A 282,076-nucleotide genomic window follows, 5' to 3' on the forward strand; every position below is an offset into this window, starting at 1 on the left:
TAAAAAGCAGAGACATTACTTTGCCCTTCAATATATATGTGTGTGTGTGTGTGTGTGTGTGTGTGTGTGTGTATCAGCTGATTAGCGATGTTGTACAGCAGAAACCAACACAACATTGTAAAGAACTTATCCTCCAATTAAAATTGGGCTTCCCTGGTGGCTCAGAATGTAAAGAGTCTGTCTGCAGTGCAGGAGACCTGGGTTCAATCCCTGGGTCAGGAAGATTTCCAGAGAAGGAAATGGCAACCCATTCCAGTATTCTTTTCTGGAGAATCCCATGGACAGAGGAGACCGACAGTCTACAGTCTATGGGGTTGCAAAGAGTTGGACAGTACTGAGCAACTTCACTTTTCTTTTTTTTTTTTTCCCCAATTAAAAGGTAGAACCTAATCCCCTCCCTCCACCCACTCCTTGGATGTCTGTGGGATTTATTGACTCATTTCTAATGAATATAATGTCATAGAAGTGATCTTTTGTGTCTTCCAAGACTACATCATAAAAGTATTACAACTTCTACCTTGCTGTTTCTCAGACTGTTAATTCTGTGGAAAGCCAGCCACCATGCCATTAGGACACACTAGCAGCTCTATGAAGAGGCCCAGGCCAAAAGAAACTTGGTGCTTCCTACTAACACCTTACCAGCCATAGGTATGAGCCACCTTAAAATAGATCCTTTAGCCACAGTTGAAGTTTCAGATGACTGCAGCCCTGGCCAATAATTGTAGCCTCATGACAGAGCCTGAGCCAGAACCACCCAGTTAAGTCATTCCTGAAACCCTGACCCACAGAAACTATGTGAGAAAAGGAATGTTTATTATTGTTTTAATTTTCTAGCTTGCTGAGTAATTTGCTCCACAGCAATGATCAACTAGAACAAGTTAATAATTGTTGAGACTGGGTGTTGAGTTTGTTGTACTATTCTATTTTTGTGTACATTTGTTATTTCTGTGACACTTCATATTAACATGACAAAAGTTAAATATTGAATCTCTATATTACATCATCAAATAATTACTTTCCAAGTGTGTTAAAGACTATTTGTAAAAAGCAAAAATGCCTGGTAAATTCTCATCTTTGTTACTTCAAGATAGGAAAGGATTTCTTAAACAAGACTTAAAAAGCAAAGACTATAAAGATGGATAAATTAACCTACACTAAAAACAAGGACTATTGAGTGATACTGTTAAGAAAGTGAGAAGTTGACCAAAAATCTGGAAAATGATATTTGTCAGACATACAATGAAGAAAAAATTAGAGTCTAAATATATAAATCAATAATAAATGGAAAAACTAATAGAAAAATGGGTAAAGGATATGAAGATACAATCTACAAAAGGAGAGACCTAAGTGACCAATTAACAAATAAAAGATTGATCAACCAGTATCTACAACTCTGTTTTGGTCACCACAATAATTAACACCCCTTCCCCTAACAGCCCTCAATGGTTGACTGCAGTTGGTGTATGCTGCTGCTGCTAAGTCGCTTTAGTTGTGTCTGACTCTGTGCGACCCTATGGACAGCAGCCCACCAGGCTCCTCTGTCCACAGGATTCTCTAGGCAAGAACACTGGAGTGGGTTGCCATTTCATTCTCCAAACTCTTTCCTAATATGCATATTAAAAAAAAAAGATAAAGATATTCACGTAGGCAGTCAGGGGGATCACTGCTGTGTAGAGAAAAATTAGCATGGGTCAGGAAGTCGTGTTTGATTAATACACAAACAGGAGATTAATATGTGCCTGGTGTTAAATTTCAGCTGTTAAAACAAATTCACCTCTTACTGATTAAAATGTACAAAATAGATATAACCTGGTCCTAAACAGCACAATGATTTACAAGAGACTAATTAAAATTACCAGGGGATATTTTTATAACTATAACTGAAATATAAACTTTAAAAATGGTGAATCATTATGTTGTATATATGAAACATATAATATCATACATCAACTATACCTCAATTAAAAAAATTTACCAGGGGATAACTTAGACCTTGTATGAGACTTTTTTTCCCTGGAAAGGTTAAAAAAAAATTTTTTTTTTAAACCCAGGATATACTCTGATAACTGTCACAGAATAAGCTCATAAATGCTAACAGGTAATGACTTGTTTCTATAACCCCAAATGAAGGAATTACAGGACACCAACTAAAAAGGATATACTAGTTTTCTGACACCAAATAACTCTTTTCCCTTTCCCCCATGTCTGGGCCCTTACCAGAGGCTGTCCCTGCTGAACACACAAACGTGTTCAAGAAAAGTTTAGACAAGATGGATGATGGATTTATAACAGGATGGATTATCCTTGACGCTTCCAACACCTACAGCCGAAAGGCACCCAGCAGAGCTGGGGGCAGGTGTGGGTCACTGTTCTGAACCAGCACAGCATCTCCTTGCCTTCCACCGTCACACACATGTTGCCAATATGCTCGTTTGGAAAATGAAAATGAGAAAAACCTGAGGACGACGCAACCATTTCTCACCAACTCCACTCACCCCTCTGAAGTCCGCTTCGAGTCCCCGTCATCGCAGGGCAGAGCGACAGACACAGAAGAACTAGAAGAAGCAAACCCGCTCCTCTCCTCCGTCCAGCCGTTACCGCTCTGCGCAGCGGCGAGGACGCGCTGCTCCGGGAGGAGGAGCTCTGGTACCGGCAGGACGACGACCGAAGGGTGGGCATGGTGGTCCAGCTTCGGGAAAGAGAGAAGAGGGAGGAAGGCGTCCTGACCCGTCACGTCTCCATTCCCAGCTCCAACGATCCCCCTTCTTTACATGGGAATGGCTCTGGAACTCAGGGAGTGGGGCGGCGGGAGGCGGGGAGGCGCAAAATAAGAGGGATAATACACTGTAGATCAACTATACGTCAATTAAAAAACAAAACAAAACAGAAAAGCACAGCTTTATGGATAAACCATAAAGGAAAAGAATAAAAATTTTAAAATGTGTATGTTTTGGACTTTCCCGTCGGGTCCAGTGGTTAAAACTTCACCTGCCAATGGGGGTAGGGGGTAGGCGGGCAGCGGTTCTATCCCTGGTCAGGGGCCTAAGATACTACATGCGTCCCAGCCAAAAAACCAAAACATAAAACAGAAGCAATACTGTTACCAATGTATGCTGCTGCTGCTGCTGCTAAGTCGCTTCAGTCGTGTCCGACTCTGCGACCCCATGGACTGCAGCCTACCAGGCTTCTCCATCCTTGGGATTCTCCAGGCAAGAACACTGGAGTGGGTTGCCATTTCCTTCTCCAATGCATGAAAGTGAAAGTGAAGTCGCTCAGTCGTGTCTGACTCTTAGCCACCCCATGGACTGCAGCCTACCAGGCTCCTCCGTCCATGGGACTTTCCAGGCAAGAGTACTGGAGTGGGGTGCCATTGCCTTCTCCCTACCAATGTATAAATACCCTCAAATATTCAAGCCCTCTTGCCTCCTTGGAGTTTGTGTCCTACACCATTTCTCAGAGTTTCCCTTGAAACTAGCACTCTGTGTTGACTTTCCTTCCCTTGCATGTGTGAATTCCCCACACCCCTAACTGCTTCCTAGGATTACATCCCATAGAAACCTTGAATACTTGTCTCAGCGCTTTCTTTTGAGGGAACCTAAAGTAACATACAATTGTTCAAGCTCTTTGCCAGCATGGAGCAAAGTCTGACCCTTGATAACTCTGTGAGGAATTTTCCTAGCATGAAAAAAACTTTAAGTCTCCCTTGAAATGTACATGGAAGAAAGGGCCCTGATGGTTTTAAAAGAGGCCTGACGGTGAGGAAGCCCAGACCATGGCTCAGGCCCAGACTTCAAAGGTGACCCATGGATCTCTTGCATTTCTCTGTCCTCTTTGAACCTTGTCCATAATCCGTGCCCTTGGTTCTGACTTGCTGGTGTTCACAGCTGAACTCTCCCTGTTACTTGAGCCATTTTTGATACGCTGATCTGGCTTCAGCTTGTTTAACTTGGTAAACACCACAATCGGGGCCACACCTTTTGTCACAGGCCAGGCTTTTGGTCAGCTAGCTTTGCATAAAGGGTTACCTGCCACTCCTCCCCGACCTTGGGGTTCTTGCCACAGTCACAGTACAAGTGAATGCAAGAACCACTTCACTGTTAGGAAGTCTGCATTGCTGCCAGTGGCTTCTCAGATGATGGGAGCTAGTGCCAGTGGCTCAGCAGCAACATGAAATGGGGATCTCTGTGTAGGCATCCAAGTCCTTGATCACAACTCTGGCAGTAATCTGTATTAGGGCCCTGGGCAAACTCTAGAAACAGAGATGGTGTTTCTAGTGGCACCAGGACAGTGAATTTTGATGAGAGTCAGCTTGGAGAGGAGAAATCTTCTCCAAGAGCAGGAAATAAGGAAATAAACATCTTCTATGGGTTTGCCATATTGTCTCAATGCTAATATTATCTGTTACGGCATTGGTTGTATGCAGGGGGCTTCCAAACTCTTTTTACCTGTTTTAGTTTCTTTTGCCATGTGATAAATTACCCCCGGATCTTGGGGGTTACAATAACAATTTATTATTCTCATGGGTTCTGTGGGTCAGAAATCTGAGGGCAACTTGACTAGGCAATCCTGGTTTAGGGTTTTTCAAGAGGTCAGTTAAGATATTGGCCAGGGCTGCCACCATCTGAAGCCTTGACTGGGGCTAAAAGATCAACTTCCAAGTTGACTCACACACGTATCTGGCAAGTTCGTGCTGGCTCTTGATGTGAGGCCTCAATTCCTCACCATCCAGGCCTCTCCACGGGCTGTTTGAGTGACCTTGTGATGTGAGGACTGGCTTCTTCCAGAGCAAGTGAAGAGAGAAAGAGAAGGGTTGTGGGGAGAGAGAAGGGGAGGAGGGGTACTGACTATCCTTTGTATGGTAACATCCTACTACATTCTATTTGTTAGAAGTGAGTCACTAAAATCTGGCCTACATTCTAGAGAGAGGAACTAAACTCCAACTTATAAAGATAAAGGGAGTATCACAGAATTTGTGGACAGTTTTTTATAAAGCACCACATTACTTTTAGTTCAATAGCTAACTATAACTTGGATTATAAGTTCTTTTCCAGTTTCTATTTCTGACCATTTTTCTAAGTCCATTTTTCTATTCTTTCCTTATGTAATCAGTAAGATACAAATCAATTAAGAATAAAATATTGTCAACTTCTATTACTTCAATTAATAATTAGAATACTTACCTGCTCTTACTAGGAGGAAATCTGGTGTTTTCCTCTAGAATCTCTCTTTTTTCACTGAGTTACCCAAGGGACCTAGGGTTTATTCAGTCTTAAGTGGCCAGTCTAGCTTTCAAACAAGTCAGAGTTGTTCATCCAACTTGTGAAAACTAGGATGTCTAGAGAGGACACTGATTGAGAAGCCATCCCACTCATCTCCAGGCAGGTGGCACAAGGGAATACTGTCAGCTGTGAAGGTCGTGAAAATACAGTGCTTGGAGCTCCTGCTGTGTGGTGTAACTGGCAGCCCAGCTGCCATGTTCTGGCTCCACCACCGCCCTGGTGCTAGTGGAGTCCTCATACTATGAGATTCAGGACTACTCCAATCAGCACCTTTGCCTTCAGCACTCCCCATCGGACCAGACAAGGCTTGCTTGCAACTGCCTGCAGTCTGAGACTCTTCTTAACCAACCCTTCCTTCCCCCTTCCTTCACAGCTGTCAGAGTTTTATTCCAGTCTGAATCCTCTCCTTGCCTTGTCTTGCTTCCTTGCTTGTTATCCTTCACAGGTGTTTCCCCTAATAAGTCTCTTGCACTAATTCTGTTCTGGAATCTGTTTCTTGGTAGGGTTCTAGGCATTCATAGCGCCGGAGCTGATTCCCACTGGCTTGTGGGAGCAGGTTCTGTGCATGGCTTCCTAGCACCGCTTTCAGTGACATCATGTTGGTAGCCTTAAATAGGTCATGATGGGAGTGTTTACACCGTAGGAATCAACAAATGCTACACCTGAAGGCTTTTTCCCCCTAGCAAGCTGGTTGTTAAACATTCATCAGTACATCTTCTGTACCCAACAGAAACATGAAAATATGTTCATCAGGAGACCTGTGTGAGATTCCTACTCTGTTCATTGTAGAGAAATGAAAAAAAAAAAAAATGAGCTACTATATACAGCAGTACAGGTGATACTCATAAACATAATGCTAAGTGAAAGACAGTCACGAAAGAGTCCATATTGTAGCATTACATTTACATAAAGTAAAAAACTAGCAAAACTAATCTATAGTGTAAGAAGTCAGGTGAGGGGCTTCTCTAGAGGTCCAGTGGTTAGAACTTGGCACTTTGACTGCTGGGGCTGGGGCTTAATCCCTGGTCAGGGAACTAAGATTCTGGAAGTCAAGTGGTGTGGCCTGAAAAAAAAAAAAAAATCTATATGTGTCTATCTCTGTAGCCACCTAATTAGCTGTTCTAAGGGAATTTTTAAGCACAATTTTAAAATTGTTTAAGTGTGGTTTTAAAAAAACACATATCATAAAATTTATCATCCTAACTGGTTTTTAAAACTACATTTATTTATTTTTGGCTGTATCAGGTCTCAGTTGCAGCACACAGGTTTCTTTCTAGTTGAGGTGTGCCAGCTCAGTAATTGCAGTGTGTGGGCTTAGTTGCTCCAAAACATGGGATTTTAGTTCCTGAGCAGGGATTGAACCTGTGTCCACTGCACTGGAAAGTAGATTCTTAACCACTGGACACCAGGCAAGTTCCTCTTCACATTTCTAAGTATACAGTTCAGTAGTGTTAATTGGTTCATATTGTTGTCCAGAACTTTTTCATCTTGCAAAACTCAAACTCTATATCTGTTAAATAACCAGGGCCCACTTTCTCCTCCCCACAGTTACCTTACGTTAGAGGAATCATACATGATTGTGGCTGACTTATTTCATTTAACATAATGTCTTCAAGATTCATCCATGTTGTAGCATATGTCAGAATTTCTTTCCTCTTCAAGGCTGAATATTATTCCACTGTACTTATTTACCACATTTTATTTATCCACTCATCCACTGATGGATGCCTGGATTGCTTCTACCTTTTCGGCTATTGTACAAAAATAATGTTGCAGTGAACATGAGTGTACAAATATCTCTTCAAGATCCTGCTTTCAATTATTTTGCATGTATATATACATATATATACATACACACCCACAAATGATATTGCTGGCCCGTATGGTAATTCTATTTTTAATGTTTCCAGGAACTGCCAAACCATTCACCGTAACAGCTGTACCATTTTACATTCACGTTAATGGTGCACAAAGGTTCCAATTTCTCCATATTCTTGTCATTTGTTATTTTCTGTATTTTGTTTGTTTATTTGATAGTAGCCATTCTAATGGATGTGAGGATTTTCTTTTACATGTTTTTTCACTGCTGCCTCTCCAGAGCCTAGATCAATCTTTAGTTCATAGCAGTCACTCAATAAATACTAGCTGCATAAATGAATAATTTGAATGAGTTGATTTCATGTATAGGGCTGAACAGTGGTGCCCCATAAGATTTGTCCACATTCTTACCCAAGAACCCATGAATGTTAGTGTATTTGGAAAAGAGTCTTTGTAGATGAAATTAATTGAGGATTTTGAGATAACGAGATCATTCTGGATTACCTAGGTGGGCCCTAGGTCTAATAACAATGGTACTTATAAGAGATACACACAGAAGAGAACCCAGAGGAGAAGACAACGTGATGACAAAAATTGGAGTGATCTGGCCGCAAGCCAAGGAGGACAAGGAATGCCAATAGCCACTAGAAGCTAGAACAGTCAAGGAAGGATTCTCCCCTAAAGTCTCCAGAGGGAATGCAGCCCTGCTGAAACCCAGAAATGTGAGGGAATAAATTCCTGTTGTTTTTGCTACCAAGTTTTTGATGATTTGTTATAGGACTCACAGAAAACTAATACAGGTTGTTACCTATAATTCTGAGAAGGGTAGCTTCAGGAGTGGGGTGGGAGGAGGAGAAGAATAGGTGAGGGAGATTAAGAAGGAAAACCTTGCAGTTACAGTTACAAAATAAATGTCACAGGTATAAATATGCAAAGAAATAGAGGAAAACAATAGAACAGGAAAGACTAGACATCTCTTCAAGAAAATTAGAGATACCAAGGGAACAGTTCATGCAAAGATGGGAACAATAAAGGACAGAAATACTAAGGACCAAACAGAAACAGAAGAAATTAAGAAGTGGCAAGAATATACAGAAGAACTGCACAAAAATGATCTTAATGACCGAGATAACCATGATGGTCTGGTCACTCATCTAGAGCCAGACATCCCGAGTGTGAAGTCAACTGGGCATTAGGAAGCACTACTATGAACGAAGCTAGTAGGAATTCCAGTTGAGCTATTTAAAATCCTAAAAGATGATGCTGTTAAAGTTCTGCACTCAATATATCAACAAATTTGAAAAACTCAGCAGTGGCCACAGGACTGGAAAAGGTCAGTTTTCACTCCAATCCCAAAGAAGGGCAATGCCAAAGAAGGTTCAAACTACCATCCAATTGTGCTTATTTCACATGCTAGCAAGAAAATGCTCAAAACCCTTCAAGCTAGGCTCCAACAGTACATGAACCAAGAACTTACAGATGTACAAGCTGGATTTAGGAAAGGCAGAGGAACAAGAGGTCAAATTGTCAACATTCCCTGGATCACAGAAAAAGCAAGAGAATTTCAGAAACACATCTACTTCTGCTTCATTGACTATGCTAAAGCCTTTGACTGTGTGGATCATGACAAACTGTGGAAAATTCTTCAAGAGATGGGAATACCAGACCACCTTACTTGCCTCCTGAGAAATCTGTATGCAGGTTAAGAAGCAACAGTTAGAACCAGACATGGAACAATGGACTGGTTAAAAATTGGGAAAGGAGTACGTCAAGGCTGTATACTGTCATCTTGCTTATTTAATTTCTATGCAGAGTACATAATGCAAAACGCTGGGCTGGATGAAGCACAAGCTGGAATCAAGATTGCCAGGAGAAATATCAGTAACCTCAGATATGCAGATGACACCACCATTATGGAAGAAAGCGAAGAGGAACTAAAGAGCCTCTTGATTAAAAGAGAAGAGTGAAAAAGCTGGCTTAAAACTCAACATTCAAAAAAACTAAGATCATGGCATCTGTTGCATCACTTCATGGCAAATAGATGGGAAAACAATGGAAACAGTGAGAGATTTTCTTGGGCTCTAAAATCACTGTAGATGGTGACTGTAGCCATGAAATTAAAAGACGCTTGCTCCTTGGAAGAAAAGCTATGACCAACCTAGACAGCATATTAAAAAGCAGAGATATCACTTTGCTGACAAAGTTCCAAATAGTCAAAGCTATGATTTTTCCAGTAGTCATGTATGGATATAAAAGTTGGACCATAAAGAAGGCTGAGTGTTGGAGAACTGATGCTTTTGAACTGTGGTGTTGGAGAAGACTCTTTGAGAGTCCCTTGGACTGCAAAGAGATCAAACCAGTCAGTCCTAAAGGAAATCAGTCCTGAATATTCATTGGAGGGACTGATCCTTAAGCTGAAGCTCCAGTATTTTGGCCACCTGATGTGAAGAGCTGACTCACTGGAAAAGACCCTGATGCTGGGAAAGATTGAGGGCAAAAGGAGAAGAGGTGACAGAGGATGACATGGTTGGATGGCATCATCAACTCAATGAACGTGAGTCTGGGCAAACTCTGGGAGATAGTGAAGGACAGGGAAGCCTGGTCTGCTGCAGTCCATGGGTAGCGAAGTGACTGAACAACAACAATGGAATGTACAGTGTGGGGAAAGCAGTCAATAATAATATAATACCATTATGGCGATAGATGGTACTGAGACTTATCATGGTAGTCTTTTTGGAAGCTATAGAAATACCAATCACTATGTTGTACACTAGGAACTAATACAGTGTTTCAGGCCAATTATACTTCAAAAACAAATAAACTTATCATAAAAGAGATCAAATTTGTGGTTATCAGAGGAGGAGGTTGTTGGAGGAGGGTGGAATTGGATTGAAGGCATTCAAAAGGTACAGACTTCCACATATAAGATAAATAAGTGCTACAAATGTAATATGCAACATGATTAACATAGTAAACTCTCTTGTGTGTTATATATGACAATTGTTAAGAAGGTAAATCCTAAGAATTCTGACTATAATGAAAATTATTTTTTCTGTTTCTTTAATTTTATATCTATATGAGATGATAGATGTTCTACTAAATTTATTGTGATAATCATTTCTTGATGTATGAAAATGAAATCATCATGCTGTACACCTAAAATGTATACACTGCTGTTATGTAATCATATCTCATTAAACCTGAGGGGAAATGGCTTTAGTTTTGGGAAGCTCTAATTTGAAGTCATTCGTCATGGGTATACTATTCAGCAAGGACAATTGTCTTTTAATGCTATTACTGTTTTCATAACATTTAATCTACACATAGGAGAAGCTTTTTAGTTCTCTACTGTAGAAATTTGAGGAAGTGGGCATGTTCGTCTAATAGAAATTTCAAGACCTCTGCATTTAAATTGGTTATTTCTTCCCAAGACTGGATTTTGTCCCTTGAGCTGATATAAAGGCCACTTTATATTTGTGGGGCTTGTTTATGGAGGCCACTAGGAGCTCTGCCATAGCTTTGTGCTCCCAGGTGAAGCGTCCCTAAATACTTTCCCTTAGACCCTGCTAAGGATTATTGGGATCTTATGTTTGTAGGTTGATCTATCTGTCATATGGGAGCTGCTACCCAACTGAGCTTCATTCCTAGAACCTTCCTAGCTGTGATTGTTGGAAAGTTTCAGGATCAGTCTTTTCCTTAGGCAATATAGAACTTAACCAGTTATGTAAGATCCTGCCATCTGTAATCAGGAAATTGCTTCATTTCATGTAGATAGTTTAGTAGACTAAAAGACCTTTGGCATACTAAAATATGTTGATATTTCAAACAGTTCAGAGCAAGGTCTTCTGATGCTTAGGGAATGTCAGACAGCTAATCAGATTGATCTTCCCAGGGGAGCATTCCTCCTTGGTATATAATGCTCAGTAAATATTCATGGTACGTAGTAAACTGCTGCTACCCCTTCCAATTTCTTTTACTGGATCCGTCTTACTGCTGAGTGAAGGCTGCTAAATGAAATGTGTACAAAATGCTGGCTGTTTTGCCTCAGGGTGGGATCAACTCTATGGTACAATTCATGCTCCATAACTCTCCATGCGATCAGGCTGAAGTTCCAGATAAGACTGCATCCTTGATCAGCTACCTTCCCTGCTTCTTTCATTGTCTTTCTCCTGCGTACTCTCCCAATAAATTGTACACTCAAATTCTATTTCAGGCTCTGCTCCTGGGGAAATGGACCTAAGACATTGCATAAATTAAAAATTATAAAAAAAACATTCATGTCCATGACCTGGAGACAATGCTATAATGCAAGCAAAGATATAGAAAATGATGACTTGAAATCAGAGAGAGCAAAAGGACCACACAGAGAGAATGCTTTTCTTGAGGGAAAAAAACAAAAGCCCAAAAAACTAGCAGAGGCTACTTCACACCATCTTAGTGGCAAATAACGTTGGCTGTGCAGCTGTTAAGAACTATGTTATTTAAGAGTCTGAACTTAGAACAGTTAGTTCCATATCATAGACTAAGAATTCTTGACTATTGACATTAACTTTTTTGGGACCTGGAGGTAGCTGCTTTGATAAGGACTAGTGGAGAAAAAGGTGGCATGGGATTTCAGGTAGAATAGCTACAGAATCTAGGTGATAAGGCATAAGGAGTCCTGCATATGTATTTTCAGAGCAGCAGTGATCCCTTTCATTACGAGTGACTGGATGTTATAGTACCAGAACCCACTCAGAATTATATATAGATGACTATGGTTTTTCCAGGAGTCATGTACGGATGTGAGAGCTGGACAATAAAAAAGGTTGCATGCTGAAGAATTGATGCTTTTGAACTGTGGTTTTGGAGAAGACTCTTGAGAGGTCCTTGGACAGCGAGGATATCAAGCCAGTCAATCTTAAAGGAAATCAACCCTGAATATTCATCGGAAGGACTGATGCTGAAGCTCCAATACTTTGGCCACCTAGTGCAAAGCGTTGACTCATTGAAAAATACCCTGATGCTGGGAAAGATTGAAGGCAGGAGGAGAAGGGGATGACAGAGGATGGGATGGTTGGATAGCATCGCCAACTTGATGGACATGAGTTTAAACAAACTCAGGGAGATGGTGAAGGACAGGAAAGCCTGGCATGCTGCAGTCCATGGGGTTGCAAAGAATCAGACACGGCTGAGCAACTGAACTGAAGTCTCAGAGTAGCTAGACTTCTTTTAAGGCAGCTGGATTTCCTAAGAGTATGTGCTCTGAGCTACTTAGGAGGAAACTGAAAAACTTCCTATGACCTAAAGTCAAATTCTCTGCCCATCACTTCTATCATAGTCTGTTGATTAAACAAATCACGAAGGCCATCCCAGATTCAAGGACTGGAGGATTAGTCCCCATCTTTCCACTGAAAGACTGTAAAAGAATTTGTAGCTATCTTTAATGCATCATACATAAAGTATAGCGGACTCTGACAACAGTATGGCTTCTTCCTCCTTAGAAAGAAAATATCAATACTTCCCTTCACAAGAAAATATTTTGTTTGTTTTTTAAGGACAATATAATCTGAGCATGTTTGAAGGCTAAGGAAAAAGAACTAGAGGAGGGAATAAATTAAGGAAGTAAGAAAAAGAATGTTTGTTGCAGCAAGGTTTGAGAGCTTTGAAGCGAAAATAGTCATACTGCTGTTGTATAGATGCAAGCCATTTCCTGTTAACCTCATGTGTTGGGAAAGTCATGTGAAACTTCTCACCCTGGGCTCAGTCTTGCTGTGGGGAGTGGTGGAATCGGCTGGTTCCATTTCTGGCCTGGAGGAACATTGCTTCCTGAAGCCAAGGCATGGCTGCATGTCAGCCTGACCCATGATAGGGCCACATATTCCATTTTCCTGTCTCATCCATATTTATCCCCATGTAGGACACTGTAGCAAAAACACAACCTACAAACCAGAATACCAGTGCTAGGGCCTAGGCTGAGCACCAGTTTCATGTAAGAATAGGAGGGATGCGTGGGTGGAGAGCGGGCTGTTGTACAGTTCAGCTTTTACCAGGCTTCAGGGGTATGCAGAATGAGGAAGGTCAGGACCTGGAGATATAAGGTACATCCTAGAATTTTAGAATTCTGTGCTCTATGAAGAGACGCTTCAAAGTGTGCGAGGGCCTTTCTTTGCTTCCTAGGGACTGCAAGGTGCCCAAACTCTGAGACAGCTGCTATGGGAGTATCTGCCACAGCACAAGCCAATGTTCTGGTTATCTGTTGGTAAGTAACAAATTTCTCTAAAACTTGGAGGCTTAAAACAGAAACCAGTGTATAATTTCTCAAGATTTTGGATAAGGCAAAGTAGGAAAGACTTGTCTCTGTTCTAGGTAATGTGGAAGCACCCAGGTGGCTGGAACAAGGGCTTCTTTCTTCATTGACTTGGTCCCGCAGCTGGGATGGATTTACCAGATTTTTGTGTCTGGGATCTAAGTTCCTGGTGTTAATTGGGCTCCTACTTTCCCTCCAAATGCTCTCTTTGTGGCACAGTGGAAAAGAAGCTGCAGCTCAGGACTATCAAGAGCTCAAAATCAGGATTGCTGCGTTGTTCTTAAGGCTCAGACCTGGAATGTGCCCATCATCACTTCGTCCACTTTCTTCTTGGTTAAATCCAGTCACAGGTCCGTCCAGATTCCAGGGTTGGGGACCACACAAGGTTATACTGCCAGCAGGCATGTTTCGTTGCGGATTACCAAAGTAACATACTACCTGACAAGAAGGGCTCTAGGAGCAGACCTGTGTGTTTAAAGCGGGCCGGGATGCAGAAAGGGGGAGGCTCCAGTTGCTAATTTTATGCTGCCCTTTCGATTGGAGGGCAAACAGTGGGGAACAAGGTAACCCCAAACTTCCTCTACCGAATTAAAGGTGCGGGGTCTAGTTTGCTACTGAATCAGGCTGTATCAAGGAAAGCCTTGCTGTGTGTCTTCAGTTCTAGGCATTCACTGACCATAGGTTCTTAACACACGTGTTGCTTCGTTAACACTGTATTACAAAGGTCAAAGCAGAGGCTCGCAGCACTCCTTCAGTACCACAGCTAGTACCACATCACGACTCAGACTCCTAGGTCCCTTCTGCCCCGCAGCGAAACTTGGGGTAGAGTGATGATTGGAGCCAGGGTCCCTGGACAGCAGCGCTCAACTCGGCCGGCTTGGCTTAAGAAGCGACTGGCTCCGGGCAACCAACGGGAACAGGGTGCTTCAGAACTGCTACCCAGGCGCGGCCGTGCGAAGCGAATGAATAGAACTACACCGCGAGAGCTCCTGGACACCAAGGTCGAGGGAGGCAGGGAGAACTCCCTAAGCCCTACACGTCGCGTTACAGAGCCGCCTTCAGGGAAGCGCGTTCCAGATGACGCTAGTCCGCGCGCTCCGCCCACGCACGCACGCACGCCCTGGCCCCGCCTCCCGCGCCGCTCTGGCCCCGCCCTCAGGATTGACCGCCCGAGCCACCGTCCGCACAGTCCCGCCCCGCACGGCCAGGCGAAGCTGAGCCGGCCGTGCGGTGTGTGTGTGTGTGTGTGTGTGTGTGGGTATATGTGTTCACGGGACACCGTCTCAGCCCCGGGAAGATGGTGGCGGCGGCGACTGAGGCGAGGCTGAGGAGGACCGTGGTGACACCGGCGCCCACGAGCAGGAACGGCAGGCGGTGTCGGGACTGGGACGCGACTAGAGCTGGAAGGCCGGGGCTGCGGACCGGGCTGCGCCTCCCACGGCGGCGGCGGCGCCTGCTGCTGCTGCTGCTCCCGCCGCTGCTGCTACTTCCCTGGGCGGCTGAGGCCGCGGCGGCAGCGGCGTCGGTGTCGGGCTCAGCCGCAGCCGAGGCCAAGGAATGTGACCGGCCCTGTGTCAACGGCGGCCGCTGCAACCCTGGCACCGGCCAGTGTGTCTGCCCCGCCGGCTGGGTGGGCGAGCAATGCCAGCACTGCGGGGGCCGCTTCAGGTGAGTGGGAGGTAGTATCGGAGGTCGAGGCTAAGGGTCGCTCAAGACGGCCCCAGGCTGGAGGCGGATGCCCCACAGAAAGTGGGGAGAGGAGGGCTGCCCCATCGTGTTTCAGGACCACTTGCTTCCGTGAAGATCTTCGTCTCTGGCCTGGGGTCTTCGGTACTAGAAGTTGAAAAGGTGCTAGGCAAGGGTGGGGGCACCCCAAAGGGACGAAAGCTACGTGGGACGAAAGCTTACGATTACGAAGAGTATCAAAGCCAATCTCTGAAACTGGGCCTCTTTCGGAAAAAACGAGGTAAAGGAAAAGGTGAGAAAGCCAGCCTACCTTAACACTTCTTTTGAACATCCCTTCGTTCTCCAGGGTCTGATGAGTTCCTGGACTTATTGGAGATAGTGGGGTACTCTGAAGACACAGGGCCCTTGGAGAGATTTGTCGTCTGGAGATAGAAGGGAAACGGGTTGGACGTGAGATACTAGAGATAGAAGAAACAGTGGTTACTGGCTAAAGGAAGTAAAGAAACTAGCTTTTGGACGCTCACTGGAGGCTGATTGGAACAAGGTCTGTCGTGGAGAGGGCGTCGAAGGAGGTTCCTATTTGCCCTGGTTTCTGGAGAATGTGGAGTTCTGAGTTGGCCTGGTTCAGGGCAGTACCTCTTGGAGAGATCATTCATTAATTAGTAGTAACTATTATTTGCTTTCGTTGTGCAAGGATTGCTGGATAATACAAATAGATTAGGCAGACTTTGGTCTGGTCCACAAGGAGTTTGGAATATAGCTAGAGAAAAATCTGTTGCATAGATAACCCTAATCATAAGGACTACATGTCTTTGGCTGACATTTGCTGGACATTTTTGATGTCAAATGTGGAGGAGTGGGGAAATACGGAGAACAAGACAGACAGGGTCCCTACTCTCATAGATCTCACATTCTAGAAGGGAGACATACAGTTAAGAAGTAAACAGATGAAATAAAATAAGTTTTATGGTAAACGCTGTCAAGAAAATAAGACAGGGTAGAGAATTATAACCAGTTGGTAACTTTAGGAGAAGGCACTCATTTGAAGTGACATTTGATCTGAAACCTGAATGAAGCAAAGGAGAACCTGTGGTAATTCAGGAGTGGAGAAGGTGTGATTAGCTGAGGGAATGCAGGGATATTTTGAGGAGGAGATGACACTGATTTTGAACTTTTGAGGATAAGTAGGATTGGAAATGTGGAGCTGGAAAAAAAAATTCCAGATGGAACGAAGGATGCAAACAAAATTGTGGAGACCAGAAGTGAAATATTCTAGTGCCAGGGTATATAGAGGAGAAATGCGAGAGAGAAGTTTGGAACAGTAGAATTATAGGCTCATGTAATGTCATATCTTCAAGGGAACTTGGAGACCATTGTGGAGATGAGCTCTTTGTTGTTTATGGAGAAATCAAGTGATTTCAAAATAGATTTGTACAGTATGGCCAGCCTTGTACCTTTACTTAGGGTTCTGGGTAATATAATTCTGGCTCATGAACTACATTAATCTACAACAACTTGTTGAGGGCAACTCTGGATTATGTTATGAAATTACAGTGGTTAACAAGACAGACACAGTCCAGCTCTATAGCTTACATTCTAGTTTGCGAGTAGTAATCAATTTCTTACCATTTTTCTTAAAGCTATGAAAGTGAAGAGAAGGGAGCAAATGGAGGACTTGATTTAGTTTGGAAAAGTAAGGTTAGTGTTTGAATAAGTGGCTTTTGAGTTGCGATCTGAAGGGTGAAATCCCACTACCTACATGGGAGGTGGTCCGCTAAAGGGCCGGTGTGTACAGAGGCTTGGAGATGAGAGGGATCATTTCAGGATGGATAGAAAGCCAAGTGGCTGGAGCAGAGAGAACAAAGGGAAGCATGGCAAGACTGAAGGGATAAGCAGGAACCAGGCCACGTGGAGCCCTGTCGGTTGGGTTGAAAGTTTTGACCTTTAGCCTGTGAGCAGTAGAATAGCATTATTCATCTTGTTTTTATGACATTACAGTCATTACAGATTGGAGCCAGAGCAAGAATGGCCTTTGAAGATGGGACCAAAGCATTTTGAATTTGAGCACGTCCACGATCAAGTGAATGGATAGTTGGGTCAGAAGGGAATTTTTCAAGTTCTGAAAATTTAGGATGCATTAGTGGGCAGTGGGGGCCCACAGGGTGGGGAGGGACATATGTTGCTAGATCAGTCTGTCTATAATGTTCAGAGAAGGTGGACTCATTTTAAGCATGAGAGATAATGGGCAACTAGATTGGAACCTTGGTGTGGGTCAGGTCAGGAGTAATGAAAACTTAAGATAAACTGTAGGAATGGAGGAAGGGATAGGTGCTAGGTGGTATTATAGAGGTGAATGACTGATCTTTCTTTGAAACTGGCTTGCTCTTGAGAAGAGAGGGGGATGGTGAGGGAACGAAAACTAGACCCTATCTTAGGTGATTGAGGGGATGGTGATATCATTAACAGACGCAGGGACACAGGAGGAGCAGATATGAGATGTTTAATTTTGCACACACTGAGGATGGAGTACTTTCAGGATTTCCACCTGTGGGACAGGTGTAAGTGTTAGCATCATCTCCATATAGAGAGAGCAGGTCCAAGTGTCCGTGAGGACTGTCAGAGGATTGGAAAAGAACCACTTTTAGAGGGGAACAGGCAGTCTTGATCAGGTTGTCTCAGGTGGTGTCATATGAGAGTGAAGGGGCTTCCCAGGTTGTTGTGGGTGCTCCGTTGAGCCGGTTCCAGCTAGTGTCAGTGCTCTTTTCTGGGCAAACAGTTAAGACCTTCATTCTGATAATTTCATTGTATTTTGTGGGCTTCTGAAATTTGCATTTTAAAAACTGAAAGTAAGAGAAACTTATGTCTATAGTCTTTAATAAAACCTTCCATTAAATTTTTAGTTGTAGGATTTTTTAGGGGAAGAGTGAAATGTTGGTTTTGATTATATGTTAGTTTGTATCTTGATTTAACTTACAGACTTCTTTGTCATTAACCTAAGAGACATTAGAATGAATACTTTTCTGGTTTGGGTCAGCATCAAGTTGGTGTGTTTTTTAAGCCTTTAAGTTCTGTAAATCCTGTATTACAATTACTGTAGTAAGATCTTTTTCATTAATTGAAAAGAACATAGATAATAATAGGATTAGATTCACTAAAGTTATCACTGAGTCCATACTACATGCCAGAGACCTGGCTAAACATTTTCATGTATATTGTACCGTTTAATCTTCAGGATAATTCTGAGGATGTTGTTTAAAATTTGGGTTATTGTGTGGTTGTAATTAGAAAGTCAGTTCATTTTTTTTCAAATGTAAGATACTGTAGAAATGATTAATTACAGAGGATAAGGTTAATGGTGTCAGTTTAATAAAAATAACTATGAAATCTTTTGTGGATGATTTCCAGAGCAATGCCACTTCGATTCATTTTTGTGTGATTCAGTAATCATGTTTTTCTACTTGTAATATCACTATCAAAGTTTTTCTTTAGAGGATAAATATATCCCATTAAGTTAGAAAGTAAAGATGTTAAGCTCAAGAAAAAAAGATGTTAAGCTCATTTATGAAGTTAATATGCATTTAATTCTTTTAAGTTCCTGCTATACAACTTTTGGGCAGGTGGAATACAATAACCTATTGAGAACCTTATGTGGTGGTTTAGTTGCTAAGTCGTGTCCAACTCTTGCAACCCCATGGACTATATAGCCTTCCAGGCTCCTCTGTCTATGGGATTCTCCAGGCAAAAATACTGGAGTGGGTTGCTGTTTCCTTCTCCAACACTTTGAGAAACAAAAGAGGGAAAATAGGTTTGTTACAACAAGAAAGCTAGCATAAAAGAAAAATTAAATTCATTGAATCTGTCTGGCTACTGGTCTGAGGATATGCATATACTTTTTTAACTAGTGAAGTGAAAATTCTGGAAAATAAAATATGGTAAAAAAGGAGGTAAAATAAATACTTACCTTGTTTATGGTAATTACTAAGAGGAAGTAATCTGAAGCCCTAAGTGTATGTTGATGAATTTTTGCAGTAGAATATAAGCCCATGAGGGCAGGGATTTTTATCTCTTTTGCTCACGGTTACATTCCCAGAGCCTAGAGCAGTGCCTGAGACATAGTGCTCAGTAACTATTGTTGAGTGAAGGAGTGAGATTCTGCTGTGTATATGGATTTCAAGTTATATGTATTACGACTTTCAGAAATGTACCTGAATGACTGCCATGTTTGTCTTTCTGTCTTTATTTTTCCTAAATTTCATTGTCTTGTCTTCCACTGTTTGTTGGGCATCTTTATTGGGTGTTGTGCTGTTACCTCACATTGAGCCATATTGAAGACCAAACTTGTTATCATTAAAAAAAAAAAAAAAAGTGTTTTCCTTTGTACTTCTTATTTCAGTAGCAAATCCTAGTTTAGATAACCAAAGATCAAAACTTAGGAGTAGTCTTTTGCTCTGTTTTTCTCCCTTCTTTAAAGTCTTAGAAATGTGTTCCTTTCTGTTCTTTCTACTCCACCCTAGCGCACCTGGCCCTTCGTCTCATTGCTGACCTGCCTCTGTTGCACTCTGGTTGGTTTCTTGCACCTCTGGAATCCATTCTACCCCGTGTCATATAATCCCCTGAGAACTTGTGTTGCTGTCTTGGTCAGAAATGTTTTTCTTTTTTTTTTTTTTAACTCCATTATCTGTAAAATGACCCTCAGCAGAAGGCCCTCAAATGCTTTACATATAACCCCTTTTCCCTAACCCAACCTTTCTACTTTGTAATAGTTTTTCTGCGTATTTGCTAAATTCATCACCCCTCTTCATCCCTACCCCCACATTCTTTCTTTTCTTCTTTATTATCTAGATTCTACCTCAAGGCCCATCTTCAGTTCTCTATAATCTAGAATAGCCAATTCTCTGAAATCATGCTTGTTTTCTTTTGAGATGAGCCATCGGCCTGTTCAATTCATAAGTAGCTTCCGATTGATCACTACATGTTAGATACTGTGCCCTGACTTGAGGCTGTGAAGGTGGGTTAGAATCAAGTCTTGCTTTCCCCTTGAAGAGCTCATAATTCTGAAGCATTGATATTGTTAGCTATGTGCACAGGCTTTTACAATTTAATAATATAAATGTGGGCAATATGTGGTGCTGGACTATTGTGTGGTGGAGAGACTAACTGTGCTGTGGGTTCTGGTGGAAAGTGTCACAGAGAACATTTGGGCAGATCTGAGAAGTTTAGTGTAAATAGACAATCTGGGGGAGGACACTCCAGAAGGAGCAAAGAGTTTGTGCAAAGTCCGAGAATCATGGACTATTCTTATTTGTTGTGTTAGTTTTCTAAGGTTGTGGTACAAAGTACTATAAACTGGGCGACTTAAAACATCAGAAATTTAATCTCTCCCAGTTCTGGAGTTCAGAAGCCTGAAATCATGTTGACAGGGTGATGCTGCCTCTTATGGTTCCAAGGGAGAATTTGTTCCCCTTTTCTCTTAGCTTCTGAAATTGCCAGCAATGCTTGGCATTCCTTGGCTTGTAGATGAGTCTCTTCAGTTTCTGCTTCCATCACTTCCTTCTCACATGGCACTCTCCCTGTAGGTCTCTTCTCTTCTTATAAGGATACCAGTCATATTAGATGTATGAATATGACATTCTCTTAAGTAAATCTGCAAAGGCCCTGTTTCCAGATAAGGTCATGTTCACAGGTATGGTGTGGTTAGGACTTCAACATATCCTTTGCAGTGGCATAGTTCAACTCACAACACTTAGAGAACTCAACATAAATGGATGTCACTGGAGCATAACTTGTAAGAGATACAATGGAAGGGTGTGAGATTGAAAAGTGTAATTGGTTTTCCCTTCTCAGTCACCTCCAACTTCAAGGTGCATCCTTGACCTAGGCTAAGCCATCAGAGCGTTCCAGTCTCTGACTTTGGTGATTGTTTTGAAGTAGACATGTGACCTAAGGTGACTCAGTCAGAGTGAATCTCAGGACTTTTGCTGGAGACCTGTCTTCTTCTGTGGGCGTTTATGAAGGAGATGTGTTGCTGTCTTCTGTTCGTGTGGTGAGGACATAGGGCCTGGAACTATTATAGCTAGCATTGCTGTTGTGATTAGAGTCCACTTGAGGTCAGTGCAGTTCCTAGAAGCGAGGAGATGGTAGAACAATGGAGCTGGAGACCTGATGATATTCTGAATCTCTGGATAAATCCTTGACTGAAGCTGCACTTTTTGGTTTTATGAGGTACTACAGGCCACATTTTTCTTAAGTCAGATTTAGATTTCCTATCCCTTACAATATAGAATAATCCCTAATATACAGAGGGACATAAGCCAGATCATTAAAGTATGTTTTAAAATTAATTAATTGTTTATTTTTGACTGTGCTGGGTCTTCATTGTGGTGCATGGGTTCTTTGTTGCTGCCTGAGGGCTTTCTCCAGTTGTGGTGAGCAGGGGCTGCTTTCTGATTGCGGTGCACAAGCTTCTCATTGTGATGGTTTCTCTTGTTGCGGCTCTAGAGTTCATGGGCTTCAGTAGTTGCAGCACGTGGGCTCAGGAGTTGCGGTGTTTGAGCTCTGGAATGCAGGTTCAATAGTTGTGGTTCACGGGCTTTGTTGCCCTGTGGCATGTGGGATCTTAGTTCCTGGACCAGAGGCTGACTCCGTGTGTCTTTCATATGGGCAGGCAGATTCTTAACCTCTGAACCACCAGGGAAGTCCTCGTTGAAGTCTTTATATTCCACACAAAGGAGTTTGGGCTTTATCCTCTTGTTTTGTATATTCCATTCTATTCCAAGCTGTGTTGTGCACTTTGCAGAGGGTATCTTAATTCCCTGATCAGGGATCAAATCCTTACTGTTGGCAGTGAAAGTGAGGAGTCCTAACCACTGGACCACCACTGATATTCCCTGTTTTTGTTTTTTAATTGAGGTATAGTTTATGTACAATATTAAGTTAGTATCAAGATCACTATGATAGGTCTAGTAACTGTTCCCATACAAAGTTACTACAGTATTATTGACCATATTCCTTATGCTGTTTATTATATGCATGCTTGCTCCGTGGCTTAGCATGTCTGACTCTTTGAGACCCCATGGATTGCAGGCCACCAGTCTTGTCTGTCCATGGAGTTTTCCAAGAAGGAATACTGGAGTGGGTTGCCTTTTCCTCCTCTAGGGAATCTTCCCAACCCAGGGATCAAACCCACATCTCCCGCATCTTCCTGCATTGGTAGGTGGATTCTTTACCACTGAAACACCTGGGAAGCCCCATAAATTGCATACCTGTGGCTTATTTTATAACTAGGTGTTTGTAACTTTAAATTCCCTTCATCTATTTCACCCCTACCTGGGCCTTATCCTCTTGAACTTGATAACATGGTCTCAATTACTGACTTTTTAATGCTGAGTCTCCCAATGTTCCAATCATGTTGGGTACATGATGCAAACCCTAAGTTACCAAAGGCATTGTTTTTAACTTGTTTGATTCTGCATAACTGGGATTGCCAACTTCCAGCTCAGGATCAGGCTGTTCTCACTGTCCTATACTTCAGCTTTTTTTTAAAACCTAGTTTCACATTCAAAGGCTCATTAATTGTCACTCTATTTGTGAATTGTATTGGATACACTTTCTGTCAGAATTCTATTTTTGACAGATGTCCAACTCAGCCAAACTTGAGAGAAAAAGAGGAGAGATTTATTGATTTATAAGACAGAAAAGTCCAGGGAATATTGTTGGCTTCATATGTGGCTAAATCCAGGCAACCAGTTAGTCTCTCTCCTTGCCTCTTTACTGGCCTCACTTGCAGGCAGGCTTTCTTCATGTGATGTCTCCAAAAGCTAGATCAAACTAGAAAAGAGTAGCTCTTCCTTAGGAGCATGTAACAGATAAGGAGGGGTGAGAGTCTCACTTGTCCTTTACTGAAGCAGTCACTGTGGCTCAGGTCCTGGGAATGTTCTGACCAATCAGACCTGAGTTGAGTACCTCCTGGAGAAGGGGGTTGAGGTCCAACTCCGTTAGATGGTATGAGCTGAGAAGGGAAAGGAGAAAAGGAAATACACATAATGTCACCAGAAAATGGATCCAGTAGCGGGCAGGTGAGGACAGTGACGCCCCTGCATATTTGTAGAACCTGCTGTTGGTGAACACTCAGTAAGTGTTGATGATGAAAGTTGAGAATGGTCTGGGAAATATTGTATCATGTAATGAGATGCTGGTCCCCAGTTTTTATCAGAAATGCATTCCGTGAGTGGCCCACTATGTGGAACGTTGAGGTTACTGCAGTTAGAACTGCCCTGTGTTGATTAAGTGTAGTAAAGCCAAGTCACTGAATGGCAGTTATTAATGTCTTGATTTTGTGACAGGGAAAACAGATAGGATCATGGGAGGAGGCAACAAAATATGTGCTTATGTGAAGTTTTTGGGTGAAAACTTTATGTAAAATACTTAAATAATAGACCTTTAAAATTTTGGCTAATTCCTAGAAGAGTTTTATTTAGATGAATAGGTAAAAACATGTTCATTGAGTAAAACGAAAAATTTAGCAAGAATGTCTTAGTATAATTGCCTGAGTTATGACAGGGGCTTTCCAGGTGGCTCAGTGGTAAAGAATCCACCTGCCAATGCAGAAGATACAGGAGATGCAGGCTTGATCCCTAGGTTAGGAAGATCCCCTGGAGGAGGAAATGGCAACCTACTCTAGTGTTCTTGCCTGGAAAATCCCATGGACAGAGGAGCCTGGTGGACTGCAGTCCAGGGGGTCGAAAAGAGTTGGAAACAACTTAGTGACTGAGCACACACACAAATTATGACATGTTTGAAAGCAAGTATCTGTCATTTAAACTTTACCTCTGTGAAAAGTTCCTAAGATAGGCAAATGCATTTACTACAGTATAGAAGACAGATAAATATACAGGAAAAAACCAGACTATGTTTATGATCACATAGTTTTTACTAATTATGACTAATTTAATAAATTTGTACCATGGTTGAACAGAAATCATTGAGTTTTCTCTTTAAACACAATCTTGTTTCTAAAACTAAAATGAAATTGTGGTTGTACTTTCCAAAATAATTGTATCTAGAAATTCATTTAATTTGTTTCTCATTTATATTCTTTACCATTTTCAGTGATTTCCCAGATATATTTTGGCATAAGTGACTCTTATTCATATACTATTGCTGCTGCTACTGCTAAGTCGCTTCAGTCGTGTCCAACTCTGTGTGACCCCATAGACGGCAGCCCACCAGGCTCCCCAGTCCCTGGGATTCTCCAGGCAAGAACACTGGAGTGGGTTGCCATTTCCTTCTCCAATGTATGAAAGTGAAAAGTGAAAGTGAAGTCACTCAGTCGTGTCCGACCCTCATCGACCCCATGGACTGCAGCCTTCCAGGCTCCTCCATCCATAGGATTTTCCGGGCAAGAGTACTGGAGTGGGGTGCCATTGCCTTCTCCAATGTATGAAAGTGAAAAGTTAAAGTGAAATCGCTCAGTCGTGTCCGACTCTTAGTGACCCCATGGATTGCAGCCTACCAGGGTCCCCTGTCCATGGGATTTTCCAGGCAAGAGTACTGGAGTGGGGTGCCATTGCCTTCTCCCTCATATACTATATACTAACTAATTTTTTTTTATTTTCTTCCTTCTATTTTTTCCTTTTCTCCCTGTACTTTTAGACTGGCCCTTTGTTATTAGCCTGACATTTTCTAATTTTTCCCCTTCAGAGTGACTTTCTTTTATTTGTCTTGCTTTTTTCTTTTTCCTCATTTTATTAGTGTCATATACTTTTAATTGCCTTTTTTAAAACATGTGAGTCTCTGGTTTGATTTTATCCTTTTGGTTTTTAATTCCTTAAGTTTTTTTTTTTTTTAGTACATTTTGAGTGAACCTTAATTCAGGCTATTTATTTACATTTTTACATGTTTTACAGGTTATATACTTACATGTTTATTCTCTTAGTCTTATAGAAGTTAATTTTAGTTATGGCTGAATTGCCTCTTCATTTTTTAGAATTTGACATTAACAGTGTACAGTTATTAAGTTGAATGAATTTTCCAATTAATTCCTCTTGGTCCTTTTTGCATTCTAATTAAGAATTTTCTAATTTGTTTACTAATAAGTCTGTAAGCATTAGAGGCTGAAATTGTGTCAGGTACTGTTAAAGGATGCAAAAGTAATCTCTGGACCAGTGTTTCCTATAGCTTCTGATTCACAGATCCTTTTACAAAAATGTATAATCTTGTAGACTATCTTAATGATACATTAAAAAATGTATCCTGTTTTTGACAAGATGATTTTAAATGGAGTTAAAAGTAATTTCCTATTAAAGGTTATAACATGCATTTTGAACACAGCTTGTAATGATATTCATAATATAAAAAGAAAAATTTGACTTTCCCCTCTTTAACATGTGGATACATGTTGTTTAATGTATTTTTAGTTAATTGAGTAAGGAAAAACATTATTTATAGATGAGTAAAAAGTGACATTTAATTTGGGGATCAGATGTATTTGGCTCTGCTTTATGCTTCAGGAATACACAACTTTCCTGTCATGTTTGTTATTCATGCACTTGTGCTTTAAAATTATTTTTTAGAATTTTTTTTGGTATGATAAAATGATAGTAGTTTGTAATAGCTGTTTGTAAGCATTCCTTTACAAATAGCATACTTCCTGTGTGGATGGTTTTTCCAAATTTAATGAAAAGGCCAAGCTGTGGTAATTGTCACTTAATTTTCCCCTTTCACATTGGTTTTTCAAATATTGGAGACATCTTGCAAAGTTTCACAAGGATTTTGATCAGAAGGTTTAGCAATATTATCTTGAAGCAAATTTGCAGAATTAGATCATTTCATACCCTTTCCTAACATATGTTTAAACATCACATGGCAGCGGTTAGTAGTCAGCTGCCTGTTGCTCTGGCTAAGCTGTGAGAAAATCACAAAGGGGAAAGAATAAAAGCAAAATATAGCAACACTGCATAACCCAAGTAAAAGTCCATTGGGTTGATTAGTTGGGGTCGTCATACCCTGCTGAGCTAAAGAAGAGCATAGTGTGGACCTTGGAATGCCGGGCAGCGCAAGTTCAGAATGCTGCTTGTGCACACACTAAGATGTTTTCCCAAGGCATATGGAGTCTATGACCTCCAGCTAGGTGATAGCCCTTATACAAGAGAATTACAAAGATAGTTTAATCAATAAAATGGGAGATGTGACCGGGGCACAGGAGGCTGACTTCATCGTAGCACAATGGATACTTTTTGCTTGCCAAGATACTAAATAAAGGTGATGTGGCTCTGAGGAACAGGACTCTTCATCCAAGAGGTCTTGAGTCCCCCGGTCCCATCTTTAAAACTTTAATTCTGTCTCTAGTTTCTTTTTCCCAAGCTGTGTTGACCACTTTCAGTCCCTACCTGCTGCACTGGCCGCAGCATCATGTTTTATGTGTCTCTTGTTCAGTCGCCCAGTTGTGTCTGACTTTGCGACCCCATGGACTGCAGCATGCCAGGCCTCCTTGTCCCTTACCATTTCCAAAGTTTGTTCAAGTACATGTCCATTGCATAAGTGACACCATTCAGCCACCTCACCTCTGATGCCCTCTTCTTCTTCTGCTCTCAATCTTTCCTAACATCAGGGACTTTTCCAATGAACTGACTGTTCACATCAATCAAGCTCCAAAATACTGGAGCTTCAGCTTCAGCATCAGTGCTTCCAGTGAGTATTCAGGGTTGATTTCCCTTGAGGTTAACTGGTTTGATCTCCTTGCTGTCCAAGGGACTCTCAGGAGTCTTCTCCAGCACCAGTTTGAAGGCATCAGTTCTTTGGCTCTCTGCCTTCCTTACGGTCCAGCCTATGGAAGAGATACAAAGAAAAATAAAATGAGCATCTATGTGCCTGCAACCTAGCTCTTCTGAATTTTCTTCATATAATAATAAATGTTATATGATATAAAATATTATAGATAGCACCAGGGTCACTATATTACTCCTCCCTAATTCTGTTTACCTTAACTCTCCCCAGAGGTAACTAGTGCAGTGAAGTTGATGTTTATTTCTCTTGCATGTTGCTTTTTCACTACAGATGCACAAATACACATATATATACATGCACACACACAGAGTCTTGTTTCCAAAAATAAAATCACGTTTTCAAACTTTATAAAGTAGTCATTCTATAACTTCTTGCCGCCAACCTAGTTTTTCTATGCTTTTGAGATGTTTGTGTTGATAAAAGTAGTTCTAGTTGATTTCATAGCTATTTGCATTACAGAATCCCCATTTATTTATATGTTTTTCAGCTGCTGGATATTTAGAGTTTACCATCTTGTGCTGTTACCAATAGTGCTACAATGAACATTTTTTACATATCTTTTTGTATACCTGTGTATGTATGGTTTTTCTCTAGAGTTTTCATACTTTTGAGCACCACCAAAATAACTGAAAACTTCTGTTTACTTCCTTGAATACTTTTAGGTTGATGTACAGTTGATATACATCATTTTTTAAAAAATGGCTTTATGTAGTTGCCAAGAATATAATTTCTGGTGTATTATAGAGTTACTGAGAAAAAACCCATTATATTACTTTGCAAAATTTATTTGGCACATGCAAATTTTATACCACTTTGTTAACCTTTCTCATTCTTTTTAAAAATACGTATGTAAAATAAATAAGTAAAAATACACATGTAGGATCTTCTTTGACAGTCGATTTTGCACTGTCCCCTCCCTGCCCTTTTTTACCTAATTCCATACAGTTTTTTCCATCTGCGTTATGAATTCTGTCCACTTATCTGATAAGTGGATAAAACTCACCATTTTAAAGTGTACAATTATATTATTTTTAGTATATTCATAAAGTAGTGCAGCCATCATCATTATCTTATTCCAGAATATTTTCATTGTGCCAAATAGAAACCCTTTCAGCAGTCACTCCTGATCCTCCTTCCTCCCAGTGCTGAGACAACCACAATCTACTTGCTCTTTGTGGATTTTCTATTCTAGACATTTCATGTAAATGTTATCGTATGTGGTAAAAGACTGACTTTTGCTTAATGTAATGTTTTCAAGACTCATCCATGTCGTATCATATATTAGTATATCATTCGTTTTTTGGCTGAAGTGTATGCATACCGCGTATTATTTATCCAGTCATCAGATGATGGACATTTGGGTTGTTTCTACCTTTTACCTATTATGAATAATATTGCTATGAACATTCATGTATAAGTTTTTGGGTGATATATGGGTATGTCTCTTAGGTGTTTCCTAGCAGTGGAATTGCTGGGTCATATGGTAAATTGATGTTTAGTTTTTGAGGAGAGCCAGACTTTTTCATAGCAACTGTAACAGTTTGCATTTCTAATAGCACTACGTGAAAGTTGCATTTCCTCCACATTCTCATCAATACTTATTTTCTGAGGTTTTATTCACACATTCATTCACTCATTTATTCATTTATTGTTATAAAATTATTTGTATAAATGAGTGAATGGCCATCTTAGTATAACTGGTATCTCATTGTGGTTTTGATTTATATTTCCCTAATGAGTATTGGTTCTTAGTATCTTTTCATGTGCCTCTGTGACCATTGGTATATCTTCTTTGGAAAAATGTCCACTCGATTACATTGCCTTTTAAACTATTTGTCTTTTTATTGATGAGTTGTAAGAGTTCTTTGTATGTTCTGGATATTAGACCCTTGTCAGATACATGATTTGCAAATAATTTCACCTCATTTTGTTTCTTGTTTTTCTTAAGAACAACCTTAATAATGCTTTTTGATATACAGAAGTTTCAAATCTGTTAATCATCTTTGTTTAGTTTTCTCCTGTGTGATACAGTAGATTCTCATTAGCTATCAGTTTTATACATAGTAGTGTATATATCATCACTCCCAGTCTCCTGATTCATCCCACCCCACCTCCTCTTTCGTGTCCATGCATTTGTTCTTTGTATCTGTGTGTCTGTTTCTGCTTTGCAAGTGAGACCATCTTTTTTCTAGATTCCACATATATGCATTAATATGTGGTATTTATTTTTCTCTTTCTGACTTACTTGGCTCTTTGTGACAATCTCTAGGTCAGTCCCATGGGCTATACAGCATGGGACCCCGTGGACTATACAGTTCATGGAATTCTCCAGGCCAAAATACTGGAGTGGGTAACCTTTCCCTTCTCCAGGGGATCTTTCCAACCCAGGGATCGAACCCAGCTCTCCCGCATTGTGGGTGGATTCTTTACCAGCTGAGCCACAAGAGAAGCCCAAGAACGGTGGAGTGGGTAGCCTATCCCTTCTCCAGAAGATCTTCCCAACCCAGGAATTGAACCGGGGTCTCCTGCATTGCAGGTGGATACTTTACCAACTGAGCTATCAGGGAAGCCCTTAGGGCAATCCACATCTCTGCAAAGGACCCAATTTAATTCTTTATTATGGCTGAGTAATATTCCATTGAAGAGTACCACATCTTCTTTATCTGTTCCTCTGTTGATGGACATTTAGGTTGCTTCCATATCCTGGCTACTGTAAATAGTGCAGTGAACATTGGAGTGCATATATCTTTTTGAACTACCCACTCCAGCATTTTGGCCTGGAGAATTCCATGGACTATACAGACCATGGGGTCACAAAGTGTTGGACAGGACTGAGCAACTTTCACTTTCACTTTTCTATAATTATGTCCCCAGGAGTGGGATTGCTGGGTCATGTGGTAGTTACATTTTTAGTTTTTTAAGGAACCTCTGTACTATTCTCCTTAGTAACTGTATCAATTTACATTCCCACCGACAGTGTAAAATGATCCCCCTTTCTTCACATCCTCTCTGGCATTTATTGTTTGTAGATTTTTTGATGATGGCTGTTCTGACCTGTGTGAGGTGATACCTTATTGTAGTTTCGATTTGCATTTCTGTAATATTAGTGATGTTGAACATCTTTTCATGTGTTTGTTGGTCAACTGTATGTCTTTGGAGAAATGTCTATTTAGGTCTTCCACTCATTTTTGGATTGAGTTATTTTTTGGTATTGAGCTGCATGAGTTGTTTGTATATTTTGGAGATAAATCCCTTGTCAGTGCTTTGCAAATATTTTCTCCCATTCTGTGGGTTGTCTTTTCATCTTGTTTATGGTTTTTTTTTGCTGTGCAAAAGATTTTAAGTTTAATCAGGGTGCACTTGTTTTTGTTTTATTTCATTACTCTAGGAGGTAGGTCAAAAAAGATTTTGCTGATTTATGTCAAAGAGTGTTCTGCCTATGTGTTTGTCTAAAAGTTTTATACTATCTAGCCTTACATTTAGGTCTTTAATCCATTTTGAGTTTGTTTTTGTGTATGATATTAGAAAAGTGTTTTAATTTCATTCTTTTACGTGTAGCTGTCTAGTTTCCCCAGCACCACTTACTGAAGAGACTGTCTTTTCTCCATTGTATATCCTTGCCTCCTTTGTCATAGATTAGGTGACCATACATGTATGGGTTTATCACTGGGCATTCTGTCCTGTTCCATTGATCTATTTTCTTTTTTTGTGCCAGTACCATGGTCTCTTGATCACTGTAGCTTTGTAATATAGTGTGAAGGCAGGGAGCCTGATTCTTCCAGCTCTGCTTTTCTTTCTGAAGATTGCTTTGACTATTTGGGGTCTCTTGTGTTTCCATACTAGTTGTAAAATTTTTTGTTCTAATTCTGTGAAAAATGACTTTGGTAATTTGATAGGGATTGCATTGTAGATTGCTTTGGTAATATAGTCATTTTCACAATATTTATTCTTCCAATCCAAGAACTTGGTATATTTCTCAATCTGTTTGTGTTGTTTTAGATTTCTTTCATCAATATCTTACAGTTTTCTGCATTCAAGTCTTTTGCCTCCTGAGGTAGGTTTATTCCTAGGTATTTTCCTCTTTTTGTGGTAGTGGGAAGTGGGATTGTTTCCTTAATTCCTCTTTCTGTGTATTAATTTTTTTATACTGAAACTTTACCAAATTCATTGATGATCTCTAGTAATCTTCTGGTAGCAGCTTTAGGATTTTCTATGTATGGTATCATGTCATCTACAAACAGTGATAGTTTTACTTCTTTTCTAATCTGGATTCATTTTATTTCTTTTTCTCAATGATTGCCATGGGTAAGATTTCCAAAACTATGTTGAATAATAGTGGCAAAGTGGACCCCACTGTCTTGTTCCTGATCTTAGAGGAGATGTTTTCAGTTTTTCATCAAGAATGATGTTTGCTGTGGGTTTGTCACACATGAGCTTTATTTTGTTAAGGTAGTGTTCTTTTATGCCCACTTTCTGAAGAGTTTTTGTTATAAATGGGTGTTGAATTTTGACAAAAAGCTTTCTCTGCACCTGTTGAGATAATCATATTTTTTTTTCTAAAATTTGTTATTATAGTATATCACATTGATTTGCATATATTGAAGAATCTTTGCATCCCTGGAATAAATCCCACTTGATAATTGTGTATGATCCTTTCAATGTATTGTTGGATTTAGTTTGCTAGTAATATTTTGTTAAGGATTTTTATGTCTGTGTTCATCAGTGACATTGGCTTGCAGTTTTCTTTTTCTGTGTGATATGTTTGTCTGGTTTTGATATTAGGGTGATCATAGCCTTGTACAGTGAGCTTGTTCCTTCCTCTGCAGTTTTTTGGAAGAGTTTGAGAAGGGTAGGTGTTAACTCTTCTCTAAATGTTTGCCATTAGGTTGGTGATAACATAATTGTGGATTTGCATTTTTGAACTTTGCCATTTGATATTGGAATACATTCTTAAATAAATATGGTTGTATTATAAATCTTTTTAATGCACATTTCCCCCTTTATGTTGTTTTGGTTATTACTTGCTGTTTACTTTATATTTATTTTAGACTACAGAAATGATTTTAGACAAAAAGCAAATTCGAGCAATTTTTTTATTTGAGTTGAAAATGGATCTAGAAGTTTAGCACAGGAGACAGAGCCTTGAAGATAAGGAACACAGTGGCCAGCTATCAGAAGTTGACAACAACCAATTGAGACCAGTCATCAAAGCTGATCCTTGTACAACTATACGAGAAGTGGCCAAAGAACTCAACAACTGCCATTCTACGGTCATTTGGCATTTGAAGCAAATTGAAAAGGTGAAAAAGCTCGATATGTGGGTGCCTCATGACCTGACTGGAAATCAAAAATACCATTTTGAATTATTGTCTTCTCTTATTCTATGCAACAACAATGAACCATTTCTTGATCAGATTGTAATATGCGATGACAAGTGGATTTTATATGAGAGCCTGCGATGACCAGCTTGTGGTGGACTGAGAAGAAGCTCCAAAGCACTTCACAAAGCCAAACTTGCACCCAAAAAAGGTCATGGTCACTGTTTGGTGGTCTGCTGCCCATCTGATCTGATAAGCTATCTGAATCCATTACACCTGAGAGTATGCTCAGCAAATCAGTCAGATGCACCGAAAACTTCAGTGCATGCAGCCAGCATTGGTTAACAGAGTGGGTCCAGTTTTTCTCCATGACAGTGCCTGACCACACATTGCACAACCTTCACTTCAAAAGTTGAATGAATTGGTCTTTGAAGTTTTGCCTCATCTGCTGTATTCACCTGACCTCTCGCCAGTTGACTATCACTCCTTCAAGCATCTTGACAACTTTTTTTGCAGGGAAGATGCTTGCACAACCAGCAGGAGGCAGAAAATGCTTTCCAAGAGTTGAATCCTGACGCACAGGTTTTTATGCTACATGAATAAACAAAAATTTATTTCTCATTGACAAAAATGTGTTGATTGTAAGGGTTCCTATTTTGATTAATAAAGATATGTTTGAGCCCAGTTATAATGATTTAAAATTCACAGTCTGTAACCACAATTACTTTTGTACCAACCTAATAGAATTTGCCTGTGAAGCCATTTGGTCCTGGAGTTTTGTTGGTTGAAAGGCTTTTTAATCAGTTTCGATTTCATTACTTGTGATTGGTCTGTTCATATTTTCTGTTTCTTTCTGGTTCAGTCTTGGAAAGTTGTACTTTTTTTTGACTGCACTGGGTCCTTTTTGCTGCATGTGGACTTTCTCTAGTTGTGGCAAGCAGGGGCTACTCTTCAGTTGCGGTGCGTGGACTTCTCATCATGGTGGCTTCTTTTTTCTGGAGCACAGGCCTCTAGGGTGTGCTGGCTTCAGTAGCTGAGGCACACCAACTCAGTCATTGTGGCTTGTGGGCTCTGGGCTGCTGTTCTAGTAGTTGTGGCACATGGGCTTCGTTGCCCCTTGGCATGTAGAATATTCTGGGATGAGTTATTGAACCTATGTCCCCTGCGTTGTTAGGCAGATTCTTAACCACTGAACCATGAGGGAAGTCCAGAAGGTTGTACTTTTCTAAGAATTTGTACATTTCTTCCAGATTGTCCATTTTATTGACATATAGTTGCTTGTATTAATAGTCTCTTACGATCCTTTGTATTTCTATAGTGTCAGTTGTAACTTGTCCTTTTTTATTTCTAATTTTATTAATTTTAATTCTCTCTCTCCTGATGAGTCTGGCTAACGTTTATCAATTTTGTCTTCTCAAAGGACCAGCTTTTAGTTTCACTGATCTTTGCTTTTGTTTTCTTCGTTTGTTTTATTTATTTCTACTCTGATCTTTATGATTTCTTGCCTTCTACTAACTTTGTTGTTGTTCTTTCTCTAGTAGCTTTAGGTGTAAGGTAAGGTTGTTTATTTGAGATTTTTCTTGTTTCTTGAGGTAGGATTGTATTGCTATAAATTTTCCTATTAAAACTGCTCTTGCTGCATCCCATAGGCTTTGGGTTTTTGTGTTTTCACCGTCATTTGTTTCTAGATACTTATTTCCTTTTGATTACTTCAGTGATCTCTTGGTTATTTAGCAGCATATTATTTAGGCTCCATGTGTTTGTGTTTTTTTTTTTACAGTTTTTTTTTTCCCGGTAATTCTAACTTCATAGTGTTGTGGTTGGAAAAGATACTTGACATGATTTTAATTTTCTTGTTTACCAGGCTTGATTTCTGACCCAAGATGTGATCTATCCCAGAGAATATTCTGGGTGCACTTGAGAAGAAAGTATATTCTGCTGCTTTTGGATGGAATGTCCTGTATATAATAATTAAGTCTGTCTGGTCTAATGTGTCATTTAAGGCTTGTGTTTCTATATTAGTTATCTGTCCAGATGGCCTATTCATTGTTATAAGTGGACTATTATAAAGTCCTCCATTATTATTGTGTTACTGTTGATTTCTCACTTTATGGCTGTTAGCACTTATGTATTGAGGTTGCTCCTGTGTTTGGTGAATAAATTTTTATAACAGTTATAAAAATTTGTAATTGTTATATCTTCTTGGATTGGTCCCTTGATCATTATGTAATGTCCTTCCTTTTCTCCTGTCTTTGCTGCTGCTGCTGCTAAGTTGCTTCAGTCGTGTCTGACTCTGTGTGACCCCATAGACAGCAGCCCACCAGGTTCCCCAGTCCCTGGGATTCTCCAGGCAAGAACACTGGAGTGGGATGCTATTTCCTTCTCCAGTGCATGAAAGTGAAAAGTGAAAGTGACGTCGCTCAGTCGTGTCCGACTCTTAGCGACCCCATGGACTGCAGCCCACCAGGCTCCTCCGTCCATGGGATTTTCCAGGCAAGAGTACTGGAGTGGGGTGCCATTGCCTTCTCTGTCTCTTGTCTTTAGTTTAAAGTCTATTTTGTCTGATATGAGTATTGCTGCTCTAGCTTTCTTTTGATTTCCATTTGCATGGAATACATTTTACATCCCCTCACTTTCAAAATGTATATGTCCCTGGGTCTGAAGTGTGTCTCTTGTAGACAGCATATATATGGGTCTTGTTTTTGTATCCATTTAGCCAATCTGTATCTTTCAGTTGGAACATTATAGCATTTACTTTTAAGGTAATTATCAGTATGTATTGGAGTTTCCAGGTGGCACTAGTGGTAAAGAATCTGCCTTGCAATTTAGGAGACTTAAAAGATGAGGGTTTGATCCCTGGGTGGAGAAGATCTCCTGGAAGAGGGCACGACAACCCATTCTAGTATTCTTGCTTGGAGAATCCCATGGACGGAGAAGCCTGGCGGGCTATAGTCCATAGGGTCGCAGAGTCAGACACAACTGAAATGACTTAGCATGCACGCACATGTTGCTATTACATTTTCTTAATTGTTTGGGGTTTGTTTTTGTAGGTCTTTTTCTTCTCTAGTTTTTCCCGCCTAGATAAGTTCCTTTAGCATTTGTTGTAAAGCTAGTTTGGTGGTGATGAGTTTTCTTACCGTTTGCTTGTCTGTAAAGCTTTTGATTTCTCTGTAAATCTGAGTGAGATCCTTGCTGAGTAGGGTAATCTTGGTTGTAAGTTTTTCCCTTTCATTACTTTAAATATATAGTGCTGGTTCCTTCTGGCCTGCAGAGTTTCTGCTGCAGTATCAGCTGTTAACCTTATGAGGATTCCCTTGGATGTTATTAGTTGCTTTTCCTTTGTTGCTTTAATATTTTTACTTGCATTTAATTTTTGTTAGTTTGATTTGTGTCTTGGCATGTTTCTCCTTGGGTTTATCCTGTTTGGGACTCTCTGTGCTGGACTTGGGTAACTGTTTCCTTTCCCATGTTACGGAAGTTTCAACTCCAATGTCTTCAAATATTTTTCAGACCCTTTTTCTTTCTCTTCTAATTAGAGACCTCTATAATTCTAATGTTGGTGCATTTAACGTTGCCCCAGAGGTCTCTGAGACCATCCTCATATTTTTATTCTTTTTTCTTTATTCTACTCCATGGCAGTCATTTCCATCATTCTTTCTTCCAGCTCACTCATCCATTCTTCTGCCTCAGTTATTTTTCTATTGATTCATTCTCATATATTTTTCATTTGAGTTATTGTGTTCATCACTTATTTCTTCTAGGCCCTCATTAAGTTTCTCTGTTGCCTCCTTTTGTCTGTGTTTGGTCTCCTTTCTGCAGGCTGCAGTGTCACAGTTCTGTACTTTGCTTTCCCTCTCTGCCCTCGCTGAACAGCATATCTTAGAGCTAGTTTCGTACTAGCACATTTGAAAAAAAGTTTCGTTGGTATTCCATTGTATGGTTGTGTCTTAATTTGTGTAAAGGTGTTGTTTGACCTTGTATACATGTCATTTCACACATTTCTGGTCTTTTCTTTTTGAGGGAGGGGTGTGTCTGTCTGTATTTATTTGACTGCATTGGGCCTTAGTTGTGGCATGCAGGATCTCCACTGTGTCACGCGGGATCTTTTGTTGCCGTGCAGACTCTCCAGTTGTGCTGCATGGGCTCAGTAGTAGAGACAAACAGGCTCCGGAGTGTGAGGCTTCAGTAGTCGCAGCACACGGGCTCTCTAGTTGTGGCACGTGGGCTTCAGAGGGCACAGGCTTATTACTTGCAGCACGTGGCTTAGTTGCTCCATGGCATGTGGTAGCTTAATTCCCTGACCCATGTCACTGTAAGGCAGATTCTTAACCACTGGACCACCAGGGAATTCCCTGGGTCTATCTTTAGGTTTAGTTCTCAGAAGTAAAATTACTTCTTCAGAAGGATATGTGCATTTTAGATTTTGATGGGTATTGCCAAAATGCTTTCCATAGAGATTTAGCCAGTTTATATTACCAGCAGCAATTATGGCTTGTCTTTAACTTTCTTATTTCTGTTGAAACAGAAATTTAGATTTTCATGTAATCACTTTATCATTTTTTTTCCTTTATGGCTTGTTCTTTTTTTTGTTATATTAAAAAATTCCTTTCCTTTACCGACCCTGTCAAGATATTTTCCTGTGTGTCTTCCTCAACATTAAAAAATATTTGATTTTTCACTCTCTGATCTTTCATCTGCCTGCAGTTTATTTTTATATTTTATATTTGTTGTAGTAACTTAATGCCACAGGACTGGAAAAAGTTAGTTTTCATTCCAGTCCCAAAGAAAGGCAGTGCCAAAGAATGTTCAAACTACTGCACAATTGCACTCAATTCACATGCTAGCAAAGTAATGCTCAAAATTACATTACTTTGCCAACAAAGGTATATATAGTTAAAGCTAGGGTTTTTCCAGTAGTCATGTATGGATGTGCGAGTTGGACCATAACGAAAGCTGAGTGCCAAAGAATTGATGTTTTGAACTATGGTGTTGGAGAAGACTCTTGAGAGTCCCTTGGACTGCAAGGAGATCAAACCAGTCATTCCTAAAGGAACTCAATCCTGAATATTCATTGGAAGTACTGATGCTGAAGCTGAAGCTCCAGTACTTTGGCCACCTGGTGCGAAGACCTGACTCATTAGAAAAGACCCTGATACTGGGAAAGATGGAAGGCAGGAGGAGAAGGGGACGACAGAGGACGAGATGGTTGGATGGTGTCGCTGAATCATTGGACATGAGTTTGACCAAGCTGTTCCAGGAGACAATGGACAGGAAAGCCTGGTTGCTACAGTCTGTGGGATCGCAAAAAGTCAGACATGACTGAGTGACTGAACAACAATAAATAATTTTTATTTGGTAACCAGTTGTCCCAGTCCCATTTACATAATAGTATACTTCCCTTTACCCCTACTGCCACATACAGATTTGAAATACACCTTAGTTACATAAAACTTCAAATTTCCCTTTGTTGTTTTCAGCCCTTTGTTCCTTTTATTTGAACAAAAATCCTTGTTGAGATTTTTAATTCAGATTTCACCAGATACTGATACTACCCTGGAGAAATTTGTCATCTTTATGAATAGAGTCTTCTCATCTAGAACATGCTTTATATTTCCATTTATTTAGGTATATTTTATATCTTTAAGTAAATTCTTGTAACTTTTTTCAGAATGGTCTCACATACTTTTTTTTATTGGATTTACTCCTGGATCTGCAATTTTGTTGCTAATGCTAAACCTAATTGATTAGTAGATAGGAATGAAATTTTTAATTTTTACTACCATTATCAGTATTATCATTATAACAGTAAGGAATATTTAGCTCATGAGTCTCTGTGGTGGTTTGGATGACTTGACTGATCTCTAGTGAACTTATCAGTTTGGGTCTAGGCAGGAACTTAGCTGGGCTTTCTGGTGGAGATGGGGTGTTGCAACTCTCTAATCCTCCTTGAACCAGAAACTGTCTTATTCTTATAATCATTGTAATAGGAAAGTGCAAAAGCAGAATTGATTTTCTCATATATTTAACTTATTTCTAGGAAGCCTTACTAAATTCTTATAGTATTGATAGTTTGTAGATTCTCTTGTTTTCTATGTTGTTATTTATGCTGCCAGTAAATTGTAATACTTTATTTCTGATCTGTATACTCTGTGCTTCTTTTTCTTGTCTAATTACTGAATTGTTTAAGATCTATAGGACATTGTTGAATAGTCTTGTTTCTGACTTTAATGAAATCTTCTAGAATAGTCCTCAATAATCACAGAGCTTTTGTTCTTTAATCTGTTAATGTGTTAAATTACACTGATGGGCTTTCCAATGGTTTGACCATGCTCATATTCCTGAGATGAACTCAGTTTGGCCATGATATATTTTTTAATATAGATTTTCTGGGTTTGTTATGGTAATATTTTGTTTTGGATTTTTGTATCTATGTTCATGAGCTTTTCTTTTGGCAAGGGTATCAAATTTTGTCTCCTGTCTTTATTTTGTTTTTACCCTTAAATGCTAATGTGTTTGCAGACAGAATTTAAGACTGTCACCGTAGAGAACTGGTCAGATCAGGGGGTTGGGCTAAGCTATTGCAGAAGAGTAAACTTGGAAGAGGAGAATTTGATCTAGGGCATTGGCCTAGGGATAGAAGAGGGACAGAAATAAGTGTTTTTTTTTTTGTTGGCTGAGTGATTGGGGTAAGGTAAAGGAAGAGTTGATAAGTTTTGAAAGATTGGGTGGATGATGACAAAATAGCAGGGAAAAAAACCAAGAGGTAAAAAGAAGTGGATTTAATTACTTAAATTTTTAATATAGGTATTACTGGTCATAAAATGGGCCAAACTTTGTGTTAGAAATACAGTTTGGGCAGTTGTCAGCATATAAATGATAGATGAAGCTGTGAATGCATGTGGGGTTACATTTAGGGGGATCATAGAGAATTGGATGCAGGACAAGTCCAGTGACAGAGCCCAGGATTTGAGCAAAGGAACTGTCCCTTTTCTAGGGTCTTTCGAGGTAAATAATATATATATTTTTTACATATGACAGGAATCCGTATTACTTTGTGGTAGTTTTGATTATCATTATGGATGAGTATAGTAGGATATCCTAAGCATTAAAGCATATATAGCACTCGTTTATAGTGATTACAGAGCATTATTTTTTTTTAATAATTATGACACATGCTTAATCTGTTACATTTTAGGAGTATTAGTATAAATTTTCATGGTGAACTTTTCTCATTGTATGTTGACCTTAAAGAATTATTAGATCAAAAATGTTTAACTAAAGATGAAACTTCAGAATGTAGAAATATTTTTACTACTGGTGTCAAAAATTTAGCCACTTACTTTAACACCTAGAAATTCCAAGATTATACGTGGAAGATTTGTTCTTAATTTGGAGTATGTATTAGACTCATTTGTGGAGCTGTTAAAGATGCGAATACAATGCTAGATCCCATCTGAGAGTGGTTAATGTTGCAGCCCTATCGTTCGTCATTTGTTTTCTCAGGCTCTGTGAGTGTTTTGATATATGCTCCAGTTGAGAACCCTGTATCACAGATTTGGGCAGGAACTAAACATGTTAGTGTATTTTGTTTCTTTGTGACAGCAGAGGCCAGAATACCAGTAAGTTTGTTGATCTGTCCACTTCAGTGGGACCATTTGCATTTTTATGTCAACTTAAATTATGAAACAAAATTCAATAGCAAATTAGTCTAGGCTCAGATCATTAAGAGGACTGATCAAATAAAATATCGTATGTTCACACAATGGAGTACTATAAATGGAGAGCTGTGAAAAGGACTGAGGATAATCTCCATATCAGCTATGTGGTCATCTCAAGACTATTGTTAAATGGAAAAAGCAAAGAGCAAAATAATGGCATTGTATGCTACTATTTTTCAAATAAAAGGGCTCTATAAATATATATACCTATATTTACGTGTATATACATAGGTGAATCAAAGGAATGATAAACCAGAAACTAAGGAAAATGGTTACTCTAAGGAAAGAGAAGGGAATGGGGTAACAGAAACATGTGTAGAACCTAGACATCTGAATGTACTTTGTGGGTTGGGTTTAAGAATCATGCAAATATTTACTATAAACAAAAATGAAATAAATTGAGAGAAAAAGGCAATTCCTAAAAATCAAATGGAAACAGGAACATGAATCTAAATGTATATCAAGTTTGAGGCTAAGCACACAGAGATTATCTTCCCTGGTGGCTCATTTGATAAAGAAACCGCCTGCAATGCAGGAGACCTGGATTGATCCCTGGGTTGGGAAGATCTCCTGGAGAAGGGAATGACAACTCTCTCCAGTATTCTCATCTGGAGAATCCCATGGACAAGGGAGCCGGGAGGGCTGCAGTCCATGGGGTCCCAAAGAGCTGGACACAAACTGAGGGACTAACACTTTCACATAGAGACTATTTCAAATGACTTTGAAGCGTAGTAAATTGGACATTGGGCTTCCCTGGTGGCTCAGTGGTAAAGAATCCACCTGCAATGCAGGAGATGCAGGTTTTATCCCTGGGTTGGGAAGATTGCCTGAAGAAGGAAATGGCAACCCACTTCAATATTCTTGCCTGGAAAATCCCATGGACAGAGGAGCCTGGCTATCCATGGGATCACAAAAGAGTTGGACACAGCTTAGCAACTAAACAACAGCAACGGTTTGGCTGTTCCTAGTGGGATATACTTCCAAGGACAAAAAACTGCAAAGATATCATAAACTGTTTTTGTAATCATATAATTGGTAGTGATATTGGTATTATTATTTTGCAGGTGTGTATTATAAAGTAAACAAGTAAATACTTATATTGGATTGAGTTCCTAGATTTTTGGATGGGAAAGAGATATAATCAGAGAAGTTGGGTAAGAATGTTACGATCTTAAATTTGAGTTGAAAATGTCAGTATGATCTCATGGTGTATTTTTTCCTTTTTAAAAATGTATTATTTCCTAATTTTCTTTCCTGAAAAATCTCAGAAATTAAGCTTGGTAGCACTTCTGGTACCAGACTGTTCTCTAAATAATACTTTTGTTACTAGACAGAACCTAGGGTACCATGGAAAACTGGCTTATTTCAGGTTGAAGTCAGAAAATATATAAGCCTGGAACATATTATCGTATCACATAACAAGCTACTGGGGAGATTTCTGGTTCTGTCAGTGACAGAATAGCTTTTTCTAAGCCAGAACTCTAGCTGAAAACTAGAAAAGCTGGGAAAAAAATTTTTTAACGGCTGTGAAGAGTGAGCGAGGCAAACAAGGACAGAGGGATGAGGTTAACTTTCGGTACAGCTTTCCTCATAGAGGGGTTAGTTGATATGAGGCATGTAGCTAAGAGGTTGAGTGGAAAGTGGTGGTAGAGAAACTGAGATTCTAAGCAGAGTTTTGGGTCAGCTCAGTTCAGTTACTCAGTCGTGTCTGACTTTGCGATCCTGTGGGCTGCAGCACGCCAGGCTTCCCTGTCCGTCACCAACTCCCGGAGCTTGCTCAAACTCATGTCCATTGAGGTGGTGATGCCATCCAATCATCTCATCTTCTGTTGTCCCCTTCTCCTACTATCTTCAATCTTTCCCAGCATCAGGATCTTTTTCAGTGAGTCAATTCTTTGCATCAGGTGATCAAAGTATTGGAGTTTCAGCTTCAGCATCAGTCCTTCCAGTGAATATTCAGGACTGATTTCCTTTAGGATGAAGTGGTTTGATCTCTTCGCAGTCCAAGGGACTCTCGAATCTTCTCGAACACCACAGTTCAAAAGCATCAATTCTTCGGCACTCAGCTTTATAGTCCAACTCTCACATCCATACATGACTACTGAAAAAACCATAGCTTTGACTAGACGGACCTTTGTTGGCAAAGTAATGTCTCTGCTTTTTAATATCTAAGTTGGTCATAACTTTTCTTCCAAAGAGCAAGCGTCTTTTAATTTCATGGCTGCAGTCACTGTCTGCAGTGATTTTGGAGCCCAAGAAAATAAAGTCTCTCACTGTTTCCATTGTTTCCCCATCTATTTCCCATGAAGTGATGGGACTGGATGCCATAATCTTAGTTTTTGAATGTTGAGTTTTAAGCCAGCTTTTTCACTCTTCTCTTTCACCTTCATCAAGAGGCTCTTTAGTTCCTTTTTGCTTTCTGCCATAAGGGTGGTGTCATCTATGTATCTGAGGTTGTTGATATTTTCCCCTGCAACCTTGATTCCAGCTTGTGCTTCATCCAGCCTGGTATTTTGCATGATGTACTCTGCATATAAATTAAATAAGCAGGGTGACAGTATACATCCTTGACGTACTCCTTTCCCAATTTGGAACCAGTCTGTTCCATGTGCAGGTATAACTGTTGCTTCTTGACCTGCATACAGACTTCTCAGGAGGCAGGTAAGGTGGTCTGGTATTCCCATCTCTTTCAGAATTTTCCAGTTTGTTGTGATCCACACAGTCAAAGGTAGTCGTGCAGAATTGGGGGATGAAATTGGAGTTCAGAGCCTACAAAGAAATAAGGCACTAGAAAACACCCCAGGCTTTTAGTTGGGAACCCTGAAGGATAGGCTGTACTTCATGCTTAAGGGTGAACTCAAAATAGATCAGCTCTCACAAAAAGCTGAAACCAAGCTTTCAAATCACCTCAGTCCTTGATTGGATTAAGATCTGTTCCCAGCTTTGTTGCTTGCTGGAAGCAGATGTAAATCTTCTCTGGAGGAAGACAGTATCATCAGTCACTGATTCAGGTTATCTGTATAGTTTTTATAGTTCTTAGTTTTATAGTTTTATAATCTATATAATTGTAAAGTTTTATAAACTTTATAGTTTTATAGTTTTTATATTCTTAGTGATAATATGAGATATATTTATATGTAACTATATGTAATATATAGCATAGTAAATATTTATAAAGCTTAGTCTGTCATTCAATTAAAAAATAAGCAGAAACGTAACAATGAAAGAACTGAATGAAAATCAAAAGAGAAAATAGATGATTGTGAAGACTCATAGGTTTACATCCAGGACAGATAAGATGGTATATACCCATTTTTCCCATATAAATCCAACTATAAGTCCTGGAATTGGTGCAGAAGACAACCAAAGAACTGTGAAGGGTCCTAGGAAGGTGAGCTGGTTTGGAACCATAGGACTGAAGGAACAGCCTAGCCATAGGACATTTTGCATTTGCCCCGCAAAAGAAGGCTACCTAGATCTACTGTTTGCTTAGTCCCTCTAACCTAGCAACAGAACACTTTCCAGGTAGTTTATGCCTCCCCCAAATCAAATGGGAGTCCCTCTGTAGACATCGTGCAAATTTGATACCACTGGCAAGGGGGATCAGTTATGAGCCCTCACTGAATATGAGTGCTGAGAAGAAGCACACTCCTTCCCCACCTGTCCTGAGACTTCTTTCACTGAGAGTTATCAAGGCAGGTAGGCAGAACTTACAAGAGAGACTCTGCTATAGCAAGCATTCTAGTCTGGGAAGCATCTTTGTCCTTGAAGGCTTGGTATTCTCCTCCCCAACCCAGAGACCCCGAAGTGGGCACTGCTGGCAAAAAGGCACAGCTACAAGTGGCCTAGTCCATAGTTTCTTTGCCTACGAGGCCTGAGCTACTTTTCCCAGTCCAGGAGACACAGGGGCAGATGGTTGGAACTGGCAAGAGGAGTCCAGTTATAACAAGGGGCACATTCAGGGAACCGTCTTTGTCTCTGTGAGCTCAAACTTGCCTTTTCTACTCAGAGACACTGGGAAGCTGAGGGGCAACTTTGGGCTATCACAGCCTTTCCTCACCAAGAGAATCTTGGCTGCTTGGCTTGGGGAAACTCCTTTTGCCCTGTCAGGCAGCACCCTCAGGGACCAGCGGGAGCCTAGTGGCAACAGTTAAACAGAGCAGGCCAAATAATACCACAAAGGCTCTGAAAATAAACCTGTCATTTGAACAGCAGCCCAGAAAAGTAGGCCAAGATCCACGTGCTAAAACTATACAGGGTGACGGTCTACTAAAATAAAAGATTTAATGTTAATAAGCCCCTATGTTAGTGATGTGTAACATGCTAGACAGAACGATCAAGATACAATAGAAAACCACTTGTTCAATAACAAAAGAAACTGCAACTAGAATCAGAAAAGATAACAAACACCAAAATGATGAATCAGATGTTGGAATTTTCTGAGAAGAATTTTAAACTAGGTGTTATAAAAATGCTTCAAAATCAGTTAAAAATGTCTTGAAACAAATAAAAAACAAAATCTTAGCAACATATCAAATAAAATTCATTAGAGTGAAATTTAAAATGACATTTGAGAGAACCAAATGGAAATTTTAGAACTGAAAAAGACAGTAACAGCAACAGCGGAAAAAGTGGCTGGATGGGCTCAATAGTAGAATGACAGTCATTAATAGATGGTAGAATCATTGGACTTGAGAACAAAATCATAGAATTCACCAAGTCTAAACAGAAAGCGGACTAGAAAAAATGATCTTTGGGACAAAAGATACAGCATTTATGTGATTGAAGTCCCGGAAGGAAAAGGGAAAGAGAATGAGGCTGAAAGAGTATTTGAAAGAAATATGGCTGAAAAGTTACCAAATTTGACAAAAGAAACAAATCTACAGGTCCAAGAAACTGCAAATCACATACAGCATAAACCCAAGGAAATCTATACCAAATGCATCATAATTAAACTCTTAAAATCTAAAGGCACAGCTGTATGTCTAAGGAAACTCAAACAGGGGCTCTGTATCAACCTAGAGGGGTGGGATGGAGAGGGAGATAGGAGGGACATTCAAGAAGGAGGGGATATATCTATATATATAGATATATATAGATATATGTACCTATGGCTGATTCATGTTGAGGTTTGACAGAAAACAACAAAATTCTGTAAAGCAATTATCCTTCAATTAAAAAATAAATTTTAAAAAACATCTAAAGGCACAGGATACAAGATTAAAATACATGAGTCAATTGCTTTCCTGTATATCAGCAATGAAGAGAGAGAATTTGAATTCAGAAAAAAATGCCATTTATATCAGTACTATCAGAAGTGAAATATTTAGGTATGCATCTAACTAACTCTCTCTCTCTCTCTCTCTCTCTCTATATATATATATATATAAGATCTGTGTAAAGAAATCTACAAAACTCTGATGAACCAATCAAAGAACTAAATAAATGGAGAAGTGTTACCTGTGGATAGAGAGATTCAATCTTGTCAGGATATCACTTCTTCCCAACTTTACCTCTAAATTCAGTGTAATTCCATTCAGAATTTTAGCAAATTATTTTGTAAATATCAAAAAACTGATTTTTTTTAAAAAAACTGATTCTAAAGTTTAAATGGCAAAACAAGAAACCCAGAATAGCCAACACAGAATTAAAAGAGGAGAGCAAAGTTGGAAGACTGACGCTACCTGATAGCAAAGCTTACTGGAAAGCTACGGTGGTACCATCAGAAATTGTGGTATTGGTGAAAGAACAGACAAATAGATAAGTGGAACAGAATAGAGGGCCAGAAACCTGAAGACAAAGAAAAGAAATCTTGAAAGTGGACAGATAGAAATGATGCACTTATCTATGGGAAATAACAAACCAATTCACATAACAATAGATTTCTCATCTGAAACCATGGGCACCAGTAGAAGTGGCACAATATTTAAAATGCTGAAATAAAAAAATTGTCCATTGTGAATTCTGTATTTGGCACAGTTGTCACTCAGGAATTAAATGGAAATAAAAACATTCTCAATTGAGGAAAACCTAAACGAAGTTGTTGCTAGCAGACCTAAAGAAGTAATAAAAGATAAATCTTGGAGCATCAGGAAAGAAGAAGGAACAATGAAGAGAGCAATAGAAGGAACAAATGAATGCTTGTAATCCTTTTCCTTCTGAGTTTTAGCAGTCATATTTGATGATTGAATCAAAAACATAGAACTATCTGAGACTAAATATGATGATATTTAAGATAATAAGGATAAAGGACTTAAATGTAAGTTAGGTTTCCATATTTCAATCAGAATAATAAAATGTTATTACCAGTTTTTGTTGTTCAGTTGCTAAATTGTGTCTGACTCTTCGCAACCACATGGACTGCAGCATACCGAGTTCATATGTCCTTCACTATCTCCTGGAGTTTGCTCAAATTCATGTCTGTTGATACTATCTAACCATCTCTTCATCTGCCTTCCCCTATCTTTTTGCCTTTAATCCTTCCCAGCATCAGGGTTTTTTCCAATGAGTTGACTCTTCACATCAGCTGGCCAAAGGATTGGATCTGGAGCTTCAGCATCAGTACTTCCAATGAATATTCAGGGTTGCTATCATTTAGAATTGACTGGTTTGATCTCCTTGCTGTCCAAGGGACTCACAAGAGTCCATTCTAGCACCACAATTTGAAAGTATCAATTCTTTGGCACTCAGCCTACTTTATGGTCTGACTCTCACATTGTTACATGACTACTGGAAAAAACATATTTTTGACTATATGAACCTTTCTCAGCGAAGTGTTATCTTTGCTTTATAATATGCTGTCTAGGTTTGTCATAGCTTTCTTTTCAAGGAGCAAGCATCTTTTAATTTCATGGCTGCAGTCACCATCCCCAGTGACTTTGGAGCCCAAGAAAATAAAATCTATCACTGCTGCCAATTTTCCCCCTTCTATTTGCCATGGAGTGGTGGAACCAGATGCCATGATCTTAGTTTTTTAAATGTTGAGTTTTGAGCCAACTTTTTCACTGTCCTCTTTCACCCTCATCGAGAGGCTTTTTAATTCCTCTTCAGTTTCTAACGTTTGAGTGATATCATATGCATATGAGGTTATTGATATTTCTCCCGGCAATCTTGATTCCAGCTTGTGCTTTATCCAGCCCAGCATCTCATATGATGTACTCTGCATAGAAGTTAAATAAAAAGGGTGATAATATACAGCTTTGTCATACACCTTTCCCAATTTTGAACCAGTCTTGTTCCATGTCTGGTTGTAACTGTTGCTTCTTGATCCACATACAGGTTTCTCAGAAGACAGGTAAGATGGTCCCATCTCTAAGAGTTTTCCACGGTTTGTTGTGATCCATACAGTGAAGCAGAAGTAGATGTTTTTCTGAAATTCTCTTGCTTTCTTCATGATCCAGTGAATGTTAGCAATTTGATCTCTGGTTCCTCTGTCTCTTTGAATCCCAGCTGTGCATCTTAAAGTTCTGAGTTTACATTGCTAAAGTCTAGCTTGAAGGATTTTGAGTATAACCCTGCTGGCATGTAAAATGAGCACAATTGTATGGTAATTTGAATATTCTTTGGCATTGCCTTTCTTTGGGATTGGAAATGAAAGCTGACCTTTTCCAGTCTTCTGGCCACTGCTGGGTTTTCCAAATTTGCTGTCATGTTGAATGCAGCACTTTCACAGTATCATCTTTTAGAATTTTAAATAGCTGAGCTGGAATTCCATCACCTCCGCTAATTTTGTAGTAATGCTTCCCAAGGCCTACTTAACTCCACATTCCAGGATGTCTGGCACCGGGTATCAGACATGGTGCCAGTCATGGTAAATGACTACACCATCATTGTCATCCAGGTCATTAAGACCTTTCTTGTATAGTTCTTCTATGTCTTCTTGGCACCTCTTCTTAATCTCTTCTGCTTCTGTTAGGTCTTTACTGTTTCTCTCCTTTATTGTGCCCATCCTTGCATGAAATGTTCCCGTGATATCTCCAGTTTTCTTGAAGAGGACTCTCAGTTCAGTTCAGTTGCTCAGTGGTGTCTGACTCCTTGCGACCACATGGACTGCAGCATGCCGGGCCTCCCTGTCCATCACCAACTCCCCGTTCTTCCTCAGACTCATGTCCATTGAGTTGGTGATGCCATCCAACCATCCTCTGTTGTCCTCTCTGGAGGCTTGGGTTGAAAGTTTGGCCTCAGGCCAAGCAACAAGGAGGGAACACAGCCCTACCCATCAACAGAAAATTGGATTAAAGATTTACTGAGCATGGCCCCACCCATCAGAACAAGACCCAGTTTCCCCCACAGTCAGTCTCTCCAACATCTGGAAGCTTCCATAAGCCTCTTATCTTTATTCATCAGAGGACAGACAGAATGAAGACCACAGTCACAGAAAACTAACCAAACTAATCACATGGATCACAGCCTTGCTTGTCTAACTCAGTGAAACTGTGAGCCATGCTGTGTAGGTCCTCCCAGGACAGACAGGTCATGGTGGAGAGTTCTGTCAAAACGTCCAATGGAGAAGGGAGTGGCAAACCCCTTCAGTATTCTTGGCTTGAGAACCCCATAAACAGTATGAAAAGGAAAAAAAAAAAAAAACAGTATGAAAAGGCAAAAAGAAGAGAACTCTAGTCTTCCTCATTCTATTGTTTTCCTCTATTTGCATTGTTCATTTAAGAAGGGCTTATCTCTCCTTGCTCTGGAACTCTACATTAAGTTGGGTATATTTTTCCCTTTCTCCCTTGCCTTTGATTCTCTTTTTTACTCAGCTGTTTGTAAAAGCCTCCTCAGACAACCACTTTGTCTTGGATTTTTTTCTTTTGGGATGGTTTTGGTCACTGCCTCCTGTTCAGTGTTATGAACCTCAGTCCATAGTTATTCAGGTTCTGTCTACCAGACCTAATCCCCTGAATCTATTTGTCACCTCCACTGTATAATCACAAGGGATTTGATTTAGGTCATATCTGAATGGTCTAGTGGTTTTCCCCTACTTTCTTCAATTTAAGCCTGAATTTTGCAACAATGAGCTGATGATCTGAGCCAGTTAGCTCCAGGTCTTGTTTTTACTGACTTTATAGAGTTTCTCCATCTTTGGCTGCAAAAAACATAATCTTGGTATTGAGCATCTGGTGCTGTCAATGTGTAGAATCATCTGTATTGTTGGAAAAGGGTGTTTGGTATGACTAGTGTGTTCTCTTGACAAAATTGTGTTAGCCTTTGCCTACATTTTGTACTCCAAGGCCAAACTTGCCGTTTACTCCAAGTATCTCTTGACTTTGTACTTTTCCATTCCAGTCCCATGATGGAAAGGACATCTTTTTGGTGCTAGTTCTAGAAAGTTTTGTAGGTCTTCAGAGAACTGGTGAGCTTCAGCTTCTTTGGCATTAGTGGTTATGGCATAGACATGGATTATGGTGATGTTGAATGGTTTGCCTTGGAAGTGAACCAAGGCCATTCTGTCATTTTTAGGATTGCATTCAAGTACTGCATTTCAGACTATTTTGTTGACTATGAGGGGTACTCCATTTCTTCCAAGGGATTCTTGCCCACAGTAGTATTAATAGTTATAATGATCATCTTAATTAAGTTCACCCATTCCTGTCCATTTTAGTTCAGTGATTCCTAATATGTTGATGTTCACTCTTTCATCTCCTGCTTGACAACCTCCAATTTACCTTGATTCAATGGACTTAACATTCTAGGTTCCTGTGCAATATTGTTGTTTACAGCTTTGGACTTTACTTTCACCACCAGACACATCCACAACTGAGCATCATTTCCACCTTGGCCTCGCCTCTTCATTCTTTCTGGAGCTACTAGTAATTGCCCCCTGCTCTTCCCCAGTTGCATATTGGACACCTTCCAACCTGGGGGGTCATCTTTTGGTATTATATCTTTTTACCTTTACATCCTGTTCATGAGGTCCTCCAGGCAAGAATACCCGAGTGGGTTGCCATTTCCTTCTCCAGTGGACCACGTTTTGTTAGAACTCTTCACCATGACTTGTCCATCTTGGATGGCCCTGCACAGCATGCCTCATAGCTTCATTGAGTTACGCCGGTTCTTTTGCCACAACAAGGCTGTGATCTATGAAAGGGTATCAGTAGTTACCATAGATATAATAATACCTTAAATATAAAAGCAAATTGGATGAAAAAATACGACCAAGTTATGCAGCTTGTGGGAAAGTCACTTCAAGTTCAACAGTGTAGGTAGGTGGAGAGCAAAAGGATGAAAAATCTATAACATATAAACATTACTTTTAAAAAGAACAGGAATGGCTTTGCCAATACTAGATAGGTTAGATTTTAGAGTATAGGAAATTACCAGAAACAGAGATATTACATAAAGATAAAAAATAACAGTTAACCATTGGCAATGATTAAGAATAGGGAGTGTATAAAGATAGGAGAGGAATGTGAGGAAGCCTTGTATTGTTAGAACTGTCTGTCTTGACTGGTGGTGGATACATTAATACACAGGTGACAAAATTGTATAGAACTTACACACCCACATGTACATACATGAGTATAAGTAAAAGCGTGGAAATCTGAATAAGATTGATTTATCAATGTCAGTATTGTGGTTGTGATATTTATTATAATGTAGTTCTGAAGAATATCCCCATTTGAGGAAACTGGGCAAAGTATACAAGGAATCACTGCATTAATTGTATATGAATACATTATTTCAACTAAAATTTAAATTATTTTTTTAAAGGCTCAGGGAGACTAAGAAGACATGACAACTAAACATGCTTTTGGTTCATGTTTTCTCATGGTTAGATTCAGACTGCACTTCCTTGGCCAGGATGCTGCTTGGGTGCGGAGGGGTATCCTTCTCAGGTGTCACTTCTATAGGCATACAGTGCCTGTCTGTCCCTTACTTTTAATATAAATTTTATTTTCCTTTATGAGGTATTATCTTATTTTCCCACTAATTCTTGCTATAGCTATTAAGTAGTAATGAGGAGACACTTTATAAGACTCTACACATAGCCTGCTCCACATCAGATTTCTTCCAGCTTTTTACATCTATGATGTTAAAAATAACTAATATTCCTCAGTAGTTAACAAAAGAAAGATTTGAAAACACTTGGCCTAATTGACATATAGAGAATAGTGTACTATACAGTGACTGTATTCTTCTAATGTTCATTAATTGAAGAAAAAATCACTCTGGTAATTTGAAAATATTTCAAACTGAATTATAATGAATATATTTTATCTTAAAGTTTGAGGATACCACTAGTGCCTTGCTGAGAATGAAAGTTGCAACTTTAAATGCATACATTAGAAAAGAAAGATTGAATTAGTGGTCTAAATTATCAACTCAGAAAAATAGTAAAAACACTTCAAAATACACTAGAAAGTTATGAGAATGAAATAGATAAGAGAAGTTTATTTAATATGAAAGATATAAATAGAGCAGTTTAACAAAGGTAAGCATTAAAAGACTAGTAAAATTGATAAACTGCTAGAGAGGTTGATAAAGAGAAAGTAAATAAAAATTACTGATAACAGTGATGATAAAGGGACCATCACTATAGATCCTTACAGACATTGAAAAATCATACGAGGATATTATTAAGTTTATTCCAATAAATTTAGAAAAATGTAGATGAAATGGCAAACTCTAGTAAAACTAACTTACTAAAAAGAAAACTTCAGGCCCAGATGGCTTCAATAGTGAATTCTTGCAAACTTTTGTAAGAGAAATAGCACCAGTGTTACACAGACTCTTCTATGCCTAAGGAAAAGAGGTGAAATTCCTTGTTTTTATGCATCCAGCATACATTTGTCATCAAAACCTGATAAGGGATGGAAACAGCAGGTCAGTCTAACTTACCAAACATATTAAAAAAACCAAAATATTTGCAAACTGTGTCCAGCAAAATATAAAAAGATAATGACCAAGTTGGATTTATTTGAGAAATTAAAGTAGATTTAACAGAATAAATGAGAAAAACCAGGTGATCATTTCATTAGATGGACAGTTCTTTTAAGAAATAGAGTTCAGTACTCTTTAGTAAGTAAGTGAAGTCGCTTCCCTGGTGGCTCAGATGGTAAAGCGTCTGTCTACAATACAGAAGACCTGGGTTCGAGCCCTAGGTTGGGAAGATCCCCTGGAGAAGGAAATAGCAATCCACTCCAGTACCATTGCCTGGAAAATCCCATGGACAGAGGAGCCTGGTAGGCTACAGTCTATGGGGTCGCAAAGAGTCGGACACGACTGAGCAACTTCACAACTTCACTTCACTAAGTGAAGTCGCTCAGTCGTGTCCAACTGTTTGCGACCCCACAGACTGTAGCCTACCATGTTCCTCTGTCCATGGGATTTTCTAGGCAAGAGTGCTGGAGTGGGTTGCCATTTCAGTACTCATTAGTGCTTAAAAAAAATTGTTTAAAGGATGGAAAAATACTTTCTTAATCTGATAAAGATTTCATACAGAGAAATTAGGGTAAACATCACAGTGTATGGTGAAATAGTGAAAACTTTCCCCTGAGATACGGAACAAGACAGGGATATTTACCATCACCAGTTCTTTATCATTGTAATAATGGAGATCTTAACCAGTTGCAATAAGATAAGAAAATAATAAAATTAATAAAAACATTAGAAAGGAAGAAAATGAAATAGTCATTTTTTGTAGGGAATATGTCTGTATTTGTCATAGCTTTTGCCTAGGATAACCAGAAGAATCATGTTCCCATTGTAGAGATGAAAATTTTTTTGTTAAAAATATATATAGGTGGCATTTAAATCTTTGGAGGCAATTTGAGATCAGCTTACCTAGTTAGTTTAGGTTGAGGAGCAGACTGAGATTGGAGCCTTGGGGCATTCCTACAATTAGATACTGGGAAAAGCAGTTGGACTTACTAAAGGGGACTGAGAAGAAGCTGCCTGTGAGTCCAGAGTATAGGGTTTGGTAAACCAAGTGGAGAAAGTATTTTGAGAAAGAGGGAGGTGCCCCAATTTCAGACTATACTGTGAGCTCTGGTAATAGAGCAGTGTGATACTGGCACAAAAATAGACGCATAGATCAGTGAAACAGAATAGAGCCCAAAAATGAGCCCATACTTACATAGGCAATTATCTATGATAAAGGAAGCAATAATGTACAATGGGGAAAAAACAGCCTCTTTAATAAATGGTATTACATGATGAAAACTGGACAGTTACACGCAAAAGAATCAAAGTGGACTACTGCACAAAAATAAATTCAAAATGGAATAGACTTAAATATAAGACACAAAACCATAAACATTTTACAAGAAAACATAGGCAGTATGCTCTTTGACATCAATCTTAGTTGTTTTTTTTTTTTGATATATCTCCTCAGGCAAGGGAAACAAAAGCAAAAATAAACAGATTGGACTACATCAATCTAAAGATCTTTTGCACAGTGAAGGAAACTAAGAAAGCGAAAAGGCCACCTACTGAATAAGAACATATTCACAAATGGTATTTTCAATATAGGATTAATATCCAAAATATACAAAGAACTCATACAGCTCAACATGAAAAAACAACCTGACTGAAAAATGGGTCGGTTCAGTTCAGTCACTCAGTCCTGTCCAGCTCTTTGGGAACCCATGGACTGCAGCACACCAGGCCTCCCTGTCCATTACCAACTCGTGGAATTTATTCACACTTACATCCATCAAGTCGGTGATGCCATCCAACCATCTCGTCCTCTGTCGTCCCCTTCTCCCACCTTCAATCTTTCCCAGCATCAGGGTCTTTTCCAGTGAATCAGTTCTTTGCATCAGATGGTCTAAGTATTTGAGTTTCAGCTTCAGCATCAGTCCTTCCAGTGAATATTCAGGACTGATTTCTTTTAGGATGGACTGGTTGGATCTCCTTGCAGTCCAAGGGACTCTCAAGAGTCCAGCACCATAGTTCAAAAGCATCAATTTTTTGGCACTCAGCTTTCTTTGTAGTCCAACTTTCACATCCATACATGACTGCTGGAAAAACCATAGCTTTGACTAGATGGACCTTTGTTGGCAAAGTAATGTCTCTGCTTTTTAATATGCTGTCTAGGTTGGTCATAATTTTTCTTCCAAGGAGCAAGTGTCTTTTAATTTCATGGTTGCAGTCACCATCTGCAGTGATTTTGGACCCCCCAAAAATAAAGTCTGTCACTGTTTTCACTGTTTCCCCATCTATTTGCCGTGAAGAAAAATGGGTGGAGGATCTAAGTAAACAATTTTCCAATGAAAGTATGCAGATGGCCAATAGCACATGAAGAGATGCTTAACATAAGGTAAATGCAAATCAGAATCACAGTGAGCTATCACCTCACACTGGTCAAGAATGACTGTTTTCAAAAAGACAACAAATGACAAGAATTGGTGAGGATGTGGAGAAGAGGGAACCCTGTGCACTGTTGGTGGGAATGTGAATGGCTGCAGCCACTATGGCAAACAGTGTGTTGTTCAGTCTCTCAGTTGTTTCCAACTCTTCGACCCCATGGACTGTAGCATATCAGGCTTCCTTGTCCTTCACCACCTTGCAGAGCTTGCTCAAACTCATGTCCATTTAGCCGATGATGCCATCCAACCATATCATCCTCTGTCACCTCTTCTCCTCTTACCCTCAATCTTTCCCAGCATCAGGGTCTTTTCCACTGAGTCTGCTTTTCACATCAGGTGGCCAGAATATTGGAGCTTCAGCATCAGCATCAGTCCCTGCAATGAATATTCAGAATTGATTTCCATTAATACTGACTGGTTTGATCTCCTTGCAGTCCAAGGGACTCTCAGGAGTCTTCTCCAACACCACAGTTCAAAAGCATCAATTCTTCGGCGCTCAGCTTTCTTCACAGTCCAACTCTCACAGGCATATGTGACTACTGGAAAAACCATAGCTTTGACTATTTGGACCTTTGTGGGCAAAGTAATGTCTCTGCTTTTTAATACACTGTGTAGGTTTGTCATAGCTTTTCTTTCAAGGATCAAGCATCTTTTAATTTCATGGTACTGTCCACAATGATTTTGGAGCCCAAGAAAATAAAGTCTGTCACTGTTTCCATTGTTTCCTCATCTATTTGCCATAAAGTGTTGGGACCAAAGGGTATGATCTTAGTTTTTTGAATGTTCAATTTTAAGCCAACTTTTTCACTCTCCTCTTTCACCTTCACCAAGGGTCTCTTTAGTTCCTCTTCACTTTCTGCCATAAGGGTGGTGTCGTCTGCATATCTGAGGTTATTGATATTTCTCCTGGCAATCCTGATTCCAACTTGTTCTTCATCCAGCCTGGCATTTTGCATGATGTATTCTGCATAGAAGTTAAATAAACAGGGTGACAGTATACAGCCTTGATGTACTCCTTTCTCAGTTGTCAACCAGTCTGTTGTTACATTTGCCATTCTAACTTGCTTCTTGACCTGCATACAGGCCTCTCAGGAGACAGGAAAGGTGGTCTGGTATTCCCGTCTCTTGAAGAATTTCCCACATTTTGTTGTGATTCATAGAGTCAGAGGCTTTGGCGTAGTCAGCAAAGCAGAAATAGGTGTTTTTCTAGAATTCTCTTGCTTTTTCTATTATTCAATGGATGTTGGCAATTTGATCTCTGATTCCTTTGTCTTTTCTAAATCCAGCTTGAACATGTGGAAGTTCTCCGTTCACATACTGTTGAAGCCTAGCTTGGAGAATTTTCAGTATTACTTTGCTAGCATGTGAAATGAGTGCAATTGTGTGTCAGTTTGAACATTCTTTGGCATTGCCCTTCTTTGGGATTGAAATGAAAACTGAAAACAGATTGAAGTTTCCTCAAAAGTTAAAAATAGACTACTATATGATCCAGCAGTTCTACTTCTGGGTATTTATCCAAATGAAAGAAAACACCAATTAGAGATTATACATGTGTGTCCCTATGTTCATTGCAGCATTATTTACAGTAGCCAAGATATGGAAGCAACCTATTTACAGTAGCCAAGATATGGAAGCAACCTAAGTGCCCATCAATAGATGAATGGATAAAGATGTGGCATGTATGTATATTGTGTGTATGTGTGATCAGTCCGAGTCTTTGTGACCCATGGACTGCAGCCCGCCAGGTTCCTCTGTCCATGGAATTTTCCAGGCAAGAGTACTGGACTGGGTTGCTATTTCATACTCTTTGGCATCTTCCTGACCTAGGGATCAAACTCAAGTCTCTTGTATCTCCTGCATTGCATGCAGATTCTTTACCACTGCACCACCTGGGATGGAGTATTATTCAGCCATAAAAAAAGAAATCTTGCCTCTTGTGACAACATGGAGTGTATTACGCAAAGTGAAATAAGAGAAAGACAAATACTGTATGAATTCACTTGTATGTAGAATCTAAAAAGAAAAACAAATGAACAAACATTAAGAAAACAGTTGTAGATGCAGAGGACAAACAGGTAGTTGGTAGAGGAGATGAGAGTGGAAGAGGAAAAAAATAAGTGAAGGAGATTAAAAGGCACAAACTTACCATTGCAAATGACTCATGGGTATGAAATGTACTGTGTGAAGAATATAGTCAGTAACTATGTAATATCTTTGTATGATGAGAGTGTAACTAGACTTATCGTTATCATTTTGAAATGGATAGAAATATCAAAACACTGTATAACATGCGTTATAGTTCTATTATACTTCAAAAACAAACAGGAAAAGAGATGAGATTTGTGGTTACTAGAGGCAGGGCGTAGTGGAATTAAATGAAATAGTCAAAAGGTACAAATTTCTAGTTATAAATAAGGAAGTACTAGGGATATATAGCATGATATTTAATTAGCACTGCTGATTGTTACATATAAAAGTTATTAAGACACTAAATCTTAAGTGTTCTCATCATAGGGAAAAACTTTTTTCTGTTTCTTTAGTGTGTCTATATGAGGTGATGGATGTTTGGTAAATTTATTGTGATAATTTCATGAAGTATGTAAGTCAGATAATTACAGTGCTGTATTTCAATTATATCTCAAAAAAATTGGAAGAAAACATAATATTAAATGCAAAAAAAGAGAAAGTAATCTGCTATTTCAAGTGTTGAAGTAAGGAGGGATCTGAAAATTTACCCCTCTGTACCTTAACAAAAGGATTTCAGAGGAGGGGTGAGGGTTAGACCCCATTGAAATGGGGTTAAGATACTAGGAGATAAGAGTGCTGTCAGTGAGTCTTCATTGCATTGTGCCAGCTATTCATTGCAGCACATGGGCTTTCTCTAATTGCAGCATGCTGGCTTCATGTTGTAGAGCTTGGGCTCTAGACTATGCAGGTGCAGTAGTTGGGGCATGCGAGCTCTCTGTTTGTCACACATGGACTTAGCATGCTGGCTCTCTAGCTGGGGTGTGGGCTTACTTGTCCTACAGTATGTGGGATCTTAGTTCCCTGACCAAGAATTGAACCTGTGTCCCCTGCACAGGAAAGCAGAACCACTGGACCACCAGGGAAGTCCCTAGTCTTTTTTTTTGTTGTTGGGGGCAGCGGTGGGAGGCTGCACTGAACAGCTTGCAGGATCTTAGTTCCCTGTTCAGGAATTGAACTCACACCCTCAACAGTGAAAACGAGGAGTTCTAACAACTGGATCACCAGGGATTTCCCAAGAGTAGATAATTCTTCTTAAGAAGATTTTTGATGTAAATGTAAGAAAAAAAAGTAGGCTGAACATGACAGGTGAGTTTGTTTTTTTTTTTAAGAAGGAAATTCAACAGCTTGTCTTATGCTGATCCAGTAGATAGGAAAAGTAAGCAACCTAGATGTCCATCAGCAGATGAATGGATAAGAAAGCTGTGGTACATATACACAATGGAGTATTACTCAGCCATTAAAAAGAATTCATTTGAATCAGTTCTAATGAGATGGATGAAACTGGAGCCTATTATACAGAGTGAAGTAAGCCAGAAAGAAAAATACCAATACGGTATACTAACACATATATATGGAATTTAGAAAGATGGTAACAATAACCCTGTATACGAGACAACAAAAGAGACATGATGTATAGAACAGTCTTATGGACTCTGTGGGAGAGGGAGAGGGTGGGAAGATTTGGAAGAATGGCATTGAAACATGTATACTATCATGTATGAAACGAGTCGTCAGTCCAGGTTCAGTGCACGATACTGGATGCTTGGGGCTGGTGCACTGGGACGACCCAGAGGGATGGTATGGGGAGGGAGGAGGGAGGAGGGTTCAGGATGGGGAACACATGTATACCTGTGGCAGATTCATTTCAATATTTGGCAAAACCAATACAATATTGTAAAGTTTCAAAATAAAATAAAAAAAAAAAAAAGAAAAGTATAGCATAGGTTTAGAATTAGGTTTGTTCTGGTAAGGCCCTTGATTGAGTAGTGTTTAAGAATTCTGGACCCAGGTAAGGGGTGTGACCCTATCCATTGTAACTAGGGGAGAGCAAAGTACTTGCATTAAAGTAATGGAAGGAAATGTAGGTCTCTTCTGATTTATTTCTTCTTTCCCCAGCTATTCATTTTGTATTATTAGGATGCCAGACATACTTCTAGACACTAGGAATAATGAATAGAACAGCCAAAAGTCCTGGTTGTCATGAAATTTATATTCCACTGGGGGTAAATAGACATGAAACAGTGGAGTAATCAAAGTACCATCAGCTAAAATTGAAGAAAGGGAAGAGGGTTTGGAAAGTGAACAATAATAAGGGATAGCAGTGAGTCGGCCAGGGATGTGAAAGAATTGATTTTCCCACAGTGCTGGGAACCTCCTTGAGAAATGTGTTTATAAGTATGGAGTGAGACCAGTGAGCACAGTGTTTTGTCTCTAGCCTTATTAAGCTGCTTGGTTTCATATACAGAGTGAGCAGAGAGTTGGATTCAACCAGGTTTAGGGTTTGCCATGTGTATATAATGCATCTTAAGATGCCACTGAATCTAAAATATACCTGTATCTCATTTACTTCTAAGAAAGAAAAAAATAATCATTTAAACTGCATGTTTTATAATGCATCCTGATTTCTGAGCTGTTAAGAGAAACATGTTTATCTTGGAGTTGGTGAAATAAGTAGTTGGGATGCTTTCAGTTAGAAGCACAAGAAAACCCAGACTCAGATGGGCTTTAACAATAGAGAGGAAAGACCTAGAAGCCTGAATGAGACTTGTTTCCCTGACTCTCCTAACTGCAAGCTCCATGCTTCTGTTGAAGCAGCTTGCTATGGGGACCTCTAGGAACCTCTGGGATCTAAATTCTGTTGTGATTCTTCTAGACACAGAAAGCAGTGTAGCTGGGCCAGTGAAGCAAGGTGCAAGGGTCACAAAGTTGCAGATCTGGAAAGCACAGTGTTGCATCCATGGAGTGCAATAGGTCTTTCCCACTTACAGAGTCCAGTATATTGCTGAAGGGATGTATTGTTAAGGCTGTGGGAGTACTGGGAGACCTGAGAGCAGAAAATATTTATACCTAGATGATGGAAGTCTAATATAATGTAACCACTTAGGAGACACTTTGGCAGTTTCTTTAAATTTAGGTGTGTATCTATACTTCGATCTGGTGATTCCCATTTTTAGTATATATTTATCCTAGAGAAATGTCCACACAAAGGCTTGTACACAAGTGTTTTTAGCAGCTTTGTTCATAAGCATCTATAACTGCATAATCCAGGTGTCTATCAACAGGAAAATAGATAGACATGTTGTAGTCTAAATATTCATACAACTGAATGCTACCCAGCAATAGGAAAGAACAAGATATTGATACACACAGTACTTGGAAACATGCTGATCAAAAAAAGCAAGGCATAAAAGTGTCTTGGTATGATTTCATTAAATCAAGTTCTGTCAAACTAGTCTTCAGTGATAGAAACAAGATCAGTGTTGAGAGCGATTACCTGCAAGGAGGTCTTGAGGGAACATTGAGGGGATGATAGAACTATTTTATATCTTGTTTGGGGGATTTTATGTGTGTATAAATTTGTCAAGACTTACCATATTGTACATATTTGATGATTACATTTTATTCTATATAAGCTAATCCTTATTAAGGTTGATTTAAAATTTTGGTTGGAAGGAATCAAATCAATATAATTGTCCTCATGCTAAATGTGAATAGGCTATATTGTGAAACTGTTTAACTAGGTTGAGAAATAAAACCTAAGCACGTTCTGTTTAATAGAAACAAACTTTTACTCTCTATCCTTGACCTCAGTTTGGCCTCAGGTGTGCCTGTGGCAGAGTAGAAGTATGTGAGCTCACACCTTCTGATGGAAACACCGAAATCATAACTAAGTGCTGAACACCCACCAACAAAAGAATACTGGAACCTACCAAAAAAAGGTATCCTACATCCAGAGACAAAGAAGGAACCAGAACATGATGGTAGGATGGATGCAATCAAGACAAAATCAAATTGCATACACATGGGGTGGGCAACCCACAACGTAGAAAATAATTATACCCACAAAAGTTCTCCCAGAGGAATGAAAGTTCTGAGCCCCACATTAGGCTCCCCAGCCTGGACGTCTGGCAACAGGAGGAGGAGTCCCCAGAGAATGTAGCTTTGAAGGTCAACAGTGTTTGATCACTCGAATTTCACAGGAGTGGGGAAAACTAAAACTCTAGTCTTAGAGGGTGTAGATAGGGTCTTGTGTGCACCAAGACCCAGGGGAAAAAGCAGTGGTCTCATAAGAGACTGGATCAAACTTACCTGCTAGTATTGGAGGATCTCCTGTGGAGGTGGAGGGGGTGGTTGTGGCTCACTGTGAGGACAGGGACACTGGTGGGAGCAGTCCTGGGTAGCCCTCATTGGTGTGAGCCATCTTGGAAGCTGCCATTTTCTCACCAGACTTGGCCCCACCCAATAGCTTGTTGCCGCTGGTGCTGGGATGCCTCAGGCCAGACAACCAATAGGGAGAGAACATAGTCCCACCCATCAGCAGGTTGTTTGCTTTAAGTCTTCCTGAGTAAGTAGCTCCCCAATAAACACATGCTCTGACATGGCCTTGCCCACCGGATGGACAAGACCCAGCTCCACCCACCACTGAACAGGTACACTTTCAGCTGGTACTTTCACCAGGAAGCTTGCACAAGACTCTTAGACAGCCTCATCTTCCAGAAGGCAGAAAACAGAAGCTGCAACTAGAACCCTGCAGTCTATTGAATGGAAACCACAGTCACAGGAAGTTAGACAAAATGAGACAACAAAGGAATATGTCCCAGATGAAGGAACAAGTTAAAACCCCAGAAGAACAACTAAATGAAGTGGAGATAGGCAGTCTCCTTGAAAAAGCATTCAGAGTAATGATAGTAAAAATGATCCAAGATCTTGAGGAAAAGAATGGAGGCACAGGTGGAGAAGATACAGAAATGTTTAATGAGGGCCTAGAAGAACTAATGGCACCCCACTCCAGTACTCTTGCCTGGAAAATCCCATGGATGGAGGAGCCTGGTAGGCTGCAGTCCATGGGGTTGCTAAGAATCAGATACGATTGAGCGACTTCACTTTCACTTTTCACTTTCATGCATTGGAGAAGGAAATGGCAACCCACTCCAGTGTTCTTGCCTGGAGAATCCCTGGGATGGTGGAGCCTGGTGGGCTGCCGACTATGGGGTCGCACAGAATTGGACACGACTGAGGTGACTTAGCAGCAGCAGCAGCAGAAGAACTAAAAAACAAACAGATGAATAATACAGTAACTGAAATGAAAAAATGCACTAGATGGAATAAATATTAGAATAACTGAGGCAGAAGAATGGATGAGTGAGCTGGAAGATGGAGTGGTGGAAGTCACTGCCATGGATCAGAATTATAAAAAAGAATAAGAAATGAGGACAGTCTTTAAGAGATCTCTGGGACAACATTAAAAGTACCAACATTCTCATTATAAGGGTCCTAGAAAGAGAAGAGAGAGAAAGAGAAAGTACCCAAGAAAATATTTGGAGAGATAATAGCTGAAAATTTTCCTAACGTGGGAAGGGAAACTGTCATTTAAGTCCAGGAAGCACAGAGAGAGGCTCAGGTCAAATAAATCCAAGGAAGAATACACTGAGATACATAGTAATCAAATTGACAAAATTTAAGACAAAAAATATTAAAAGCAACAAGAGGAAGCAACAACAAACAACATAACATACAAGGGAATTTCTTTAAGACTATCAGCTGATTTTTCAGCAGAAACTCTGCAGGCCAGAAGGGAGTGGCACAATATATTTCAAGTGATGAAAAGGAAGAATTTGCAACTAAGAATATTCCTCCCAGCAAGGCTCTCATTTAGATTTGACAGAGAAATCAAAAGCTTTGCACACAGACAAAAGCTAAGAGAATTCAGCACCACCATAACAAGTTTTGCAGCAAATGCTAAAGGAATTTCTCTAGGCAGTAAAGAGAAGGCCATAACTAGAAACTGGAAAATTACAAAGGAAAAACTCACTATTAAAGATAAACATACAAAAATAAAAAAAGATAAACGTAAAGTGATTAGTGATGGTAAGAAATCATCCACACACAAATACGTCAAAATCAGCAGTTCTAAGAAGAGGAGAGCACAAATGCATTTCCAACTTACAACTAGCAACTTAAAACAATCTTGGTTATATATGGACTGCTATTTGAAAACCTCATGGTAACCAGAAACCAAAAATCTCAATAGATACAGAAAAAAAAAATAAGGAATCTAAACACAACATTAAAGTTAGTGATCAAATAACAAGAGAAGTGAACAAAAGAGAAAGGAAAGAAAAGCACCTAGAAAAACAAATCCAAAACAGTTAACCAAATGCCAGTAAGAACATATATATTATATACCTTAAATGTAAACGGAATAAGTATTCCAACCAAAAGACATAAATTGACTGAATGGATACAAAAACTAGACCTATATATGCTGTCTACAAGAGTCCCACCTCAGATCTAATGACACATACAGACCGAAAAGGGATAGAAAAATGTATTCCATGCAAATGGAAATCAAAATTGGATAAGCAATAGTTGTATCAGACAAAATAGACTTTAAAGTAAAGAGTGTTGCAACAGACACGGACACTACATAATGATCAAAGGGTCAGTCCAAAAGGAAGATGTAACAGTTGTTAATATTTATGCACTCAGCATAGGAGCACCTCAATATATAAGGCAAATACTAACAGCCATAAAAGGAGAAATTGACAGTAACACAGTAATAGTGGGGGGGCTTTAACACCCCACTTTCATCAACAGACAGCTCATTCACAGAGCAGTAAGGAAACAAAGGCCTTAAATGACACATTAAACTTAATATTTGTAGATCATTCCATCCAAAAGCAACATAATACAAATTCATCTCAAGCGCACATGGAACATTCACCAGGATTGATCACATACTAGGCCTCAAAGTGAGCCTTGATAAATTTAAGAAAATTGAAATCATATCAAGCATCATTTCTGACTGCAACACTATGAGATTAGAAATCAACTACAAGAAAAAAATGAAAAAACACAAACACATGGAGGCTAAGCAGTATGCCACTAAAACAGCAGTGGATCACTGGGGAAATCAAAAATTACTGAGAGACAAGTGAAAATGAAAGCAGGGTGACCCCAAACCTGTGGGATGCAGCAAAAGCAGTGCCAAGAGGAAAGTTTATACTTATACAATCTTAGGAAACAAGAAAAAACCTCAAATAAACAACCTTACACCTAAAGCAACTAGAGAGTAAAGAACAAACAAAACCCAAAGTTAGTAGAAGGAAAGAAATCATGAAGATCAGAGCAGAAATAAATGTAATGGAGATGACTAAAACAATAGAAAAGATCAATGAAACTAAAAGTTGCTTCTTTGAAAAGGTAAACAAAAATAAACCCTTAGCCAGACTTATCAAGAAAAAGAGGGAGAGGACTCAAATCCATAAAATTAGAAATGGAAAAGAAGTTACAGTAGACACCAAAAAATTACACAAGATCATAAGAGACTATTAAAAGCAACTGTATGCCAATAAAATTGACAGTCTAGAAGAAATGGACAAATTCTTAGGAAGGTTAATCTTCCAAGATTGAACCTGGAAGAAACGGAAAATATGAATAGACCAATCACAAATACTGAAATTGAAACTGTGATTAAAAAATTTTCCAGCAAACAAAAATCTAGGACCAGATGACTTCACAGGCAAATTATATCAAACATTTAGAGAAGAGTTAACATCTATCCTCAAACTATTGCCGAAAACCACCCAGGAAGGGACACTCCCAAATTCATTCTATGAGACCATCATCACCCTGATATTAAAAGCAGACAAAGATATCACAAAAAAAGAAAATTGCAGGCCAATGTCACTGGTGAACATAGATGCAAAACTCAAGAAAATATTACTAGCAAATCATATCCAACAGTATATTAAAAGGATCATACACCATTATCAAGTGAGATTTATTCCAGAGATGCAAGGACTCTTCAGTATACACAACTTAATCCTATGATACACCACATCAACAAATTGAAGAATAAAAACCACATGATCATCTTAATAGATGCAGGAAAGCTTTTGACAAAATTCAACACCCAGGATGTGGGCATAGAGGGAACCTATCTCAACATAATAAAGGCCATATATGCCAAACCCACAGCAAACATGATTCTCAGTGGTGAAAAATGAGAAGCATTTCATCTAAGATCAGGAAGAAGACAAAGGTGTCCACTCTCATTACTATTATTTAACGTAGTTTTGGAAGTCTAGGCATGGCAATCAGAGAAGAAAAAGAAAAGGAATCCAGATCGAAAAATAAGTAATATAATTATGTCACTGTTTGCAGATGACATGATACTATACATAGAAAATCCTAAAACTGCTACCAGAAAACTACTAGAGCTCATCAATGAATTCAGTAAAATTGCAGAATACAAGAGTAATAGTATTTCAATACACTAACAATGAAAACGGAGAAGGCAACGGCACCCCACTCCAGTACTCTTGCCTGTAAAATCCCATGGACAAAGGAGCCTGGTAGGCTGCAGTCCATGGGGTTGCGAAGAGTCGGACACGACTGAGTGACTTCCCTTTCACTTTTCACTTTCATGCATTGGAGAAGGAAATGGCAACCCACTCCAGTGTTCTTGCCTGGAGAATCCCAGGGACGGGGGAGCCTGGTGGGCTGCTGTCTATGGGGTCGGACAGTCGGACACGACTGAAGCGACTTAGCAGCAACAATGAAAAATTAAAAAGAGAATGTAAAGAAACATTCCATTTACTGTTGCATCAAAATGAATAAAATACCTAGGAATAAACTTATCTAAAGAGGCAAAAGATGTGTACTCCAAGAACTTTAAGACAGTGAAGAAAGAAAGCTAAGATGACACAAACATGGAAAAATGCTCTTGAATTGGAAGAACTGATATTGTAAAGATGACTATACTACTACCCAGGGCAGTCTACAGATTCAGTGTAGTCCCTATCAAATTACTAATGGCATTTTTCACAGAACTAGAACAAAAAAGTCTTAAAATTTTTGTAGAGACATAAAAGACCCTAAATAGCCAAAGCAGTCTTGAGAAAGGAACATGGAGCCGGATGAATCAGACTCCCTGACTTCAGGCTATACTAGAGAGCTACAGTCAGCAGTGTATGGTACTAGCATAAAAGCAGAAATACAAATCAATAGAACAGGGTTGAATGCCCAGAAATAAACCCATGCACCTATGGTCAGTCTACAACAAAGGAGGCAAGATTATACAGTGGGGAAAAGACAATTTCTTTAAAGATAGTCCTGGGAAAAGTGGATAACTACAGGTAAAAATAATGAAATCAGAACATTCTTTAACACCATACACAAAAATAAACTAAAAATAGATTAAAGACCTAAATGTAAGACCAGACACTATAAAACTCTTAAGAGGAAAGTATAGGCAGAACTCTTACATAAATTGCAGGATTATCTATTTTTTGTAGCAGTATCTTTTTTGATTCATCTCTTAGAATAATGGCAATAAAAGCAAAAATAAACCAGTAGGATCTAATTAAATTCAAAAGCTTTTGTAGAACAAAAGAAAGCATAAAACAAAAAGACAACCCATAGAATGGGAGAAAATATTTGCAAACCATGCAACTGACAGGACATTAGTCTTCACAATTTATATACAACTCTGGTGGCACACACAAAAAAAAGTAAAATCAAAAAATAGGTAGAAGACCTAAATAGAGATTTTTCCAGAGAAGACATACAGGTGACCAAGAAGCACGTGAAAAGATGCTCAACATCACTAATTATTAGAGAAATGCAAATCAAAACCACAGTGAGGTATCACTTCACCCTTGTCAGAATGACCATCATCAAGTAGTCTACAGACAGTAAATGCTGGAGGAGGGGTGGAGAAAATGGATCCCTCCTACACCGTTTGGCAATGTAAATTGGTGCAACTATTAGGAAGAACGGTATGGAGGTTCCTTAAAAAACTAAAAATGTAACTACCATATGATCCAGCAGTCCCACTGCTGGGCATATATCTGGATAAAACTGTAATTCAGAAAGATACATGCACCCCAGTGTTCACTGCAGCACTATGTACAACACCCAAGACATGGAAGCAGCCTAAATGTCCACTGACAGAGAAATGGATAAAGAAGATGTGGTGCATATATTCAGTGGAATATTACTCAGCCACGAAAAGGAGGAAATAATGCCTTTTGCAACAACATGGATGGACCTAGATATTATCATAGTAAGTGAAGTCAGTCAGAGAAAGACAAGTGTACCATATCCTTTAGTTATGGAACCTAAAGAAATGATACATGAACTTATTTACAAAATAGAAACAGGATCACAGACTTAGAGAATGAATTTATAGTTACCAGGAGATAGAGGGGAGGAATAGATTGGAAGTTTGTGACTGACATGTATGTACACTTCCATATTTAAAATAGATAACCAATAAGAACCTACTGCATAGCACAGGGAACTCTATTCAATACTAGTGCTTAGTCACTGAGTCATGTCTGATTTTTTGTGACCCCATGGACTGTAGCCCACCAGGCTCCTCTGTTCACGGGGATTCTCCAGGCAAAAATACTGGAGTGGGTTGTCATGCCCACTTCCAGGGGATCTTCCCAACCCAGGGATTGAACCCAGGTCTCCCACATTGCAGGCAGATTCTTTGTTGTCTGAGCCACCAGGGAAGCCTCTATTCAATACTATAATAACCTAAATGGGAAAAGAATTTGAAAAGAATAGACTCATGTACATATAACTGCATCACTTTGTTGTACAACTGAAAATAACATAATGACTGTACTATAACTATAATCAATTATACTCCAATATAAAATAATTTTTTTTAATTTAAAAATTGAAAAGAAGAAATAAATTTTTGAAAATTTAATTGAGTTGGCCAAAAAAGTCCTTCAATTTTTAAGTAAAAGTAGAACACATTTTTCATTTTCACTAAGAACTTTATTGAACAATGTATTCACCATTTCACTCCAGTACCTTCTGCCATTTTTCAGGCCCATTCATATTTCTAAAACTTATTCATTTTGAGCAAAGAATTGTTTCATGTGCCTTTTACAATCTTCCAGGGAACTGAGATTTTTTTCCATTAAGAGAATTTTGTAAAGACTGAAATAAATGGATATCTGAAGGTGCAATGTCCAGTGAATACCTGGATGACTCAGAACTTCCCAGCCAAGCTGTAACAGTTTTTGCCTGGTCATCAGAGAAACATGCGGCCATGTTTTGTCCTGATGGGAGATTATGCATTTTCTGTTGACTGATTCCAGACACTTTTCGTTGAGTGCTGCTTTCAGTTGGTCTAATTGGGAATGGTACTTGTTAGAATTGTTTGGTTTTCTGGAAGGAACTCATAATAGAGGACTCCCTTTTAATCCCACCATGTACACAGCAGCATCTTTTTTGGATGGAGACTGGCCTTTGGTGTGGTTTGTGGTGGTTCATTTCACATGTCCCATGATCTCTTCTGTTCTACATTATTGTTCAATATCCACTTTTCATTGCCCATTACAATCGGTTTTAAAAATGGAATGTTTTTGTTAAATTTCAGTAGAGAACTGAATACAAAAATACAGTTAGGAAGGTTTTTTTCACTTATGTGGAACCCAGACATCAGAACGATTAACATAACAAAGCTGATGCAGATGCTTTTCAGCACTTGATTTGGGTATTTTGAGTATGTCAACTGTCTCCCATGTGGTATAATACTGATGTTTTCAATTTGATTGCTGTCAGCTTCAACTGGTCTTCCTGACTGTGAAGTATCATCCAGCCAGAAATCTTCAACACGAAACTTGGTGAACCACTTTTAGTACATTCTATCAGTCACAGCACCTTTCCCAGACATTATACAAAACTTTTTTTGCATTTCACTTGCATTTTTACCTTTCTTGAAATAATAAAGCATAATATGCTGAGTGTTGCTTTTTTTCTTCCATCTTCAATATTAAAATTGCTACACAAAAATTCACTGATTTTTCTGCTTTTTAAAAAAAATGTACACTGATATTACAGTTGTCACAATACAGTCCTACACAATTGTTTTGAATGAAATTAAAGACAACTGAGCACTACCAGAGCCATCTTATGGAAAAAACTAAACAAACTTTTTGGTCAATGCAATATAAAGAAATATAAAAAATAAGGAGTTGAGTAAATATTTAAGGCCCAGGAAAATGAAGAAAAATCAGTAGTTATAGACAAAGTGGAATTTGAGTATCAAATAAGTTAAATGAGTTAATAGGCATAATTTATGAAGGTCTCATAGTTGTAAGCTTGTATGGCTAAATAAATACAGAAAGCAAAAAAAAAATGAGAAATGTCAGTGATGGAGCAGTCATAGTACCTCATTTCAGTATACATTCATCTGAATTAGATTTGGTAGATTTTTTATAAACAAAAATATAAAAGGAATTGAATAGTGCATTCAGTAAACTTAATTATGTTTGTGTGTATATAAATACGGGCTTCCCTGGTGGCTCAGTGGTAAAGAATCCACCTGCCAATGCAGAAGACATGGGTTTGATCCGTAGGTCGGGAAGATTTCCTGGAGAAGGAAATGGCAACCCATTCCAGTATCCTTGTGTGGGAAATCCCCTGGACAGAGGAGCCTGGCGGCCTATAGTCCATGGGGTCTCAAAAGAGCCGGACATGACTTAGTGACTAAACAGCAACAACACATACATAAGTATACATTGCCACAATAGATTTCTTTTTCAAATATCCAAGGAAATTTGATCAAAGTTTATTAATGTTCAAGGTACTTGACCATAAAGAAAACCATTTTCTCTTTTTTAAGAGATTAATTCACCTAGTTTTAATAAACATGTAGGCCCAGGAACATTTCCTAAGCAGTCCCAACTTTGTTAAGTAATGTCTTTCTGGAGTGTAAGATTTCCCTTGGGAAGATGAACATGGTGTTACTTATTTTTGGCTGCACAGGGTCTTTGTTTCAGTGCTCTGGCTTTCTCTAGTTGCAGCACATGTGGCCTTCTCTTGTTGTGGTGCATGGGCTCAAGAGTGCGTGGGCTCAGTGGTTGTGGCCCGTGGGCTTAGTTGTCTCATGGCATGTGGGATCTTAGTTCCCCGATCAAGGATCAAACCCACATCCTCTGTGTTGGAAGGCAGATTCTTAACCATTGGACTACCAGGAAAGTCCCAAGAAAATTTTTAACAGATGAAAAAAGTTGAGGTTTTACATGTTATATTGTCTGGTAATAATAATACAAGTAAGTTAGAAATAGTTACAAGATGGGGTTTCCCTTGTGATTCAGCAGTAAAGACTCTGCCTGCAATTCAGGAGACGGAGTTTTGATCCCTGGGTCAGGAAGATCCCCTGGAGAAGGAAATGACAAGCCACTCCAGTATTCTTGCCTGGGAAATCCCATGGACAGAGAAGCCTGGCAAGCTGTAGTCCATGGGGTTGCAAACTGTTAGATGTGGTTTACAAGTTACAAGATTATTCCTTTGAAACCTGCCTCCTATAGAGGATTCCCCTATTTTCCCTGTATTCATTTCCATCGCAGAATTGCCCTCTATGTATTCTTAAGTGGGAAAATTAGTAATAGCAAGGAGTTAATTCTTTTAAGTTTCTGGTCTTGTGTTGTTAAAATGTCTGTGTTTCAGTTTGATGCTTTTGTGTTGCTGCTGGTGAAGACATGGGAAGTACCAGAGTCCATACCTAGACCACTAATTATACTGAAAAATTAGACCTGAAATTTTAGGTTAATATTCCTGGCCTTCCCCTTTCAAATCTCTTTATGTTTTCAGTAACCAGTTGCAGGCCATTTACTAGAATACAAGGAATTTTGAATTAAAAACTAGTAAAATTTAAAGGAAACAAGAACACCTAATATAGAAGGGATGTAGAGAATAGAATATTTTCATTTATCATTGGTGCAAATGTGAATTGTTACAGTCTTTTGGAAAATAATTTGCGGCCTGGTCAACAATTAAAATTCATATTTCTTTTGGTCTGGTAATCCTCCTCCTAAGATTATTTCCTTAGAAATAAAAGCACAAGTAAGGTCACATTATAGGGATATTTACTGCAGCAGTGTACATACTGCCAACCAACTGAAAACAAAATGAGAAAGTTGGAGAAAGGCAGAAAAAAAATGATATATTGTAGGGTAGAATTTATGCTACATGAATTAAACCAGTTCCCAATATCTTGGAGCATTTCCCACAAAGTTTTGTTGAATGAAGAAGAGGACGATATAAGAAGATTAGTGTAATAATAATTTGTATAACCAAAACTGATTTAAGAGAACCATTAGAGGCTACTCATCAGGGACATTCTTGTTAGGAACTTGTAGGTATGAAGAAAAATAAGAATGCTTGTGAGGTGGTCAAATGTTTATCTTGGTGGGGAGAAGGGGGAAGTACCTGGAGAGGGCGGTAAAGAAAGAAAAAGGAGAATTGTCCTTTAGTTGACCCTAAAAAGCCTGTCTGATCACATCTATTCATTATCTGTAAAATTATGTAAATGTATGTTTAAAGATACAAAGTAAATATTTAAAATAAAATAATCTTTTTCCAAAAGTGATGTATATTTGCAAATAGCTTAACAAGTCCATGTGAAGTCTGTAGAAACTCTTAAGAGGAAAGTATAGTAGAATACCACAAAACTGAGCTAGTGGGAAATTTATTTACCTATAAAATTGGGGTGGTCTCCGTGGTTGTTTTGTACTATTCTTCAGGGACCTTTGCACTCACCTTTGATTTGTCACCCTTGGTGCTGGCTTTGTGTTCTGGCTCATGGCATAATGACTAAATTAAAATCCAAACACAGCAAAGTCCAGTGGAAGAAGGCTGGTCTCAGGATTTCTGTCACAGGTTGGGTTTCTTAAAAGCATTTGCTGAGATAAAGTTTGAAGTACAAGTTAGGTATAACATCTAGGTGAGGAAGGGGCAGGAAGCAGAACTGGGCAAAGGAAGAAGTTGAGTTTCAATGCAGGCCTGACAAAAGAGAGCTCTGGAGTAATGATTGCTTGCCAGAGTTGTCCTGTGTTAAATTGAAAAATGCCCAGCCTTTATATCCATTCTAGGATGGACTGTACTTGGAAGGGCATGGCCTGAGGTAAGGCAGCTCCTGATGGAACTGACATCTGGGTGCTGTCTGTGGACCACAATCGCTTCTGCAGCTGGCAACAAGTCTTTTCTTGAAGAGGAGGTCTAGGTGGCATAGCTTCCTATCTACCACACTATCTTTCGTAGGAATGAGGAAATATTTCCTAGAAGCCTTCCATCAGACTTCCCCTCACACCTAAGATTAGATTACATGCTGTGACCCAAATAATAGCCTTTCTCCTCTTCAATAAAGAGTCCTGATTTTTCACTGAGTATATACATGGTCATCTGGGATAATGGCTCTATTTCTCAGCCTCCCTGTACATTTAGGTATGTCTAAGTTTTGGCTAGGGGGTAAGTTGAATGGTCATTTTTGACTTAGAGGAAAGGGCGTATGTACCTTGTTTCCTTGCAACTCCTTCCTGCTGCGTAGAATAAGGAGATGATAATTGGAGTTTGTGCAGCCATCTTGGATTATGAGGTGGAAGCACATGTTGAGGAGGACAAGAGCAACAAGATAGAAGTGCCTAATGATCATAGAAATGCTTTATGTGCTCCGGGTTGCTTACGTTTGGGCTTTATATCTTGGTTAAAGTCATTACTATTTAGGTTTTTCTGTGAATTACATTAGAACTTAACTGATACACATTTCTAATTGGCACGAGGGCACAGGAAATCATGATTGGCTTAGACTGACATTTTGGGAATGGGATGGATGTTGGGGAATAAGACACAGAGACATTGATATCAGGCAAGTACAGCAAGAGAGAGAATGCGAAGATGTCGAGGGATTTTCAGGGGATGGTATTTGTGATGGACCCAGGAATCATAACTAGGTAAGTTGGAAAGCGGGATGTGTGAGTGACGAACATGAAGAGTTTGTGGATTGTGGTCTCTGGGGCTGGAGACTCACTAGAGAGGGGGAGCTAGGCTAAATGAACTAGAGAAAGCAGAAATGGTCATCAGAGTGTAGGTCACCTTAAATGGAGATTTTGGTGGTAGAGCTTTTACTAACAGCAGGTCTGAAAAGAGTTGGTAACTAAAGTAGGGTAGAGGAAAAGATTCTTAATGGTGAAGTTTAAAATATGGAGTTGCTGGGCTTTGGGTGGAACATCTTTATTATGGTTGAGTGGAGGTTAGTGAAATAGATGCTGATATTTTGAGTAGGTGAAGAGGAGTAACTGGTGTGTCAGTAGGTGACTCAGAAAGTAAGGAATGCAGATCCAGAAGAGAGCATCTGTTTCAGAAAAGCTGACATTGTTGATGGAATAGGGAGGAAAAGTGATCTGGAAACAGCTATTAGGAAAGATAGCATCCTTCTTATATATTAAAATTTTCTATATAGCAAAAGATAGTAGACACAAAGTATAAAGAAAAAATAAACTGAGGAAATATATTTATAGTACATTTACCATACAAATGGGAGCTCCTTGATATAAAAAGAGCTCTTAAATGTGATGCAAGGAGTGAATTCATTGGAAAAGACCTTGATGCTGGGAAAGATTGAGGGTAAGAGGAAAAGGGGGTGACAGAGAATGAGATGATTGGGTGGTATCATTGGTTCAACAGATATGAGTTTGAGCAAACTCAGGGAGACAGTGAAGGACAGAGAAGCCTGGCATGCTGCAGTTCCTGGTGTTGCAAAGAGTCAGTCACAACTTAGTGACTGAACAACAACAACAACTTGGTAGCAAAATAGGTAAAGAATATGGAATCTTAATTTGCAAAGGAGAAAATGCAGATGATCAAAACATATAAGAAAAAACTCATACGTTAGCATTAGTACCAGTAAAAATATCAATGAGATACTAGGATGTGCCTATCATTGGCAAGACCTAAAAATATTGATAAACTTCCAAGCTTGGCGTGTGTGTGGGGAGTAGGTGCTGATGTATACTGCTAATGGAATGCAGTGGATTGCCACTTCAGCTGTTGGGTGTTGTGGATTGATGTGCTTGCCCATCACAATTATGCTGGCCACAGCATGTTTATTGTATTAGCACATTTTTCTTGTAATGGTAACTGTGTGGCCTTATTTTTTAAAAACCAACTTATAAGTCACTTCTTGTGGCCATTTTTATAGTGCAAAATGTGATTTTCCCATCTTAGCTGGAAAAATTTTGGTGTTTTTGTTCATTCCTTTTGGTTTTCATATGTTTGTATCCCCTTTTCTTAAGTATATGACTAGATTTTGTTTCATCCAGATTTGTGTAATCTGAATGAAATAACTATCCAGTCATTTTCTTTTGGCCATAATATGTATCAGTGTACCCACTTGGATTGTATTGAGAATTAAGAAGGATATTATTAATACATGAAATTTTTATGAGTTTGAACTTTATTTAATTACAGACTAACTGGATCTTCTGGATTTATAACAGATGGACCTGGAAATTATAAATATAAAACAAAATGCACATGGCTCATTGAAGGACAGTAAGTAATAATGACTTTTTTTTCTTTTTTAAGATAGAGCTCATTGTGAGATTACTTTTCCAACAAGTAAAATTAACAGTCTATATCAACTTAAAATATTTTTTATTTGATAAACTTTTCTTTCACAAGTGAATTTGATTAGCTGAAGCTCCAATACTTTGCCCATGTGATGTGAAGAGCCAACTCATTGGAAAAGACCCTGATGCTGGGAAAGATTGAAGGCAAAATGAGAAGGGGATGGCAAAGGATGAGATGGTTAGAAAGCATCACCGACTTGCATGCTCAGTCACTTCAGTTGTGTCCGACTCTCTGCGACCCCATGGACCATGGCCCGCCAGGCTTCTCTGTCCATGGGATTCTCCAAGCAAGAATACTGGAGTGGGTTGCCGTTTCCTTCTCTTATCACACTTAATGGACATGAATTTGAGCAAACTCTGGGAGATAGTGGAGGACAGGGGAGCCTGGTGTGCTGCAGTCCATTGGGTCACAAAGAGTCAGACACGACTTAGCGACTGAACGACAACAACAAAAAAATTTTTTTCTTAATCTTCAGTGTTAATTTTAAAATTTGTGTTGATTTGCAGATGAATTATACATACCAGAAATGTATATATTTTTGATTGTGATAGTTAGAAAACAGAGTATTTTATTATGGTTGAAGTATGTAAAGAAAATTTTGCTTGAATAGGTAGCAGGGAAGGCAGGAGGTTTGGATTGCCCTTTTTATTTGTTTGTTGGTTAGCTTATTTCATTATTATTTTTAGTGATTTAATCTATAGAAGTTTATTTCTTGCTAACCTAACAGTTCCATGGCAGGTGTTACCAGTCAGCAGGTACCTTTCTTTCCATTAGTAGTAGGACCCATGCTTTCCCTTTCGTTTTCAACTCTACAGTTACTGAAAGAACCACCAACCATCCTCTTTTCTCCTGGGCCACTGTAAAAGCCTTGAAATTGGCCTCCAGCTCCAGTTTTTACCTTTGTCCCTTGCGCACTTCTCACTCACTTCTTATCTCGTGGCTTCTTCTGTTTGCTGTTTCACACATGCTGATTTTCTTCATGTTGCTCGGACACATCAACTTCTTAAGTCTAAGACTTTAAGACTGTTGTTCTCTCTGTCTGAAACATTGTCTCTTCCAACTTTTCACATGGCTTACCTCTCACTATTTTAATCTTTTCCATAACTTTCTGGAGTATTTCCCCACCACTTGTTGTACTACTATTAATACATCACATTCCTTTAATTTCTTTGCAGTATTCATCACCATGTAAGTTAACTTGTTTATGTATTTATTTAGATGTTTGATTAGGGATGTTATTTAGACACAAAATATGAAGTAGACAAAAGATTCAGGCTGGAGACTTATAGTTAGAAATCACCAAGATATAGATGGTGTGGATAGTACCAAAAACTTTTTGAATAGAGTGTTTGTGCTAAAGCCAGGTTGGAGAATGAAGAGTGGGATGTGAAGAATTTGAGAAAAGCAAAGTCTTCTGTGGCATTTCAGAGGAGAAAGGGACAGGTGCATTAGTAGCTGGAAGGAGAGTTGGGATTTGAAGTTTTTTTGTTTTGTTTTTTATAAGATATGTGATACTTGAAGAGATTTAAGTGTGGGTGTGGAGTTTCAGAAGAGAGGGAGATCTTAAATATTTCAGAGATAGAAGGAAAAGTAGATAGGTGTGTACCTATTTTGGAAAACAGGAATTTGAGAAAATTTTGTCTGCGTGCTGAGCATAAGCAGGTAGATGGGACTGAGTGGTTTGAAATAGTACTTGAAAGTTAATTAGGAAGACATCTGGCAGAATCAGAGCACCAGTACTGGAACCAGCCTACCCAGTGGTGTGACTTTTTCCAGCATGGCTTTTTTCCTCTAGATTCAGTCTAGATCAAAGCAGATAAACTTTTTTCTCTAGATTGGGGATTTTCCAGGGAGTTCCATGAAAAGGCAGAGGGGCAGGTGAGTTTAGAGGATCGACAGGTATGTTTGTGAAATGAGGTAGTATGGCGTCTGAAGTTGACTAAGAAGGGCTAATGAATTGGTAAAGAATGGTGACTGTGAGGTCCAGGATGCATAGACCGTGTATATTTTGTTTACCATTGCATGTTTGGTGATCTTTTGCACATAGCAAGTACTAAGGAAATCTTTGACAAGTGAAGGAGTGCTTAATTTCTTTTCTCTATAGATTCTTTAAAAAACTGTTTTTTTCTCAAATGTTTGGGAGTGATGATGATTAGTATAAATTACTTTTTTCTGTTCTTTTCAGGCCAAATAGAATAATGAGACTTCGTTTCAATCATTTTGCTACAGAGTGTAGTTGGGACCATTTATATGTTTATGACGGGGACTCAATTTATGCACCCCTAGTTGCTGCCTTTAGGTAAGCTCAGTCATATAAATAATAATGAACCATTATTTGATTTCTGAATTCATGTATCTCCTAGACTGTATTCTCACTGGATTCACCTTTTTATCACTTAAAACGTTTTCATGGAAAGAGTACTAGTTATGGAGTCCTGTCGGTTGTGTGCTAGTCCTGACTTCGTTGCCTGTAACTACTGGGTAACTTTGCGGGGCAAAATACTCTCTTTTTAGTTTCCTGATCTGTAAAACTGTGATAGTAGTATCAAGTTTACCTACTTGTGGTGGTGGTGAAGTATACATCTGAAAATGTTTTGTAATATATTAACTAATAATATTTCTGTTAAAAAATGAAATCAGGAATCATGTTCATTTTGATCCTTGTTGTGTTCCTCATTGCATAAGCATTCAGGAATTATTTGTTGTATTCATATGTAGTTGTGTGTATGTGTGATATGTAATTATGTAAATACCTTAGCATGGGTGAGGAAAAAGTTCTGGAAGAATATACATAAATGAGCAGTGGTTATCTGTGGATAATGAGAAGCATTCCAGTTATGTGTTGTGATTTTTTTTTCAGAAAGTATATTTTGTGTTTATAGTTAAACAGTTTAACACCAAATATATGGGGTATTCTGAATTGTTTTGGCATTTTACTTTTTATCAACAGTCAATAGCTGTGTTATTTATCATATTTTTGACCACATGTGAATTCAAAACTGGTCTAGTTTTCTTCCTTTTACTCTACAGAGGATTTTTAAAATATGTTTTCTGAAATGCATATCCTTAGAGAGTCATGGAGAAGGCAATGGCACCCCACTCCAGTGCTCTTGCCTGGAAAATCCCATGGACGGAGGAGCCTGGTAGGCTGCAATTCATGGGGTCGAGAGGAGTCGGACACAACTGAGCGACTTCACTTTCACTTTTCACTTTCATGCGTTGGAGAAGGAAATGGCAACCCACTCCAGTGTTCTTGCCTGGAGAATCCCAGGGATGGGAGAGCCTGGTGGGCTGCCGTCTATGGGGTCGCACAGAGTCGGACACGACTGAAGCAACTTAGCAGCAGCAGCACCAGAGAGTCATAGTTGTCAGTTTTTCATCTACAACTGACTTTCTTGATTTCTTCCCCTCAAATATTTTAGTTCTCTGACTTTAAAAGAAATCAATTTAACAATATTTTTTGTATTCCTCACGTGGGGCTGGTTGATGTCTCATATGAATGAGGAGATAACAGAAGGCGAGAAGCCAAACACAAGAAGGCAGAGGACAGATGAGGTCAGAGGACTAATGTACCCTTGTATTTCTCCACTCCCTTTGGCTTAGAAATCTCTCCAATATATCTTTGAACTGAGAACCAAGGTCATTTTCTGGGTTTCAGAGATTCACTTAGAGGACCAAAGAACAGGGTGGATAGGCTATGCTGCTGCTGCTAAGTCACTTCAGTCGTGTCCTACTCTGTGCGACCCCATAGACGGCAGCCCGCCAGGCTTCCCCGTCCCTGAGATTCTCCAGGCAAGAACACTGGAGTGGGTTGCCATTTCCTTCTCCAATGCACGAAAGTGAAAAGTGAAGGTGAAGTCGCTCAGTTGTGTCCGACTCCTAGCGACCCCATGGACTGCAGCCCACCAGGCTCCTCCGTCCATGGGATTTTCCAGGCAAAAGTACTGGAGTGGGGTGCCATTGAGGATTGGCCACATGTTGGACTATCTATATTTATCCCAGAATTTGACTCATACCTTGTATTATAGCAAGAAGCACACCAAACTTTAACATAGGCACAAAAACTATTATATCTATAGTATGATGCTGTCATGATAATAGTATATGTTGAACATGTTGAAGGTTCACTTGGTAACTGCATTTGTTAATTAAAATTCATGGAGTCCCTTCTGTGTGCCAGGCACTTTGAATGAGCTTGCCAGTAGCTCTGTGGGAACATTTGCCAAGTGGGTTTGCATAACCATATAGTTCACCTGACTGTGTATTTAATGAGCAGACATGTGAACCAGTAGCAGCAACAAATAAACAGAAGGGTATAACTGTTTTAGTCATTGACTTTTGAGAGAAGCCAAAGTAAATGTACAGACAACAGGAGGATTTTTAAGTTTCTATTAAAAAGTTTATTTACTGACAGGTATAAAGTAATTATTGATTGTGTTAAAATTTAACTTATGACATATTTGAGTGTGCATCTTCTAAAATCATAGTGAGGCAATGTATGTTTAATAATTGAAATTTCCCTGAAACACAGACTCTTGAAGCACTGATATACCAAAGAATGTGAAAATAACTGTTAGTCATAAGGCACTTTCACAAAGATGGGATGCTGAGGAGTGCCGTTGGGTCAGGAGGACTTTGGGTAGAGGAATCAATCCAGTGTAATGTGCTGTGGGGACCAGAACAGAGTGAGCTTGGAGGCAGATTGTTAAGCCAAATAAAGAAAAGGAGAGCCACACAGGATTCAGAAGATGTGGACTTCTAATCTGAGTTCTGCCCACATCTCTTCATGAGTCTGAACAGGTCATTTAAGTGCTCTGCTCCTCAGCTTCTGAAGCCTGAACAGAAGGTGGTGTACTGTGTTTCACTGAGTGCATCACAAACCGTCAAGTTGAGTTGGATACTGAACTGGTTGATTACATTTATCTTTTATATGTTGAAGTTCTGAATAAAGTTTGTTTAACAGAGTTCCACTGCTTGGCAAGTTTGAGAACCACTGGAGCAACTCTCATCCAGTTGTACAACATTATGATTTTGTGGTGCATTCACGTCAACAAATGTGAAAGCGTAGCACCTGTGTGGAACACCTGCCAGCTCTGCTCATATCTTTTGGGAAGAAGACGCAGAGGTGGTAGTGATGATGCAGCAGGGAGAGTAGTTTTCCTCTCTGAGAACATTTTTATTCCTTTTAGAAGTTTTTGTTGTTGTTTTTAAGAAAGTCAAATACTGAGGAGGCAGTTGTTTAGACTGTGATGAAGAGCTGTTAGAGGAAGTCTTGTGAAAGCGGGAGTCAGTCTTTGTGTCCAACACTGTGTTGAAATCATGGTCAGACTGTGGCAAGTCAAATCTCTTTTGTGACTGTAGATCTTCCTTCACCAGTCAGAAGTATAGATGTTGTCTGGCCCATCCCCTGGCTCCTATCCCTGACTTTAAGAATCTGGCTTACCTTCCACATCTGCCTGTCCTTGAGTGTAGTGTTTTACAAGTAGACGGGTGTGTCAGACTGAGGATTACTGGGACTTCCCTGGGGGCCCAGTGGTTAAGAATCTGCCTTCCGATGCAGGGGACGTGGGTTTGATCCCTGGTCAGGAAACTAAAATCTCACATGCCTCGGGGCAGCTAAGCCTGCACACCACAACTAGAAAGAAGCCCATGCGCCACAACAAAGAGCCAAAGTGCAGCAACTAAGACCTGACACAGCAAAAGAAATAAACTAATAAATATTTTTTAAAAAGAACAACAACTGAGGATTACTAGTAAACTTACACAGTGTAGTTGGCAACGTCAGGTTGTGCCCTAGGTGTGTTTAGAGAGTCCATGTCTGTCTGGGACAGTTATGTTGAATTAAGACAGTATCTTTAGTTCAGTGATTTTCAAAAATGGTTCTGAACAGTGATACTCTGTGTTTAAAATACAAGATTATGAAGAACCCCAGGGCAAGCAGTTCTTGATTCTCAAGTTGAACTGCTGGCTGCAGCCTAAGCTGAGTCTGCAGTTATTCACCTGCCTAGGGGCAGGGGACAGGGAGGTGGAGGCAGCTCTGGGTCACAGTTGAATGGCCCACCTGCACCATCACTTTCTCACCCACACACTTTCTATTGCCTTGCACACTGGGTTGATGTTTGTATTCCTTTTTTCTTTAAAAGTTTATTTTTGTCATGAAAGTGAAAGTTGCTCAGTCATGTCCAGTTCTTTGCTGTATAGTCCATGGAATTCTCCAGGCTAGAATATTGGAGTGGGTAGCCTTTCCCTTCTCCAGGGGATTTTCCCAACCCAGGGATCGAACCCATGTCTCCCACATTGCAGGTGGATTCTTTATCAGCTGAGCCACAAGGGAAGCCCAGGAATACTGGAGTGGGCAGCCTATCCATTCTCCAGGAGATCTTCCTGACCCAGGAATTGAACTGAGGTCTCCTGCATTGCAGGTGGATTCTTTACCAACTGAGCTATCAGGGAAGCCCCTATTTTTTGGTCATAAACCAATTTTATTTTCACACTGGGAGAAAGCACATTCCAAAACTGTCACAGTTTCAAGTTGTTGAAGTGAAAAGAAGCAAATGCCTGAGTCTCTCTGACCGTAGGGAAGCTGATCCCCATCAGCAATGTGGTCATCTAGTCCCTCTCCTTCTGTGGCTCTCCATCCTTTCTCCCACCACCCATTCAGTCATTCGTTCTATACATGTCCCCACCGTATAAATAATAAGTATTAGAAGCCATCTCTTACTGGGCACCCACTAGTGTGAGACACTATTTAAACACTTCACTTGCTTTAACAGTTTGATTCTCGTTACTTGGTTGTGAGGTAGATAGAATTTCTTTCATTGTGCTTTTGAGGAAGCTAAGGCTCAGAGATGTTAACAACATGTCTAGGCTTTTGGAACGAGAATCAGAGTTCACATCTCTGTGATCTTAAAATTCATACAAGAATAACAGAGTGTCCAACTTGTGACTGAAGCCCCCAGTCTTTTCCTGTGTCAGTGTTTGTTATGCCAAGGTTGCTTTTGACTTGCCTTTTTCTGGGTAATCCTACTCGTTCAAGTACTTATCTCTCAGTGTTTTAGAGTTCTGGGGTATAAAACTGATGAAAGTATGGTGATGGTTGAAACCTTCATTTAGATCTGTGATCAAATGTCAGTTCTTCCAAGAGTCCTTCCCTAAATGCCCTTTCTAAAGTAGCACTTTCTGCTCTTTTACTGTTTTATTTCCATGTATAGCCTTTACCTCTGCCTGACATTATGTATACACACCTGTGGGCCAGGCATAGGGGACTGATTATCTAGGCTTATTTATTCTTTCTCTGAGAGGTGAACTCCAGTAAGGGCAGAGACGTCTTCACTGTACCTAGAACAGTGGCTTACTTGTAGTAAGTACTTAGTATTTGTCAGTTGAATACATAGTAGAAAATGCTTCACTATTTTGCAACCCCTAGAGCACCTTCAGAGAAGGCAATGGCAACCCACTCCAGTACTCTTGCCTAGAAAATCCCATGGGCAGAGGAGCCTGGTAGGCTGCAGTCCATGGGGTTGCACAGAGTCGGACATGACTGAGTGACTTCACTTTCACTTTTCACTTCCATGCATTGGAGAAGGAAATGCCAACCCACTCCAGTGTTCTTGCCTGGAGAATCCCAGGGACGGGGGAGCCTGGTGGGCTGCCGTCTATGGGGTCGCACAGAGTCGGACACGACTGAAGCGACTTAGCAGCAGTAGCAGCAGCAGAGCACTTTCAGGGTCATTGGTTTCCTAGAGTTCTGCCTTCATATTAAAAACTTGTTGAATAAACATCCTATCCCTTCTTCCTCCTCACACCCTGCTTATATGCTCTTCCATTCATTTTTATATGCACTTATTAAATACACGTAAATGTACACATACACTAGGCCTGTTGTCTTAATGCTTGTTTTTTTTTTTTTTTCCTACTCATCAGAATGGCTTGATGAGTGCCTTGTTAGTCCCAGAGACCTCCATGTATGTAATGACTCATTCATCCAGCTTCTGAATGACCATTTATGTGGTTTCAACCTGTTCTCATTCTGAATAGTGCTATAGTGAGGATTCTTATGTATTTGTCTTTGTGTACATGAGTAAGTGTTTCTTCTACTAAGAAATAGAATTATTAGGTCATAATGAATGAGCATTTAAGACAGTCGTAGACTCCAAAATGTGTGCTCTAGGAAAGAAAAGAAGCCAGCATGTCTGGGGTCGAGTGAGTGAAAGGAAGAAAGTACAGATCTTCTTTAGCTTATGATGGGATTACATCCTGATAAACCCATTCTAGGCTGACAATATTTTAATACATTTAATACATCTCACCTATTGAACAACATCGCTTAGCCTCGCCCACTTTAAATGTGCTAAGAACACTTATATTAGCCTGTAGTTGGGAAAGTCATCTAACACAAAGCCTATTTTATAATTAATGTTGACTATCTCATGTAATTTATTGATACGGTACTGAAAGTGATAAGCAGAATGGTTGTCTGGGTACAGAGTAATTGTTTACCTTTGTGATCATGTGACTGACTGAGGGCTGCAGCTCTGTGCCAGTGCCTAGCACCGTGAAAGAGTATCATACAGCATATCACTAGCCTGGGAGGAAGTCAAAATTCAAAATTCTAAGTACAGTTTCTACTGAAAATGAGTTCCTTTTGTACCATTGTAAGTCAAAAAATTATAGTCAAAAGATTTTAAATTGAACCATCCATAAGTTGGGGACCATCTGTAACAGATGAGATGTTTGTTCATGGGATGGGGTTGTGTGTGTGGAACAGATTACACAGGGCCTGATAAGGAGTTAGGCTTTTTCTGAATGAGATTATGGTGGTACTGAATGATAACTGGGCAAAAGATATGAGCATATGAAGAAAAGCAAAAGATGGAAAGTAAACATAGGAAAAATCAAACTCAGGAGCATAAGAGAAGCTCAAACCCATAGTTAAAAAGATCACTTTCATATATTAAACTAGCCAAGCTAAATATGCAGATGACACCACCCTTAGGGCAGAAAGTGAAGAAGAACTAAAGAGCCTCTTGATGAAAGTGAAAGAGGAGAGTGAAAAAGTTGGCTTAAAGCTCAACATTCAGAAAACTAATATCATGGCATCCGATCCCATCACTTCATGGCAAATAGATGTCAGACTTTATTTTTTTGGGCTCCAAAATCACTGCAGATGGTGATTGTAGCCATGAAATTAAAAGACGCTTACTCCTTGGAAGGAAAGTTATGACCAACCTAGACAGCATATTAAAAAGCAGAGACATTACTTTGCCAACAAAGGTCCGTCTAGTCAAGGCTATAGTTTTTTCAGTGGTCATGTCTGGATGTGAGAGTTGGACTGTGAAGAAAGCTGAGCACCGAAGAATTGATGGTTTTGAACTGTGGTGTTGGAGAAGACTCTTGAGAGTCCCTTGGACTGCAAGGAGATTCAACCAGTCCATCCTAAAGATCAGTCCTGGTGTTCACTGGAAGGACTGATGTTGAAGCTGAAACTCCTATACTTTGGCCACCTGATGTGAAGAGCTGACTCATGGAAAAGACCCTGGTGCTGGGAAAGATTGAGGGCAGGAGGAGAAGGGGACGACAGAGGATGAGATAGTTGTATGGCATCACCGACTTGATGGATGTGGGTTTGGGTGGATTCCAGGAGTTCTTGATGGACAAGGAGGCCTGGCGTGCTGCGGTTCATGGGGTCGCAAAGAGTCAGACACAACTGAGCAACTGAACTGAACCAAATCCTTGTTGTTGTCAGGATGAGGTGTCTTGGTGGGATTTCGAGTCAGCATCTCTCTTCTGGAAAGCAAGTTGGTATATGAATTGAGAGCTTTAAAACCGCCATTTAGACCCTTAGACTCAGTAGTTCTTTCTCTTTACAAAGACCCAACAGATACTATTGTGTGCTGAGCTCTGAGTAAGGTTCTAAAAGCTCTGAGGGAGTTAGAGACGTAGAAAGATTATGGACTATTACTTAGAAAAATAGAATATAAGGTGTAATATGGCATCAGTTAGGCAAATAAAATACATCAGAATGCTAATAGTATTGGGATTATGGGTGTTTGTATATCAGACTGTTATTTCTATTTTTACTTTTCATGTCTTTCGTGGTATATGTTTAGTATCCATCAGCTAATAAAGTTTGTTACATTCTGTGATTGTAGAGGTTTACTCAGTTTTTCAGAGGAATATTATAAAAAATTTTACTAAGAAAAGAATAGGGTCACTGATTTCAAATCTCATTAGAAATACACCCTAGAATAGAGGAAAGCCCAGCAAAAGATTCAGATCTGTTCCTGTGCGTTTATCATAGGAATTTACCTTTCTTCCTAGAAGTGACTTTTCAAATTACAAGAGTGAAATCCGGTTGGACTTGTGTCCATCACCATATGATGTGTCTCTTCTCGTGCTTCCCTTGATAAGACACGTGTTTTCATTTCAGCGGCCTCATTGTTCCTGAGAGAGACGGCAATGAGACTGTCCCAGAGGTTATCGCCACATCAGGTTATGCCCTGCTGCATTTTTTTAGTGATGCTGCTTATAACTTGACTGGATTTAATATCACTTACAAGTAAGATATTTAAGTTTAATATTTGTGATTTTTTCAGAAGACTGTACACTTTGTTTTAACAATAATAATGACTAACATATATTGAAGGTTTATAGTGTGCCAGGCATTGTGCTGGCAGTTTGCATGAATTTTCTCATTTAAAGTTCTTTTAAAAACCAGATACAGGCACTGTTTTTCTACTTTTATAAATGAAGAAACTGGCAGGAAAAGGTAAAGTAAATTGTCAAAGTTGTGGGACAGCAGTTGCAACCTAGGTCTTGCTGCTGTTGAGTTTCTTCTGAAAAAGAGGGGCTTCTCCATTCCCGCTAATGGATAAAAACATTGGAAGAATTGGCTAAGTGCAATTTAACAAACATTAGTAGTTTTCATGTACTAAGAGGTTGGCCTGTTGATGACAAAGGAAATGTAGACCACAGACTCTGAGCAGCTTTTGGAATTTGTTGTGGTAGGAGAGAGGCTCACTCTGTCTTTTCCCTTTTTTCCTTCTAATGTTTATTTTCATAAGTATTTAAATTCATAAAATTCCATAGGCAGTGGGATCTGTGATAAGAACTTCTGTGACCCACAAAACCTAAAATGCATATTATTTGGCCTTTTACATAATATATTTGACAACTCCTGGTATAGCTAATGACCCCCCTGTGTAACCTTTATTCTAGGTTCTTTTTCTTGCACATTTTCTCAGGATCTCAGTAAACTTTCAAGACTGTTTAAAGCTGTCCTTATCTTGATTAGTATGGTGATTCAGTTTTTTAGGTACCCAAGGTTTGTGACTTGGCAGCCTGGGCAGCTCATCACAAGCCTGGGCTTGAAAAGTAGGCATGTGCGTTTATTGTGTTAAATTATAACATAGATTATAAAAATACTGAATACAGACACTTTCAAAATTTTATTATAGATGTATCATGAACTGACATTTGGGTGTAGGCATGAATGTTACACCCAGATAGTAAAGAATCTTCCTGCATTGCCGGAGACCTGGGTTCAATCCCTGGGTTGGGAAGATCCCCTGGAGAAGGGAATGGCAACCCACTCCAGTATTCTTGCCTGGAGAATCCCAGGGACAGAGGAGCCTGGTGGTCTATAGTCCATGGGGTTGCAGAGAGTCAGACATGACTGAGCGACTAACATTTTCACTTTCTTCATGAATGTTAACTGGGCTTCTCTGGTAGAATCAGTTAAGAATCCACTGGGAATGCAAGAGACCCCGTTCGATTCCTGGGTTGGGAAGATCCCTTAGAGAAGGAATAGGCTACCCATTCCAGTATTCTTGGGCTTCCTTGGTGGCTCAGACAGTAAAGAATCAGCCTACAATGCAGGAGACCTGGGTTCGATCCCTGGGTTGGGAAGATCTCCTGGAGGAGGGCATGGCAATCCACTCCAGTACTCTTGCCAGGAGAATCCCCATGGACAGAGGAGTTGATACAGTCCATGGGGTCGCAAAGAGTCAGACACAGGTGAGCGACTAAGCACAGCACAGCACATGAATGTTAATTAGCTTGTTTTTGTAATTGATTCCTGATTTTCTGACATGCTTTGCTAAAAAAAAAATTTTAAGTTCCTTACACTCTTATAGTATCTTCTAATCCTGTTATCTCCCCTTTTTAAAATCTGAATTATGTCTTTTCAAAGTGTTGTCAATATAATTAAGTCATGTTGCTATGCAACACAACTCATGTGTTGAGTTAAACTGCCCTTCTCTTTTCTCCTATGTGAGATAGGTAGGTTAGCTTACTAAGAAATTTACAATACACCTGTGCAATAATCTTAAACAAATTCTGTAAACTTTCAGAGACAATCCAGAGGAATGAGGATGGTAGTGTATTGTTGTTAGTTTGTTTTTTCCTTTTCTTGTCCAGACTTGTAAGCATGCATTTGGCAGTTTTATAATGCTTATCATTTGTGGGCTAGCTTGTCTCTTTTTTATGAGAATCCAACAGATTTAATTTTATTTTATTACTTGCCTAGCTCTGCAGGGTTGAGTGACCCCATTTAGGCTGAATGGTAAGTACTGCAATTATACTTGTGAGTAAACTGGCTAGATAGTGAGATTTCTTAAGCCTTATGTAGGAGGAAGTTCTGCTAAATTAATCAGTGTTGCTTTGTGTTGATTTAATTTCCATCCTCTATTTTTATAGTTTTGACATGTGTCCAAATAATTGCTCAGGCCGAGGAGAATGTAAGATCAGTAATAGCAGCAACACTGTTCAATGTGAATGTTCTGAAAACTGGAAAGGTGAAGCATGTGACATTCCTCACTGTGTAAATAACTGTGGTTTTCCTCATCGAGGCATCTGCAATTCAAGTGATGTCAGAGGATGCTCCTGCTTCTCAGAGTGGCAAGGTAGGAATGTCTTTCTTTTTTTTTTTTCTTTTAATCCACAGAATGTTTCTAGCTTAATAAATCGTAGATTCACTTTGTTCCTAGTATCTGTAACATTTATATTAATCAAATATCAGGAGGCATTTAAGTTTTCATATCTCTTTATTCAACTTCTTACAAATCTTTGAATTTCATAAATGTATGGTTGTGGTCTCTTTATAGAGTTTTGAAACACTTTAATATTCTTCACAGTTCATTCATGAGTTTAAAGAACTTGGTCTCAGCCATAAGACATAGCAGAGACCCAAGCTGAGATGTGGGACAAGAGCTGACAATAATGGTCTCTCCACAGAAACTTTCAATGAATTTACAGAAAATTGGAGTTTGTTATGCAGTAGAATCCTAAAGTAGTCAGTTAGTACAGATAAAGATTATTAAACAACCCCTTTAGCAAATTCTTCAAGGAGTAGGTGATTAACAGCTGTTTCTGATTTAGTTATTTATTTTTTATACATTTACTCCTTTCTCAGAACACTTTTATTTTGAATTTCCAGAACCATGCTTGTTTAAATGCTTTGGCTTATTCAGTTTGGCTTATGTTGAGGAGTTAAACAATTGAAGTATTTGACTAACTTCCAATTTGCTGGAGCAGAAACCACACCTCTCAGAAATGGAGTTTCTTGATTTTCCAGGAAATGGATAGTTTATAACACATTCAGGACTAGTCTTTACATTTTAGCTCTATAAAGTTTTTCATTTGAATTAATAATTCCTTTGTCTACTCTTTCCTCTGAGAGCTGCTTAGCAAGTATTTCATTACTAAAAAACCCTAACCTGGATATGGTCAGGTCTTCAGTAGAAAGTGTGTGATTTTAAATTTTATTAGAGATTATCCTTGGTCACTAGCCTTGAGTAAATTGAAAGTGCAAATTAAAGGGATTTGTCTGATATTTATAAAGGAAAGACTATAAGTATTCTTTAGATATTTATTTAGATGATTAAAACTTGAAATGAAGTAATTTCCTATTTTTGGCCATGCTGCACGGCATGTGGGATCTTAGTTCCCTAACCTGTGCCCACTGCAGTAGAAGGGTGGAGCCCTAACATCAGGACCACCAGGGGATTCACGAAATGCAGTAATTTGAAAGCTGCATTTTGTAAAGCTAATTTGTTATGTTTTGTTAGGTCCTGGATGTTCAGTTCCTGTACCAGCTAACCAGTCATTTTGGACACGAGAGGAATATTCTGACCTAAAGCTCCCCAGAGCCTCTCACAAAGCTGTGGTCAATGGAAATATAATGTGGGTTGTTGGCGGATATATGTTCAACCACTCAGATTACAACATGGTTCTAGCGTAAGTTGTTTTAAACATTTTTATAAGAAGCTTAGTTTTCCATTTTGAAGATAGTTAAAATAGAGATAAGTAAAAAGAAAAGAAATCATCAGTAATTGCATTCCTGAAGAAAATCTCTGTTAGTATTTTGGCAGTTCTATTCTAGACTTTTGGGGACATATTCTTAGATTTTTGAAAAAGGGAGTCCAAAAGAATTCATTGTTGTAATAAGGAGTAATTCATCTTTTCCATATACTGTCTCATAATTTGCTTCAGGTGCATGTAGTAAATTCTTGATAAATAAGGGATTGCTTTACCTTTTAATTTAATAAGCATTTCTGTAAGTTAAGTGACTTGAATTTATAATTTACTAGGGGGAAATTATGTCATTCTCTAATATTTCCCAGGGTTCAAGGTCAGTTTACTGGTTCCATGCTGCTCATCCTGAAGGGAGAATATATTTTCACAATGGAATTAGCTATGGAGATTGACTTTGAGTAGAAATTTATAACTAGTTCCTTGTGCTGATTTTGCACCCTGGAAACTTTTCCTAAACATTTTCTGCTAATGAATGTTGTAAAAAATCATCATCTATTCTTTAAGGAATCCCCCAAACAGTCATTAAAAATTAAAACACAGAGGGCTTCCCTGATGGCTCAGTGGTGAAGAAACCACCTGCCAATGCAGGAGACACAGGTTCAATCCCTGATCCAGGAAGATCCCACATGCCACAGAACAGCTAAGCCTGTGTGCCACAACTACTGAGCCTGTGCTCTACAGTTGTGCAGCCCAGGAGCCACAACTGCTGAAGCTTGCACAGCCTAGAGACTGTGCTCTGCAAAAAGAGAAGCCACTGCAGTGAGAAGCCCATGCATTGTAAGTAAAAAGTAGCCCCCATTCTCCACAAGTAGAGAAAAGCCTGTGCAGTAACAGAGACCCAGCATAGCCAAAAGTAAGTAAATAAATAAAATTTAAAAAAACACAAAACAACTAAGACACAGGGGCAGCATCTATGACAAAAGGAATCTACTCAAATGGGTGGAGTTAAGCCATTGACAGGTATAAGACCAGTGTGCTGTCAGTATCTTTGTAACAGTAAGCAGAGGGGAGCAGTGGGCCCACCAACAGTAAACCTAAAAACCCACTGGGAAACTCAGCAAGCTGCTTTGAGAACAGCAACTGTAATTGGGAAGATGTTGCATATTCTAGTAGGGGAATGAGCTCAAGGGATCTGTAGTAGGATCTGAAGAGGCTGAAGCAGATTCTGACTTATTAACTCTCAAAATGAACTAGTCGAAGACTCTGTAGGAGAAAGCCCCAAACTGAGGAAATGCTGCTGGAAATAGAATTCACATCAAACAGGACAGAGACAGCCTAGGATAAGTTCAAAAACGTCCAGATAACAGTCTGGGAAGGGAACAGAGCCAGGAGACCTCAGCAAGTGCGGTGCAGGATAGTTGGACAGTACAGTACAACAGAAGAGGAGCTAGAGAGCTGAGAAATTAAGAAAAACTAGCTAAATAAAATTTCTCCTATAAGAGTTCAGGAAAAAGTAATTTTACTTAAAGTTCAGCAACAGAAAAATATCAAGGTCAAATTTCATGGAAAGTTATTACAGAAAAGAAGAGAATAAGTAGAATAACACCCCTTCAAACATATAAGCATAATAGAAAAATATATTCACAAAACTGATAAATATTATAACTTAATATTCCAAAATAAGCTAAAATACAAGAAAATTATAAAAGACATTAAAGAACAATATAACCAGAACTAGAACATTTCAGAAAGGAGATGATAGAAGTTAGGAAAGAATTTTAAAATAATTTCAGAATTAAAGACAAACTTAGAAGGAACACACAGAGTAAACACAGCAGATAACTCTTTTAGAAATAGAATATGAAAAAGGAAATTTTTTAAAATCACAAATAAATGAAGATCGTTTTGCCCTGTTCTTTGTATGGTAAGTACAGTTAAAAGCCCTGACATTTTATATAAAACAACATACAAACTTAAGGAAAACTCTGAAGAAGGCAGTCTTACCAAGAACCAAAGAATGGCGTAATGGTAAGTTCCAAGGATTTTCCTTTTGTTTCGTATTTTCTCAGCCTTGATGTTGAAAAAATCAGCAGTCTGGAAATGTTAATAGGTACAAGCTGAAAAAACCCAAGAAAACCCTGTTTTCTCTAGCATGAGGACCAGGAAAGGGGCAGTTTAGGAAGACAGAAAACTTTTAGATAATAACCATTCTACCCTCGGAGAAGGCAATGGCACCCCACTCCAGCATTCTTGCCTGGAAAATCCCATGAACGGAGGAGCCTGGTGGGCCACAGTCCATGGGGTCGCTAAGAGTCAGACAAGATTCAGCGACTTCACTTTCACTTTAATGCATTGGAGAAGGAAATGGCAACCCACTCCAGTGTTCTTGCCTGGAGAATCCCAGGGACGGGGGAGCCTCGTGGGCTGCCATTTATGGGGTCGCACAGAGTCAGACACGACTGAAGCGACTTAGCAGCATTCTACCCTATCCAAATACCATAGAGAGAACTATGGCCTCACCCATATCCCTGCCTGGAAAGTGTAAGTGTAGAGTCTAAATTTCCACTTAATGCTAGGAGATAGTGAGGTGCTCCAACCACCCCTCTCCATCCTACCAAGGTAGGGTTAAAGAAGGCCAGTTAGAGAGCTGGGACTTTCTGCACCAGGCATTAATGAGGTCTCCCTGACTCCTGTGACATCAGTGGAGTCATTGTGGGGATTTCTACCCCGGCCTGGCAGTAATAGCAAGAATGAGTGGACCCTCGGTCTCTCCCCTGGGGTGGTGTCAGAGGAGGCCTGCTGTAACAGGAGATTTAAATAAGATCCAGAGTCTTACGTCATCATACCCCAAATGTTCAGATTTCAGTTGAAAGTCATTTGACATGCTAAGAGCCAGGAAAATCTCAACTTGAATGAAAAAAGACAATCAAGAGATACTAATACCAAGGTGACACATATATTAGACTTATCTGACAAAGATTTTAAAGCAGCCATTATATAAAATGCTTCAACAGTTCTCTCAGCAATAGAAAGGAGAGGACAGAGGAAAGAATCAGTGAACTTGAAGGTAGAACAGTAGAAATTCCTTAATCAGAACAACACAGAGAAAATAGAACATTTTAAAAAATGAACAGAATTGCAGAGACTTGTGGATTGTAACAAAATATTTTAACATTTCTGTCACCAGAGGAGCCCTGGAAGAAGAGGAGGAACTGGGTGTGTCTGAAGAAGTATTTGAAGAAGTAACAGTTGCCCAAGTTTGGCAAAAGATACGAATATACAGATGGAGAAGGAAATGGCAACCCACTCCAGTATTCTTGCTTGCAACACTCCTTGGACAGAGGAGTCTGGCAGGCTACAGTCCATGGGGTCACAAAGAGTTGGCCATGACTAAGTGACTAAGCACATGAATGTACAGATTCAAGAGAAATGGCAATAATTCCTGACTCCTACAGGAGTTTATGCTTCATTAATTCTTTCACATTCCCTCTCTCATATTCCTGCTCAGCTGTCATATTATCTTTTCATTTTTTAGATCTCTACCACATTTTCTCCTATTTTCCTTCTGAGCTAGTGGCCTTGTTTCCCATTTCAGCTTTGAAAGATAAAGATTACCTTACTGGTTTATATTGTTCACTTGTCCCCCTCCCCTTTCGGTGATACTCAGCTTTATCTCTTCTTGTGATATCTATGAATACATTCCATGCTATTTTTTTATGATTATTTGTTGTTGTTTAGTGACTAAGTCATGTTTGACTCTTTGCAACCTCGTGGACTCAAGCATGCAAGGTTCCTCCGTCCTCTACTATCTCCCTGAGTTTGCTCGAATTCATGTCCATTGAGTCATTGATGCTATCTAACCATCTCATCCTCTGCTGCCCCCTTCTCCTTTTGTCTTCAATCTTTCCCAGCCTCAGGATCTTTTCCAGTGAGTCTCATCTTTGTATCAGATAGCCAAAGTGTTGGAGCTTCAACTTCAGCATCAGTCCTTCCAATGAATATTCATAGTTGATTTCCTTACAGAAGGAGGTTTGTAACATTGTACAGGAGGCAGTGACCAAAATCATCCCAAAGAAAAAGAAATGCAAGAAGGCAAAGTGGTTTTCTGAGGAGGCTTTACAAATAGTTGAGGAAAGAAGAGAAGCAAAAGACAAGGGAGAATGGGAAATATACACCCAACTGAATGTAGAGTTCCAGAGAATACCAAGGAGAGATAAGAAGGCTTTCTTAAATGAACATTGCAAAGAATAGAAGAAAACAAGAGAATGGAAAAGACCAGAGTTCTCTTCAAGAAAATTGGAGATATCAAAGGAACATTTCATACAAGGATGGGCACAATAAAGGACAGAAATGGTATGGACCTAACAGAAGCAGAAGTGATTAAGAAGAGGTGGCAAGAATACACAGAACTGTATAAGAAAGGTCTTAATGAGCTGGATAATCATGATGGTGTGGTCACTCACCTAGAGCTGGACAACTTAGAGTGTGAAGTCAAGGGGGCCTTAGGAAACATTATTACCAAAAAAAAAAAGCTAGTGGAGGTCATGGAATTCCAGCTCAGCTATTTAAAATCCTAAAAGATGATGCTGTTAAAGTGCTGCACTCAATTTGTCAGCAAATTTGGAAAATTCAGTAGTGACCACAGGACTGGAAAAGGTCAGTTTTCATTCTAATCCCAAAGAAGGGCGATGCCAAAGAATGTTCAAACTATCATACAGTTATGCTCATTTCACATGCTTGCAAGGTTAGGCTCAAAATCCTTTAAGCTAGGCATTAGCAGTATGTGAACCAAGAACTTCCAGGTGAACAAAGTGAGTTTCAGAAAGGCAGGTGAACCAGAGATCAAATTGCTAACATTCCTTGGATCATAGAGAAAGCAAGGGAATTTCAGAAAAAAGTCTACTTCTGCTTCATTGACTATGCTAACGCCTTTGACTGTGTGACAGCAAATTGTGAGAAATTCTTAAAGAGATGAGAGTTCCAGACCATCTTACCTGTCACCTGAGAAACCTGTATGTGGGTCAAGAAGCAACAGTTAGAACCATACGTGGAACAACTGACTGGTTCAAAATTGGGAAGGGAGTATGACAAGGCTGTATATTGTCACCCTGTTTATTTAACTTCTGGGCAGAGTACATCATATGAAATCCTGGGCTGGAGAATCATAAGCTGGAATCAAGATTGCTGGAAGAAATATCAACAACCTCAGATATGCAGATGATACCAGTCTAGTGGCAGAAAGTGAAGAGAAACTAAAGAGCCTCTTGATGAGGGTGAAAGAGGAGAGTGAAAAAGTTGGCTTGAAACTCAACATTAAAAAAAACTAAGATCATGGCATTTGTTTCCATCACTCCATGGCAAATAGAAGGGGGGAAAAATGGAAGCAGTGATAGATACTATATTTGGGGTTCCAGAATCACTGCAGATGGTGATTGCACCCATGACATTAAAAGACATTTGCTCCTTGGAAGGAAGGATATGACAAACCTCTGTGTTAAAAAGCAGAGACATTATTTGCCGACAAAGGTCCGTAGAGTCAAAGCTGAGGTTCTTCTAGTAGTCATGTGTGGATGTGAAAGTTGGACCATAAAGAAGACTGAATGCCAAAAAATTGATGCTTTCGAATAGTGGTGCTTGAGAAGACTCTTGAGAGTTCCTTGGACTGCAAGATCAAACCAGTCAATCTGAAAGGAAGTCAACCCTGAATATTCATTGGAAGGACTGTTGCTAAAGCTCCAATCCTTTGGCCACCTGATGCAAAGTGCTGACTCATTTGAAAAGACTCTGATGCCGGGGAAAATTGAAGGCAAAAGGAGAAAAGGGCAGCAGAAGATGAGATGTTTAGGTAGTTTCATCGACTCAGTGGACATGAGTTTGAGCAAACTCTGGGAGTCAGTGAAGGATAGAGAAATTTGCAGCCCATGGGGGTTACAAAGATTCGGACATGACTTAGCAGCGGAACCACAACAGCATCTTTGCTCATTTTTCTGTCTTCTGTTTCTGTCCAGTGGACAGTTTCTGTTTTGGCCATGACGAACATGTTCAGTGTTTGCACTGTCATGTCTCACTGTTATGTCTCTATCCACATGTTTTTGAGCACTTGAAATGTGGCTAGTGTGACTAAGGAATGGATTTTAAATTTTCAGGTCTTAGTCCTCAGCTTACTTGATCTTTCACCAATATTTAATATGACTAGTCTCTCCCTCTTTTAAACAGTTTCTTCACTTTGTTTTCAGAACTGTACATTTCCTTGATGTTGGTTTTTTTTTTTTTTCCCTAACTGTTCATTCCTTCTCAACCTCCTTAGCTGGTTCCTCTTCAGCTGACTAACTTCTAAATGAGGATGTGCATGAGGGCTCAGCCCTCTTGGTCCCCTTGGTGAGTGAGTGTGTTTATTCTCTCCGTGATCTTATGTTATATCTTGGCCTTTATGCTGGTGACTTTCAAGTTTATATCTGCTTCCTAGATTTGTCTCCTGTTCCCATATCTCTACCTTTATTTGACCTCTCAGTCTTTGGCTGCCCAATAGGCATCTTAAACGCCATGCATCCCAAAGTGATCTTTCTTCCAAGCCTTTTCTTGCCCCAGAAGTCCCTATCTCAGTAAATGACCAGTCTATTCTTCTATTTGCTTAAGCCCCCAAATTTTGTAGTTATCCTTGACTTCTTGTTTTTTCACACTCCATTCAGTATATGTTTAGTTATCTCTTGCTGTATAAATTGCCACAAACTTAGAAGATTAAAACAACAATCATTACCTCATAGTATCTGCTGGTTAGGGGTCTAGGTGTGGCTTAACTGCAGTCAGGGTGTTCCCTGGCCTGTGTTCTAATTTAGGAGTTCAACTGGGGAGAAATCCACTTCTAAGCTCATTCAAGTTGTTGGCAGAATCCATTTCCTGGTGGTTGTAAGACTAAGGGCCCTGACTTCTTCCTGTTTGTCAACTGGAGGTCACCTCATAGATCCTGGAGGCTACCCAGACTTCCTTATCACTAGGATTTTCCCAATAGTAAAATGAAGTAAGGCTGCTTACCAGGCCACAAGGAGAGTCTTGACTGAGCCTGCTAGCAGGATAGAGGTCATGAAAATGACATCTCATCATCTTTGCCATATTCTGTTGGTTAGAAGCAAATCATGGATCCTGCTCACATGAACATGAGAAGGCAGGGCTCATGAGGCCCACCCTAGTGTCTGTCTGCCACAGTATGTCAGCAGGTCTTGTCAGTCCTACCCTTAAAATCTATCCCTAATCTAACCACTTCTTACTACTTCTAGTACTGCCACCCTGAGAAGTAAAGGTAAAGATAGGAAAATGATCATGCCTTCCATTTTATACTAGATATTATGAAAGTCGTATATTCTACCATTTACGTGATTGTTAGTACATCTGCCTGACATCATCTTCACTTGAAGCAAGAAATCTGGGAGTTATTTTGATATTTCCTGTCCTTCATCTCCTTTTAACATTAATCTCTTATCCAGCCCATCAATTCTGTCACCAAATACAGGCCTATTCATTCTTTTCTCTCTAAGACCAGCTTGTCAGTGTCTCATCTAGGCTTCAGCAGTATGTTCCTATCAAGTCTGTCTGCTTTCATTCATTCCTCTTAATCCATTTTCTAAATATCAACTAGAATGCTTTTTTAAGGGTATGCATTTTATCGTTTATGGCCTTCTTAAAACCTTTCAGTGGCTTCCCATGGGATTTAATGATCCTACCTGATGTGACCACTGCTTACCTTCTGATACCCAGTTTGTTCCCCTCCTGCCACCACCAACTCTCCTTCCTTACCTAAAACTCCTTACTTACAGTTGCTGTTCCCTCTATCTAGACTGTTCCTGCCATTGTACCTCAGGGCTATTTTCTTTTACCCTTTACATACCCTGTCAGTTAACTGTGCCGTAATGAGATCCTCCCTGATAAGCCAGTTCAGACAGGTGCTCCTTGTTTTCTTTCATATTTCTCATTTCCTTTAGAGCAGTGTTCATAATTTTTAATTCTACTTTAATTCTACTAATATGACCATTGTTGTACTTGCTCGTTTTCTGCCTTTTCTACCTTGTGTTTTCCAAGATTAGAGACCTTGTGTATTCACTCAGTTTGGCTTAGTGGATAGAATGTGCTCAAGTAATTATTTATCAAGTGAATGAGAGATTAAATGAATTATCTGTTTCCTTCACAAATATTTGTTCTTAGAAATATTTTTGTCACCTGTTACTTTTATTTGACTGGTAAACCTCATGAGCCACATTTATTTTTTAATTTTAATTTAATTTATTATTTTGAGGATATTAGTTTATTGCTTACAGATTACAATGGGTGATTATAATTTGTAAGCAATACAAGCTTCATCCCCATCTATAGCTTTATCTGGTACCATAATTCAACTTAGATGTATTGCATAGGATATACCAACAGTTATGTTAATAACCAAAAACCTCCATGACTTTGCTTGGGTGACTTTTTAACAGTGAATTCCAGGTCACAACATAGTAACTGTCAGTTCAGCTACACAAGGTTTCTGAAGACAATGGCTTCTCTACCCAAGCAGGTTGTGAATAAATTTCAAATGGAACCAAGCATCACCCTGAAATAATTCTGGCTTCATACCATTGGGGTTGTTTACCAAAATGGCTTAAGAGAAGACTAACTTTGCACAGCACATTTTTAATAAAAAAGACACATTTATTCAGCATTATGATCAAACTATTACATTTAGCAATCAACAGCATGGGTGCAAAAAAAAAAAAAAAAACCCACTACATTAAAACCCTTTGTTGGAATGCTTTATGCTTTCCATGGAACAGAAATTGAAATAACCTGTTAAACAGGTAGTCGCAAGTACAGACCTCGAGTTTTTCACCCATACACATGAGTGTTATCTAAAACATATCTTCTTCGTAGCAGCTGGGCCCTGCCACCACTGTACTTGACCCAGTTCACAAATCTGGTATAACCTGTAGCTTCCCTGTCACTTCTCTGGCTCTCTTCTGCTAAGCTTTGTTTCCTGGCAGTAATTAAAACCTTCTGCAACCTTGTGCCACTGCCATAGCTACTGCTGCTGTTGGAACCACCATGTCATCTTAGTTGCATGGTTTGGCTAAGTATTGGCCTCCACCACCACAGGGGCCAGAACTTCTACCTCCAGTTTCCTCCTTTCATGGGTCCAAAACTTGAAGATTGACTATTGTAATTGCCAAAATCATTACAGCCTCCACCACCTCCAGAATTGCTTCCGTCATTACCAAATCCATTATAACTGTCCCCACATCCATCATATCTACCACCACCATGAGGTTCCACAAAGCCATCTTGACCACTGAAGTTTCCTCCACAACCAAAGTTGTCATTCACATTACCAAAGTTTCCAAAGCCACTTCAGCCTCTTTTGTTTGATGAAGCACTAGCTTAGGTAGGGCTTTCCTTACATCACAGTTATGGCCATTCACTTTGTGGTATTTCTGAACAGCAATCTTGTCTATGGAGTCATAGTCATCATAGGTTACGAAAACAAAAGCCTCTCTTTTGCCACTGCCTCAGTCAGTCATGACCTACGTTTTCCCCTACTGTTCAAGATAATCTCTTAGATAATATTCTTCAGTGTCTTCATTAATGCCACCAACAAAAATCTTTTTCATAGTTGAATGGGCACCAGGACTTTGAAAATCTTCTGTTGAGTTCCACATCGAAGTTCCCTCTTTGGTTACACATCTTTTCCATCCACGTTGTGGCCTTGCATTCATGGCTGCATCCACCTTCTCCACAATGACATACGTGATGAACATGCAGCCTCTGGAGCACTTGGTGTTTGGATCCCCCATTGCCACACGGTCTGTGAGCATTCCCTGTTGCCCAGAATGACTCCTCAGACTCACATCTGTTTTTTTTTTTTTTAAACTCAAACCTGTGATGAAGATCTTCCATAATTTTCCAGCTCTTTGGGAGACTCTGGATTTAGACATGACGGCAGTGGAGGAGGAAGACTTTAACAATGCCTACTTGGCATTGTCCATGGGCAGAAAGGAGTAATTAACAAATATACCTCCACACTTATTCTTTAGATTTTTAGCATGTTTTCTACTTGTAATTGATCAAAACGTGATTTTACAGCTTAATGTATTTTGTGTAAATACTAATATAGTTTCAGATAAATTTTTACTGACTCATGAAAAGTAAATATAGTGACACCTTTGAGAAGAAATATTTCTGGAACTTTAGATCATAAATTTGATTATCATCGATACTCTTCGATAAGTATATTTAAGGAATTACCCTCACTCTGTTTTCTCTACGACCCTATTAACCCAAAACTTTGTTACATTAAAAAACAGTTCCTACTTTATGTCACCCAAGGGTCCTCTTGCAAAACAGATGGCCTTGGTCTTCTGGTTTAAGATTTCCAATTGAAACTTCATCACTGAATTTCCTTTCATTGAGCAAAAAGTGTTTGTTGTTGCTGTTTTTTAAGTTAAAAAAAAAATTAGAAATTGAGCAACTAGGTAAGGAGTATCACCTGATCCAATAAACTTAAAACAGGCACATAGGAACAGTAAGACTGACTCCTTCTTTACCCCACAGAAACCATACAGGTGAAATTCTGAGAGTTAACACTATAATAGCCCCAAATCTAGAAAGAAGCAGACTGGTTGGGTATCACTGTGGGTTTTCTTTCTTTTTTTTTTTTTAAACCCTTTTAACTGAATAGTAGAAGTAGTTGATGAGAAGGATCAGGTAAAAGAGTGGGGAAATTGATTAAGTGGCTGACCCTACCCAGAAGTCAGAGCTTCTGTGTAATTTGGATATCCCAAAGTTTGATCTCTGAGGAAGAACACTTAAACAAAATCTCAGAGGCAAGTAGACTTTGGAAATATTATTCTAATAGACTGAACACACCACCCACATCTGAGCCCCAACATTTCTTTAGACTTTCAGAGAAGGGGATAGAACATAAAATGCCAACTCTCACACTAAAACTAGGATGGAAAGATTAACTTGTCTTAGATACAGTGGAAAAAGGAAAAATCACACATACTTTGGAAATGTAATATCTGGAGAGCAATCGGAGTCTAACCGCAGCAAGATGAAAGAAATGACATTGTAGCAAATGCAAATGTCTATGGTGAAAAAAGTAAAAAGGAAAGAACACAGCATATAAAACTGACAAGAATTGATCATAGAGGAAGAGTAAACTTGAAAGCAGAAGATTTCTTCCTACTGCTTTGTGCTATGAATCAAAATAATGAGAATCTGAATTCAGAAAACAAGCTGGAAGAGAAGATAATAGTAACAAAATGAGATGAAATTAGAGGTTACACATGTAAAGAAATACAAATAAATTACATACAGCAAGACCTAGAATTAAAATTGAACTGCTGACACCTCAATAGACATGATTCCTGTGAATACAGATAAAGTTAATTAGAGGAAAGCAAAGATACATGGGAGACAGAAGATCCAATATAATATAGATAGTTGCTGTGACTGAAGAAAAGAACCTAACAGGACAGGTGGATTGAAACAGCACGAGATGTTTCAGAAAGAATTTTATAATTGTTCACTGATAAGACCTAATTTGATCAAGTTATTAGGTGGGAAGCCTCAGGTAGTTCTTTGCCTCCTTCTGGCTGAGATCATGTTCAGTCTCTGCAGAGTGTATCCTGTGGTCTTTGGATGGCTAGAAACGGAGATTGAAATACCAGGCCACTGGGAGGGGCAGAGTGTGTGCCCTGTGGCAGGATGAGCATTGTGTTACCAGCCATCAGGGAGGAGTTTGTGAGAGAAATGGCTGTACCTTTATGGAAGACACCTATTTCTGAATTCCTGAGGTTTGTCTTTGCTTAACTGCATGTCCAGGTCTTAGAACTAGTTATTGAATATTCCTTTATCTTGGACTCAGCTCCCATAAGGAGGAGCATTTGTTTAGTACATGGTGTTTCTTACATTTTATTGCATCAGCATTATTCTTGTCTTATGTTTGGTTTTCTGTGTTGTGAAAAGAGTGACAACTTGTTATGTGTCTTTGGCAGTTCCTCTTAACCAGATTATAGGGACCTGCCAGCACCTTAGTGTCTCTGACCAGCTATTGGGCTGACATGTTGACTGAGGAAAAGTAACATGCATTAAGATACAGATTGAGCACCTTCCATGTCACTTGAAAGAGACATGGATTGGGTCATGTGGAGACTTGTTTCTGTGCTCTTACCGTTTCCTTCTGTTTTTGTGCTCCTCTCTTTCAAACTTGAGCATAAGATATATATGTGTTTTTCAGAAGTCATGCTAGTTCTTCTCAGGAAGCGCTTTGTGGATTGCCATAAAGGTTGCAGTAGTATGCAGTCCATTTTGTTAAAAACATTTACCCAGATGCTTTTAAATTATTTATACCATAAGTAAAGTATGGTACTGTGTACTTAAAAAAGAAACTGAGCGGGGGGGTGGGGGAAATTGAGAAATGCATTGATTGATTGAGAAAGTGAGGGAGGGAGGAAAGAAAGGAGAGGGGGAGAGAATGAGAAAGATTGAGACTTCTTAGACTTCTAAGCAGAAAAACAAACCATTCAAGAGTGGAAAAATCAGACTGGCCTCAGACCTCCATTGGCAACATTCAGTACCAGCAGCATTCAGGGGAGCAGCATCAGCAAGGTGTGTGGGAAAGGATGGCCCATGAATATTATACATATTCACCTCTCAAGCTAGCAAGCAGATATTCTTCAACATGAAAGAATTTAGGGGAAGGTGCACATAGGGGCTCCACTTGGAAAAGCCATTTGACAGTGAAATCTAGCCAATTAATAATTAAAGACTCAAGAAGGAGGAGTTGTGGTAAGAGGAATGTGAGAAGTTGATTCAGCTAAAATGTAGATCCAGTACTATATAGCTCTGAAATTATAGAATGGAATGTGCATGATTTTGAACCTGGACAATGTAAATAGAACAAAAATTAGGAGAAGACATGGGAGGAAATATAGGTGCTAATGTTTTCAACTTTCAAAGCAGGAAGTTGAGTCTGTCCAAAAATAAATTATGTATAATTTTTAAATTGAATTTACTCTCTAAATAATTTTTCATGTATTTTTAAAAATATGGAATATTAAAATACATAAAATAATAGCTGGTACTGATTTAACTGTTATTCGTATTTAATGAATGTCACCATTTTATGTTTGCTTCAGATCACGTATAAAATATTTTAAGATAAAGGGAAGGGTTTAGAGAAAAATAATGTTAATACATTTACCATTCAGGTTAGAAAATAAAACATTGCTAATATAGTTAAGACCCCTGCATGCCCCACGAAAATCCCAGAGACAGTCAGTGTCCTGAGAGTATGGTGTCATTTGTTCACATACATGTCTTTAGATTTTGAATATGGGCTTCCCAGGTGGCTCAGTGGTAAAGAATCTGCCTGCCAATGCAGGAGACACAAGAGACTTAGGTTTGATCCCAGGGTCAGGAAGATCCCCTGGAATAGGAAATGGCAAGCCACTCTGGTATTCTTGCTTGGAAAATTCTATGGACAGAGGAGCCTGGTGGGCTACCGTCCATGGGGTCCCAAAGAATCGAACACAACTGAGCATATAACACACAAGAGATTTTTGATATATATGAACATATTTAGCATTAATAAATTTTCTGCTTTTAGTTTTTATAGAAGCAATATTCTGCAGTTTGCTTTTTTTAGCTTAACATTGTTTCAAGATTTATATTAATAATATGTTGCTTGAGCATATTTATTTTTTACTGTTATATAGATGTACTATAATTGATTAATCCATTTACTATTGATGGATACTTATTTCCCTTTTTGCTATTACGTTGTGGTAAAACCTACCTTATTTACATATAATAATGTTTTTCATAGTTTAAAAAATTGTATTCAGGAAAACTTATAGAAAGTAAACATTTAAAATATAAAAATAGCATTGGTTCTGCTTTGGTTTCTTTTTTCTATTATATAGATTTAAAGTTAACACTTTATTAAAATTATCACCTATATTATGACCCCCTTTGTATAAATGTGTATTATCAATCTATTCTTCTATTTGTATGTATCCATAAAAAATATCTGGAAGAAAGTTTACTTAATAATATTCATTTCTAAGTGACAGAATATGTGGTCATTTTGTGTTTTAAAGGTCTTTAAATGTATTCATACTGTAATTGAGATGGTATAATGATATTCTAGTTATCTTGAAAATATTACTTTTTAAAGTAAATGGGGGGAATGAATTGAAAGAGTATCATTGAAACATATACTTTACCACATTTAAAAAAGATAGCTAGTGGGAAGTTGCTATGTAGCACAGGGAGCTCAACCCAGTGCTATGTGACAACCGAGAAGGGTAGGATGGGTTGGTGAGTGGGAGGGAGGTTCCAGAGGGAGGGGACATACATATACTTATGGCTGATTTGTGTTGTTATATGGCAGAAACCAACACAACATTGTAAAGTGATTATCCACCAATAAAAAAATTTTTTTTAATATAAGGCAAAGAAAAGGAAAGGATAGGAATTTTTTTAAACCTAGTTGTCATCCCTTTTTCAGTGTATGTCTTTACTTTTATATGGGGCTTCCCTGATAGCTCAGTTGGTAAAGAATCTGCCTGCAATGCAGGAGACCCTGGTTTGATTCCTGGGTCAAAAGATCTGCTGGAGAAGGGATAGGCTACCCACTCTAGTATTCTTGGGCTTCCCTTGTGGCTCAGCTGGTAAAGAAGCCACTTGCAATGCGGGAGACCTGGGTCCGATCCCTGGGTTGGGAAGGTCTTTTGGAGAAGGGAAAGGCTACCCACTCCAGTATTCTGGCCTGGAGAATTCCATGGACTGTATAGTCCATGGAGTCTCAAAGAGTTGGACACCACTGAGTAACTTTCACTTATTTTTATATGGTTAAATGAAAGAAAAGTTATAGTAATTAAAGTCCCTTGACTAAATAATGCAACCTGCAAGTGATCTAGTGTATAGAAGTTTTCAGGAAACACTAGAAAATTCAGTTGGTTTTCTTTTTCGTTCACAGACAGTGTAGCCCCGCTGCCCCTTCCTGAGTTCTCAAACGCCTAATAGGCCCAGATACTAGGTTTGTTTGCTCAGGTACCTGCCTGCATCCATCGTAGATTTAACGAGCATCTCCAAAGTGGATTAGGTTACAAATAAAGACTCCAAGATGTTCTGTTTCCTTGTTTGGGTGAAAATATGATCTGTTTGTTTTGTAGGTATGACCTTGCTTCTAGGGAGTGGCTTGCACTGAACCGTTCTGTGAACAGTGTGGTTGTTAGATATGGCCATTCTTTAGCATTATACCAGGTAAAACGTCTCCACTCTGTACTAAGCTAGAAACTCAACTCTTCCGTAGTTACTTTTATCATATTATGGGATTGACAGCTTTTAATGTTGGATTTTTTCCCTAATATTTTTTATTGTGGTAAACGGCATAACAAAATTTACCATCTTAGCCATTTTTAAGTGTACAATTCAGTGATAGTAACTTCACTCATAATGTTGGAGTCCTCATCACCATCAGTCTTTGTAATTCTTTTGATCTTATGAAATTGCAATTCCATGCTCACTTAACAGTAATTCCCCATTTCCTCCTCCCTCTTAACCCCTGATAACCACCGTTCTGCTTTCTCTGATTTTGACTTCATTGTTGGTTTTAATTAGGGGAAAGCTTTAATATTTGAGGGGTATATAATTGGTTAAAGTTGACTCTAACCTAAGAGATTTAAATGCATTCATAAGTCAAACTGGGATATTATGAGTATGGTACTAAATGATTAATAATTAACTTAGTGTAGATTAGCTTTTACATTCATTAGCAAGTTTAGCCAAGAATTACAATGTAGTTGAATAGTCATTTTCATTTCCCTGTTTTGTAGTTTATTTCAACTTTGTTTTTCCAAATCATTTTATATTGTAAAAAATCTTGTATGAGGAAATCCAAGAAAAGTGGCCAAGTATTAGGGATAAAAATTATGGTTTATTTTGTTCTTTCACTGAAAGGTGCTTTTCACTAACACTTTTTAAGCTAAGAATAATATTGAGGTTTTGAACTGTTCACTTCTCTGTGTTTAGAATTGATCCTTTTGATATTTTTTAGAATTTTGTTTACATTCTTTCCCCAGGATAAAATTTACATGTATGGAGGAAAAATTGATTCAACAGGGAATGTGACCAATGAGTTGAGAGTGTTTCATATTCATAATGAATCATGGGTGTTGTTGTCCCCCAAAGCAAAGGAGCAGTATGCAGTGGTTGGGCACTCGGCGCACATTGTCACGTTGAAAAATGGCCGAGTGGTCATGCTGGTTATCTTTGGTCACTGCCCTCTCTATGGATATATAAGCAGCGTGCAGGAATATGACTTGGGTAGGTATATTTTTCTCAGTGAATATTTTTTGAATGTCAAATTTAAAGTAGTATGTATTTGTTACTGTCAATTTGTCAGGGAGCCAAAGATGTTTGGCCACCTGGATTTGTATTAAGTTTTAGGTGACCTTCCTTTAAAAATGATTAAAGAAAGTTATGTGTATCAAGTTTCCCGAAATATCTTCTATCTTAAGCTAATTGGTAATTTTAAGTATTTGAGAGGAGGATCCTGCAACATTTGCCTTGAACTGTTTGCTCTTTCCAGATAAGAACACATGGAGTATATTACACACTCAGGGTGCCCTTGTCCAAGGCGGCTACGGCCATAGCAGTGTCTATGATGATAGGACCAAGGCCCTGTATATTCACGGAGGCTACAAGGCTTTCAGTGCCAATAAATACCGGCTTGCAGATGATCTCTACAGATATGATGTGGACACCCAGATGTGGTGGGTGCTTTTTCTTGAGCTTTAACTTTAGGATGTGAATTCTGTCAATTTTTGGGAAAATTGTGTTCCAGTTTTGTTTTCAAGCGTTTCTGATACTTCTCTTCATCACTGTAATCAGAGAAATTGTGAAACAAGCAGAAGGTGATAAGTAGTAGTATCTATAAGTTGTGAAATAAGCAGAAAGTGATAAAGTAGTAGTATCTATAATTTTGTAGTTAAGTTGATTAGAACCTTGTGTTTTGTGTTTTGTTTTACCATTTCCATACACTCAGTACCACTGTAAAATTTTAGTTCTTCAGAGTCCTAAGGAAGAAACTGTTCTACATTGCTGAGTTTTATGCACACTGTTGTACTTGTTTGCTTTTTAACCTTTTTTTGATGACTAAAATATTATCATTGGGGTCAGTTATTAGCATCATTCCATGAAATCATCAAACAGAGATGGCCTCAGTACCCAAAAGATTAGAGCTCGCCTCATTTTACTCTGTTTTGGTCTATACAAAGTATGCTAATCTTAATAAATATATGGCAAATTTGAGTTATGAAATAATTATAAAGCAATAGTTTCTCTGCTTTTTGTATTTCCTTACATATTTGAGACCCCACTATGGTTACATTGCAGAGAAGGCAATGGCAGCCCACTCCAGTGCTCTTGCCTGGAAAATCCCATGGACGGAGGAGCCTGGTGGGCTGCAGTCCATGGGGTCGCTAGGAGTCGGACATGACTGAGCGACTTCACTTTCACTTTTCACTTTCATGCATTGGAGAAGGAAATGGCAACCCCCTCCAGTGTTCTTGCCTGGAGAATCCCAGGGACGGCGGGGCCTGGTGGGCTGCTGTCTATGGGGTCGCACAGAGTCGGACACGACTGCAGCGACTTAGCAGCAGCAGCATGGTTACATTGTATATTATCTATCATTAAAATTGTTATTTTTAGTGACTGTGTAATACTCCATCATGTGGGTATACTGAGCCTACACAGTTGAAAGTTTTGGTTTCTAGCTCTTGTCTTATTCATAAAGATTGTATGTAAGCTTCCATCTATATTTCACATGATTTCTACTCAGAAACTACAATTATAGAGAGATAGGGTATGAATATTTTTAAGACTCAACATAGTTTGAGTCAAAATTCTCCTACATCTTTTGATTTTACATGTTTATTATTGAGAAAGTTACTTATATCCAGAGAAAGATGTAAAAGTATTTGCACATTTGGATCTGAAGTTAAGAAAATCGTTATGTTTGTATTAACAAATAGATGATAAACATTCTAAAGAACTAACCTTGTATTTATTATTTTTAAATAAACTCAAAAGGACCATTCTTAAGGACAGCCGATTTTTCCGTTACTTGCACACAGCTGTGATAGTGAGTGGAACCATGCTGGTGTTTGGAGGAAACACACACAATGACACGTCCATGAGCCATGGGGCCAAATGCTTCTCTTCAGATTTCATGGCTTATGACATTGGTAAGTTTCCCAAAGCCATTTTAGCTTCAAGAATCTTTTTTATCCATAACCTGCATTTTAAAACAGAAAATATCTGCAAAGTGGTCAAGCTGTTTGAAAGAGGTCCAAATGGAATTTTTTATGTTAAATTGACTGATCGTAATATATTAAAAAGCATTACTTCTCTATCAGATTCTTTTAAAGTCCCTCCTTTGATGGGTTGGGGTGATTGGGCTCTCTTGTGTTATAAATAAAAGCCTTATATAGTGTATTATGTCATTGTGACCACCAGCATTGTGTTGAGTTGGTTTAAGTCTAGCGTTATTCATTCCCTTGAAACTGTTTTCACACATGCTTGATGTAATACTTGGACAGGCATGTTTTAAATATTTGGTGTGGTAATTGTATTGACCAGAAGAGGGCAATATTGGTTCATGGAAAACAAATATTAGAAATTCTTTTGTGTAACTATCATCAGATGTTCTTTTTTAACAGACATTTAAGTACAAGCCACTGAGCTTGTACATTGGGGATTGTAAAGGGAATAAGTTACAGTCCTTAGCCTCATGGTGGGGAAAGCAGAGAATCAAGCAGACACCATCACTGCAATTTAGGGTGTTATTTGCCTGAGAAGAACGTATGAGAGCGCCTGTGAACATCCCATAACTCCTAGGTATAAGGGTTGCAATCAGGGAAAGTCTTCTTTTTTTTTTTTTTTTTAAATTGGGGTATGATTTTTCTACAATGTTGTGTTAGTTCCTGCTGTACAACAGTGTGAATCAGCTATATGTATACATATATCCCCTCTCTCTTGAGCCTCCCTGGCCCCCTCCTCCCACTCCTCTAGGTCATCACAGAGCACTGAGCTGAGCTCTCTGTGCTATACAGCAGCTTTCCACTAGCTATCTATTTTACACATGGTAGGGAAAGCCTTCTTGAGAAGGGCCTTGCAAGCTGGGTCCTAAGAACACTGGGAAGTCAGCTGGACCAGGTTAGGTAGCACTTCTCAGTCAAAGGAACCCTATGTGTAGAGACACAGAGGTGTTAATAGACTATGCTGCATAATTTGGGGCCTCTGAATAGTTAGTTCTAGCTGTATCCTAGCAGCACATCAGAGAAGAGTTGCTTCAACCAGAGCTAGAAGCAAGCAGCTGTATGGTCAGAACTTGAGGGACTCGCTGTGTCGTGCTGAAGGGTTTATGCTTTTTGAAGAATCTTAAAGAAGAGGTAACAGAACTGTATTTGTGTCTGAGGGAGATCTCTGCGTAGCATTGTGATGAGTAGTTGGGGAGGGGTAAGATGTGTAACAAGGCTGTTGATAAAAGTTCTTAGGAGGGTTTGAGCCAAGGCTGTGGAAGTAACAGTGAGGATAAAAAGACAAATGGGTTTGAGAATTACTAGGAATCTGTGTTTTGAAAGCAGTGACAACATCCTTGTCTGATCTGGTGTGGGCCATAGTAGATGGTTGTTTTTTTTTTTCCCCTCAAGACTGGAACTAGAAGGACAGAATCTGGGAGGAAGTGAGTAAATTGAATTTGAGAGCATGTTCAACTGGAGGTGACTGTGGGACAGAGAGGTACAGAAATCAGTGGGGAAAATGTAGGAGAGGATGAACTTTCTCTAGGGAGCATGTGTCATCAGGAACAAGCAAAGAAGCAAGGGATAGATCCATAAAGAAGCCTGAAAGAGAGTGGAGACCACGAAAGCACGTTGGAAAAGTAGGACACACGTGAGGCAAGACTGGGGACCTGTGAGGAAGCAGTTACCAGTGACTACAGAGGGATGACTTCCCTATTAGCTCAGAGGGTAAAGCATCCACCTGCAATGCAGAAGACCTGGGTTCAATCCCTGGGTCGGGAAGATCCTCTGGAGATGGAAATGGTAACCCACTCCAGTATTCTTGCCTGGAGAATCCCATGGACAGAGGAGCCTGGTGGGCTACAGTCCTGGGGTTGCAAAGAGTCAGACATCACTGAGCGACCAACACACACACAGAGGGATGAAGTAAAATAAAGACTGAAGAGTCTTTGAGATTTCACAACCAAGAGGTCATTTATTACCTTCTAGACACAGGAAAGATCCACATTATAGAAAGTTGAGAAGTAATGCATGTTGAGATAAACACAGCAGTTTAAAACATCTGAAATGTTTTAAAACATTTCACTTAAAAACAAACAAACAAAAAAACCCTTGTCTGTGAAGGCAAGAAAAGGGGTAAGTTGAATGCCTCCTTGGACATATTTAAATGCTGTGGTAAAAGTCAAGCAGGACAAGAGGAAGGGCTCCTGCCACACTGGTTTTAGGGAAGGAAGCAGGAGGCTTGTGGGAGTTGATGGCCTCTGTTCTGCATATGAGGAACACCACAGAGTTTAGGCTGGGTGGGAGAAGTGAAAGCTTTTGTTGTCAAGGCTGAATAAATGTCTAGATTGAGTGTGAGTGTGGAAGTCTGCGTGTCTGGGAGTAGGAGACATTGAGTCAGAGGTTGGTATGGTTCAACAACACTAGTTGGTATTAAGGTCCAGAAGAGAAGTTATTAGCTTGGATCAGAAACAAAGGAAAATAAGTAAATCTGGGGGATCTAGGAAAGGACCTTTTAAAAATTAGATAAAGTTGGTTATTATTATTATTATTGTAGTTTTAATTTTCTGCTTGTATTTTCCTATTCTAGTTGCTGAGTTTGGGCAAAGCAACATAGAGTGGAAAATCATTATGGAATGTACATGCTTTACTTATGTAAGCTTTGAAAAATGTAAAATTTGATTGTTAGAATACATTGTAGTGGATAATCCTGATGGGCAACAGAGTGAGTGATAAGGATGTGATGGAAGTTGGGTGCATTCACTAATTAGATTTATTTATTGAATTTTGGTTGTGCTGAGTCTTCATTGCATCCATTAATTAGAATTGCTGTAGAGTACTACCTTTTTTTCATGCCCTGCTGATCTATTGTTGCTGAGTTTTAACTCAGAAATAATGGTGTGACTAAGAAAAACTGAGAGCTGTGTTTATGTTTATTACAGTCTTCTTTCCCAAAGAAAATGCCAGTCTCCATTGATTATGAATAATGGTCCCTTCTGAAGAGTGTTTTTCTCGCTCCTAGATTGTGACCGATGGTCAGTGCTTCCCAGACCTGATCTCCACCATGATGTCAACAGATTTGGCCACTCAGCGGTCTTATACAACAGGTAATTGAAGAAGTGCTTGCTCCTTTTCTCTTACGTTTCAAATGAAAATGAAGTAAAATGTGAAGTGATATTGAACTTACATATTATTTGCAGGATTACTTTATCCCATTTGTGTTTCACAGAATTAGGTATGGATTTACTGATTTATATTTAAATATTTGATGTGGATTTGAATTACTTTTAATGCCATGTTTGTTGATGTGGTTTTAGAAGTAAGCTGTCTTTGGTGTTGTCTGAGTGCATAGGACAACAAAAGTTGTGTGCAGTTACTGTCTTATACCCTCTGCCATTTGCTATCATTTGTGGTGCTTAGGTTGTTGCATTTCTTGTGTTTTGTCTGAGTGGTGAAGAAAGATTTTAAAAAAGAGGGCACTTCAAAAAAAAACTTAGTTATGGGAACAGAAGTGGGAGATTCTGGTGCTTCATATAGATCAAGTCTGTGGCAGTTCATACAATTCAGGTCTTTGTATTATCTGAAGTCTGCACTGTGTTTCATTGCATCATTTGGAAGTGTCTGGCCCAGAATCTCAGAGCTCTTCATAAATCTGCCCCTGGAAAAGCATCTGTCTTATAAAGGAGCTCCAAAGTGGCTATGTGACTTGTACCTTATTTTTATTTGTTAAAATAGTCTAATCATGTTGTTAATTTTCTCATTTTTGTTTCTGTTATGATTACTGTTGTTTACTTCATCTTTTAAAATTCGTATCAGTCTTGATAAGCCTTATCAGTCCTGAAACTATTTAAATGCTATAATGCCTATGTATATTATGTTAGGATTCCCTTCGTTTTCAAATTTTCTTTTGTCATAATGCAAGTTAGATGAGGTAATTGACCTTGGATGAGGGAAGATAAGAAAGCAACCTATCACCTGAAGCTATCACAGCATTGTTAATTTGCTGTACCCCAATACAAAATGTTTTGCTGTTAAAATAATAAAAATTTAAAAAAATAAAATAAAAAGAAAGCAACCTATCTTGGAGATGTGAGGGAAGAATAAAACTTAGACACTGGAAAAAGGGACATCTTTCACAAAGTAAACACTTAGTTGAAACTTAGCAATAAATATGGTTTTATAGTAGAAACATTTGATAAGTATAGATTAGAGTGGAAGGATTTTTTTATTGTAATTTGAGATGTTATCTTAAATTGTAATATGTATTGCCTCAGTAAGGAAAACCCTTAAAGTTTTCTAGTAAATGCCTGTTGATGCTTTTCATTGGAAAAGCAGTGGGTACATTTTGTTATCATCTTAACCTGTGGGTGCCTGGCCTCAGCTTTTTTCATGTTTAATATGTTTTCCTAGCATAGGACTTGGCAGGTAATAGGCATTTGCTAAATGGCAGCTATTAGTACCATAATGATAATTAGCAAAAAAGTGGATTTTCTATCAAAATATTTGGAGGTTTTATATGAACTCAGAGAGTTGACAATTTATCATAAGATGTAGTTTAACCATGAATCAAAATTGGAAATGGCTTAAAAATTGGTTATAATGTGTTTATTTTTGTATAATCCCAGTGGAGTTTTTGAGCCTATATGTTTCTGTGTGTATGCATAGGGTTGGAGGGCATGACAAGGGAGTCATGTAGGAAAAAAAACCATAGCTATTTTAATATTTTTTCAACATTTTTCTTACTGTAGTATAGTTGATTTACAGTGTTGTGTTAATTTCTGCTATAATGGTTAGTTTAATTTTGTGAAGTAATTTACCTAAGGAGAAACTCTGATTCACAAGATAGTCACATGTTTTGAATGATGGTTCCCTTAACTGAGCACCAGCACTGGGCCAGCTGTGCGTCACGTAGTTGTTGTTCTTGTGGTTTTTGAGGGAGGCAGGAAGAAGCGGGGGCTGGGGACATTGAGACTGCTGCAAATGCAGCAGTTCTTTCCAGTTCATTGCTCCAAGCGTCTTTGGAGGACTCTGCCTACCTTCACATGGCCGATGTGACCAGAAGTATTCAGGATTGCTAAGAATACCTGCTGTACTGGGAGGCTGCTGCTGCTGCTGCTGCTGCTAAGTCGCTTCAGTTGTGTCCAACTCTTTGTGACCCCATAGACAGCAGCCCACCAGGCTCCCCTGTCCCTGGGATTCTCCAGGCAAGAACACTGGAGTGGGTAGCCATTTTCCTCCTCCAATGCATGAAAGTGAGAAGTGAGAGTGAAGTCGCTCAGTCATGTCCGACTCTTCGTGACCCCATGGACTGCAGCCCACCAGGCTCCTCCATCCATGGGATTTTCCAGGCAAGAGTACTGGAGCAGGGGTACTGGGAGGCAGATGGTGCTTATTTGGTTCAAGCAATAAATTGACTAGTTGAATCCAGACTGCTGCTGCTGCTAAGTCGCTTCAGTCATGTCCGATTCTGTGCGACCCCATAGAAGGCAGCCCACCAGGCTCCCCCGACCCTGGGATTCTCCAGGCAAGAACACTGGAGTGGGTTGCCATTTCCTTCTCCAATGCATGAAAGTGAAAAGTGAAAGTGAAGTTGCTCAGTCGTGTCCGACCCTCAGCAACCCCATGAACTGCAGCCTTCCAGGCTCTTCCATCCATGGGATTTTCCAGGCAGGAGTACTGGAGTGGGGTGCCATTGCCTTCTGAATCCAGACTACATAATGTGATACTAAGTAAGCCAATATGAAGTTAAAAATTAAACCTGGTGTTTGTTTTTGGTTACTAATATATTTCAGTTTGCAGATACAATAAAAATACAGCCACAGAATCTTTATGCTTTAATTAGTCCTCTGTTGATTTGGGGAAAATTGAGACACAGTGAGAAGAAATTGCTTGATACCTCATTGTGGGTTAGTACTAAACTTCCTGGCAGATTATGGCATATCAGAGTTGGAAGAGAAATCATCTGTTCCACTGATTAGAATACAGCTTGTACTGTGCATTAAATTTCTATATGCATTCATCTCTTTCTTATGGTCTGTTTTCATTACACAGTTTTGATTAGAGAGCCTTTATCTATGCTAGCAGCCAGAAGAGTAGATAGGTTATTGTAACTGTTCTGACTAAGCACAGGCCATTGTGAAAGGTTGGGCTTTGGGAGGTAAGGTATAAGAGTGATTTTTGAGATCTTGAAAGATAATTTTTTACAGGACTTTTGATATGTGAGGTTTGTCTAAAGATTATAAAAAGTATATCATACATTTGTTTATGTAGGTTTCTAGTAAACTCTTTTTCTCTCTTTTTTTTTTTCTTTTAGAACCATGTATGTATTTGGTGGTTTTAATAGTCTCCTCCTCAGTGACATCCTAGTATTCACATCGGAACAGTGTGAAGCACACCAGAGTGAAGCTGCTTGTCTCGCAGCAGGACCTGGTGTTCGGTGTATGTGGGACACAGGGTCATCTCAGTGTGTCTCCTGGGAGCTGGCACCTGAAGCACAAGAAAAGATAAAGTCAGAATGTTTTTCTAAAAGAAGTATGTTTTTTTTCCTCTTTTTAACATGAAGTTAATTTGAAATCTCATTTTATCTCAATTGTGAAGGCACTTACCTATATGAACTTTCAGTGTTCATTTTATTATCCAGAATTATTCCAGTAATAACATAGGCAAATGCTTTATGGATGTTTGAAAACTGGTTTGTAAACATTTGTATAGTGGATGGGAACATGCCATGTCTGCTGTTTGCTAATGATGAAGAAAAAACATTTTTAGCATTGCACAGACTTTGTATACCTATTCCAGAGGAAAAGGAAAGTGAACTCACTCAGTCGTGTCCAAGTCTTTGCAACTCCATGGACTGTAGCCTGCCAGGCTCCTCCATCCATGGGATTTTCTGCTCAAGAATACTGGAGTGGGTTGTCATTTCCTTCTCCAGGGGATCTTCCCAACCCATTGAACCTTTGCCTTCCACATTGCAGGCAAACTCTTTACCATCTGAACCACCAGGGAATCCCTTCTACCAGCTTCAGAACCTAGATGTTTATCTCTGCACTGTCCCCATATGTTAGCTACTAGCTACCTGTGATTATCAAACACTTGGAATGAGACTGGTATGGCTGAAGAAATGAATTTTTATATTTTAACTAAATTAAAAACTACATGTGGGGACTTCCCTGGCGATCTAGTGGTTAAGACTCTGCTGTTCTGCAACAAGGGACATGGGTTACATCTCTGAACAGGGAACTAAGATTCTGCATGCTGGGCAGCCAAAAAGAAATAAAAACTACATGTGGTTAGTGGCTACCACATTGAATTATGCAGTTCTGACATTAAGGATAAGATTAAGAGGGCCAATCCAGAAATGCTATGTTGAAGTAGATTGTTCTAATAGATAGAGGTAGAGTTACTGTCTTTGCAAAGTATTATTCTTTTCTAACCTCTCTAGTTGAGTGCAGCAGTGATAGCAAGGCAGGCAGTTGCTGAAGATGAACAGTGATCCCTGCTTCTAGAACCACCCCTTGTATTGTCCAAGTTTTCTTCACCTTACCTACTCAGCTTCTTATTACCCTTTTTTTTTCCTGACATACAGCACAGTGCAGTACAGTGAAGTCATATGTGAGAAAGTCTTTTTAAAGTAAAAAAAATGTCTCTGCAAATTATTTTTTCACTTCAGTTTATTTAAAGTGTGTTGACTGAATTTCTTAGCTATTAGGGTTACCATGGTATAGTAGTCACTATGTGAGTTATGATGGACAGAGGCAGCTTTCAACTGTCCTGGAAAGTTCCAAATTAAACTGAACATAAATCCTCAGTAAGGAACATCCAGTCAACTTTCCAGCTTCATTGGTGGTCTCATGAGTGCTAGAGAACCAAGATAACCAGAACGTTTTAGGGCTAGTCCTAAAAGGGATAAAAGCAGTGAAGTGGTTATTTTTTAACCATATGTTAAAAAGTTCAAATTAAATGTGCAGGTTTATAGGAAATAGTATTTAATTCCCTTAGATGATTCATTATGAACTCGTCTCCAGTGTCACCTTCCTGGTTTACTCTGCTTTCTGTGTGGGCCCAGGCTGTGGAGTGGTAACAAGGGCAGGAAGAACAGCCTCAGGAGCAGGTTGCTGGGATCTTTGTGAGGGGATCTTCCTGCCTTTTCTTGTCCATGGATTCTACCATGTGCCATGTCCATGAATGGTTGAATAGATGAGGCAGAAGTTGTATAGCGTCTCTTTCATTGCTGACCTTGACTCATCTAGGGTCAGTAGGAAATCAACAGGTCTGTAGTAACCCAGAATTTCTTACATATATGTGTATTGCCTTTTTTGGGGTTCTGTGTGCTGCCTGCTTCCTGAACCCAGAGCAGCCTTGCCTTTATAGCTAGGAGGAATGGCTTGGTCCCCTGTACTTCTTTCTTTGGCTCCTGGGCAGCTCTTGGTGTTCATTGAATTGCTAGTTGATTTCTTTCTTGGAAAGAAAAGTCTTCAAAGAACCAGACCTATTTCCCTAATTGTTGAATTATTCTATCGTTGTTTTTCACCTTCTGTGTACTTTTTGTTGGGAGAGTGGAGTACAAAATGGCTTTTCTTCATATTGTTTACTTATTTCTAAGTGCTATTTAAACCTGAAGACACCAATATATTTTCCTGCCAGTTTCACTCCTCATTTTACTTTCAACCCTTGTTACTTTTTTGTTGTGGTGGTTGTTTTGCGTCAGTGTCATATTGTGCTCAACATCAGCTGTAAGGGACTGTGACTTTTCTGAAAAGAAGCTGCCACAGTTGATGAGTTTTCCTTGTCTTCACAGTTTTTGACCATGACAGATGTGACCAGCTCACGGATTGTTACAGCTGCACAGCCAACACCAATGGCTGCCAGTGGTGCAATGACCATTGTGTCCCTACGAACCACAGCTGCACAGAAGGCCAGGTCAGTTTCTCAGGGATTTCAGAGGATAGAAAAATCCCGAGTGGGGTTAGGTATAGATTTTAGTGTGTATGGTATAAATACTAGCCCAGAATTATTTTTGAAATCTTCAGTGTTGATTTGGATTTTACTGTTGAGTCAAGTTTCTTTTAGTAAGAGATGCTCTAAATGTCCAAATTGCAAAGGTTCTACTAGCCAGGAGGATTGATGTTTGTGTTTTAGAAGAAGGCAAGACTGTTATTCTGAGTATGCCCCAGTCCCTAGGCATGGCTGTACCTGAGGGCTAGATTCGTGTGAAGCTTGTAATGGCGTGCTCCCTCTACCCATGCTAGGTTGGAGAGCAGAAATGGACTGAAACTGAAAGTGAGTCAGGTGTGTAGCCGCCAAAATAAAGTGTGGAAATAATAGACCTTTGCAAAATCTCCTTGTCTTACGTTATATTTTGACTCAGCCTAATTTATGCTTATCATTTATGATTTTTATTAGATTATAAGGCAAAAAAAAGAATGACTCAACTTTTATAATTTTTGATGGTTTATAAGACATTCTTTGTCAGTCAGTAAACATCTCATAAAATATAAAATTTTTATACTGTTTAAGAGATGATTTAAAAAGCAGCAAGTTCAACATTCACATTTTACAGATGCATCAGTTGAAACATGGTGTTTAAGAGAATGCACTGTTTCCTTGCCAGATCCTTGCATGTCCTTGAACTTTTCACTATAATGTTTCCACTGCAGTGCTGCTTCACCTACATCTTATTTGTTTATCTGTTTGTTGTAGTTTGCTTCCTCAGTTAGACTTTGTTGCTTTTAGTATCCTAGTTGCCCTCCCCATGAGTTCTCTCTGTGGATATAAGAGAAAAGCTTTTGTCCATTGTATTCTAGATCTCCATTTTCAAGTATGATCATTGCCCCAAGGATAACCCGATGTATTATTGTAACAAGAAGACCAGCTGCAGGAGCTGTGCCCTGGACCAGAACTGCCAGTGGGAGCCCCGGAATCAGGAGTGCATCGCCCTGCCCGGTAGGCATTGCAGAGGCATCTTGATGTGGATGGGTCCAAAGACTTCACACGCACACACTGTCAATACTGCAGCCTAGACTGAACCCAGCCAAAGGGGAGAACTCATTTTATCCATTCATCCCCCACTCCATTATTGTGGTTGTTATTTTTTAAAGCAGAAATATAGTTCTTAAGTATTTACTTCTACCATCCTTTGAAAGCAAGTGAAGCGTCATCTGCTGCTGTGGAGAATCGAATCACAGCTTGACTCCATATCATTGAGCCTGCTCTGTTGTCCCCACCCCACTCTGCAGTGGTAACCTGGGAGTAGAAGGCAGCAATCTCAGTGGCCAGTCTGCTGGGTACTTTATGAATTGTGTTTCACCTTCTGACAAGAAGGAAAGGAGAGATGCCCTTCTCAGCAGCACTTCCTGAAATGACCCCAGCCCCAGATAGCTCAATTTATACCACTTCTGAGATTCAGGATGATGAGTTGTGGGCCTGAAGCCAACCAGCCATGGCTGAAACTCTATGATATATTTGCTTAGCGAGGAAGTCCAGGAGGTGGTCTGCTGTGGCTCTGTACAATAGAAGTACAGGGTAGCTGGGCTCTACTGGGCCCCTTTTGAATGTCCTTTGGAAGTACTTGATTCAGCTTGCTGGAGTGGACTTCTTGTTCTTTACCTCATTACATCACAAACTTGAGTACACAGCAAAGTACCTGGGGTCTTTCCAGAAGCCAGAATCTGGCACAGATTTGTGGTGGGGCCCTAGAATCTGCATTTCAACAAGCAGTGACACTGATGCCACACTTTGAGGAGCTAGTCTTTATCTCTCTTAAATGATCCCTTTCCTGTGACTTTCCCTTCATCTCACTGGCTGCTGATGAACATTGTTGAGAGTATCTCCAGGGTACTGTTGTTCTAATGAAGTTGCTTTGCTCATGCACTGTCTTCCAGGAAACATGTATAACTTCTGAGCAGCTCTTTTTGTGGGTTCAGGAAGGTCACAAGAGCAGATAAACTTCCCTGGTTTGGCTTACTTCCCCAAAAGACTCTTTGCGTCTCACTTTTAGGATGTTTTGTGTAACTTGAGTTTACCTCCCACTAGATGTGAAAACAGTGTGTCTTTTGTAGACTTGTTCACTCACCAACTCACTTCTGTTCTTGCAGTTTTCTACCCCATCTTTTCAATAATGCATATTCTACTTTTTACTTAGGATTTTAGTCTGTTTCTAATTGTTCTTCAAAAGATGCTTTATAAATTTAACACTGTCATCAAACAAATGTTTTTGTCTAAGACATGGGAAGATTGACCTCAGCATATGCATTTGAGGTCCAGGAAATAAGACTGATAAACATTAAAAAAATTCTTTTTATTCTGTATTTGATCCTTGGTAATGTGTCTGATATACTCAACACATCCAAATGAAGTATCTAGAATTGAACTCAAAAATATTATTTAGATTTCCAGTGACTCAAAGTGGTAATATAAGTAATTTTGTGTGATTTCTAAACCTCTTTGTTTTCTCTCCCCTCTTTAATAAAGAAAATATCTGTGGCATTGGCTGGCATTTGGTTGGAAACTCATGTTTGAAAATTACTACTGCCAAGGAGACTTATGACAATGCAAAATTGTCCTGCAGAAACCACAATGCCTTTTTGGCTTCTCTTACAACTCAGAAGAAGGTAGAATTTGTCCTTAAGCAGCTGCGAATCATGCAGTCATCACAGAGCATGGTGAGTTAAAATCCTTGGAACTTCCATCTTTCTACAAAGAGCATAACTGCAGCTTACCTGTGACATGTTTGGCAGGAGGAGGAATGCGAGTAAGTGCAGTGTAATAGACTGTAGAACTGCACTGTCAAATTCTCTTCCTTTAATATTATATATTCTTTTCTTATCTTGAAATTTCCAACACATTTTTATTAGTCATATTTCATTAAATTACAAATTAATAATTATGTATATATTGAATAGTAACATGTTGACATATGCACATATCCTGTGATATCTGTAGACTATTTCATATCTGTTTTATCCCTAGCTTCTGCTGGGATTGGGGAAGTGGGTGCTATTATTAATTAGCTGAGTTGAATTAAACCAGGTTTCAGGTATTATTACAGTGTATAATATGATTTAATGTTAATTATCCTAAAAATGGACATCTGTGGGTCTTTCTTAGATCTGATCAGCCCAAAAGGAGAGGACATCTTCTTATTAAAAGTTTCTGAGCACAGAAAGGCCTCAAGTTCTCTTCCTGTCCATCCACTGCTCTTGGGCAGCTTGTAGTTGATATACAACATGACATTTTGTGTATTTAGTCCAGAGTCCTAGAACAGTGGTCCCACCCTCAGTTAACTGATACTCACAAGATAGTGCTCTTTCAACAATTCATAGTCTTGTGATCAGATTGACAGTTGAGAGACAACTAAAGTAATGTGCTTCCACAGCTATAAATTGACTTAGAGCCCTGGTTTGTTTGGAAAAATAAGAAAGGGCGCTGTAACCTTTAGGACAGAGGCAGGCTGACAGACAGAAAGAGGTAACTCCTGAAGACAGAAGGAATGAGCTGGACTCTCTGTGCATTGATCAAAGATACAGAGATTGAGGGGTGAGCTGCAGGTAAGTTTGCATAACTGGTGCAGACTGAATTGGAAGGAATTGCTGTAGCTGGGCCTTATGAGAGATCAGTACCAAATCCTATAAGTAAATAAATATCACTCACTGCAACTAAAAGTAACAACTTTAGGGTGTTGTTTTTGTTGCTGTTTTTAAAGTCCCTTAATAAGCATTTTCCCTGGAGAAGGAAATGGCAACCCACTCCAGTATTCTTGCCTGGAAAATCCCATGGACAAAAGAGCCTGATGGGCTACAGTTCGTGGGGTCGCAAAGAGTTGGACATGACTGTGTGACTGAGCACACAATATTTATGTTTATTTTTTCCTCCCCAGAATGGAAATACTGTACATTTTGTTTTATAACTAGCAAAAGTTAAAATGTCTTTTATTTCTGGGCTAAACTTTGTACAAATTTTTTTTTTAAACTGCAACAAGAAGGACATTTCAGTAGAGCAAGAGACAGACTTTCCTTGGAATGAATTCCCAGGAATTCATTGACCTATTATTCCCTATAAAATTTATTGACAGCCAATACGCTCTGCCTCCCCATCTGAACCTGGGAATCTTCAATCATCTAACCTAGCCAGAGCTCCCAAAACAGGCTTAGATAACAATAGGCATATAACCAGTGTTTCATACATACTGATATGGTATTTCATTTATAAATAGATATTTCAACCAGCTTGGGGGTGGCTATCTCTTCATAGCATTTGTCATAGAGTATAGAAATTTAGGAACTTGATTATTACTTTGCTGTTAATCTCTGTGAAAATTCTGATGTCTTCTCTGACATCTTTCTTTGATGTCTTTTCTATCCTTTGTAAAATGGCCATATTAAAGTGCCAGGAATGATAAGTAACATAAAAATAAAGGTCTGCACTAATCTACCATGACTGATTTGAGATAAGGAGGTTTTCCTGTGTCCTTTGGATACATGTAACTTAATAGTTTTTATCTAGAAGCTAGTTTTGGTCAAGACATTGATTATATTCATAGTCTGTTTTGCCTACAGTCCAAGTTCACCTTAACCCCATGGGTTGGCCTTCGGAAGATCAATGTGTCCTATTGGTGCTGGGAAGATATGTCCCCGTTCACAAATAGTTCACTACAGTGGATGCCATCTGAGCCCAGTGATGCTGGATTCTGTGGGATCTTGTCAGAACCCAGTACTCGGGGCTTAAAGGCTGCAACCTGCATCAATCCACTCAATGGTAGTGTCTGTGAAAGGCCTGGTAAGTATATGGTTGCATTATACATTACTGGACATTCATTGAAAGAGAAACTGTAGGAGGCATAATTAAGTGTTGTGAAGTTTTCATGAAAACACAGGTGGAGTATTGATTTCAAGCATATGAAACAGAGGATAATGCAAAATTTTTAAAGCAAAAGGAAGTAGTATGAGCTGTTAACAAAACTAAAAATAACTAGCATTTTCCTGGTTGCTCAGTAATAAAGAATCTGCCTGTAGTGCAGGAGATGTAGGTTCGATCCCTGGGTCAGTAAGATACCCTGGAGAGGAAATGGCAACCCACTCCAGTATTCTTGCCTGGAAAATCCCATGGACAGAAGAACTCTGTACATGGGGTCACAAAAGAGTCATACATAATTTAGTAACTAAACAACAATATGCTAATTAGAATATTGTTATTTAGAATGTTGTTATTTAACAGTGAGATTGATTGGTTTATTGACCACAAAAAGTATTGACAATTGATCCAAAAGGCATATTTCTAGGTGTTGGCAGAGAAATGCTGTGGAAGATAGAACAAAAAATCCAAAGAAAAAATCAGAAAAGCAAGCAGATCACTGCAGGGATACTGAACAGAAAGATAGTGTCAGTGGGGAGAAAAATAATTGGTATAGTCCTGTGGGTCAAGAGGCAACAGAACCAGACATGAAACAACTAATTGGTTCAAAATTGGGAAAGGAGTACAACAAGGCTGTATATTGTATCCTACTTATATAACTTATATGCAGAGTATATCATGTGAAATGCCAGGCTGGATGAATCACAAGCTGGAATCAAGATTGCCAGGAGAAATATTGACGTCAACTCAGATATGCAGATGATACCACTCTAATGGCAGAAAGTGAAGAGGAACTAAAGAGCCTCTTGATGAGAATGAAAAAGCTGGCTTAAAATTCAACATTAAAAAAACTAAGATCATGCCATCTAGTCCCATCACTTCATGGCAAATGGAAGGGGAAAAAGTGGAAGCAGAGACAGATTTTATTTTTTTGGGCTCCAGGATCACTTTGAATAGTGACTGCAGCCATGAAATTAGAAGACACTTGCTCCTTGGAAAGAAGGCAGTGACAAACCTAGACAGTGTATTAAAAAAAGCAGAGACATCACTTTGCCGACAGTGATCCATATAGTCAAAGCTATGGTTTTTCCAGTAGTCATGTACAGATGTGAGAGTTGGACCATAAAGAAGGCTGAGTGCCAAAGAACTGATGCTTTCTAATTGTAGTGCTAGAGAAGACTCTTGAGAGTCCCTTGAACAGCAAGGAGATCAAAGCAGTCAATCCTAAAGGAAATAAATCCTGAGTATTCATTGGCAGGACTGATGCTGAAGCTCTAGTACTTTGGCCACCTGATACAAAGAGCCAACTCATTGAGAAAGACCCTCATGCTAGGAAAGATTGAGGGTAGGAGAAGAGGGTGGCAGAGAATGAGATGGTTAGATAGCATCATCGACTCAGTGGACATGAATTTGAGCAAACTACAGGAAATAGTGAAGGACAGGAAAGCCTGGTGTGCTGCAGTCCATAGGGTAACAAAGAGTCGGATAGGACTTAGCCGCTGAACAACAACAGGAAGGAAAAGCAAACCTTCAGCGCAATAACGCTGCAGGAGAGTGCTGAAGGAGCCTCCACTTGGAGTTGCTGCACAGGCTTGAAGCTTTGCTCTAGGCACGTCTCAGTTTCATAAAGACAGGCACGGGTGGCATGTGCAGCACACAGACAAGCCTTTGACCATTGCCCTTCTCCTGCAGGGGATCTCACAGGCAGTAGTTGGAATTTTGTGGATGCTTGTGGGAGGCTGGACTCCATTGACATCAGGTCTCATTTTAGGAAGGTATTATAATTTGTCTGAGGAATGCAGGGATGTGGAAGAGAATTCAGATCACTGTGGAGTCACATTAATATTTATTATTTAACCTTCCTGCAGGGAAATTTTTCAGCCATTTTGGATTCTGGGTGCTTTGGTAAAGTTAATGAATGTTGTGGTTCTTCTTTCCCTAGAATATACAGAGATATAATGTTACAGATTCAGGTGGGTAGTAAAACTTGTGAAGTTCATCTTGGGTCTCCTATATTAGAACCTCTTCTCTTATGGAAAAATTAGCTTGTTCCCTCATATCTGTCCTTTTCTTTGAAAATAAAAACAGTTTTTCCCCCCAAGTGTATAAATATACATGACTAACCAGTACATGATGACCCTAAGATTTTGTGTTTTCTTCTATGTTTAATGTAACCCACTGAATTGACTTCATGACACATTAGTGGGTCACAACCAAACTGCAAAGCCTTTGACCTTAGCTGACATGGTGGGAGCTTTAAATGTCTCTCTTGGATTCACTTCCCAGCTAACCACAGTGCCAAGCAGTGTCGGACCCCTTGTGCCTTGCGGACAGCCTGTGGGGAGTGTACCAGCGGCAGCTCGGAGTGCATGTGGTGCAGCAACATGAAGCAGTGCGTGGACTCCAATGCCTACGTGGCCTCCTTCCCTTTTGGCCAGTGTATGGAGTGGTATACCATGAGCAGCTGCCCCCGTGAGTGAAAAGTGAGCTCTAAGCAGTGTAGATGACAACACTGTGTGTAGGGCAGTGCTGTCAGCCTCTGAACTTTCTGGGGATGAAACCAGACTTCACCATCTGCTTAGGTCTATCCAGAGGCTGCCTGATATGAACCTGCATATAGAATCAAATACAGTGACACAAGTAAACAATTGTAGAATAGATCACAGAGTACAGAAATAACTTGCTGAATCTCAGTATCATATTGCCCAATCTGTGGAATGTCTCCACATCTTTATCTCCTAATTCATAAAGTAAGTGCTTTCCAGAAGATGGTCTGTAAAGTCTCTTCTGCCTCCAATATCCTAGGATTGCGAGAGAAGACAGGAGTCTCTATTATAGGTTGGACAAAATATTGGGCTGTTTAAAATTTTATTATATCATTTGAACAATCACAGAATAGGAATTTTGACTAACAGTTGATTCATCTTTTAAAGAAAAAGATAATTTAAATATACAATGAATCTAAGTCTACATGTAACTTATGTTTTTTTACAGCTGAAAATTGTTCAGGCTACTGTACCTGTAGTCACTGCTTGGAGCAACCAGGCTGTGGCTGGTGCACTGATCCTAGCAATACGGGCAAAGGGAAATGCATAGAGGGCTCCTATAAAGGACCAGTGAAGATGCCTTCTCAGGGCCCTACAGGAAATTCCTACCCACAGCCTCTTCTCAATTCCAGCATGTGTCTGGAGGACAGCAGATATAACTGGTCTTTCATTCATTGTCCAGGTAAGATGTGTTCTGTGTCCCAAATCTCACTACCTACTTACAAAGAATAAAGCCTTGAAAGCTACATTATTTATATGGATTTCTTTAAGGGGAAAAAAAAAAGAGATCGTTTAAGAAACTATTTGTTTCATATGAGAAATATTGTTAATTAATGAAAATACTAAGAATTTTCTATTGTTTTGCTAACTTTGATTATAAAAGTAATGAAATGTGTTCATTATAAAAATTAGCTATTACAGATATAGATAAAATAAAAACTATAATTCCTCATCTCTCAGTTCAATTCAGTTGCTCAGTTGTGTCCTACAGATATAGATAAAATAAAAACTATAATTCCTCATCTCTCAGTTCAGTTCAGTTGCTCAGTTGTGTCCGACTCTTTGCAACCCCAGGGACTGCAGCATGCCAGGCTTCCCTGTCCATCATCAACTCCTGGAGCTTGCTCATACACATGTCCATCAAGTCGGTGATGCCATCCAACCATCTCCTCTGTCATCCCTTTCTCCTCCTGCCTTCAGTCTTTGCCAGTATCAGGGTCTTTTCTAGTGAGTCGGCTCTTCGCATCAGGTGGCCAAAGTATTGGAGCTTCAGCTTCAGCATCAGTCCTTCCAATGAATATTCAGGACTGATTTCTTTTAGAATTGACTGGTTTGATCTCTTTGCTGTCCAAGGGACTCTCAAGAGTCTTCTCCAGCACCACAGTTCAAAAGCATCAATTCTTCAATGCTCAACCTTCTTTATGGTCCAACTCTCACATCCATACATAACTGCTGGAAAGACCATAGCTTTTACTGTACGGACCTTTGTCAGTAAAGTAATGTGTCTGCTTTTTAATATGCTGTCTAGATTGGTCATAGCTTTTCTTCCAAGGAGCAAGCGTCTTAAATTTCATGGCTGCAGTCACTATCCACAGTGATTTTGGAGAAAATATCATCTGTCACGGTCCATTGTTTCTTCATCTATTGCCATGAATTGGTGGGACCAGATGCCATGATCTTCGTTTTTTGAATGTTGAGTTTTAAGACAACTTTATCACTCTCCTCTTTCACTTTTATCAAGAGGCTCTTTAGTACCTCTTCGCTTTCTGTCATAAGGGTGGTGTCATCTGTGTATCTGAGGTTATTGATATTTCTCCTGGCAGTCTTGATTTCCAGCTTGTGCTTCATCCAGCCCGGCATTTCCTCATCTCTAGTTCTTCATAGAAGGAAAAACTTTTAACAGTAATACATGTACCTTTAGATCTATAGTTTTTTAAATAAAAAATACTGTGAGATATACTATGCATATAATATGTTGTTCTGCAGTTTTCTTTTTTACTTAAAAATATGATGTGATGATTGTTAGGGGAAAAATTAAAAATAAAATCTCCTGCCAACCCAGAAATTCCTCTCTACCGATGTAGGAAAGAAAGTGTTATTACTGAGTAAGCATTAAACCAGATGGTAGTGCACATTTCAGCAGTCCACTAATGAAATACAACAGAGAGAAATCCCATCCTTTTAAATATCCCAGCGTATACAGTCCATTCTATACTTGTCCTCAAAATGAAGGTAACTTGTCTTTGTGTGAGAGGATTTGACACCACTGTTTGCTCTACATTCTTTCCTAGTTTATTGTGAATTTACCTGGTAATTGGGGTGGCCACCTTTGTTAATTGCCTTTACCCAAAGGAAAAAACAAAAAGGAAAACAAACTTGTATCATTGACGCAAGCAGATGGTTATAGTTTGGATCCATTCCCACACAGAGAGGGTAGGTGGCTGGCTTGCTTGATGTTTACATTTCAAAGAGATGGCTCTTAAGCCCTTAACAAAAACCGTGTCTGCTTTGTAATGCTGACTTATGGCTTATTTAGGTTTTAAAGAAATTTACGTATGTTTCAAAGGAATCAGAGGTTTTTTTAGTGCAAATTTTCCTACTGAAATGCTCTTAAGAATAGGGAGAAGGAAAGCCTCCTCTTTCCTTTGACAAGAAGAAAAAAAGGAAAAATTCAGCCTGCCTATCTACCTCCCTCCTTCCTTCCCTCCTTTTACCCTTTTATCCCCTCTCCCCACTCCTTCCCTTTCTTCCCTTCTCCCAATCCTTCCTCCTTTCTATCACTCCCAGTGGTTGATGCAAGAAGGAATCAACTTTGAGTTGATGTAAAATTTGAGCCTTGATCTGCTGGGGTAGCTGCCCTGAGAAACCAGAGAAAGTGGCCTTTGATTCAAACTTCCAGTAAATGCACAAAATTACTGATGGGCTGCCAGAACAATTGGGAGAAGCTAGACAGGTGCAAAGACTCCCAAGAGATTAGTGGATAAGAATTTCTCTGAAATCCTGCCAGACAGTGCCCCTGACTACTGGACTGTGAAGACTTCTATAAGGAAAGTTACTTGGTGAGTCAGTCGCTCAGTCATGTCCACTTCTTTGGGACCCCATGGACTGTAGCCCACTAGGCTCCTCTGTCCATGGAATTTTCCAGGCAAGAATACTGGAGTGGGTTGCAATTTCCTTCTCTGGGGGAATCTTCCTGACCCAGGAATCGAACCTGAGTCTTTTGCACCTCCTGCATTGCAGGCAGATTCTTCACCATCTGAGCCACCAGAGAAGCCCATATCACTTATATGGAATGTCCAAAAAAGGGCAGATATTTAGAGACAATAAATAGATTAGTGATTGCCTAGGACCAGGGACAAAATTGGGGAATGATGGGTTCAAAGTTTTACGAAGTAGCTGTACCATTTTTCATTCTCACTAGCAGTGTTAGAAAGGTTCAGATTTCCCCACATCCTCATCACACTTGTTTGATTGTAGCTGTTATGGTGTATGAGAAGATGAGAAATGGCATGTCACAGTGGTTTTTTTTGTTTTGTTTTGGCTGTACTAGGTCTTTGTTGCTGCACATGGGCTTCTAGTTGTGAGCAGGGGCTACCCTTCTTTGGGGTGCACGAGGTTCTCGTTGTGGGGGCTTCACTTGTTTCAGAGCACAGGCTCTAGGCATGCGGGCTTCAGTAGCATGCATAGTCTTAGTTGCCCTGCTGCATGTAGGATCTTCCCACACCAGGGACTGAACCTGTGTCCACTGCATTGGCAGGAGGATTCTTAACCACTGGACTACTTGGCAAGCACTGTGATTTTGATATGCATTTCCCTAATGACTAACGATTCCCTGATGGCTCAGATGGTAAAGCATCTGCCTGCAATGCAGGAGACCTGGGTTCAGTCCTGGGCCCGGAAAATCCCCTGGAGAAGGAAATGGCAACCCATTCCACTACTCTTGCCTGGAGAATCCCATGGATGGAGGAGCCTGGTAGGCTACAGTCCACAGGGTTGCAAAGAGTCGGACGCAACTGAGCAAGTTCTCTTTCTCTTTCTCTTTAATGACTAATGAAGTTGAGCATCCTGTTGGCCATTTGTATGTCTTCTTTGGAAAACTATTCAAATTCTTTGCTCAGTTTTAAAAATTGCATTATCATTTTACTGTTGACCTACAAGAGTTCTTTGTGAATCCAGATACAAGCCCCTTATTAGATATACAGTTTGCAGATATTTTCTCCCATTCCATGGGGTTTCTTTTTACTTTCTTGATGGTATCTTTTGAAATACAAAAGTATTCTTTTACCCTGTGTGCTTTTGGTATTGTATAAGAGAATCAGTGCCTAACTAACCCCAAATTACAAAGGTTTACTCCTGTATTTTCTTTTAAAGTTATATAGATTTATCTCTTTGTATTTAGGTCCATAATTCATTTTGAGTTAATTTTTGTATCTGATGTGAAGTTGGCATCCAAACTTATCTTTTTTTTTTTTTCCCCAAACTTATATTTTTGCATGTGGTTAGCTAGTTGTTCCTGCAACATTTGCTGAAAAGACTATTTTTTACTATTGAATTTTGGGAGGACATTTGTGTACTATTGAATTTTAGAAGCACATTTTTTGAAAATCAGTTGAATGTAAGAAATTATTTCTGAACTCTCATTTCTGTTCCATTGACCATATGTCTGGCCTTATGCTAGTATCATACTCTTGATTTCTATAGCTTTGTAGTAAGTGTAGTAAGTTTTGAAATTGGGAAGCCTAAGTCCTCAAACTTTGTTCTTATTTTTCTAAATGGTCATGGCTGTTCTGGGTTCCTTGAATTTCCATTTTGAGGATGAATTTGTCAGTTTCAGTAACATCAACAAAAAGCCAACTGATATTTCATAAGATAACTGCACTGAATCTATAGACCATTTGGGGGTATATTGCCATCCTAATGGGGCTTCCCAGCTGGCGCTAGTGGTAAAGAACCCACCTGCCAATGCAAGAGACCTAAGAGAGAGATTTGACCCCTGGGTTGGGAAGATCCCCTGGAGGAAGGCACGGCAACCCACCCCAGTATTCTTGCCTGGAGAATCCCATGAACAGAACAGCCTGGTGGGCTACAGTCCATAGGGTTGCACAGAGTTGGGCACTACTGAAGCAACTTAGCGTGCTTTGTTGTTCCGTTGCTCTGTCGTATCCAACTCTTTGTGACCCCAGGGACTGCAGCACACCAGGTTTCCCTGTGCTTCGCCATTTCCCAGAGTTTGCTCAAACTTATGTCCGTTGAGTCGGTGGTGCTGTCTTACTATCTCATCCACTGCCACCCCCTTCTCCTTGTGCCTTCAATCTCTCCCAGCCTCAGGGTCTTTTCTAATGAGTCAGCTCTTTGCATCAGGCGGCCAAAGTATTGGAGCTTCAGCTTCAGCATGAGTCCTTCTAATGAATATTTAGAGTTGATTTCCTTTAAGATTGACCGGTTTGATCTCCTTGCTGTGCAAGGCAAGGGATTCTATAAAGTTTTCTCCAACCCACAATTCAGAAGCATCAGTTCTTCGGCACTCAGACTTATTTATGGTTCAACTCTCGCATCTGTACATGACTACTGGAAAAACCATAGCTTTGACTACATGGACCTTTGTTGGAAAAGTAATGTTTCTGCTTTTTAATACACTGTCTAGGTTTATCATTGCTTTTCTTCCAAGGAGGCAGCATCTTTTAATTTCATGGCTGCAGTCATGGTCCACAGTGATTTTGGAGCCCAAGAAAATAAAGCCTGTCACTGTTTCCATTGTTTCTCCATCTATTTGCTATGAAATGATGGGTCGAGATCCCATGATCTTCATTTTTTGACTTAGCACACACACACCTTTTTAACAGTATTAAGCCTTCTAGTTTATAAACCTGGAATGTCTTTCTATTTCTTTAGTTTTTTATTCTCTTTCAGCAATGTTTTATAGTTTTCAGTGTTTATATGTTATGCTTGTTTTGTTAAATTTACTCTGCAAAGTATTTTTATGCTTCTTCAAGTATTGTGAATTGAATTATCTTAATTTTGTTTTTTGACTGTTCATTGTTAGTATATATTTAGAAATAGAATTGATTTCTGTTTGTTGATCTTGTGTCATGCAACCATGCTGAACTATTATTTCTACTATTTCTTTAGTTGATTAGGGTTTTCTTTATACAGGGATTGTATTGTCTGCTAAAAAAGACAGTTTTACTTTTTCGTTTCCTATCTGGACACCTTCTTTAAAAAAAATTTTTTTGGAGGACTATTTGGCCTGACAAGAAACTCCAGTACAATATTGAATAAAAGTGATGAGAATGGACATCATTGTCTTGTTCCTGATCTTAGGGAGAATGAGTTCAGTCTTTTTCCATTATATATGATATTGGCCTTAGTTTTTTCATACATGTCCTTTATCAGGTTGAGAAATTTTCCTTCTCTTCCTGGCTTTTTGAGGGCTATGATTGGGTGCTGAATTTTGTCACATAATTTTTCTGTATCTTGATAATCGTGTGGTTTTGTTCTTTAGTTTATTAATACTATACATTATACTAATTGATTTAAGGATATTAAACCAGCCTTTCATCTCTGGAATAAAGCCCATTTGCTCATGATGTATAATTCTTTTTACTGTGTTGCTGGATTCAGGTTTTTTTTTTAATAAATTTATTTTAATTGGAGGCTAATTGGTTTACAATATTGTCGTGGTTTTTGCAATACGTTGACATGGATTCAGTTTTCTAGTTGGGTATTTCGTGTCTGTTTTCATATAGGATATAGATCTGTTCTGTAGTTTTCCTTCTTGGGATGCCTGTCTGATTTTGGTACCAGGGTAGTACTGACTTCATAGAGTGAGTTGGGAAGTGTTCCCTCCTCTTGCATTTATTGAAAGACTTTGCAAAAAGATTGATATTAATTCTTCTTGAAGTGTTGATAGAATTCACCAGTGAAGCCATCTGGGCTCGGATTTTTCTTTGTGAAAAGATTTTTGATTATTCATCCAATCTCTACTTAGTAGGGAAGTAAAGTATAATACAGGCAGATTTCTGTTTCTGTTTCAGTCAGTTTGGGTAGCCTGTATTTTATAGGAATCTTTCTATTTCATCTAAATAGTCAAATTTTTGGCATACAGCTGTTCATATTATTTTCTTGTAGGCAGCTTTTAGCTATATGTGTTTTCCTATTTAACCTTTTGAATGGTTTTTGTTTTGTGTCTGATTTTATTTTATCCTTTTCTTTTTACAAAGTTTCTAAATATTGTGAAGTTTTTTCAGAGCTTGCTTTCTTATTTTATGAATGCAGTGATCCCTCAAGCCTCCCTGAATTTACAAAAGTTAATATTTTTCATTCTCTTAAATTTCTTGCACTGATCCTTCCTTCAGAGTTAGTTGTTCCACGTGTTGATCTTGGTGATGCCTTTAGCTTGGTAATTTTCTCAGACTAGTGATTCCTCAAGGTTGATTTGTATTTTTAACTGAATGTCTAGACTTATGAGTACTGGGTATACTGAGCTGTTGTGAAGGTGTGGTGTGATGTCCTAAGGGAAAGGCTGGCTAGCTAGTACCAGCACTCTCCAACTCTGGTCTGCCCTGGCTGTGGATGAATGGTCTCTATTCCTCCCTCAGTGAAGAGAGGAAGGAGCATCAGACCAGGTGTCTGGATGTGTTTGGCATGTTCATGATTGTGCCAAGGGCCTCCCCACTTGGGGTATTCTGAATACTTCTAGAAATTCAGTGCTTCAGAAGTATCCCTCTCTACTTCTTATAGCACTTTTTCCTCTTATCCCAAACCCTTGCTTTTACATTTCTTCTATACTTTCAGTGAAATTTGAAGGGGAAGAGAGAGAGAAGCATTTGTTCAGTGTTTTTATCAAATCAACACATTGTATACTTTAAGTGTGCACTTGAGATTTATATAGTATTCCATGTCAGTTATATCTCAGTAGAGCTGAAGAGAAGAAAAGACAGGTCTGCTTATAGATTGTACACTACATGAGTGGCCCCACCTGAACTCTGCTGTGCACAGCTGTCCTGAGCAGCCCTGAGAGGTCCACACATCATATTTCTTTCTAGTTGTGAAGTCCTGTATGCATCAAGAATCAATAATTCCACTTATAAAAATGTTTACTTATAAAGATGGTTATTTTTCTAAAATGAAAAGTTGAAAGCAGGCTATCAGAATGTAAGGAAATGGTTAAGTAGCTATTTGGCTTCATAAAAATTATTCTACCATTTAAAGTTTTGTTATGTTAGATGAAATAATGTAAAATAATTGTATCTACATTTTAAAAAATCAAAATTGAATATTAATATAAATACAACTATGTAAAACTGTATAGAAAAAAATACTGGAAGGAAAGATTCCAAAAATGGACAGTGATCTCTGGGTGGTGGAATTGTATATGATTTTTTTCTAATTCCTTATATTTTTCTAATGTACTATCATGAGCATGTATTATTTTTAAGGTGAATAACAACAAAAACTTTTTATAATGGCTATGAACTTTTACCTTGCTGTAGTATATTTCTGATTTTCCTGAACTAGCTCTTTTCTGATGTTTTGATCTTATTTCTCAAACTAATTTTTGGTAGTTTTGATGATTGTTTTTAGAAGCAATAAGGAGCATAGATGGTTACAAATAAATCTTGTGGAACGTATTCCACCCAGCTCTACCATAGGACAAACCCCTTAAAATTCTTTCTTTTAGCTTGCCAGTGCAATGGCCACAGCAAATGCATTAATCAGAGTATCTGTGAGAAGTGTGAGAACCTGACCACGGGCAAGCACTGTGAGACCTGCATATCTGGCTTCTATGGTGATCCAACCAACGGGGGAAAATGTCAACGTAAGTCAGATTTTTCAGGGTCACTGATTGCAAACAAGGTGGCACATGATCTGTTTGTCTTGATTATCTTGGAGGAAGAAAGCCACTTGGTTTCAGATAATACTTTTCTTAAGTTACACTTGTCAGGAGGTCAGCTGAGCTGGAAGAGAGAGAACAGAGCTACCTAGTGTCAGAGTAGATATTAAAGCATCTAGTCAAAAATGAAGGAGTTAAAGCCTTTAATCAGTTACTGTGATGATGGAAGCAAAAGGCTTACACTGAGAGAGCTCTGACTGCCCTTGTTCTACTTTCCTTCTTGGAATGGTGTGCTGTTTGAGCATCAAGTGAATTAGCATAGGCTTGGGGGTCAACATGCCATTGAGGGGGCCCTGGACTAAAGGTCCAGCGAAAGCCTTTTGTGGACCCTGGAGTGGAGAGATGGGGGGATGGAAAGGCTAGTAGGAGTGGAGAAGTACCTGGGACGGAGAGTGGGAAAAGCCTCTTTGAGGTTCCCCTCCTCTTCCATGAGGAGGCTTAGCAGAGCTAGGAATGCAAATATGTGATAGAGAGTGGCTGGCCAGGGGGCCTGAGCCCTTGACTCATCTCCACTAGAATATTTCATTTCACTCTCCACTAGAGAGTTCCACCCAGCCTGGTGTGGGGAAGACAGCTTTCCCTGTAAGGCCCACCAGAGAAAACCTTTATCGTTGCCTATGGTTGGGCCTCAAAAGTCACATGTAGATTTTTAACCAGGAGCTAGACTCCTCAATACTTCCAGTATTTTTAAAGATTTAAGTAGCCCTGTGTCTCCCCATACATGTCAGATAGATTCCTGTAAGCAAAAGGAGACTCATTGTTAGCACAAAAATTCTGTTTTTTAAAATGACTAGTGATACCAATAAACTACTTTTCGGTTTGTTCTAGTTTTCAGTGGAAAGATCCATCAGGTCTGAGGTAAAAAATAAGAAAGGAAAATCTCTTAACTGCTCCCCAAGTCCCACCTCCAAACTCTGTAGCATGGCCCTTGAAAATCTGATTCCAGAGCAGTTAGAAGAGAGCTAGTGTCCTAGTGGAACCTCTCTGGGATTCATTTTCCTCATCTGTAAAATGGGGTTAGTAGCGTGGTTGTTGAAATGAAAGCAGTCAGCAGGACGTGACAGGTAGATGTGAACAATCATTATTACTCTTCAGATGTCCTTTCTTACCATTCTTATGTAAAGCTCAGATTAAAAGGTACTCAGTAAAAATACTTTTTTATTCCTTGTGAATAGATTTCATCCATTAGTTAGTAATCAAGAGTACCTGACATTTTTGAATGATTGATATATATTGATGCAAGGCATTGTGCTGGCAGCTGCCTGAGACAACAGTGCTTTTATTATCCCCAAGATAGAGTAGCCTGACCAAGCTCTCACTGTGAGATTTGGCCATGCTGAGAACCACATTCAGGAAATGTGACTTTAGCTGCTGGGTCTAGTTGTACCACTGTGATGAGGGTGCTGTCATCCCTGTTATGTTCAACTGTTATCTTAAAAAGTTACATTCTCCTCTGTGGTATTTGTAGGGGTAGAGTACAGTTGTCCAGAACTTACTGTTATTGTTGTTTAGTTGCTAAGTCATGTCCAACTACTTGCAACCCTATGGATCGTGTAGCCTGCTAAGCTAGGCTCTTCTGTCCATGGAATTTCCCAGGCAACAATACTGGAGTGAGTTGCCATTTCCTTCTCCAGGGAATCTTCCTGAACCAAGGATTGAACCTGTGTTTCCTGCATTGGCAGGTGGATTCTTTACCACTGAGCCATCTAGGAAGCCGTTTCCAGGACATAGAGCTAGCTTTATTTTTCAGAGTCACAATCTTTAATAGAAAGCATAATTTAAAAATAATATAAGTGGCACCAAGTCTTTAATGTTTTCTTCTTAGAACTGTATAGTCGTTAATCTTTAGATAACAGCGATGATTTTTTGAATGCCTACTGTATTTCATTCATGTCTTATATCATTTAATCCTCCCCAAAATCCTACAGGATAGGCATTATTATTACCCCCATCACATGAATGAGGAAGCTGACTTAGAAAAGGAGCTAAATGGAGGGGCCTGAATTCAAACCTGGGCAGATTGACTATAGATAGGCCTTTGCTTTGTTAATACATTGCACCTCTCTCCATTCTCAGGAAACCCAGAGTTAAAGCCTTGTGTTTCTCACTGCAACATAAATTTTCTTCACCACTGCACTATTCTATTCATAGGTTTCTTTGGGTGATATTTTTTATCCATGGGATTTATTTTAAAAGTATACGTATCTCTAGCCTAATACTTTTAATTTATTCACAGAAAAACAGGTTGTCGAGTGAAAAGCTATTGAAGGAAAAGATCATTTATTTCAGCTGGAGTAAAAAGTTTGTCATAGGTCACACACAGGTGTTGGATGAAAGGTGGAGATGAAAGGTGGCTAGAGGAGGGAGATGACAAGAGTCATTTGGTCTGAAGGCTAAGAAGGCAGGCAAGGGTGCTGAATCCTGGAGGGCCTCTGAAACATGACCTGCCATTGGAATCCACTCTCAGCTCTGAGCCCTGGTATGATTTGAAATGCGGCTATTGGCAGAGCCTAGCCAGACCAACCCTCCCTACGGGGAGCAGTCATTGCTCAGAGGTCTCTATGGGGACAGAGATTGTGTCTGTGTGCCCACACTGAAGATGCTTCAGAAATGTTTATTGAGTAGATGAAAGAATCGTGATAGAATCGTAATAGAGTCTGTTACATCCCAAAGAGGCACGGCCTCAAATGGCAGTGGACACTGATGTTCTCTTTCATCCTGACTGATGACTTTGACTCCTTTAATGTTGGCTCTGACATTATTTGAGATATATCACCAGCTTGAAAAAAAAGAATTTTACCTATTAAATGAATGCTTTTATTTTACCTATCTTTCCAGTTGAATCCAATTCAGACAGAATTACTTGTTTGGGGGAAAGTCTGATAGTGGTTATCTTTTAAGCCAGTTGTGACCACCCCGTCCTTTTCCTTTTCCCCAGCATGCAGGTGCAATGGACATGCGTCGCTATGCAATACCAACACGGGCAAGTGCTTCTGCACCACCAAGGGCGTCAAGGGGGATGAATGTCAGCTGTAAGTACCACACTTCTGGGACTCCTGGCACCATCCACACCTCACCAGGGAGTGTGAAGGGGCTGTGAAACTGCCTGAACCCCAAGAGCCACCCTCTTCACTGGGCCTTGTTTCCATGGGCTCTGAGGAATCCTCAAGTCGATTGATTTGAAATTTTCCCCTTTCTGCTTCAGATAGGTCTAATTTAGTCACCCTCCATACTGAGGAGGTTGTCAGTTTAGCAGTAATTCCTTAATGGCTCTTTAAATCACATTTTTATGTTTGAGTGACACAATTCCTGGGTTGTTGATTTGGATTAGTCTTTTCAGTAAAGGCTCTATTTTTGTCATGTCAGGAGATTTTCTTAAAAGATAGAGTTGGAAGAACTGGTATTCCAGGACAAGATTTTATTTAACATTTTGGTTGTCTAATTGTAGAGAGTTCCTCTTGCTTTTAACACATCCCTCCCTGTTCTAGCATTTTTCTTGGTGATATATATCAAACATCATCCAGGGAAGAGTTTGGGGTCTCCATCCATGAAGATGCAAACAGCATCAGGCAGATTTGGAGATTCACCCTGGCTGTGCCTCCAACTGACTAGGGTGCTGTAAAAGCAAATCACTTAACTGTGTTAAGCCCCATTTCCTCCATCTGTCAATAGTGAGTTGTTTTTAGTGATAATTGTTTTTAGTGTCCTGGTGAGTTGAAACGAGAGATTGTTCCTCATTTTCTTTCTGCCTCACCAGAAAACCTTATGAAACAAGTTGTAGTTTCACCCATTCTCTCAAGCAGAGACTTGAGAAAAATGTTTAGTAGTATCAAAACATTAACCTGATATAAGCAGATCAGTTCAGTTCAGTTCAGTCGCTGAGTCATGTCCGACTTTTTGCGACCCCATGAATCGCAGCACGCCAGGCCTCCCTGTCCATCACCAACTCCCGGAGTTCACTCAAACTCACGTCAATCAAGTTGGTGATGCCATCCAGCCATCTCATCCTCTGTCGTCCCCTTTTCCTCCTGCCCCCAATCCCCCCCAGCATCAGAGTCTTTTCCAATGAGTCAACTCTTCGCATGAGGTGGCCAAAGTACTGGAGTTTCAGCTTTATATAAGCAGATAGTCACTGGTAAATTTTGTTTTTCTTAAAAAATGCTAGTAACGTCACCAGTGATTCAGACTTTGATAGTGGCATTCAGGAGGAAATTGCTCTGTCTATATTTTATAGTAATATATATGTTTCCTGTTTTTGTACTGAAGAAGGAAATGGCAACCCACTCCAATGTTCTTGCCTGGAGAATCCCAGGGACGGGGGAACCTGGTGGGCTGCCATCTATGGGGTCGCGTAGAATCGGACATGACTGAAGTGACTTAGCAGCAGCAGCAGAAGCCAATACATAAAGAAAAGTCTAATCAGAGATTAAATTTAGTTTTTAAATCTAGGTTCCTTTAAACACAAAAATGTAATAGAGCAAATTTAACCACCCCTGCCTTCTGTTAATGGTATACAATGAAGAAATGAGGTGTAGGTTCAGTGAAAGACTTTATTTTTAGGAAATTTTAGATATAAACAAGTGCTGGTAATACTAGATAAAAAGACATAAAACATCCTTGAATTATTTATTTGGGAAAAGTGCTTAACTCAAGCTTTCCCCTCCTTTCATCATGGTTCCTAGCTATTGTGCCTTCCTGAATCACTTTGTTAAGTGGGAGCTTGGGTTTTACTGATGTTCATGGATGATATTTATGGGGAAATTAATAATTCTTTTTGACTAGAACTCTTTTTCTCCAGACTGGTGAACCATATCCAAGAGTTTTTAGTTTTGGTCGTTTGTCTTTTTTTAAGTGATCCTTGGTGTTTAGCCTTCTCTCACTTGTGTTTAAAGAACAGGTTCAATTTATCTATGGAGAACAGGAAATGTGAGAAATGAATATATGAAAAAAATTATTTTTATTTATGTATTTATTTTTCAACAACAGCCCTGATTTTATTGCAGTAATAAAAACTGAGAGCTAGATGGCCCTAGGAGAAAAACATATGTAGGATATGTTTTTCTTTCACTCAGCCACTATTTACATCTTTTGGCATAGTCTCATCTAAACAGTTTGCCTTTGTCACAGTCTTATCCACACGTACACATTCCAAGATGGATAAAAGCTTACAACTTTATTAGCAACTAACCACAGGTAAATCGATTTGAAAAATGCTTTAACTGCACTTTTAGAAGAATATTTGTCCATACAAAAGTGAAAATGTGTTTTCATGATAAAAAATAAGATCTAAATAATATTTTATTTGAATTTATCTTATATGCTTTAGTAAATGTTTATTGGTTGTTGGTGGTGTGAACTGCTGGGCAGTCAACATTGAAAATGAATGCAGACTCTTGTTAGTCCATCTGATTTGGGCAACAGTGAAGAATGTAATTGTACTGACTCAAAAAAGTATAGTTTATATAAAAGGACCCGCTTGATTTTAAAGTGAATGTAGATTCACTATTGAATGTAGATAACAATAGAAAATAATCTTCATTTTTTCCCCTAGATGTGAGGTAGAAAATCGATACCAAGGAAACCCTCTCAAAGGAACGTGTTATTGTAAGTGTTTTTGCAGTTCTTCTTTGTCTAGAAGGAAAGTAATTCAATAAAACTTCATTATTTTCTTTAATATGGTTTGAGAATGGTAGGTGCTATAGGAATATAGTAACCACCCATGGAAGTGACTCTTAATTTGATGTGTCATATTCTACTAAATTTAACTCATATGTGAACATTATTTTAAGTTGCTTTAAGTCTGGTTGTGGTTTATATTAATATGTCTGTAGCAGTTATCAGAGAAGAGTACAGAGATAAAAATCTCTGGCTTTCCTTATTTGTATTCTCTTGAAACCTTATTTCATTTGCCATTATCTGCTTGGGGGTCATCACATTTCATATTTTAGGATTGACCATAAACAGAATTCTAAAAATATAGTTGAAGTTATCATTCTCTCTGAAACTGATTTGTGTTAACCACCTCTTTAGGAATTAATATGTAAAATAAAATGTCTAATGACTAACAATGCATGGTAAACCAGATCCTTGTAGATAAATGCATTTTCTTCCTATATGAGAATCTACATACTAGGCCAAATTATGGAACCAGAGAAAAATGAGCTAATGTTTTCATATTCTACTATGATTGTATACCCATACCATCTGGGTTTAAATAGCATCCCTTCAAAATTCACGTCCACCTAGAACTTAATAAATGTGTTTTTTCTAGAAAAAACAAGAGAAAAACTTCATGACCTTGCATATAATCACAATTCATAAAAGAAAAAAAATTTGATTTGGGACTAAACCTGTGTTTTAAAAAATACCAGTTAAAAACTAAACAACTAAAAACAACCTACAGACTAAGGAAAATGTTTACAAAGCATATTTTTGATTAAAAATTTATGTTCAGAATATATAAAGAACTCTTACAACTGAATAAGGGGACAGTGTCAGTTAAAAACAGGCAAAGATTTGGAAAGACATTTCACCAAAGAAGATAAATGAATTGCCAATAAGCACATGAAAAAATAGATAACATTATTAGACATTTGGGATATGTGTGTTAAAACCACAGTGAGATATACCCCTAGTATTATTGAAATCAAAAGCCAGTACCGCAGCTTAACAGAAGTAAACTGGATTCTTATATCTGCTTCTGCATTCAGTCTGTTGCGCTGTGTCTCTTTGGTTGAAGTACACACACACACAGACACACACACACACACAAAACCTGGCCCCACCAGATATAGTTGAAAAGGACAGAGTGGTTTTTTGTTGTTGTTTCTGATGCACCATTCGGCATGCAGGACCAGGGCTCGAACCCATGCCACCTGCATTGGATTGCGGAGTCTTGACCAGATGTGCTATTCATCATAGGAGATTGGAATGCAAAAGTAGGAAGTCAAGAGATACTTGGAGTAACAGGCAAGTTTGGCTTTGGAGTACAAAGTGAAGCAGGGCAAAGGCTAACAGAATTCTGCCAAGAGAGCACACTGATCATATCAAACACCTGTTTTCAACAACACACAAGACGACTTTACACATGGACATCACCAAATGGTTAGTACAGATTGATTACATTATTTGTAGCCAAAGATGGAAAAGCTGTATACAGTCAGAAAAAAACAAGACTTGGAGCTGACTGTGGCTCAGATCAGCTTCTTACAGCAAAATTCAGGCTTAAACTAAAAAGTGGGGAAAACCACTAGGCTAGTCAGGTACAACTTAGATCCCCTATGAATATACAGTGAAGGTGAGGAATAGATTCAAGGGATTAAATCTAGTAAACAGAGTGCCTGAAGAGGTATGGACAGAGGTTCAGAATATTGTACAGGAGGCAGCAAATAAAATATCCCCCAAAAAGTCAAATGCAGGAAGGCAAAGTGGTTGTCTGAGGATGCTTTAAAAAATAGCTGAGGAAGGAAAGGGAGAAAGGGAAAGATACACCAAACTTAATGCAGAGTTCCAGAGAATAGCAAGGAGAAACAAGGCCTTCTTCAATGAACAATGCAGAGGAATAGAGGAAAACAGCAGAAAGGGAAGACTAGAGAGCTCTTTAAGAAAAATGGAAATATCAAAGGGACATTTCATCCAAAGACGGGCACAGTAAAGGACAGAAACGGTAAAGATCTAATAGAAGCAGACGAGATCAAGAAGAGGTGGCAAGAATACACAGAAGAACTGTACAAAAAAGATCTTAATGACCCAGATGGTGTGGTCACTCACCCAGAGCTAGACTTTCTGGAGTGTGAAGTCAACTGGGCCTTAGGAAGCACTGATGGCAATAAAGAAAGCTACTGGAGGTGATGGAATTCCAGTAGAGTTATTTAAAATCTTAAAAGATGATGCTATAAAGGTGTTGCACTCAATATGTCAGCAAATTTGGAAAACCCAGCAGTGGCCACACGACTGGAAGAGGTGAATCTTCATTCCAGTTCCCAAGAAGAGCAGTACTAAAGAATGTTCAAACTACTGGACAGTTGCACTCATTTCGAATGCTAGTAAGATTATGCTCAGAATCCTTCAAGCTAGGATTCAGCATTACATGAACTGAGAACTTCCTGATATTCAAGCTGGGTTTAGAAAATGGAAGAACCAGAGATGAAATTGCCAGCATTTGCTGGATCATAGAGAAAGCAAGGAAATTCCTGAAAAACACCTACCTCTGTTTCATTGACTACACTAAAGCCTTTGACAGCGTGAATCATTACAAACTGGAAAACTCTTAAAGAGATGGGAATACCAGACCATCTTACCTGTCTCCTGAGAAGTATGTATGTGGCTCAAGAAACAACAGTTAGAACCGCATATGGAACAACTGACTGGTTCAAAATTGAGAAAGGAGTATGACAAGGCTGTTTACTGTCATCTGCTTATGTAACTTACAGGCAGAGCACATCATAGGAGATGCAGGGCTGGATAAATCACAAGCTGGAATCAAGATTGCCAGGAGAAATGTCAACAACCTTAGATATGCAGATTATACCACTTTAATGGCAGAAAGTGAAGAGGAACTAAAAAGCCTCTTGAGGGTGCAAGAGAAGAGTGAAAAGACCAGCTTAAAACTCAATGTTAAAAAAAACTAAGATCATGGCATGAGGTCCCATCACTTCATGGCAAACAGATAGGGAAAAAATGGAAACAATGACAAATTTCCTCTTCCTGGGCTATTAAATCACTGTAGGTGGTGACTACAGCCATAAAATTAGAAGACGCTTTCTTCTTGGCAGGAAAGCTGCAACAAACCTAGACAGTGTATTAAAAAGCAAAGACATCACTTTGCTGGCAACGATCTGTATAGTCAAGGCTATGGTCTTTCAAGTAGTCATGTACAGATACAAGAACTGGATGATAAAGAAGGCAGAGTGCCAAAGAATTGATGTTTTCGAACTGTGGTGCTGGAGAAGACTCTTGAGAGTCCCTTGGACAGCAAGGAGATCAAACCAGTCAACCTTAAAGGAAATCAACCCTGAATACTCATTGGAAGGACTGATGCTGAAGTTGAAGCTCCAGTACTTTGGCCACCTGATTCAAACAGCCAACTCATTGGAAAAGATCTTGATCCTGGGAAAGATTGAAGGCAGGAGGAGAAGGAGGTGACAGAGGATGAGATTATTGGATGGCATCACTGACTCAATGGACATGAGTTTGAGTAAACTCTGGAAGTTGGTGATGGACAGGGAGGCCTGGTGTGTTGTAGTTCATGGGGTCGCAGAGTCAGACACGACTGAGTGACTGAACTGAACTCATGGATGTCATCCTTTGATACTGTACCAAAACCAGGCAGCTGATCATTTCTTAGAGGTTAGTTTATAGTGTGGAACCTGAAACCACATCAATTAATTTTTTGTAATCTAGTACATTTAATATATTTCTGTCTTGAAAAATAAAAGCCAATAGCAGTGATGTGGAGAAATCAAAATGCTTATAAAGTTTTTGTGAGAATATAAAATGGTTTTCCACTTTGGAAAATCATTTGGCCATCTTTTGAGTAGTGAAATATAAACTTGTAAACAACTCCCCATTCCCCTCTTACCCTACCCACTAGCAATCACCATTTTACTTTCTGTGAATTTGGTACCTGGGTACCTCATATAAGTGGAATTACACAATATTTGTCTTCTTGTTTATTTATTTATCTCATTTAGCATAATGTCTTCAAGGTTCATTCATGTTATTGCATGTGTCAGAATTTCCTTTTTCTTTGAGACTGAGAGTGATATTCCGTTGTATATACCACATTTTGTTTATCCATGTTTCTTTTGATGGACATTTGGATTGCTTCCACTATTGGGCTATAATTTCTTTGACTGCTATGAACATGGTTGTATGAATAGCCCTTCAGCATCCTCCTTTCTGTTTTTTTTGGTATATACTCAGAAGTGGAAATGCTGGATCATTCAGTAATTCTATTTTTAATTTTTTGAGGAACTGTCATACTGTTTTTCAGAGTAGGTGCATCATTCCCACTAGTAGTACATGACAGTTCCAATTTCTCCACATCCTCACCAACACTTTTTTTGGTAGTAGCCGTTCTACTATAGATGATATGATATCTCATTGGGTTTTGATTTGTATTTCTCTAATGATCAGTGATGTTAAGTAAGTACCCTTTCATGAGTTTATTGGCAATTTGTATATCTTTGGAAAAATATCTATTCAAGGCTTTTGCCCATTTTCAAATCAAGTTGTTGAGTTGTGCAATACTTTTTAGAATTAAATTATACCATGTTTAGCCAGTAGGCTCATTTTCAACCTCTGTTCTTTTGCTACATTAGTCTTTGAATGCTTCCTTGCTTTCTAGAATAAGTTAACTGAGACAGGTATTCCTTGCCCTGGACCTGGAGTCAACCATTTTTACATGGAGTTTTGATTTATTTTATACCATTAATTTATAGCTTTGTATCTTTAAGCATGAATAGATGATCAATTAATATTTATAGGTAAGTTTAGTGGGAGCCTAAAATCTCAACCAGGGTCATGATACAAGGAGGTTTTGGTGGGTTAAGTCAAACATTACCGCTCACAACTTTGCTAAAAGTACTTCCCTGGCTATTGAATATTTATGAGAAAATCGATCTCTATCTCCAGAGACATACTGTGTTTTGTTTCAGTTTTTAAATACACGTTTCTTTTTTTCCATAGATACTCTTCTTATTGACTATCAGTTCACCTTTAGCCTATCCCAGGAAGATGACCGCTATTACACAGCCATCAATTTTGTGGCGACACCTGATGAAGTAAGACGTAAAAGTCTTCTTACTTTGTTTTGAATTTGTGTGGATCTTTTCCTTGGTTATTATGGATAGAAGCACTGCCTTAGCAGTGGTCTCCAGAGTGGAGTCCACAGGATAATGTTTAGAGGTACAGGAAAGAAGTGTTAGACTCTCCATCTTATTTCCTTTCTAGTTAAAAGGTAAGAATGGTGTTGTTAATATTTACCATGGTCTGATACACAGACTGAAATTGACTCCACGTGTATTTGGTTTATCCATCAGCCCATCACAGCCCCATACAGGAAAGGAGAGGAGACTGCAAGGGGAACTTCCTTGTTAGTGGGGCAGTGGCAGAACCCAATTTTCCTGCTTTAAAATAGAAATTAATACCAGTGATGCAGGCAGAGGTAACACTTAAGCTCCTAGAATGAGTTCTTAGCCGCATTAGGAAGTTAAAACAGTGAAGACTTAGTTGCCCATAAGAAGTCAGCCAGAAATAATTGAAATTACTACTAAATAACTGTTTAAAAAATATTTTTATGTCTATTGTTAATGGTGAACCCCAGCATGCCATGAAGTGTTACCTAGAAGTAAAAGGGAGCCAACACAGTGTGACATTTAAAAGTGAAGTGTCCAGAACATGAACACACACCTGTATGATTTCTTCAATGAGATGTGAAGTCATGTAATACCTACTCTGGTACATAATGAAATTTTACTAAACTTGGTGATAAATTATTTAGGCGCTTCCTTGGAGGCTTCTTCTTATCAATATACACAAAGCCATTTACCATTACAAAAATATGATAAATATAACAATACATGGAAAACAATATGATAATAAGCCAAAGTATATTCCTTTGATAACATGTTATCAGCAAGCATGGTTAAATTTAAGAAATAAATAAATCAGTAGAAAAATGAAGTCCTGTATGGGATGTTTACAATTAAATGAAAGTAAGACTTGTTTTTATATTCCAGAGTTATACAGTGTATATGTCTTGTTTTTTACAAAAGCACCAGGATTTCAAGTTTACTAATCCTTTCCGTGGAAAGAAGTAATTGCTAGTAATTACCTGGTCAGGGAACTAAGATCCTACCTGCCGCAACGTGGCCAAATATGTAGATATACACTTGAGCTGTCCCTTCAAGAGGATGGTGAGGCTTTATCAATAAATGAGAAGGTAACTGCTTTATGAGAGGAACTTCTGGTTTGGAAATCATGTTTTGAAAATAGCTGTTTGGAAATGCTTCCATTGTTATAATTTTTATGCTGAAAAACTATCAAAAGAATGCTCTTTAAAACCTTTATTTTCTAACCCGTTTTAAAGTTTCTCAGTGTGAAGAATTTCAGCAAGATTGCATTCAAAAATACAAAATACAGCATCTGACTCATTTGGAACAACAATTTTTTGACCCCAAGAAAGAGATTTATTAGCCAAGTTTTAGGGAAAACTAAAAATTAGTATCATGATTTCCCTAGCACAGCTGACAGTGCTCTTTTTCCAGGTGGCCCAGAACATTGCTCAAAGACACCTTTTTCAGTCATTAAAACCAAGAGTCAAAATAAATTAAACTAGCTCTTCAAATTGCTGTATCTGTAAGTGGTATACAAAGTTTTCAAAGATAATAAAGCATATTTTGTCATTTCTCTTGAAATAATATTTTTAGTGAGAGAAAAATGTTCTTAATCATGGGTGAAGACAATCAAAAGTTTTAAAATTAAAAAGAAAAGTTAAAATTTAGTTTATTTCAGCTTTATGTGCTGTTTCTTAAAAACCATTTCCATTTTGGAGAACTTTACACTGTATTTAATCTATGGGTTCAGAACTACATAGATTTGATTTATAAATGACAGTTGATCAAGTGTCTTACTCTCCAGACATTTGGAAAAGGCTGCCCAAAGGATCCTTAAGAAACTGATTCCCCTTATATGGGTCACAGGATGTAGGTCATTGTGCTCTGGTGAGGGTCTTTTTTTAAAAGATACTTTTTCATAGAGTTTGGCATTTGATAAAGCATTACATCTCCTACTTTTATGGGAGGGAAATGAAACTTGTTTGGGGTATATTGCTTATCTTAAGGTTAAAAATTTTGCTGTCTTTTAAACGTTGAGTTTCTCTTAAGACATTAAAAAGTTTATTTGTAACTAAGAAAGTTGAGAGGAGTAAAATTGAACTACCGCTTTAAAACCAAGAAACTATTACAGTAATTAATTTTCTAATTATTTGTACATCTCACCAGCAAAACAGGGATTTGGACATGTTCATCAATGCCTCCAAAAACTTCAACCTCAACATCACCTGGGCTGCCAGCTTCTCAGGTAAAGACACACCTAGAGAAGACCTTCTAAGTGGAGATAATTGATTGAGAAAGAGTTGAGAAAAGGGGCTGTGGAGACAGACAGATGGATTTGAAACCCTAACCCTTTGCTAGTTATTAGCTGGAAGACCTTGAGCAAGCATCTAAAACCTATCTCCAGACCCTTAGGATTTTTCATCTTAAAAAGAAAGTAATACTACTTATCTCCTGCAGTTGTGTAGATTAAATTCAGCTGTACCTGTCAGTGCCTGCCATGGTATCAAGACCAGTACATGCTCACTACCTCACCTGGCTAACACCATTAATACCATTGCTGCAGCCACTGCTCTGGCACTACCATTATCATCCATGCTTCAGAAGTGAAAAATGCAACATTTTTAATAGAATGAGATTTTAGTGGGTTCAGAGAAAAATGTGCTTTGGGAATTAAATAAAGCTTTATGAGCAAAGCTTTTGCTGTCTTGTTTACCTTACTATGATTTACTAAAGAAGATCTGCTGGGCACAAAATCTACTAAGGAAAGAGGTGGCCCTGATATAGTAGTTAAGAAATAGCTCAGTGGACCTGGATTTGAATTCTGCCTGTTACTTCAACTATGCTTTCTGAGCCAGTTTACTCAAGTATGAAATGAGATAATAAAAATACCCAGCCATGTAGAATATCCTGAGGATTAAATGAGATAATAAATGAAGTACTCAGTGTAGTGCTAGAAATGGTAAATTCTCATCAAATGGTAATTATGTTTCATCATCATTATTACTGTCACAATACTGTCTTTTGGTCAAAATATGACCAGTTAGACTGAAACCAAATAAAAACATTACTTTGCACATCACTTTGTGTTTATCATGTCAGAGTCTTTGTTTGGAGAAAGGTAGCATCCCTGAACATGTGATTGATTTCCAATGACAGTCGGACTCCAGCCATGGGAAAAGCCTGTTTAATGAGTCTTTATAAACGCTAGAATTCCTGGCTGAGGGACACTATTGAATGTTGAAGGACTACTTGGGAATAGAATGAGTTTATATCAGGTCAGGGGGATTTAAAGTCAGTTGTAGTTGGTAGCAGAAGGGACTGAGTGACCCCTAAAACTCCTTCCTCACTGCTAGTGTGGAGACTTAGGGTCACTGCTAGTTAGGAAGTGATGGCTGAATCTGTGTCCCTTGTATGGGGGATCTGGAGCACTGCCAAACAGGTTTAAGGGGGTAAATTCAAAGCAGGTGAAGTGGGCAGAGTGAATGCCATTGCTTCAAAATTACTGCCGTCTTTTTCTGTGGGAGAAGTTGTAGGGGTTCCTGGTAAAACCATTTGGGTTGAGGGCACAGGCTTGTGTATCAGCCTACCCAGCTTTAAATCCAAACTCTTCCTAGCTGTGTGATCTGAATCAGTTTCTTAATTTTCCTGAACCTACGTTTTCTGATGTGTAAATGAGGAGGATAATAATTGTTAGAATTAAATGAGATTGAGTTAAGTGCTATTTCTGGAACACAGCGTTTAATAAATTCTAACTACTATCATTATTATTAGTGAGGGCAGATTCTGCTCCAAAAAAAAAAAATCTCTTTATTTCATTCTATTCTTTCTAACAGCTGGAACCCAAGCTGGAGAAGAGATGCCTGTTGTTTCAAAAACCAACATTAAGGAGTACAAAGATAGTTTCTCTAATGAGAAGTTTGATTTTCGCAACCACCCAAATATCACTTTCTTTGTTTATGTCAGTAATTTCACCTGGCCCATCAAAATTCAGGTAAGAAGTGCTTTTACATCTTACAAAGGTGGTGAAATCTCTGTAGTGGAGACTTAAATTCACTAATGTGTAACTTAACTGTAAATGAGATGTACAATATTAATGCTGCTTTGCCTTTGTGATATCTGTGATAAAGGAGTGCTGAGCACAGACCATAAAGAAGATTGTAGTGGGGCTAGCTTAAATCACTTGTGAAGGAAATTTATAAGCACTTTTGAAAGCAAGTTGGTGTATAACAGATTTGGTAATTATAACTATTCATTTCTTCATTTCTTCTCATTTATTTCTTGAGGACTTGCCACTTAAAAGCCTGTAGAGCTACACAAAGAGCTTCAATTCTGGAATGAGTAAGGTGGCTATAAGTGAAGCAAACAAATATAACCAGTGAAAGCTGAAGTGTAGAAAGTGCCATATGAAGAGAACCCCAGATGCTCTTGGAGTTTAGAGGAGGATAGGATGGAGGGTAATGGGGACAGTGTGGGACAGTGTTTAAGGTCACCTTAAGAGTTTCGGTCTATAGTCAGACAGATGCGGGTTTGAGCCCTGGCTTGTTCCTATAGCGTCTCCACGTCAGATTCTTTGTACCGTGACCTGAAAGGGTAGGTCTGAGGGTTCTTGTTGGCTGCTGCAGCCACTGCTGCTACCAGCCTGCTCCTTTTCTCTGGTCCCATGGGCCTAGTGCACTCCTGGCCCCATTTGTGCTCTTTATAACCATCTGCCATTGTGTCTTTGGGGCCTTGCCTTAGTACTTTCTGCTTTAACCCCTTTCCTTTTGAGGAAAGGTGGAATTTGGGAAGGGTGAATTTTGAACAGTTGGTTTACCTTTAGCTGAGGAAGTGTGGTCGCTGGACTGGGCTGTGGATACTTGCCAGCTTTCAGTGGCACTGTCTAGTGAAGCACATCTGCACTGAGCAGTTGGGATGGGTTTGAAATCTAGTTCTGGTGGGTGTGTGTTCACACCTTGAGACTGTAACTGAAGAACAGTCACTCTTTTCCTTTCTGGAGGGTGGGGGACAGGCTCAGCATTGTAATTTTACTCACCACTCTGTTTTCTCTTCCTATCTAGGTGATCTATAGATTTATCCTCCAATCTACTTTTTCCTTTGTTCTGTCACACTGTCTGCTTCCCTTTCCAGCTAGCCTTCTTGTAAACATTGACCACACTCCCTGTTTCTAGTATCCATTCACCCATCAGTCCAACTTCTTCCTTCACCACATCCTGAAGTTGCCTGTCACAGTAGACTCCAGTGACTGAATTCTTTAGTCCCCTTTTCCTTCTCATTGCATGATTTGAGTCACTGTCCTTCTTGCCTTCCTGGTCCTTTTTCCCTCATTCTCTGGTCTGTCTTTTTAAGGAGTCTTTTAAAAAATTAGGGCTGTCTGGGATTCAGGTCATGGTTCTCTGTCTTTATCGCACGCATAAGACTTACTGTACCACTTCTGAACTGGTAATTCTCAGTACTCTGTCTTCAGCCCTGCTTATACTTGAACACCAAACAAGTGTTCTTGGTTGCTGCCTAGACATTTCTACCTGGCCACTCATAAGCTCCCTGTACTCAGGGAGTCATTCTTGTAATCTTAGCCCCAAACCCTGTGCTTGGTTCTAGCGAATGGCACTACCACTTGTCCTGTTGCATAAACCATGACCCTGGAAGTTATTTGCATTCCTGGAATAAACCTGACATGCAATGATGCATTATTTTTTTACTTTATTGCTTTATTGTATTATATTTTTCCTTTATTGTATTTTTTTACTTTATTGTATTATTTTTTTACTTTATCGCTTTATTGCTTTTACTTTATTTTTACTTTAGTCCATTGCTGGACTCAGTTTGCTAATATTTTGATTTGAATTTTGTATCTGTCTTAGTAAGAAAGTCCATAATTTTCCTTTCCTGTCTTTGTTATAGTTATCAAACTAGCCTTTAATTATAAGTTGAGAAGTTAGCTCTCATTTGTGGGAAAAAAATCATATAACTTTAGAATTGTATGCAATCTCTCTTTGAAACCACTTGATTCTGGTGTTTTATTTGTGGAGTTTGTTTTCTTTTTTAACTGCTGATTCCAGTAGTTACAGGATATTTTGGATACTCTTACCTGCATCCATTAAGATAATTTTTTCTAGATATTAATTTATTTCATATATTTTCAAATTTTCTGACACAAAGTTGTTCATACTGTCCTCTCTTCCAATCTTTGCAGCATCTGTGCTTACTGAATCATATGCTTAAAACTGGTTGAAGTGATATTAATAAATTTTATCTTAATATTTACCCCAATTTTTTAAAGTTTAAAAAAAAGCAAGTTTTTTTCTGTAAACACTGATAAGCTTATTCTAATATTTATATGAAAAGCAAAGATTCTAAAATAGCTATAACAGTTTTGAAAAGAGGAATAAAGTGGGAAGAATTACTATATGAAATATTAATAAGGCTTAGTATTTAGCTACAGTAATCAAGACATTGTGGTTATTATTGGAGGGATAGATACATAGATCAGTAGAACAGAATAAAGAACCCAGAAACAGAACCGCATAAACACATCCAACTGATTTTTGACAGGTGTTGTCAGTTCAGTGGAAGAAGGATAGCCTTTTCAACAAAAAGCTACTAGAACAGTTGGACAATCATAGACAAATGAACTTTGACCTAAACCTTACATTTTATACAAAAATTAAATCAATGTGGATAACACATTTAAGTGTAAAATGTAGAACTATAAAACTTAGGGGGGGAAAAAAAGGAGAACGTCTTCATATCCTAAAGCTAGGCAAAAGATTTTCATATTTGACAACAAAAACATGACCTATTAAAAAAATAGTTGCTCACATCAAAATCAGAAGCTTTGCTTTGTGAAAGACTTTGGTAGAAGGATGAAAAACAAGCTATATACTGTGAGAAAATATTTGCAAAAGATATTATTGACAAAGGACTTGTTATCTAGAAGATAAGATGAATTCTCAAAATGCAACATTAAAAAGCAGTCCAGTCAGAAAATGGACAAAAGACATGGAGACATTTTATCAAAGAAGATATAAATATGGTAGATAATGACATGAAAGATGTTCAGCATTAAAAGCTGTTCAAGAAATACAAGTTAAAGCCAAGAAGGGGAGTTCTCTGGTGGTCCAGTAGTTAGGACTCCACACTTCCACTGCTGAGGCCCCAGCTTCAATCCCTAATTGAAGAACAAAGATCCCACAAGCCACATGGTGTGGCAAAACACACACACACATACACACAAACACACACACACCCCACAATTAGAATGAGATATTACTACATACCTATCAAGTGGCTAAAATTTAAAACAGTAATAACACCAAATGTTAGAATTCAGAGAAATAAGATCATGCATACATTGCTGGTAAAATGGTACAGCCACTCTGGAAAATATCAATAGTTCGGTGTTTTCTTATAAAGCTTAATTTGCACTTACTATACTTAACCCAGCAATTATATTCCTGGGCATTTATCCCAGAGAAATAAAAACTGATGTTCAAACAGACACTTGGAAAGCAATATTTAGCAGCTTTATTCATAATAGCCCCAAACTGAAAGAAACCCAAGTATTCTTCAACAGGTGAATGATTAAATGAACTGTACTACATACATATCATGGAATAATATTCAGGAATAAAAAGAAACAAACTATTGATACAACAGCTTGTATGAATCTGAGGAAATTGTGCTGAGTAGGAAAAATATCTTAAAATTTTACATGCTACATGATTCCAGTTATATAACATTTGAACATAAAAATTTAAGACCAAAAATAGATACAGACCTACGGAAGCTTCAACTTTCTTTGACTTCTTCTGGACCTTCTTTTCAAAGGGCTTATCAGATGAGATCAGACCCACTCACACTCCAGAGGAGAGGATTGTACAGGGTATGCACATCGGTGTGCTGTTGCTGCTAAGTCACTTCAGTCATGTCCGACTCTGCGACCCCATAGACGGCAGCCTACAAGGCTCCTCTGTCCCTGGGATTCTCCAGGCAAGAACACTGGAGTGGGTTGCCATTTCCTTCTCCAATGCATGAAAGTGAAAAGTGAAAGTGAAGTCGTTCAGTCGTGTCTGACACTTCGAGACCCCATGGACTGCAACCTACCAGGCTCCTCCATCCATGGGGTTTTCCAGGCAAGAGTACTGGAGTGGGTTGCCATTGCCTTCTCCTGCACATCAGTGTAGTAAGCATCTTAGGAGCCATATTGAAATTCTCTCTGCCATTGGCTATATTTGGCGTGGGGCTAGCAGGGTTAGGTTGTTTCTCTGATCCTAGGGAATATGAGCTCTAGGCTCTGTACTTAGTAAAATTTCATTTTGATAACATCTGCTAACACTGCCAAGTTATAGAGCACATACAGTTGTAAAATATTTTATTTTTAAATATAACTTATTGACTTGTTTTAAGTTGAAGTTGTTTTTATACTGACATATCTTATTATATTCCAAATCTGATTGAACTTCAAGCTTTGTTTCTTATAGTTGAAAAATGACTAATATTTTTTAAGATTCTTAGTGACAATCTTGACTTATGTTGCTGATATTTTTTTCCATTTGGAAAGAGGGCTCTGTGCGTATAAACAGGCTTTTGTGCTGGAGATAGCTGTGCTGTTGCCAATGCCGAGTTCTAGTTGTTTTTTTTCCTCCCAATGCCCAGTTGCTCCACCCTCTGAAAGTCACTGAAATGGTCATTCCCTTCTAGAGGGATCTCTTCCCCACACTCACTTTTTTTAAGTACTCATTTCAAGTTTAAGACTCAAAGAAATATTGGTTTTCTGCCTGATTTTTTGGTCCTCTTCACCTGAACTGGATCACTCACTTGAATAAGATCCACTTCTGAAAGCTGCATTCAGGAGCACTTCGGAAAATAAATAATGGCATGTTCACCATTTAGTTTGCCAGGCTTTCCTTGAGAAACAGGTAAGTTCTTTTGAAAATATATCTTTTTGCTCTTTGGTACAAAAAGCTGCAGTTTTCACAATGTGGCTGGACCTTTGGTGTCTACATACAAGAACCTGATCAGTGCTGGTTCTCTCCACACTGGGGACTGAATCTGGTGTATGCTGAGCGGAGGACTGAGCTTGTATCTTCCTGGGCAGATGTGAGCATGTTCTTAACAGAGGGGGCTGTACTTTTCTTTATTGCTTTATTTTCCTCAGAGTTTTAGCCTTTTTCGGTGTAGTTAGCTTTTAAATACACACTTGGAGACTGTACAGATTTAGTTAAAATGTAGAGACTTATTTAAGGAAGAGAACAGGGAAATGTATAAATGGTACAGTGTAAGCCATTCAGTTAAATTTCAGTATGACTTTCAATGCAGACAAAAGCCTTTTTTTGTCTTTGATTCTCATTATTTAAAGCAAAGTGAGGCAATTTATTTCTCTTCTCAGCAACTTGTGTAAATATTTGTGCTTTAAAAATGGTAATGGTAAACTCAAATTCTTTCACTCTGAACTGATCCCAGAATTCTTTTCCATAATTAGGAACAGATCAAAACCTAAAACTGCTAACCGAAGGAGTTTGAAACTAACTATAAAAATCCTTGTAGATTCAGTTTAAAATTTTTTAAAAACCACCCAGACTGAAAAGGCCTGTGTGTCAGAGGGTGGGGGTATGTTGGGTCAGTTGTGCCTGGTTTCTGGTTGGTTGCTCTTGAAGGTCGTGCCCCTTCCTTAGCCCTTGCTTTCTGAAAGTGATTCTAGATGTTCCCCGAGTCAGCAGAATTCACCTCTTCAGCCACAGCTATAGTTTGGAAGGGTAGGTATTCAGGATAGAGAATGCACAGACAGACATTGTGTGTGAGGTGGGAAGGTGGATGGTGGCGCTGAGATTCTGGCTTGTTACTGGCTCTGCAACAGAGGTTGTTATTGAAAGTGGAACTAATATTAAAGTCCTCTCCATGCTGGGTGTTTGATTTGCTAGTTTATGTAAGAGGCTAGTGTTCACAAGTGAAGGCAACACAGAATTTATATTGAGAACTGGGCATTCATTTACATGTTAGAGTTATGTTTATGGGTGCTAATAGGATTGCTACACTAAGCAAAGGATGTATGAAACTTTTGTTGACTCAGATATACTTTTTTTTTTAGTAGCAGCTTTATTGAGATGTAAGTCACATACCATGCAATTCATCCATTTAAAGTGCACAATTTAGTGGTTTTTAGTATATTCACAGAACATTTTAGAATCTTTTCATCACCCCTAAAAGAAACCCCATACCCAGATGCAGTCCCTTCCCATTTCTTCCTCCCTCTAGTCCCTGGCAACCCCCAGTCAACTTTCTTTCTCTGCAGATTTGCCTGTTTTGGGCATTTCATAGTAATTGAATCATGTAATACGTGGTCCTTTGTGGCTGGGCTCTTCGACTTAGCATAATGTTTTCAAATGCAACCATATTTAGTGTTTTAGTACTTCATTCCTTTTTAAGACTGAATAGTATTCTGTTGTATGGATAAACCACATTTTTTGTTTATCTGTTCATCTGTTGATGGATATTTGGGCTATTTTCACTCTTTAGCTCTTACGAATAGTCAGATACATGTCTACAAGTCATATTTATTGTATAATAATAATATATACACATAGCTCCTGGTGTTAGATATCTGTATCTTAAGGATTTTAAGAATTATAAAGCCATGAAATACATTTAGAACTAAACTACTTAAAGTATAAATCTGGACTTCCCTGGCAGTCTAGGGATTGAGACTCCACATTCCCAGTGCAAAGGGCATGCTTTCAATCCTTGTCAGAGAACTAAGATCGCACATGCTGCACAGTACAGCCAAAAAATAAAAAAGTGTAAATCTTTCTTAATTTCAGTTGGCTTTTAAACTTCTTGTCCTACCTCATGGTTTTCATCATGATCATTATATTCCTTCTTCTGAAAAGTCTCCTCTCTTCTGCTTTTCAGCTTTGACTGTTCCTTCTCAGTTCTTCAGTGCCATTGTTCCCTTGGGTTTCCTCTGGGCCCTTTTCCCCTGGACAGCCCCATCCACACCATCTGTGAACACCACCTTTGGCTGAGATAGATAGATCTTTTTCTAGCAGACCTCTTTTGTGATGTCCATAGCCAAGACCCACTAGACTGCCTTTAACATCCACTCACTTAGCTCACCTTCTGACCCAGAGAGGCAGCCATGAATGGAGAGCAGGAGCCATGCCAGATGCTGGGAGGCAGGGTGTGCCCCCGTGCTCCTGGACACCCTGGGAGAAGAAGGGAGTGCTCTGTGGTGCCTGAGTCAGCATGAAGTCCTAAGAAACATAAGTTCAGTGTTCAGGGTTGGGGAGGGATATGTTCAGTCACTTTCCAGAACTACTAGGACTTGAGCAGAGCCGAAGTGACAAGTTTTGTGAGCGAGGAACTGGAGAGAAGGGCAGGCAGAAGCTGTCACTAGGCTGGGGCATATCCCATAGCAGCTTCCTTTCCTCATCTGTGCCTCCACAGTCATAGATGTGTCTGTTTTTTCACTCTACAGAGATTTCCATAAGGGCAAGGGCTTTTTTATATTTCTGTGTCCTCACACTCCATAAATGTAAACTAGATGAACGCATCATTGGAAATGAGAGCTTTATGCTCAGGATCAGAACTTTGGGGGTTTTGGCAACTTTTGTAACATTTTTATAGGTAATGGAAGCTATTTGCTGATATTGTCTGCGTTAATTGTTGACCAGTGCTAAAGAGCCAGCAGGGTTGAGAGACCAAGAATTTGTCATCCCAATCTACACAGTGTGGTGTTAGAGGATTGAATTGTTCTAGTTTGGAATTTTGTCAGACTCTGAAAAGAGTTGAGAAGTAGAAGAAAAGAGAAAGATGAGGACACAAACATTGCTAATTTTACAACAAGAGTAAGTTAAGAAATACTGTCTGTATTGAAATACTTGAGAATGAAATGATAGGGTATCTGGGATGTGCCTCAAAATAATCTTGGGGAAGTAAGTAGAGTATGGATAAAATAAGATTGTGAGCTGTAAATATTAACGCTGAGTGATAAGCACTTGAGGTTCATTATACTGTTCTCTCTACTCGTTAAAAACTTTAAAATTTTCCACAATAAAATAATTTTTAGAGATAATACAGATGACTAAATAAGAATTAAAGGTCCAAGTACATTATTTAACCTCCCAAAAGTAGCTGCAGGATTGTGCTTCAGCTGGGACATATCTCAGAACTGACCTTCTGTTCTCCTTTTTAGGAAGCACACGACACTGTACTAGAGTTTCACCAGTTATTGGCCACTGTTGGGCAGCTTTAGAACAATCAGAGGGGAGGAAGAAAACCTCCTCTTCCTCATCCCAGCATACTTCACCTTGGTGAAAAAGGCAAAGGGAGCTTCACCCAAGAGCTACTGACCTCCCCTCCCTACCCAACCCCCAAGCAGGGGTGCCTTCCAAGTGAACCTGTGAGGTTTGGGAAGCCACTTTCCAGTGGGCCATGGCTCTATTGCCTTCTGCTCCTACATCCTCTCCCTATATCCGAGGGTATTACATCCATTTCCTGTCTGTTTTGGCATCTCCATCACTATCACCCTCAGAATAATAACAGAAATTGTAACAGAAGCAGCAAAAACAGTGATAAAACTCTACTAGGGGGTTGGGGAGTAGGGAGTGATGGCTAATATAGTAGGAAGTAGTAAATGATGCCTAAAGTAACTAAATCAAGAAATAACAGTTTTAAAAAAAAGCAAAAAAAAACTTATTAGTGATAAAAAGGTAAACCACTCCCTCCTGCCACCAGAAGAACTGAAAAGAAATCTAATTAGAGGAGAGGGTCTCTGGAGAGAAGTCTTAAGAAGAGGAGGGAGTGGGCAGGAGTCAATCATGTATATATAGTTATTAATGTTCTTGAGGTTCTTTTGGTTTTTTAATTGAAGCATGTATGATCTAGTTTCCTAACCAGGGATGGAACCCAGGCCCCCTGCATTGGGAGCACAGAATCTTAACATCTGGACCACCAGAGTGGTTTTTAACCCCTTAGTGGTTTTTAAATTACTGATGAACACGATAAAATAGATAGACTCTGGAGAGTGGTAAAAATGAATGGCTGGAAGGAAATTTGAGGAAGAAAGCCCAGAGGTTGGCAGTGGACAGATGGTGAGTGTTAGCTTGCATGTCAGGAATGAGCGGGTTGGTGGCATTACCCAGTCTTGAGGCTCTGACCAAAGCTTGGGTATACAGTTTCTGTGCCTACACAAACCAGCATTAGGTTGGTGGTATGTGAAGCCAGGTGATAGTCATTGGATCCAGTCCAGGGCCTATGGTCTCAACATAGAGTTCCATATAGAACTTAGGTATAAAAAAAAAAGGTTTTTGTGTCACTGACACTCACGGTGGTGGCAGCACTAGCTCAGCCGGTGGTCATGGAATCTTCCATCCTTGGCAAAGGTGAGGCCTGACTGGAAAGCTGTTTGTAAACAGGCCTAAGTTCTTATGGGAGCAGTCAGACCTCTCCTTGCTTTGCAATGTTCAGAGTTACATGGCAAGACTAACGTGGTCCAGCCAGGAGCCAGAGGGCCACCATGACCATATAAACCCTCTCTGGTCGTAATGTCAGGTCTTCAGCATCTGCAGAGCCTGGCCTTTCGGGGAGAGCTGAGGAGCAGATTGGCCACAGTCTGGAAGGGCTCCTTGACCAGGTGGGGCTGGGCCTTGGTGGAGCTGCTGGCCTCAGGGAATCAAGGAAGCAGCCCACAGAGATTCTGCCATGTGCATACAGACCCTGGATTTTCTTTCAGCCTGACGGGTGCTGCCTTGGAGCTAGAAAACTTACCTCACAGGGCAGCCAGCTATATCCATTCCCATCCTCTCTCTGACTTAAATGATAGTAACAGTGAAGATTGTTCTTGGTGGAGAAGATAAAGGCAAATTAGAAGTTCTTCCCTCTCTCTTTTCAAACCTTCTTTACTAAACAGTGATCTTTCCCTATTCATTCATTTATACCTGCTTTGTAGATTATATGTTGCTGTTCAGTCACCAAGTTGCATCTGATGCTTTGCAACCCCATGGACTGCAGCACCCCGGGCTTCCCCATCCCTCAGCATCTCTCAGAGTTTGTCCAAGTTCATGTTAATTGAATCGGTGATGCCATCGAACCATCTCATGCTCTGTCGCCCTCTTCTCCTTTTCCCAGCATCAGGGTCTTTTCCAATGAGTCAGCTCTTTACATCAGCTGGCCAAAGTATTGGAGCTTCAGGTTCAGCATCAGTCCTTCCAATGAGTATTCAAGGTTGATTTCCTTTAAGATTGGTTGGTTTGATCTCCTTGCTGTCCAAGGGATCTTAGACAAGAGTCTTCTCCAGCACCAAGGTTTGAAAACATCAATTCTTTGGTACTCTGCCTTCCTTATGGTCCAGCTCTCACATCCATACATGAGTACTGGAAAGACCATAGCCGTGACTGTACAGATCTTTGCCAGCGGTGATGTCTTTGCTTTTTAATACACTGTCTAGGTTTGTCATAGTTTTCCTGCCAAGAAGCAAACATCTGATTTCGTGGCTTCAGTCACCATCTGGAGTGATTTTAGAGCCTAAGAAGATGAAATCTGTTACTGCTTTCACCTTTTCCCCATCTGTTTGCCATGAAGTGATGGGACGGGATGCCATGATCTTAAATTTTTTTAATATTGAGTTTTAAGCCAGCTTTTTCATTCTCTTCTTTTACCCTCGTCAAGAGGTTCTTTAGTTCCTCTTCACCTTCTGCCGTTAAAGTCATCTGCATATCTGAGGTTGTTGATATTTCTCCCTGCAGTCTTGATTCCAGCTTGTAACTCATCCAGCCTGGCATTGAATGGACAATAAGCAGCCTTGTTGCACTCCTTTCTCAATTTTGAACCAGTCAGGTGTTCCATATAAGGTTCTAAGTGTTGCTTTTTGAGCCACATACAGGTTTCTCAGGAGACAGGTAAGATGGTCTGGTATTCCTGTCTCTTTAAGAGTTTTCCACAGTTTGTTATGATCCACAGTCAAAGGCTTTAATGTAGTCAGTGAAACAGAGGTAGGTGTTTTCTGGAATTCCCTTGCTTTCTCTATGATCCAGTGAATGCTGGCAGTTTGATCACTGGTTCCTCTGCCTTTTCTAAACCCAGCTTGAACATCTAGAAGTTCTTGGTTCGTGTAATGCTGAAGCCTAGCTTGAAGGATTCTGAGCATAATCTTACTAGCATTTGAAATGAGTGTAACTGTCCAGTAGTCTGAACATTCTTTAGTACTGCCCTTCTTGGGAATTGGAATGAAGATTCACCTTTTCCAGTCGTGTGGCCACTGCTGGGTTTTCCAAATTTGCTGACATATTGTGTGTGGCCCTTTAATAGTATCATCTTTTAAGATTTTAAATAACTCTACTGGAATTCCATCACCTCCAGTAGCTTTATTGGCAGCAGTACTTCCTAAGACCCACTTGACTTCACACTCCAGAAAGTCTAGTTCTGGGTGAGTAACCACACCATCATTGTTATCTGGATCATTAAGATCTGTTTTGTATAGCTCTTCTGTGTATTATATTCAACTGCCACAAAACAAAAATTTTCTAGCATTGGTGTTTTGTATTATATGTAGTAGATGCAGAATACCAATGTTAAAAAAATTGTTTTGTGGCAGTTGAATATAATGTGTCATTTTTTCTTATTTTTACAGTAAACTTGGGCTTAGCCTGTACCCACCATAGTTGATGAAATTCATTCTCAGTCTGTATTCACAGAGGCCCATCCCCTTCCTTCAGGGATATGCAGAAATCTCAGGGCTTCACTGAGTCCAGAGATCTTCATTCACTGATTGCTATTCCTGGTGCCCTGCCCCACAGCCTTGAGGTTTGTTTGAAGGCAGCTATCCTCACTCCCACATGTGGCAGGCTTGGGTGCAAAATAATCCCTGGTACTTCAGAGCCTCCCAAGGCCTACCATGCAGTCACCCTCTATTTCTCTCTACTCTCAGAACTCTAAAACATCTTCTCCATTCCCTTCATTTCCCTCCATTTTCTAGTCTTAAAGTTTGGGCCAGGCCTCTCTTCCTCTACCCCTATCCCTTCATGCCCACACCCACCCCTGGGGAAGATCCAGATTAATTTCTTTTGGTTTTTGTTTGCTTGGTTTTTGCCTTTTTTTTTTTTTTTTAAAATATTTATTTATTTGGCTGTGCTGGGTTTTAGTTATGGTGTGCTAATAACTCTTAGTTGCGGCACCTAGCATCCTTATATCCGAATTCTCTGACCCGGGATCAAATGGATGCTCCTGCATTGGAGTACAGAGTCCTAACCAGTGGACTACCAGGGAAGTCCGATTTTTTTTTTTTTTTTCAATAATTCCTTATTTCAGAGTTCCCTAAGGTGTGGCCCCTGGACACCAGTATCAGAATAACCTGGGGAGCTTAAAGCCATTGGAGTGGTAAAAGGGACCAGGATTCTGACTTTGTTGGAAGCTCTGCAGAGTTTGAGAACCCTGGATGGTCTAGTTCTTGGACTATAAAAGTATATCTGCTTTTGTGTGGGAGGTAGGAAATTACCTTTTCATTCTTTCTCCTACAACAATTTAAAAGCCAATAATTGATATATTCATAGAAGAATACAGGAATCCTGTTTTTTAAGATATCTCTAGGTATACAACCATAGTATAAGTAGGATATGATTATTCCATACCCCAAGGGAAGTGGATCAAGTGCTGAGAATGTAGAAAAGAGAGCCAGTTTCCAGTGGAAGATGGGATAGCTGAATAAGAAAGGAAGTGTTTGTGCTAGGCCACAAAGGACTTGGAAAGACAGGACTCAATCACTGCAGGTATGAACAACCACCACCACCATTGCGGGTGGTTGGGGAAGGCACCCTGGTCACAGACATTGAAGGACAGTAGTGGTACTGCAACCAGAAAACATTTGTTTGACTGAAGCATAAAATTAGTGCTTGGGAAGTGCAAGTTTACAATATCCTACCCCAAATCCTGGGGCTGGAAGGACTTCTGTGTTTCATTTCATATAGCATACTCAGAAAGCACCCTGGGCAAGCACACCTCAATCAAACATATTGCTGAAAGTTGAGTCTATAGCCAGTGTGAAAATGTAAGGGGACATAAATTCCTGGCATGTGAAGAGTGATACTTACTGTTTGTAAAGGGAGAAGAAAGTAATTGTGACTTTCATTTATCAATTGTAATGGAATTTTCTTCTTTATATTAAATAGATTTTATTATAGGAGGTCTTCATTATCCTTAGTATCGGAAAAACCCACAAACACATTTCAGTGTTTTTTATAATAAATCATGAAAGAAAGGTCTAATTGGGATATTATTTTGAAAAATGAAACTCAAGAGTATGAAAAATGTAATTTTACAGTTAACAAAATTTAAATTATGGTTGCAACTGTGGACCAGTTCTTAGATGAAAACTCAATTAGGTCTTACTGAGTTTGAAGAGAGATGGGGTCATTATTTTTCCAATTATCATATTCATTTATTTAGCAAATATTTATTTAACCTCTTCATGCCAATTGCTGTCTTAGGCACTAGAGATATAATAGACAGTGGCAAAGTCCCTTATGGGTCTTATTTTCTAGTGGAAGAAAAGCCCATAAATGAGTATACATTTAAGGGCTGTGAAGAAAAATTGAGCAAGATAAGAATATAGAAGTGTGGCTTATAAAATATAGAAGTGGTGCAGGTGGTGCTCGGAGACGAGACAGCAGGAATGGAGTCCTTCACTTCAGATTTGACTTTACAGCTTGATTTAAAAAAGAATAGTCAAAGGTCTCAACAGTTTTCCCAAGATGCTCTCAGTAATATTCAGAGGGTTTTGAAGGACTTAAGTCTGTATCTTTCATCCCTCTTCACTTGGTAATTCTGCCAAGTCTTCATTCGTCAATGGTTTTGTGTAATCAGTTCTCCAGTAGCACTTTCACTAAAATCTCATTTTTTATGACTGATTTTGCAGATGATTTGGCTTGTTTGACAGTCTTTGAATAGGTAGGGGACAGCCCCATTCATGCCTGTTGTCACAGTGTAATTTTTAATAACACTCTCTTGCACTCGCAGAAGTTCTCAATTTGGACAGTAAGTCCATCACCTATTGATCAAGAGATTAAGCAACAAGACTGAGTGTTAAAGCAGGGCTAGATGTTTCTAAGTGGTCAGTCTGTTCATAAACATTGTTATAAGTTTTGCTTTCTTATGAAATTTTGTAACTTTGGAGACTTAGGTAATGAACATTCAACAAAAGAAGGCCACTTTTAGAGTGATGTGAGTCTTGGAGACCAACCACACTGGCTGTTTTAAAAGATTAAAATCTAACAGAATTGGATAGCCTAGAATTTGTTTCTTTATGTCTTGTAACCTGTACTCTTCATTCCTCAAGATTGAATAACCTTGTTCATATAATTGATTTTCTCCAATCTTATTAAAAACTTTTTATGTCTGCGAACACTGCGCTGCGAGCGGTGAGGAGCCTGCGAGCCGTAGTGGGCAGCCTGCGCACTATCTCAGCATGCAACGCACGCTGTTGGCCGAGGCCCTGGGGGCTGGGCGGGTGCCTTACCAGCACTATGCACCAGCCCCACTCTGCTGTCGGTGTGGAAATTCACAGAAAAACATGAAAGGGTAACCACAGCAAACAGTGTTGAAACAGTGGGAATCAGCAATTTTGCACAGGAAGCTTTGGGAGATGTTGTTTACTGTATTCTGCTTGAAGTTGGGACAAAATTGAACAAACGAGGAGTTCGGTGCTTTGGAAAGTGTGAAAGCTGCTAGTGAACTCTTTTCTCCTGTATCAGGAGAAGTAACTGAAATTAATAAAACTCTAGCAGAAAATCCAGGACTTACCAATAAATCTTGTTATGAAGAGGGCTGGCTGATCAAGGTGACATTCAGTAACCCTTCAGAACTAGATGACCTAATGAGTAAAGAAGCAAATGAGAAATACTTAAAATCTATTGAGTGAAAATGGAACCCCTAAATAAACTAGTTTGAAACAACTTAATCTAGCATATTTGTCTTAAATTAGTGGTGGATAGATATTTAAAAAGCAACTTTTAGCAAAAGAAACTACTGTAACAATGTTTCCTGAAGAAAATACCCCTTAATATCCTTAATGTCTTAATGACTTCAGATAAATATTGTGCGTCTTTTTCACAGCACCTGATGATTTTTAGGCTAGGCTCCAGTTACAATATTCAGAATTCCTGAAATTATCTGATAAAACTAGTTATAAAATTATGTAATTCAAAAAAAAAATTATGTAATTCAAGGATACATGGTTATCTTAAGCCTTATATAATATTGTAACTTGCTTACAGCCATCCCTGTATTTAGGTCAAAATGATCTTCCCACTAGAAATAACTGTCAGTGGGGAAATTTGTTAGTTGTATAGTGTTCGATGAAGAATATTACTCTTTTAATTTTGCAATATACTGTGTTTGCTGGTGCTATTTTTATACAGTGGAGCAACAGCCTTGCAGGCAAATAAGAAACAGTTTAATAATAAAATATTCAGCTTCTTAATTAAAAAAAATAAAAACCTTTTATGTGATGACTGTAGCCATATTTTGCAGTTTTCCTTCTCTCAAGAAACCTGAAGGATTGATTAATAAATGAAGGAAAAGCAAAGAATATGGTTTCTCCTTATCTATGATGTCTACGTATGTCTGCATTTCTCAATATAAATGGTGGCTAGAGGGCAAACACAAAAGCTTCAAATTCTAAGCCCCATAATATTCTGTGGCCTGAATAGGTAGTATTGGACCTTTATTTATTTATGGAATGTCAAAAAGAAAATAAGAGCATCAGAAAGAAAAACACTGGATGCTTCTTCTATCTTGAACCTCTGTGAATCTGACTGTAAAAAGACTGCAAAGTATTGTTACTGTGCTGGGGCCCAGGCTGTAGCACTTTTCTTGCATTCTGTAGAGCGGGAGTTGACAAGGGATGGGGGTATGTGGCCAGGATGAAGAAAAGAAGATGCCAATCATATACTTCTATGATTCTTGTCATTCATGTCTTTATTTGAATAATTATCATCTTATTCAATAATTGTTTCATTTATAGCACCATCCTCTCTCCAAGGAGAGCTGTGGTCCCTTAAAAATAAGCAGAGAACACTCCTGGCTAGTACCACGTGTATCATAGGGTAGTAAGGACACAATTATCATACTTAGTAGTAAATTCTAAGCTGCAAATTTTTTCATGTTCTAATATCTCTGATATCTCTGACATACCTTACAGTGATTTTAAAAGCATTGTATCATAATATAAATCAGTGGTTTTCTTAAAAGTACACAAAACAATACTTGTTTTAGTGGTGTCTTAGATTTGATGAGCTATGTCAGGGATTTTACAATGTTCTTTTTTTTTTTTTTCCTTTAATATTTATTTAGGCTGTGCTGGGTCTTAGTTTTGGTATGTGGGATCTAGTTCCCTGACCAGGGATTGAACCCAGGCCCGCTGCATTGGGAGTATGGCATCTTAGTCACTAGACCACCAGGGAAGTCCCTATAATATTCTTTTAATAATTCTAAAATTATTTAGGTTCCAATTGGTGTTACATTGATTGTCAGATGATATTCAATGTAGTGAAACTTGGGATAAGTATTTTTTTTAAAGGGACATTATCTTGAAGTGAATACACACTGGGTACGTTAAGTGTCAGAAGTGTTGAAGGACACTAAAGGAGGCTGCCCACCTCATGGTAGATCCAAGAATTGGAATTTGAAGCAAAAGGGGAGAGCATTTTGTCTTGATAAGGGCACAAGGAGGTAGCAAGTAAACTGACTTGCTTGTCATTAGGTGTTTATATATATATAAAGTTTATTTTTTTAATTGAAGGATAATTGCTTTACAGAATTTTGTTGTTTTCTGTCAGACATCAACATGAATCAGCCATAGGTATACATATGTCCCCTCCCTTTTGAACCTCCCTCCGATCTCCCTACCTATCCCACCCTTCTAGGTTGATACAGAACCCTTGTTTGAATTCTGTGGGATGTACAGCAAATCCCCACTGGCTATCTGTTTTACATTTGGTAATGCAAGTTTCCATATTACCCTCTCCATACATCTCACCCTCTCCCCGTGTCCATAGGTCTGTTCTCTCTGTGTCTGTTTCTCCATTGCTGCCCTGCAAATAAGTTCTTCAGTACCATCTTCCTAGATTCCATGTATATGTGTTAGTATACGGTGCTTATCTTTCTCTTTCTGACTTACTTCACTCTGTATAATAGGCTCTAGGTTCATCCACCTCATTAGATGTAGGCCTCTGAGATGTCTTCCAGGTCAAACTAAAAACTGAGATCTGGTGTCAAACAGAGGGGCTATAGGGATTTGTCTTCAGTCTCAGAATATCACTTTTGCTTTGGCAATTAAGCACGAAAAACTAAAGGGATGGGTGCTTTTCCTCAAGTGAAAAAATTCCGTTAATCTCTTGAAATGTTAATGTCTTCCTGCTTCAGCAAGAAGGCTGAGTTGATGGTTCTGTCTTATAACCTAATCACTCTACCTGGTTTTCTGTCACAGATTGCATTCTCCCAGCACAGCAATTTTATGGACCTAGTACAGTTCTTCGTGACCTTCTTCAGGTAATTTCACTTATACAAACTATCTGTTCTTTTAATTCGGGTACTTAATTTAGTTATCAACCCATGAAAGGTAAATGAATAATCTTGTGTTTGCAGAACAGATCAAACTAACTTTATATATGTTCCTGAAAAGTTACATGTCAGTTACAATACTGTACATTCAATCTAATTTGATAAAATGAAGACATTTGGTTTGTATGTTCTGGCTTTTTGAGGTAGCTTTTCATGTACCCTATACTAAAATGTAGATAATTTGACTTTTCATGTGGGGAAGATTTGGAGTTGAAATAACAAAATAATGATTACTGATGTGAGCTACATACATGCTGCTGCTTGTTCAAGAGATGTTTCAGGTGATTATCTAGAGTTTTAAACCTAAAAGTGATTTGTTAGGCCTTGAGATCCTTTTGTTTTTATAGTTTCTTTTCAGTTTAACATTATTTTTAAGAAAATACTATTACACATAATTGAAAAAGTGCTACAGTGTTTGTAAGAGAAAGCAATAGCATTGTGTCCCACAACTTTAAATTATTTTGGCTGTTTTTTACTTCTCCGTGCTTAAACGCTTTCTTGATTTTTCAATTCCATTATCTTTTGATGTCCTACTGGTAAGGACATCAAAGATAAGGATTTATTATCTTATGTTACCTCTCCCAACTCCCCACACACTATGAACACATATAGATTCCCCTTCATCCCACTTATGTAATATAGTTATATCACAATGTTTGGCTAAATTGGGAGTCCCTGTTTATGTTGTTATAACCATAAAAACCTCCCATTTGCTACTGAGTTGAACTCTAATTATACTTCCCCATTTTTTAGATGGGGGAATCACTTTTTGCTTGTGTTAAATGCAATATTTGCCATATTTAGGGTTTTTAATTGTTAGATTTTCTATGTAGCTACCCTTGATTTATCCCTATACTCTGACAGAACTGAACACTCTCTTGATGTGGTCAAACACAAGAAGATACTTTCCCGGTTTTAGTTTCTCTTGGCCTAGATAATCATAAAGAGAATTATCACAAATTCTCTTGCCTCTGCCCTAGAACCCAAACCTGCTGCTTCCAAGTGCACTAGTTGTCTTTGAGGCCTGCTGCACAACTGTCACCTTGGGAATTTCTTCAGCCTTCTTATGTTGAAGTCTCTGTCTCCTTCATCCCATGTCTTTGTCTCCCTGTTTATTCCCACCTTATACACATTCTCCAGGAAGTTTCTGAGGAAAGGTGCATGTAGAGGTGACTTTCCTATGACCTTTCCTGTCCAAAAATGTCTTAGTTTTACCCTCACATATTATTGAAAGTTTGAACACAGAATTCTAGGTTAGAAACACCTTCCATTAGAATTTAGAAAGCATGGACTTCTATGGTGGTCCAGTGTTAAGATTCCATGCTTCTAATTCAGTGGGCATGTGTTCCATACTTAGTCAGATAAGTGCCGTGTGCCATACACTGTGGCCAAAAAATTAAAAAAGAATTTTGAAGGCATTATGCTGTTTCTTTATTAGCATCTAGTAAATATTCTATTATTTACTGGTACTCTGACAGAACTGAACACTCTCTTGATATGGTCAAACACAAGAAGATATTGGTTTTAGTTTCTCTTGGCCTGCTGCTGCTGCTGCTAAGTCGCTTCAGTCGTGTCCGACTCTGTGTGACCCCATGGACTGCAGCCTACCAGGCTTCTCTGTCCATGGGATTCTCCAGGCAAGAACACTGGAGTGGGTTGCCGTTTCCTTCTCCAATGCATGAAAGTGGAAAGTGAAAGTGAAGTCGCTCAGTCGTGTCTGACTCTTAGCGACCTCATGGACTGCAGCCTACCAGGCTCCTCCATCCATGGGATTTTCCGGGCAGCAGTACTGGAGTGGGGTGCCATTGCCTTCTCCTCTCTTGGCCTAGATAATCATAAACATAAAGAGAATTATCACAAATTCTCTTGCCTCTGCCCTAGAAATATTGAGAAAATTAGTGTCATTATCATTCCCACTGTTTGTATGGGATCTGTCTTCTCTCTTTAATAAATATATATTGAAGTATAATATTTTTATATTATACACTTAGAAATTCACACATGAATGAATGATCACAAATTGAACACTCTACCTGGGACAAGAGTTTTTTTATTCCCCAGGGTATTACAAGTATCCTAGAAGTTACCTATATTTACCTTAGTGACAGCCCCTTTCCTCTTTCCCAAAGCTGACCATTTACCTAACTGCTAAAACAATATATTGCATTTGCTCATTTAAAATTTTTTATTTAAATTAAAGCAGAAAATTTTAAATGATTTGCAGTGAATGATGAAAATATTAAAAGGTTGTGGGACAAAGTTAAAGTTGTATTTATCTATGAAATAGAAATAGAATCAGGTATATGGAGAACAGACTACCAACAGGTGCATGAAGCAGGCTACCAAGGGAGAAGGAGTTGGGGGAGGGTTGCAGTGAGAAGTTGGGGTTTGCACATAAAAGCTTCCATTATACAATGGATAAACAACAAAGTCCTACTGTATAACACAGAGAACTGTATTCATTCAATATCCTATGCTAAACAATAATGGGAAAGAATATTTTAAAAAAGAATGTATGTGTATAATTATTTTGCTGAACAACAGTAATTAACACAACATTGTAAATCAACTATACTTCAGTTAAAAATAATAAATAAAAAACTTTAAAGAAAACCAAAACTGTATTTAGAGGATATAGCTTTAAATCTGTGGTTCTCAACCTTAGCTGCATAGTAGAATCACTTGAGGAGCTTTTGATGCCCAGGCTACATCCCAGAGCCATTACATCAGAATCTGTAGGGGTGGAACTCAAGCATTTAAACACTCAAATGATTTCAACTTGCAACTAAGGTTGAGATCACCACTTTATAAAAGCATATGTTGGAAAAGAAAGAACAAGCCTCTCAATAAATGAGAAAAAGAACTACTCATTAAACGTAAAGAAAAGAAGAAAGGAATATAAGTAGAGCAAAAATTAATGATATAGGGGAAGAAGTACAGTAGAGAGGATTGAAAGAACCACAGATTGGATCTTTGAAAAGAATAATATTGATAAATCACTAGCAAGAATGACCAAGAGAAAAAGAAAGAAGATACAAATAATCAGAAATTAAAAGGGGGGAGGGATGTTACTGCAAATCCTGCACACATTTTTTCCTTTAGAAAAATATTTTATGAGCAGCTTTATGCAAATAAACTTGAAAATGGAACAGATGGAATGAAACAACTAAAAAACAAAATGAAACTATATACAGTTTACCAACACTGACACAGAAGGAATAGAAAACTGAATAGTCCTATATCTATTTTAAAACAATACGTAATTTAAAAATTTCTCACAAAGATAACTCTAGGCCCAGGTGGCTTTGTTGGTAACTTACAACATTTTAAGGAAGAAATAATAATCAATATTAACTAAACCTTCTAGAAAATAGAAAAGAATAAATACTCCCCAATTCATTTTATGAACTTAGCACAACCTGACAAGAATAATATGAGAATGGAATTTAAAAGCCAGTCTCACTCATGAATAAGGAAGCAAAAACCCACCAATAATGTAAAAAGACTTCTATATCACAACCTAGTTGGGTTTATTCCAGAAATTACAAGGCTGGTTTAGCATCAGAAAATCAGTCAGTGTAATTCATATTGATTTCATAAAGAAGACTAATACAATCATCTTAATCAATGGGGGAAAAGCATTTGATAAAATTTAATATCATCCATTTTAAAAACTCTTAGGAAACTAGGAATATAAATAAGCTTAAAATCTGATAAAGACATGCTGTGGAGCAACTAAGCCCATGCACCACAACTGCTGAGCCTGCACTCTAGAGCCTGTGAACTTCAACTGCTAAGCCCGCATGCTGCAACTGCTGAAGCCCACGTGCCTAGAGCCAGTGCTCTGCAACAAGAGAGGCCACCACAGTGAGAAGCCCACACACTGCAACTAGAGAGTAACCACCACTCACTGGAACTAGAGAAAGCCTGTGTGCAGCAGTGAATACCCAGTGCAACAGTAAATAATTTTTTAAATCTAATAAAGGAATAATATGTAAAGCCAACAGCAGTCCACATTCTTAATGGTAAAATATTAGAAGCTTTCCCTTTGAGTTTGGAAACAAGAGAAAGACAAAAACTATCACTTAGTTTATTTAACATTGTTGATAGAGATTCTAGCCAATACAATAAGACAAGAAAAATCAATATATAAGAATTAGAAAAAGTTATTACATTATTGTATTCATAGAAATTAAAGGATCTGCAGATTAACTATTAGAGTTAATAGATGAGTTCAGCAAAGTTACTAGACACAAGGGCGTATTAAGAGCCCAACCTGTCTACTCCTTTATGAAGTCTTCTTCTGGCATACACCCCAGAGTCCACCCCTTCTTGGACTTCACTCTACTCATGTTTTTATTATACCACTTAGTCACCTTTAACAGTCTAGCACTCAAGGGCAGCCCATCTATAAATGAACATGTGATTTGACATGCACAGGTGAGCAGGGCCAATTAGAGGTCTTTCCTATAAGTTTAAAACTGAGTTCTGAGAACTTAAAACAGTTATCTATGACTCTCAGCCTTAGTTGGATGAGTGAGTGAGACTCTGGATCTGTCCTGCATTTCTTAATTAAACTCTCATTTTCTTTTTCATTTTCCTTTGGTACTACATTCTAGGTGAGCTCCTCAGCTCATTAATTTAGTTCAGTGTTGGGTCCATTTCTTTTATTGAGTCGACTGGTGAGATTTTTTTTTTAACATTTGCATTTTATTTCTAATATATTATTCCGTGTAGCCTGTTTCAGTTTTATGAATGCAGTTTACTTTCATATTCCTTTCTGAGATTAATAAATTTTATTATATTATTTTGGACTCTTATTTTGTGCTATTAATAACTGTCTGAGATGTCGCCTGTTGTTGTTTGGTACCTCTCTTTCACAACGTTGGTCTTCCTCAATGTCTGATTTTTTTCATGTTGAAGATTCCACGTTTACTTGTGTATGGATGCCATTTCTGTCTGTCACAGCCTCCAATGAGTGTGGAGAATAGATGAAGAGTGTGCTGGTGGATTAGATATATTGTTAGTTTGTCTTCTGAATGAGAGAGGATCCATCCTGCCTGGCCACTCCAGCCCAAGGACCAGAGCTCACTGCCTTATTGCGGTCTTCAGTTGCTCAGCACAAGCAGGGAGGAGAGAAGAAGCCATCTGGTGTGGCCACTCTGAATGTAGTCCCCTCAGCACTCTGGAAATTCCCCAGAACTCTCTCCCTCCTTGTATCTATATACTCTAGACTTAATTTTTTTTTCTCTTTCTCTTTCTTCCTTCCTTCTTTCTCTCCTTTCCCCCCTTTTCTTTCCCTCTCTCACACACTCACTGTCTTTTTCTTTCTCTTTCTCTCTCTCCCTGCTTCCCTCCTTCCTTCCTTCCTTTTTTCTTTTAATTTTTAGAGACTTTATTTTTTAAAAGAAATTTTAGGTTCAGAACAAAATTGAGAAAAAGGTACAGAGATTTCCTATATAGCCCCTGCCTCCACACATGCATAGCCTCTCCCATTTTCAACATCACTCACTGGAATTGTACTTTTTTTTTTTTTAACTAAAGATGAGCCTACACTGATACATCATAATCATCTGAAGTTAATAGTATTGTACATTTTATGGGGTTTGGACAAATGTATACTGACATATCCATCATCATATCATATAGAGTGTTTTTACTGCTCTAAAAATCCTTACTGGAGCCCCTCTTTTACTTTTCAGCCCTCTCATCTGGCTTCCATCTCCACAGTTCATCTAATTTTCTTGTTATTAAGGGCAAGTAACACAGCCCTATTGCTAAATCCAAAAGTTACTCTTCACTTCTTATCATTTTGGCTTTTCAACAGTATCAATCAACTGACTACCTTATCAGTGAGACCCTTCTTCTTGCCTTTTATGACCGCATACTGCCCTGAAGCTGCTCTTTCTTGGCTCCCTTCCTGAATTATCTTTTCTATTCAGCTTCTCACTGTTGCTTTTCTTCCAGAGCTTGACCCTGGCCATCTTCTGTCTCTGTGTTTTCTGGTGGAAGTCTGCCAGCTCCATATGCAGCATAATTTTCTGATCCTTCCTCACCCGTCTTCCCCATGTCACTAATTGACAAATGATGCTGCCAGTTCCAAGTCACTTCTTTCCCTTTCACACCCAGCAGGCATTCCCTTACCAGATCCCAGCAGTTATAGCTATCAAAAACATTGAGCTGCCCTACCTCTGTTCCCCCACCCTAGTCCCAACCATCACAGTCTCACCAGGACTATTTTGGTTGATTTTGGCTCCCTTACAACCCACAAAAAATCCAGAGGAGGTCTTAAAACCATGAATTAATTTGTATCTAACCACTTATATCATATCTCGTGACTCTGGGTTGTATCTAAAATAAAAACCAAGGTCCTGCATGAACCTCTGCTCACCTCTCTACCTTCACCTTAGCTGTTCTTCTCTGTGTTCCCATTCCATGAGCCTCCTTCTGTTTCTTAGAAAGCACCAAACTCCTTCCCATTTTATGGCATTTGTACATATTTTTCCTTCTTTCTGGAATGTTCTTCTCCCTACCCTTCACCTATGTACTTTTACCCATTGCTTGTTTTTTCTAAACAAAAACCAATTCTCTGACATCAGCTGATTGTCCTACAATTCACTCTGACACCCACTACCTGGAATTAGTACACACCCCCACAGGTTAATGGCTCAATCCAACAAGACTGCTCCCATTTCAGACATCAACCACAAATGAGTCCCCAGGCTACCCACACTTCTGCCTGGCCAAGTACAAGCTTGGGGGTTCCCATGATCCCCCTCAGATTCAACAATTTGCTATTGCTTCACAGAACTCAGGAAAAGACTATACTTAAAATAACAGGTTTATTAGAATACAACTCAGGAACAACCCAGTGGAAGAGATTAATTGGGCAAGGTATGAAAGCACAGAGCTTCCATGCTCTTTCTGGACACCATACTCTCCCAGCACATAAGTGTGTTCATCAGCGCCCCCAAACCTCAACATGCCACATTTTTTCAAGGTTTCCTTGAGTAGGCATGATTGGTGAAATTTCTGGTCATTGGTGATTGAATTCAACCTCCAGCCACTCTCCCCTCCTGGAGGGGGACGTGTGATAGGGGCTGAATAGTATAACCCTGTAATCACAGGATTAGTTTTTCTGGTGGCCAGCCCCAGTCCTGAAGCTGTTTAGGTCCTCCCCTCCCATGAGAGAAAAAAAGACACTCCTGAATAACATCTTCATAAATGTGTTATAAAAAATAGTTAATTCAGACTCAGAGACACTGTAATTTTTTATACCCTTCTGTATTATTTAAATTACTTTGTGTATAAATCTGGTAAAGATACATTTTAAAGATGTTTTAAATCAAAATTAAAGATAGGTTCTTCCTTTTTAAAGCTGAGTAATAGTCTCAAAGATAAACCACACTTTGTTTATTCACCTCCTGATAGACACTTGCATTGTTTCCTGTTTTTGACTATTACAGATAAAGCCATTATGAACACTTGTATAAAAAATAGGGGAGGGGATGGTCCTGTCACATAGGAGATTTCAAGGGTTTTAGGAGCTCTGTGCCAGAAACTTGGGACAAAGACCATATGTATATTTCTTACTGTACCACACTCATCTTCCAATTTTGACACAGTGTCACTTCCTCCAAGATTCCATCAGTGAACCCCCAAACTAAATTCTCTCCCTTTGTTCCACTCTCCCATGGAACTGTATTGCTTTTCATCATGGTGCTATCACAGTTTTACTTTGTACTGTCTGTGTCCACAATTAGGTTCTAAACTTCAAAAGAGTAAGTAAAGGGTCTTTCTTTTGTTCACCCTTGTATACATGCACACCTTCAGCATCTAATACAGAGTCAAGTGAAGTGAAGTCGCTCAGTCGTGTCCGACTCTTTGCGACCCCATGGACTGTAGCCTACCACTCTCCTCCATCCATGGGATTTTCCAGGCAAGAGTACTGGAGTGGATTGCCATTTCCTTTTCCAGAGGACCTTCCCAACCCAGGGATCGAACCTGAGTCTTCTGCATTGTAGACAGACGCCTTAGTGTCTGAGCCACAAGGGAATACAGAGTCATGCTCAGATATATATGGAAAGTAAAGTAGACCTCCAGGAAAAGTGAAGAGCCATGAGGAACCACAGATACCAGCCTTGATAAAGCTCATGGTTCTAGCTGATGGGAATGTAGAGGCCGTATGCTAAGTAACTCCAGTTATCAGGTGTGTTATGTTCTTGGACCATGTGTACAGAATGTAGTGACTCTGCTGCCGAGTACCAACCCAGTGAGGATCAGTCACTGCAGCTGATTGGTGAAAGACTGAATGACATCATTAGAATTGTTCAGAGGAGCATCTTTAGGGACCTCAGAATCTTGTGTAGTAAACAAGGACAGATGGTGTTCTCATCACTTCTCCCTTTTTTTGGAATGTGGGAACCTTTGGAAAAGAACGCAGAACTTTGATTTCTCTGGATTTTGTTTAGGAACTAGGAATGATGAGAATTTAACTGAGAATAGAGTCCTTTTCATGAACATGAATGAAGAAGCAGATATTTTCCCAGAGCAAGTTAACTAGATTCATATACGTGAAACATAAGGGGAGAAGGGAAATTATCCAGGTAATCCTAAGCACGCTGAAGAATGGCTCATAGAATACAGAAAAGAGGATTAGATTTGGGGGTGGGAGTAGAAGGGGATAGCTCAGTGATTCAAGTGAGAAAATATTAATGTGAGGTAAGTTAGAAAAGAATTCCCAGACTTGGATACAGTGAAAAGTAAATTCTAGATCCTGATAAATACATTAAGTCCTCTTTGTGTCATAATTAGATGCTTTCCCAGACTCCAGTAGGAGCCTTGTGTATAAAGAGGGAATTAATAAGACCCATTTGCTTGCTTGCTCTGAAAATCAAATGAGATGATGTAGGTGAAAGAGCTTTGTATCTGGGAGTGATGTAGGAGTGTGGTCAGCATAATGACTGTTTATTAGTAAAGAGGGAGAAACAGATTAATGTTCTATGAAAATCTGTGACCGGGGTTAAAAGTGCCTTAGATGATAGCATTTGGATAAAAATAAAAAGGAGAAGCAGGGAATGTCCAAAAGGAGGGACTGTAATGGGAATTCCTGATATAGGCAAGGTATGTTTTTGTAAAACTTCTAATTATCTGAACTTCCGCTAAGGCTGTTGCCAGATTGACAGTGGACGTTTTGACAGATCCATGTCTTATTGATCACTTTATTTTCCAGAAGATAGAAGTGATGCAAAGTCCTGCCACTAGATTAGATCCTGTCAGTAGATTAGATCCTGTCTGATCTAATTGAGATCAGAATAGTGAAAATGAAGTTGCTCAGTCGTGTTTGACTCTTTGCGACCCCATGGACAGTAGCCTACCAGGCTACGTGATCCATGGGATTTTCCAGGCAAGAATACTGGAGTGGGCTGCCATTTCCTTCTCCAGGGGATCTTCCCAACCCAGGGAATGAACCTGGGTCTTCTGCATTGCAGACAGACGCTTTACCATCTGAGCCACTAGGGAAGCCCGAGATCAGAATGGTAATGTGCAAATCATAGGAACTTGGGAAGAAGCAGCAATGTCTCATAAGATTGGTTGGGAGGTCAAAGCCAGGCCAAAAAATGAGTATGTTGTTTTAGAAGGCTACACTTGTAAGGGCAGAAAAAGGAAATTTTAGTACACTCTCAAAAGTATCATTCTATATACACTATTAAGCTGGTGAAAAACATCTCCAAACACAGAGCTCAGACAGATTCTCAGTTTTCAAAGACATGTACAAAAGGTATAAAAAAACAACCTCAAATCAAGACAAATTTCTGAGAATAGTCTCAGGAAAGTGTAAGCCTCTGATAAACAGGGACAGATTTAGGACAAAATAGGTCAGAGGGTTTTGTTGTAAGTACAGAGATGAAAAGAAGTGACAGAGCCCTAGTCAAGGGCCAGTGTCCTTGCACTGAAAGAGCAATAGGCTTCTTTAAGAATGATCTTTGAAGGCCAGAAGAATGTTAATAATTTCCAAGACTGAGTAATGAACATATAGAAATTAAATGGTTTGGTCTCTCTACTTTTGTGCATCTGAAAATTCCCGTGATTTTTTAAAAACTTGTTGTTCAGTCATTCAGACATGTCCAACTCTTTGCAAACCCATGGACTGCAGCACTCCAGGTTTCCCTGTCCTTCACTATCTCCCAGAATTCGCTCAGACTCATGTCCATTGAGTCAGTGATGCCATCCAGCCATCTTATCCTCTGTCGCCCCCTTATCCTCCTGCCCTCATTCTTTCCCAGCATCAAGGTCTTTTCCAGTGAGTCAGCTCTTTGCATTAGGTGACCAAAGGATTGGAGCTTCAACTTCAGCATCAGTCCTTCTAATGAATATTCAGAGTTGATTTCCTTTAGGTTGAATGGTTTGATCTTGCAGTCCAAGAGACTCTCAAGAGTCTTCTCCAGCACCACAGTTCGAAAGCATCAATTTTTCAGTGCTCAGCCTTCTTTATGGTCCAACTCTCACATCTGTACATGACTAGTGGAAAAACCATAACTTTGACTAGACAGACCTTTGTCAGCAAAGTGATGTCTCTGCTTTTTAATATGCTATGTAGGTTTGTCATAGCTCTTCTTCCAAGGAACAAGCATCTTCTAATTTCATGGCTGCAGTCACCATGATTTTGGAGTCCAAAAAAATAAAGTCTGTCACTGTTGCCATTTTCTCCCATCTGTTTGCCATGAAATGATGGGACCAGATGCCATAATCTTAGTTTTTTGAATGTTGAGTTTTAAGACAGAATTTTCACTCTCCTCTTTCACCTTCATCAAGAGGCTCTTTAGTTCCTCTTCATTTTCTGCCATTAGGGTGGTGTCATCTGCATATCTGAGGTTATTGATATTTCTCCTGGCAATCTTGATTCCAGCTTGTGCTTCATCCAGCCTGGCATTTTGCATGATGTACTTTGCATATAAGTTAAATAAGCAGGGTGACAATATATAGCCTTGATGTACTCTTTTCCCAATTTTGAACCAGTCCATTGTTCCTGCCCAGTTCTAACTATTGCTTCTTGACCCACATAAAGGTTTCTCAAGAGGCAGGTAAGGTGGTCTGGTATTCATCTCTTGAAGAATTTTCCAGTTTGTTGTGATACACACAGTCAAAGGCTTTAGCATAATCGATGAAGCAAAAGTACATGTTTTTCTGGAATTCTTTTGGTTTTTCTATGATCCAACACATGTTGGAAACTTGACCTCTGGTTCCTCTGCCTTTTCTAAATTCAGCTTGTACATCTGGAAGTTCTCGGTTCATGTACTATTGAAGCCTAGCTTGAAGGATTTTGAGCATTACCTTGATAGCATATGAAATGAGAGCAAATATATGGTAGTTTCTTTGGGATTGGAATGAAAAGTAACCTTTTGCAGTCCTGTGGCCACTGCTGAGGTTTCCAAATTTGTTGACATATTGAGTGCAACACTTGGACAGCAACACTTAATCATCGTTTAGGATTTGAAGTAACTCAGCTGGAATTCCATCACCTCTACCGGCTTTATTCATAATAGTCCTTCCTAAGGCCCACTGGACTTCACACTCCAGCGTGTTTGGCTCTAGGTTAACCACACCACTGTGTTTATCTGAGTCATTAAGACCTTTTTTGTACAGTTCTTTTGTGTATTCTTGCCACCTCTTCTTAATATCTTATGCTTCTGTTAGGTCCTTACCATTTCTGTCCTTTATTGTGCCTATCTTTGCATGATATGTTCCCTTGGTATCTCTGGTTTTCTTTAAGAGATCTCTAGTTTTTCCCATTCTGTTGTTTTCCTCTTTCTTTGCCCTTAAGAAGGCTTTCTTATCTCTCCTTGCTATTCTCTGGAACTCTACATTCAGATGGATATATCTTTCTTTTTCTCCTTTGCCTTTTTCTTCTCTTCTTTTATCAGCTATTTGTAAGGCTTCCTCAGACAACCATTTCCCTTACTACATCTCTTTTTCTTGGGAATGGTTTTGATCACTGCCTCCTGTACAATGTTACGAACCTCCGTCCATAGTTCTTCAGGCACTCTGTCTATCAGATCTAATCCCTTGAATCTACTTGTCACTTCTACTGTGTAATTGTAAGGGAATTGATTTAGGTCATACCTGAATGACCTAGTGGTTTTCCCTACTTTCTTCAATTTAAGCCTGAATTTTGCAATAAAGAGCTCATGATCTGAGCCACAGTCAGCTCCAGGTCCTGGTTTTTGTTTTGTTTTGTTTTTCCTGGCTTTGCTGGTTCCCAGTTGTGGTATGTGGGATCTAGTTCCCCAGCCAGGGATCAAACCTGGGATTCCTGCATTGGGAGCCCAGAGTCCTAACCGCTGGGCCACAGGGACATCCCCTCTGGGTCCAATTTTTGCTGACTGTATAGCACTTCTCCATCTTCAGCTGCAAAGAATATAATCAATCTGATTTTGGTATTGAACATCTGGTGATGTCCACATGTAGAGTCATCTCTTGTGTTGTTGGAAGAGGGCGTTGGCTATGATCAGTGCATTCTCTTGGCAGAACTCTGTCAGCCTTTGCTTTGCTTCATTTTGCGCTCCTGTTACTCCAGGTATCTCTTGACTTCCTACTTTTGCATTCCTATCCCCTATGTTGAAAAGAACATCTTTTTTTTTTTTTTTTTTTTGATGTTACTTCTAGAAAGGTCTTGTAGGTCTTCATAGAACCATTTAACTTCAGTTTCTTTGGCATTAGTGGTTGGGGTATAGGGTTGGATTACTGTAATGTTGAATAACCATTCAACATTACAACCTTGGAAACAAACCAAGATCATTCTGTTGTTTTTGAGGTTGCACCCAAGTACTGTATTTCATACTCTCTTGTTGACTGTGAGGGCCACTCCCATTTCTTCTAAGGAATTCTTGCCCACAGCAGTAGATATAATGGTCATCTGGATTAAATGTGCCCATTCCCATCATTTTAGTTCACTGATCCCTAAAATGTCCATGTTCACTCTTGCCATCTCCTGTTTGACCATATCCAATTTACCTTAATTCATGGACCTCACATTCCAGGTTCCTATGCAGTATTGTTCTTTACAGCATCCGACTTCATTTTCACTTCCAGACACATCCGCAGCTGGGTGTTGTTTCCACTTTGGCTCAGCCTTTTCATTCTTTCTGGAGCTATTTTTCTGCTCTTCCCCAGTAGCATATTGGATACCTACTGACCAGGGCGAGGGGTATCTTTCAGTGTAATATCTTTTTGCCTCTTCATACTGTTCATGGGGTTCTCATGGCAAGAATGTGAAAGTGGTTTGCCATTCCCTTCTCCGGTGAACCACATTTTGTCAGAAATCTCCATGACATGTCCTTCTTGGGTGGCCCTGCATGGCATGGCTCAGTTTCATTGAGTTAGACAAGGCTGTGATCCAAGTGATCAGTTTGGTTAGTTTTCTGTGATTGTGGCTTTCATTCTATCGGCCCTCTGATGGCTGAGGGTAAGAGGCTTGTGCAAGCTTCCTGATGGGAGGGACTGGCTGTGGGGAAAACTGGGTTTTTCTCTGGTGGGCAGGGCCATGCTCAGTAAATCGTTAATCCATTTTCTGCTAATAGGTGGGGCTGTGCTCCCTCTCTGTAGTTTGACCTGAAGCAGCCCAATCCTAGGGTCTGCAGTCTCTGTGGTAGGGCTGTAGGCTTTATAGTAGGGCTAATGGTGATCTCCTCCAAGAGGACTTACACCAACACGCCCTGCCTCCCAGGACTACTGCTGCCAGTGCCCTGACCCCACGGCAAGCCACTGCTGACCCATTCCGAGGGAGACTCCTAAACATTTACAGGCAAGTCTTATTTAGTCTCTTGTGCAGTCACTGCTCCTTTCCCCTGGATCCTGTTTCACACAGGTTTTGTTTGTGCTGGTGACTGAGACGGTAAAGAATCTTCCTGCAATGCAGGAGACCTGGGTTCGATCCATGGATCAGGAAAATCCCCTGGAGAAGGGAATGGTAACCCACTCCAGGGTTGTTGGCTGGAGAATTCCATGGAGAGAGGATCCTGGTGTGCTGTAATCCATGGGGTCGCAAAGAGTTAGACACAACTGAGCAACTAACACTTTAAAAACTTATATTTGTAAATGTATTTAAAATTACAGAAAACCATTGATAAGAGGGACTTCAGAAAGATAAACACTGAGTCACAGCCCCACCTGTACCCAGATTAGTGGTAGGAAAAAAAAGGAGGGTATCAGCAAGTGCCACCTTTTTTGAAATAACTAGTAAATTCTTCATTGTTGTGTTACCCAAGGAGAAACCATGCATGTATCAGCTTTGAAGGATGCTCATTGTCTGTTGGTGTGCCGTTTGTGTCTCAGAAAAGCTGGTACAGGTGGAAGGAACTGGGTTGTTGGTATTTTTAACAGGCCCGCATTGATGACAGACGCTCTCGGGAATAAAGGACACAGACCTTCTGAGCTGTCTGTTTCACAATTCTGTGTTGAGGGTAGTCCAGGAGAGGCCTCTCAGGCCACCCTGGGTTCAGCTGCATCAGCAGCATCTGGAGCAACTTGCATGTTTCATGTTCTTCCATGTAGGTGGCTGTCTTCTTGTGTTTATCTATTTGAGTAAAAGTAACAAAAAGCAGGATTATGGGGCGGGGCAGGATTATCCATATAAACCACGAAAGACTAAGAAGGTTAGTCTTCTCAGACTCCTTTGCTTCTTCCTGTCATCCCTAACTTCTCAGTGTTGGGGTGCCCTCAAGACACTCTTTTCTATTTGTATTTATTCCCTTGATGTCCTCATGCAGATTCATTACCCCAAATACCACGTGTATGCTGATGACTCTCAAGCTGTCTCCAGCCCAAACCTGACACCCAGCCCTCAGTTTACATATCAACTCATGACATCTCCCCGTAGCTTTCAGGTAGATGTCTCAGAACTCAGCATGTCTAAAACTTTACTCACCTGTATCTCACACTTTCTCCCCCCAGAATCTTCCCTGAATAGGTTGATGACAAGTTCCTCAGTCCCCACACCCTGACTTTCTCTTTTGTACCCTACATCCAGCCCATCAGGAAATCCTCCTGTCTTGACCTTCATGTCTAGATTCCAAAGTACTTTTCATACCCCTGCTACCATCATCCTGGTTTGAGCCACCCTCATTTCTTACCTAGACTCCTGTTCTTTCTATTTCTGAGTTGCTACCTTCATGGTCTCCTCAGTATAAATTAAATCATGATACTTCTCTGTTCAAAAATCTTCAGTGGCTCATCTCACTCAGTAAAAGCCAACACCATTATGATGGCTTTAGGGTCCTCATGATCTGCCCTTCTCTTACTTCTATGTCTTTATCCCTGGCATAACTGCCCCCTCCCACTCCAGCCTCCTGAGGTTCCACAAGAAATCCCAGGCACATCCTTGCCTCAGGCTTTGCACTAGCTGATCCCAGTTGCCCAGGCGCATTTCTGCAGACCTTCACAAGCCATCTCCCACACATCCTCCACGTCTTAGCTCACATGTCACCTTCTCAAAAGTTAAGGTCCACCCATTCCGACCATTCTGCTTTAGGGTACCGCCAACACTCCTGAACCTCCTTACCCTTACCTTCTTTTTATTTGTGTAGTATTTACTCCTTTCTAACATGCTCTATAATATGCTCACTTTATTTACTGTTTGCCTCCATGGGGAAAGTAGTCCTTTGTTCTGTTCATTGATGTATTCCATGAGCCTAGAACAGGATCTGCCTCAATAAAGTACTGTATAAAAAGAAAAACAGAAACCATCAGAGAGATGGAAGGATCATCAGTGTCAGCACAGCCGAGGGGCCCAACAAGATAGGAGCTGAAGACTCTCCACTGAGTGGTGATCTGGGTGGGGGGTAGAGGTGCTTCTCTTTTGCCAGGGTACCCATTGAAGGGGTTTGGATTATGTGCCTCTTGGGAAAGTGGTGGGCTGAGGAAGGCTTAATTTCTGTTTCTGAAAGGGCAGAAGTTCAGTCCTGTAGCACCTTAGGGGGCCTGTCACCAGCCAACTGGGGCAGCCTGTCTTCAGCAGTTTGCTCTGAAGCTGCCTCTGGAAAGCCAACCGCATCCTGCAAACACAGATCTCAACAAAGAGTACCCGACTGCAGGGGCAGAGAGCCTTGTATCTGCTTGTAACACTGGAACAGTACACTGTACAAATTAATGAGTGAAAATGCCAATTTTTAAATTATTTAAACAGCTACCTAAGAGGTTTATTTGTTAGGCTCATTAGTCCTTTTAATCAGAAGTCAGTCTTTCTCTTTCCTGTCACAGTAGCTTTTGATGAGAGAACATTAAAATCATTTGCAGTTATAAGACCACTGGGACTTAGTCTATCTTAATCTTTAAGAAAGCTGTTGGCTTGAATTTAGTTGTTTTATTTTATTTATAAAGTATGTACTTACTTTGAATACATATTATTACATATAAGTTTATTCTCTATATCTTCCTTATGAAAAGCTGATTGTCACTTTGATAATTAACTTTTCTCATTATTTTAAGCTTTATCGGTAAATTTTTGCTGATTTGATTAAATAGCATGCTTGTTACTGGTTATAATTATGGTAGAATTAGTTTTATTATTTGGATAAGCCATGATATGTCATTCTGATAAAGGCCTGGCAGAAGGTCAGGGCTCTCCTCTGGGAGTGCCTTGTGGAGATAGTATTGTCTACCGGTTGGGTCAGAAAGCTCGTTCTCTTACTTTGTTTCCTTTGAACCAGGACTGGTTGTGATGACTCAGCAGAGAGGAGCTTGGAGTGGGTATTTGGGGGATTGTGTCCCTGCCTGACCTGAGGTGTGGATGACAGCATGCTGATTCTGGGGGCTGGGATAATAACTCAGTACTTTGCTTTCTTACAGTTGTTTCCTCTCTCTGCTCCTGGTGGCTGCTGTGGTTTGGAAGATCAAACAAAGTTGTTGGGCTTCCAGACGTAGAGAGGTAAGCCTCAGTGAATAAAGATTAATGAATCCCTAAAGGAGCTTTTTCCTTCATATTTCCTTTAAGCATGTCAGTTTTAGCTGTGTAGTCATAGAGAGTAATACATGGTCAGTAGACTTCAATTAGTGCTATGTAAGCTATGTTAATTCTGCACCACATGGTTTTAACTTTCTAAAAAGAAGGTTTTAGGATTGTATTGACTCAGTTTTACCCTTTCTCCCAGACCCTGATTCCTTAACTCAGGCTGGAGATCTGAAGGCTTAGTAAAGCACAGCTTTTACAGGAGCCTTTCATGAGAATGAGAATAAAATCAGCCATTTAAGCATCTCAAAAATTTCTCATTATTCAAGGAAAGATAAATGTGTGTCTGATTAAGTATTTGCTTGAGTTTTATTTTTTAGTGTTGATTTATTTCCACAGCTCCATTCCAAAAGTAATATTAATAAGTCAAACAAATATTTATAATTGGCAAGTCAAATAAACTTGATTAAAAATTACAACACAAAAGCTGTTTATTGAAACTTTCACATGTGTTATTACTCTGCCTTTTAGTCATCATGTCTGTTGCATTGTTGCTAAATAGAAGTACACTAATATCTGGATTTTGTGCTCTTTGATCTTCTATATCTACTCATGCTTTTTTCTATATAAAAATTGATCTATAGAAAGATTTAGAGAACAGAAATATCTAGACTCAAAATACCCAAGCACTCAGCACTGTTCATGACATGAACAGTGGGGCCATGACATGGACCATTTCTGACCCATGTAAAGGTATTTTTTTTCGTAGAGGTAATGTTGTATCCTCTTTATGATCATTTTAAAAATTCAGTGGATAACATATTCAGAGGTTTTTTTAATAGCTGTATTACTAAGACATTTTAAAATCTCAACGAATTATGCAACATTCTGAAAAAAATAAGTTATCCAAATGTGTAATAAAGAAGTAAGAAACCACATAAACTAGTACCGGGGAAGGAATCAAAAAATTATTTTGAGAGAGTCAAATTATTACTCTCTCGACAAAGGCTATTAGACACAGGCAGTTTTAATTTGAGATGAGCTTATGGAGATAATAATAGTCTACTCCTCCTTGGGTGTTTATGAGATTTAATTATTTCCAAAAAAATAAATTTCCTTTTTCCAGGGTAAAGGAAAAGATGGGAAACTTAAAAGAATCCTGATTCATTTTATGCATAGAAACCTTGAAACCAAAATTTGAGAAAGGTAGCACCAAAAAGTAAAGACCAGTTGCATAATGACTATAATGTGCAGCTGTCTAGTTTACCGTGTAGTAAAGGGATCATTTCATACCAGAGAACCTACTAGGATATGTTATATCCATGGGTGTAAAAAAAAAAAACAAAACCCTAAATTTTCAGTAGTGGCAAGTAATCATTTAATCATTTATTAATATCAGCACTCATCCTAGTTTAAAAATAAAACTCTTAGTAAACTCAAAAATAATACCTCCTCCACACTGAGAAATAACCAGATAACCAACATTACTCATGATGAAGAAATACTCAAGGTTGTACCCAATAAAATCAAGATAAGTTAGTCATATTAAGAACTGACAGAAAAAAGAAAAAAAAAAAACCCTGACATTTGAGCATTTCTAAGTTGTAGGCACTGTTCTAAGAGGTTTTATATTAAGGTTTTATATTTGTATAATCCTTACAGCAACCTATAAAATAGTTACTGATACTACTCCTGTTTTATAAATGAAGGAGCCGAGGCTCAGAGAGGCAAAATAACTTACCCATCATCACACAGCTACTTAAAGACACCAAACTATGTTTTGAATTTAAGACTTCTGTCTTCAAAGGCCATGTTCCTTCTAACCATCATGTAGTCCCAGTAGTGACTTAGTTTTGTTCTGGATGTTCTAGACTCTGCACTAAGAGAAAGAAAAATAAGAAGTTTTGTTCCTTTTGGAAAGGGGACAAAATCATTGTTTTCAGATAAGATTATTGAAACATCATAGAAACATATATAAAAATAAAGTTTGTAAAAATAATTGAATAATGTAGAAGACAAACAATCAACTGGAAAATAATCACAACATACATGAAAGAAAATGAGGTGAACACTTAGTAGAAAACAGGTTTCCAAAAAAGAATATGCTAATTACACAGTTGATCAGCCAGTAACTAAGCTTTTACCTTTGTGATTTAAAATTTCTCTGTTACTGTGAACCTGTCCATTCAGAATATATTTCATCTCTTCTAAAATATCATTCATGATTTATCCCTCTCAGAACTGTAGAAGAATGATTTGATATTATTTATAACAACAAAAATAATAGCATCTAATACTGCTTAAGTCATTGCTACATACCAGGCCCTGTTTTAAAGGGCCTTTACTCCCATTATCTCCTGCACTTGTCATAAAGGAACTAGACTGGGAACTGGAAGCAAGTAGGTAGAGTCACTGTCTCACTGTGACTCCACACTTAGCACAGAATCTAGAGGAGGATTATTGTTATATGTATTTGTTGAGTAAATAAACTAATAGCTTTGTGAGATGTAGGCATATGATTATTGATATTTAACAAAATTTTTAATGTTAAAAATACCCTTCTAAAACAGAACATTCTGTTTCTAAAACAGAAATGCCATTCTAAAACATAGCCATGATCTATCCAGCCCAAGATTCTGTCTCTAAAATAGTTTTAAGGAAGTAGTTAAGTAAGGCCTCATTGTCTTCCACAGCATGACCTCAGAGCTTCAGTGACATGCCCAAATCTCTGATATCCCTAATGATATATAATTGACTACACACCATAAGCTAGGCACTAGCTACACACCATAAGCTAGGCACTGTGCTAGGTAAAACATCTCATTTAATCGTACTGATACTTTTATGGGATTAAAACCCCATTTCAGAGAGGAGGGAATGGAGGCCCAGAAATTTTAAATAACTTTTTAACATCACACAGCTGGAAGGAGTTGGAGCAGGGGTTCATATCCAAGCCTACCTGAATCCAGAGCCCTTACTTGTCCCTCTGCTGTGCAAAACTTCATGTTTTTTATGTTTAGTTTATACCACCTCTCTGAATAAAGCTCTCTTTCAGTTCCTAAATACTTTGTAACAAAGGATAGTTTTTGTTGCTGTGTAAGTATTTCGTCCAAGTTTCAGCAGGAAAAAAGAAAGCCTGGCTTTAATCTAGTAATAAAAATATGAGGAAATAGGATAATTTATGTACTTAACAAGCAGGCATCATAGCATTATATCCATCAGTACATTAATGTGTATCTCTAACAGATAAAGAATTTTTCTTTACTATAACAACAATATTGTCATCATAGTCAACAAAATTAAAAAGGTAATGCTTGGTCCATGTCCAGTTTTCCCCAGCTATCTCAGAAATATCATTTTGGAATTAATTTGTTTGAATCAAGGAAGATGAGCTATTTTTAATATGTAGTAGTCTCTAATAAAACCCCCTCAGTACTCTTTGCATTAATGGTTGCCGTATTACTCATCAGCAACTTCTTCGAGAGATGCAGCAGATGGCCAGTCGTCCCTTTGCCTCTGTAAATGTCGCCTTGGAAACAGATGAAGAGCCTCCTGATCTTATTGGGGGGAGTATAAAGGTGAGATTGTATTTCAAAAGTCCCTGTAACTTATCAAACCTCATGCTTCTCAGTGTGAGGAACCAGAGAGGGCAAGAGCCTCATTCTGTTACCTCTTACTTTGTCCTCTCTGTTTCTTCTTAGCAATAAGTCAGCACTGAAACTGTCAGCTATTGTCTTGCTTTCATTTTCCAATATTTGTTTCATGTTGTTAAGCAGTCTTATATTCAGGGAATTTTAAAATTTAAATAACTTGTCTGGTATTCTTTTAAGTTTTATGTGGCATAATACTTGAAAATTTGAAAATAACTGAATTGAACCATTGTCCTTTGTAAGTATTTAGGGGATTTTTTTTAAATGGGGAAAAGTTATAACTGACTGTGAATTCTGTGGAAAATAAAGAATTCTAACACCTCCACCATTATGAAGAAAATAGTAAGACTTTCTTTTTTAACAAAATGATGAAATAGTTCAGATACCATTAGGAAACAATTATATGTCTATGGAGATATATACACAGACACATATATGTATGTATATGTGTGTGTGTGTATGTGCGCATGTATGTCCTAACATACTTACTGAAGCATTACTGACCTTACAGGAAGTATGTGAGATTTCCAGGGATTGTTTTCCTTTCCTCCTCCAGAAAAGAATAAACCATGAACCCAAACCACAACCATGCATGGTCTAAAGTGGTTCTAGATGGGTAAGATACCATGTCTCTCAGTTGAAGTAGATGTGGATCCTGACTGAGGAAAAATACACCCAATTCAGCCATTCAGGAGTCCCACAGATCAAGACCACAGAATCAGTGGTCACCAAGGACGAATGAGTAAGAATCAGCAGAAACAACAGAATTGACATCTAATGAATATGATATAGCTCTGTATGAAATGTTTAAAGAACTGAAAGATGGAATCATAAAGATGAGGAAGCCATAAGAGTCAAGAATGGCCAAGCAGACCTGAAAAAGAACCAAATGGAACTGTTAGAGAAATGGAAAATACAGTAGTTGAAATTTTTTAAAGACTCAGATTACATGTTAAACAGCACATCAGAGACAAGTGAGGAAAGAGCTTTTGAACTGGAGGATGACTCTGAAGAAATTACACAGAATGTAGAACAAAGAGATGAGAAGATGGAAAAATATGACAGATAATAAGAATATGGAGGATAGAATGAGAAGATCTAACATATATATTACAGTCCCAGAACAAATGAATGGAGGAAAGGCAGTTTTCAAAGAGCTGAGAATTTTCCAGAACTGATGGGAGATACAATTATTCAGACTCTAACAAAATGTAAGCAAGAGTAAGGAAAGAAAGCAGAGGAAAGGTAGGAGAGAAAAGAAAACTACAGTTGGATTTATCCTAGTGAAACTGTGGAACTTCAAAGACAAAGAGAACATCTTAAAATTAGCCAGGACAGAAAAAGATCAGTACAATGTGGAAAAGTTGGAACCCTCGTGTACTGTTGGTGGGAATGAAAATGATGCAGCTACTGTGGGAAACAGTATTTCTCTTCCTCAGAAAAGCAAAAATAGAATTATGTACGATCTAATAATCCCATTTCTCAATATATACCCTGAAGAATTGAAGGCAGAGTTTTGACAATGTATTTGTACACCATGTGCATAGCAGCTTCATTCATAGTAGCTAAAAGCTGGAACCAACCCAGGTGTTCATTGACATAGGAATGGATAAACAGAATATGGTATATACATACAACGGAGCTTCACTCAGCCTTAAAAAGGAAAGAAACTCTGACCCATGTTACATATATGAACATAGATGAACCTTAAAGACATTATGCTAAGTGAAAGAAGCCAGTCACAAAAAGACAAACACTGTATGATTTCACTTATGAGAGCTACCTTGAGTAGTCAAATTCCTAGAAAATAGAATGATGGTTGCCAAGGTCTGGGGAGAGGAAGGAAGGGGGATTTGCAATTTGATGGGTATAAAATTTTAGTTTTCCAAGATGGAGTTTGGGAAATAGATGGTGGTGATGGTTGCACCATATAACACTACTAAAATGTATACCTAAATAATGGTTTAAGATAGGGACTTTCCTGGTGGTCCAGTGGCTAAGACTCCGTGTTCCCAATACAGTGGGCCTGGGTTCCATCCCTTGTCAGGGAACTATAGTAGTCCCTCATGCTGCAACTAAAAATGTGCTTGGTGCAACTAAGAGTTCAATTGGCACAACTAAAAGATCCCGCGTGTTGCAACAAAGACCAAAGATCTTGCTTGCTGCAACTAAGACCTGATGCAGCCAAAGAAAGTGCTTTAAAAAAAAAAATGGTTAAGATAATGCTTTTTATGTTATGTGTATTTTCAGTTCAGTTTCTCAGTTGTGTCTGAGTCTTTGCAACGCCATGGACTGCAGCACACCAGGCTTCCCTGTCCATCACCAACTCCTGGAACTTGCCCAAACTCATGTCCATCGAGTCAGTGGTGCCATCCGACCATTTCATCCTCTGTCGAACCCTTCTCCTCCTGCCTTCAATCTTTCCCAGCATCAGGGTCTTTTCCAATGAGTCAGTTCTTCACATCAGGTGGCCAAATTTTTGGAGCTTCAGCTTCAGCTTCAGCATCAGTCCTTCCAATGAATATTCAGGACTGATTTCCTTTAGGATTGACTGGTTTGATCTCCTTGCAGTCCAAACATCTAGAAAAACATCTATTTCTGTTTTATTGACTACACCAAAGCCTTTGACTGTGTGGATCACAACAAACTGTGGAAAGTACTTAAAGAGATGGGAATACCAGACCACCTGACCTGCCTCCTAAGAAATCTGTATGCAGGTCAAGAAGCAACAGTTAAAACTGGACATGGAACAACAGACTGGTTCCAAATCAGGAAAGGACTACATCAAGGCTCTATATTGTCACCCTGCTTATTTAACTTATATGCAGAGTACATCATGCAAAATGCCAGGCTGGATGAAGCACAAGCTGGAATCAAGATTGCCAGGAGAAATATCAATAACCTCAGATATGCAGATGACACCACTCCTAATGGCAGAAAGTGAAGAACTAAAGAGCCTCTTGATGAAGGTGAAAGAGGAGAGTGAAAAAGTTGGCTTAAAACTCAGCATTCAGAAAACTAAGATCATGGCATCTGGTCCCATCACTTCATGGCAAATAGATAGGGGAAATGATAGAAACAGTGAGAGGCTTGATTTTTGGGGGGGCTCCAAAATCACTGCAGATGGTGACTGCAGCCATGAAATTTAAAGATGCTTGCTCCCTGGAAGAAAAGCTATGACCAACCTAGAAAGCATGTTAAAAAGCAGAGACATTACGTTGCCAACAAAGGCCCATCTAGTCAAAGCTATGGTTTTTCCAGTAGTCATGTATGGATGTGAGAGTTGAACTATAAAGAAAGCTGAGCGCTGAAGAATTGATCCTTTTGAAGTGTGGTGTTGGAGAAGACTCTTGAGAGTCCCTTGGAATGCAAGGAGATCCAACCAGTCAATCCTAAAGGAAATCAGTTCTGAATATTCATTGGAAAGACTGATGGTGAAGCTGAAGCTCCAATACTTTGACCACATGATGCAAAGAACTGACTCATTTGAAGAGACCTTGATGAAGGGTTGAAGGCAGGAGGAGAAGGGGATGACAGAGGATGGGATGGTTGGATGACATCACCGACTCAATGGACTTGAGTTTGAGTAAGCTCTGGCAGTTGGTGATAGACAGGGAAACCTGGTGTTTGCAGTCCCTGGGGTCACAAAGAGTTGGACACAACTGAGCAACTGAACTGAACTCTGCATATAAGTTAAATAAGCAGGGTGACAATATAGAGCCTGACACACTCCTTTCCTGATTTGGAACCAGTCTGTTGTTCCATGTCCAGTTCTAACTGTTGCTTCTTGACCTGCATACAGATTTCTCAGGAGGCAGGTAAGGTGGTCTGGTATTCCCGTCTCTAGGAATTTTCCACAGTTTGTTGTGATCCACACAGTCAAAGGCTTTGGTGTATTCAATAAAGCAGAAGTAGATGTTTTTCTGGAGATCTGTTGCTTTTTTGTTGATCCAAAGGATATTGGCAATTTGACCTCTGATTCCTCTGCCCTTTCTAAATCCAGCTTGAACATCTGGAAGTTTACAGTTCACATACCATTGAAGCCTGGCTTGAAGAATTTTGAGCATTACTTTGCTAGCGTGTGAGATAAGTGCAATCTCACTCATCTTATGCCTTGGAGGCCAGATAGAATGAAAACCACAATCACAGAAAACTAATCTAACTGGTCACATGAGCCACAGCCTTGTCTAACTCAGTGAAACTATGAGCCATGCCATGCATGGACCCCCAAGACAGACAGGTCATGGTGGAGAGTTCTGACAAAATGTGGTCCACTGGAGAAGGGAATGGCAAACCACTTCAGTATTCTTGCCTTGAGAACCCCATAAACAGTATGAAAAGGCAAAAAGGTATGACACTGAAAGATGAACTCCCAGGTTGATAGGTGCCCAATATGCTACTGGAGAAGAGTGGAGAAATAACTCCAGAAAGATTGAAAAGACAGAGCCAAAGAGAGACACCCTCTTCCAACAACACGAGAAGAGTCTACACATGGACATCATCTGATAGTCGATACTGAAATCAGATTGATTATATTCTTTGCAGCCAAAGATGGAGAAGCTCTATTCAGCAAAACAAGACCAGGAGCCGACTGTGGCTCAGATCATGAACTCCTTGTTGCAAAATTCAGACTTAAATTGAAGAAAGTAGGGGAAACCACTAGACCATCCAGGCATAACCTAAATCAAATCCCTTATGACTATACAGTGGAAGTGACAAATAGATTCAAGGAATTAGATCTGATAGACAGAGTGCATGAAGAACTATGGATGGAGGTTTGTGACGTTGTATAGGAGGCAGTGATCAAGACCATCCCCAAGGAAAAGAAATGCAAAAAGACAAAAGGGTTGTCTGAGGCAGCCTTAAAAATAGCTGAGAAGAGAAGCTAAAGGCAAAGGAGAAAAAGAAAGATATACCCATTTGAATGCAGAGTTCCAAAGAATGGCAAGGAGAGATAAGAAAGCCTTCCTCAGAGATCAGTGCAAAATAGAGGAAAGAAATAGAATGGGAAAGACTAGAGATCTCGTCAAGAAAATTAGAGGTACCAAGGGAACATTTCATGCAAAGATGGGCTCGATAAAGGACAGAAATGGTATGGACATAACAGAAGCGGAAGATATTAAGAAGTGGCAAGAATACACAGAAGAACTATACAAAAAAGAGCTTCACTACCCAGATAATCATGATGGTGTGATCACTCATCTAGAGCCAGACATCCTGGAATGTGAAGTCAAGTGGGCCTTAGGAAGCATCACTACGAACAAAGCTAGTGGAGGTGATGGAATTCAGTTGAGCTATTTCAAATTCTAAAAGATGATACTGTGAAAGTGCTGCACTCAATATGCCAGCAAATTTGGAAAACTCAGCAGTCGCCACAGGACTGGAAACAATCAGTTTTCATTCCAATCTTAAAGAAAGGCAATGCCAAAGAATGTTCAAACTACCACACAATTGCACTCATCTCACACACTAGCAAAGTAATGTGTATTTTACCACATTAAAAAATAACTAAGGGGAAAAAGTTTACTACAAAGGAATGACAAAGTGACAGCTGACTTCCCAGACGCTACAAGTATTGAAAGAGAACTGCCAGCCTCAAATAGTGTACCCAGTACCTACCTTTCAAGAACAAGGATAAAATCAAGATGTCTTCAGACTGCAGGGAAAACTGAGTACTTGCCACCAACAAACCTGTATGAAAGAAATATATAAAGGATGTGCTAGAAAGGGGGCCAATTACCCCAGGAGGGTGGAATAAGAAGCAGTAGTGAGTAAATCAGCTGATAAACCTCTGTAAATCTAAGAAAATATTGTCCTGATAAAATAGTGATCATTTGTGGGATTGAGAAGAATAGACGAGCCTTAGTAACACCCCATGTCACTCAGCAGCCTGCAGCACAGCCAGTAAAACACTGTCTTGAATTTCTTGTCAAGAGCCACACACTCACCTTCTGGCCGTTTGTGCTGTGTGTTCTTCATCGGCCTTCTTCATCTTCCAGCATCTTTTAATAATGGGCAGCTGTCTCAGACTCAGTCTTTGGGCCTCTCCTCACATCTTTTACATCTGCACCTTTGGTTATTGCCTTAGTCTGTTCAGGCTGTTAACAACAAAATATCAGAGACTGGGTAGCTTACAAACAATAGAAATTAATTTCTCACAGATCTGGAGCCTGGGAAATCCAAGATCAAGGTACTGGCAGATGAGTGTCTGATGAAGGCTTGCTTTCTGGTTCATAGAAGGCACCTTCTAGCTGTAATTTTTTTTTTTTTTTTTTTTTTTGCCATACCACCCAACTTGCACAGAATGTTAGTTCCCCAACCAGGGATTGAACCTGGGCCCTCAGCAGTAAAATACAGAGTCCTAACCACTGAACCATCAGGGAATTCCCTCTAGCTGTAGTTTTACATGGTAGAAGGGGTGAGGGAGCTCTCAGGGTCTCTTTTCTAAGGGCACTAATCCCATTCGTCCTGATCATCTCCCAAAGGACCCACTTCCAAATATTAACATTAGGTGTTAAAATTTAACATGAATTTTGGGAGTACATGAATATTCAGACAATAGCAATCTTTTTATTCGTTGTGGATGTAAACACCCTGAGCTCACCACTCAAACTCTCCTGTGAGTGTCCAACTCATATATCAGGTTGCTGGCTCAGTATTCCCACTTGGATGTCTTAATAAGCATCTGAACAAACTTAACATGTTCAAAACAAGAGACTGTTCCCCACACCTGCTCCTGTGGCATAACTTCCCCAACTCAATATGTTCTAGTTGCTCAGTCCAAAATCATCCTTGACTTGTCCTTGCTCTCATCCTCACTGGACAGCCCATCTATCAGCAAGTCTTTTTTACTTTATCTTCAAAACTATGTCCTGACTCCTGTGCCACCACTTCCACCACTGTTAGCTATCACCTTGATCTAGGCCACTATCATCTCCCACCTGGGTCATAAGTGATTTCACCACTTCAGCCGTTTTACTCATCTAGTCATTTCTCTGTGCTCCAGTTTCTTCAACCAGTTTGAAGAAACTGATGGCATAATTTTGAAGATGGCCCCCAAGATTCCTCTCTCATGTTTGTTCAATCAAACACTACTTCAGATTCTGCTGTGAAGAGATTTTGCAGAAGTAATTAAAGTCTGAGGGTGGACTTCCCTGATTGCAGTGGATAAGAATCCCCTCCCAATGCAGGAACATGGGTTTGATCCCTGATGCAGGAAGATTCCACGTACTGTGGAGCAACTAAGCCCATGAGCCACAATTACTGAAGCCTGCATGCTATAGGGCCTGAGAGCCACAGCTAAATTGTTTTTTTAAAAGTCTGAGGGTAGTTGACATTAATATATAGGGAACACTTTCTCTGACTGGTGGCAGAAGAGGAACCATGAGAAGTACTTGAGCACTGTCACTGGTTTCATGCTGGAGAGACCTTGTGAAGAGGAATATGAGTGGCCTCCAAAAGAAGAATGGCCCTTGGCTAACTGCTAGCCAGGAAATGGGGACTTCACACCTAGAGCCTGGAGGAGCTAGATTCTGCCAGCAACTTGAATGAGTCTTGAAGCTGGTTCTTCCCCAGGGCCTCCTGGTAGGAGTGGAACCCAGCTGATAACTTGAGTTCCACCTTCTGAAGATAAGATCTGAGACCCTCAGAACCTTTGTGAGATAGACTTGAGAATTCTTCCTGAACTGAGTGGGGGCTTCCCTGATAGCTCAGTTGGTAAAGAATCCGCCTGCAATGCAGGAGACCCTGGTTCGATTCCTGGGTCTTGAAGATCTGCTGGAGAAGGGATAGGTTACCCACTCCAATATTCTGACCTGGAGAATTCCATGGACTGTATAGTTCATGGGGTCACAGTCAGACACGACTGAGTGACTTTTACTTTCCAGAACTGATAGAAGACATAAACAGGACCTATATCCCTAAGCAGAGAACCCTACAGAGCTCTCACCCGGACTTCTGACCTAAAAAACTGAGATAATAAATAGGTGCTATTTTAAGCTCCAGAGTTTGTGATTTGTTTGATGTTTCATAACAATAGAAACTAACGAAGGGGTGTCTTTAGAAATCACATGGAGTAAGAAGGTGTTTCTTAGGGAACACCATTTTAGGTCATTCTTTGTTTTCTTCCACCAGACTGTTCCCAAGCCCATTGCCCTGGAGCCGTGTTTTGGCAACAAAGCTGCTGTCCTCTCTGTGTTTGTGAGGCTCCCTCGAGGCCTCGGTGGAATCCCTCCTCCTGGGCAGTCCGGTGAGTAGATGACAATTATTGACAAATGAGGGTTATGTGTTAGATGTGTGAAGACTCCTTCATGTTCATAGGGAACTTGGTTATAAAAGTGATATTGCATTCAGGCAGACCTAGGAAACATTGCAGGTTTGGTTCCAGAAAACTGCAGTAAAGCAAGTATCACAAGGAAGTGAGTCACACGAATTTTTGTTTTCCCAGCATACATCTGTTATGTCTGTATTATACTGTAGTCTGTTGAGATGCAACAGCATTATGTCTAAAAAGACACGGTTCCTCATTCATTTAATTTAAAAATATTACTAAAAAATACTATTATCTGACAATGCAAGGTTGCCATAAACCTTCAATTTTTAAAAAAAACACCACCACAGTTATCTGTGAGCACAATAAAATGAGGTATACCTGTAGTGCCTGCCTCGTGTCATTGTGAGGATTTGGAAAGATGATCCCATTGCCCCTGTATTCCTTAACCCCTCTTTCTAAGGTCACCATTCCTTCCTGGAAAATATCTGGATCTCCTCACTTCATCAGCCTCCTTAGCCTGCTTCCAGCCAAACCTTCCTTTGCCACCAATGCGTCCTCCCCACCGGCTGTGTTGTTCCTTTACTTTCTCTTTCATTGCTGTCCCTTAACTGAGGCTTTCTCCCTCTGTGCTCCACACACTCTTCCTCAGTCGTCTTACTTCATGGCTTCCAGCTGGCTCCTTCAAGCTAGTGGTTCTCAAATTGGTATTTCTAGCATTACTGTAGCACCTATTTTCACTGTTCTGTTTCCTTCCCAGCCCTTATCATCAATTTAGTTGCAGTGAATGTATAACTCTTATTTTTATTCTTCTTTTTTCATGTAACTATCTTAAACATTTTTATAACTTAGTATATATAATATCTTACCCGTTTTTTACAGCTACTCCATCAAATACATGAATCATAATTTAGATAAACATTCTTTAACTGTTGAACACAAAGGAAATGTGGAATACAGTTTGGGAAGTATCTTGATTAATCATGGAGTACTTTGAAGGGATGCCTCAAATAATAGAAATGGTTTAGTTAGCTTTCAGTTGCAGTGATCCTGCAGGCCTCAGGTCTGGGTCTGTGGTGTTCTCATGAGGGAGGACATTAGACATGGCCAGGTCAGGGTTTATTGTCTTCATGTCATAAGTGAATGGCTTGATTTGCCCTCATCTAGGGATTTCTGTTGGAGAAGGCAATGGCACCCCACTCCAGTACTCTTGCCTGGAAAATCCCATGGACGGAGGAACCTGGAAGGCTGCAGTCCATGGGGTCGCTGAGGGTCAGACACGACTGAGCGACTTCACTTTCACTTTTCACTTTCATGCATTGGAGAAGGAAATGGCAACCTACTCCAGTGTTCTCACCTGGAGAATCCCAGGGACGGGGGAGCCTGGTGGGCTGCCGTCTCTAGGGTCGCACAGGGTCAGACACAACTGAAGCGACTTAGCAGCGGCAGCAGCAGCAGGGATTTCTGTGAGTTGAGCCCCTAACTTGGCCTTGTCCATGTCAAGGGCAGAAGGGCCCGTTGACGTGATGCTCTGGAGCAGTGTCTTCTGTCAGTGCCCAGCTAAGCAGACACTGACTGGTGCTCCCTGAAGGCAAGGTGCTGGGGGTGCAGGGGTGACAGACATGCGGCACTGTGGCCTTCCCTGCTCCAAACTTTGCCTGACGTGTCCCAATCTGATGAAGACCTGCTGCTCCCTGCTTGAGACCTACCAGTAGGATGGAGCCATCTCTGCCACCCCCTTCTCTATTTCCCCATTTTATTTATTTATTTTTATTAAAGTATAGTTGATTTATAAGATTATATTAGCCTTTCAGGTGGGATCCAATATTTTTAATAGACTGTACTACATTTAAAGTTATTACAAAATAATGGCTAGTCTCCTTTCCAGTCTCTACACCTTAAGGTTCCTTGTGCCAAACCCAAGGCTTTTTTTCTCTTTCAGTGTGAGTTTATATTCCCCAATATTAAGTAACCTCTACCTTCTGTCTTTCCCAGGTTCATATCTCTAATTCTGTTCTCTTCACCAAGCTTCATACTCAGTTATTAGATTGCCTACATGACCTGTCCACTTGTGCTTCAGTTCAGTTCAGTCGCTCAGTCGTGTCTGACTCTTTGCGACCCCACGAATTGCAGCATGCCAGGCCTCCCTGTCTATCACCAACTCCTGGAGTTTACCCAAACTCATGTCCATCAAGTTGGTGATGCCATCCAGCCATCTCATCCTCTGTCATCCCCTTCTCCTCCTGTCCCCAATCCCTCCCAGCATCAGGGTCTTTTCCAATGAGTCAGCTCTTCGCATGAGGTGGCCAAAGTATTGGAGTTTCAGCTTCAGCATCAGTCCTTCCAATGAACACCCAGGACTGATCTCCTTTAGGATAGACTGGTTGGATCTCCTTGCAGTCGAAGGGACTCTCAAGAGTCTTCTCCAACACCACAGTTCAAAAGCATCAGTTCTTCAGCACTCAGCTTTCTTCACAGTCCAACTCTGACATCCATACATGACCACTGGAAAAACCATAGCCTTGACTAGATGGACCTTTGTTGGCAAAGTAATGTCTCTGCTTTTGAATATGCTGTCTAGGTTGGTCATAACTTTCCTTCCAAGGAGTAACGACTTTTAATTTCATGGCTGCAATCACCATCTGCAGTGATTTTTGAGCCCCCCAAAATAAAGTCTGACACTGTTTCCAGTGTTTCCCCATCTATTTGCCATAAAGTGATGGGACCAGATGCCATGATCTTAGTTTTATGAATGTTGAGCTTTAAGCCAACTTTTTCACTCTCCTCTTTCAGTTTCATCAAGAGGCTTTTGAGTTCCTCTTCACTTTCTGCCATAAGGGTGGTGGTCATCTGCATATGAAGTTATTGATATTTCTCCCAGCAATCTTGATTCCAGCTTGTGCTTCCTCCAGCCCAGCGTTTCTCATGATGTACTCTGCATAGAAGTTAAATAAGCAGGGTGACAATACACAGCCTTGATGTACTCCTTTTCCTGTTTGGAACCAGTCTGTTGTTCCATGTCCAGTTCTAACTGTTGCTTCCTGACCTGCATATAGGTTTCTCAAGAGGCAGGTCAGGTGGTCTGGTATTCCTATCTCTTTCAGAATTTTCCACAGTTTATTGTGATCCACACAGTCAAAGGCTTTGGCATAGTCAATAAAGCAGAAATAGATGTTTTTCTGGAACTCTCTTGCTTTTTTCAGGTTTATCAAACCTAAAATGTCCAGAATGGAGCTTACGTCTTTCCAACCAGTTTGGTCATTTGATCTCCATCTCAATAAAGGAATTCACTTTACTGAGGAATTTAGCCAGTTGCTCAAGTTAGAAACTGAAGCTAAAGAGTCATCCTAGGCAGTCCTCACCTCTCTATGTATAATTCATGGGCAAGTTCTGCTAGTTCTGCACCTGGAGTCTCACTCTTCCACTTTGTTTCATTTACTCTGCCACATCTCCAATCTAGTCTCAGCTGCCATCTCTCTCCTGTAGTCAGCTGCTTCTACCCTTGACCTCTAAAATCACAGCCCCGCCCCCCGACCCCCACATCCAAGCCATTCTTCTGTAGCTAAAACCATTCTTTCAATAAATAAAGAATGGTTATATGTTCCTGTGCTATACAGCCTATCCTTGTTGCTTCTGTTTGATACATAGTAGTTTGTATCTCTTAATCCTATACCCCTGTCTTGCCCCTGCCTTCCCTCTCACCACTCCTGACCAGCACTTTGTTCTCTATATCTGTGAGTCTGTTTCATTATATATGTATTTATTTGTTCTCTTAGATTCCACATATAAGTAAAAACCTGGAGTATTTCTCTTTCTTTGTCTGACTTCACTAGGTGTAATAATCTCTAGGTTTTTTCATATTATTGCAAATGGCAGAATGTCATTCCATTTTATAATTGAGTGGTATTCCATTGTGTTTGTGTGTGTGTGGGTGGGTGTGTATACGCACACCACACCTTCATATCCATTCATCTATGTATGGATACTTAGGCTGCTTCCGTATCTTGGCTGTTTTGAATAAAGCTGTGACCATTGTGTGAACATTCAGGTGCGTGTATCTTTTTGAATTAGTATTTTTGTTTTGTTTGGATGTATACTCAGGAATGGAATTACTGGATCATATGGTAGTTCTACTTTTAGTTTTTTGAGGAAATTCGATACTGTTTTCCACAGAGGCTTCACCAGTTTACATTCCCACCAACAGTATACAAGGGCTCCTTTTTCTCCAAATCTTCACTGACATTTGTTATTTGTGGTCTTTCTGTTGGAGCCATTCTGACAGATGGGAGATGATACCGCACCGTGGTTTTGATTTGCATTTTCCTTATGATTAGTGATGTTGAGCAACTTTTCATGTGCCTGTCGGCCATCTCTATGCTGCTTGTTATCTTCTTTGGAAAATGTTCAGGTCTTCTATTTTTTTAATTGGGTTGTTTGGTTTTTTGTTGAATTTATGAGCTGTTTGTATATTTTAGATATTAACCCCTTATTGGTCATATAATTTTCAAATATTTTCTCCCATTTGGTAGGTTGTCTTCATTTTCTCAGGGTTTCAAGGAAAGTTAAAAAAAAAATTAAAGTTTAATTAGGTCACATTTGTTTGCTTTTATCTCTTGCCTTATTGACAGATCCAAAGAAATAGTGCTACAATTTACATAGAGTGTTCTACCTGTGTTCTCATCTGGGGTCTTTATGGTTTCAGGTTTTACATTTGGGTCTTTATATATGTGGTGTGAGGAGATGTTCTGATCTCATTCTTTTATGTGTAGCTGTCTAGTTTTCCCAGAACCACTTACTTACAGAACAGATTTTTCTCCATATATTTTTCTCCGTATATTCTTGCCTTCTTTTTCATAGATTAATTGACCATAAGTGCATGAATTTATTCTCTGTTTTTTATTCTCTCATGGCTCTCTATTCTGTTCCACTGATCTGTGTGTCTGTTTTTCTGGGGAAACCATGCTGTTTTGATTACTCTAGCTTTTTAGTGTAGTCTGAAGTCAGGGAGCATGATATCTCAAGCTTCATTCTTTTTTTCTTTTTTATGAAATTGCATTGGCAAATCAGGGTCTTGTGGTTCCATATAAATTTTAGGATTATTTGTTTTAGTTCTGTGGGAAATGTCATGGTTATTTTGATAGGGGCTGGCTTAACTCTGTAGATTGCTTTAGATAATATGGACATTTTAATAGTATTCTTCTAGTTCAAGAACATGGGGTGTCTTTTCATTTCTTTGTATTATTTTCAGATTTCTTTGTAAATGTTTTATAGTTACCAGATTAAAAGTCTTTGGTTAAGTTTATTCTTAGGAATTTTATTTTGTTTGATGTGATTTTAAACGAGATTATTTTCTTGCTAGTTCAATTATTAGTGTATAGAAAAGCAATAGATTTCTGTGTATTAATCTTGTATTCTACAACTTCACTGAATTCATTTATTCTAATAGTTTTTTGGTGGAGACTTTAGGTTTTTCTGTATATAGTATCTTATGTGCAGATAACAGTTTTCTTCCCTTCCACTCTGGGTGTCTTTTCTTTTCTGATGACTGTGACGAGGATTTACCCCTACTTTAAACAGTGCCCTTCTCTGGACTCCCAAAGCCCCTGGCTCTGTCTTTGCTATAACAGTGGTCACTGGTGTGGATTCCCCACTGCATGCCAGGTACTAAACCTGGCACTTAAAAGCTGCTCAGCAGGTGGAGTAAGAAACTCCTCTAGCATGGCTCCTGGAGGCCTCAACAGGGCTATGAGCCTGTCTGGCCTTTTCACAAACATAGGAACCCAACTTCCCCAGGATTGTGCCTTCCCTAGTGAACATCGAGTTAATCAATTACCAATACAGAAGGGAGAATGGACTCACCAGTCCCCAAAGCAAAAGCGGTAATGGAGGTGAAAAGCCAGCTACCATTCTACAACTTGCCATTAGTTCACTCACTGACTCCTCACACAAGCCTGTGCTGTTCCCCATTTACAAATGAGGAAACTGAGGCACTGGGAGGTTAAAGAACCTTGCTTATTCCAAAGTCTGGCCCCAGAGTCTATCCTAACTCTTATTGTGGTATAGATATCAAAATAATAATAGTTCTAGCTGGGCAACGTGGGATGAATCTGAATTTCATCATAAATAGTGCAGCTTTTTTTGGAGAAAACGACAGGTGAAACTTGAAAGCATGTCTGCAGTCTTACTTAAATGCTCCACCACCAGGCAGAGCACTTTGGTTGGTTGATCTGCTGGAAAGTAAGGTACTGCTTTTATGTAAAAAGGGGAGAGGAGGAAAATATGTATGTGTACAAATAAACCCTGAAAGAACATATACAAACTAACAAAAGCAGTTACTCTGATGGAAGGGGGGAATATAGAGGGAGATACAGGTTAAAAGTAAGGTTTTTCCCGTGTATATACTTTATTTATTGCACCATGGGAATGTAAAAAGAAAGTTTTTCAATTATTTTCTAAATAAAAGCAAGTTGTTCCTGTGTTCCTTCTTTGGGTTCTCCCAAGGGCTCGCAGTGGCCAGTGCCCTGGTGGACATTTCTCAGCAGATGCCAGTCGTCTACAAAGAGAAGTCAGGAGCAGTGAGAAACCGAAAACAGCAGCCCCCTGCGCAGCCTGGGACCTGCATTTGATGCTGGGGCCGGGACTCCCTGTGAGCAAGGAGTGGCGTGCCAGAGCCGTCTGCCAGGAGGGAGCAGGCAGGGAGAAGATGCTATGCGGGGCTGAAGACTGGAAACCCTCGAATCATCCACCTCCTCTGCATGTTCACAAGCTTTCTTTGACAGTTTCTCCCATCTGTACTCCAGCATCTAACCTTTTACTTTCGTATAGGAAATAATTGATTTCGTTACAGGTCTGGGGTGATCCAGTTGTTGCTGGAGGAGGCCGGTGTAGAGCGAGTGAGAGAGCTAGGAATGACACTCAGGTTCACTTGTGGAAAACTGTCCTTGGGACTGTCTCAACTGTGCAAAAAACAAAGATGTAGTGTTTACAAGTAGACATTTATCATCAGTCATTCTTGAATGTGGTCTTTTAAAAACTAGTCAGATGAATTAACTTTTCATCTGAAGCCTGCTATCTTTTTTAAAAGATGTGCTATTTATTCTTGCACGATTTAGGCAAATATCTGTCTTCCAGGGAGTAACTTTTTTTCTAGTTGAGAATTAATAATGGTCCATCTCTTTTGAATCATAAGATAGAAGGGGGCTATTTTAAATGTCAAGGTCAGCAGTGTTACTTGGAATGTAAACTGATGTAATATGTAGTTTTCTGTAGCAACGTGATTAATTTAGTCTTAATCCATTTAAGGTTCTCTCTCTCTCTCCCTCCCTATCCTTCTCTTTCCTCTTTACCTCTCTCTGTCTCTCTGTCTCTGCCACTCACGCTCTCTCTCTCTCACACACACACACTAAGTGCCTAGACTTTAAATAGATCTAGCAATTGGAAAGTTAGTAAGCATAAGTTTTTACATAATTGCATTCCTACATTCTTAGAAAACTTAAACAGCTATCATTGGCAATCTGCTCTTTTATAAAATCTAATTTGCAGCCAGGAAGGTTTTCTCACCCCAAGAAACATTTAATGTAGCAGGGATTGAGAGGAAAGCAGAAAGGACCTAACTGTGAATGCTCCTGTTTTTCAAAAAGGACACTAGGCATGTTCCCATGTGCCTCCCTGCCCCAGACTTGGCCTAATGTTTGCTTCAGCCCCTCTGGCCACTCCTGCCCAGGCACTGCAGAGGGAGGGGCTTGCTCATGTTACATGTCTCCCTTGAGCTGAAAAGAGCATGACAGCACTTGGGACTCCTTGATCAAAGAACAGCATTTGTTTCTGTAGCCTGTGTAAGGTGGTGGGTCATTCTTCATTCCCAGGCTGCAGGTGGAGTGCCAGGAGAGGCTCGGTCTCCTGTTGTCAGGCAGAACCTGCCCAAAGCCTGGAGAGCAGCCTGGAGCTGTTGGTCCTCTTTCCCCCAGGAGGGACCCAGGCCTCCCATGCTCCCTCCTAGATTCAAGGGGTGGCTGTGGGGAGGGCAGTGAGTACTGATAAGGATGAAAAGCATGAGAAAAATGGACAAGGAGAGAAAACCATGCCAAATGAAGTGACCAAATTGAAGTCGTGACCAAATTGAAGTGGGGTAGGGCAGTCCCTGCTCGTCTCCCCAGGCCACTGCCGGGATGTCGTGTTGTCCTGTCCGTGGTGCTCTGTATTCTGGCATTATGCAGCAGCCTCCCAGGACCTCTCTTCTGCTTCAAAACCCAGGAGTTCTCTAGCATTACCCTGGGGGGAAGGGGGGGTAATGTGCAGTGTGCAGAGGCTCAGGAAGGGTAGACCTTTAGACAACAATGCTCAAGTTTGTGAATTTGGAGAAATTAATACTCAAAAGAGCAAAACTGTGGCATTTCACCTTTATGTGGAGTACCTAGAGAGAGGGAGTATTATCTCTTCCCCAACACTAACCCCTCCCATGAAGAATTGCCTGGAAAGATGTTTTCAAGGATGTCGAACCATAAAACACTGTCTGATGCACAAAACACCTCTACTTTGAGACTTGCCTCTCAAAATGCTGCTTTTTCACAACATTGTTAAAGAGCAGACGGTTCTAGAGAAGATCCCTCCTCTTAGAAGCTCCCTACATCTCTGCTCCAGATCACGGTATCCCCAGAGAGCCTGCCATGGACTGGCCCTTCACCCTGTAATTACCACGAGGCCATTGGAGAGGACCCTCCCACAAAGGAAGTCCTTGTTTGTTCAAAGGACTAGTGTTTGCTTGGCAAAGAAGCCTCCTCCCCATGGTAGTTCCATGCCTTGAAATAATAAGCACCGTGTCCCATAGCCACCTGGTTTTCTTTTTTTCTAAAAGATAATGTTTATTTTTTAAAAGGACGGAAGGAGCAAGTGAAGTTTAATTCTGCTCCGACAGTAGAGAAACAGCTGAATCCAGCTGCTTCTCCTTTGCAGCCAGTAGCAAACAGCTTTCTGCAGGCTTGGGCCAGAAGAAGGGGGTGGCAGGAGAAAGAGGCGCTCAGCTTAGAGCCAGTTACTGAGAGGAAGTCATCTGGAACTTCAGAGCCTGTATGTAAATTAAAATAGTTATGAAAACATAGATATTGCACTTGTACATAACTATACAATAGTGTCCGAATGTTTGGACAGTCAGAGTGTACATAAAACAAAAATATCTTTATGTATTTTTATTAAACATAACGGTGTCCAAGTTTGACCTAATGTGTTTTTGTGCCATATAATGGATATCCAGGCTCAGAGAAGTCCTCGTACAGTGATGATAAAGCCGAGACAGGCATCCCCGTTGTGCCCATGTGTTCAAATGCATCTGGGGCCAGTTGGATAACTTTTAAAGCAGGACTCGTCTGTCAGTGCACGTATGAAAGTGTGGGCAGCGTGTGAAGAGGCTCGCTGGCAGCTGCAGTGTCTTTGTCACTGTCATCAGCTCTGACGTGCATCGTAAATCTTCCTGTCGGCCTCTTGGTGCTGTGGGTAGCCGGGAGTAGACCAGTCTCGTCCTGAGAAACGCTTCTCTTAGACTTAAGATACAAAGACTACACCGTAGATCTAGTCAGATTTTCCAAAAGGGGGTTTTTCAGGCTGCATTTTGTTGTGATTTTGTGTAAATTTTTGATGACCATTTCCTAGGACCATAGTTAACTATACTGCAAACTGGGGGTGGGAGTGGGCAGCTGCTTTGTTGATAATTAGCTCCTCCTGTTTCCCCATGGAGAACCTCACCCTTGCCTCCTGCCCCCTTCCCATACTGTTTGGGGAGAAGTCTTTGTTTCCTGTGAGGATCACCTCTAAATGTGGGAGGAGGTGTGGAGAGAAAGCAACCATATGCTGCCTGAACTAACCTGGAAGAAAAGCAGCCCTGGACAGACTCTGTCAGCATAGGGAAAATACTGGAATATCAGTGGTAAGGCCTGAGGTAACAAGATTGGAGATGCACCAGGAAGTCTGAGGCAAATGGAAAGACCAAAGCGGTATTTTAGAAAAAGACACTTTACCTTTCAGTGCAAATCTTGCTCCTTCAACTTAGTAGAGTGTATTTAGAGATGGGGTGGGAATGATTCAACTATTCACTAAGTACTTCACTGACAACCTAAGCTAACACTGGGGCAGTGACAGATGGAAAAGCAGCTCTTGAGAATTACAGCAGAATCCAGCTCCTCAAACCTGTCATCCCAGGAGACCTTTCCTTGCAGTGGTTTCTGTGAGAATTGGCCCCCTGAGGACAGACCCAGGAAGGCGGAGGGTCTAGCCTTGGACCGTGCACCGGCTCTCAGCCTGAAATGTTTACTCAGTTTACCAAATGGCTCAAACCATAAAAATCACCGTGATGGTTTGTAGATAGCCAAGCCCACCAAGGGATGTTTCCCCTGAGTTGTCCAAATTCATGAACACCCTTCACCTGCAGGGAGGTGATCTGTTGGAGAGGAGAGGAAAACTGGCGCCTTCTCTTTTAAAGGCAATAATGGAATTGACTTTCAATAACTGAATTTGTGCACAAAACATTCTAAACACTAGTGAAGCCTGTTTTGTTGAACTAATTCTGGCTCTGGAAATGTTTTATAGTTATTTACAGTTTTGTTTTGTTCGGGGAGTTTTTGGTTTGGATTCAAGCTTAGTTTGTTAATATGTATAATTTAGCATATATTGCACTCATGTAAATATGGAGTAAGTATTGTAAACTATTTCATTGCTGGGGATTGTGGGTGTTATACATACATTTAGGACTGCAATTTTTGGTATTTTTTGTATTGTAAAATAACAGCTAATTTAAGCAGGAACAAGAGAACTAGGGGAGGTCTGTGCATTTTAAAAATAAATGTGAAGAACTTGTATATAAACAAGTAAATACTATAATATGAACTTCCTTCTGAAATAAAAGTAGATCTGATAAAAATGTGGGTTTTCTTCTGAGTGTTTGTGTTTTGTTTCACTTGTTTTTACAGTTTGGTCAACAGAACCTTAAGAAAAGGGAGAAAAATGTTTTTAAAAGTTTACCAGTTTTCAGACTGCCTCAGAGGAAGCATTTGGCAGTCTGACAGAGGTGTAAATCAGCAGGTGGGCACCTCAGACACCTCTGGGCAAAACTGGGCCATGAGGTGTGGGAGGAATCCTGAGCAGTTTGTGAGCAGATTTCCCTGTGTCCCCATCATGGCCCTCTTTGCCCTTAACACCCCAGTGCTGGAGACAGAGACTGGTATGCAGGACAGCTCTGCCTGGGCACCATCACGCCTATGCCAGAGCCTTACCGGCTGCCCTTGTTCATTCAGCTTCTTGTCCTCTCGTATGTGTGCTTAGTCACTCTGTTGTGTCCGACTCTGTGACCCCATGGACTGCAGCCCACCAGGCTTCTCAGTCCATGGGGATTCTCCAGGTAAAAATTCAGGAGTGGGTTGCCATGCCCTCCTCCAGGGGATCTTCCCAACCCAGGGATCGAACCCAGGTCTCCTACATTGCAGGCAGATTCTTTACCAACTGAGCCACCAGGGAAGCCCTGTCCTCTCCGGCTCCTGCTAAATCTCAAGCAGATAGATTTAGTCCTCCACAGCCACAACATTGTCATTGATCTTGAATTTTGATGAAGGTACATATCCATTCACAAACTTGTCTGTACGCCTTCTGTACCTCCAGCCCCACTTTATGCATCTCCTGCCCTCAGAAGAGATTCAGAACAGTCCATTTCAGTGCCCTGATGCTGAGTTCAAAAGGTCTAGAAGTACCTGTGACTGATTCATGTTGATATATGGCAGAAACCAGGACAATATTATGAAGAAGTTATCCTCCAATGAAGAGAAAAAATCAAACTAGGAGTTGGATTTTTTCATCAGGATTGCGGTTCGCCCTTAAATATGTCATGTACATATACAATTATTTGTGCAGAATGTCTGAGAATTTGAGATTTTGTGTAAAATCTGTGCTGTCATATGTTCTCTCTGTTGTTTTGTTTTTTTAACTGAAGGGACTGAAAATCAATGTTCTTCATACTTAGTGCAAATAAATCACACTTTTGCATATTAAAAGGGAAAAGGTCTAGAAGGATAAAATCGGCATGAAGAAGTCCAGAAGAGTCCAGAAGAAGCACAAGGAAATGCTATGTTCATACAGGTGAGGGTGGGTGAGGCACCGGGTCCAGGCCAGGAGACTGGAGGAGGCCTGCCAACCAGAGCTTGGGCCTGAGCCAGGGTGGGAAACAGTTGAACTACAGCCCACTGACAAGTTAGGGAGGACCCTGATACTGTCCTGGGGCAGGTTGCGGGAGCCACCAGCTGTTTCTGACTGGCTTAAGACCTGTGATTTAGTGAGAATGTGGTAGTTGGCCGCAGCATCAACAGCATCTCTGCCTTCTTACAGTTAGGTCAGGGCCATGAACTGGGCTTTAGCCAAGAGATTTTGGAAAAAGTTCTAAACTTGGCACAAAACCATGGTCACCTGTTAAAGACATTGGAGGTAAATAAAGGCCCATGTCACCACTTCAAGGCAAGCTACCACACTAGCAAAAGCTGTGTGCTGTGTGTGTGGGTGGTTTTCATGTTTTTAAGGTCAGGTTAGTGGTTTCTTTGGGGCCTCCCCGGGGGCTCGGTGGTCAAGAATCGTGCCTGCCAATGCAAGAGACACAGGTTCAATCCCCGGTCTGGGAAGACCTGAGAAGGAAATGGCAGCCCACTCTTAGTATTCTTGCCTGGAAAATTCCATGGACAGAGGAGCCTGGTGGGCTACAGTCCTTGGAGTCACAGAGTCAGACACAACTGAGCGGCTGAACGCACACTCACAGGGTATGTGGCATTAGCTTAGTGGTCAGGCAGCAGGCAATGAAAAAACAGACACATCAGGCAGAACAGCTGGGGATCCCTGTCGGGCAGTGGCAGAACATCTGATGTGGCTATGATGTTGGATAACTTGTAAAAGCAAACTATGTGTCTACTCAGTTTTTGTTCAAGTGGAAGAAGCTGTGAAAAAGCAGAAATGTGGTATGTGTTGATCGGTACTGGCTGTTTTGGCACGACAGAGTTGAGTTCCAGAAAAAAAATTGGCCAGTTTACAAGCAGAAGTGAAGGGGGTGGAGAACCCTGAAATCCAGGGTCCTGCAGTGTTGGAAAAGCCAAATAGTCTCGTGTCTAGTCTCTAAACACCAAAGCGTGCTTATGCTCAAAAACAGCTCAGGAAGACAGTGACTCAGAGCGTGTGGTGGTCTTCCTGCTTGAGCCTCACGGCCTCGAGGCCATCATCTTCAGGGGGGATCATGTAGGTAAGCACAGAAGTAAAGCTAACCTGAGTACTGTGCTCAGGAAAGAACCAGAAATGCTGTCATTGCCACTGGACCTGCCTGGTAAAGAAAGAAAACGTGTAGGTTTCTGAGGGAATTGTTTTACCAAGGAAACCATTGTTCAGGTACTAAGTCGTGTCCGACTCTTTGCAACCCCATGGACTATAACCCACCAAGCTCCTGTGTCCATAGAATTTTCCAGGCAAGAATACTGGAGTGGGCTGCCATTTCCTACTCCAGGAGATCTTCCCAGACCAGGGATTGAACCTGGGTCTCCTGCATTGGCAAGCAGATTCTTTACCACAGAGCCACCAGGGAAGCCCCAAGGAAACCAATAGCCTGACCCTAAAAAAATGAAAACAACCAACATTGTGACTGAAAGTGAAAGTGAAGTCGCTCAGTCGTGTCCCACTCTTTGCGACCCCATGGACTATAGCCTACCAGGTGCCTCCCTCCATGGGATTCTCCAGGCAAGAGTACTGGAGTGGGTTGCCATTTCCTTCTCCAGGGGATCTTCCCGATCCAGGGATCGAACCCGGGTCTCCTGCATTCCAGACAGACACTTTAACTTCTGAGCCACCAGGGAAGCCGAGTCTAATTAAGACTCTGCAGTGGGTCAGCCATCCTCCTCCTCTGCCCATCCTGCCACTGTGTGTCAGCCAGGCACTGTGTGGGGACCAGGGACTTAACAGTGAACAAGGCAGACAAAATCTGTCCTGCTGGAGTCTATAGTCTAGTGGGGGACACAAAGACAATGCCAGATAATAAGTTATGTGAAGAAAGGCTGGGGAAGGGTTGGGGTAGAAAGTGTGGGCGTGTGGGAATGAGTCGCTGGGGCAGGTATCAGCTGGGTAGAGCTGAATGAAGGAGGGAGCTGGCGTGTGGATGTCAGGAGAAGAGCTTTCGAGTAGAGGGAACAGCAGATGCAGAGAGGCCCACAGGAGGCAACGAGGCTGCTGGGCCTGCACAGTGGCAAGACACAGGGCTTGGGGGAGCAAAATGGGCCCAAGAGCAGCGGTAGGAGTCAGGGTAGCCTGGCCCTGCAGGGCAGTAGTTCTCAGTGGGTGTAGGACTGCCCCCTGGGGGGCATCTTGGAAAAAGCTGGGGCAATCTGATCATCACTTTCAAGGGGCAGTGCTACTATGATTTAGCAGGTGGCCCTGAAGGTGGACCATCATCCTGTGACACACAGGACTGTCCTACCCAACAAGGAACTGACCCACGTCCCACCCAAGTTTCAAACGTCTTGTTGGATATTTGTGTAGATGGGGAAAAATCTGTTTCTAATTATTTTAGTGTAGAACACTATTATAAACACAAAGTTTTCTAGAAATGAAAGTACTTTACTGCATAAATAAGGGAAGACCGGACTTCTCTTCAAAACTTTACCAAGAGCTGGTCACCATTTTGGAAAATTCTGTCACCAAGAGCAGTGTTATTCCTGGAGTCTCCAATTGGGTTGCATCTGGACGGACACACTTCCTGCAGCCCTGTGTCACTAGCTGTGGGACGTGCCTGGCACCAGTTCTCTTCCATTCCATGTTCCCAACACAGAGAAGGGACGAGCTGAGACAGTCCTGATTACTGTATGAAGTTGCTTGCTGCACCAGGAGCTGGGGCTCCACCCTGGCTGCTGGGGCCCATTTGCATGCCCTGTAGGCCTTTCCTCCTCTGCTGTTTATTCCCAGTCCCTTGAGGGCTCAGGTTCTGAGGTTTTGTGTGTATTTTATCTTCTTGTGTGGGCATATGGGCATCTTCTCATCTTAATTTTCCTCTGTATCTTCTGCCTTGGGGGGCACTCTTTCTGCCCCCTTCTGATGTCTGTGTCAGAAGCTTTCTCTATCTCTTTTATACTTGAATAAAACTTTATTACACAAAAGCTCTGAGTGATCATGCCTCATCACTGGCCCCAGATTGAATTCTTCTCCTCCGGAGGCCAAGAATCCTGGAGTCTTTTGTGGTTCAGCAGCAACCTTTTATCTTGGGGGCTCGTCTGGGATTCTTCAGGACAAGGTAAGGATGCTTAGAGCTCTAGTTCTTTGTTCTCCTAGCGAACATGTTTTCTGCTGTACTTTACTAACTCTACAGCGTGCTTGTGTGAATGAATGACACACCCTGGGTGAAGCAAGTGAGGACCCCTGCTCTGCAGTTCGATGGTGACCTCATATGGCTTATGGCAGAAACTCTGTCGGGGGTCAGAGAAGGCCATGGCAACCCACTCCAGTACTCTTGCCTGGAAAATCCCATGGACAGAGGAGCATTGTAGGCTGCTAGGAGTTCACTTTCATGCAATGGAGAAGGAAATGGCAACCCACTCCAGTATTCTTGCCTGGAGAATCCCAGGGACAGAGAAGCCTGGTGGGCTGCCGTCTATGGGGTCACACAGAGTCAGACACGACTGAAGTGACTTAGCAGCAGCAGCAGCAGCAGCTATTGGGGGTTTATACCAACCTGCCAGTGGACTTCCCTGGTGGCTCAGACGGTAAAGTATCTGCCTACAATGCGGGAGACCCAGGTTTAATCCCTGAGTTGTGAATATCTCCTGGAGAAGAAATGGCAACCCACTCCAGTATTCTTGCCTGGAAAATCCCATGGATGGAAGAAGCTGGTAGGCTACAACCATGGGGTCGCAAAGAGTCGGACATGACTGAGTGACTTCACTTTCACTTTCTGCCTTGGACTGGAGGCTCCTTTGGGTGTGAGGTGACATTTCCCTAGCAGAACAGCTTCCTAAGACATCTTTCAATGCAGGCCTTCCCAGGCCTGCAACCCAACAAGGCAGGGCCATGTTCTGTCTCCTTTCACATGTGTGCCAGGCTCACTGGCAAGTTGCTGTCCAGCTGGGGGCACCTCTCCTGTAGCCCTGCCTGCCCCTTCCCTCCTGGCCTTCTGGAAATTTCACCCACCAGTGTCCATCCTTCCTGCAGAGATAAGCCAGTTCTGAGTTTGGCCACACCTGACTAAACTGGGGTGGGTGGCGGGAGGAGGGGGGCAGTGAACATCTTCATATTAACCTTGCAACTTAAGACAACAAGCCAGAGTGAACATTCATGAACCGTGAAGTTTCCACCCATAAATCCATGGGTGCTTCCAGCACCTGCCTTTCTGCTTGTTCCCATCCCCAGCCACCTGTCAGCTAGAGGCTCAGTGTTGACAACAGCTAACAGAGACCCAGTCACAGGGATGAGGCCAGGCCCAGGACTGCAGTTCTCAGAATGCATGTGAAAGTGTGACAGCAAGCAGGCTATCTGGCAGGACACAAAGGCCGATACTCAGATGTGGAGCAAGGCAGGACCCTTCTCTGGTTGTAGGGGCCACAGCTGGACTCAGCTTTGAGGTGTTTGGCCAGACTTAACACTATGTTATGAGCTAGGACCTTTTTATATGGAAGTGACAGAAACCAAACCCTGACCACCTAAGACAACTCCACTAGTTTCCTGAAGATGCTATAACAAATTACCTAATCTTGGTGGCTTTAAATGACAGAAATTTATTCTCACAATTCTGAAGGCCAAAAGTCCAAAATCATGCTGTGAGCAGAGCTGCACTGCTCCCAGCTCTAGGGGAGAATCCGCTCCTGGCCTCCTCTAGGTGGCTGCCCACATTCCTTGGCTTGTGACCACCTCACTCCTGTCTCTGCCTGTGTCTTCACAGCACTCTCTCTTCTGTGTGTATATCTAATCTCCCTGTGCCTTTCTTTAACAAAGGTGCACATAACTGCATTTAAGGCTCCCTCTGATAATCCAGGATAAGTGCCTCCTTTCACTATCCTTAACTCAATCACATCTTTTGCCACAGAATGTAATATTCACTCTTTTTGCCTACATATAAGGTAACGTTCACAGGTCCCAGAGATTAGGATGAGGACATGTCTTTGGAACCACCATTCAGCCCATTACAACAACAAAACCCTAGGAAAGTCCACAGCCCCAGAAGTGGGAAAATGATAGCCTCTGCAAGTCACAGAGTCTAGTCCCTCCTTTTGGCTTCTGTCTCCAGGGTGACTAGTTCCATGCCCCAGACAGCCTCAGCCTCTCCCCAGGAACATTCACTCTGGGGGGAAAAAAAATAGAGAGCCAGGCTGACATGGGAGCCTATGAACTTTCATTCTCCCCTTGCACCCAGTGAGGAAGCCTCTACCTTGCACACTGTCTGAGGTTAAAGAGGCTCCATTTAATTAAACCCCATGCCTTGGTTGGAAAGAAGTACTGAAGGAAGACAGCCAGATGCCATGAACAATTTTGCTATTTTCCACTAAGTTCCATTCACTTTTATCTTCCCAATCTTTTGAAAGATATATGAATCTTTTGAAAGTTATGTGCCTATGTGTGGGTGCTAAGTCGCTTCAGTCGTGTCCAACTCTTTGCAACCCTACGGACTGTAGCCCAGCAGGCTCCTCTGTCTATGGGATTCTCCATGCAAGAATACTGGAGTGGGTTGCCATGCCCTCCTCCAGGGGATCTTCCCAACCCAGGGATTGAACCCATGTCTCTATTTCCTGCTGCATTTGCAGGCAGGCTCTTTACTGCTAGCACCACCTGGGGAAGCCCATATGCCTATGTGTATGTATGTGCTCAGTCGCTCAGTCGTGTCCAACTCTTTTCAATCCCATGGACTGTATAGCCTGCCAGTCTCCTCTCTCCATGGGGATTCCCCAGGCAAGAATACCAGAGTGGGTTGCCACACCCATCTCCAGGGGATCTTCCCAACCCAGGGATTGAACCCAGGTCTCCCACATTGCAGGTGGATTCTCTACCATCTGAGCCACCAGGGAAGCCCAAGGATACTGGAGTAGGTAGCCTATCCCTTCTCCAGGGGATCCCATATGCCCATATTTCACTCTAATTATCTGAGTGAAAAATGGAAGCAGTAGAGTTTAGGACTTCCCTGGTGGCTCAGACAATAAAGAATCTGCCTGCAATGTAGGAGACTCAGCTTCAATCCCTGGGTCGGGACGATCCCCTGGAGAAGGGAATGGCTACCCACTCCAGCATTCTTGCCTGAAGAATTCCATGGACAGAGGAGCCTGGCGGGCTACAGTTCCTGGGGTCACAAAGAGTTAGATATGACTGATCGACTAACACTTTCAATAGAGTTTAACACACTCTCACATAAAGCAAATCACTTAGTGGGTATTTAATCTGCACTTGGGCTACCATACAACAGCGGTAAACAGGGCAAGGCAATACTTTCACTTGCCTAGCCGCCCCTGCTCCAGATGTCCATTCCCACACAGGTGTAGGCAGCTGAGAACATTCCTTCTTTATGAAGTGGTGACAGGGTAGACTCTGAGCTTTGCTCCATCCAACATCCCTCCTTTTTCCCATTAAAAAATGTCCTACCCCTTCTTGGTGGGTGATCTTGGTGGACTGATGTAATTCTCTAGGCCACAAATACTGGGAAAGAGAAGTGCTTTTCTCCGCTGAGAGTGCAGAAGGAGAGACCATAGATCCAGGGCTGCTGATAACATCCTGGGTGAGAGCCTGTCTGGCTTCAGAGTGGAGCAGAGATCAGCAGGAGCAACATCATCTGAACCCCTGGGGACAGCTGTGCCTGAAGCCCAAGCCAGTTTGAGCTGTGTTTGGTTCCAGCCAGGGGAGTACTGGCAGAAGGCGGGAGGCTGGTTGACAGCTGCCCCATGTAGTGTCTGTGGGTTTGGTATGAGTTGCTAACTACACAGTCTCAGAGCCAGTGGCTCTTTTTCTGGTCAGGGCAGCCCCAGGCCTGGGCTTCAGTGTGGTCTGTACCTAACCCCTGTGTCTTTGGTCAGGTTCTCCAGAAATGGAGCCCAAGGCAGGGATTCTCAGACCATGATTTATTGGAGGGAGTGCCCTCAGGGAACCTCTACATGAGGGAGCAGGAGTGGGCAGGAGAAGGAGCTAAACTAGGATGTGGTCTCAGCTGGGATCCAGCCTCAGCCTAAAGTCCCAGGGAACTCTGAAGCATGGCCGGCACATACAGCTGTCCCCCAAGGCACACAGGCCAGGCCTCTGAACTCCTGCCTCAGTCAGTCACTGGCCACTGTCCACCTCTGGGAACAGAGTGTAGCCTTTCAGGCTGTCTCTTCTAGAGAGGTGGGCAGCTGTGAGCTGTGTTAGCAGCCAACATCCCAAGCAGCTCGGGGATGGGTTGCACTAGCCCCAGAGAGGGCTGAGCAAGGCACCGAAAGCTTCCACTCCAAACTATCTTCTGGCTCCTGCCAAATTCCAACCAGGTTTGAGATGGAGCAGCCCAGAGACACAGACAATAATCAAGAGTCCCCAAGTTTTTGTGGAAAGCTTAGTACCTTGCTCCCATAGTTCTGCCCTCTCCTCCCAAAACTCCTCCACAGAACTATAGTTTAACACAATGCCCTTAGCATCCACTGGGTCCACATTGGCCACACATTGTTTATTAAACCCTTGTGATAAACTTCCCTCTGCTCCAGGGAAGAATTTGACTCTCCACATGGACAGAAACCAATTACTCAGGGGGAAAAAAAAAAAAAAACACCATTCTTTCCAGTGTCTGCCAGGGTAGGGTTCTGCGTGCACTGAGGTGGAGGGCTCCCCTAAGGGAGCACAACGGGCGATCCTAGGGCTCCTAGGCACCCCATAGGTGGAAGTGTGTCAATCAGGGCCTATGCTGCTGCTGCTAAGTCGCTGCAGTCGTGTCCGACTCTGTGAGACCCCATAGATGGCAGCCCACCAGGCTCCCCTGTCCCTGGGATTCTCCAGGCAAGAACACTGGAGTGGGTTGCCAATTCCTTCTCCAATGCAGGAAAGTGAAAGTGAAGTCGCTCAGTCGTGTCCGACTCTCAGCGACCCCACGGACTGCAGCCCACCAGGCTCCTCTGTCCATGGCATTTTCCAGGCAAGAGTACTGGAGTGGGTTGCCATTGCCTTCTCCGATCAGGGCCTATATTTAGCTGCAAATAACAGACACCTGGGGATAAGCGGTTTAAACAAATTAGGCGCATCATTTTTCTCACAGAGTACAGCCCAGAGGAAGGCAGACGGGCTGGTGTGCCACACTGTCACGTGGTTCCTCTTCCAAGATGGTGCCCATGTTCCTAGGCATCGCCTCCAAGTTGGCAAGAAGAGGGACGAGCTGAGGCCAGAGGCTGAAGGGCCCCAGTCAGGAAGTCTGTTCCTTTTTAAAGAGCTCTCCTGGAAGCCTTATCTGTGAATTTCACTCACTGGCTAGAACTGTGTCACCAACCACCCCCTAACTGCAAGGGAAATGTAGTTTCTTTATCTGATGACTAGTAGAGAATGAAAGAATAAACAAGTAGCCAAGATCCCCGGCACCGGAGCTGATAGTTGACTCAGTTCAGCATCCACAGGTCCTGAGAAGATGTCTGGAGAGGTTCCGAGGCCATCCAAGGTCACAGAGGCCAGCAGTGGCACACCCTGCAGCTGACCTCGGTCCCCCGGCTCCCAGAACACAGATCACATGACAACAGGGCCGGTCTCAGTGCACATGGGTTTATTGAGTTATGGATGTCAGTCCTAGTGCTGGGCTGAACCACAGGGAAGATGGCTACATGGCCAGTGCAACGCAGGGAACTGGATTCTCACTCAAGTTGGTGTCCAACACATCGAGGACAGGAAGCAATCTGCCAACGTTAGTTATGGTGTGCAGGTGTTTATCATGATGGGTGGTGCCTAACTAGGAGGACACCATAAAATGCTGGAGTACCAGAGGGAGTTTTGCCTACAAGTCTGTTCAGATGTACTCCTTAGAGCATAAAAAGTGTCCAGATCTGCAAAGAGCAGTAGAGCAAGAGTGGTGGGCCAGCTTAGGAGACAAGCCAGTCCCTTTTCAGTGGGGCAGTAGGCCACTAACGAGGCCCAATATCCCAGGCAGGGTGGGACAGTTGTCCAAGGTCTGCTGTCCAAGTCAGAACAGGGACTGGAGAGCCAGAACAAGAAGCATGGAGAGCAGGGAGCTCTCCTCCAGGGGCGCATCTGCAGTAGACACCTTGGCAGGTGGGAGCAGAGTGTGGACCTGAGAGAGAAGCCCAGTTCTGCTCTCTGCCACCCCAACCCTCCCAGGGCATTCATGCCTCCATCTAGGCCCACTTGCCATGGAAGGAGGCAGTGCAGGGGCTGCCAGCTCACCATCCCCTGTCTGCACCTACCTGCAGGAGACTCTGCTCAGGGTCCTGGTGGGAGTCCAGTTGGTTACGTAGGATTGGGGGCCACCCACCGTCAAAGGTCTGTATGGCACTGTCTATGGAGGGATGCAGGGTGAGCTTGGCTGAGAAAACCTAGCACAGGGCCCAGATCCTCAAGGACAAACTGAGACCCTTGGCATCCTGCATGGGTCCTCCCCAGGCAGATATGGGAAGAGAGGACGTCTGCAAGGCTTTCAGGATGGACGATGCTAAGTTAAGAGTGCCTTACAAACTGCAGTCTTCTCTCCTTATGGAAGCATGACAATTATCACCCCATTTTACAGATGAGCACAAAAAGGCTTAGAGGAGTTAACTCTCAGCTAGTAAGTGGCAGGGTTAGGCTTCAAACTTAGACTCCCTAACTCCTAGACTGGTCAGCGAACCATCCAGCTATTCAGACTCGAAAGGCAAGACTATTAATGGGGGCGGGGGGGGGCGGGTGTTGGCTGTGCCTGGAGGATGGAACCGCCTCAGAAGTGGCAGAAGCAAGGAAGTGGGCCTGCGTGGCTTACGCTACGGACCTCAGTTTCCTCACCGCCAGCCAGGCAGCTTGGGATGGGGCAGTAAGGGCCGACTGGGGCCCCGTCCCTCCGCCCCTCCGCCCCCACCTCCCGGACTCCTCACCCAAGCAGCGGTTCCTCGTAAAGAGCCCCCGGAAGACTTCGCACTCCTCACGCCGATTTCCGCTGGCTCTGCAGTCGCACCAGGGCTCCACGCGCGCGCTTGCGTTGTCCACGTAGTTGGGCGTGATGGCTGTGCCTGGTGAGACCCCGAAAACAGGGTAATCGGCCCATCCTGGCGGAGGCATCCCCGGGAGATGCCCTGCGGGCGGTGCATACCCACGAGGCCGGCGTAGGCGCGCAGGCAGCTGGGGGCCTGGTCTCGGAGGCAGCCGTCAGGGTTGCTGGCTGTGGTCGCGCAGGAGACCTGGAAGGCCAGGAGGCGGGGCCTGCGCCGCGCGGCCGGAAGGCGGTGAGTGGGCGACTAGTGGCTCCGACCCCCGCCCGCGCGTCCCCTCTCCCCCCTCCCCCCACTCCACCTCCTCCGGCACCTGCAGATCCGGCTGTGCTCGCAGGCATCTAAGGGCCCGAGGCAGGAAGGTGGCGCCCGGCCAGGCCCTGAGAAAGCGCAGGAGGGCACGAAGGTCTGGCGCCGGCGCTCTGCGCACGCGGGGCCGCCGCAAGGGCAGAAGAGCAGTGCGTGGGTAAGCGCGGGCGGCCCGCGGGCGAAGAAGTGGCGCAGGGCGCGGCGGCAGCGGGCGCGGGGGCAGCCCCCCGGCGCGGCACGACCCAAGCACTGCGCCACGTACGCCGTGCGCAGCCGATGGCACCGCTCGTCGGCGGTGCACGCGTCGGCCGCGTCCACGCATGGATTCGGTGCTACAGAGCTCCGCGATCCTGTTGGAGAGGCGGGTAGGCTGCGGTTGTTGGCGTGCCCTACACGCACACTTCACCCCCGCCTCTGGGTCAGGGCCTCAGAATATGCGGGGTGCCCAAAACTCGAGGTGGGCAGAATGTGACCCAAAGGCGTTAGCGACTGGCACTGACTGGCCTACCGTTGCGGGGATGGGCAGCGACGGCCTCTGGGCATTCCTGCCACACGTCTGCGGTGGATGCGGAGCGTCGAGGCTGGGCCTGGGTGGCCTCCCCCAAAAGCTGAGACCCATCCTCCCCAGGCGCCACCCCTCACCAATCCAAAGAAGGGTCCTTGAGATTCTTCCCATTGTCCTGGGCCCCACCTCACACGGAAAACAGCAAGGCTTCTGGGGACCTGGCTAATGGAGACGTATCAGAAATGGTACCGAGGTCCAGAGTTTAGGAGGATCCCACATGCCCCAGAGCAGCCGCAGTTGCTGAGCTCCTGAGCGCATTAGAGCCTATGCTCCGCAATAAGAGAAGCCTGCCCAAGGCAACTAGAGAAAGCTCCCGGCACAGCAAGGAAGACACAGCGCAGCCAAAAATATATCATAAAAATAGAATTAATGTAAAGACGTGGCACTGAGCACAGTGGCTGCTCCTCTTCCTTTCTTTGACATGCGGGGACGCCTGACTTGTCAGACGCCCCTCCTTTCCCTTCTCCCTTGGAGACCCTTCGAGTGACCTATAGTTTTCTGGTTCCCTTCTTTCTTGTCCGTCTCTAGAGCATCCTCCTGCCTCTGCATCTTCCCCCTCCATCCTCTTCTACTGCTCCCTTCTTACTGATCTAACCGGTGCTGCCCCATCTGGATGGACTTTGGCTTCCCCCTGGCGTCTCTCCTCTCCACCAGCCAAGTAAAAGAAGGCTTCCTGGCAAGGGCTCAGGTACTGGAGCCATTTAGTCCTGGCTGCGGGGTGTGGATTCAAGAGAAGTCCCAGATGGCAGGCCATGGGGCTTAGTCCTTAGCCATAGGGCACTCCACTGTGGACAGAGAGTGTGCCTGGCACAGCCCAGTCACATACCAGGGGTCTGTTGGGCAGAGGGTGAGCTTTGTCTGGAAGTGCCATGGGCACTAAATGCCATGGGCATCTATATCCAGCCAGGGACTTCTCTGGTGGTCCAGTGGATAAGAATCCATCTGCCAGTGCAGGGTACACGGGTTCGATCCCTGGTCCGAAAAGATTGCACCTGCCGCAACTACTGAGCCCGTGCACTGCAAGAGAAGAGTAGCCCCTACTCGCCGCAACTGGAGAAGGCCTGCACGTGGCAACAAAGACCCAGCACAACCAAAAATAAATGAAATTTTTAAATAAAAAGTAAAAATCAATCCAGCCAAGCTAGAGTCTCTGGAGGAATTTGGCAGTCCCTTCCCCCTAGAGCACCAACCAGGCTACCCCTGCCCCTCTGTTCTCTCTGCTTCCAGGAGACTTCCTCAGATGAGAAGCCTTCTGGCCCCAAAGTCTGAGGGAAGTTTCCCAGCCTGGCTTAGCACCCATTTATTTCCGAGTGTCTGTGTGTGTAGTAGGGTATTCCCTACCTCAGATCTGGGAGCAGGGCCGTCTCTGGCATTGGCCTTTCCTTTCTCTCTCCTCTCCCCACCTCCAAGCTCCCTCCCGTCCTTCCAGGACTTCAGAGCAGCAGACAAACATTGCCCTTCTCTCCCAACCAAGCCTTCACATCCCCAGGCCTCAGCCGCACACATCAGCTCCTAGTGTCTCCTGTGGTCTTGCTGCCATTTCTGTTCTTTGCGTACCTGTTTCCCTCCAGCAGGAGCACCCCTCAAAACAGCACATCTCAGCTCCAAGATCTCCTTCACCTTCTCCATTCTCCCTACCCTACACCACCTGCTAAAGTGACCCCCTCCCTCCATGATGCCCCAAGTTGGGGAGGGATAGTCCAGGTGGTTGGAACAGCAGATGCATGGCATGGAGACATTGAGGATGCAGGGCAAGGAATCAGTGTGAAGTTGCAATACTGAAGGTGGAGGGCTGGGCCTAGGAGAAGGGTAACAGGTGGGAGGGCAGGCAATAGGAAAAAGAAAGTCCCTGGGGCAAAGTTACCAAGGTGAGATTTGGGAGGCCATGGCTCCGCGGGGCCCAAAAGCTGGAGGCAGGGTGCTGTGTGTGTCCTCAAACCTCGGGCACAGGTGTCTCACTGGTGCCTCTTCCTGCATTTTGGCTTTTCCTAGAATCACCTTCTTGTGCTCCCACCTTTTTCTTGAGGATCGAGGAGGATCAGGGACAGAGAAGCTAAGGTTCAGAGGTCTGGAGGGAGGCAGCCACTCACCTAGAAGCAGTAGCAACAGCAGTGCGGGTACCAAGCAGCTGGCCATGCTGGGCAGCAAACAGGAGGGGACAGCTGCAGGCAGAGCCCCTGTCAGCAGGCGCCTCCTTCCCAGTGCCCCTGGCCCACAGTGATGGAAACCTAGGTGTCCCCGCTGACTATTCCTCTGGTGGGAGGAGCCTTTGCATTGGAAATGATTCCTGCCCTCACTGAGTCCCCGCCCAGGCTGCACCTTCAGATAGATCTGGGAGCCATTTGACCTTGTCTCTCCCATACTAAACTATTAAATTTATGAAACAACATAATTCTTCTCCTTTTATAATTTTAACTTTTTATTAGCTGATATTTAGACTTACAGAAAAGTTACAACACTGCAAAAATGCTCCCTTTATATCCTTCTGGGTGAAGGATATAAAACCAGTTTTTGGTGTTTTTCCCTTCAGATGGTAAAGGGAAAACCAGTTTCCCCTAACATCACCATCTTACCTGACCATAGTACAATTATTAAAACAAGGAAATTAACGTTGGTACAAGACACTTAACTGTAAATCCCTTTGCATTTCCCCAGTCTTTCCACTTACATCCTTTGTCTGTTTCAAGATCCCATCCAGAAACCCATGATGCACTTAGTGGTCAGTGTTGCCTCAGTTTCTTCCAATCTGGCAGTTCCTCCGTCTTTCTTTACAAACTGGGTGTTTCCCTATCTGACTCTGCTCGGTGGGCAACCCCCTTCTCGAGGGAACTGTAAGCGATAAAAAACGTCTTTCAATGGCACTAACCTCTGTGTGTTATTGTTCTGTCATCTCTATGAATCAGAATCCCATCGAGAGCCTAGGAGGGGGCTTTAGTAAATAGTCTCATTCAGCGCCTTTCGCTGGTAGAATGAAATCAAGGCCTGAGCCTTGAGGCTTGCTACTCTGCTGCCAGCGAGTGATTGCAAAAATTTTCCAATTCTTCACATTTTCTGAAATGTGATTTTGCTGCCCCTCCCTGGAGTGTAGGTGGAGTTTACCTCCCAACCCCTGGAATCCTTGACTTGCTTGGCCCAACAGAATGTTATGGAAGTAAAATGTGCCAGTCATAGACTCTCAGGAAGCCTGGCAAGCTTCCACATGCTCTTCTGCAGGAGGCAGTGAGTGAGGTACTTGCCTCAAGATCACAACTATAGATTTTTTGTTTGTTTGTTTCAGTTTCCTAAAAGCCTTGGTTTGGTAACTGATTCTGTTATTTTGCTCATCATGGACTTTTGTATTAATTTTGATCTTTACAAAATATTGCATTAAAATATTACTTGATTACTTTTTTTGTGCCCAAGGTAAGTGCCTCCCTTGTTTCACTCTAATCATGTTCCTGCTGTCTTAGAACCCTCCCCAGCTGTTTGTGAACAAGCCTGGGCTAGACTCCTGGAAAATGAGAGACACAGAGCCCACTCTCCCCACCCCGCTACCCAAAAGCCAGCAAACCCCAAAAGCAGTGGCCAACAGTTGACTGCAAATGTATAAGTGAGGTGAGTTGAGACAAATCAAACCAGCAGCTGAGTTCAACCTAATTTGCCAACTCACATAATTGATTATTGTTTTAAGCTACTAAGTTTAGGGTGGTTTTGTTATATAGCAATATCTAGCTGGTAAAGAAGGTCACTAAGCAACTCTTGTATGAAGCAAGGGGAGAGAGTAAATGGCTGCTGAGAGTGTTCAAGGGAGGCAGGAGAGGTAGAGACAAGGGATCATTCAAGCAAGGCAACACCTTCCTATGCCCAGTATCTCTGGGTCCTGGCTGTCATCTGAGGTTCCAGACACCACCCTTTGTCACCCTCAGGGAGTCCCATGGTGTTGAATTTACAGACAGAGAAGACTCACGAGGGCCAAGGGCAACATGGCTTTCTTCTGACTTCTTTGAAGTCCTCTCCAAAATGGCTTCCTTTGTTCCCTCCCATGGAATGAAGGAGGGGTTGATTAACATCCAAAGTGAGGGGACTGCAGCAGCCCCATGCTCCTCTAAAATCTCACCTGAGGACTAGGAATGGGGTGGGGTGGAGGATGCATCTGAGGGACAAGAGAGAACAGGACACAGAAAGGGACGTCCCAAGGATCTTGTTTGTTTTGCAGAGGGGTCAGGTTCCAGGGAAGTGGCTTCTGTCTGAAATGTAGAGCCCTTGGAGTCCAGGCTTCTGGCCCAGCAGTCACTGCCCTCCTAAGAGCCAGGTCTGAATAAAGTATGAGTAACAGACTCCTTTTATACAGTTCTGTTCAGGTGACTGAACTAAACTGCATTGTACTTAACTGGACAGTGATTGCAGCCATGAAATCAGAAAGATGATTGCTTCTTGGCAGGAAAGCTATGACAAACCTAGACAGTGTTGAAAAGCAGAGACATTACTCTGCCAACAAAGGTCTGTATAGTCAGTGCTATGATCTTCCTAGTGGTCATGTATGGTTGTGAGAGCTGGACCATAAAGAAGGCAGAATGCCAAAGAATTGATGCCTTCAAACTGTGGTGTTGGAGAAGACTCCTGAGAGACCCCTGGACTGCAAAGAGATCAAACCAGTCAATCTTAAGGGAGATCAATCCTGAATATTCACCGGAAGGACTGATGCTGAAGCTGAAGCTCCAGTATTTTGATCATCTGATGTGAACAGATGACTCATTGAAAAAGTCCCTGATGCTGGGAAAGATCGAGGGCAGGAGAAGAGGGCATCACCAATGCAATGGACATGAGCTTGGGCAAACTCCAGGAGGTGGTGAGGGACAGGGAGGCCAGGGGTGCTGCAGTCCATGGGGTTGCAAAGAGTCAGAGGCGGCTGGAGGACTGAACACCACCACCAAACTCCTGGGACAGAGAGGCCTCTCTGGGTGCCCAGCCTGACCTAGCACCCCCTAGTGACAGGGGAGGTCAGTGACTACATGGCCTTCACTCCTGGGTCGGATGGATTCTTGCTTATGCTGGAAGGTGTACTTTAAGAGGATCCTACAACCCTGAGGACTGGGGACAGCATTGTGCAAATTCTGATGAGGTTCCAGGGTCTTGGAGTAGGTGGTATGGCAGTAACTCAGAGAAGAAATTTCAAAGCTGACTGAAGGTGCAAAAAGTCAGCTGAGTTGCTGGCTCTTCCCCTGGGGGTCCGAGTTCCTTGGAGTGGCAGTCAGTAGCCACCTGTCCTTAAGTCTTCTTATGTCAGGAGTCACTTTACCAGAGACAGGATCTTGGCTTTTGGACTCTACCTGCTGAGAATGAAGTGGAGGTTCCAGGGAAGGCCTGGGACCCTTTCTCCTCCCTCAGGGAAAACCATAGAACTGCTTCCTCCCATCCCAAGGGCCTCCACCCACTGGCCTCAGACAACAGCTTCTCCACAAGGTCTGTCTCATTTCCATAATTTACAAGTTCAAAAACAGAGTCAGGGACTGTGAGATGAGGGGCTAGAGGAGGATAAATGAACTATGGGAAGGGGAGGGCCCCACCTACCTTAGGGGTACAAGCAGGACTATGAGAAGCAGGCTTCTCAAGGTGGCTGTTGGGTTCTAGCAGAGTTCTCAAGGTCTGGGAAGCAACAGGTGGGGGAAGAGTGCTGTGAACAAAGGTGGCAAGAGTCCCTGGTGCAGGGTGGGGCACAGGGCTCAAGGTGACTGGGTGCTAGGTGGAGAGGAGGGGCCCAGCTGGAAAGAGAAGACAAGAGCCCATCCCTTCCCTTCCCTCCCCATCTCCTACTGTGCCTCACTCACCCAAAGGCTGGGACTCCTGGGGGGCTGTCAGGCGCAACTCCACTGGGTGAATGCTGCCCAGAGGGTGGCCTCTGCATGGGCCATCTTTGGATCTGGGCGTAAGAGACCAGGAGACTTAGACAGTGACATGGCACCCTGGGGCTGCTTCCCTGCGGTAGAGGCTTGCACCCAGGCCACTCTCCCCAGCTCGCTTCCTGCTCCCTCCTGAGGGGAACCCTAGAGACTTATGCTTCCCAGGGCCTTGGATACTTTCTCTCTCCAACCCTGACATTTTCCCCAAACTCTGGCACACCCGAACATCTTCCAGATGTTGATGTTACTCAGGTCCCAAAGAGGGATGGACTTCCTCTCCCAGTGGTACCCATGTCTGTGCTCGCTATTGGGTAGCCCTACTGCCCTCGATGACTCTGAGTTATGCTCAGCTGCTCAAATCTCATCTTCTAGGGCCTTACCACTTTGATATCTCTTTGAAACAACAGTCTCAATACTTTACCAGGTGATGACATGTAGTCACTGCCTCCTGTAAGCCCCCAGTGATGATACACCAAGCTCTGACCACCTTGATTCTCTGCTCACAGACCCACAGGCAACACTCATTGTGTCAAGGCCCTTTCAGCTGTGCCCTGCTCCTGTTTGGGATGCCCTGTATTCCCATCTCCAGTCCAAACCATGCCCTCTCCCTCATTTTGCCCAGAATGTCCCCAAGGCCACTTGGGGACAAAGTGGTGGTCAAAGGGGGCCTGCCTTGCCCAGCACCCAGTGAGGAGGCTGCCCTAGACTAACAATACTTGGTATCACGTGGCCCTCATCCCAGGTCATGGAGCTCTGTGTTAGGGGCAGACCCTTGGCACAAGGCAGCCAGCACCATAGCTCCCCAGTGACAAGGAAAGGAAAGGTGTGTTGGCCCCAGCATTTGGGAACTTGAAGGGGGTAACAGCAGAGATTTTGGCAGAGGAAATGTCAGAGGGCTGAAAGTTCATGAAAGAGAAACTGGAGAGGCCTTACTCAGTGGAGCAGGAGTTGCGCTATGAGCTGGTGGAAAAACAGGGTAAAGCCAAGGATAAAGCAGCCTCTTGGTGGGAGAAACAGGAGACATGGAAAAGGGGTACTGAACCACAGTAATGGGGGCCATGGGGGCCCTGCATGGACCTACACCTTTGGCTTCACTGGAAGACCACTGGGGCCTTCTGCTCAAGGCTTCTTTCCATTGCTTCTGCCTGCCTCTCTGCACCTGAGGCAACAGACCCCACCCCAGCTACGCCAGGTCCAGCAGAGCTATGAGGAGCAGAACCTTAGACCTCTGTGCCTACCCACTGCACATGAGAGCCCTCCTTGAGCCCCAGAAGCATTGCTGGAGACAGAGTCCCGGACGCCGGTAGCAGCACCAGGCCAGGCCAGCCCCAGGTAGCAGAGGCAGCACAGAGCTAAGGATCATCGCCAGCGTGAAGGCGTCCGGGTCTGCGGAGGACAGGCTACGTCTGAGTCCTGAGTGCACCACGTGGCTCCTCCCTGCCTGCCCTCCCTCCCCCCACCCTCCGTGGGCACACTTTGAGGCCGCACAGGACCGCTGTCCACACTACCACCCAACCCTGGCTTGTCACACGAAGGCGGAGCCCAGCCTGGAGCACAATGGCAGTTACGGTTACTATTGCAAACCTGCAGAGGAAAAGAGAAAAGGAAGGTCCCACGAGACTGGGGACTCCCAGGGTCAACCCCCACACACCTTTCAGGCCACTCACCCCGCGGCCATGGCAGGCCATCAGGCAGAGCTCCAGCTCTCGGAAAGTAGTGTTCTGGCAGCGCCTTTCCTGGCACACCTATAGGCAGTGTGGGCACGGCAGTGAGGGGGACTGAGGCTTTGACCCATGGGACTCAAGTGGTAGCGAGGGGCTGGGTGGGCAGGGCTCACCATTCTAGGTCCACACTGGGTGCCTGCCTCTACCAGGCCCAAGTCAGGCAGGTCCAGCTGGGCACCGGGCAGCATGGAAGCTCCCCTGCAAGTCACCTCGCGGCTGCCCAGGTGTACAGTGGAGTCCACCGGAACCACATGTGGCACCAGTGCGCTCTGTTCCCCGCCCTGGCACTGCAGTTTCCCACACTGCGCATCCCTAGGGAGAAGCAGAGGTAGTCAAACCGCGTGGTGTTTCTCCATACCCTCTTCCCCAGCTTCCCTTCCCTCCGCTCCCCACCTCCGCGCACAGGGTACGAAGTTGCCGTCTCCCTGCTGGCCGCAGTTCCCCTGGGCGTCTCCCGCGGAGTTCACGACCTGGAAGCAAGCCTCGGGGGCTGGGCGCGAGCCTGAGGAAGCAGGGGCGGGACTGGGGACAGCCCAGACTGGAGCCACGCCCCTTCTGCCTCAGTTTCCACCCCCGCCCACCTCCCCTAGAGCACCAAGCAGCGCAGAACAGCGGATCGGAGCGGAGCGCGCGCTCCTGGTCTCACCAGGCCCCCAGAGCTGCTGGCACTGCTGCTCCAGCGTGGGACACGCGCCGTCCCGACAGTAGCCGCGGCCTCTGGCACAGGGCGAGCCGTCCAGTAGGTAAATGTCCGGTGGGCAATAAGGGGAGGCTCCGGTGCAGAATTCAGGGAGGTCACAGTCACCCGCAGCCGGGCGGCATGGCGTGCCCGCCGGCTTCAGCTACGTAGGTGACCCGGGTGAAGGCAAGGTGGCGAGGCATAGAGACAACGAACAGAGATACGGGACAGCCCGGTGGGGAAGTTCAGGAGAACCCATGCACAGAGCAGAGCTAGCACCCACAAGGGAACCCAAGGGCGCCAATTAGCCAAGACCAACAGGCCGGCTCCCAAGTGCCCCCAACCCTCACCCCGGAGCCTCCCATACCCTCACCATACCCTCACCAGGCAGTGTGCGCAGCAGTCCCCGTGGGTGCACTGGGCCCCCGCACGCAGCGAGCAGTTGTGGGCAAGGCAGCAGGAGTCGGGGCACTCCTGGAGCCGGAAAGGCGAGGAGGGACCAGGTGAGGGTGCAGCGATCAGACCTCCGGGGAGGGGGCGAGCGGGAACCAGTTTGGTCCCCCGGGGCTGGTCTTGCGGACCCCACCTGGCCGGCGCCGCAATCGCACTCCTCGCCCTTTTCTACAAAGCCGTTCCCGCAGCGCGCCTGCGGCACCAGGAGCCCGGAGTCCGGCGCGTTGGAGAGGCAAGCGCCCCTTCCCTTTCGGAAGAAGGCGCGCAGCTGGCGGCGGCTGCACGCGCTAAACACGCGAGGGAACGGGTGCCTACGGACGGGGGAGGGCGTCGGGCGTGCGGGGAGCACCCCTGCCAACCCCTCCGTGTCTCCAGTCCCTCCCCCCCAGCACACTGGCGCTTGGCTACGCAGCCAGTAGATGCGCAGACACCGCCTGCGCGACGGACAGCTCGAACTCTCTAGAGGCAGAACCCAGAGACGGTAAGTAACTCGCGCAAAGTCACACAGCGAGCGCGAGGCAGGAGGGTGTGACGCCAAGGGCGAGCGGCCCAGGACCCAGGGTCAAATCCCGACCCAGCGCCACGCTTCCCGGGGTTGGAGTCACCTCGAAAGGTTGTTCCGAAAATAATTTATCACGTCATGGGAATCCACTTTGCCTGCTTTAGGGCGGGAACTGTTACCATCATCCCGATTTCACGGAAGAAACAGGGGTAACCATTTCTCCCACAGAAAGGCAGCAGAGGCAGGCCCAGGTCCCGCCCTGCAGCCCCGCACCCGCTACTCCGCCCCCGCACCCGGGCCGCGCGCGGATACCCGGTAGCCGCCGCCATCACGCAGCCGCCCTGCTCCACCGCCGCCTCCGCGCAGCAGCCGTGGGGGTCGTGGCTGAGGCCGAGGCTGTGGCCTATCTCGTGGGCCATGGTGGCAGCAGCACCAATGGAGAACTCCGAATGGTCCTGGGAGGGCGTGGCTACGCTCACTGGGGGCTGCGAGGGCGGCTCCCCAGCCCCTCTCCTCCCGCTTCAGTACCAGGTGGTGCTCACTGTCGTCACGCCTCCAGAGCTCTCCGCGAGGCACATGCCCTCGACGGGTGCCAGGCCCACTGTGGCGCCCCGGAAAGCTTGGCCCCTGAGAGCGGAGCGCGGCATGACCGGGCGGGCCGGGAGTCCGAGCCGCCCAGCCGGGACCGCGTGGGGGTAGGTGGCACCCACGTGAGTAGCTGAGCAGAGTCGTGTGGCTGCCGCGCCCACAGCCCCCGGCGCCACTGCAGGAAGGCCCACAGCGTGGCGTTCGCGTCTGGCGTGACGCGGCTCTGGTCCTGCTCGGTCCACACTTCCAGGCCGGTCAGCACCACCTTAATGTCCAAAGTCCTGAGAATCTGCGGACGCAGGGGAGCAGACTGAAGCGGAGGACCGCCTTGGTGCCTGGGCTCCTCCATGGGAGCACCTCTCATTTCTCCCCTCCGTTCCCTCTCCCTATCTCCAAGTCTGCCCCTTCTCAGTCACCCCCAGAAGGGCTCTCTCCCTGCCGACCCAACCTGATCCACATAATTGGCGATCTCCAGAAGACGCTGTTTGGCGTGGTTCAAGTTCCTGTGCTGAGTCAAAAACTAGAGAGGCAGAGATAAGGCGGCGGTGTGACGACAGGCTGAACTGACCCCAACCAGGCTCTCCAACCCCCTTGGGGCTCCTCTCACCAGGGTGTGGTCCCCTACTATGTACAGCTCCAGGTACCTCGGGCTCCGGAGGGACTCCCGCCTCTCCTGGGTGGGGGTGGCAATGGTGATCCTGAGTGGCAGGCTGCCCGGCTTGAACCCTGACCACCAACCCCAGTTCTCAGAGAGCACAAAGTTAACTCTAAAATATTTTGCTAGAATTTGTTCCTTCAGCTTCCAAATAAAAATATCAGGACAGGAGGCCCTAAATTGGGGCTGCACTGTTCCTGTCTCTTCTGATTGTAAAGGGCTTTGGATACTGCATTCCCACCCCTGCCCATGCCCCTGACCCTGATCTGGGTGGCACACGAAAGGCTGATCGTGTCCCTTTTGTCCTTTGGGTCCCTGTGGCCACAGGTTCCTTTCCCTCTGAACAGCTGCTCCACCCGGAAGATCCTATGGGTCAAGAAGTCCTTGGAGTCCCCAGCTGGCGAGGGATGCACATAATAGCTGGCATTGCTGCTGAGTGTGATCAGGCCCCTAGGGTGCAAAGGGGTGCAGTGAAGGGCAGTCAGGGGACATCTTTCCCTAGCCCCAGGTCCAGCCTCCTCCCCCAGAACTCCTCACCTCATCCCAGAGCAGATGCTGAGGATCACCCAGGAGTCCAGGAAGCCCCTCACATGCCCATGGTAGTGGCAATGATCCTGGAGAGCAAAGGACCCAGCCCCAAATCTCAGCCAGGGCTGAAGTGGGGTGGAGGGCAATAAAGAAAGCATGGTGGGGGACTAGCTCCAGCTTCTCCTTAGAACAGGAGGAGAAGAGGGGAATGGTGGAGAGGCCCTCAGCGGGGGGCCGGGGCGGGGTGCGGGGTGGGGGGTGTGTTCCCCTGCACTCCTCACCCTGTCCTCAGGGCCCTTGGAAGCATCTCACCTTGTGGTTGGGGAACAGCACTACCGGCCGCCCATCTGGGCTGTAGTGGGTTTCTGTGTATCCTGGGGCCAGCAGCCTGCTGGGAGGGGGTGTTGCAGAAATTACCTAATCCAGCCCTAAGACCTCACCCTGTCTTCCTCCCTAAATGCTAATTGAGTAGCTCTATGAGTGAGGCAAAGTAATGTAATGACTTTTGATGCTTTTGAACTGTGGTGTTGGAAAAGACTTCTTGAGAGTCCCAAGGAGATCCAACCAGTCCATCCTAAAGGAAATCAGTCCTGAATATTCATTGGAAGGACTGATGCTGAAGCTGAAACGCCAATACTTTGGCCACCTGATGCGAAGAACTGACTCATTTGAAAAGCCCCTGATGCTGGGAAAGACTGAAGGCGGGAGAAGAGGATGAGATGGTTGGATGGCATCACCAACTCAATGGACATGAGTTTGAGTAAACTCCAGGAGTTGGTGATAGACAGGGAGGCCTGGCGTGATGCAGTCCATGGGGTCGCAAAGAGTCAGACACAATTGAACAACTGAACTGAACTGATGAGTGAGGCACAGGGCTAGCACTTAAGAAGCAGCCAAGGTGTGTCTTATATGGGCTTCCCTCATAGCTCAGTTGGTAAAGAATCTGCCCAGGAGACCTGGGTTTGATCCCTGGGTTGGGAAAATCCCCTGGAGAAGGGAAAGGCTACCCACTCCAGTATTCTGGCCTCAAGAATTCCATCGACTGTATAGGCCATGGGGTCCCGAAGAGTCAGACATGGCTGAGCAACTTTTACTTTTGGTAATGGCTTAGATGTGGAAATGGCTTAGATGTGGAAATGGGAGTGTGGGGAGCATCAGAGAGGAGCAGGAACAGGGGAAAGTTTGTGGTTCTCATGGGACCTGTAGCAGGCAGCTGGATCCACAGGTCAGGGGTATTAGAGAGACCGGGCAGGAGGAGAGGAGTCAGGAAACACTGCGGAGAAGGCGGACCTTGGAGCCGAGGAAGTGTGGCCTCCTTAGGTGGCCCTGCCTGCTGCCTACCCTTGTTGGATATCTGGACAAACCTTTAGCCCAGAAGTCCCCACCATTTCTGGCACCAGGGACCGGTTTCATGGAGGACAATTCTTCCATGGACAGGAGTGAGGTGGGGTTGGTAGGGGTGGGATGGTGTGGGGATGATTCAAGTGCATTATATGTATGGTGCACTTTATTATTACATCAGCTCCATCTCAGATCATCAGGCATTAGATCCTAGAGGTTGGGGACCCTTGCTCTGGGGCACCTCCTCCCACTCAAAGTTCCTTCAAATCTCCTCAGGCCCCCGGATCCTACATATCTCCCCAGCTGTCTTTCACTGAGGCTCACCCCCTACTTCCAGAGGATACAGAAATCACACCTGAAGATCCCGCCCATGTGAGCAGGGATCTTCCTCCTCTCCTTCTCCAGACCCCACTCAAGTAATGATTTCATCTTCAGGCTTCACCTCACCAGCATCCTTCCCACCAAGACGGATCAACTGTAAGTCAATTTCTCTTTGAAGAAAATCCTTCATTCCTCTCCACCTTGACCTCTTTGCCCCAAAACTGCCCCCAAAGACTTGTGATGCCTGTGTCTTCACTCTCCAGTCTTTCCCCCTCCTCCAGCTTTGCTCCCCGACTCCACCCACACACTCAAACCTAGGGAGGAGGTGATGTGATCGTCTCTTTTAACACATGGGGATATTGAACCCCAGAAAACTATAGTTAGGCATGGTGGAACCTGAGTTTGTTTTCAGTGCATGGGGGAGAATAAAAAATGTGTATGTAGGATGCTTAGAACAGTGCCTGTGATGAAACAAGCACTTGATAAATGAGAGATGTCGATAATACAATCTAGATGGTTTCAAGAACCCACTCTCCATCTTAGACACTCACCTCGCCCAGCCCGGCTCTGCTTGTTCATTCACCAGCTCAAAATCTTTGGCTTTGCACTATCCTGGACATTCAGCACCAAAATGGCCTTCTGTAATCTGGCCCTACTAGGACTCCCCAAATTTGTTTCTTTTTGCTCCCTTCCCTATAGAAGGAGACTCCCCAGGCAAGCCAGACAAACTGCTACCTGCTGATCGTGCCTTGACCTTTGTAGTCACTGTACTTTTGTGCCTGGCATTCCCGCCTTCTGGACCACCTGCCCATTCTTGGAATCCGTCTTGGATTCTCTTTCGACTCAGCACACTCTGTGAGCACCCAGCAGGTGATATTCACTCATTCGTGGCAGGAAGCTGACAAGATGTTCCTGGGGCTGGGATGAGAGATATGCCCTACAGCGAATCCAGCCTCAGTAACCCATTTCAGTCTCGAGGGAGCCAGTCGAGACTAACATTGACTCTCCCTGTAACCTGCACCTCCTCCTCTGGGGCTCTCACCCCATCCAGCCTCCCTCTGCGGTTCCCATCCGTCCCTGCCCCCAGCAGTGATCCTTCCCCAGAGACGGGGGCTGTTCTTGGCTCCCAGCTCTTTCCCCAGCCTGGTACTCACTGATTCTTCTCCAGCTCTAGCAGGAGCTCCTGACCTTCAGCCTCCAAGGCCACCAGCCTCACTTGTAGCTTTGGGACCTGGGCAAGAAGGAGTATAGGGCTGAGAGGATGGGCATCCAGGCCCTCTGCCTGCCAAGGAGCAGGAGGAATACAGAGGTACCTGACAAGGGAGTTCACGGGGAAAGCGCAGAGGCACAGGGCAGAAGACCTCCCCTTGCCTGGTGGGTGCGGATGGGTGTGGGCTGCGAACATGCAAAGATGTCCCCAAACTCAGAATGTCTGTTCTAACAGCAGCCATTCGACAGAGCCTTCTAGTTTCACTCCGTATCCTCCCTGGAGAGACGAAGGGTCTTGGAAAGATGCCATTCCTTGCCTGAGGGCCCTGGGCTCTTCTGGCCTTCCCTCCTTTTTCATGCCCAGAAGGCTCCCTCTATGCAGGGAGGACAGTGCGGTCCTGAAGATGTTGATGCTGGAGAATGGGGTAGCCACGGTTTGGGCCTCCTCACAACCTCTCCTTTCACTCCCTGTAGGATTCAGACTTAGCACCTCCACCTCCAAAGCTGACAAACTCCTCCCCCCACCCCCCACCCCCCACCCGCCACCAAATTTGCCTACACCCCTAGCAGGCTCACCTCACACCTGCTTCCCTGAGCTTGAAATGTAAACACTGACCCACAACCCAGGCCAAGAGAAAAACACTGGCTTTCTTCTTGGCTAGATGTCAGGAGGGTGAGTCTGGGGCCAGCCTGTCCATCTCTCCTTCCGCCTACCTTCTTTGCTGCTTCCACCCTGCGGGAGTACCCCATCTGCCCCGCTTTGTCCACTCAGCCTGGCTGGGGGCCCAGAGTTGGAGCGAGCTGGGAGCCTCCTGAAGAGCGGCTACGTCTTTGGAATGCTGGCCCTTCCCTTTTATCCCACAATGCACTGTCCTGGGCTTCAGGCCAAGAGGCTCAGAGTCTTGTTGGGGGGGCCCTTCCTCTGCAGGTGGGGAGCAAATAGTCCCTTCCCCAAGCCTAAAGCCCCCCACCCCCACCCCTGTGCCGCCAGCATGAGCTCATGTGGCCGGAATGCCACTTGCTTTATGGAGAAAGGTCTGCGCGGGGACAGGAGGCAGTCCAGCTGGAAAGCATCCCTTGCCCCACTCCCATCCCTCTTTCTGTTCTCTGTGGCCCCGCTGTCCTCATTTCTCCCCCTCCGGTGACCCTACCCCTCACCATGCACTCCACCTCCAACCTGAAATGTAGGTGTTCCCTGCCTCAAGGACATGACTCCCTGCCACGCTGTCTGCTGTCCTCATCTTGGCAGGCTTCCCAGGGACAGAGACAGTGGGGAAAGCAAAGCCCCTCTGGCATTCCCCTCCTGTTCGGTCACAACCCAGGCCAGGCCCAGAAGGAGGTCTACAGTCAGGCTGGCCCCAGCATGTGAGGAACAGTCTCAAATCTCAGGCCAGCACCATGCTGACCACTTGGATTGAGGCCCTGAGGGTCTGGGGGACCCAGGGAGGGCCCTAGATTGAGAGGTGCTGGGCCTGGGGGTGCCCTGCCCTTCATGGCAGTGCTCTTCTGCCTTCTTCCTTGCAGGCTTGGACACTGGGTTGTCCTCTCCTGATAATTCAGGATGAATAGCCTCTCAAGGCATGGGAGACATTGGCCAATGTTTGAAGTTTTTCAGACCTTAGCAGGTCTCAGGCTTATGGATTAAAGAGCTGTGTGACCTTGAGCAGTTTCTCCAAGTTTTCTGGGCCTCAGTCTGCCCCTCTGTGAAATGGGCATACCAAGGATGCTGGGCACTGCGCAGCACAGCGGTGCGGCACATACAGATGGGGACAAGGTTATTCTGGAAGTGTGTGATGGATGACCATTGGGAGGAGACTGAGGTAGAGCATCCACAAGAAACAAAACAGGGTGGACTTGCATCTAAGGGGAAGTAGATCCTGCATGAGTCAGTGAGGTTGACGTTTCAGGTCCCTAAATGACAGGGTCCTGGTGAGGACAGCAACGCATCCAGTGTCACTTTGCAAAAGGAAGATATGTTGGTGTTTTCTTTAAAAGGTCCCTGAAAAACTTTAGGCCCCACAAACTCTGGCTCCACCTCTGCCTGATGGGGTGGGGGTGGCCTGAATAATACTGGAAAGAGAGGGTTAAGGAGGAGGTGGGGGAGAGGAAACTGGAAAATGACTTCCATGTGTGAATCCTCTCTCCATCTGGATGTCTCCCACCCCGACCTGCCAAACCTTTGGGGAGGGGCCTAAAGGACTCTGGGAATCTAGGGGCCCTAGCAAAACTGCCATGCTGAAATCTGGGGAGGGGCAAAGGGGCCAAGAGACTCGGCCTCTACATGGGAAGGGATGGTCTGGCACTGACCGGCTCCTCCAGGGTGACCATGCGCTGGGGTCGTCCATCTAGGCTCCAATGCAGAATGACTGGCTTTCCAAGGCTGTTTCCTGGGGTGAGGACAGAGCACAGGGTAAGAGGGAGCTGAGGGACAGAGGGAAGTTGGAGACAACACAGGGACAGAGTCAGAGGATGTCAGCAGGCAGGAACAGGACACTTCATCTTCAATACTCAAAGGTTTAGCCTGGAGAAGGGTGACTACCCATAGGGCATCCTTGGAACCCAGGGGCTGCCAGGGAGGCAGAAGAGAGAGGAGTCTGGGAAGAACAACTCAGCTGGGTACTCGGGAGCTCTAATGACCTTGGGAGGGGAAAACGGGAATCAAAGATCACCAGGAAGAGACCAAGGCCCCCAAAACAGAGGGTAAAGGAAATGGGAGGCAGCTTCGGGTATTTTTAGGTGGGGCAGCAAATGCTTTTATGGTGAGAAATATGTGAAGAGAGGAGGCCTGTTTTTCTGCCACCATCTGAGAAAAACAACAACCAGATGTTGCCCAGAGCTTCCCCTGTGGTTTTGTGCTAGGGGCAGGGCTTCCAGGGACCCTGGCCCAGAAGCCCCCTTTGTGGAGGGGGGCGGGGATGGGGTGGTTTTGGAGTCAGAGCCTGAGTGCTCCCAGGCTGGGAATGCTTAAGGGGGCTCTAGGAGCCAAGCATTACTCAGAAGGCGCCTGGAATGCTCCCCTGGAATGCTCCCAGTCCTCCCTAGTGAGCCCCAGAAACTCTCACCACACCCACACCCGCCCTGAAGGAATCAGACCTTAGGCTGCCCAGACCTTGCAGGCAACCTTCCTGCTCCTCTGGCACTCAGTCCCTGGGGAAGCGTAGCTCCCAGAACTGACCTCTCCCCAACACCCATCCCCCAGCCCTGTCCCCAGTGCTGATCAGGCTGAGATGGCTGCCTGTGGAAGTGGCTCAGCTCCTTCCAGGCCACCTCAACTCCTTTCTCCTCCATCTTCTCCTCTAGACCCCATCATCAAAGACCTGGGAAGCAGCAGCTCCAGGAAGTCTCCTCTGCCAAGTCCTCCTTGAGTGGATCAGCAGTTGCCATTAAGGAGATGGGGTGGGGGTAGGGAGGTGCAGGGCCTTGGAATGGAGGCTTAAGGGCTAGTGCAGGGCGGGGTCTGAGTGCATGTATGGGAGCCACTGTGGGGGTCTCAGGCCAGAGAGGATTTAACTAGATCCAACTGGCCCTGGGCTTCCCAAGGTGCAGAGGGGAAGGTGTGCACGTGTGAGTGTGGGTTGGGAGTTCTTTCCTGGCCCTGCGCACACACACTGGCCATTGGTACCTTGATGGGGGCAAGGAGGCAGAGATGGAACGGTGGTGACTAGGTGGAAGGGAGTGGAAACAGAGGAGTCAGTGTGGTGTTGGGGAGCATAGAGCCCCTCTTCATTCCTCCCAGGGGTTCCTTCATCATCCCCAGACCTCAGGCTGAAGAAGGACCGCTGGAATGCCTGTGGACCATTCCCAAAGGCCTGAGGGCTGTTGTCCCTCCCCATGCACATCCCAGAACACAGCAGGATCCTAGCCCTGTGCCCCTCACTGTGACACCCTGCACAGTGCTCTGGAACCCACTGCCACCAGGCTGCCCTGCCCTTCCTGCCCCCCCCCCCACCCCGGTCAGGCACTTGATGCACAGGAGATATTTTTGTCAACCCCATCTCGAAGAGAGTTTGGAGGGGTCACTCTGAGAAGAGACAGAGCTAGAGCCTTCCCTCAGGGCCCTTCTATCAGGCACCATCTGTCTGAAGCAGTTGCTATCTAACCAAACAAGGCAACAGTATAAACAATATACACACTGCCCCAGAGCCCGGGGATGAGGCAGTGAACATGGGCTGATGCAGGAGTGTGGAGGCCACAGCTAGCCCCTTAGTGTGAGGCCGCAGCAGGGACTGACTCCAGGGCCCCAGTGGTCTGGGGCTTCCTGGAGGACCGAGGCCCGCTGAACCCTAAGAAATGGAGGTCCAGGGACCTTCACACTGGCAGATGGGCAAGAGCAGAGAATCCAGAGGGGCTTGGGGCTGCTGAGCCGCTACTCAGAGGGGAAGGGGCCCTGCCACTCTGCTTAACTATTGGCACAGGGCGTCTGGGAAGAGTGTGGAAGATTGGGCGAGAGGTCTGCCCAACTACAGGTGAAAGCCCCTGGGCAATTCCTGCGGAGACTTTCCCAAACCCTCCCCAGGGCCTGTCCTCCTGGCCCGCGGGATTCCCGGGGATTTCTGAACCTCCATCCCGACAGTGCCTCGCCCGACCCTGTGGGGGGAACTCCCACTCACCTTGAAACTCCTTCGTCCCCCACACAGGCCACGGTAGGCCCAGTAGCAGCAGCAGCCCCCACGTGGGCGACCCTCGAGCTCTCCGAGACCCCGGACGCATAGCTCTGAGCGCCCAGCGTCGTCGCTGCGGCTCCCGGCTCCCGGCTCCACCCCCGCTGGATCGCCGCCGACCCACGCCCTGTACAGCCGGCCCTCCGGCTCGCACCCGCGGCTCGCACCCGCTCCTCGCAGGACCCCGCGCGGAGCCCCGCCTGCCCCGCCGCCCATCCGTCCTGACCCCAGGCCGGCGGCGTGTGCCCTCGGGGAGCCAGATCCATGCCCCTAGAGCTTGGAGGGGCAGGGGTGGGAATCTCTGCGCCCCCCCACCCCCCACCCCGCCACCACTTTGGGAGACCCTCCAGAGCCGACCCGCAGGTTAGGTCTCAGAGGGCCCCCTACTCGTGGGGATGGGAAGTGAGATGGGGCAGGGACCCCCAAGAAGGGCTTCTGGGGACCCGAGCAGGGAAGCAGGGACAGTGCGAGGGGCCACCTGTGGCTGCTCGGGTCTGCCCGAGAAGCGCCCTCCTCCGTAGTCTCTCGGGGCCGACCTTAGTCCTCACCTTGCCACCAGTCCTGCCCAGAGTTGCCCAGGTGAGAGACTGGCGGCCTCTAAGAGAAGGGAGGCCCGGGTGACCGCGACGGGCAGGTGCGGCCACGGCCCCAAGCTAACCTCTGCGCTACAGGGCCCCCAGCCCCTCCCCGCCGAGGCGCGCGGGTGGAGGCTGGACTAGTGGAGGCCCCGGGCCTGGGGTTCCCTGGCCGCACAGACAAGGCAGCAGGGCGGGCGGGCGGAGAGTGGGGCAGGCCTGTATCCCCGGTGGTGGCAGATGGGGGTGGGGAGGCGGGCAGGGCGCGAAGAATGGCACAAAGCCGTAGACTCCCACACGTGGGGGATCCTTTGGGCCTCGTTAACATTTGCTTCTTGTTTTAAAAAGTTTGTTTACTGAGTAGTGAATTTGGATAGGGAGTAGCATGTGTTCTGATAGCGAGGAATGTTAACTTCCAAGCAAATGTATTGTTTTCAAGAATTCAAAATTCAGCTAGTAAGAGTTGCAGTGGGGCGGGTAACCTATGCTGGTCTGATTCAAACATCAAGAAGTTATGGTGGGAAGTACAGGGAACAGCACATCCTCTCAGACTACATCCCTCCAACAGAAAGCTATTATTACCTTCTTGTATAGGTTTTTTGATTATTTTACTGTGTGTCCAAGACAATACAAACATTTTTTCCTCTCTTTTTAAACATTTTTTGCATCTTTCCCCCCCAATTTATATGCCTTGAATATCCTTCTTATCAGAGATCTCATTAACACTAGTTTGTTTTTTTGTTTTTTGTTTTTTTTTGCCAGAGGAGGAGAGAGCAGCCATACTGCGGCAGCACATGGGATCTTAGTTCCTGACCAGGGATGGAACCCCCGTGCCCCCTGCAGTGGAAGTGGGGAGTCTTAGGAACTGGACTGCCAGGGAAGTCCACATCAACAGTATTCTTATGATTATTACTACTATTCTATTATTAATACTTTGGATTTTAAAATTAACATTATTACATGCAATAAAAATACACTTATTTTAAGTGTACAGTTAGATGAGTTTTGATAACTTTATATACCTGTGTCTTCACTTCCACAGTCTAGATAGAACATTTCCATCACCCCCAAATAATTTCCCTGTGCCTCTTCACAGTCAATAACAGATATGCAGATGATACCACCCTATGGCAGAAAGTGAAGAAGAACTAAAGAGCCTCTTGATGAAAGTGAAAGAGGAGAGTGAAAAAGTTGGCTTAAAGCTCAACATTCAGAAAACTAAGACCATGGCATCCAGAACTCACTTCATGGCAAATAGATGGGGAAACAGGGGAAACAGTGACAGACTTTATTTTGGGGGGGTCCAAAATCACTGCAGATGGTGACTGCAACCATGAAATTAAAAGACGCTTATTCCTTGGAAGAAAAGTTATGACCAACCTAGACAACATATTAAAAAGCAGAGACATTACGTGCCAACAAAGGTCCATCTAGTCAAGGCTATGGTTTTTCTAGTAGTCATATATGGATGTGAGAGTTGGACTATAAAGAAAGTTGAGCGCAGAAGAATTGTTGGAGAAGACTCTTGAGAGTCCCTTGGACAGCAAGGAGATCCAACCAATCCATCCTAAAGAGAATCAGTCCTGAATATTCACTGGAAGGACTGATGCTGAAGCTGAAACTCCAATACTTTGTTCACCTGATGCAAAGAAGTGACTCATTTGAAAAGACCCTGATGCTGGGAAAGATTGAAGGCGGGAGGAGAAGGGGATGACAGAGGATGAGATGGTTGGATGGCATCACTGACTCAATGGACATGAGTTTGGGTAAACTCCAGGAGTTGGTGATGGACAAGGAGGCCTGGCGTGCTGCAGTCTATGGGATCGCAGAGTTGCGACTGAGCGACTGAACTGACTGACTTCCCAGTCAGTCTCTCCCCAACTCCTAACCCCAAGCAACCACTGATAAACTTTCTGTCTATAGATTTACTTATTCTAGAACCTCAAACAAGTAGAATCACCAAGCATGTACTCTTTTGTGTCTGGTTTCCTCCCATCTCTGCATATGAGATTCATTTACGTTGTTTTCTTTTTTTTTTTTCATTTACGTTGTTTTCTAGCAGTAATTTGCTCTTTTGTAGTACTGAGCGTGTTCTGTGGTATGAGGGAAGCGTGGTTTCTCTATTCTCCAGATAGGCATTTGGGTTCTTTTCCAGTTTGGATTCTTCTAAATACAGCTGCCACAAATTGCTGTGTAAGTCTTTATATGAACATGTTTCATTTCTCACCTGTAAATACCCAGAAGTGCAATTGAAAGGTCATACAGTAAAAGGCATGTTTACTTTTTTAAAGAAGCTATTCTCCAAAGTACCTGTACCATTTTACAGTCCCACCAGCAATGTGTCAGAGTTTTTTATATCCTCACCAACACTTCAGTGTTGGTCCACCTTTAAAATTTTAGCCATTCTAATGGCTAAAATCTACATTAGTTTTAATAGTTAAATGATGTCATTTATTCATAGTCTCCTCTTGGGCATATAAATGGTTTCCAATCCCTTGATCTTACAAACAATGCTGTAGTGGATAGTTTCATACAGACATTCATTTGTGAGATGATTTCCTATAAGCAGGATTTCTGGGTCAAAAGATATGTGCTCTTGTTATTTGGGCAGATAGAGTTAAGCTGCCCTCCGATTTGTACCAGTTTACAATTGCATCTGGGGTGCTCATTTTCCTACAGCCTTCCCAACACAGTTATCAAGACTTTATTGATATGATATTTGCTAGTCTGCAAGTGAAAATGGAGTCTTCATTTCCATTTTGTCTTATGAGTCAGGTTGAATATTTATTCACACATTTAAGAACAGTTTGTATGTCTTTTCCCCTGAATTGCCTATTCATATTTCCAGCTCATTTTTCTATTGAGGTCTTTCTCTTAACAACTTGAAGGAACTCTCTATATAAGGGAGATGAACCGTTTGTCTGGAGTATGAGTTGAAAACTTTCCCCCCAGTTTGTGAGATGTATCCAGCCTGGGGTGTATGACTTCAGCTCCGTTATACTCACTGCGGAGTAGCATTCAGTTGTGGACTATCACCACGTGCTGTCTTCATTGACACTACTGTTGCTGGACCTTAGGGTGGTTCTTAGTTTTGAGACGTTATAAAAAAATGCTGTGTGTGTCCTTACCTTCCTCCCTTTACCTGTCCTGCTTCCTCCACCCCTTTCCTGGTCTCCCCTGGGAACACATCCTTAATAGGTCACTTGCACAATGAAACCTTGTCTTGGGAAACCAGACCTAGTACAGACATAGATCACTTTGGTTATGCTGGGTGCTCCAGTGTAGACAGGCTAGATAGCCATCAACCCCTCCTCCTGTGGAAAAGGACTTGTAACTTCCTGATTTGCCCTCTCTCGGGATCCACATTCTCTTGCGAAACCTCTTCCCCAAATCCTCCCTGAACGGGAGAAAAGAGGGGCGTCTTTTTCTAGTTAGCTTTGGGGGCTTGCGACTTTGTACACAAAGGAGACTCTGGGGGCTGGTTGCATGGGTATATTCACTTTGTGAAAAGTCATTGAGCTGTATGTTTAAAATGTGTGCACTTTTCTATGTGTGCTATGCTTGAATTAAACGTTATTTCAAAAGTCTTGAGGAGGCTCAGACCACCGGGGGTGGACACAGCTAACCTCTCTGAGACTCTTCCAATCCCTGGTGGACCTACACCCACTTGGAGGTGCACAGAAGCAGATGAAGACTCCAGGTCAAATGTTCCCAAATCCCCCAGGAGCCATCCTTCCTGTGTCTACTCCTGGTCCTCCCCTCACCCTCTCTTCCTTGCTAGCTGCGTGCGTGCTCGGTTGTGTGACGCTCTGTGCGACCCCATGGACTGTAGCACGACAGGCTCCTCTGTCCATGGAATTCTCCAGGCAAGAATACTGGAGTGGGTTGCCATTCCCGTCTCCAGGGGATCTTCCCAACCCAGGGATCAAACCCAAGTCTCCTGCATTGCACACAGATTCTTTACCTGAGCCACCAGGGAATATTCGGCTGCATTTGGCTTGTTCTCTCCCTGTCCCATTTTAACCCACAGTTTCTACTTAATAGCAATGTAGAAAAAATACCCCTTACCAAGTGCTTGCCCACAGCATGCCAAGCACAGTGCTGGTCATGGGAGCAGAGGTGAGCGGTGCCCAGAGCTTCAAGGAGCAGGAAGGAGCATGAATTGCTTGAGTGTAAGGTAGTTTGTGGTAAATGTTATGTACTTTGCACCCACTGCTGCCTTCAGCAGACAGTCTTCCAGAATAAACACCACTCACATTCTAATCCTCTGTGTTCCAGTCCAGCAGTTGGCTTTCAAGAAAAAGATTCATTCCAGTTATGTCACAGGATGGATGTTTATTGGGAGGACATGTTTGATAGCCCCAGGAAGAGCCTGGCAATTGGGCACTAATAAGAATGGGACCTGGAACCAGAAGGGTCCATGTATGGCTGCATGAAGCTCACCTGGCCTTCAATCTCTTCCCAACCTGTTAGCTCCTATGCCAACTTCCCACTTCTCTCCACATTTCTCAACTCAAATCCCGGAGTGGTGAGCCCCGTGCTCCTCCCACCATGTGCCACCAGGATACCAAAGGAGTCACTAGCCCCCCGAAACTGGTTCCCCTCAGGCACCAACTTCCCTAGGGGCACGTTATTCTTTCTTAGTGACCCTTGTTTGTCTTAGTAACCCCTGGTGCACACACTTCCAGGAAGAGGACGTGAGCTCGCTTGATCGTGGCAGGAATGCACTTGGAGCAGAAACAAGGATGCTGATACGATGTCTGCTCCCCACACTCTCTGGGGGTGGGGAGTGTAAATGGGGCCACCTCTTCTTTCAAGGGCTAGACCTGGCACAAGATGCCTGTTCAGGCAACTCAACTGCCTGGCATTCCCTCTCCCTAGGGACCACAAATCCTTCTTGACTTTCTCAGTCTTAATGTGTGAGAGGCACTACCTCCTCCAGGACTCATGACCAGAAAGGACAGGGACATACCCTGGCCTTCAGTAGATGGGCACTGAGACAGAATATGGCCTGCTGGCAGCCTTCTCATCAGTGTTCTCAAAGTCTCAGGGATGAGTCCATAGTTGGGAGTCCTTTGGAAATATAATAAAAACTACATTTCCCAAAATCCCTTGCAGCTTGGAGTAGCCATATAACCAAATTCCAGCCAGAACTTCTGGGTTGTATCCACAATGGGAATGAGTGTGCCTTTCATTCCACTTCTTCTTGCTGGAAGGAGTATGAGCCCAATGGGATCATTGTGAACTTCACAATCAAAAGCAACATTTTAGGGACGGAGAAAAACAAAAGAGAAGGATCCAGAGCTCCAACATCTTAAACCACCATAATATACCCAGACTAGTATGAGAGAGAAAAATCAAATTCTTTCATGTTGAAGTTACTGTATTTGGTCTTTTTAGAGCAGCCTAGCTTATATTCTAGTCACTATAGGGTGCCGTGACCAGCTTTTAATGATATAGAAAGCTCTTCTTCTATTCTAATCCATCCCAGAAGTCCACAGTGAGCTTGGAGGAAGAAGATGTGAAGAGGTAGTGCTTTGGAAGATAAATAGAGAGATGAGATCCAGAGAAGAGAGAAAGAGAAATAGACAATGTGATCAATTCATTTCTCTTCAGAGTTGCCCAGAGTCAACACCCTTATGGGTAGATTGAGGTTCACCATCATCTCTCACCACCCATTTTTCTTGGGGGTTGGAGCCAGGTCATAGAAAGTCAGATGCCACAGAGATGTTTTCAGAGGGAGTCAGGACCCAACGCTGCATTGTTCACAGGGTCCGAGTCATCACAGATTCTGGTGACTTCCTCCTCCTAAAGGCAGGAAATGCCACAGGTCAGCTCAGGGGCAGAGTCCAGCATGAGGTCCAAGATGTGGCTGCATCAGGATCAATGAGCTTCCCACCGAGAAAACCGGTCACTGGAGGACTCTGGGAGCATTCATCACCTGACCTCTAGCTCTGGAGGGCAGTCCTCCAAGTCCCCAGGCCTGGGTATGGGTCCCCAGGGGATTGGAGAGAGTGTGCATGGCTGAAAATGTGGCTGGGAGCCCTGGCCCACCAAATGGATTATCTACAGAAAGGGACACACCACAGGGGAGGGGAAACAGGCTTTCACCCCTGCAAAGGTGATGGGCAGAATCAGGAGTGAGGAAGAGAGACCCTAAAACCCAGGTGGGGTCCTGGAAGTAGAGGCAATGCTGTTCAGTTCAGAATGTCTGCTCCAGTTATTCAGGCAGCCATGCAGCAAGCCCATGTCTGCTCTGCCCTACTCAGAATGTGGCCCCCACTGTCTTCTAGGGGGTGCTGGGTCTCTGTGCTCTCTCTCCAATCTCCCCTAGCCCCAGGCACTGTCCTATAAATGAGAATAATCTCTCGGTGCCAGTCCCACAGCGCAGGCTAGCCAAGTACTGTGTCTGCATGTGCCCACATGGTGCATGGATACCTGCATGGTTTCCTTCTGAGAAGCCATCTCCACTGAATTTTCACCCTCTCTCAGCTTATGAAAATTCCTCCTTCTGCAAGGACAAGAGTGGACTCAGAGAGCCTCTCTCCTCCCCGGCCTGCCCCCGTTCCATCCCCCCACCCCGTAAGCTTACACCCTGCTTGATACACAGAACAGTGGGGGAGATTTGTGGAGAATAGGCTACTTGATCTTTCTTCCTCCCCAGTCCTTTCTTCAGCAGTGAGAGAGCAGAGACAAGGAAAGAAGAAAACTATAGAAAGATAGATTTAGAGACAATTTTAGGCTTCTCAAATTTGGAGCAGGGGGAAGGAGAGGGACAGGCTAGAAAGTATGGAGCTTGTGAATTTGGTAGGAGGGACATGGGGGAAGGATGAGGTTACTCTGTTCACCTTCTAGCTCCAGACTCACCTCCAGGTGTAGTAGGCCCCCAGGCCCAGCAGAAGGGAGAGAAGGCCAGCCAGCAGTCCCAGGACCCAGAGGAGCTGCTGGAACAGCTGCAGGCGGTGCAGGGCTGTAACACGAGGTGAGGCTTAGGGTGTGGCTGTGGCTCCAGGCCTCTGATTCTCCCTCCCAAGCTGACGCCCGCAAGATGAAACCTATTTTAAGTTCTACTTTCTCTTGGAAATTTCCCCATGCGAAGGAGTTTCAAGCAATCAGTCTAGACTAGACAAGCAGAAGGGATTCAGGAAAGACCTCAGAAGGAAGCCTCTGGATCTGAGAGCCGGGCCTTTGTGCAGCGCAGCCTAGGAGATAGGGCGGGGGGTCTCACCTCTGGTTCCAAAGTAGGTGGCAGCAGAGGCAGAGCCCAGGGAATTAGAGGCAGAGCACACATATTCCCCCTGGTCACTGGGCCTCAGCTCCTCTATGACCACCCTCAAGGCATTGGGGGTGACTGAGACATGGATGTGTGACTTGGCAGGAGCAACCTTGGACTGGCTAGAGGCCACCAGCCGACTGCCAAGGTGGAGGGTCAGGCTGGCCAGGGGCTCGCTGTCTACTCGGCAGTCCAGAATGCCTTGGATGCCACCCTCAGGCTCCACAAAAACCGTCATCGTGGGTGTCTTGGGGGGATCTGTAGGAAGACAGGGAGTGTGGTGACTGCAGAAACAACTACACAATTCCTCCCCTCCTTGTATCCCATGCAAGGCGACTGCTGCTCCTTCCATTAAGAGGCAGAGCCTGTTTCCTCACTCTTTAAATCTGTGACTCCCTTTGAAGGCAGAAGTGCCTTTGTGTGACTTCAGGGCTAGACCTCAATGGGCCTTGCAGCTTCTGCTCTCCTTGGAAAACAACCAAGTGGAAGCCCAGGCCAGCGTGCTGGACACACGAGGCCCAACCGACAGCCCACGCCATTTGCCAGCCAAGAAGGTGAAATTGCAGCCACATGATGTAAGGCCAGCAGAAGCACTAGCCCAGCCCAAATTTCTGACCTGCAGACTTGTGAGCAAATAAAAAGCAGCTGTCGCTTTAAGCACTAGGTTTTGGGCTGGCTTGTTACACAGCAATAGCTGACTAATACAGTGTGGGCCCTTGTGAAGAGTAAAATAAGGGGCTAGGATTGATGAGGGCTTACTGTGCACCAGGCATTCTGCATGCTCTACCTCCTGCACTCTTCACAAGGAGAGGAGACTGACATTTTATAGATAAGGAAACCAAGGCAGGGAGGCATAAGATCACACATCAGTCAGTGGGAATTCTCTGACCCAGGACTCCATTGCTGTGAAGTCCTTGGATTTTGCAGACAGAAGAGGAGGAAGACCTGAAACAGGCATGTGAGATGTGGGGAGACTGAGGCGGGGGGAAGATGTCAAGGATGTGACACTCACAGAGCACCCGGAGGGTAACTGGAGCAGAGGCGGTGGCCCCAGTGGGGAGCTCAGCCTGGCAGTGGTACATCCCAGCTTGGTCGCGGGCCACGTGGGTGAAGGCGACGGTGGGCACAGGCTCCGTGTGTAGTCGCTGGCCATTCCAGAACCAAGTGAAGGTGGAGTTGCCCATGAGCCCAGGGCCACCAGGGAGCTGACAACTCAAGTTCAGTGCTGCGCCCTCGGGCACATCTAGCCCTGGCTCGGCCACCACATGCACACCTGCAGGACCAGACGCGGTTGGGGTCTGCAGGCCTGTGGGAGCTGCAGCCTCTGGCTTGTCCTCTGTGCATAATATGGGATCTGGATCCCAAAGGTGGGACTGTGTCTCCCCCATCAGACTGCCATCAGGGTTACCTCTCCTTGCCCTGGGGACTTCTGGGGCAAAGCGGTGCCTCCCTCTCTCATCAACTCAGGCTTTTTGATGGATGAGGCTGTCTTGCCCTCAGATTGAATGCCCCAAGGATGGGGCTGCACCTTGTCCCTCAAACTGAGCTCCCTGAAGATAAGATTGGATCAGTCCTCCCATTCCCAGTTTCCCCAGGGCAGGTCTGTTCTCCCACCCACAGTCTGGGCTCTCTGAGGGCAAGGTTATGTCTCCCCTCCACCCATGCTCCCCTTGAGTTGTTGCCATATCTCCACCCACCTCTCCTGTAGGGAGCTCTCCGAAAGCCAGGCCATTTATCCCCCTCAGGCTGAGCAACCCGCCTCCAGTGGGCACTGTTCCTCCCCATCAAGTCAGGCCAGCCAGCTTCTTCTTGTGGGAGCCCCACCCCTCACACAGACTCAGACCCCACAGCAACAGCGCCCCTCCTGCCTCCTGGCTGGCTCACCTTCTGCCTGCAGCTGCCCCAAGGTGGTGCTGACTGAGCCCAGCAAGTTGCGAGCCGTGCAGACGTAGGTGTCCTCGTCCCCTGAGGGCACAGCTTGCACTCGCAGCCGCAGGGCATTGCGGGCCACCTGGACATGGCCCGTCTCCACTGCCAAGCCAGGGATGCCGTTGCTGGTGGCCAGAACTTTGCCATTGCGGGCCAGGGCCAGCTCGGCAGGCGGCTCACTGTCCACGGTGCACTGTACCACAGCCATGGGGCTGCTCCTTGAGTCCCAGAAGGAGGACACAGCGGCGTCCCGGGGGGCATCTGGATGGTAGAGCAGGGCGGAGTTGAGGGTCTTGCTTGGAAACCCTGTGCTATCCATTGCCCACCTGCCTGGCATTGGTGAGGCTGAAGCCTCTGGGGAAATGGTCATTTCTGGGGAGTGACAGCTTCAGGAATCCTGTGGGCAGATTCCTCCAGGCAGGGTTCAGAGGACCCTAAGGAATCTTCCCTCATCCGCTATGTCTTTCCCCAAGTGTCCATTCCCAGGTTCAGTCCTGTGCAGTCTTGTGCCCACCCAGACTAGGGCCCAGAAGCACCCTCCACTCACCCTAGGCACCCCCAGGCAAGGACCCTTGCTTACAGAGGACATGCAGCGCTGTGGGCCGGGAGCTGCGTGTACCCTGGGCATCCCGGACCTGACAGGTATAGGCTCCTGCGTGAGCCCGTGTAACCACCGGGAAGGAGAGAGAGGCCTCTGGCCCCTCCTGCAGCCAACGGCTATTGTGGTACCAGGCATAGAGGGTGGGTGGGCGGGCAGCAGGGTCTTCACAGCTCACTGTGATAGGGGCTCCCTCGGGCACAGTGGCTGATGGAGCCAGGGTCACCTGCACAACTGTACCAAGAAGACAGGGTCAGCTGGGTCCGGCAAGACACCATAGCTGATCCCACCCTGGCTAGGCCCTGCCTCACCCTCTAGCCGCAGCTCTAAGGATGTGTTGACCTGACCCAGAGGACTGTGGGCTGAGCAGCTGTAGAGACCCTCATCGCTGGGCCCGGGCTCCCACAGCTCCAGCTGCAGGGTGTTGGGGACTGAGGCTGTGGTCGAGGAGGCCAGGAGGCGGCCAGCATGGCTGAGGACCAGCTGAGCAGGTGGACGGCTGTCCACGGTGCACAGCACCAGGGCAAGCTGCCCGCCACGGCTCTCCAGGAGATAGGTCAGGCGCAGGCTGCGGGGTGCATCTATAATGCAGAAAGGCAGAGACGGAGTTCAGCGCCCACACCGGTAAGGAGGCCAGTTTGCATTCAAAACAGGAAGGCTTTGGCTCCCTGCCCCCAGTGGCCTCCACTTGCCCAACCTGCAGCATTGCTCCTCTGCCCGTGTCCCCCAGCTCTAATGCTCCTTGTCCATCACTAGCCAGCTTGGTACTGAGTTCCTGGGGTAGATGACTGTGGGACTCGGCCATGCCCTGATCCCCGCAAGCTGTTGTCATCCCTCCCAGCTCCACCCTGCATCCAACCAGACTCACAGAGGACATCCAGGGTGACAGGCCTAGAGCGATGGAGCGTCTGGCCAGGGATCAACACGCCGCAGCTGTAGGAGGTGGCGTCCACGACCGTGACATTGGGGAGGGCGATGGACTGGGCAGCATCTGGGCGCTGCTGCCCATCTTGGTACCATGTGTAGGTGAGCTGGGTCAGAGTGGTCCATACAAGGCAGGTGAGGTTCACCAGCTGCCCCTCCTGCACGGTGGCTTTGGGCCACACCTGCACACTCACAGCTGGAGAGAGAAGAGGGCACAGGGACACCAGGGAATACCGAAGGCTGTGTAAAGCAAGCCACCTATAGGGTGGGAAGCTTCTCAGCCTCTGGGAGGCACAGGTGACCCACCTGTAAGTGGGGCTCAGAGATGGAGCTTGGGAAACAGTTCATCATCTGTCAGGTGGTTCCCAGCAGAGTTCTCCCTGGAGTGCCCTGAGCCCTCCCTGACCCTGTTGGAGGGCACCTGGGCAAACACAGGCCTCAAAAGCCCTGCTGTGGTTTCTCCTTGAGTGACCCCTGTCTGATGAGTTTTATCCCCTGGGCATCCATGTAAAATTCTGTTTTTAAAAAAGGTTCTTCAGTGAAAACCAAGTTTGGAGATTGCTGCCCTTAAGAAGAGTGGGAGTGCACTGTCCTGTGTTCAGCCCTCCTGCCCGTGTCTCAGGCTTCCAGAACCTTCTCCAACCTCCTCTTCTCTTAAAAGAGCCACCTACACGCACACTCACACCCCCATTCTGACCTTGGGCATCAAAGGTGGCTGAGGCCAAGGCCTGGCCTAGGGCGTTGGTGGCCTCGCAGGTATAGACGCCTTCATCCTCCAGCACTGCATTGTGAATCTCCAGGCGCAGCGTGTTGGGGGCCACAGCCACCTGTAGCCGGGGAGAGCTCCCCGCAAGCTCCCCCACTCCTTGCAGGGTAGAGGTCACGAGGCGGTCCCCGTGAAGCAGTCGTAGCTGGGCTGGAGGGTCACTGTTCACACGGCACAGGAGGAGGCCCAGTCGCCCAGGGCCTGTGTCCATGAGGGTAGTGAGTGTGGCCTGGCGAGGGGCATCTACATGAGGCAGACAATGGTCAGGGCCCGAGCAGGTGGTCCCTCATCTAAGACTCTCTCAGAAGTAGAGTCCAGAACCAGGGCTCAATATCCCCTTCTCCAGTCATGCCCTTGGCTCCCTCCTTCCCCAAGAAACATGAATGGATCAAAGCGCTTACAAGACACATGGAGGCTGACCGGGGCTGCCAGGTTCGTGGTGGCTGAGCCGGGAGCCTGGGCTTGGCAATGGTAGGCCCCAGCTTGGCTCAAAGTTATGGCTGCAAAACGGATTGTGGCTGAGGTGAACTCCTGGAGGGGCTGGCCATCTCGGTACCAACGGTATGAGGTCCCCTCCAGGACCCCTGTGGGTACTTGGCAGCTCAGGACCACAGCCTGGCCCTCCCGGAGCTCAGGCGATGGTGACACCTGGACCCAGGCTCCTGCAGGGAGAAACCAAGAGCAGGTGAGGGCCTTCCACATCTGGGACTGCGTTTGTGTACACATGAGGACAGCAAGACCCAACCACATGTGCCAGAGCCACTGCTCACCCAGACCACTGCTGAGGGCCCCACTGCAGCTTCACGCCTCTTCCTCTCCTGTGCCTGACTCCCTTGCCCTGGTTCTGACCTGGCATTCACTGCCCATCACTTTGAGTTGTGGTTTTGCTTTGGCAGTCATATCTCACCTACCACAGGGAGAGCCTCACCTGGGTCCGACCCTAGTGCCATGCACAGCCCCTGCACGTGCTAGCTCTTGACAGATGTTGTTTTGACCCCATACAGCACAGAAGTGGTAGGGATTTAGGTCCAACCAGGGACCACTGTCCTGATCATGAGCTGACCTCAGCATGGTGACCAACAGCCTGGAAGCGGAAATTAGCAGCTCTCTCTAGCCCATCTCCTCACCCAACTTCCAAGTCATGAGAGCGCAGGAACGGAAGACCAGGCAAAGGGCTGTCTCTCGTTCCCCCCAGGTTTGAGGCAGGAAGAGAGCAGAGTGAGGGAGTAAGAAGGAGGGACAGCTATAGTGGTGATTGAGAGCTCAGACTGTGCCAGAGACCAGCACTGAATTCATCCAGAGCTAGCAGGGCCCCCTCCTCGTCATGTGACCATGAGCAAGCCCCTAAATCTCTGACCTTCAATTTCTCTGCCTGTGAAAAGGGTATGATAAAGAGGAGATACAGAAAAAAGTTCCAGGGAAAATGTTCAAAAATTGATGTTTGTCATTATGGGAGGAAAAAAAAAGTTTTTTTTTTTCAGCATTATTGATATTAACTTTGTTCTTTTCTGGCTTATTCACTTAGGCAGGATTATTACAGAAGAATATATACAGATAGATAAATGAAGAATATGGATATATTCATATATATATATATATGTATAGTCAGACACAACTTAGCAACTAAACAGCAACCAACAATGTACATACAAATGTGATCATGTGTGCATTATATGGGGCTTCCCAAGTGGCACTGCTGCTGCTGCTGCTGCTAAGTCGCTTCAGTCGTGTCCGACTCTGTGCGACCCCATAGACGGCAGCCCACCAGGCTCCCCAATCCCTGGGATTCTCCAGGCAAGAACACTGGAGTGGGCTGCCATTTCCTTCTCCAATGCACGAAAGTGAAAAGTGAAAGTGAAGTCGCTCAGTCATGTCCGACTCTTAGCGACCCCATGGACAGACCCCATGGTAACAGAGTCCAATATGACTGAGTGACTTAACACATACATTACATGTTCCATATGCGTGCTAAGTCGCTTCTGTTGTGTCCAACTCTGCGACCCCATGGTCTGTAGCCTGCCAGGCTCCTCTGTCCATGGGATTCTCCAGGCAAGAATACTGGAGTGGGTTGCCATTTCCTCCTCTAGAGGATCTTCCGGGCCCAGGAATCAAACCTGTATCTTTTGCATCTCTTGCATCGGCACGGGGGTTCTTTAGCACTAGCACCACCTGGGAAGCCCATTTATTACACATCGCTACATAAATATGCAGAGTGGCCCCCAGGACACTTGGACGCACCACAGCTACAGAGGACACTCACCTCGGACCTGGAAGAAAAGGGAAGTGTTAGATGATCCCAGGGCATTGTTGGCCTCACAGCGGTAGCTGCCAGAGTCCTTAAGGCTCAAGTCTTGGACCTCTAGCTGCAGGAAGTTGGCTGTGGTTTTGGCCTGGAGGTGGCCACGGGATGGAAGCTGGGGCCCTGGGCTGGTGGCCAAGAGGTGCTCGCCGTGGAACAGTGCCAGCTGGGCAGGAGGGCGACTGTCCACAGTGCAGACAAACACAGCTGTGTGGCCCTGGTCCACATCCAGGAGAGCAGACAGCTTTGGAGGGTCTGGAGGGTCTGTAGAGACAGTGGGGAGCTCAGGCCAGCCCCTACCCAGCTCACCATCTTTCAGCTGCCAGGCTGTCCTCCTCCAGATACTCAGTCTAGGCCTGCACGCGCCCACACCCAAGCCATGTTCTTGCCTCCTCAAACTCAACCGCAGCCCTATTTGCCCCAGACCACCCCCTCCACCCTCCAAGGGCCCAAATCTCCTTGCCTATCACCCACAGAGCACTTGCAGGACCACAGGGGTGGAGAGCTGGGCACCGGCCTCGGTAAGGATGCGGCAGGCATACAGGGCGGCATCTGTTCTGGCCACAGGCAGCAGCGTCAGGGTCTCTAGGGGGCCCTGGGCCCACAGGGCCCCATCTCGGAACCAGGTGAAGTTGGCAGGGCCGCCAGCTTCCCGGCTCACCCTGCAAGTCAGGTTGGCTCCAGTGCCTTCCTGCAACGTGTGCGACGGTGTGATGACCAGGACGGTGGCTGGAGAGCAGGCAGCACAGGCTTACTGAGACGGGCCTCAACCCTGACGGCTTCCCCCTAGTTCCCAGGGTGAGTGGTCCTGTCTCCCTGTCTGGAGCAGGTGGGAAGAAGCCCCTCTGGGTGCCCATGGGGAAAGGGGAGGAAACCAAACTCCCTCTGTTGACAGGAGGTGGTTTCGCCCAACTGACCCTCCTCGGAGCTGGGGATTGCAAATGAATAGGGTCCCGAGTACCAGCCCCTGACCCCAGGCGACCTGTTCCCTGCCCTGCCTCACCCTGGGCATTGAAGTTTGCTGAGGCAGAGGCGTTGCCCAGGGCGTTGCTGGCCTCGCAGAGGTACACGCCCTCGTCCTCCAGCACCGGGTCTTGGATCTCTACCCGCAACAGGTTGGGGGCTCTGGTAACCTTTGTGCGTGGGGAACAGCTCCCGCAGGCACTACAGCTGCCCCCTGATGGCAGGGAACAGGCCACCACTCGACCCCTGTGGAACAGCCGCAGCTGGGCCGGGGGGTCGCTGTCCACACGGCACAACAGGAGGCCTCGTTGACCGGCTCCGGCGGTGTCAGGGTCCAGCTGGGCAGTGAACGTGGGCCGGCGTGGGGCATCTGGAGAGAGAAGAGTATGGGCACTATCCCACAGCCTCTGCCAGGCTCCCACAGGTGCAGTCAAAGCTAGCTAGGCTCCCAGAACACACTGAGCAAAGGCATGAACCTGGAGCTGCCGCAAACAGCTGTGCAGACTGCGCATTATACAAGGACCACCGGACCTGGGTGGCAGGACCTCAGCCCATGCCCGTGTGCTAAACTATGCCTTAGCACAGGACTGAGTCTTCCCAGAGGAAGAAGGGCCTTTTTCTAGCTTGCTGCTGCTGCTGTTAAGTTGCTTCAGCCATGTCTGACTCTGTGAGACCCCATAGACGGCAGCCCGGGCTCCGCCGTCCCTCAGATTCTCCAGGCAAGAATACTGGAGTGAGTTGCCATTGCCAGAACTGTATGGGCTAGCAGCCACCTTGCATAACAGCCCTGTGCTCCTGGGCAGGGTACCTACAGAGCAATCCCTGGTTGTTTTACTGTCTGCTTCCTCTCTTCACACCCCATCCCCTAAGACCCTGCCTGTCTCTTATCTCTGATCTCCAAGCCAGCTCCCATGAGAACAGATAATGCCTAAATTGCCCTCCTAGAAATTTTTGAAGAGTGGGACCAAGACCCCCAGGTGATCTCACCCTGAACACTAGAAAACCCCCAAGAGGTGACCGCTCTTCCTGACAGTCCCTGGACATGCGTCCTGCACATGTTAGGGAAGCCGTGCTGGAAGCTGAGTGTGTCCTGAATGTTGGTCAGCTGCTCAGGAGCATCCACCCTTGACGAGATGCAGGCCTGTGTGGGGAGGCTCTGCCTGTGTGTCTGTACCTGTGAGGGTGCCGCCTATGGAGCGTGTCTACATATATAGGAGTAGAGTGTCCCAGGGCCCAGCTGCAGAGGATAAAGCTTGGACGTGGTGTCCATGATGGGTCTGAGGCTACAGGCAGAGCTATAATGGGACTGGGAGGGGGAAATGGGATGCCCTAGACTCGGTCTCCATAGGGCGGTCAGGGCCATGGTGACCAGGTTCGTGGCTGCCTTCTATCGGGACTCTGGCCAGGACAGAGTCAGGAGGTCCTGGAGGAGGGGGCTGATGGGCTCTGGTGACTGATCTTCCCACAGCAGGCAGGGGCTGGAGGGAAGGCTACTCACAGAGGACGGTGAGGACAGCAGGTGAGGAGAGCCCGCTGGTGCCATGGCCATCCTGGGCCCGACAGTGGTATGAGCCGGCATCAGTGCTGGAGACCACAGGGAGCAGGAGGCTGCTGCTGGGCCCCTCAAGAAGCAGGGCCCCATTCCGGTACCAGGAGAAGCGGGTGTCAGACATTGGGCTCAGGCTGCTCCTACAGCTAAGTGTTACCGCCTGCCCTTCTGCCACTTCTGCTGCTGGGCTGATGAGGAGGCGGGCCACTAGCAGAGAAGGAGAGAAGAAAGCTCAGCTCCCATGCATGTCTGCGGCTCCGTGCCACCCACAGCAGAAAGCCCTCCTGGGCTTCTCCCAACTCAATTCTCAGGAGGTCTGAGCATCATGGCATCAGCTCTGTGAATCTCTCGATGATCAGAAGGGTTTGACCTTGAATGCCAATTCAGATCTATTGGTACCTGGCTGCAGCATGGTTGAGCAGGATTCTGGGCCAGATCCTAGGCCTCTGTCAAAAACCTGGCTTGATCAATTAGCTATGTCTGCCTCAGAAGGAGGGAAGGGCAACATGTGCACCGAGACTCAGCCTCTCTGTTTGGGCTTCTGCATCTGACTCCTACCACAGAGTATGCCCCAAATGTTCAACAAATAAAAAACAAATGAATATGCATTGAAAAACCCTGTAAGTTCAGAGTCAGAATGGATACAAAAGGGATAACTCCATCTGCCACTTTTCTCGTTTTGCTTTGACTTATGGGGAAACTCTGGGACTGGGATGACTGTATAGCTCAGATCTTTGATGTGATTTTTTTTCTAGCCAGCTAGGTCAGGCCTTCAGTTGAGCCCTGTTGGTTTTCAGGAGGAAGAGGCCAGAGCAGGCCTCCTCCTCAGGCTCCTTCTACCAGCCCCAGTGGGACCATCTTACCATTGGCATGGAAGTCCAGGGTGGAGGATGAATTCCCAAGGGAATTGGTGGCTGAGCACATGTACTCCCCACTGTCTGTTGGCCCCAGGTCTCGAATCTCCAGGCGCAGGGAGTTTGGGGCAGAGTAGACACTGAAGCGTGGGCTCTGGTCACCCTCTCCGGAAGTTGAGGCGAGGACGAGGCCCTCATGTGACAACACCAGAGAAGCCAGGGGCTCGCTGACCACAGAGCACTGGAGGATGCCCACCAGTCCCTCCTGCGTCTCCAGGAAGGCAGTTAGGTGTGGGGTGAGGGGTGGGTCTGTACGGAGATGAGGGACAGACCTGTTACCCTCAACAGGTGCATTCCTGCCTCTGACCCCTGCACCTACTTTGTCCCATGATGCCCTGGGAAAAGTTAGTGATCCCAGCAGCTCCTATTTGTCCCCAGACTGGGCAAATCACTCTGTCATCCCAGTTCATCCTAGTCAATCCTTGCAGTCACCCTGAGAGTGGGGATCCAGAGACCCCACTTTAATGGTGGGAAAACTGGTAAAGAAAGCTGGCAGAGGACAGCACTGCAGCAAATGATCAAAGTCCACATTCCCAGCAATGAGACAAACTGACCCCATGTGCCTCTTGAGGTGACACGGGGAGACAGACACAGAATCATGTCCGTGGTGTCTCTGCCCAGGTGCATGGGCTTGGTCTGCTCCATTCAGACCAATGCAAGGTGAGAATATCACAAAACAACTGACCTGTGCTGGTCAGGGTTCAATGTCAAGGAAGACAAGGGAAGACTGAAGAAAGGAGAATAAAGAGATTTGACAACTTAATGCAATGCAAGATCCTGAACTGAATCCTGAACCAGAAAAAAAAATTACCATAAAGGACATTATTGGGCCAACTGGTAAAATTTAAACATGGATTGTAAATTATATAATGATCTTGTATGAATGTTAAGTTTCTTGACTACATATAATTGTACTGTGGTTATGCATGAGAATGACCCTAGGAAAGACATGCTGAGAAATCAAGGAGTAAAGGGCCATTATGCCTGAAGAATATAAATGGATAGATAGATAGATTATGTGTGCATGTATACATATAGAGGGCATATGTATATACACATGTGAATAGAGTGTATATGTAGCAAAAATGTGTGCAAGCGTGCGCACATATATGTGCACGTGTATATGCATATGTATATGTGTGTGAGTACATATATACACACAAATATAATATATAGTTAGAAAATCAAATGTTAAAAAATGGGAATCGAGGTTAAGGGTATATGATAATTCTTTGTTTTTTCTTGCAACTTTTAAGTTTGAACTTATTTCAAAATAAAAAGTTGTTTAAAATAGGACACTGAGGTCTGGGGGGTGCAAAGCCTTGCCCAGATGTGAGCTCAAGGGCACGCCGGCCCAGAACCCCAACCCTCCTGCAGAGGCTCTAATCTTTGGCCTGGCTCCCAGCTCCAGTGCCCTCGTCCCCACCACTTACGGCGGACCACCACGCTGACTGGGTCAGAGCGCTCTCTGCCCTGGGCATTCTGCACCTCACAGAAGTAGAAGCCCGTATCGGCCCTGGTGACTGAGTGCAGCTGGAGGATGCGACTGTGGGTGGCCTTCATCAGCTCGTGGTTTTTGTACCATGCGTAGCGCAGCTCCCTGGGCGCTTCTTTCGGTGTGTTGCAGGCCAGCGTCACAGTCTGGTTCTCCAGAATCGAGCCTGCTGGGCTCACCTGGACCGCAGCCACTGGGGGGCAGCATAGAGCACACTAAGGGCTACTCAGGAGACTTCCAGGCCCCACCCCCCAGGGTTGCAGCCTAAACCTCTGCGCGCTGTACATCACACCCCTCTGAGGAGGAGCCTCCTGGGCTGGCCATGCATTTCTTTGCCCTGTTCACTGCCAGGGAGGTTTGCCATCTGTCAGAAGCCAAGCTGGAACTTCACACAGGCATCCCAGGAGGCACCTTGGCCTCGTTTCCCTCAGCCCTCATGGCCTGGATGCCTCCCTACACTCTGGTCAAGACCCAGGCTCACCCAGGACTCACTGAAGATGTGGAGGCTGACAGGAGGTGAGACCGAAGAGCCCACGCCATTCCCAGCTTCACAGGTGTAGACGCCAGCATCAGCCCAGGCTGCCCGGGGCAACTGTAGTACACGACTCCGGTTTTTGAGGTGCGTCCCATCCTTGACCCACTGCACAGAACTGACCTGAGGGTGACTGCTGTTCACCTGGCAGATGAGTGTGACCAGATCCCCTGGAAGGATGTTCCGCCCCGAGGGGCTGAGGAGGATTTCTACACCCTTGGGGGCATCTGCAAGGCATGACAGGGGTTGTCGAGTATGGTGCCCAGGGAAGGCAGGGGCATTTTTCCACTCCCCTTTCAACACTCTGCCCTAAGGAAGCCCACCCAGATAAACCAGAACTCCCATCAGTCCCCTGTCCACAGCAGGCACTGGCCTCACATTGTGAGGAAGCCTGCTCTTGTCCTTGTCTACTGACAGCCTGATGCCTTGATGCTTGGCATAGCATTCAGCCTACACTGCCTTCAGTTGCTTTCTGCCCCATGACATGTCCATCGCCATCTCTTCTATCTGAGGGCCATGGGCACACTGCTTGCTTTGGTGGCTTGTGGCAGCTGCTGGCAAGGGACAAACCATCTAACACAAGGGCTAAAGGCAGAGTCAAATTCTCGCTGAGAATGGTTAACTCATTTGCTGGGAGATGCTAACGATACAAAGAAACTGCATTTCTTTAAATCTTGTTCTCAAGCCTCTCTCTATGTAACTATGCTAATAAAACCTAAAATTTTCAGGAGTTCCCTGAAAATTGCCTAGTAGTTAGGACTCTGGGCTTTCACTGCTGTGACCCAGGTTCAGTCCCTAGTCAGGGAACTGAAATCCCACAAGCCATGCAGTTCAGTTCAGTTCAGTTGCTCAGTCGTGTCTGACTCTTTGCGACTCCGTGGACTGCAGCACGCCAGGCCTCTCTGTCCATCACCAACTCCTACAGTTTACTCAAACTCATGTTCTCTGTGTCGGTGATGCCGTCCAACTATCCCGTCCTCTGCCGTCCCCTTCTCCTCCCGCCAAAACAAGCCATGCAGTGTTGCAAAAAAAAAAAAAAAGCTAGTATTTTCCTGGTGGCTCAGACGGTAAAGCATCTGCCTACAATGAGGGAGACCCGGGTTCTATCCCTGGGTCGGGAAGATCTCCTGGAGAAGGAAATGGCAACCCACTCCAGTATTCTTGCCTGGAAAATCCCATGGACGGAGGAGCTTGGTTGGCTACTGTCCATGGGATCGCAAAGAGTCGGACACAACTAAGCGACTTCACTATTCACTAGTATTTTCAAGTCCTTAATCTATGTAACTATGAAAATAATAGAAGCTAATATTTTTTCATGCTTTTAATTTTCATAACAAGCCTGTGAGATAAAACGTATTTATTATTACCTCCACTACAGAGAGGTAGTGAGAAAACAGAGGCTCTGAGAGGCGAGTAACTTGTCCCAAGTTTGCTCATCTAGTCAGTGGTGAAGCCAGCAGCCTGATGCCTATGTATGGCAGTTGTTCTAGAACAGGCTGCCCGTCTTTACTGTGATGGGAAGATGCATAATCAAGTGAAAACTTGGAATTCCTCCCACTGTCTCTTTGCCATGTCCAAGTGTTACCCTGGTCATTGAGTGTGAGTGGCAGGAAAGGGGTGAACCTTCTCCGCCTCCTCATCCTCCAGAGCTGGTCTAAATCCCAGGGCCCCTACTGGCCAACCCCCAGTTCTCCGGCTGAGTCTCCCCTTCCCTGCCCAGCCTAGCTTCAGGGACTGGAGGTTGGAGGGAGCCTTTCAATACTGCTCTTGGGGCTTAGCAGTCTTTCCACCTGCTCCACTCTGGAGGTCCAAGCACAGCCTGGCTATTTCTGCAGGCCAGAAAGGGATGGTTTCCACTGGGGAACCACAGATGTGTGTGAGCTCAGTAACAAGGATGTGCTACCCACCCTGCCTGCCACGTTCACTCACACTGCACTTGGAGGTGAATCTCACGCTGAGTCTTATGGTTGGCTGCCGAGAGCTGGCAGCTCAAGGTCCGGCCATGGTCCTGCCAGGACAGGGCCATGTGGAGGGTCTCCTGGTGGTGGATGCCCGTGGGCTCAAGCTTCTGGAGTGTGGAGGTGGTGGAGCGGGCAGGGTCCTGGCCTTGCCACCGAAGGGTGACTGGCTCCTGCAGGCACGCGTACGGAGTGGAGCAGTTGAAGTCCACCTCCATGCCCTCATGCAGCTCAGCCGGAGAGGCAACGGTGGGCATGATGAGCTCCTCTGAGGACAAAGACAGGAGGCTGGGGGCTCCCCTTCACCATACCTGAGACCACCTGCCCTGGAGACCTCAGCCTGGGGCAGGGGACTTCAAGGGGAAGGAGAAAGCCAGGGGTTCACTGGGGGCGAATGCTAGGGGGCACGGGGATGGGCTGGAACTGCAGCCAAGATTAGGGCTGGGTTTGGGTTTGGGTTTAGGACCAGGGTTGGAGCTGTGAGCCAGTGGGGCCAAGAGCAGTCTGGAGTCGCTTCCAGTCGGTGACCTTGCTCTCACCTGTCACAGTGACTGCTGTGCCTTTGACATCTACCCAGCGGTTGCCCTCGCTGATCTCGAAGCGGAAGTTGTAGGAGCCTGAGTCCTCAGGCTGCAGGTCCTTCAGCAGCAGGTTGCACACCCTGAGCTCAGGATTCCCCACCATCTGGGCACGGCCTTGGAAGCGGGCCTCCACCAGCTGGGGCTTTGTGGAGTGACTCACTACCTGCCGTCTGCCTGAGTAGTCATAGTACCAGATGGTTGTGATGCCATCGGGCACATTCACACTGGCAGGGAAGCTGAAGGTGCAGGGGATGACGAGGCAGGACCCCTTCATACCCTTCACGGTCTCGGGACTGGAGACGCCCCATGAGATCAGGTCTGAGGGAGAGGCAGGACAAGAAAGATTGTAATGCAGGCCTGGGGTCACGTTCTGCCCCCCAGAAGGTGTTCCAGATGCACTCTCAAATCCTGCCCTGACCTGCCCCCAGCAATGCAACCCCTCTGGGCACCCCAGAGAGGGTCCCTGTTCCCTGTCACCGCCTCCTCATGCCCTCCTTCAATCTCAGCAGCTAAACCTGTGACCAGACACGGTTCAGTCTGCCCAGGCCAACAGAAGCTGGACTTGCCACGGCCAGGCCCTGTAAGAAGGAAAAGGCCAGCAAAGCTTACCTGCTGGGATGGGTAAGGCCAGGAGGAGGAGCTGGAGCAGGAAGTCCATAGCAGGTTGTCACGCCGGTTCTGTTGCCTATGAGGTCGGGGAGCACTGTGCTGGGCACACAGGGATCTCCTAGGGAACCTCAGTCTCAGAGCCTGCTGGGATCCCAGGCCTGTTTCCCCACACACTATGCTGGCCAACCCAGTGAGAGGGCAGGGCAGCTGCCAGCTGGCATCCAGGAGCCCATGTTCCCAGCTCAGGCTGTGTCCAGGAATGCCTTCACTTGGTGGCCCCAGAAAATCCTGTCTGTCGCTTGGCCCCACCCTAAGTTCTGCTTTCCCAGCCTCTTCAAAGATGAACAGCTGTTTCTCTATTTCCCCCACTTCCTTGCCCCCTCCCTGACACCCAAGTCACCAGCAACTGCAGCCCAGAGAGGCACAATGACTTATTCCAAGGCATCCAGCATAAATGATGGTTTCTTACTTGAAATTTGTCTCCCTACCACCAGTCTTACCAGCTGTAGACCATACTGGAATTTGAGCACTTAGAAAACTGCAGCCTTCAAGAGTCCTCCCTTACTCAAAAACCTACTATGGCTCCCCATTGCCCATGAGATGTGGCTCCCCTACATCCCTGAAAGGCCTTCCTTTCCTACTGCCAGCTCTGCCTCCATTTAATGCTCCCCCTGCGACCAGTTCCCACCCTGGGGCCGGTACTGTCTATCCACAAGCTCTCCAGCTATTCAGCTCTGGCTTCACCACAAATGATCTTTGCCTGTTGAAATCTTATTCAGTCTTCAAAGTGGCTTCTAGCTGAAACTTTCCCTTTGGGGTCTCTAGCCACCCTAGGGCCATTTCTGTATTTACCTTGTTCTTTGTAGCTGTGAGCACCCATTTCTCAGGACTTGGGACTGAGGACATGTGTCCTGCAGCAGTGCAGAGCCCCTCACCCCCTGCAGCAGTGGGCAAGAGAAGAGTGTCGTCCTTGATGGTTTAGACTTCGTGGCAGGGCAAGTTTGGTGTGACAGGGGACACAAGAACCCTGTGTGGCATATAGCTCACAAACAAGAGATAAATCCTACTGTATGCCATGCACAAGAAGGCAGGCCCTTCATCATAGAGTGCCTCTGAAACCATAAAATTGTTAGAAGAAAACAGGTGAAAATCTTCATGACCTAGTAGCAGGCAATGATTTCTTAAGCATGAAACCAAACGCAGAGCAACAAAAGAAAAAATAAATTGAACTTGATCAAAATGCAAAATGTTTTTTGCATCAAAGGATACTATCCAGAGAGTGAAAACTCAACCCACAGAATTGGAGGAAAATACTTGCAAATCATATAGCTGATAAGGGATTAACCTCTGGAATATATAAAGAACTCCTATAATTTAACAACAACCCCTCCCCAAAACAACTTAAATTTGAAAATATGTGCTAAAAGCTTGTATAGACATTTCTCCAAAGATGATATACAAATGGTCAACAAGCCCATGAGAAGATACTCAACATCAGTAGTCATTCAGTTCAGTTCAGTCGCTCAATCGTGTCTGACTCTTTGCGACCCCATGAATTGCAGCAAGCCAGTCCTCCCTGTCCATCACCAACTCCCGGAGTTCACTCAAACTCACGTCCGTCGAGTCAGTGTTGCCATCCAGCCATCTCATCCTCTGTCGTCCCCTTTTCCTCCTGCCCCCAATCCCTCCCAGCATCAGAGTCTTTTCCAATGAGTCAACTCTTCGAATGAGGTGGCCAAAGTACTGGAGTTTCAGCTTTAGCATCAGTCCTTCCAAAGAACACCCAGGACTGATCTTCTTTAGAATGGACTGGTTGGATCTCCTTGCAGTCTAAGGGACTCTCAAGAGTCTTCTCCAACACCACAGTTCAAAAGCATCAATTCTTCGGCGCTCAGTCCAACTCTCATATCCATAAGTGACCACAGGAAGAACCATAGCTTTGACTAGATGAACCTTTGTTGACAAAGTAATGTCTCTGCTTTTAATATGCTATCTAGGTTGGTCATAACTTTCCTTCCAAGGAGTAAGCGTCTTTTAATTTCATGGCTGCAATCACCATCTGCAGTGATTTTGGAGCCTAAAAGAATAAAGTCTGACACTGTTTCCACTGTTTCCCCATCTATTTTCCATGAAATAGATGGGCTCAATAAAGGACAGAAATGGTATGGACCTAACAGAACCAGAAGATATTAAGAAGAGGTGGCAAGAATACACAGAAGAACTGTGCAAAAAAGATCTTCACGTTTTTGTACAAAAAAGATATTTCAAATCCTGGAAGATGATGCTGTGAAAGTGCTGCACTCAATATGCCAGCAAATTTGGAAAACTCAGCAGTGGCCACAGGACTGGAAAAGATCAGTTTTCATTCCAATCCCAAAGAAAGGCAATACCAAAGAGTGCTCAAACTACCACACAATTGCACTCATCTCACATGCTAGTAAAGTAATGCTCAAAATTCTCCAAGCCAGGCTTCAGCAATACATGAACCGTGAACTTCCAGATGTTCAAGCTGGTTTTAGAAAAGGCAGAGGAACCAGAGATCAAATTGCCAACATCCGCTGGATCATGGAAAAAGGAAGAGAGTTCCAAAAAAACATCTATTTCTGTTTTATTGACTATGCCAAAGCCTTTGACTGTGTGGATCACAATAAACTGTGGAAAATTCTTCAAGAGATGGGAATACCAGACCACCTGACCTGCCTCTTGAGAAACCTATATGCAGGTCAGGAAGCAACAGTTAGAACTGGACATGGAACAACAGACTGGTTCCAAATAGGAAAAGGAGTACATCAAGGCTGTATATTGTCACCCTGCTTATTTAACTTCTATGCAGAGTACATCATGAGAAACGCTGGGCTGGAAGAAGCACAAGCTGGAATCAAGATTGCCCGGAGAAATATCAATAACCTCAGATATGCAGATGACACCACCCTTATGGCAGAAAGTGAAGAGGAACTAAAAAGCCTCTTGATGAAAGTGAAAGAGGAGAGTGAAAAAGTTGGCTTAAAGCTCAACATTCAGAAAACTAAAATCAGTAGTCATTAGAGAAAGGCAAATCAAAACCACAATGAGCTACCTCTTCACACTGTAAAAAACAAACAAAACCAGAAAATAACAAATGTTGACGAGGCTGTGGAGAAATTGGAAGACTCATGTACTGTTAGTAGAAATGTGAAATGGTGCAGCCCCTTTGGAAAGTTTTGTGTTTCCTCAAAAAGTCAGACACAGATTACCATATGACCTAGCAACTTTACCCCTAGGTATATACCCAAAAAAATAAAAAATAGGGCCTTAAATAGATATTTGCACACATGTTCACAGCAGCATTATTCATAATAGCCAAAAAGTAGAAGCAACCCAAGTGTCCATCAACAGATGAATGTGATATATCCATACAACAGAAACGGAGAAGGCAATGGCACCCCACTCCAGTACTCTTGCCTGGAAAATCCCGTGGATGGAGGAGCCTGGTAGGCTGCAGTCCATGGGGTCACGAAGAGTCACATATGACTGAGCGTCTTCACTTTCACTTTTCACTTTCATGCATTGGAGAAGGAAATGGCAACCCACTCCAGTGTTCTTGCCTGGAGAATCCCAGGGACAGGGGAGCCTGGTGGGCTGCCGTCTATGGGGTCGCACAGAGTCGGACACGACTGAAGTGACTTAGCAGCAACATAGGAAGAAATGAAATTCTGACACATGAAATAAGCTAAGCACAAAAGGGCAAATATTATATGAATCCACTTTTATGAGATACGTAGAATAGGCAAGTTCGTAGAAAGTAGAATAGAAGTTACCAGGGCCTGGAGAGAGGAGGGATGGAGGAGTTAATGTTTAATAGGTACAGAGTCTCTATTTTGGATGATGAAAAATTCTGGAAATAGACAGTAATGATGGCTACACAGTAGTATGAACGTACTTAATGCCACTGAATTTCATACTTAAAAAATAGTTAGAACAGTAAACTTTACCACATACACATACAAAACCCATATTGTCAACTTTGCAATCTTCCTTGGCCCTAAATGCTGACCCTGCAGAGTGAGGGGAAGGGCCTGGGGAACCTGGAAGCGGGGACAGGAAACTCATGATATCTTCCGGTCCCAAGTCCATCTGTCTCAGGGATGGGGCCCAGCTGATTCTGGTGGCTACCAGAGGGCACTCCTGGGGAGAGGCTGAACAGAGCCTGGAGAGGTGCTGAATTGCCTGTGAGGATGACTAGCCAAGTGTGAAGAGAGGAGGGATGTCCTCAGAGGGAGCACAGAGAAGGCAAAACTGTGGAAAGAACAGGCAGAGCCCTGTTCCTCAGGAGACTGGGGCCCCTGGCTAGGCCGCTCCTGCAGGCAGGTCTGGTCATTTGCTGGGGCCTGTGGCCAGTCCTCAGTCTCTGGGGCAGTCCTAGTGCTGCTCCTCTCCCTGGAAGATGTGCCCACACCCTCCACACCTGGTCCTTGGTCACGCTGGCCCAGGCTGGGCCACACGACCTGGCTGCGGTGTCCTGGAAGCTGGGCTGAACAGCAGCCTGCTGGCCATGTTTGGGGGCAGATGTGGCCCTGGGCCACACTGAGCATCAGGGTCAGCTCCTCTACAGCTGGGACACCACCAATGTTCACACTGTCCCCAGTTCCCCTGAGGTTCCCATTTGGGGCCCTGGAAAGAGAAACGCTGAAGCTACAGGAGGAATGGTGGACACACTGACCCCAGAATGGAGCAGGGCTTTTTGAGAGGACCCTTTCTAGAACCACCCAAAGTCACAGCCTGTAGATGTCACCTATACTTAGCCCAGCCCCAATAACCAAGGGGTCAGTCCCACCAGAGTCCAGCTTATTGCTCAGCTTGTTCTACCCCAAAGACCAGCCTCAGCCCAGAGAACTTTCCCGGAAAAAAAAGAAGGGCATGAAGAACTCCAGGAAGGGAGCTCCTGTCCCAGTTAAAAGCCTGGTGCTGACAGGGAGGTGCCCCTAGGGCTTGGGCTGAGTGGGGTGTCCTGGTGGGCACCTAGCACCTCCTGATGGTAGACAGATGATTGCAGCTCCTGGGAAGGGGGTGGCTATACTGGGGACAGGAAGCACTGTAGCCCTCAGGCAATGACCATTCGGGAGAGCACGGTTCCAGGGTTCATCCTGGAACCTCCAAGCCTTGCACCTTCTAAAGATAGGGTTTACAGTCCCATTCCTCTGAACTGATAGATGCTGCCTCAGCACTGGGTTGGGGTGTATGGCACATGGGGGACACCCACTTTTGCTCTCTGTGTTAGAGCAAGTGAGTGGGTAAATATGAGACCAAGTGTCCCAGGACATCTGGGAGGGTTACTAGGGCCACAAGTCCCTGATTTCTGATCCCAGAGGCCAAGTTTGGCCTGGGGAAGAAAGGGCAAAGGCAGTTTCACTGCAGGCAGCTGTGCTTGGGTTCAGGATTCAGTTTCTATTTCCCAGTACCAGAGCTTCTCCCAACTTCCCTATCAAGTTGGAGAAGGAGGGATGGGGGTGACCAAGCCAGCTTCAGCGCTCTGCTCAACAGGTCAGAAAGCAGGTTCAGATGGGCAATTCCAGGAATACATTATCTTCATAATAATGGAAAGTCCCAAACATAGGCCATTTAACTCGGAAAACCACATTATCCATAAATGAGGTCTATCGGCTTTGAAAAAGTAGTTGAAGCGTCACATTTGTCTCCTTAATCTGACTGTAAATGCTCTTAGCCCGAATGCCCATTCCACCAAGCTATGCTGGACGGTGCAGGGGGGCCTTCACTCGGATGAATGAAGTGGTAATGTATGAAGAGAACTGCTGGGAAGGGGAGGGTCGGGCTGCAGTTGGTTTGGGGTGAAAGTGATGGTTAGGCTGCGTTTTAGTGTTGGCGTGGAAGAGAGAGTGATGGGGTTGGGTGAGGGTGCCGGTCAGGCCTGGGGCTGGATGGAGATGATGGTTACTAAATGGTTGGGGGTGGGTTGCAATGGAGGGTGAGGTAGGGGTGGAATAAGTACCAAGGCTGGGCGGGACAGGAGTCAGGGTTAGATGGGGGTTGGGATGTGAGTTGGGGAAACTTTGGAGTTGTGCAAGGCTTTGGGTTATGAGTGTATCTTTGTCTTGGGCTTGGACACCCAGGTGTTCTCCCCCAAATCCCAATCCAGCCCTGCTCCCAAGCCTCAGCTCATCCTCTAGGCCCGGGGATGGGAGTACCTGCTCCACAGAGGGACGAGGCTGCAAGGTTGGTGAACCGCGGGTGAGAAGGACGTGTGGAGGGCCAGGAGCTCGAAGTGCCGCTGTCTCTCTGGGAAAGGAGACCCAGCTCGAGGTTCCTTCCTCTTTTCCCAAAGCCTCAGCTCCACTGCCTGCCCTGGAAGCTAGTCAGGGAGGAAGGCCAGTCTTGCACAACATCAAGACCGGAAAGACCTCTCAGGCAGGGGACGACCCCTGCAAGGCCTGCGACTCTGGGACTTGAGCAAGCAGATGTGGGACCCTGGGCCCCTTGCCTGAGAGAGGGCCTCCTCTCGGGCAAAGTGGGAACTTAGGGGTCCTGGTCACCAGCCATGGCCATACTCCTCTCTTTGGGGACCCCTTGGCCTTTTTAGGGAATCTGAGAGAGGAGGAAGGGAGAGTTCTGCACACTGTTTTCCTCCTGACAACAGAGGAGACAAGTCCATCCTGGGGTAGGGAAGCGTGACGAGGCACCCAGACCAAGGTGTTGATTTTCCAAGTCCTTTGGGACCTTCCCAGTACCCCCTTGTACCTGGCTACTCTGGAGACAAACCTCTGAGAAGCAGGCTCTAGATGTGAGGGACACAGAGGCCCCAGTCTCAAGCTAGAAGAGTATTTCTAATCCCTCTTCCCTTCCCCACTGTCCCTCCCGCCATGTGTCCCCATGGGATTTCAGCAGCACCCCCACCCCTGCTAAAGCAGAAGAGGGAAGATCTTGCCATGGTTGTGATGCTGTCATGATACCAGAGCCCATTTTATTGAGCCTCCACTATGTGCCAGGGCTTCCCTGGTAGCTAAGCTGGTAAAGAACCTGCCTGCAATGCAGGAGACCCTGGTTCAATTCCTGGGTTGGAAAGATCTGCTACAGAAGGGATGGGCTACCCATTCCAATATTCTCAGGCTTCCCTGTTGGCTCATACGGTGAAGAATCTGCCTGTAATGCGGGAGACCTGGGTTGGGAAGATCCCCTGGAGAAGGGAATGGCTACCCACTCCAGTACTCTTGCCTGGAGAATCCCATGGACAGAAGAGCCTGGCGGGCTACTTTCACTTCACTTTACTTCATGTGTCAGGCACTTAGGGTATAGGGCAGATGTTAATTGCTCCAAACAATCTTGGATACAAGTGACAATACATTAGTTTCACAACCCAAATGTAATTCAGCTCAACCCTAGCCTATCTGCAGTGGTGGGGAGCCCAGCCAGATCAGGCTGTCTATACCCTGTGGGCAAACCCACACATGCAAATCAAAAGCGACATGAAACCTTGAATCAGGAGGGACCCAGGATCTCAGGTCTCAGTGGCCCAAAACAGATGTCTCCTGACATTCTACCCCGAGGTCCTCAGGCCCAGAGAGACTGAACTCTATCACTCTGTCCTCTTTGTAGCCCTGTGTACCTCTTTAAAAAAATGTATCTATTTATTTGGCTGCACCATGTCTTAGCGGGTGGGATCTTTGATCTTTGTTGCAGCATGTGGAATCTAGCTTCCTGACCAAGGAATAAACCCGGGCCCCCTGATTTGGTAGCTGGAGTCTTAACCACCAGGGAAGTCCTGGTCATTTCCTGTTTTGACATTTTTTGAAGCAATCTCATTGCTTCCTTCTCCAATACCAACATAAGACTTATGGGCCCAGAGACCCCCTAATTCTAGGACTGTGTGAGTGTGGCTTATCAGCCCCAATCCCTCAGTCCATTCCAGACTACACATATCTCTCCCACAGCGCCATGGTGGGTAAAGCATTCTCCTTCACCCCTTGATTTTGGACTTAGCCATGTAACTTACTCTAGCTGATAGATGTGAGTGAACACAGCACAAACAGAGTAGTGAAGTGGACTTGCATAGCTGGCCTTGCTGTCTTAGATTTCTGCCATTGCCAAGCAAAAGCACCAGCTAACCTGCGAGTCCGAAGAGGATGAGAGACACGTGGAGCAGACCTGGACCAAACCCACAGCCCGCGCCTCCAGCCAGCCAACCTGCTCAGATCTACGTATCTATTGCTGGAATCCACTGAGAATCCTGTGGTTGCGCGTTAGCTACAAGAGTAAATGATACAAGGCCTAAGTCTCAACAGCACAGATGACCTTTCCTTAGGGTAAGGAGGACAAAGACTTGTCTGCTTTGCCTGGTCAAGGAACATTACCTTTCTGTGTTTTCCAAGTCAATCGTTGCCAAAACAATTTTAAAATAAAAAATTCTTCGGTAATTTCTCAATAGGTCTCACTGTTACATGTATTTTTAACTTTCACAAACGTTCTGTGAGGTAGGCACTGTTATTCTCATTCCAGATGTGAGAATCCAGACATGGGGATGTGGGATATTTGTCCAAGATAAAATTTTTTGACTACAGAAAAATAAGACCTCACCAAAGAGATAAATTTCTCTTTGTATAAAAAATTAAGACCTCATCAAAGAGATATATTTCTTTTTGTATAAAGGGCTTCCCCATAGTTCAGATGGTAAAGAATCTGCCTGCAATCAAGAGACCTGGGTTCAATTCCTGGGTCGGGAAGATGCCCTGGAGAAGGGAATTGCAACCCACTCCAGTATTCTTGCCTGGAGAATCCCATGGACGGAGGAGCCTGGTGGACTACAGTCCATGGGGTCGCAAAGGGTCGGACAGGACTGACTAACACTACTACTACCAAAGAGATATATGGGCTTCCCAGGTGGCGCTAGTGGTAAAAAAGCTTCCTGTGATGAAGGAGTCCTGGGTTCCATCCCTGGGTTGTGAAGATCCCCTGGAGAAGGAAATAGCTACCCACTCCAGTATTCTTGCCTTAAGAATTCTGTGGACAGAGGACCTTGGCGGGCTACAGTCCATGGAACTGCAAAAAGTCAGACACAACGGGGCAACTAACAAAGAGACATACAGATGGAAAATAAGCATCTGAACAGATGCTCCACATCAGTGTCATCAGAGAAATGCAAATCAAAGCAAGAACGATGGGACTTCCCTGCTGGTCCGCTGGTTAGGACTTTGCGCTTTCACTGCCAAGGGCTAAGGTTCAATCCCTGGCCAGGAAACTGAGACCCCACAGACCATGTGTCTCCACCAAAAACAGACAAATTAACAAACAAAAAACTCCCACAGTGAGATACCACTGTTCTGTTCTGTTCTGTTCTATCACTAAGTCGTGTCCGACTCTTTGCACCCCTGGACCGTAGCATGCCAGGTTTCCCTGTCCTTCACTGTCTCCCAGAGTTTGCTCAAACTTATGTCCATTGCGTCAGTGATGCTATCCAACCATCTCATTCTCCATTGACCCCCTCTCTTCCTGCCCTCAATCTTTCCCAGCATCAGGATCTTTTCCAATGAATCAGCTTTTCACATCAGGTGGCCAAAGTATTGGAGCTTCAGCATTAGCCCTTCCAATGGATACTTAGGGTTGATTTCTTTAGGATTGACTGGTTTGAACTCCTTGCAGTCCAAGAGCCTCTCAAGAGTCTTCTCCAGCATCACAATTTGAAAGCATCAATTCTTTGGCACTTAGCCTTTTTTATGGTCCAACTCTCACATCCATACATGACTATTGGAAAAATCTTAGCTTTGACTAGATGGACATTTGTCTGCAAAGTGCTGCCTCTGCTTTTTAACATGCTGTCTAGGTTTGTCATAGCTCTCCTTCCAAGGAGCAAGCGTCTTTTAATTTCATGGTTGCAGTCACCATCTGCAGTGATTTTAGAGTCCAAGAAAACAAAATCTCTCACAGTTTGCATTTTTTCCCCTTCAATTTCCCATGAAGTGATGGGACTGGATGTCATAGTCTTTGTTTTTTGAATGTTGAGTTTTAAGCCAGCTTTTTCACTCTCCTCTTTTATCCTCATCAAGAGGCTCTTTAGTTCCTCTTCACTTTCTGCCATTAGAGTGGCATCATCTGCATATCTGAGGTTATTGATATTTCTCCCAGCAATCTTGATTCCAGCTTGTGATTCATCCCGCCTGGCATTATACATGATGTACTCTGCATTTTGCATGAAGTTAAATAAGCTGAGTGACAATATAAAGCCTTGTTGTACTCCTTTCCCAACTGTGAACCAGTCAGTTGTTTCCTGTCTGGTTCTAACAGTTGCTTCTTGACCCGCATACACATTTCCCAGGACAGAGTTAAGGTAGTCTGGTATTCCCATCTCGTAAGAATTTTCCACAGTTCATTGTGATCCACACAGTCCAAGCCTTTGTTGTTGTTGTTCAGTAGTTTAGTTGTGTCTGATTCTTTGAGATACCATGGACTGCAGCACCCCTTCGTGGGTCCCAGCCTTGTCATGGCAAAGGGACTTGCATAACTCATTGTAGTTATGAGCCATGCTGTGCAGGACCACCCAAGATGGACAGTCATAGTGGAGAGTCCTGACAAAACATGGTCCACTGGAGGAGGGAATGACAAACCACACCAGCATTCTTGTCTCGAGAACCCCATGAACAGTATGAAAGGCCAAAAAGAGACACCACTACATACCTATTAAAATGGCCAAATCCAGGACACTGACAGCACCAGGTACTGGTAAAGATACGGAGCAGCAGAACTCTCATGTGTCACTGGTGGGAAAGCACAGTGGTCCCTACCGCAGCCATTTTGGAAGACAGCTTGGCTTCCAAACTGTCTAAAAACAAACTGTATAAAACAAAGCATACTCTTACCATACAATCCAGCAGTTGTGCCCCTTGGCATTCATAGAACTGGACTGAAACCTGCACACAGATATCTGTAGTAGTGTTATTCACAACTGCCCTAAGTTAGTAGCAACCAGAATATCCTTCTGATATTGAACGGATAAATAAACTGTAGCACATGAGACCATGCAGTTTTCTTCGGAAAAATGAATTATCTATCAAGCCATGAAAAGACATAAAGTAATCATAAAAATCCCACTTCATAATTAAACATATCACATCACAGACTATCCTAAGAATGGTAGATTCTAAAACAATAGAACACACCAGAATTGGGAAAGAACACGAGTAAAGACACCAAACAGTATTTTTTTAGTGACAATACTTGAGATATAAAATCTTGAATATGAAATTAAATTCTATTCAAAAATCCATTTATTCATAAACAAATGGCTATTAAGTGAATTTATTTCATGGCTTATGCTGCAGGCTTAGTAAAATTTTGATAATGCATTTTACTTTTGTTCTGGCATGAACAAGCTTAATTTTTTAAGTGAAAAGAAAAAAGCTTGGCTAAAAGTACAGGAAACGGAAAGTAACAGTGATTTAAATAAAATAGAAGTGTATTTCCCTCTCCTTCAAGTAAAGTGTTGGCATCCAAGGCTGATGGGCAACTTCATGATCATTCTGAAATTAGGTGGCTCAGATGGTAAAGCGTCTGCCTACAATGCGGGAGACACAGGCTTGATTCCTGGGTCGGGAAGATCCTCTGGAGAAGGAAATGGCAACCCACTTCAGTACTGGAAAATCCCATGGATGGATGAGCCTGGTAGGCTACAGTCCCTGGGGTTGGAAAGAGTTGGAAAGAGTCGGAAACGACTGAGAGACTCCACTTTCTTTCATTTTTTACTCTGCCCTCTTCAGTGGTTTGTTTTCACTCTTGGTTCAAAATGGCTGCTTGAGCTCATCATTATATCTGTATTCCAGAAAGTAGGATGGAGGAAGGAACAAGGCAGGTCATGCCCCTTCATTTAAAGCTAATTCCTTACATTGTGCACTTCATTTCTGCTTAGGTTGCATTAGCCAGAAATTAGACACATAGCCTTATGTCTTTATTCCTATAGATGATGTGCCCAGGTAAATATTGGGGGCTGTTTACTAGGGAGTTGGGGAGGTAAAGTCCTGCTCTCATATAGAACAATCAGTGCCCTAATTCAATCATTTATTTCTTGGACCTAGTTGGATCCCAGGCCCAGGCCCCGACCACCTCCACTGCTGCAACTCTGCAGAGCCTCCTATCTCCCCCAGAGGGCGCCAGAATTCTCTGCGTCCTTGCTTTTCTCCTTTGAGACCCAACTGCAACATCCGAGGTGTGGACAGCTCAGCCCAAGTGACCCGTGAGAGATCCTCCAGACCTTGCTCTGGTCAGCTTTGGGGCAGGTGGCAGTCATATAACCCAGTAGTTGGGATCCAGGACCCTGTATGGATCTGAGTTCAAATCCATAACATATCCTTCAGCAGCTAGGCAATCATGGAGAAGTCACTCGAACCACTCAGAGCCCAGAGCCTCCCAAGAGCTTGTATGAAAAGCTTCTGACAGGGCCTGGGCTGTCGGAAGAGCTCTGTGAGTGCAGAGTGGGAGTGACTGAAGGCTGTGCTCCACTCCCCCCAAGATGACGTCCACTCTCAGCACACACCCTGGATTTTCACTCTTTTAAGCACCCCTCCAAGCCTGTCGTCTGTCCCTCTGGCTCTCCTCCCCAGGACATGCACCTTGTACTCACTCACTTCTGCTCCCTGAGAGTGTGAAGTCTCTGGAGTTCTTAGGGAAACTGAAGGGCCACCTTCCCTCCCCAAACAGCCACCAAGTCTGAGAGCCTGGCTTGGAGGTCAACAGGCCCATAGAGGCTTCACAAGAAAATTAGAAGACCCAAGTTATCTCTCCCTTTTTCCTTCCTGTGCAGGGTCTGGACATCCAGTGTGAACAACTGCAGGCCCCAAAGGACCCCATACGTGCAGAACTGGATGGAGTTAGAAACATTTAAACCACTACACCAACTTCAAGTTCAAGATGGTGGGCTGAAAACATCTCCCTACCACTCCTAGTCCTTCAAATACCATCAAAAGCACAGTGAGGAAAGGGAAAAGGAAGCAAATCCATCAAAGGCCTGAGGACTGGTGGCTGGAGGTGCAGGATCAATTGTCCAGGGATTTTTATTTACTTCTGGAAGATAGAAGGGTAGGTTGCAATAAGGCACAGATGGGAGCAGGGGAAAGTATAGTCAAAGCCTTCCGGAGAGAAAACTGCCCTAAAGGAACAAGCAGGCACAGAAGCAGGAGTGGACCCACCACGGTAGACCTCATCCCTTAAAGTTGGATGATGAGTGGCAAATGGATCACTCCCCATCGCCCTGCCCACTGCTTACTCACCAGAGCAGGGGAAATACCCTACACCAATGCCAATACCGATCAGTCCTGCCCTTCGGTCATAAAGATGAACTGTATTACCAAGTATTACCAGACAACTGAGAAAAACCAACAAAAGGAGAAGGATTAACAAAGAATAGCACTGGGCAAAGAGCCCATTTTGAGCATGTATAATTTTAAGGTCTTGCACCTTCCCAAACCCTTATCCAGATATGGGCCATATATAAATATATGTATCCACTATATTTATCTACACATATACCCATCTTAATGAACTTGTAATTGGATCATTAAAGTGGTCATAAAATGGACACACATCTGGGTGGAACCAACTGAATGTATTCTGTACTACCTAGCAGTTGTCATAAAAATATCAATAAGAGGGAGCAGAAGTGTATTTGACTGGAAGAATTCTTGTTTCCTTGTCATTATTCTTAGTGAAAGGAGATAATGGGGGGGAAAAACAAAGAAAAGAATAGTAAATACCTTTTCAGGGCTTATTGTGGGCCTGTCCATGGTCTAAGCATTTTACGTTCAGTATGCATGTGACGAGGCTTCCCAGGCGGTGCTAGTGGTAAAGAACCTGCCAATGGAGATGTATGACAAACAGGCTCAATCCCTGGCCTGTGTTGGGAAGATTCCCTGGAGGAGAGCATGACAACCCACTCCAATACTCTTGCCTGGAGAATCTCCATAGACAGAGGAGCCTGGCGGACTACAGTTCATAGGGTCGCAAAGAGTCGGACAGGACTGAATCAACTTAGCATGCATGCATGCAACTCATGTAACAACCCTCTGAGTTAGGTGCTATTATTATCCACTTTCTGGGAAACTGAGTCACAAAAAGGCAACATAACTTGGCTGAGGCTTACCTAGCTAGTAAAGGGCAGAGAGATAGAATCTGAATCCAGGCAGCCTGTTTATTGCATTATACTCTGAATCATTCAACTATTCTGGCTCTTTAATAAATTAAATAAAAGGTGAAAAACTGATCCCAGAGGAAATAGATAAGGAACAGAAGAAAATTTATAAAAAGATTCTATTGCTATTACATTTATAAACTAAAAAGGGGAAGCTGTGAAAATAAAGCAAGAAATAATACTTGTAAATTTAAGCTAGAATCACTGAAATAAAAAGAAATTCAATCAAAAGAGTGTGAACATCTGTGGTTTGAGTGTACAAAATGAATTCATTCTCTTTTTGATTTAAAAAAAAATACTGATTTCCCACCTATATTCTCAAGTTCTGTGAATTGGATGAGATTGACCCCCCCAACCCCCACATTTGCTACATGAGATAAACATGTTGCTCCTGGCAGACCACCATGAGAAGCCAGGGAATGATGAAAACACTGAGAGCAGAAGAAAGATATATAGTGACTCTGGGCCCTTGATGACATCATTAGAGTTCCTGGGTCAAGCCTTACCTGAAGCTAGAGGTAAGCTAGAGGTCAAGCCTTACCTGAAGCGTGAGCTGCCTCTCATGCTCAGTAGCCACTTATCAAGTCCCATTGGACTCCAGTTATTCCACATTAGTTGTGTGTTCAACCCTCATCAGTCACCATAAAGGTAAACTGCCAGGCATTGGGTACAGCCCCCCCTTGAAGGTACTGCAACTGGGGAAAAAACTCCAAGTCACACCATTGGAGTGGAGAGCAGCAGTTCACCAAAAGAAAGGAGAGGTGAATGGAATGCTGGATAAACTCAACAACAGCTACCACATCTCACTACCCAGACGAAGGATCTGGCATGGGACAGTGATTATGGCCAATAGACTGTGGTAACGTAATGGAGACAACATCTGTTTCTTCCCTCAGAAAGAGAGAGAGAGGGAAAAAAAAAAAGGCAATTAGAAAAACAGAAACAACAAAATCTATTCCAGGAATAAAATATGAAGCAAACACATCTGAGGCATGATTTTGAGCAATTAGTGGAGTGGAGCAAAAGAGAATCTGCTTAACCTTAACATTTGAGGCAGCAAATATTCTGCCTCAAGCAGCACAGGGTGGAGGAAATGGCAATACATTTCCTTCTCAGCAGAGTTATCTTATTACTTAATTCTGCAGTAAATAATGGTTATATAATCATAAAATTGGTTGGTTTTCAATTTAAAGATAAAGAGTGGAAGATTTAATTATAATACAGAAGTATTACAAAATTTGACCATGGAAATGCAATGACAAAACCACCAGAAATCAGAATGAGGTGGGGAAGGAAGATGGCAGATGGCTTAGAGGGCAGGGCTCAAGAAATTCTGTCCGAAGTTGATGAGAAAGGAACTAAGTTTTCAACACAGAGTATTTAAAACTTGAATAACACAAAAAATAAGACTGCAGTAATAATATAGCTAACACAATTGAGAAAGCAGACATGGAGAGATGAGAGATAGTGTGATTTAAATTCTTGCTTTAATGATGAGGCATTATTAGATGTTCTCTGATTTACTAAATTGAGAAACCAAGGTAAAGCATACTATTTCGAACTATGATGTTAAAACTCTGGAATATCTAAAAATGGAAAAAGTTCTGAGGATTGGAACTGATTGTGGGAAATTTTGCTGTTCGATTTGTCTCCTTCTATATTGGATGAGTTTCTTTACCTACGATTATCGCATCATAGCAGCAGCCTGCCAACCACCCACCAGGCTTTATTTCCTGTATTTACGTGGAGGGTTCCCACTCCCCTCCCACCTCCTTCTGGTTTATTTTCCTGTACTGCAGAGGAAAGGCTAGAAAGCTAAAGTTACATTTCTCAGATCCCCTTCCAGCTACCTTAAAGTCACCACACCATCCAGCCATAATTAATTTTCCACTTCACCAAACTGGTCAAATAACAGTCTCTCCCAAAAATGTGGAACTGGGACTAAGAGACCCTATTTGTCACCTGCTTGTAGCTGAATTGAAGGCAAATAAATTCAGGAGCTGTGGAATGATCACATGCATGAAGGAAAAAAAGACATAAAGAAAAGGCAATCCATTGAGAAAATGAAAAGATAAGCACAGATATAGATATGTTTTATCAGATATGTTTGCAAAACATATCTTTGCAAAACATATGTTTTGCAAACATATCATCTGATAAAAGATTGTATTTAAAATATAAAAAGAACTCTTAAAACTCAACAATAAAAAATCAAACAGGTTCCCTGGTGGCCCGTTGGTAAAGAATCTGCCTTGCAATACAGGAGACACCTGTAGATCCCTGGTCTGGGACGAACTACATGCCCAGGAGCAACTAAGCCAGTGCTCCACTCTACTGAGCCAGTGCTCTAGAGTCTGTGAGCCACAGCTACTGAGCTCATGGACTGCAACTACTGAAGCTCGTGTGCCTAGAGCCTGTGCTTTGCAGCAAGAGAAACCACCGCAATGAGAAGCCCACCACACATCACAACTAGAGAAAGCCCGCATTCAGCAACAAAGACCCACCACAACCAAAAACACAAAAATCATAAATAAATCCTTTTAAAAAAAAGGAAGAAATCAAACAACTCCATTTAGAAATGGGCAGGGAATTCTCTGGTGGTCCATTGGTTAAGACTTCGGGCTCCCAATGCAGGTGGCCTGGGTTTGATCCCTGGCCAGGGAACTAAGACCCCATGTTCTGTGAGGCATAGCCCCAAAAATAAAAATAAAAAAATTAATAAATAAAAATGGGCAAAACATCTGAACAGATACTTCGCCAAAGAAGACATAGATGGCAAATAAGCATAGGAAAAGATGCCGAACATCACGTGTCATTGGGGTATCGCAAATTAAAACAACATGTGTGGTATTGCAAATTAAAACAACAATGAGATACCACTACCTAACTGTTAGAATGGTGAAAATCCAGAACACTGACAACGCCAAATGCTGACAAAGATGTGGAGCAACAACAACTCCCACGCGCTGCTGGTGGGAATGCAAAAATGGTACAGCCACTTTGGAATATAGTTTGGTGGCTTCTTCAAAGCTAAACATAGTCTTACCATATGATCTATAGTCACACTTCTAGATATATCCCCAATTAAGTTGAAAACTTATGTCTACACAAACCCCAGTACACAAATGTGTATAGACGCTTTATTTATAATTGCCAAAGCAACCAAGCTGTCCTTCAGTGGGTGAATGGCTAAATAAACTGTGTTACATATGTAAAATGGAATAACATTATTCAGTACAAAAAAGAAATGAGCTGTCAATCCATGAAAGAACATGAAGGAATCTTAAATACATATTACTAAGTGAGAGAAGCCAAACTGAAAAGGCTACATGTTGTATGATTCCTACTATTTGACTTTCTGAAAGAGGCAAAACTATAGATAGTAAAAAGATCAGTGGTCACGAGGTGTTCCGCAGAAGAATAGGTAAAGCACAGGGAATTTTTAGGGCAGTGAAACTACTCTGTGAAACTGTAATGGTGAATATGCGATATTATGTATTTGGCAAAACCCACAGATGCACAACATAAAGAGTGAGATTTAATGTAAACTATGAGATCAGCCCTGGGATTTCTTTGGAAGGAATGATGCTAAAGCTGAAACTCCAGTACTTTGGCCACCTCATGCGAAGAGTTGACTCATTGGAAAAGACTCTGATGCTGGGAGGGATTGAGGGCAGGAGGAGAAGGGGACGACAGAGGATGAGATGGCTGGATGGCATCACTGGCTCAATGGACGTGAGTCTCAGTGAACTCCGGGAGTTGGTGATGGACAGGGAGGCCTGGCGTGCTGCAATTCATGGGGTCACAAAGAGTCGGACACGACTGAGCGACTGATCTGATCTGATCTGATGAACTGTAACAAATATATCACACTAATCCAAGATTTTAGTAATAGAGGAAATTGTGTGAGAGAGGGGATAGATGGAAACTACCCACTATCTGATCAGTATCTTTATGAATCTCAAACTGGTTTTGAAAATGAAATCTACTAAATTGTTTTAAAAGACAGTCTGCTGCAAGGGAAGAATTGAGCAGATATACAGGGAGCAGCAGAAGGAGGAAAGTGGCCAGGGCGATAGCTCTCTGCTGTTGGCTTATTTCCAGTTCCTAGTTCCAGGCCCTTGTGGAGCCCAACTGCATGCCTCTGCCCCCAGATTCTATAATATACAAACCCCTGTGTCTGTGACGTGAGCTTCTCCTTTACTTACACCACTTTAATGGACTTCTATTACTTGGGTGGTGCTTCTCAAGCCATCATCCAGGTGGACCAGTCTCAGGTGATGCTATAACAGATGAGGCCCAGTCTAGCAACTAAAAAGTAGTTTCAACACATTTCAAGTTGTGTGTTTCCTTGAACACCACAAAAGGGGTTTTCACAACAACACATTATAAAACCGCTTTTTTTCCTTCTCCAATCCACTTTGCCCCACACACCATAGCTGCTCTTAAAATTATCTCTCCAAAAACTCTTCAAAACAATTTCCCCTAATCCTAGTTCATACATTTCTTGTCTTCCCTCAGCCTCCTGCCATCCAGATTCTGCATCATAAAAGCCAAGAAATCTGCTGAGGAGGCAGAACCCTCCTCATGCAATGACATCTGTGTTGGAAGACGGTGGATGAAACCAAGCAACAGAGCCAGGACAGTCATTCTGGGCAAGAAGGGGGCGGACTGCCTCCTGGGAAGGCCTCGTTGGCTCTTCCACGCAGCATACTTCTGCATGGGTGATCTCATCACTCTGGTGGCTTCAATTCATATCTCCATGAGAATGACTGCCAACTTTCTACCCTCAACTCCAAACTCTGTGCTCCAGATCCATTATCCACTGCCTAGTCAACATTTTTCCTTGGGGTCAAATCAGATAGAATTACATTCTGCTATGAGTAACAGAGTTTGAAAATCAGTTCAGTTCAGTCGCTCAGTCATGTCTGACTCTCTGCAGCCCCATGAACTGCAGCACACCAGGCCTCCCTGCCCATCACCAACTCCTGGAACTTGCTCAGACTCATGTCCATCGAGTTGGTGATGCTATCCAACCATCTCATCCTCTGTCATCCCCTTCTCCTCTTGCCTTCAATCTTTCCCAGCATCAGGGTCTTTTCAAATGAGTCAGCTCTTTGCATCAGGTGGCCAAAGTATTGGAGTTTCAGCTTCAACATCAGTCCCTCCCCAGGACTGATCTCCTTTACGATGGACTGGTTGGATCTCCTTGCAGTCCAAGGTACTCTCAAGAGTCTTCTCCAACACCACAGTTCAAAAGCATCAATTCTTCGGTGCTCAGCTTTCTTTATAGTTCAGCTCTATAGACTGAAAATACAAGGTCCTAAACAAAAGAGTTTCCTTCTTTCACACTGAAACGTCTGCAAGTACACAGCCCTGGGTGGGCACGGCCTACTGTTGAGTGCCGGTCTCCTTGCTAGTTGTCTTCTGCTATCACCGGGGTGTGACTCTCAACCTTACAGTCCAACATGATGGTTAGAGCTCCATCATCCCATCAACATTCCAGGCAAGATGGAGAAAAGCAGGATAAGGAACATGGACAGTGCGGAGCCAGCAGCAATGTTGAAAGGCTGGAAGGTGCCATGGAACATGTTTGCTTTTATCTCGTTAGTAAAAACTTAGTCACAAGGCCACATCTAGCAGCAAAAAAGGCTGGGAGATCTATTCTTAATGCTGGGGCATGTGCATGGCTGAAAAAAGAAGATTCTATTATGAAGAAAAGGAGACTAGGTAATAGGGCAAGGGCATACTTGAAGAGAACTCAGCTGGAGAATGCACCGGCACTGCCTATGGCATTCCCTCCAACTTGACACAGCTGAAATGAAAGTATTCTCTCTCCCTCAACATCTTTTTTTCCCTTAGAGTCTTGGTCCTTTTCTGTACCCCTATACTCTAGCAGAGAGGCTATTCTATGGGGCAGGGGTCGACAAGGGGAGGTGTCACTCAAGGAAAGTGAAGGGGTGAGCAGAGAAAGGGTTGTGCACTGAAGCTGAACTCCCAGTGGTCAAAGATCCCAAACAGAAGATGTCCAAGTGGAGCAAGCAGGGTTGAGTTTCCTGAGCAAAGAACAAAGGTGCCTGCTGGGGAGGAGACAAGGGAGGTCTCTGTGTACTCGAAAGCACCAGGGACACACACACCCAGCCCATCCAGCGCTGAATCTGCCGATCCCCTTCTGCCTCCTGCTCACTCCACCCTCCATGCTTTTGTTTGCAGTGTCCTCCCCTTGGAAGGCCCTCCCTGCTTCTCCACATCAAGAACTCTCTCAGTCATCCTTCAGGACACAGACCCCCTCCAAGAAGTCTTTCCAAGGTCCCCGTTTGGAGCCCTAATGACATCATGCTGGAGAAGGGGCTGCAAGTTGAGCCCTGTCAGTGCAGAGTTCTGGGAGACCGGGCCAATTCTGGTGCCTTGGGGGTCATTTAGGGCAGGGTATTAGGGAGGCTCAGCATGAAGGGAGAACCCCAGGGCTCTCTTTTTATGTAGGAGAAAGTGCCAGCTGCCCATGCAACAGCAGAGGCCGGGCACCACCAGGACTGAGATAGGAACACACTGGGCCTCCCATGCTCCCATTTCCAAAAGGGAAATGATGCAGATGGAGGCAGCGGGCCACAGAGAGGAAGTCCAGCTGGGTGGGGCAGGCAAAGTCATTCCTGGAAGGAAGCTCACACCTCAGGAATCTTGTAGAGGAACACTCCAGAGGCCTCTGTCCCAGGAGCCACCCACCTTCCATCCCCAGGGAGGGGCAGGCAGGACTGGACAGCTATTCAGGAAGCCTGACTCTGAGTGCCCAGATACCATCTTTCCTTCATCAGTCTCTTGCAACATGTGGCATTGGCAACAGCACAAACTCTGAGACAGCCCACTGAATCAGTCTGTGCCCTGAATCAACAGGGGTCTGAACTGGACAATGTCCTGTTTTCTCTAAGCCTCAGCTTTCTCCTCCGTAGAATGAGGATGGAGAGTCCTTCCCCACCAAGGGTGTTGTGGCAGAATAAATGGCAGGTAGCACCAGCATACCACGAGGTGCAGTTAACAGGCTACTGATGAGAAAAAAAAAAAAAAAACAACCTCTGCCCACCTTCTCCTCCCAAGGCAGGAACACCTTCCTTCCCCCTGGTATATGTGGTATGTGCTGTGTGTGCATGTGTGTGTGTGGTGCATCTGTGATGTGTCTGTCTGCCTTGCTCTGGGGTGGAGCAAGCAGCCAGACTTGGGCAAAAGGGAGAAGAGACAGAAGTTCTCTCCACAGCCCCTCAGTACACATAAGCGTAGGTGGGGAATGACATGTCCTAAAGACAGGCAGACATGCCCTCTGCCCTAAAACTGCCTGCTGGTGTGTGTGTCAGACACCAGACAAGAGGAGCCTTGCTCTTGTCTTCCAAACCCAGAGATTTCCTAAAAACCACTTGGTATTGAGGCAGAAGGTAGATGGGCCCCCGCCAGGGTAAAGCAATTGGAGATTCATTCCCTGTTGACTGAAAGTCCAAAGGACAATTAAGGGAGGAGACTAGCCCCTGCTTGGGCCCTCTCTGGTGGTGGCTCGGACAGTAAAGAATCTGCCTGCAATGCAAGAGACCCCGAGCTCAACTCCTGGGTTGGGAAGATTCCCTAGAGAAGAGACTAGCTACCCACTCCAGTATTCTCGCCTGGAGATTTCCATGGTCAGAGGAGCCTAGAGGGCTAAGTCCATGGGTTTGCCAAGAGTCAGACGTGACTGAATGACTTTCACTTCACTGGGTCCTGCCCAGACCACATATTTCTCATTCTCAAAGTCTGGAGACTTCCTGGACCATACATACATAGAAAAGCTCCTTGGAGGTCAAAAGGGAATAATGCTAACTAATGCCAGGCTACCATATGTCTTTTCAGTAAAATCCATATAGGCTAAGAGATGAGTGGGCACACATGGGAGGATCCTGAGATATACCAAATATAGACTGTGACCCAGGTAAATCAACACGATTGGCCAAAGGGAACTGGGAAGAAATACCCCATAAAAGTAATTCAAACTATCACGAGGGCACAACTCAGGGACTCTCCCTTTAAGTCTGCCCATGTATCACTCTTTTTTCTCTTAATAAATACTTTACTTGCTTTGTTACTTTCTGTCTTTGTGGGAATTCTTTTCTGCAAAGCCGAAGCGCCAGGGCCCTTGTCACTGGCCACTGACCTAGTGGCTAGGAACTGGTGCTTTCACCGCCGCAACCCAGCCCAGTCTCTCGCTGGGAACCCTGCTCCAAGCCATTGCAGGCCAAGGCCACCTGAGATTGGTGTGGCCACGTCTGGGGGCTCTTTGAGCAGACACATCACCCACAAAACTTTCCCAGGGGCCAGTTTTTCCCAAAGAGCCCAAGGGAGGAAGGGTGCTGCCTGCTGAGCAGAGCAGGCTGGGGGCTGGCCCAGGTTTGGAAGCAGAGAAGGCAAGCTGGGCTTGAAGGGCAGCAGATGGGGTTGGACTTTAGGGCTGGAAAGGGGAGCTTGAGAGATCAGCCAACAGCAGTCCAAGCCTTGGATCACTGGCTCTTCTCCTGTAGGTAAGGGACGGTGTAGGAATGGCGAAGCAGTGGAATCAGATTTGCACTTTTGAAAGTCTCCTCCAGTTGCAAGAAAGAGATGAATTGGAGGGGCAGAGCTAGGAACAGAATGAATAGAGGGAGATCCTGAGTGCAGGCCAGAGGAGGGAGGCAAGGCCTGGAGAGAGGCTGCTCCTGAGCGGATCCTTCCCCCTTCCTCCCCCACCAGGGAGAAGCAGGAAGCCAGTGAGGTCACTGAGTGCATCTCCATGGCACTGGAGGGGAGAGGAGGGAATGCAAGGGCTCAGAGACGTCCCTTGGGGGCTCTGTGGGACCCTCATCAATGCCTATCTTGGTCCAAATCTTCTGGTGGCAATGGAATTGAATCTCCCAGTGGGCAAGGATTCACTGGGATTGTTTGCCATCCTTCTCTTGTGTCTGACTGGAAGCTGCCCAAGGGTGGGACTGCAACACCTGAGGGGCCTAAAATAGTGGGGAACAGAAGGCTGCTAAGCAGAAGGGCACCAGGAGCTAGGGACCGCCCCCCAACGATTCTCCACTCCTGCTCAAAGCCTGCCGCCATAGCCCTCAGGAATGAGCCAGCCTGTGAAGCTAGGGGTGAGGGTGGAGGAACACCTAGAATGGAGGAAAAAGAAAAACAAGAAGCAGGATGTGTTTAAGGGGCTAGACCCTTTGCCCCTTCCCCCTAATGCACAGCCACACTTCAACCCTCCCTGGCTTTTCTCAGCCTTTGCAATGAGATGAAGACCTCCCAGCCCCCATCACATACTTGTCACACACTCACAAACAGACAAATATGACAAATACATACACAAAAAGACGTAAGACACAGACATGCCCATATATAATACATACAGACACACAGGCACAGACACAGTCACACAGACATCCCAAGAGACATACTCACATATGGACACATATATATACACACTCATAGACACACAAAGACACACTCATACTCATAGACACACACACACACACACACACACCAACAGATCAGATCAGATCAGATCAGTCGCTCAGTCGTGTCCGACTCTTTGCGACCCTGTGAATCGCAGCATGCCAGGCCTCCCTGTCCATCACCAACTCCCGGAGTTCACTGAGACTCACATCCATCGAGTCAGTGATGCCATCCAGCCATCTCATCCTCTGTAGTCCCCTTTTCCTCCTGCCCCCAAACCCTTCCAGCATCAGAGTCTTTTCCATTGAGTCAACTCTTCGAATGAGGTGGCCAAAGTACTGGAGTTTCAGCTTTAGCATCATTCCTTCCAAAGAAATCCCAGGGCTGATCTCCTTCAGAACGGACTGGTTGAATCTCCTTGCAGTCCAAGGGACTCTCAAGAGTCTTCTCCAACACCACAGTTCAAAAGCATCAATTCTTCGGCGCTCAGCCTTGTTCACAGTCCAACTCTCACATCCATACATGACCACAGGAAAAACCATAGCCTTGACTAGACGAACCTTTGTTGGCAAAGTAATGTCTCTGCTTTTGAATATGCTATCTCGGTTGGTCATAACTTTCCTTCCAAGGAGTAAGCGTCTCTTAATTTCATGGCTGCAGTCACCACTCTTACAGACACATTTGGAGCAGCCAGTGGAGGCTGCTGATGGAACACCTTGCTGGCTTACTGGCCCAGTGCTAACATCAAAAATTGTTTGGTGCTGCACGCCCCTCACCCCCAACCTCATTGCAGGGAGCCCTCTAGAGCAGTGGCCCTGACAATAAGGGCCAAAAGTTTAGAAGAGATGATACC

General features: G+C 42.8%; 4 protein-coding genes and 1 pseudogene across 5 annotated transcripts; 2 read left to right on the forward strand and 3 right to left on the reverse strand.

The window, feature by feature from the left end:
* The first annotated feature begins 14,550 nt into the window (after positions 1 to 14,550).
* On the forward strand, positions 14,551 to 203,987 carry ATRN (attractin). 2 transcript variants are annotated; one of them, XM_027559350.1, is made up of 29 exons: positions 14,553 to 15,054; positions 73,723 to 73,806; positions 76,070 to 76,183; positions 84,314 to 84,442; positions 86,581 to 86,786; positions 87,951 to 88,119; positions 103,347 to 103,437; positions 104,256 to 104,499; positions 104,765 to 104,948; positions 106,267 to 106,421; positions 109,501 to 109,585; positions 112,792 to 113,009; positions 115,276 to 115,397; positions 116,282 to 116,420; positions 117,948 to 118,138; positions 120,032 to 120,251; positions 122,613 to 122,798; positions 123,321 to 123,554; positions 131,553 to 131,690; positions 134,704 to 134,797; positions 137,317 to 137,369; positions 142,455 to 142,549; positions 144,770 to 144,848; positions 146,437 to 146,594; positions 164,079 to 164,140; positions 181,058 to 181,136; positions 184,628 to 184,735; positions 192,941 to 193,055; positions 199,578 to 203,987. In XM_027559350.1, exons 1-29 carry the CDS (start codon positions 14,684 to 14,686, stop codon positions 199,700 to 199,702), a joined length of 4,248 nt encoding a protein of 1,415 aa, XP_027415151.1. In that variant the 5' UTR covers positions 14,553 to 14,683; the 3' UTR covers positions 199,703 to 203,987. The 2 variants fall into 2 exon arrangements, with proteins under 2 accessions (XP_027415152.1, XP_027415151.1); XM_027559351.1 differs by lacking the exons at positions 181,058 to 181,136; positions 184,628 to 184,735; positions 192,941 to 193,055; positions 199,578 to 203,987 and adding an exon at positions 167,894 to 168,003 and having other exon boundaries at positions 14,551 to 15,054.
* Positions 158,102 to 162,949, forward strand: LOC113903342 (annotated as a pseudogene).
* Positions 203,988 to 213,802: 9,815 nt separating the features above from the next.
* GFRA4 (GDNF family receptor alpha 4) lies at positions 213,803 to 216,176 on the reverse strand. Its single transcript, XM_027558117.1, has 6 exons — positions 216,066 to 216,176; positions 215,562 to 215,959; positions 215,350 to 215,459; positions 215,135 to 215,269; positions 214,475 to 214,566; positions 213,803 to 214,314 (listed from the first exon to the last, which is right to left on the reverse strand). The coding sequence occupies exons 1-6, from the start codon at positions 216,174 to 216,176 to the stop codon at positions 214,234 to 214,236; spliced, it is 927 nt and encodes a 308-aa protein (XP_027413918.1). The 3' UTR covers positions 213,803 to 214,233.
* A 2,347-nt stretch (positions 216,177 to 218,523) lies between these two features.
* ADAM33 (ADAM metallopeptidase domain 33) lies at positions 218,524 to 234,768 on the reverse strand. Its single transcript, XM_027559352.1, has 22 exons — positions 234,612 to 234,768; positions 232,309 to 232,388; positions 229,947 to 230,023; positions 227,443 to 227,521; positions 227,140 to 227,216; positions 226,863 to 227,052; positions 226,555 to 226,620; positions 226,396 to 226,467; positions 226,070 to 226,236; positions 225,902 to 225,986; positions 225,672 to 225,814; positions 224,991 to 225,168; positions 224,789 to 224,878; positions 224,372 to 224,567; positions 224,119 to 224,227; positions 223,839 to 224,037; positions 223,669 to 223,746; positions 223,477 to 223,585; positions 223,240 to 223,387; positions 221,930 to 222,021; positions 221,673 to 221,747; positions 218,524 to 221,434 (listed from the first exon to the last, which is right to left on the reverse strand). Exons 1-21 carry the CDS (start codon positions 234,709 to 234,711, stop codon positions 221,710 to 221,712), a joined length of 2,373 nt encoding a protein of 790 aa, XP_027415153.1. The 5' UTR covers positions 234,712 to 234,768; the 3' UTR covers positions 218,524 to 221,434; positions 221,673 to 221,709.
* Positions 234,769 to 239,552: 4,784 nt separating this feature from the next.
* On the reverse strand, positions 239,553 to 259,066 carry SIGLEC1 (sialic acid binding Ig like lectin 1). Its single transcript, XM_027559353.1, has 22 exons — positions 258,480 to 259,066; positions 257,628 to 257,703; positions 256,977 to 257,336; positions 256,409 to 256,705; positions 254,440 to 254,706; positions 253,886 to 254,140; positions 252,402 to 252,701; positions 251,488 to 251,745; positions 250,030 to 250,359; positions 249,501 to 249,755; positions 248,988 to 249,290; positions 247,129 to 247,389; positions 246,659 to 246,970; positions 245,906 to 246,157; positions 245,349 to 245,618; positions 245,020 to 245,271; positions 244,395 to 244,700; positions 243,523 to 243,783; positions 242,466 to 242,768; positions 242,105 to 242,207; positions 241,676 to 241,748; positions 239,553 to 241,045 (listed from the first exon to the last, which is right to left on the reverse strand). The coding sequence occupies exons 2-22, from the start codon at positions 257,674 to 257,676 to the stop codon at positions 240,971 to 240,973; spliced, it is 5,142 nt and encodes a 1,713-aa protein (XP_027415154.1). The 5' UTR covers positions 257,677 to 257,703; positions 258,480 to 259,066; the 3' UTR covers positions 239,553 to 240,970.
* Between the last annotated feature and the right edge of the window lie 23,010 nt (positions 259,067 to 282,076).

Source organism: Bos indicus x Bos taurus, chromosome 13, assembly GCF_003369695.1.
Source record: "Bos indicus x Bos taurus breed Angus x Brahman F1 hybrid chromosome 13, Bos_hybrid_MaternalHap_v2.0, whole genome shotgun sequence".
Classification (NCBI taxonomy): domain Eukaryota; kingdom Metazoa; phylum Chordata; class Mammalia; order Artiodactyla; family Bovidae; genus Bos; species Bos indicus x Bos taurus.

Coding starts and splice junctions, on each gene's coding strand:
- ATRN (XM_027559350.1), top strand. CDS start 14,684: ATGGTGGCGGCGGCGACTGAGGCGAGGCTGAGGAGGACCGTGGTGACA. Junction 84,443..86,580: donor GGATTTAATATCACTTACAA/GTAAGATATTTA, acceptor CTATTTTTATAG/TTTTGACATGTGTCCAAATA. Junction 104,500..104,764: donor CGTGCAGGAATATGACTTGG/GTAGGTATATTT, acceptor TGCTCTTTCCAG/ATAAGAACACATGGAGTATA.
- GFRA4 (XM_027558117.1), bottom strand. CDS start 216,176: ATGGGTCTCAGCTTTTGGGGGAGGCCACCCAGGCCCAGCCTCGACGCT. Junction 215,960..216,065: donor CGCTGCCCATCCCCGCAACG/GTAGGCCAGTCA, acceptor AGGCGGGGGTGA/AGTGTGCGTGTAGGGCACGC. Junction 214,315..214,474: donor CTGAGCAGAGTCTCCTGCAG/GTAGGTGCAGAC, acceptor CCACCTGCCAAG/GTGTCTACTGCAGATGCGCC.
- ADAM33 (XM_027559352.1), bottom strand. CDS start 234,711: ATGCGTCCGGGGTCTCGGAGAGCTCGAGGGTCGCCCACGTGGGGGCTG. Junction 227,217..227,442: donor TGCTGTTCCCCAACCACAAG/GTGAGATGCTTC, acceptor TTTGCTCTCCAG/GATCATTGCCACTACCATGG. Junction 222,022..223,239: donor AGGGCTCTCATGTGCAGTGG/GTAGGCACAGAG, acceptor TCTTACGCCCAG/ATCCAAAGATGGCCCATGCA.
- SIGLEC1 (XM_027559353.1), bottom strand. CDS start 257,676: ATGGACTTCCTGCTCCAGCTCCTCCTCCTGGCCTTACCCATCCCAGCA. Junction 247,390..248,987: donor CCTTTTCTTCCAGGTCCGAG/GTGAGTGTCCTC, acceptor TTCTCCCTGCAG/GAGCCTGGGTCCAGGTGTCA. Junction 242,208..242,465: donor CACCTACTTTGGAACCAGAG/GTGAGACCCCCC, acceptor CTCGTGTTACAG/CCCTGCACCGCCTGCAGCTG.